The sequence below is a fragment of the Sphaerodactylus townsendi genome, linkage group LG05 (assembly GCF_021028975.2).
Source record: "Sphaerodactylus townsendi isolate TG3544 linkage group LG05, MPM_Stown_v2.3, whole genome shotgun sequence".
NCBI lineage: Eukaryota > Metazoa > Chordata > Lepidosauria > Squamata > Sphaerodactylidae > Sphaerodactylus > Sphaerodactylus townsendi.
In genome coordinates this window covers 85,928,873-86,217,230 of record NC_059429.1, presented here as the reverse complement: position 1 = coordinate 86,217,230, position 288,358 = coordinate 85,928,873, and the positions used below count along the sequence as shown (strand labels likewise).

The window sequence follows — 288,358 nt, the reverse complement described above, 5'->3', positions numbered from 1 at the left end:
TACTAGCTGGGGCGTCTGAGCTGTCTTTGAGGAAAGACCCATGTAGAATGTATTACAACAGTCTAGTCTGTGGTTACTGGATCCACAAAGCCAGATTAGCCTGGTCAAGGAAGAGAGGAATTTTCCAAACTAAATGAAAAAGAGTATACCTCTGCTTAGGATGGTACTGAAGCTAAAGGTGGGTAAAAACATGACAAAACCATAATTTGCACTAAACATTTTAAAAGCTAGTATTAACAATAATGCCCACATTTATTGTGTTTCCTGCTATGCCCCAATAACCAAAGTAGTGTCATATACCTTTTAAATAGCTCAGTTTTGCAGCTTTTTAAAAATTGTCTAAGCAAGGGAATTTTCTTCATATCTTTGGGAATGTTGTTCCATAAAATAATGGGTCTGCAACTGGAAAAGAATGTGAATGAGACACAGTCATTCACATCTGTCTGCAGGAAGGGGGAAATAGTGAAAATTGATTTTAGTAACAGTCTGAGAAACTTCTGGGCACTTATACCACTCACTAGATTCTGCCCAGAGATAGCAGAAGCAATATTAAACAAATATAAAACATGCACTCTCCCTAGCAATTTATCTTCACTAATACTACTTTAACACACAGTACAAAGTTAGATAAAAGAACAGAATTTCGGTCAGCAAAACATGAACACACTGTTTACACAAGATCACCATCTGTCTCAAGAAAACAAGAGTCCAAAAACTGGGTTCTAATTATCCAATTATCCCTTATTTTCTATGTGCTGCAGCTTCTGATTAACATATTGATTATATAGAATGGAACAGAAATGTTTATTGTATACAACCATCTGTAAAGGACCTTCAAAATATAAGTACTGAACAATGAAATGTTGATATAGATGTGTAGTATCTGTTCTTATCAGTTTAATATTGATTATATAGGGAAATAATTTAAAAGGTTAAAGTTAGAAGTGAAGAGAATCTCTTTCTATAATTTTTCCCCAGAATCTTCTTCAGTAGAAGAAGAAGAAGAGTTTGGATTTATATCCCCCCTTTCTCTCCTATAGGAGACTCAAAGGGGCTTACAATCTCCTTGCCCTTCCCCTCTCACAACACCCTGTGAGGTGGGAGGATCCAGAGGATCCTCTGAAGATGTTAACCACAAATGCGGGTGAAACATCAGGAGAAAATACTACTGGAACACAGCCCTACAACCCGGAAAACCCAAAACATCCTAGTGATTCTGTCTGTGAAAGCCTTTGACAATATATAGTTTTTGTCTTGCTCCTTCAAAGTGTTTTATAATGAGGTTTTCAAGCTGTAACATTTTCAATACTTCACTGATTCTGCCTTCTCACTTATAGTGTGACTTTATGAATTACATGCCTGAACACTGAAAACCAGATTCAGCTAAAAGAAATTTCGGAATATAAGGTAGAATTCTGCCGGGACCTGGATGTCCCAGGCTAGCCCAATCTTGTCATACCTCAGAAGGTAAGCAGGGCCAGCCTTGGTGGATGAGACACCACAATTCCAGGATTGCAATGCTGATGCAGACAACAAGGCAAACCACCCCTTGAAAACCTTGAAGGGTTGTGGAGGAAAAAAGAAATCTTGATTGTATCTTGAAACAGGCTTGTGTTAAAGCAGGCTGTCCAAAGAAATAAATATACATACATTTACACGTACAGCAGATACATGAATATAGCAGGTATTCATATACTACTGTTTTCAAAGGATTATATAAGCACTTATCCTTTCAAGTTCTAAAAAAATCCCCTTAAACTTTCAGTTAAAACATGCTTCTAAACTGCTGCAAACATTGAAGGTGAGTATCTTTGCATAGTTTGGATTGACTCTTTTCAATAGGTTTCTGCAGCAATCCAAGCTCAACATTCCTGGGTTTAGATCATGCAACAAACCCTGGCAAAATCAAGGTGGGACAAAAACCCCTAACAGCAAACAAGGGGCCTTTCCCCACTCCCTTCCATCCCCCCTATGCCGCGCGCTGCTCTCACGCTGCTCTGGTCCCCACGACCCCGCGCTCTGTGCGGGGTAGTCAAAAGGCACCGTTCGGAAGAGCGCCTGGGATGCCGCGCACTAAGGGGGTGCGACAGCGGCAGCATCGGGGCGGCTGCGCTCTGGCTGCCCCTGCCATGGGGAGGGAGGAGGAACCCCGCGCTACTCTCCTCAAGTAGCGCGGGGCTTACGGTAAGTGGGGAAAGGCCCAAGTGTTCCAAGGCCAGATCTAAATCTTTGGCAGGGGCGCATTTAGTGTGTGTCTGTGCCTCACTTAGAACTCTGGAAGAACCAGGGAAAATATTATGCCATGTGAAGCTAAAGACAAGTGCGTCTGGTGCCTTCCTGCAGGCTATTTACGCAGTTCTGATTGATTCCTTGCAACCTGTAATTATTTTAGCAGCATTTGTTTTCATGCTGTGTGTGCATTTCATTCTCAGACAGCTGAATGCTTATTTCTGTGCTGTTACAGCCACTTTGGTTATGGAGGGGAGTGGGAAAGCCACTCATCCGCTTTGTATGCCTCAGCAGGCAGCAGACACTTACTCCCCAAGGAACAAGTTTTAGAGGGAGTAGATTTTATTTTCTCAATGCTTGCCTTTTGTTGCCTCCTGCCCAATTGTTCCTCTCTTGTCCTTTTTTCTCCCTTTCAATTGCCAGTGCTTTTTTCATTTGATTTCTTCCCTATTTCTATCCCACCCCTTCTCCTCTAGATTGCATGTCCACACAGTGATACTGACTAGCATATGATTGGCTATCATGAGGAGTCAGTGCTAATGTCAACAAAGCATGTAAGCACCAGTTCTTAGCAGATGCCTTGGCAACAAGTTATGTCTTTTGTGATGTCTCATCCCCAAGCACCCCAGTCTGCTTTAATTCTAGCTGTCTACTGTTTTCCGACCCATTATTCAAATATACAACCAGCCAGAATTGGTATGATCCTCGAATGGTCTTCATATACAAATAATTTTCATGCTTTGATCAGAAGTCCCTAGAAGTGCTACTATTTACTTACTTAGAAAATTCACCTGCTGAATATGTTTCCTTCTCTTGGTAGGTGCTGGCTTTCAATGGATAGGTAGAGTTATTTCCTGCACTGATGTAATATCCAGTTCTGAGCATCTTTGGTTGCTCTAGGGAAATGGTAGAATTTCCCTTAAGCTTTAATTCACAGAGTGTCCCCCAACAAACACTTTTTAACTGGATGAATACAGAATATAAAGACTTCTAGAGTTTTCCAAGTGGCTAATCAAGTGCCACACTGGCTCTTACTCCACAGTAATTACCATCTATCTACTACACATTTATACCTAAGTGAGCAGATATTCCTGGAAAACAACAAAAACTTGGAGTTGTTGGTAGGTGTGATTGTCTTTCATATGCAGTGCAAGCGAGGGGTACTTATAAGACTCACAGTTCTCTTCTCTGTGTATTAATATATCCCAGCAGCATTGAAATTAGTGGGTTGGAAAGAGCCTTAGAGTACCCCAAAGCAAAATGAGTAATCTCAAATTCAAAAGAAGGGTTTATTTATAAAAAACACATAATATCAATCAAGGATATAAAAAACAAACACAAAAAATAACAAGTTCTTTTTTCCTCTTTGTTGTGCATACAGGTACAGATACAACTCCCACATATTTAGAAGTCTAAAAAATGACAATGTAAAATTGGTCCATAAACCCTGCTGGCATCGCATTGTTTGAGGAAGCTGAGGCTTATAAACTACCACACTATATTTCTGTCTCCAGTCCTTGGTAACTGGTAATCTGTTGGATTGTACCCTTCTGCATTATTTTCCCTGGCAAGGTAGGACAGAGATGTATTTGTTTTTTCCCACGCCAGTTTTACTATACGTGCATTAGCTAAATTCCCCAGGAGTGCCTGCAGCAAGCATCACAGGGAAAAGGTGGCTCCATGAGATAACAACCCTGTTACTGATTTCTTGCTGCTTGTAGTTCAATGAACAAGAAAAGTTGTGCCAGATTGCCTTCGTCCTATTCCCATAATGATGGCAAAGGCACTGTTCCAATACCTTGCTCTATGCCAGGCATTTACCAAAGCCAGAGCAGAAGATCAGGCTCAAATGAGTCAGGTGCCAGCCATATTTTAATTACTCCAGAGAGGGGATGATTCAGAAGTTTACATCAGTATAAATGACTGTATCTGGGATCACAAAAGAAGAATACACTTCAAATGCAAGGGTAGATACATTGATTTGTGATAGTGTATATTACTTTGCATGGGTGTGCATACCATATGTAATTTTGTTTTTGTTAAAACCGAAAGATGGAATAGGAATCTCCTAAATAAATACCTGTTCACATATGATCGATGTGGGCTGGCTCAGTCTACGTTGACTGCAGTTTGGCGGTGGTAGTGCAGATGTCTGACTTTACTGCACACCCAGATCACAGCTCACTGTGGATTTACTATGTCCAATCAATGCTCATTTCCAAAAATGAGAGTCGCCAGGGCTCCAATCTATGTAGAAACTGCTGTTTATCCTAAGCATATTGGAACGGGCTGAGGCTACTCAGTGATGTGGGGAAAATACTTTGCATTCAAAATCCAGATAAAAGGAGACTGCTGTGAGACTGTGAGGGGAGTGGTAATCTTGTTGGGCTTCCCTTTTGCTTTTAAAAAGAGTTGTCTGTGTGTAGGTAAGCGGGTGTTTTGATTTTAACACCTTGTGGGTCCTTGTTTTGCTTTTCCTGCGACCTCTTTGCTGAAGTCTCATCTGGAGTGAAATCTTACATCTCAGCAAATCCAGGCAGCTTTGAAAAGCAAAGCCATAAATCAGGGTGCTGAGCAGCCCGCTCAACAATGACAGGCCCACCCGGCATTTCTGCAGGGTCTCAGCCATTTGTAGGGAGCACTGACAGATGGTGATAAATAGCGCTGGGAAGTAGTTATCCCCCACCCTTGCAAGCAGCCTACCTGGCAATCATATTACCTTTGCTTCGAGAATGCAGCCTTGTTGGGTTGGCAACTCTGAAAAAAGGGTTTGGTAACCAAGGCTGTTTTATTGCCTGGAAATGGAATTCTTACCTCTCATTTAGCTTTTTGGGTTTTTAAATATAATTCAGTAAGAGAAGTCAAGATCGCAGCTTTAGCTTCTCCATAACAATGAACACAAGAGTGGAAATAATAAAGGGGAAGACCCAGCTTGCTGAAAGTAAGTATAAATGACCACCCCAAAAACAAAGTCTGCCTAGAAAATGTTGTGATGTGATGTCACCCCATGGGGCAGTAATGGTTTGCTGCTTGCACAGGGGACCACCTTTACCTATAAGACACAACTGGTGGGTAATTTCTAAAAGAGCAAATGACTAGAGCCCAAGCTTGCCTGATATCAGCTGGCAAGGAGTCTAGACTCAAATTATGTGCAACTGGATTAGTTTCTTGGTACTGACTGAATGGTTGTCCATGTTCAATAGAACTCTTGTTGTTATTTATGTTCTAGGACTTGCTACCATATGTCCTCCCTTTTACATGTATCCTTTAGCACAGGTGGACTCACTAACTTGGGTTGGATCATTCACCCAGAACCACAACAAATAAAACATTAATGTCGGGGAAAGCTTTTTTCCACTTCTGCAACCTGGCTTGCTAGGAAAATTGACAAAGCATTTAGGCAGAACAGAACGTGTGGTTTAAGGATCTTTGCCTAAACAGTGGGCAGGCAAAGCCTCTTTAGGTTACCAGTAACGAGCAAACAACAACCAGATCTTATCCAAAATGAAGTTTGGATTTTATTTGGATACAAGAAATAAATTTAAAGGGAAAGGGAGATGAAAAGTGAGTGAGAAAAAAAGAAATGAGAAGTCCAAGTCCAGTGAAGAAAAATTTACTTATCATCTGTCTGCTGAGGTGGGCATGTTGAAGGGTGATGATCCAGAATTGGAGCCTGAGTGAGTTCTCGCACCCAGGAAGGCTATCATGGAAGTGAGCTGCCAGAATGATCCAAAGGGCAGGTGCTTGGGGGTGGGGGGGGGAAGGTAGAAGTGCTGGGGACTTAGGCAGAGCTTCCAAAGATCCCAAGAAAATAAAGAAAGGTAAGGCAGGTGTTTTTTAGTGGCAAGAAAACATCCCATGTTTCACAAGAAAAATTGGAGCTGGCAGCCTCTGAGCAAGTGAAGACTACCAAAATTTTGATGCGGCATCTGGTCTCTTGCCCAAGATGTTGGTCACTTATTAGCATAAACAGAGGGGAATTCATAGCTTTATTAAGAAGAGCCATAATCTCACTCTCTCCAAAATTAGGCATTGCTAACTCCTAAAAATGGTTGCCAAGATGTGAGTTGACCCAAAAATGGACTGGGGCCAACAGCACATATCTAGGAAGGGGAATTCTTTGCATCTGTCTTCACCCAAGAGGAGAGGTGAGAAAATTCTGCACAGACAGAAAGCTTCTTAGGAGGCCGATTCCTGAGGAACTAAGCGATGATGATGTGGTAGACAAGGAAGAGTTCTTGTAGCCATTGATAAACTAAATGCTACCAAATCCCCTGGCCCAGATTGCATTCACCCAAGAGTTCTTAAAGAGCTCAAGCATGAAATTGCTGATCTTCTCACATTAATATGCAACTTATCCCTGAAATCAGGCTCCATCCCTGAAGACTGGAAGATGGCCAATGTCACACCAATCTTTAAGAAAGGATCTAGGGGGGACCCGGGAGTACAAGGCCAGTCAGTTTGACATCTGTTCCTAGCAAATTAGTAGGAATCCTATCATTAAAGATAAAATTATTAAACATGTAGAAAAAAAAACAAGACCTGCTGAGAAAAGAGTCCAGCATGAAACTTGCAGGGGAGCAAAATCCTGTCTTACAAACTTACTAGAGTTTCTTTGAGGGTGTAAACAGGCATGTGTGGATAAGGGGGAACCAGTGGACATTGTCTGATTGGATTTTCAAAAGGCTTTTGACAAAGTTCCTCACCAGAGACTATTGAGAGAAACTCCTTAATGTGAAGGAATAAGAGGGGAAGTCCTCCTATGGATTAAAAACTGGTTGAGAAACAGGAAGCAAAGAGTGGGTGTAAATGGGAAATTCTCACAATGTGGAGAGATGTAAGGAGTGGTGTCCCCCAAGGATCCGTTTTGGGACCAGTGCTCTTTAACCTATTCGTAAATGCCCTGGAAGTAGGAGTGGGTAGCGTGGTGGCCAAGTTGTTGCAGATGATACCAAATTATGTAGGGTGGTGAGAACCACAAAGAGTTACTTGAAAGAGCTCCAAAGGACCTTGATAAATTAGGTGAGTGGGCTAAGAAATGGCAAATGCAGTTCAATGTAGCAAAATGTAAAATTGATGCACATAGGGGCAAAAAATCCAAACTTCACATACACACGCTACAGGGGTCAGTGCTATCAGTCACAACCCAGGAAAGGGATTTAAGCGTCTTAGTTGATAGTTCCATGAGAATGTCAACTCCAATGCATGGCAGCTGTGAAAAGGGCAAACTCTATGTTGGGGATAATTAGGGAAAGAGAGTGAGAATAAAACTGCAAGGATTGTCATGCCCTTATATAAAGCAGTGGTGCGACCGCACTTGGAGTTCTGTGTTCAGTTCTGGTCGCCACATCTCAAAAAGGATATTGAAGAGATAGAAAAAAAGTGCAGAGAAAGGACAACGAGGATGATTGAGGGACTGGAGCACCTTCCTTATGAGGAGAGGCTGCAGCGTTTGGGACTCTTTAGCAGAGGAAGGAGGAGGCGGCTGAGGGGGCATATGATTGAAGTCTATAAAATTATGCATGGGGTAGAAAATGTTGACAGAGAGAAATTTTTCTCTCTTTCTCACAATACTAGAACCAGGGGGCATACATTGAAAATGCTGGGGGGAAGAATTAGAACTAATAAAAGGAAACACTTCTTCACGCAACGTGTGATTGGTGTTTGGAATCTGCTGCCACAGGAGGTGGTGATGGCCACTCACCTGGATAGCTTCAAAAGGGGCTTGGACAGATTTATGGAGGAGAAGTCGATTTATGGCTACCAATCTTGATCCTCTTGATCTGAGATTGCAAATGCCTTAGCAGACCAGGTGATCGGGAGCAACAGCCGCAGAAGGCCATTGCTCTCACATCCTGCATGTGAGCTCCCAAAGGCACCTGGTGGGCCACTGCGAGTAGCAGAAAGCTGGACTAGATGGACTCTGGTCTGATCCAGCTGGCTTGTTCTTATGTTCTTATGCTCTTAAGGGGGACCTTGATAACAAATTGGGGTAATTGATATTAATGTCCATGACTGAATTCCAGCTCCCATTAACCAACCGAGTATGACCAGGTTGCCCATTAAAGTAGCATTTTATAAGGATCAGATCAGATGTCTACATCTGTTTTCAAATCCTCCTACAGCTGTTTCTTGTGCTGTGGCAACATTTCTAGAGGCAAGAATTCACTTCACTCACAGATGTGATACTTTTGCCAAGTTTTTTGCTGATAAAATATTGAAAATAGGCTCTGATCTAGATGCCAGTCAGAACATAGGTACACCAGAAGAGAGCCCTAATGCACCACCTAGGCTACTTACGGATCATTTTAACCCAGTTTCTATGGTGGACAAGATTCTAGGATCTGTGAAGGCTACTATGTGTTCCTTGGATCATTGCCTATCTTGGCGGCTAAAATCAAGTAAGGGCTTCATCAACCAACCCTCAACACCTATTATAAATCTGTCACTAACTCAGGGCATGTCCCCTCAGCCACTCAAAAAAGCAGTTATTCAGCTGCTACTTTAAAAACCATCCCTACAGAAAAATTATGTGGTCAAGTATTGCTTGATCTCCAAACTACCCTTTCTGGGCAAACTGATTGTGGGAGCAATAGCAAACCAACTTCTGATCTTCTGGGATAACTCATCAGTTCTAGACCCTTTTCAGTCTGGTTTCAGGATAGGCTATGGGCTTTAGTTAATAACCTCCACCTTAGTGCAGACAAAGGCCAAGCCTCTCTGTTGCTCTTATAGGATTTATCTGCAGCCTTAGATACAATAGATCATGACATCTTGTTGAGGCACCTGGAGGCAGAAGTAGGTATCAGGGAATGTGTGTTGAACTTGTAGAAAATATCCCTCATGGATCAGACTCTCCTGTTTTCCCCAGGGCCTGGGAAGAGCAGAAGCTGGCCCGCAGGGAGGCTGGGAGGTGGGGTGAGGTGCTGTGGCAGGTGGCTCAGGCAGACGCCATTTCATCACGTGGGGGGATATGCCACCGCTTACATAAGCAGTTCACCACTGCTTACATCAACAGGGACTCCTGCAAGCGCCAACCTGCAAATGGGCAAAATCAACAACTGCTTATACACGTGCTTTCTCCATTTTAGCGCCAAGCTTGTGAAATGGTTTACCCTATGAGGTCAGGAAAGCTCTCACTCTCCTGGCCTTCTACAAACTATGCAAAACTGAACTATTCCAGATGACTTTTCTGTGTTGGTAATGTTAGGCACAGATCAAAGCTCGTTCTGCCAGGTTAATAAACCAGTTCCAAATGATTTCTTCAGTGTTCAAATGATTTATTCTTTGTTCAAAACTGCAGTTTCGGCAACTCTCTCTCACAAGCAGGCAAGGAGGAGGTTCGAAGGGCTGGGTGTCAATGTAACATAATTTATTCCTCCACAAAACATCCCACCCTGCCTTCTGACCATTGGTTAGGTTAAGAAGACATACAGACTTGGTCACTGCATTACCATTTGATTTCTCCACCCTGAATCCACCTTGCTCTCTATATTTGGGCATATTCTTTATGTCATCTTGCCCCGTTCAGAGATTTTGGTTGCTATATCAACCAAGTTTTACTTCGCCCTTATCTGTGTTTTTCTGTACGCTTTTGTCTTTTTATCTTTTTGGTGAGAGGCTGTACTCAAATTCCACAGCGTTTTTTATCAGACTTTTCTAAAAAGTGCAGAAATCGCCCCCTTTCCAAGCAAGACCTCTTTCAGCTTCTTTAGCTAACAGCATCTTATACAAGGTGCTTGATCCTTTGTGTGGGGGAGGGCACAGAAGTCTACAATGAGAAAAGGTCCCAATGGCTTAAAACATTATAATATTCATGTCAGTAATAAGGTTGCAACATGCAAAATGGTTCACAAATTTACTTGGATAACTGATTGGGTCTTGAGGTCTATATTGTTGTATATTGTTCGTAGGATCTCATTATATAACTTTTGTACCACTTAATGTGCCATAATAATACCTATGTTATGCCTCTGTTTCTTTCTGGTGGTTCCAAACTTCTACTATCCTAATGCATTAATTATTGCATGTCCTAGCTTGTTGATTGTACTAATTCACTATGTGTAACCTGCTTTGAGTTCCTGTGAGAAAGGCAGACTGTAAATGATATAAATAAATAAAGTCTTGATTCCTAGAATTAGTGCTCAGAGCCAGCAAATGTGAATGTTCTACCATCTTGAGGCTCCAGGGTATATGACATGATGAGCAAAGGACAACAAATTCAGACTTGGATCCTGAAGTGCCATAGCTCCTGAGCAGTAAAGGAGTGGGACATTTATGCTGATTCTCCCCTCTTGCTACATACTCCCAATTTGTCCCCTCACCACACAGACACACGAAGTCCACTGATCTCCAGGAACACAATTTAGGTGTGGGAGGGCACAGAAATCTACAATGAGAAAAGGTCCCAATGGCAAACATTATAATATTCATGTCAGTAATAAGGTTGCAACATGCAAAATGGTTCTGAAATTTACTTGGATAACTATTGATTGGGTCTTAGAGGTCACAATATTATTTGTATATTGTTAAGTAGAGGATCTCATTATATAACTTTTGTACCCTTAATGTGCCATAATAATACCTGCTCATGCCTCTGTTTCTTTCTGGTGGTTCCAAACTTCTACTATCCTAATGCATTAATTATTGCATGTCCTAGCTTGTTGATTGTACTAATTCACTATGTGTAACCTGCTTTGAGTTCCTGTGAGAAAGGCAGACTGTAAATGATATAAATAAATAAAGTCTTGATTCCTAGAATTAGTGCTCAGAGCCAGCAAATGTGAATGTTCTACCATCTTGAGGCTCCAGGGTATATGACATGATGAGCAAAGGACAACAAATTCAGACTTGGATCCTGAAGTGCCATAGCTCCTGAGCAGTAAAGGAGTGGGACATTTATGCTGATTCTCCCCTCTTGCTACATACTCCCAATTTGTCCCCTCACCACACAGACACACGAAGTCCACTGATCTCCAGGAACACAATTTAGGTGTGGGAGGGCACAGAAATCTACAATGAGAAAAGGGAGGCAGGAGTATTGCCTTACTTACCACAACACTTGCAATACTAAGCCTCATTCTACAAGTTTTTTTTCTATACCCTTGAAGCAAAAGGCTTATAGTTGTTAACCTTCCCTTCCTCTAAAGAGCTCAGGTCAGAGTATATGCTTCCCTTTAGACTCACAACAATCTTGTGATATCGGACAGGCCGTACTGCAAGATAGTAACTGGTTCAAGACCACCCAGTGACCTTCATAACTGAGTAAGGATTTGAATCTCCTGGATTCTAGTTCACAGTTCCAGCCTTCAGGGCCAGGAGTGTCAAACATGTGGCCTGGGGGCTGAATTCAGCCCCTTGAGAGGATTTATCAGACCCATGTGCCAGCTGAGACACCCCCCACCCCCCAATCTGGCCTGTTGAGCCAGATTGCTATACAAGATTGGGAGGGGGGATTGCCTCTGCAGGCTTGTGGGCCTGATAAACCCTCTTAAGACATCCACTCCATTGCGGGGTTGCTATTCCAGCGTCCCCCCGCCCCAGTGCTGTTCTGGGCTAGCCGAGATAACCACAGACACCCACACCCCAAGCTTGGCCCAACCAAGTCACATTTCCATATCCAGCCCTCATAACGAAGAAGTCTGATGCCCCTGGTCTAGGCAATTCAATACAAAGGAAGGCAAGGGTTTTTAGACCATACTCATGACAGTCTATGTCCTGTCAAAATTCTCTCTTTTACATAATTAGAACAAAAGTTGGTTTTTATATCCCACTTTTCTCTACCATAAGGAGTCTCAAAGTGACTTACAATCACCTTCATCCCTCTTCCACCCACAACAGGCACCTTGTGAGGCAGGTGAGTAAGAGAGAGTTCTGAAAGAACCATGACTGACCCAAGGTCATCCAGTAGGCTTCATGCTAAGGAATGGAGAAACAAAACTACTTCTCCAGATTGGAGTCTGCCAGTCATGTGGAGGAGTGGGGAATTAAACCCGGCTTTCCAGATTAGAGTTTGTCCCTCTTAGCCATTACACTTTGCTGACTATTAAAGTACAGGAGTTCTGCAGCTTCTTGTTACTCTCAACCCTGGGAGCACTGGTTTCTTTCAGAATCCTCATTGTTTGGGTTTCCCCTTTGCTTTTCAAATCCCTCAATCTGTAATACAACAAATAAAGAGAGTATGTGTAACCTCCTTCTGTGGGTTCTGTGGGGCAGAACCTGGAATGAGTTGCAAAGAACCAAATTTAAACAACAAAATGGTTTACTTTTCTTTACAATTAACACTTTTAAAACATCAACATTTAACGTTACAATTCAAGGTCCTGTTCAGGTTGCATTTCAAGTCCTTCTATTTACAGTCTACTGATATTGCCAAGTCCAAATCTTCTTTGCAAGTTGGCTGGCTCCTGAAGACTCCAAGGGCTTGATGAACAGGTTGCAACATGATGAAGGTCTCCAGGAGAACTCTCACCCATTACAACCACAAAAGAAACCCTGAAACAATAAACTCCAACATTTGCAACACAGCAAAACAACAACTACCTTCCCAGTAGTTCCCAACAATACTGAAATTACCATAACAAGGTGTTAAGGGCTTATAGAAATCAAGGTCCGAGTCTGGTAGCCTTGTTCTTCTGCAAAAGAGCTCTTTCAGCCTCTCTGCTGCTCCGAGTCTCCACCCCTTACTGGGTCAACCCATTCTGGGCCAACCCATTCTGGGCATGGGGGTTACATATGCAAGGAAGGCAGGGTGGTATCATTAGCTCTTTTCATGACAGGGCCTCTGGGTCTTAACCAGTGGTGTAGCACCAACGGGATGGGGGGGCGTGATGCCCTGGGCATGCAGCATGGAGGGGGCATGGAGAGGGTGTTCCAGGGGTGTTCTGGGGCAGGCAGAGCTTCGGCAGGGGTGCAGGGTCCACATGTGCTCCGAGCGTAGTTCCCCCTTGCTTAGCTCCTGGTCTTAACAGTGGCACTTTTTTGGCCAATGTACAGAGGCAGTTTGCCATTGCCTGCTCCTGTGTAGCAACTTTGGACCCTTGATAGTCTCCCATCCAAATACTGACTGGGATAATGCTGCTTAGCTTCCAAGATCTGACGAGATCAGGGCAATGGCCAGGGCAACAGTTGCATACAAGCAGCAATCAAAGAAGCATTCTCTCTCTGCCATCTGTGTCTCCTCATTCAGTAAACCATTGTCACTGTTTCTGCCTGTCATAGAGCTTCTGCCAGGGAAAAAATGACAACCCCAAGATGATATTGTCCCTGCAATGTGCCATAGCTCCCAGGCACTCACTCTATCAAACCTGACTGAAGCATTAATTGCTCTGCCAGGTGTTCCTTTCCTTAGGATCAAAGCAATTCTCTGGTCTTATTCTTTGCTGGTGACCTTCCTACCCTGATTGAGCTGCAGACATGATCCAAGCAGTGGTATCAGGTGCCTGGCATGACTAATTTAGTGTGTAGGCTCTGGCTGTTCTTGGTCTGCCTGCTTTCTCACTCTCTCTCTCCAAATTGTCTTTCTCTTTTTCCTTTGTCTAATTAGGCATGATAGCTTGTGGAAATGGACAATGGAATTACTTGGAACTGCAGACACTTTCAATCTCTATTAAGCCCCCCGCCAGAAAAGAAACTGGTTCAACAAATGTAGTTTGGCAGGCTGAACATGACAAGAGGGCCACAGTAAGGAACCCTTCCATCCACAATGGAGAAGCGGGATTCCCAATGAAGAAGCCATTTAGTCTTGTAACCTGTGATGCACTCATGTCACATGAAGCTGCATTATACTACATTTCGCTATCAGTCCGTCAGGTCAGCATTGTCACACAGACTGGCCGTGACTCTCTCGGGTCTCAGGTTGAGGTCTTTCTCATCACATACCAGCTGATGCCGTTAGCCAGAAATGCTGGGGATCGAACCTGGGACCTTCTGAATGCCTAGCAGATACTGCACCACTGGGCAACAGCCCTCCTGTCAGAACCCTTTTCACAGATGCACAGAGACAATTGGAGGTGATAATATCTGAGTACCAACTAAGTACTTTTAAGGGATCTTTTAACCCATAACAAAGGAAGGTTCTTGAGCCAGCCATGATCTTTCAGGGGTCAAACCAGTCAAAAGAGGAATTTAAGAGTTTTGCAACAGGGCTTTATGAAAGTCTTCTGTGTATAGAAAAAGGAGAATCGACCTTACCCCTCTATGCCTGACCTTATGAACAAAGTACCTCTGCAGGAGATACGTTTCTTTTTGACCAGAGATTTAGGAGTTAAAAGTATTTTCCATTTAAATCTCATTACATTCTAAGCAAGGGGGGAGATAAATGATGTAAAATTCAGCATCATGCCTCCTCTTTTATGCTGGAATAAATTTTCTTAGCCTTTATGCAGCTACTGGACTCTGGTTTTATTATCCTAAACTGAAAGAATATGATCCCATTAAAGATGCATTATTCATGCCTATTTCCATTCTAACAACAGAGAATTTACTTGCAGGCAGGACCAGGTACAGAGTGGCTCACAGAAAATGGTTATCATCCTGGTAGGCTAGACAGCATAAGGCCCATCAGATTCGCTTGTCATTTTTGAGAAGACCAAGGTTACCTATGTTTTGGGGAAAATAAATTCATGGTCATTCTGGGGTGAGAAAAAAAGATCAGCTTTGCATCCTACTAACATTAGGTTCACTGGCCACCATTCCTTGGCTGCACCCAAGTGACTGACTGAGCTTTGTGTTACTTTCTGCAGTATAAAATGCAGTGTATGACAGATTATGCACTTATAGGAAAGTTTAAGGTGGTGTAATAAGTGTGGCCACTCTTTCTTCTGTGTCTCTGATTCCTTTGCCTTGCTGTTTCCCCATAATTGTTCTGTGCTGCTGAATAAACAAAAATAGCCCTTTCCCGCTATGACAACTTCCTCTATCCTGCCCTGACAAGGCGCTCCCAGGAGTGTTCCTGTCAAAGTTCTGTTTCTGTGAGGCCTCACTGAGGCGCCCCATGTTTTTGGGCACTGAAGTAGCACAAATGGCCATTTCTTTCCCACCTTACCAACATGAATGAGCTACATAAGAGAACAAGAAAATGCTCAGTGGAGACAGAGGATTATAGTATCGAGATAAAAATTCCCCAAACTTTTTTCTTTTCCTGTCAGACTTCTTAACAATGAATAGAGGCACAAGAGACCTTTGGTGCTTTCAAAAAGCTAGCCAAACATAAGAAGTTTTATTTTCAAAAACACTAAAAGACGTTGGCAAGCTCAAAATATTTACAAGTTAACTGTAATCAGGTATCTCAGAAAGTTGGTTTATAGTTAAATACAGGCACAGCTTTCTGCTGTGTTTGACACAAGTTATCTCTTGAGTTCAGTCATTCTCTCTCGGTGGTTACAATCACAGGTTTCCCTACAGGATGATTCATTAAATAAGTGTAGTTGTTTCAAAACAAAACAAATAGTAGTGCTTCTTTTCCTAAGAGGATTTCCCCAGACCTTTCTTAATCTGATGTTACTTCACACACTCTCCAAAAACAATCTTGTCTTGGTCACAGGTTGATTTTCCTAAGCTTCTCTCCAATTTTCTGACTTTTGTACAGAAAAACCAAAACCATTCCTGCCCTTTTTTCCCCCTTGATCACTACTCTCATAAGTGTCACGCTTATTTTCCAGAATGGATCTTTTCCCTTTACAGAACTTCCAGTATCCACCCTGTGCCAGCTTTAGTATGTTCTCACTTTCAACCAGGCACAAAGTACAGATTTGCTTTCTCTGCTCTTTTAGTCCCTCTTCCACAGAGCCTTCTGGACACTGCCAGAGAACAGAGCAGTCTGGTTATATTGCCACTCAACCTGGTCTGAATAAAATAGAACCCCTCCACAGAACTCTATCACCACTCAGACCTCTCTGTGAGCAAAAACTCCACAGAACTCCTCCCAGAATTCCTGTGCATTGGCTACAGAACTCTCCCCCATTCCCTCAAGCCAATAACATGGAGTTCTAATTTTAACCCTTTAAGGTCTGCATACTACTTACTTGAGTGCATTTAACTGTCTTTATTCGTCACACCCACATGCTCAGTTTACCACAGATTTTCCCAGTGTGTCTTAAAAATCATTCTGAACACCCATTTTCTCCTTGTCATTTGGGTCCCCCCCCCCTCCACTCTTGTCTTTCCAGTTGCATTGATTCCACACATTGCTGCTGAAAATGTATTACTCCTGATGGTGGTGGGATGTCATCCATAATGCAAAAGAACAACCGTTTCACCTTGCCTTTCTGTTGTGCACGCATACTAGTGTTACTATGCAGTTACACTGAAGTGGCAATTCAAAAATGACTCTTCCCCCATTTCTATTGTTGAGAGTGATCAACCCAAAATGGAAGCCAAAACAGCTCCTGGAGCAGGGGCCATTACCTGAAGGAACGGAAACATGTAGCGCCCATCCCCCACACAATTAAGCATGTTTCTGATCCAATTTGATCCGAAGTAACACACAATTTTTACTGCAGAATTCCCCAATTACATGCAGAGATTACTCTTAGTATTCTTTTCAACCACCCACAGCTTCAAAATCACTTTCTGCCCTAATGTTATATTAGTAGTTTGATATAATATTGAAAGACTGATCCAGTTGACCATGTTAGTTTGTATCTCTGCTTGAACTTTAAGATTGCAAGTTCTATGTGAAATTGACACAACTGATCCTATCAGCCATGCTAGTTTATATCTCTCTCACACAACATTACATCATTAGTTTGATATGACAGAGAGAAAACATTGAAAATTCCTTTCAAAAATAGGATGAGTTGGAGGAGAAAATGGCTGAAGGAGAGGTTGGGCAACTAAATGGGGCATGGATAAGGACAGGAGTTTGGTGGGGGAGAAAAATAAAGACTACTTCAACATGATTGCATGCTCAAGGGAAGATTGCTTGGAAATGGATCAAATAACCCCATCATGGTAAAAGTGCTAGTGAAAACAATGGAAGAAAAATAAAGGGGAAACATTTCCAGAACAAAACAAGGAAAAAACATGAGAGATTTTTGAAAAAGTATTTGGTGACAAGATATGTTGTAAACAACTCATGCAGAAAAGGCCACAGTTCTACATGGTATTAACTCCAATTTTATGGCTTTTAGCTCTCTCAGGTGGCTGTACAGCACATCACAGACCTACCTGTCAGATAGCTAATCTTCACTCGATCCCACTCCCACCATAGAAGACTGCAGTTTTTTTAAAAAAAAAATCAGAATGTAATTAAACATAATAAACATAAGTAGCAATTTTAATTAATCTATTAAACAAAGAAGAAAGAATGAACCCATAACATTTTGGAATCCTTAAGAAAACCAGCACTGTTTTCTAATGTTAATTTCAAGGTTAATCAGAGTATATATGCATCATGAATATTAATGTAAGAACAGGGCTTTATATTTAGGTCTTGTTCACTCAGCTGTTATTCTGGTCTAATTAATCAATTATGGAATTTAGTGCCAGTGGATGTAGTGATGGCCACTAGGATATATGGTTGCACAAATGGCTTTAAAGGGGGCTTGGACAATTTTATGAAAGTTATGTCCATCAGTGGCTATTACTAGCATGTCCATTGGTATGATCAATTACATTCTCTTACACATTTCACTGTAAAAGCTTCATCAGGCAGATCAGAGTTACTTTTTGCTGAACCTTTCCACTGCATCATATATATAAAGTTCACTTATCACCATGCATCTCCCCCACCCCATTTTTTTTGGTATGCTGGCATTGCTTGGTGTAGCCCTACATTTCCTTCTCTTTTGGATGTTCTCTTATGGTCATCATATAAATACATTTGAAAATAGAGATTTCCTTCTGATTTTATGAGATTTTGGTTCAGCTCAGATGTCATGAAAAACATAATTTGTTCATAGTGGGCACAACTCTACATATAATGCCAGCGTCATGTGATCATCTCTCCTTTCCTTCCCCTCACACAGCATGTCAAGTTTGAAGATGGAACTAGTGCCAATACATTTTACCATCCAAATGAAAGCATCTTAAACTGAATTTCCTTTCCCAATAACTGGCCTTTGTGACCACAGTTTAATCCAGTTTATAATCCTGGTTTCTGGGAAAGAAACTAACTTTACTTTGTTAAGGCCCCAACATTCAAAAATCACAACAACTTCTTGTTACTTGGAGATGTTTCTATTCTTATATTTCTGTCATTACTAGAAGTCAGAATTTCAAGCCAACAGTACATATGTCTAATCCTCTGGGGACTGATTATTCAAAGGATACTGTTGTATGACTACTTGACATTTATTGTACAAGATGACATTTGCACAAGCTTAGCCCTAAATTCATCGGGATCACATAAAAGCTGTTTTAGGCTTGAACTGGCAACTTCCATTATGGACAAGAATTACTGAAAAGACAGTAGCTGATGAAGCATTTTTGGTACAAAATGGGTGAGAACCAGTACTACATCTTGAAGAACTACACCTACCTGTTTCCACAATGAGAGTGAAGAATTAGGACTTACCTAAATTGAGGCTTTGTGCACTTGGATTTATTCTCTGCTTGAACTATATGGTTCCTGTTTATGCAGTTTGGATACATTATTTATTGTTTGTTTTTTGTACGTCACCTTGTATGTTGCCTTATGTTTAATGTGACCTGTTTATGCTTAGTCTATTGTGTTTTCCTGGACACTTATTAAATTAGCACTATTTCTTATGTTGGTTGGTACTATGTTGCCGTTAGCCATAGTCTAGCTAGCAGGTTTCTCTTTGTACCATAAACTGATTAAAACATTACAAATAGAGTTAAATTCATATCAGTATAGTTCTGTGTTAGTAGTAATTGTTTTTATACTGGTCCCCAAAATCTGATATTAATTAATCCTCTGGGGAGTCAGGCATAAAGCAAAAACATGAATTACATGTTTTCTACTGGTTGTGCAAAGATACTATAACCTTGTATTTTTCTGCTATCTACCACTCCCGGTTTTCAAGCCAATAGGGCAATTTGCTTACAACCCTATATGTAGCAAGGAACTCAGTTGCACCTGTTTATGTTGAATAACTGAAATTACACATATTGCCAATTCACAACAGTCCCCTTCCTAACAGAAGGAATTGTAATTCTCCATGTTCTTCTATATTACCTTCTAAAGAATTTGTCAAACAGGTGAACGTGAGATGGATCAGGGGGGAGGGGTGGGTGAAAAAAATATCATATGGTCATCCGATGAGAAACTTCAAAAACTTCCTTGTTCCTACAGCACATAACTCTTTGCCTTGAACTTGTTGGAAGATTATTTTCCAGTGTGGCAGAATTTCAATGCTTGTGAAATTACCTCTTCCTCAGTATAATGACTGCAAATAAAAATCACTTTGCAAAATGTAAGGCTCTTTTATAGCAATCTGCACTGTCTGTAATGCTTCATGCAAACCTAAAATTAGTTGCAAGGTGTGCAGCTGTAATTCTGAGATTGTAACATTTAGGCTGGCAGGGTTTTTACTTAGCCATGATGATTCAACAGATGAAAGTAAGAAAGACAGATTGAAGAAAGTTCTATGGATTTGAGAAATAAATTGGTAGTGTTTAATATGAGAAATGGTGGGACAGAACAATTATCCATAGGATTGCTAGATCCACAAATGGAGCAGGGGATTCCCACCTTTGTGGTCACTCCTTGTAATTTGTTCCCCTAATTCCTATGTTCTTAAGAGGCCTGACCATAGATGAAGCCCCCTCAAATGGATAGGGTTGCCAGACCATGCAACAACTGAGAGTTGGGGAGGGGGGCATGAGGAAGTGCTGGCATCTCATATGTTATGATATCTTTTCTGGGGAAAACAAGAAGTGATACCACATCACTCTAGGTTTAACCAGATACTTCATGGTAAAACCACAGAGTTTCTGGTGATTCCAAGAGTCATGTGACAACAAATCCTAGTTTTCCCTGAAAGAGATAGTACACTATTTGCAATGCTTGAATTTTTAAAAAATCTTGCACCACTTAGGGTGAGGTTGGCAACAAGAGTTGTCAGGAGGAGGGAGATCTGGGAGGAGGAGGGAGATCTGGGAATCCTTTCAATAGGTCATGTGAAAAACTGCTGAGAAATGTTGGCTTATCTTAATGAAACTTTTGGCACGCCTCAAGAGCTCCCAAGTTCTCTTCAATTAGGTTAAGGTTGTCTGCAGGCAACCTGTAGGAGAAAAAAAAGTCCTATCCCTTTAATAGAGGTATAATGTGTAGAAATGGCCACTGAGGCATTCCATGGCATGGAGGTAAATAGCATCACCGCGTAAGTAAATTCCACAAAACCTCTATTAATGGGACAGGGCATTTTCCTCCAGACAGTTGATAATCTCACTGTAGGCGAAGTCTGGCAATGGTCTAAGAGATTGTTGAACACTCCCCCTTCTCAAGAATTGTACTTAGTTTTATCAGCATTTTCCCAAAAAATTCTCAGGTATTTCTTCTGAGGAAGAATCCTTGCTCACTTTGGATTTTACTTTAGATAAATTTTGGTAGCAACCCTCTAGTCAATGAGCCCAGGGAAGCTATTATCTATAGGAAGACTAATTTTCAAAACCTGAATTGCCCTCTGATGGACAAGACAATGAAAAATCAATTTGTTAACAATATTTTGATTTCAGCGGGATAAAGGTTCAGACCAGCCTTGAGAAAACTGTTCACTTTCAGGAGCTTACCTATTTTTTCTTGTGTTGTATCATTTTTTGATTGTAGTTATGAATTATTACAAAGATGAGTAATGCTTCTGGGAGAACACAAACTAGAAACGCACAAGACAGCCAAATGAAATATTGGCATAAGAAAATTGGGATCATTTCTGAATAAAGATGAGCACAAGAGAGCAGCAGGCAATAGAGGGAAAAGACTAAAAAGAATGGAAAACCCCACTGAAGAAGGCAGCACAAAGGAAACCAAAAACAGAGACCAGTTATATTGCTTTGATTTTGAAGAGCAGTTGTAACTTAAGCAATGTTGCTTAAGTTAATGTTGCACCTTACTCAGAGAAGTCAATAGGCTAAGACTGCCTGCTCCATTGTGAGAAATTCCTGGAAATTATTGGGAGGGATGCTCGGGAAAGGCAGAGTTTGGTGAGGGGAGGGAGCTCAGCAGAAATGTGATGCCATAGATGTGATGCTGCTTAGCTGGCATTTCTTCCAGGACAATTGATTTCTGTATTATCTGTGAGTTTGTTTTATTCAGTTTACATACTGCTCTTCCCCTCATGGGTTCAGGGCAGCTTCCAATATAAAACAGTAAAAACATACCTAAAATAATTTAAAACATAGAGGATGACTGAAATGACCTAGCCTTAAATACTAAAATTCCAGAAACTACGTACAACTATATCCTGAGAAGCGAGAGAGAGAGAGAGAGAGAGAGAGAGAGGTGGGATTGGAGGAGAGGGCATCAAATCCCACACAGATCTGGTTTCACTCAGAACATTCCATCAGGTTGGGGCTCCGATTGCTGCCTGAACAGGTAAAGGGCACCCATGCAAATGGGGAAAAGGGTTCCTTTATAATGACTGCAACCCGTTATACATATGCTGTGCAGAATTAACCAATATGAGGTGATGAGGAGGGGCAATGGTAGGCATCTTACCCAGGACTCTTCTCACTGCAGTTAGCCCTATCTGGGCAGCATAAAATGAGGTAATAGAGGGAAATGAGGTATTGGAGGACATTTTTTTGGACAGAGGATAGTCAATCCCAAGAGCTCCTACCTGCAAACCAAAGCAGAACAGCCTGATGCATTTTTACCATCTCAATGGCAAATAGTCCTTTATCTATCCCCTTATAGACACTGGTGTTCATAGTCTGGGAAATTTGAACATGGTATTTAGAACCTCGTCCCATTGTAAGTTTTCATGATTTATGCCACTCTGATGGGCTATATGTCTTGGGAGTTATTCATTCCAAGCTGAAAGAGCAACCCTCTCCTATCTTTTCCTTTTCTTCAACAAGTGATCTGTTGCCTCAACCATGAGTTAGCCTATCCATCCAGCTTGGCTTAATCCCCTTTTCAAGAAGGGTGTCCAAAAATCAAAGAAACAACTGAGGAGAAAAAAAACAGAAGAGGATAAGCTCATTCATGTCTGTTGAAGTTCCCAGGAAAATGGTGGTCAGGGAAGGAAAGAGAGGAGTCAAAACTTAATAAGACATTAAAACAACAAACTCATTAAGAATCCATTAGTATCTGTCAAGAGCTGCTTTAATTAATAAATGCCAGGAACTGCAGTCTTGCCTTACTGTTGTCGCTGTGCAAAACTCCATTGTGGCCACCTGAATGCAGCTAATTAAATGCCATTTAAGCTCCCCAAAAACTGGCAAGGGACCCTTCCAGCTTTGCCAGCTTTCTCTGCATGTCTCAGAAGCTGCCTCATTTTTCATTATTTTCCAGAGATGAATGGGACAGGGGACCCACCATTACTTGGAAAACAAGTTTTTAAAGGGAGGTGAAAGAAGGACTACTTTTAAACATTGCCTTTGTCTCTTAATTTAAGTCATTTAATCCATCTTCTGAGTCAAATGTATTTTTAATCTGAGCAACTGGAGGTCTTTTGGCTCTAGGATCCAAATAGGGAAAATTCACAAAGGGATCCCATAAGCCAATATAGTAGACGGATCTTTGGGGAACAGAAACATATAAGCTCATCAGTATCATTAGCTGGTTGTAGTCTAAATCTTGCATGAGTCTAGGTGCTTCTCTGCTAGCACCTAATTTTAATCTCCTTAATTCACTTACACACAGCCCGGACATGATTCTTATAAAATACCAAATAAATATATTTGCTCAAAGGTAAACAAGGAGTCTTTGGCTGCCAATCGTTTCCCTCTCTCTAACACCCCCCCCCCCTCAGCTTTTTTTCTTTTTAAGCACTCCTCCGGGCTTCCTGCCAGAATTTTCTGGGTATGATCCAGAAATTTGGGCTTGTTGCTAGAATTTTTTTTCATGAAAGCCATTTTTTTCTTTTGAGAAATTGGGCTAGCAGGGGCATTTTTCCTCAATGCACCAGCTGAATGTTGTTAACTAAGGTTCCAGCCAAGTTATGGAGTTCAGCCCCATGGAGCCAATCTGGGGCATGCACATGTTTGATTTTTGTGACACCATCTTCTGCATAGCCATCTTGTAATGGGGCAGCATGTAATGGGGTAGCATGATGAAAAGGTGTGGTGGCCAACTGCTGTGGAAACTGTAGCTGTAGGGACTGCCCTCATGCCTGCTTCCTTATGGTTGTTCTTACATATGCTAGAAGAAAGCCAAAATGATGCCACCTTCTTAGCTGTATAAGGGTCTCCTTCAGCAGTTTCATGAACGATGAGGCAAAATGTTCTGATATCTTGGGAGTGGTGGTCCAGACAGCAGCAGCAATTGTGCTTCCTGATGATGTCTGGTGCAAGTTTTTCATTCTTGTTATGTGCCAGAGTGACAATAAGAATTATTGCCCTAACTCTGATTTGGCATCAAGGCTCTGTAATGTAGCCAATCAGATTTGGCTATGTAATGATGTCACCAAGCCAAATCAAGGTGAAGTGAATGCTTTTCCCCCCTCACCAGATCATGCTTTATCATTGATGCTGAGCAGTAGTGGTGACTTGAGCTGTACAAATGAGCAATTATGATGGAGCAAGCCAGATGAAGTAAAAGGATGCTTGGAATTTGAAATTGGGATTGGGAACGTCCTGGAGATTTGAGGGTAGAGCCTGGGGGGCCAGAGTTTTGGAAGAAGAGAAAGTTTAGCAGGGATGTGATGTCATAGAGTCCACTTTCCAATTCTGCCATTTTCTTTAGGGGTACTGATCTCTGCAGTCTTAGGCCCATTCCACACGGGCCTGTGCAGCAGCGGCACACCAGCATATATGATGCTGGTGGAGCCCCAGGACTGTTCGCATACTCCTGTGCGGGTGGTCCCAGAGCCGCTGTGGCCCACAGAGATGCCTTCGCATGGAGGCACCTCCATTGTGTTTGTAAACTTACTTTTTCTTTCCTGCGCAGCTCTGCAGGGATGAGGGGACATGCCCCCATGGCCATAGCAATGCCTCAGGGGTTGAAGAGCAGGAGGCATGTCCCCTCGTCCCTGCAGAGCTGTGCAGGGAAGAGACAGTAAGTTGGCAAACAAAATGGAGGCTCCAAAAAGTGGTGCCTCTGACCTGGTGCTGTTCACTTGGCACCAGATTGAAAATGCTGTTTTTGAAAAGACTTATTCATTGAGTGAGTTTCAAAAACAGCATTTCCCTGCCGGTTGTGTGGGGGGAGCACGGTGCTGCCTCATTGCAGAGGCAGTAGCCATCCGAACTGCACCCCTGGAACAGTGCTTTTACCATTTTACCATTTTACTGTTTTCGGTCCATGCAGAGTGGGCCTTGGGTATCACTTGTGAGTTCAGGAGAACTCCACCCTAAATTTAGAGGTTGTCAATTCTATTTGGAACCAGTAATGTTCTTTTGAGAACACTGAGCTCAGTTCTACCTAGAACCTAACCATAGGCATGGCAACACTATGTCTGCAATCATCACAGAAGAAAAGAGAAGTGCTTCTAACTCCACTCTTGATCTATGTGTGGAAAGTGAAATAATTGGATTACCTTGTAGGAGCAGCAGTGGCGTAGGAGGTTAAGAGCTCGTGTATCTAATCTGGAGGAACTGGGTTTGATTCCCAGCTCTGCTGCCTGAGCTGTGGAGGCTTATATGGGGAATTCAGATTAGCCCTGTACACTCCCACACTCACGCTCTCTCGCTCTCTCTCGTTCTCTCTCTCTCTCTGTGTGTGTGTGTGTGTAGTGCCACCAAGTTGCAGCTGACTCACGGCAACCTTGTAGGGTTTCCAAGGCAAGAGACTATCAAAGGTGGTTTGCCAGTTTGCCAGTGCCTTCCTCTGCACAGCAACCCTGGAATTTCTTGGTGGTCTTCCACCAAATAACTTGCACTGATTCTGCTTAGCTTCTGAGATCTGATGAGATCAGGCTAGCCTTGGCCATCCAGGTCAGGGCTGAGTGAGATTGAGTAAGGAGGAGATGAAATCGGTTCTATTGAGCCTTCCTATCTCCAGAGATACAAGAGAGGAGAGTTCATGCTCCAAATTATTTTTAAAACTAAAAGAAAAATATTCACAAAATATTGCAGTGATGGAGAAGTATGGAGTAGTCATGAGAATCCATTGAATAGGGATGATAGCACTGGCACTATCCAACAGGTGCTCATCGCATTCATGCAACCATATTTCTTACAAACTCAGAGAAACAGGATATGCTCACTTCATCCTTTTTTTGATTATCCAAGAGTGCTAAAAATGCTTCAGTAGAAGAAATGGTAATGGGTCTGCTGAATGTCATCCCAGTGATGAAAAGGGCTCTTTTTTTCCCTCCTCATGAGCTATGGCAGGTTGCCCATGAACATCACCTCTGTGAATGCTGCAGGGAGCATTCCTGTGAGGAATTAGCAGCCGAATGTTAGTTCTAGGCAAAAAAACTTAATTAGCAGATTCAACAAAGATTCCAATTAAATAAAATAGCAGCAGCAGCATGGTATGCTTGCCTCATGGCTTTTCCAGAGACACAGAGAGAGGACAGCATCCCTGATCCAGAGTTCTGAAAGGCCTCTGATGAGAGCCCATAATGGCAGCCAGGAAAGAAAGGCTAATGGGATTAGTGAAGCTAGAAGTAGCAATATTCCAAGCCAGGGGTGATGATTAATGGCAAATCTGTTTTGCTTAAGAAGGCAGCAGCTGCAGGGCTGGAGAACAGTGAAACTGGGGGGTTGCTACTACTTTCTCTGCTGGGAAGGATGAGAAACCACTTTTTAAAAATCATAGTTTAAATCACAGGTTGCTGCAAGCACATCCTTTAAAAGAAGCCCAGCTGTAGGCTTTCTGTGTAAAAATCCTGACTTTTATCACTGACAGAGAGGAGTGTTTGATTTGGAGTTTTGCTTTGTAACATCATCATGCTGAATAAATGCACCTTTGTGTTGGCTTGATCTGCTGCTAGCTGGAGAACAAGCTACATGACACCCAACATTGGTAACAAAGAGTAGTTTTCAATGACACAACTCAGTTTTCATATCAGTACTATGGGCACTGTAATCTGTTTTCAAAACCATTTCAATTCAGCAAAGTGTGCTGTTTAGTTGAAAATCGAAGCCATTCCAATCTGAATCTGCATCCCATAATTACTGTTTGGTTTTCTTTTCAACACTACACAAAGTGTACCTACGCTTTCAGTTCTTAGAGCACTTAGTGTTGAGTTTCAATATGGCAACAGACAATCTAAGAACTAAATGTAGGTTCGCTTCGTTCAATGTAAAAATTGACTGCTAATGTGACAGTGGGCATGGCAGAATTTTAATTGTATAAAGCTGGGACTTGATGTCAACTACCTTTCATCAAATCTATTGAAAATATCAAACATTTAGAAGAAGCTCTGATTTTGTTCAGTTCCAGGATATGCTTAATTAGTCTAAGGCCAGATTTCAACTAACATCTTTGTTAACCCCACTCACTTATTGGCCCTACCACTCATTCACTTTCCTACAGAATGAAAAGGGGTTCAAAGAAAGTGATGAACACCAGAAGCACTGTATTGCTACTTAGTAAGGAAGGGACCAATACTCATAATAAACAAATTGAAGACACGTTGCAAAGATTGCATATTTACGTTTGGTTATTAGTTGAAAAATGCAAATATAGCCCAGTTCTGCGCAGTTTTACACTTTTAGGTTCAGTGGCTCTTACTTCCAAATAAGCATCCATACGGTTGCAGCCTTTGCCAAAACTGGCTTGTACTGAATCAAAGATTTTTAAGCTCAAGGAAAAGGCAGGTGGGCAGGAGGCCCCTCCTCCACTCATCCTGCCCATTGCCAGCTAAATCAGCTTTTCAGATTTTTAAAATGATCAAAGCAGTAATGAACCCAAAGGCAACTAGTAAACAAATGTGACAGTGACAGTGAAATGAATTTCTAAAATTTAAGATGGTTATACAATTGCTTCAAAATACAGGCATCATTGTATGTATCCATCAGTCAGACTTTGCTTTGAACTGAGGTGGCATTTTTAAAAGGCCCCTTGGAGCCTTTAAATGGGCATTTGTTCAAAGTATTAGCACTATTGTCCTTGCCTACCAAATATTAGCTATAAGCAGTGGTGGGATCCAAACATTTTAATAACAGATTCCGATGGTGGCGGGATTCAAACAGTGGCGCCGCCACACACACACACACCTCCAGTCCCTATTGGGCAGGGAGGTTGCTTTAGTAACCCCTTCTCGGCACTCAGAAAAAGTTAGTAACCACTTCTAGAGAAGTGGTGAGAACTGGTTGGATCCCACCTCTGGCTATAAGCCACATCCCCTCCTTCCAAATTCTCCATCAGATAAGATGTTTCCCTCAGTGTCCAGCAACCATACTTTTCCTGTGATTTGCACCTGCCAGCAACCCCATGCTTCTCCTAATGATGAACGAGATGGTTGGAACAAATCCAAAGGTACAGTAAAAATAAAAGCTACAATTCGTAATAGCTACTTTCCTCTGTGTAGTTTTTTCTGCAATCATTGTTCATCTGCAAGGGCCAACTCTAAAAGCAGCAAGCCCATTATTGTATTGTTAGGAGCAAACAGTGCCTGAAGGCCCAGGGAACCTCCCTTTCATATGGAAATTAAAGATAAAAACAGAGCTGAACCACAACAGGGTTTTAAGGTGTGTGTCTGTAAGGGGAAAAAAAGATGAATTGCTATGGCAACATATACTCCTTTCTCTCTCTTTCTCTCTCTCTCATTTCAAACTTTTAATTGAACAGTGAGGCAAATGACTTGAACACAGGAAATGTGAGAAACAAAGTATAAAGAACACAGAAAGTAATATCTTCTATTGTTTCTTCTTCTTACTTCCGACTCTGGCTAGACCTCAAGGCCAGATGTCTTCATTGCAGCCCTGCTCCTATTTGTGTATTCTCAGCAAGTGTATAGCACAGGCAGGTGCAGAGAGACGTTGAGGTTTACCTTGTCTTCAAGCCATGGGGGAAAAGCATCACAGAAGCCAGAAGGGAGAGTGCTGTGTATATGGAAAATGAAGAAAGCGTTTGCCTGATCATGCTCTGCTTCAGTTTCAAAGGATCGTAGCAAGCCTGATGGGAAATATACAAGTCAGGAGGAAACCACATACATGAATGGCTGCTCTGGTGACTAGAATGACAATTACATACAATATGCTAGATCACAATGAGTAGCCATGTTAGTCTATCTGTAGCTGATATGTGAAGCTGTTACTTACAACAGCCCACACCCTAACAAAAATTGTGTTCTTCTTTTGGCAAGGTGAGACTCACTGGTCATTTCAGGAATGAGAAGGAATGTTTGGACTTTTTAAGTACAGGCTATGAAAGGGTTGTGTGTTTGTTTTTTGCCGGCTTCAATTTGCCATTTTTATTTAAATAGGTCATAAACAGGTTAGGCCCTTTGGCTGGAACAACAGGAACAACAGGGGCTTTTAAGCTAGGAATGCTTGGGAACCACTCCGAGGCATCTTATGATGGGCTTCCCAAACTGGGGTAGGCTTCCCAAACTGACTTCTTATGGCTTACCATGGGGCTTTACCAGTTTGAACCCTAGTGTTGGCCAGCAGAGGGAGGTGCAGGTGGAGTAACAGCTCATCTCAGCACACCATTATATGCAGGCAAGGAAAAGCTATGGGTGGATCACAGTTGCTGTGCGGTTGAAGCCAGGATGGGATTGCCCACTTGCACTGCCATGCAATCGGCAGCCCATGGTGCTAGGGTCCCTACACTGGAGGTTGAGCTATAATTAGGCCCGCTTCTTGCAAGCATTTCCAGATGATTGATGGCTGGCTTCTCTAAAAACAACGGCAGCAACAAAAATTAAAACTAATGAGCCATTGCAGTAGTGATGACTCAATGAAACGATAAAAAATTAAAGGGCTTTTTAAAAAATGGCAATTTTGCAATCAGTGGGGACCAACCCAGAAGTGGGGGCACCACAGTTGGGTCTTCTACCATGAGATCTGTGATGGAAGACATACAGAGTAGGGTACTTCCTTATGTATGAACGGAGAAAGGCAAGGAGACCCCACTACAATCCCACTGTGGAGCAAAGAACCTCTAAGAAAGCAATCCATGTATAATGGACCTTAGACTTAGATTTAACAAAGAAATCCCAGTTGCTTATGTCAGAATCTTTATTGTGGGGGATGGGGCAAAATGATGCCAGGATTGCGACTTTATAAGCTCTAATATAAGTCCGCAGTGAAAAACAGTAGCCAGGATTCTGGGATCCAAGGTACAGGCAGCAGTCACATGCTGACAATCTTTAAATTTCCAGAGAAAAGTATGCTCTTGCAAGGATTTAGAAGGATGTACCGGTAACTCTGTTTAAGATTGCATTGTTACATATTATTGGTCCCAGCACATGGTGCACAGTCACATGATTCAGCATCTAATGAGATCTGGTCTGGGTAGTGCCTAGATGGGAGACCTCTTGGGAACTGGGCATTCTACCTTGAGATCTGTGATGGAAGACAGGTGGGATATAAATAAATAAGCAGTAGAGCTTTGTAAAGTAATTTTGAAACCTACATTTTAAAATCTGTCTTACAAGACAGCATTATTAATATAGTTTCATCATGTCCCTTTCCCCAAGCAATAGGAATTTTACAGCAGCCTTTGAACAGTCAGTTTCTTCAGAGAAGAGAGGGTTAGACACAGATCATTTACTTATAAATCAAAAGTACCTGTTGAGCAAGAGCCTGGGCAGTCAGCACATATTCCAGACTGATTCTGGCCCAAAGTTTTACTTATTAATAGTAAAGACCACTATTCCATTTCTCTTCTGATAGATATCTACATTGGCCAGACCTCACCTAGAATACTGTATCCAGTCCTGGGAGCTCCACAATTCAAGAAGAATATTGACAAACTGGAACAGGTCCAAAGGAGGGCAACCAAAATGGTAAAAGGTCTTGATCCCATGCCTATGAGGATTGTCTTAGGCAGCTAGGTATGCTTAGTCCAAAGACAAGAAGCTTAAGGGGTGACATGGTAGCCATATGTAAATATTTGAAGGGATGACATGTTGAAGATGGTGCAAGCTTGTTTTCTGCTGCACTAGAGACTAGGACACGGAGTAATGAATTCAAAGTATAGGAGAAGAGATTCCACATAACATTAGAAAGAACTTCTTGACAGTAAGGGCTGTTTGACAGTGAAATACATTGCCTTGGAGTGTGGTGGAGTCTCCTCCTTTGGAGGTTTTTAAACAAAGGCTGGATGGCCATTTGTCAAGGATGCTTTGATTGTGTATTCCTGCATGGCAGGGGGCTGGACTGGATGACCCTAGCGGTATCTTCCAACTTTATGATTCTATATCAGTTCTACTGAAAGTCTGAACATTCAAGGTGTAGTCTGGGTGGTTGAGGATGAAGAATTTTTTTTCTACCAATAACTGCCCATTTGATGTTGTCTATTACAGCAACTTGCAGGTTTCACTACATCCCAAGAGATTTGGCTGGGGGAAAGAAACCCACATAGCCATTACACATTGAAATACTTATTTTTTCACATCTTTCCATCTTTATATTAGAAAGAGCTACATGAAAATTTTACAGTTGTATTTTATTTTCAATTAATATTCAGGCACTATGGATACTACAGGGTAGCATTGCCAAACTTGACCCAGGCAATTTTTAAAAAAAAAACCCTGAAGAGCTAATGGTGTTCCCCCATTGACCTTCCTTCGTGTTTATATTTCTGTGCTCATGGTTTGCTAAATTGCTATATATACACTTTCATATTTTGACAGTTTGCCACCGTAAAGACGCTGAACTGTATAGAAATACATTAAAATACTTTAAATAAATAAATAAAAATAACGAATGTTACTGTGAAAAAGCTCCAAGCAACAGGGATACTTTGGTCTCTTGCCTGGCTCTCTATGATGAAAGGACATGCAGCATGCGTCATTTCTGAAATGTCTGGAACTGGAACTGGTTGGCCAGTAGAGATGTATGAGGGTTAACCCTAACCCTGACTCTGGAGCTGTTATTGAGAGGGCTCAGGGTGGCTTATAATATTTCCATAGTACACGATAAAAGCCATTTAAAACATAACTAATACAAACAAATTTTGGAGCATTGGCATATGATTCATATCAGCACACTTTATTATAGAAAAATCACCTGAGCCTGAACTTACAAAACCTTGTCTTGGATGTTAATGAAGTACTATTAAGAGCTCTAGAGTTGGGGCCTGCCCACACACCTCTCTATTGGCCAACCCGTTCCAGTTTCAGATGTCCCAGATGCACACTGCCTGTCCTTCTTTTGCTGGAGGAGCCAGGCAACAGACCAAAGTATCCCAATTTAAAAACAAAATAAAAACATTTAAAAACATTAAAGTAATTTAAAGCATTTTGAAAATATTAAAAATATGAAAGCCTTCTAACCTTATGACACTAATAAAGTGGTGGTGGGGGGGAGAAGCCAGGCTCTGTCTTGCAGGTCCTGTGGAGGTTCGACAGCTTGCAGCAGAATTTTGCCCAAAGCTCATGATTCTGTCTCTGGGGAGTTTGAAATGAACACCTGACCATTTCTCTGCATTTTCTTTTCAGGTGAAAGCTCGGGGCTCTTTAAACAGAATTGAGTTGAACTGAATTCACATCCTTTTGTATATACACACCACCTCCCAATAAATGTGATGCCGTTTGCAAATGAAATGAGGAAGGTACTAATTGTGCAGAGGGTTCTGGGGCTCATGCAGTGAAGTAGGCAGTTTAGTTTCTGCTAGTCAAAATCAGCAAGTGAAATTAACATGGTGCCTAGCTGAATGGGTATAAATAAGCAGTTTCCCAAATCAGCTGTTAATACTTTTGAAGAATGCAAAATGGAGGATACAGCAGCAAAATGGAGGATACAGCAGCAGTGAAACTTTGGGTCCCATTTGTTTTTTCAGCCCATATTTACCACCACCTTTTTCAAGGAGCTCAGGGTTGCATTCATCAGGCTTTCTCCTCTATTTTCTCCTCACAACATTCCTGTGAGGTAGGTAAGGCTGATAGTGGCAGATGTCCACAGATGGGAACCTGGGTTCCGGTTGAACACTAACCATCTGGATCATTTGAGCAAAATGTTGTGCCACTTTGTAATGAGTTATAATGTTTTGTCTTTAAAATATCAGGAGTGGGGAATCCAGTAACATATCGAAGGATGCACTGTGGCTCATGCTGTTCTGTCTGTGAATATCAGCAGCTGATTGCACAAACCCCCCACAAACAAACAGAACAGAACAGCTGGGACTTGCCTGCAGGCTGCATTCTGGGAGAAAGCAAATGCATCTATTGATTTCAATGAAACTGGAGCACACGTAACTGGTGTGCTAGATTGCAGCCTGAATAAACTGAGTCCAATAAAAATGAGTGTCCATCCCTAAAACATGCACCAACCTTGATTTCTATGGCAGCTCTTTAATTGAATTTCGGACTGACAATAAAATAATAAAAAATTGACTCTTAAAAGAAAGCACTTGAGCTATGAATATATCTGGCAGTATAATCATATTAGAAAACAAACAAAACACTAACATTGTGCTCTTATAAAGAGTTTATTTCCCCCTTGCGCCAATTGCCTGCCTGTAAATTTGATGAGGGGGAAGGGGGGGGGCATAAAATGTGTCCAATGCAAAGCATCTCCCATAAAACCTAGTTGTGGCATTACGCCTGTGCCCTGCAATACACGTTCACATAACAAGCAGCTCCATCAGCTCCTCTTCACCCCTATTACTTCTTCTCTCACGAGATGGCTATAAAGAAGCCAGGAGGGGAGAGGAGACTTCCCTTCTTCTCTTGAGTTCCTGGAGGACCTAGTCCCTGTGGGACTCATCTAACTACAGCTGTCTCTGTATTTTATTATATAGGTCCTGATTTATGATCAGCTTTTTATTGCTTGCTTTAAAACAGCCACAAAGTGACGAAATAAGGTAGCTGCATAGGAAGATTAATCCCCCTCTCCCCTCCTAACCTGCTGGTTTACAGCCGCGTCTGAGCTTTGGCATCAGGTAATGTTCTATGACACTCCCGAACCCAAATGTGTTTCAATATTCATTCATCATTGCAGGGCCAAGGCCAAATGACTAACCAACTGTTGATATGTTAATGGTGTTGTTTGGATTTAAGGCTTTAAACAAGTTGAACTGTGGGATCTTAGTATGAGACGCTGAGATACTACCTGGAGCAGGGAGCAGTGGGGTGGAACATACCACATCTTTGTAAAAAAAAATGGGCAGGGAAATCTTGGCTACCATGGCTTGTGCAGGGCCAACCCCATCAGTCAACCTAATATTCAGAGGAGCTAACTTGGGTCTGATTCACATATACAGCAGAATGTGGTGATAATTTGTACCTTCGGGACCGCATTACCCCATATGTCCCTATTCGGCCTCTGCGTTCGGCAGAGGCCAATCTACAGGAAGTCCCTGGCCCCTCGATGATGTGACTGGCCTCCACTCGGGCCAGGGCCTTTACGGCTCTGGCCCCGGCCTGGGGGAACACTCTCCCTCCAACTGTCCGGGCCCTGCGGGATCTCAGCAATTTCCGCAGGGCATGTAAGACTCAGTTGTTCCACCGGGCCTTTGGAGAGACCACTCGCTGAATTGTGCCCCCTCTGTTCTCCTGTGAGGTTCCCTTTACATCTTTGGGACCCACCGTGCCCCCCCTTCCCTCGTTAGGAGGATTTTTAAGTAAGGGTTTTGTGGGACGCCAATTTCATATAGCAATCGCTGTTTTAAATTAAATTAATATTTTAGAGTTTATTGGGCTGAGTTCTTAATGTTAGGCATTTATTGGTTGTTATTTACTCACCCCTCTTGTTATTGTATTTTATGTTGATGTTGTACACCGCCCAGAGCCCTCCGGGGATGGGGTGGTATACCAAATTGAATTAATAATAATAATAACAACAACAACAACAACAACAACTACTACTACTACTACTACTACTACTACTACTACTACTACTACTACTACGCTAAAGATCTGGCAGCTGTGAAATCTACAATGATGATGATGATGATGATGATGATGATGATGATGATGATGATGATGATGATGATGATGATGATGAAGAAGAAGAAGAAGAAGAAGTGGCAGAGCTAGGCTTGCCAGGTCTCCCACTATAGCCTCTTGCTGAAAATTGCTGACTCCCACCACCACTCAATAGATTAGCGGGAGTAAAAATAATTACAAAATTGCCATTGCACCTCTGAGATGGTGTCATTTCCAGACCACACTTGAAAGTGACATCATGCTATCCTAGGATATAGCAGGAACTCTATGATAGGTGAGCAATAGCATGCAATGGAACTTGGGCCCAGAGTTAGCCAGTAATCACAGAGAAGAAAAAATGAAGAAGCGACCCTAAGTTTTAGGTAGCTAGCACTTCACTGGTGGTAGACATGTTGCCAGTGTTAGGGCTGGAGAAGGGTTAAACATTCCATATTGCTTCTTTCCTCTAAATGCCTCCATTCTGAACATGGGGGGCAAACCCACACTGGAAATCCTAGCAACAATTCACATGAACATGGACATCTATTTATAACTGCCTCACTTATGCAGTTTGCCACCAGAAAGTTACTCCAGCCGTTCCTCCACATGACTGTGCCAATGTATCAAATCCAGTTTAAACACATTATCTGAGCTCATACTTCACTGCAGGGTAGAAAGATATATAGTGATGCTGTCTCAACATTGTCAGCTCTGACGGTGGCTTTGTATGCCTACTCTTCCCTATAGTGCAATAAACAATGAAACAATATGATTTTTTTCCTAAGGGATCATCTAGAAGAGTTAGATTTCTATGTTATATCATTATGGGTTTTAGCAAGCATACAGAACTGGAAGGCAGGAAGAGTTGCTCTTCATGAAACAGGGCCTCTCTTGATGGACCTACATGTAATTGAAAACATTGGGTTGTTGATAGAAATGGCAACCCCATGCTGAGTTCCTGTTCTTGACTTTCATTATTTATTAATTTACTTGCTTCATTTATATCCTGTCTTTTTTCCCAATGGAGACTCAAAGTGGCTTACTTTGTTGCCTTCTCCATTTTATCCTGACAATAATCCTTGGAATTAGGTTAGACTGTGGGAATGCGACTGGCCCAAGATCATCCAAGAAGCTTCAAGGCAGAGTAGAGATTTGAATCTGAGGCCCCTTCCGCATGCGCAAAATAATGCGTTTTCAAACCACTTTCACATCTGTTTGCAAGTGGATTTTGCCCTTCCGCACAGCTTCAAAGAGCACTGAAAGCAGTTTGAAAGTGCATTATTCTGCATGTGTGGAATGAGCCTATGTTTCCCAGACCCTAGTTCACCTTTTAAACTGCTACACCACATTAGCTTTCCGATATGGCATTCACATTTCCTCATGAATATCCATTATTTCCAACTCCTGTTCCATACGTCAGTGGGGTACTATGATACCAGTACTACATCAGGACGTAAGGGACACTGCAGAATGGAAGACAGGAATGCATTGTGGAACTTCCATTTTTGGAGGCAATCTCACATACTTGATCATTTAAAAAAATATTTAAAATTTTAATAGATTTAAACAAGACAGAAAAAAATGAAAGAAAATCAAAACAACAATTGCAATTATATCACCAAATGAAGAAAAAGAAGAAAAAACTGCACATATAATATTGTACATCATAATCTAATAAACAATAAATGATAAATGATAATAGCTGTTAAAAGTTATAAAGAATAGTATAATAATGAACATGGAATAATGATGATCATAATCCAGCAAAAATAATGCCTGATGATATTTAATTCTCTCCTCCAGCCCCACCTCCAGCCAAGACTGAGTTCATGGTAAATATCTCCATAACATGGAATACGCGCCAACCGAGTAATGCAGCATCTTTTCCTTCATCTGTTTTGTTTCTTCTTTTGATTGCAGTGCCTTTTCAAAGTACTGGAATGGATAGTGCTTGAAGCCAAGAACTGGCATCATTGTATTGGCAGCTTTGAATTGTCAAATGTACGCACTTCTTGAGTTGATATTTTCTGCACCAGACATATTTAATTAGCTTTGACATGCTCACTGACTTCAGAAGTATATTTTGACATTTAAATACTCTTCAAGCATAACCATTCTGTAGGTGGAGATTATGTAGTGCCCAAATAGCCACTGTCCCAGCTAGTACTACTACCACAGTGGAAAATCCTGTGTTGCTCCTCATGCACAGTCTCGCTTGACTGTCCTTCTGTCATCTTGCTTTGACACCTGTGGCCTCTTGGGAACTCAGAATTAGAAGGGGAGTTGCTTTACCTTGCTCCTCTCTTCCACAAGCAGCAGTTCTCATAGCCCTGAATTGAACCTGCTTCTCCTTCTTGGCCATCATGGGGAGTCTCCCTTTTAACCTGTGCTGTCTCTACCCATCCCCTTCCCCACTGACACCCAATTCCAGACTGGGTTCCTCTCTAGCCAGTGCCTCTTTGGCCAGTGACCTTAATTACCACTTCCCCTTGCCTACACCTAGTCTTTGCTCCACCCTTCTCTGACTCCTGGTCTCCTCTTTGTAACTAGGCAAGATGGCCAGAGAGCTACTGGGTCACTGGGCCCTTCCTACTTGTAGCAGGCTGTTGGCATAGCAAGTGTTAGCTCTTCAATCATGAAAGAGTTAATGATGTTGTCTGTTAGTAAACATTAGCTAGTTGTAAACTTTGTTCTCAGTCAGTGTGCGAGTTGCACCTTCTTATAATGTAGATGCAGAATGTAGCTCAGCTTGGAGAGGACTGTTTTTCTGCCATGTTACCATTCCCTCCTATTTTCTTAGCAAACTTTATTGAAGCTAACCAGCAGCATCTGTGATTATTTACTCTGCTATTTTATATTTTTACACCAACACAGGCCCACCTCCTATTGCCTCCAGCATGCCTGAATGTCTGACTAGACACTAGACTGTCCCCAGGGGCATCATCCTTGCCCCTGCCAAACTGGATCTGCCCCAGTAGCCCTAGCCTTGTGGCTAGCCTTGTTGGGTGAGGCTGCTTTTGGTTGTATCAACCTCTGCCCCCTGCCCCACTCTCCCGCAATGGCCCTGGGAAGGATACCTCTGGCCAAGACTTTGGCAGTGTGAGTGTGGGAGGCAAATGCTACATTTTTCTTACAAATTATTGTATCATGTCTGTAAATAGATTGAAGGACTTGTGTGTTCCCTTTTCCTTATCATTGCATTCTAGAAGAAATCTAGTAAGACAACAGCCTCAAAACCTGATAATGTATTAGTTATTTGCTGGTACTGTAGCAAATCTTCAACTGTCTTATGCAAATGTATATCAATTCACAATGCCCCTTATTTTTCCTGCTTGGACCTGCTGTAGATATGCAGCTACTAAGCAAGCTACATTAACATGAAAAGAAACTTTGAGAAAGGTCAGATTATATCTGCAGCTACTGCAGTAATAACATAAAAGTCCTCCAGGATCTGATACATTTCCTGTTGTCCAGTCTAGGCTGGATATGGTCTTGCCTAATCAGCCTTTGGAAGGCAGACAGAATACTATTGAGCAGCAAGGGAGTTGCCTAACAGTGCCAACAAGTTTAGCAAGTCAGCTGTCTAGAGGGTCAAGCACTGAATAGGGGTGTGTGTGTAAGAACTAAAACCCAGGAGTTTGTCCATAGAGTAGTTGCATCAGCAATTCCCAGACACACACTGGTTGCCCCGCCTTTCTTGTTGCATCAGTGGAGCTCTGATTTATTCTATTTATTCAAAACATTTACTCGCTGCCTTTCTACCGCAAGGTCATTTACAGTGTAAATAATAACAAAACACAATAAAAGACATGACATGCATAAAAACCACTAGTCAAAAGCTATAATTAAAAACTGCTGGTGGGCAGAAAAACTAATTAAATGTCATCATGAATAAAACTGTCTCCAGCTGCCTCCTAAGGATTGAGAGGAAGGGGGCCAAGCTCCCCTCCTTGGGGAGGCTGTTTCATAACCATGGGACTGTCACTGATTGTGACTAGACTTGGGATAAATCTCCTGAATAGGGCTCAGAAATAAAAAGCCTTGTGCTACTAAACAACTTCTGCATGATCTGGTTTGAGAATCAGCTCAGGCTCATTGTTATCTCTCATAATAATATTTCAGCGATGTTTGCCCAAGGTGCATCTGGTTCCCCAATTTGGTCATTTTCCTGGATGGAATTGTCTCTTTGGGCTTTCTTCTGGGTGTTCTCATTTCTCTGATCCACAAATCTAGTGAGGCTTACAAAGAATTCTTACATGCATAAGATCTTGTCTTATTTCAGTGCTGGCCATGGACTGGTCTTGATGGGATGAAACCAAGGGTCCATCTAATCCACAATCACATGAAACACATGAACATATGAAACTGCCTTCTCCTAAGTCAGACCATCAGTCTGTTAAGGTCTGTATGTTCTATTTTGAGAGGCAGTGGCATTCCAGGATCTCAAGCAGAGGTCTTTCACATCCCCTACTATGTGATTCTTTAAATTGTAGATGGTCAGGACCATCTGCATGGAAAAGATGTTGTATCACTGAACAACCTCTACCCCCCATTCCATAAATGCAGCAGTTATCTACTGTTTGTTCTCCAGTGTAGAAGTTAACAACCACTGATAAAGTATCCTTCAGAAATTTTAATCCTCCTTTAAAACAAGTTAAGAAGACAATCTCCCTATCTTTTAGATCAGAATTCACTCAATGAACTACATCCTGTATTAATTACTTCAGTTTGTCTCCAGCTGCCTCCTAAGGATTGAGAGGAATCCTGAATCTACTGCCAAACATGCTTCATTAGGTGACCTCAGTTCTAGGACTGGGTAAAAGAAGAAAGACTCTTATCAGTTTTCTCCATACCAGTCAAAATGTGAGGTACCTGTTTTGCTCATTTATCCCCTAGTAGTCTCCCCGCGCCCTTCAAATTAAGAACACTTTAACTGTTCCTCATAGAGAAGAACCTCCATCATTTGATTATTTTGGTTTCCTTTTTGTGTACCTTTTCTATCTCTGCAATATTTCTTGAGATAAGGATATCTGAACTTCATCAAAAGCCTTTATTAAATGACCTTTTTTTTAAAAAAAAGTCCAAGTTTACAGTGACTTCCAAATTTGTCTCATTATTGAATTTCTTTTTAAATTTTGTTTTCCTCTCTAGTATACATGCAAGAGGTATGCTCAAAGACACATTGCTTCCCCCTCATTTTATTTCTCAGAAAGTTGTTTTTTTCTCATCACAAAGCAGGCTTTGCCTCTTACTCTTATTTTACTCACCATGATAATCTCAGTGAGGTTGCTAAAAACACTCACTCAAGCATCCTTCAGGATGGCCCAGATAATATAGCTCTGGAGACTTCATCTCTGCTAATCATCAACATTCAGCTGACAATCCACCCCTTCACTTCATACTGTAAAAGAAAACTTCAGAAATGAGATGAAGTGTTTCTTGCTAGCAGACAACATGGGACTTTTGTTCAAAGAAACCAGAGATTTATACAAAGAAATGTGCAGTGATAACATGTGAAAAACAACTTTCTCAAGTTCATTCTCCTAAATAGGAATACTGTACTATGAACACAAAAAATATGACATTTCCATCACTCTTTCCAATACATGTGCTTCTATGGAAAGTTTTATTTTATTTTCGTAATGCACAATCCCCTTTGGGAGGTGTACCATACCAGAAGTGTTTAAAATAAATAAATGCACCCGTGTGGAATTCATATTTCTGCACCCAACCTTATTCTGCTTTATCCACCAACTGATCCCACAAGGTGCAGTGACCTTTATTCTTTAGTTAATGTGCATAGAACTGCATCCTTAATGGTGCCATAGAGTCATCCCATCTGTTGCTAGATTGAAGAAAGGACAAGGAACATTTGGAACATTTCTTCTTTACTGAAACAAAGTACCAAGTATCTGCATTTTGAAAAGTTGCTGCACATTAAGTCTTCTTTATTATGCTTAAGTATTCAGTTGAAGTACTGCAGACCCATGTGTGCGTAAGGTATATTTTAGCCCCTACCAGGCTTACAGGCAGTATGATGGAGACTAGGATCTGTGAGACCCAGGTTCAAATCCCCATTCGTCATCAAACCACAAACTCAGCTCAACCCACTTTATAAAGTTGATGTGAAGATAAAACGGAGAGGGGGAGAATGTTATAAGCTACTTTGTATTCCAATTGGGGAGGAAAGTATGGTGTAAATAAATAATAAGCATATTAACTTGAGTATTGCTTCTATACAGAAACAGAAATGAGGAATTACACGAACTAGAGTATGACTATGTGATAGGAATGTATGACTTGGGAAGACAGCTAGAGCCTGAAGAGAGCATGGGCCATAGTCACAAGTTATATGAGAAGATTGCTGAGCCCATTCCACATATTAAGAACTTTTCTTCATTTCCACCCCCCACCCCCCCCCCACCCCCCATGCAGGGTAAAAACAACTTGAAGTTATTCAAAGAGTCAGCTAATTATTCCTTTGCTTGGACACTACTCCAGCTGTGATGAACAACAAATGCAAAATGCAAGCAATTTTTATCAGCAAACATGTCACAGTGGGCCATGAATTTTCTCCCTGTAGGTGGCCAATATGAGTCGATACTGACCTATTTAGCACCTATTTAATAATAAATTGTCGTATCTATAATACAGCACTGCTGGATGGCACTGCATCAAATGCTTTAATAGGGGGGAGAAGAAACTTCCTTTGCCACCATCATAGTTCTCTCAGATGGTCTCAGTTAAATTTTTACTCACATGCAATACATATTTTCAGTCACCTTTGGGCTAACTCTCCTTCCTAGCTGATTCATGGACTTTGGAAATCCATATTCCAGCAAATATTTTATTGGCAAAGCAGTGGGAAAGAATATCTAGAATAGCTATGATCAGCTTCTTATTCCAGGTCAACAATACAGCAAATAAATGGGGGGATGGGCTGAAGAATCACAACAGAAGAGTGAAATCTGGGGTTCTGTCCTCTCCTTCCAAATCTCTTCCTCCAGGATTCTTCAAGTTCCTGGGGGCTTGAACAGGCTGATTCCCTCCCTGTTCCTTTACCTATCTACATTCAGTCTCTCATGAAACATATTCAATCCTCATCAGGCCAGTTTGAGGATTCATTTTGTTTCCTTTGGTTAATTTACAAAATCATATTTTCTGCACAGTAGGAGAGCCTCACAAGTATTTGGAGACTGCTGCTTTGTCTGTGGATGGCCAGGTTTTGCAGTTTTCATCATCTGCACAAAACCAGTCAGTTATCACCTGCACAAGATCACAACCCCCTCAGCACTCCCTCTTCCAATTATTTCATATCCCACAGACCACATTTCTTTCAGAGGGCAACAAGGAAAGGTTTTAACTAACTCGTCTCTCCTAATGCAGATCCTGACACTGCGACCAGTGCTGTTTCTGGTAGTCTTCTGAACCCTGGGGGAAGCTATTTGGGATGAGGCTACAGTAGGAGGGAGGTGGGAAACTTTTTTCCAGTAGAACTTATCTCTGTCATCTGGAGATCAGTTGTAATTCTTGGAGATCTCCAGATCCCATTTGGGTGTTGGCAAGCCTACTAATGGGGGAAAGCAAACCTCCTTGCTGTGTGACAAGCATGTCTCATTTCAAAATCCCTATAGGTGCCAGTGCCCCCAGGTTAAGCGATGCACTCCAAATGAGCAACCATGCACTGATAGGTCATTAGGGGTAGAGATCTCAGCCCAGGAGTCAACCCATGCCTCCCCCATTCCCTTTGCATGCATCTGGGCTGCTGCCTCCACAAGGCATGCTCCTACAGTCAAGGCTAGCAATGTGTGTGTATGGGGCAGCTTTATCCAACAGTCTGCTTTGTGTCATGTGATGGGGCCTACTTGCTGGAACATGTTGGTCAAGCTGTGAGGGAGTAAGGTTTAAGTAGCAGGGATGCTGACAGCAGTTATTGGTAGGGTCACTGTCCTGGTGGGATGAAGCCTGATTGGGGTTTGGCATGATATGACTGGCAGCTGCCCCACTGTTCATTTTGGGTGAGGGGGCCTGTAAGTTCAAGCCTGGCCTCGGTATTCTTATTTTGTTTTTGGTTTTTTTTCCTTCTTCAGAGGAAGGGTATGTGTGACTTGAATCAGTGATGGTTGGATGTGAGTACTACTCTTGCTGCCAATTAGACCCTTACTGGGGGATGGGTAGGCATCCTGTATGCCATGTAGGTTCCCTTCTCTGTGGGATATTGCGGGGGGGGGGGAGAGACTCAGGCCACATGCCTCTGTTAGGATTGTGCTGTTGCTGGTCTTCCCTTCCTGTCCTCTGGAGGAAGTAATGTTGAGAGGCAGTGGCCATATTGGCTGATGGTGGTAGACTGCACCTGTGTGTTCAACTCATAGGGGTGTCATTGGATGCAGCTGACTGATTGGTAGGTATTGCCTAGGTTGCTATGGAGTCTATGCCTGTGTTGTGTTCCTCCCTCAAGAATGTCCATAGGGGTCAGACCAGTGCCACTGCTTTACACTGACCGACCATGGCCACAGTGGCCCTGAGGATTAGATTGCACTTTACCAATTACTGCTATTGTGAGAGGTCACAGTGCTTATCTGGTAAAAAACTGGATTTCATATAGAAACATGAGGGGTAACTTTGAGGACTCAGAGAGGAAATAAAACTTTTATCCTTATTGCCTTCCTTCTACTTCTCACCAGTACTCCTCTCTCCTACAATTACTTCCCTATCCTCCTTTTGCCACTGCTATGTCTGCATCCTCCTTCTTTTCCTGGCTCCCTCTGCAGACCTGTGCTTAATCTCTAGATGGATGCCTGGGTATGCACCGCAGTTGCTATGGCAACCCACAGGGCTGCTGGCTGAACACAGGCCAGGTTTTGTTGATATCTGTGCATATGCAGATGTTACAGCTAAGTATTGGGCTTTCCCCCATAAATCAATTAATCTTTATGATGTCACAAGACTTCTTTGGTGGTTTTTAAAAGGACATTTCCATTCATAGTTGGCTTGTTTCAATGGTAGCGGAGAACAACAAATTCAGCATGTGACTGACTTTAAGTGCAAGTCATAGAACAAACCGGGTAAACCCTGGAGAGCTCTAATATTCTCCAGTCATTCTTGTAAAGCAAAGTTGGACAGCATGACTGAATGACTCCTCCAGACTTCTCAAATGGTTCCTCATTGTACTACAGGTCATAGGACAACACTGAAGCCAATGGGCTACCAACCAGGACTGCAGGGTAATCTGTTTTGAAAAGCACTGAATGCAGGAAGCTTCCCCCAGAGCCTGTGTTAAATTTACAATTCCAACACTGCTGAGCATTTTATTGAACAATTAAGGAGTAGTCCTGGAAATGGTTCTGGTGTGAAATGATGTGAGAGAAGAGAGCAAAAAGAATGTGTGCAAAAAGAGAAAGAGGTGAAAGAGAAGTTGGCACAGCAGGTCCCTTAAAATATCTGTTTACTGAGATTGACTGAGGTAAGTTTCTGAGCCTGGGCAGACCTGGCCTGACAGTATTTTACACAGTCCATTTTTCTCTGTGTTGTTGCCAAGGGAGGCAGGATTATTGACCTTTGCTTAAAACTAACCACACTGGGAGCCCTGAATGCCAGGGGTAAAGTATGGCAGCTCTGCCAGGGGCATGAAGGTGACCATAACTCAGCAGTGTGCAAGGGGTATATGAGTTATGACTCTGTCCTACACAAGTGACAAGCCTGCAATCATTTATTTGGTGCTGCTGGTAGGTGATTCAGTTTATTCTTCACAGGGGAGAAGGGGGGGAGACGAGGCCTTGGTTGTGCTGGGAAAGGACTTTTTGCAGTCTTTTCTATTTATTATCCTCTCGCTCCACATGCAGCTGCTTCGTATTTCATTAAATCAATAAAAAACATAAAAAGATTTCTGAATGTGAATAGAAATGAGATTGTCTTTGCTATGGTTTAAAAGCTTCTGAATTCATTTGTCTTGGCTTGCCTGAGCCTGTACAGGGGCAGCCAGGATTCCCTGGAAAAGGCTGGTGAAAAAGAGGATAAAGCAAAGCAAGCCTGTGTCAGTCTCCGTATATAAATAAACCCTCTTTCTCGGGTGAGATCTGTTCCCATTCAAGAAGCCTATGCGCTACTTAAATCACATTCCAGTTCTTACAAATGGAGTTAAATGGCATTTGTGCTAGAAACATACAGCATATCACACTGGTTGACTGAAAGGTGTTTATCAATTGTTGAAATATGAAGCTGCTATGTTACCAAATTTGATCATTGGTCCCTATAGCTCAGTATTGTCTTCTTGAAGTCATAAGGTATCAGACAGTGAAAGCTGTTGCTCAATAGATGCCACCTGAGAATATTGAACTGGAGATTTCTGAAAGGGACCATTCTGCCAATGAACCGCAGCGCCTGATCTGAAGGTTTGAGTTCTGTTGTGAATCGCAGCAAAGGGCTAGCAAGCATCACTAGAAGGCTGACTGACTATATTTTTTCTTTATATTCAAAAGGATGAGTATGGAACAAGAGAACCAGGACTGAGTCATTAGTTTGTTTATCCCCATCATCATTAATTCACTTTTCAAATGAAGTCATGAATTAGGGATGTGTTTTGTCTTGATCCTTGTGATTTCCAAGATTATGAATCTTCAATTATTTTTCCTTTCTGTATTTTAATTTTTATATCATGTAGCAAGCCTAAACCCCTGGGCTTTGGCTAGAAGGGTGTATCTCTGTTAAGGACTGCACTGTTAATTGCTGCCTTTCAGCTTCAGTCTCCCACTAGCTAGAATGGTATAAACACATTTTTAAAAAATACACACATTTAAAAACTGCAATAAATTTTAGCAACTGATAAAACATCTCAGCATTATGGCATAAACCTACTAGTAAAAGCGGATTTAAAATTTATCAAGTCAGTAACAAACAAACAAAGATACAAAAACATACACTCCTTGAACACCAAGGAAATGGTGGGACAACGTGGTATTATTCAGCCAGTATTAAACACTTCTCCAAATCTATTGATTTTAAGGGGAGATAGTTATATGCTTAACTTTCCAGTCAAAATCAATGAGGTTTAAATGTGTTTAACTTAGCTGGGTCAAGCACAATATAATTAATTTATTCACAGTAATGTTGACATGCTCTGCTGGGATTGGGGTATGCTTTGGACTGTACTCGCCTGCTCTCAATACACTCAGTCGTTGCCACTGGATTAAAAAAAAATGTAAACATTCACCTCATCTCAGTGGAACTGCTGCAATTAGGCACTGCGAGTAAATATGAGAAGTCTTGTGCTTCTTTTCTCCCTATATCTAACTAGAAATCAGGCAGCCCAGCTTTCATTCTCTTGATTCCTGACTAGTGATTGACTGATTGCATATCTTAAGCTTCATTACTGGATACTGAGCAATCATTGAGCTATTTAGAGTAATAATTTACAACTAGATTTTCCTGTGAGGAAAAGGCAATCCAGCACGTAGATGATTGCAACGGCAACATAACCTCCAGCGAGGAGAGGACACATTCTTACTTTCATGAACTGGGGGCACCTCTTCTGTGCTGTTTCCAGTCATGGCAACCTTGGGTAGTACTTGTGGAGAAGGTAGCAGAAAAAGAGATCCATTCACATTTTAAGGGGGCGCCTAAAATTCCTAAAGGAAGAGAAGGATAAATCCTAGGGACTGCTCCCATATAGCTGCTCCCAGCAGCAGCAGCAACACTCCACACAGAAGTGGTAATCTAAAATCTCATTGCTGCATATGTATCTAGTTGCTGAAATGCATGCAGTGTCAGCTGCCCCGAAGACTTTGTACTGCAGGTGAGGGACACTGTATGTACATGTGGGGCTTTTCCACCCTACAACACCAAACTAGGTCTCCCAAAATTTCCATACACCTCTATTCTTTTTCTGCTTCTTGTATAGGAGCAAAATCCAAGTATGCTTGGTAGGGCCAGATGGCCTGACTGTATCTATAAGCATCCAAGAGCACTTCCCTGCAGCATGACATCCACAGAAAATCTGGTTAAGCCACTCCTCCCCAACTTCCACCCTGTACAAAAGGGATTTAAGAGATCAAATGGTCAGCTCCCAGCTTGCCAGCTGGATGTGTCTTGTGAAGCACATTTCAGCTGGCCCCAGCAGCCATGACTGATTTTAAGATTGAGGCATAGTAAAGCATTTTCTCCACAGTTTTGCTTAGAGCAGAAATTATTTTCAAGGGAGAGGGGGGCCGGGGTGAAAGAAGGAGGTATTCTACACTACCACTCATAATAATACATACATACACTTCCTGTATATTATCTTGTTGTAATCCTAATAACCACCTGTAAAGTAGTAATGGATAACTGTTATCACCATATTGAGGGTAGGAGAAGCTGAGGCTGGCTTGCCTGAAGCCAGTTAGGGAATTCATGGCACAAGTCTGTTTTTAAGGGGGATGCAGTATAACAAAGCCAATCGAAGTCAAAGCAACACCAAATGGCAAGGCAGCATCTGCAAATTAATCTGCTACAGAGCGGGACTATATAAATTACAAAAGTATAGTCTATAAATAACAGTATGATAGTCCATCCGCTATATATAATATACCTCATGCATTTATGAATTTGCAGATGTTGCCTTTGTAATTTGTGTAATTCTAGCATATATTAGTTGTTGCAATTGATTATCAGATGTGGGGTGGGGGGAGTTGTTCAATTCAGGGGTTGTTCTTGGTGGGTTTACTCTTGTTGGTAAGCACTTTCTTCTCCTTCCTTTTCCCAAGCCCTGGGCTTGGTTTAACGTTTTCTTTTGCTTTGAGAATACCCTTTTTTAGATGACGATGTATAAGTCTGATTCTGTCTCCTTAGTCTGGAACATTTCTTTGGAATGGCCAGGTATAAGAGATTCATGGTGGAGCCTCTGATTACATAGTGATGTGATTCAAAGCAGAGTTGAATGGAGCCAAATGTTTGCTACCATTAATCTCTATTTCTCTGGCCAGCAACCTGTTCTCCAGTTGATCACTTTAAACTGAGATTGGAGGGCAAAGCCACTCTCAAAATATCCTACTTGTGAGCAAGACAGTTCTAATCTCTGCTTCCTGAAAGAAATTGTTTATTTATTTGTAGCCCACCCTTTTCTGTCAAGTTTGGCTCAGAGCAGCTCACAACAGTCAATTCTGCAATAATAAAACCAAAATTATGCAATTTTGGTTTTGACTTTTAAAATTTCAGTTATTTTGATACCCTAAAACTCCATAAGTAATACAAACTCAATCAGAAGGAGGGAACAAACAAGGACAAGATCACAGGGAATTCTAAAAAGAAAATACAAAATGGCATAGACATGAGAGAAAAGGAAGGAAGGAAGGAAGGAAGGAAGGAAGGAAGGAAGGAAGGAAGGAAGGAAGGAAGGAAGGAAGGAAGGAAGGAAGGAAGGAAGGAAGGAAGGAAGGAAGGAAGGAAGGAAGGAAGGAAGGAAGGAAGGAAGGAAGGAAGGAAGGAAGGAAGGGGAGAGAAGGGAGACTAGCCAAGATGAACACTGTTGCCATCCTCAGCCATAGGCCTGGCAGAACATCTCTGTCTTACAGGCCCTGTGGAATTGGAACAAGTTTTGCAGAGCCTGGGTCTCATTTGAAAGAGTGTTCCACTAGGCTGAATCCAGAGCTGAAACAACAGACTAGCATTTCCGCACTGCACAATTACACCGGGGTAGACCCTGGTTCGTATATATCGGAGTTATTTTATCCTGGTTTTTGCTTCCGCACGGCTCCCCACTTCTTTCCAGGAGCTGAGGCTGGACCAGGAGGTAATACTCCAGTTTGCTCCGCATGGGCTGGGTCTTTTGTATTTACCCCATTGACAAAAGACAGAGGGAAACGGCTCTCTCCCCCCACCTGTGCAAAATCTCCCCTCCCAAATGGGTTTTATAGCATCCTACACCTGTGTTTGTTTGCCTGTGTGGAATCAGCCTCAGAGGGGAGGGAAACAGATATGGGGCTTGCAGTTGGTGGGACACACTACATCTCAGAGAGGGAAGATCAAGCAGAGGAGTTAGGATGTCTCAGGACCATATCATATCCTGATATTCTACTTAAACTGTTCTCTCTTGGCTGTATCCTGCAGATTAACTGGAATTTCACACCTTTAAATTCCTCTGGAGGGAAGGGTTGACAACTTTTAGGCCATGGCTGGAAATCTTCTGGAATTACCACTGATCTCCAGATAACAGAAATCTGTTGCTATGGATAAAATGGCTGCTTTGAAAAATGGGCTGTATGGCATCATACTCTGCTGAGGCCCCACGGTTCCTCAAATCCTACCATTCCCAGGCTTCTCCCTCCCCCACAAATCTCCCAGAATTTCCCATTGTAAAGTTGGAAACCTACCTCTGAAGCATACCACATTCTCAAATTCCAGTCTGTAAAATGGATAAAACAGCAGCCTAGTTCACATGTTGTTTGGAGTTGTGACGGATTGCAGAGAAGTGTATGATTTTTAAAAGTGTAGGTCTATCTAAAGAATAATATTGTTTCCATTCAGAATGAGGAATAGGAACAGGAGAAGCCACCTGATTAGTTGTGGCATCCTTTACTGTGATTGGCCTAATGGCTAGATGATGCGGGCGGGGGGTGGGGGGGGGGTGGGGAGATTAACTCCCTGTCAGACCAATTTGAGATGCTTTTGATCTTTAGAGCTCCTGGTGTTAAGAGTTATTCTGCCTTAACTGAGTTTTAAAAATGTATAATCTCTGAGGAGAATAGTGGCAGTCAGTGTATTGAAATCTGGCTTGCTCTACTAGTGACAGCCCTGTGAGCTGTATGTGTGTGTGTATGTGTGTGAAAGCAATTATACACAGATTGAGACAACTGGCAAAGGGGGTTATTGAGAGGGCAAGCTGAAGACCATAGATATAAAACAGACGACTATCTTCTAGCAAGGGAAGAATTCCAGTGTACTAGTTAGCCTGGGGTATTGGGTTTTACTGGTTGTGGTGGGTTTTCCGGGCTGTGTGGCCATGGTCTGGTAGATCTTGTTCTTAATGTTTCGCCTGCATCTGCGGCTGGCATCTTCAGAGGTGTATCACAGAGAAAAATCTGTTACACACTGTGTCTAGTGAGAAGGGAAAGTTTAGTGGGGTATATATTGTCCATGTCCCAGGGTGGGGAACCAATCAATAAGTGTTTGGGTAGAACTTGCTATGCAAAGGTGTGGTTGAGTGCATTGTATTGCGGATGGGGTTATCAGTCCATTTTTTAAGTACTGGTAGCCAAGCTTTGTTAATTCTCAGAGTCTCTTCTTTCTTGTTGAAGTTGTCTTGGTGTTTGTGAATTTCAATGGCCTGCCTGTGCAGTCTGACATAGTAACCTTCCAAATTGTCCAGAATTTCAGTGTTTTCAAATAAAATGTTATGTCCAGTTTTATTTAGGACATGTTCTGCTACTGCAGATTTTTCAGGATGGTTAAGGCGACAGTGTCTTTCGTGCTCCTTAATATGGGTCTGAATGCTGTGTTTTGTGGTTCCTATGTAGACTTTTCCACAGCTGCAGGGTATGCCATAGACTCCTGTAGAAGTGAGGGGGTCTCGTCCTTTGCCTTGAATCTGGCCGTGAAAGCTTTCGACAATATATGGGGTTTTACTTTGTGTTTCCTCAGTAGAGTGTTTTATGTTTTAGTTAAGGGTTCTGCTAACTGTGAGAGCTGAGTGAGGCTACTGAGTATATGTACCAAGCCTGTTAGAACATGAGGGTACTTAGGAGCTACCACTGTCACAAACCAATGGGTTTTGCCTTGTGGGAACCAGTGCAGACACAAGCTGATGTTGCCATGAGTTGGTGGTCCATACTTTGTACAAAATAGGACTAGGCTGCTTCTGCAAACTGGCAGCCCCTGCCTCATAGGAGCCAGCAGTCCCTGCCATGTACAGAGCAGGCAGGTGCCACTACTGCCTCAAGGCAGGGGAATGAGAGCTACACAGGAGCCTGCTCTTTCCCTCCCCCTGTCAGAGACAGCGGGATGGCCAGGGGCTGGCTGCCGCATGGGGTCCATTTCCACAGCCATTTTGGCCTCCCAGTCTGCCCCAAAGTAATGATATAAATGTAATAATAAGAGAATTGTAGAGATATCTGCAACCAATATTATTCATTCTTTCTATTTTAGACATGCTAAAGGGAAAAAGAACCCAAAATGTAATACAGGGGTGGGTACAGATTTCCCAAGCAGCAGTACAAAACAATTCATATTCTGAGAAGAAACAGAACACTGGAACCAAGGAGAATAATAGAACAAGGAGAATAATAGAATTGCCAATTCCTGCTTGGGAAATACCTGGTGATTTGAGGGTAGAGTCTGAAGAGGGAGGCATTTTGAGAGGGGAAGCACCTCTGTGGGGCACAATGCCATAAGGTTTACCTTCCAAAGAGCCATTTTCTCCACAGGAACTGATATCTGTTGTTTGAATATCTTTTGTAATCCTGGGAGCTCTCCAGCCACCACCCTGGAAGTTGGTAACTCTGGCAGCCAACAAACTGGAACCAACCAGAAATCACATCTTTTCTTTCAGAGTGATTATGGAAGTTCTGGTTCTGTGGAGAAAGGATGCAAATTGAAGCTCCAATCTTCCCATGGTAATCCAACATCTGTGAATCCTTGCTGATATTGTAATATATATTGATGAAGTCCTATACACAGTTCATTGGAGTTCACTTTGCTGTGTAAAGTTTACTCACCCACAGCTGTGTTTGACACAAGGTCATAACTACAGCTATGCCACTTGATCAATGGAGTTTCGGCTGTGGAAAGCAAAGCCTCTGGCAATTGCAGACAGTGTTCAGTGCTATTCCGCGCAGTTGGAATTCTCTCTGGTTTTTAGCATCTGCTGCTGATGGCAGGGAAGTTATATACTGGGGCAATGCAAAAGATGGCAAATATTGGATTTGTTACGGCAGATTTTTTTTTAAAAAATGCACACGATTCCCATCTGGTCTTGAGCTACCATATAAAAAATGCCAAAATAATATACACTGCTGTGAGCTTTTTCTGCACAACCAGATCCCCAGTCACATTTTGTCTTTTGCCCATTGATACTGCTGCAGTCTCTAGAGAAAGGACATAATATCCTATCCCCATCTAATGAGGGAGGGGGAGGTGAAAAGAAAGTCTCGAGGTAGCTGGGTTGGATGCTACAGCACAGGAATGGAGGCAGACCACAATTTACTAAGAGGAAAACAAAAAGTAAAAACATAAAACCACCAACATTTGCAGTATAACCCTGGATGAGGAAAATGATCTGCATATTTGACTTGGTTGAATGAGTTTGGAAATCTCTACAGGCATCAGCCCAGATATGAGGGATGAAGAGGGAAACTCCCTGTCATCTACATGCATATACGTATTTAGTGCAACGTTTTTGGAGTCCACTTTCTCCCCCTTTCCCACAGCAGAAGAGGTGGCAGTGGCTCTCCCAAAATCACAACAAACCACCAAATTTAAGAGATCAGTTCCCCTTAGAATTGCTAGCGCCAGGTTGGGAAATTCCTGGAGCTTTGAATGTAGAGCCTAGGGAGGGTTAGGTTGGAGGGGAGGGAGCAATCTCATCAGGATAGAATGCTGTAGACTCCTTCCTCCAAAGCAGACATTTTCTCCCAGAGAACTGATCTTTGTCATCTGGAGATAAGTGCTAATTCCAAATGGTTGCTTTGGAGGATGAAATCTATAGCATTATACCCTTCTGAAATCTCTCTCTCCCCCAAACTGCACCCTCCCCAGGCTACGCCCCTCAAATTTCCAGGAATTTCCCAACTTGGAGTTGGTGACCCTAACTCCTTCACACTAAACAGACAACTGACCTTTACCTGCCCCCTGTCTTCAGTTTTCTATTTCCCTCTCATTCCCCTGTAGCCTCTACCCTGGGAAAACTACAATCTTTTTCCACAGTGAGAATTAACACAATTTACTTTAGTCTTCTGTCCAGCAGTGGCATAGGAGGTTAAGAGCTCGTGTATCTAATCTGGAGGAACTGGGTTTGATTCCCAGCTCTGCCGCCTGAGTTGTGGAGGCTTATCTGGGGAATTCAGATTAGCCTGTACACTCCCACACACGCCAGCTGGGTGACCTTGGGCTAGTCACAGCTTCTCGGAGCTCTCTCAGCCCCACCTACCTCACAGGGTGTTTGTTGTGAGGGGGGAAGGGCAAGGAGATTGTAAGCCCCTTTGAGTCTCCTGCAAAAGCCCTACGGGGATGGGGCGGTATAATAAATCGAAAATAAATAAATAAATAAATAAATAAATAAATAAATAAATAAATAAATAAATAAAAGAGAAACTACTCCTCCTCCTCCTCCTCCTCCTCCTCCTCCTCCTCCTCCTCCTCCTCCTCCTTCTTCTTCTTCTTCTTCTTCTTCCTAAATCAGCACAACAACCCTGTGGGGTATTTTTGTCTGAAAGTATGTGACTGGTCCAAAACCACCCAGTGAGCTTCCAGAGGAAGTTGCAGATTTGAACCCGCTCTGAAACTCTAACTGCTCAACCCTATTGGCTTTCATATGGTGGCTTGCCAATAGCAAGGAGCCGTCCTGAGTCATGCATGTGGGGTGGTAGTAAGTTACTGGTAGGTCAAGGGTTGCCAATCTCCAGGTGAGATCTGGAGATCTTCTGGAATTCTAACTGAACTCCTTATAACAGAGATCTGCCCCCTTTAGGATTGCCAGGTCACCCATGGCCATAGCCAGCAGCGGAAGCTGGGGGCACAGTTGCCAACTCCAATCTGAGAAATTCCTAGAGATAAGGGAATGGAGCCTGAGGAGGACAGGGACCTCAATGTGATACAATGTCACACAGTCTTCACTCTCCAAAGCATTCATTTTCTCCAGGGAAATTGATCTCTGTATTCTGGAGATAAGCTGTAATTTCAGGGACCTGAAAGCATACTTCTTGATAGACAACTTGAAATATGAGCATATTTCCGATTCTCATATTGTGTCATCGTAGCTTTGAACACACCTCCTTCAAAACCACCACCACCACAACAAAGGAAAAATGACACATGCACCAAATTGGCAGTGAAAACTAACTTTATTCATGTACTTTTAAGATGGAAATTGCAGGCAGATGAGCTGCAAGCAGAGGAAACCTCTGTGGGAACCATCTGCAAATGGTAGGTGGCATGGAGAATCCCACAGTGGCAGAAAATGGCAGGCGTGAGCTGTGGCAAAAATGAAAGTAGTAGCTCTAAGATGGGGGAAGTGGGTAAAAGAACTATTTTGAAACACTTAATTTTCTCATGCTGTTTGGGAGAAAACAGCCAAAACGGTCCTTTTAAAAACATCAACAAGACATATTATTTGTGTTGTGCAGAGTGGGTTATTGTAAGGAAGAGGTATGCTCCGCTTAAAGATCATGCAGACATGATGCACTGTTACTATATGCTTTTAAAAGCCCAACAACCTCAACACAGGAAAACAGTATTGTTAACTTCATTTATGAAGTACAGTTCAAGGTATTGATATATATACTGATGTTGTTGCTCTCCTCTTTGTGTTTGTGGTTTGCCATGTTTTTGGTATGTTGAAAATATCTATCTTGGTTAGCATCCAAGAAGAAACAAGGCAAGTGGGCTGGGTTTATGTCCCAGTGTGCAACAGGGCATTTTCCATTTCTTCAGTGCTCTCATTATGGTGCACAGCATACCAGCTTGATATATTAAAGGAATATATTTGCCACAATTTATTTCTATGGCATCCATCTTTAGCCAGACAGTACAACACTAGCAATCACTGTCTATGTCATCTAATTTGACATGGGGAGGGGGTGGGGGAATTCCAGCTCATGTGGTGAAATCCTTAATTTGCAATGCAGTCTAATTATGCATACTCAGAAGTAATCCCATTAAGTTCAATGGGACTTACCCCCTAGTAAATATGCTTAGGATTGCAGCCTCATGGTGTAATCCTAAATAGAGGGACATCTTTCTAAGTCTTGGGTTTAGAAACATGTAACTGTTTAGGTTGATACTGTTTATCTAGGAACTAATCACATGTACAAAGTCTATGCTTACCTGATTGACAGAGGCGGAGCGAGGGGAAACTGCATCCGGAGCTCGTGTACCCTGCACCCTTGCCATGGCAGCGCCTGCACCCACGCCACCCCAGAAAACCCCCAGAATGCCCCTGCCACACCCCCTCCATGGCCCAGCCATGCCTCCACCGCTGCTCCACCTGGAGCGTCATGCTCCGCCCTGCCCCATGGGTGTGATACCACTACTGATTGGTACATGGATGTCCACAGGTGTCATCGAATAATAGAATTGAAAGAGACCACAAGGGCCATCAAATCCACCCCGCTACCATGCAGGAACCAACAACCAAAGCACTCCCAACAGATGGTCATCCAGCCTCTGTTTAAAACCTCTAGACACTCTACCACACTTCAAGGAGTGTATTTCACTGTTGAACAGCCCTTACTGTCAGTATCAGAAGCATTGAATCAGTAGGAAAATTTGGCCAGCATGTCATTCAAATCCACTTGGTTCTGTATGGTTAGGGCTGCTTCACATAGCTATTTCACCTTGTGGCAGTGATTTTTCAATCAGCTCATGCTTAAAGCCATCCTGCCATAAGCTGAACCAGTCATAGATATTAATTTGCCCTGTGCTGAACTTAACACGGAAGAATGTTTGGCATCAGATCATAAATGCAGCAATCCCAGAAGTGTTTGGGGGTCAAAAGTATATCTGTTTCGCATCCAGTTCATAGTGTCTTGCATGTAATCAACTAAGCCAAAGGCAGCATGGATTGAAGTCAGCATAGATTGACTGGCAGCGGCTATAGGTTCAAAGGGCTGTGTGAATGTAAGTCCTTCATTCATATACTTATGAGCAAATGTAAACCTGGAGAAAGGAAATCTCAAAAGAAAAAAAATCAGTTTATTATGATGGCACAGTGCATTCTCAGTATTGAACAGATTTCTGCATGACACAATCATATGGTGAAAGAATTATGTCTTGCAAAGTATTTTATATAGCAGTCCTAAGAAGGTCTACTCAGAATCCTCCTCATATTTACTGTGTTCTTAGGATTGCACTGAGTTACCAAACAGTAGCTGTTCAACCAAAATTAAACAGAAATCAAGAGATACCTTTTAAAATAAAGCAAACAAGTTTATTGCCACATAAGTCAAAGCTCAAAGTGAGATCTAACTCACAAAAACCTGGTCAGTCTTACAAGTGCCACTTAATTTCTGAGGTACTTTAGCAGTGTTCTGTGTTTTGAGATCAGCATAACAAAATTAAGGGATTTCTAAGCATGATTAGGAGGAGTTGTTTTAAAAAAACTATTTGGAAGTTTCACTGAGAGTGAGTAAATGAATTGCAAACCCATGTATTTATTTCCAATTTATTGTTTTGTGTTCTAGCTCTTCCATGCCCTTTACAGTAATGGTTCCCAACTTTTTTGGCATCGTAAGCCTCAAGTACAAACTTCCTTTGTACAGTGACCATCCAGGGTGCCATATGTAAACTCTGACCTTGGAATCAATCTATTCCAGCATTCCATTTGCTATGGTGCCGACAAACATAACGCAAAAAAGGCTGCTGTCGCCCACGCTATGAACCTCAAGCAAGTTGGGGTTCATCTTTTCTTTTGCCAGCTGAGCCAGAGCTGGAGTTTGAGGAATGTGCTTAGGAGGCATCGGGTTGAAGAGATGCATGTAGATGGTAGATGGCAGTGAAGAGTCACTCTGTTTTTTCCATGGCATGTCAAATAGCTCCGTGTCCCCTCTACACTCCCCCCCCCTTTCTTTTAGCGACTACTGTGAAGTTACTAATTGCTGCATGGTCTTTTCCACTCATTATTGTCATGAAGAGGCAGAGGAGATGAGAAGCTGGCAAGGAAGAAGAAAGGGAAAGAAGCAAAGAGTAGGAGCATCCTTTAGAACAGTGATTCCCAATCAGGGTTCCGTGGTACTCTGGGGTGCCGTGAGCATGTCCCAGGGGTACCGTGCCAACACTACCATCCCCCCTCACTTTTGTGGTGTCTCCCACAGCAAGGGCATGGAGCTGGGCCAGGAGGCAGGGCCTGCTGCAAGGTCAGCAGCCAATTCCCGCGCCCGCGCGCACGCACGCACGCACACACACACACAGTGCTTCCCTTCACCCTGGGAGGGGAAGGTAGGGGGTGGCAAGCAGGGGCACTGGGAGGGGAAGGTGGGGGGATGCCAGGGGTACTGTGAGATATGAAGAGTGAGGTCAAGGGTACTGTGATGTCGAAAAAGTTGGGAAACACTGCTTTAGAGTGTGCTGGCCTGTGACCCACAAGCAGAGGCTTTATGAGTCCTGATCCACAGGATGGGGAATTTTGCTGCAGAGGAAACCTTTATTAGCTACCAACTGAAAAGGAGACAGTCTCATGCTTAATCATAGTGTTGCTAACACACCACAAAGTTATCATAAAGTATGCTGCTGGAAAATGTAGTAAGACAGAACAGAATGGCAGAAATGGAAATACAACAGCAGGAACAGATTCAGCAGCCCCTGAGTCTCAAACTATGTTGAATTTCAGAACTGCATTCTTGTGCCCTTGAGAAGCCCACCTCTCCTTTGTGCCCTGGACTGGTGCCTCCCCCATCACATTTTGTAAACGTTCTAACATTTCAGAGACAAAAGTGAATGTATGTTTGTAATATCCCAATTCTCATCCAAAGATCACTGTCTGGGCCCACCCGACCCCTTTAAACATTGCTGAAAGCCCTTCCCTGCCTTCTGGTTGGTGTATTAATTTACTCTGCCATTCATCGCTTGTCTTCTGTGCATTTAAATACTAGGGGGCTGTTTGTTCTTTGGGTTAAAGATACACTAGCAAAAGATTGTTGTCCAGAGATATGTTATCAACAGTTCAAAATAGACCTCAGCAGCTGGAATCCATGAGTTGGCAAGCTGCGCACTGCATGGTGCCTTCATGTGCTTTGCATTGACACTGGAGAAAAGACAAAATGTCCCAGCCCTTGATTTAAGTTCTAAATATCTCGTGGATGGAGATCAGCTTTGACAAATGACAAGCTGAGGAATTTATGTTAAACTCTTTGAAAAGGTGAAAGTCACCTGAGCATCAAAAAACAGGGACAAAATAAAAACACAATGCACAATATCTCAATCAGCAAGCCTTTATTGGCATAGACAACAGTACAACAATAGTAAAAAACTGATTAAAAACATAGATATACAATACAGGAAATAAATATTAAGTGAAAGGAAATCTACTGGCATTTAGTAATTTCCAGGAGAAAGTCTGCCACTGTCATACAGAAAGAAGGGTCAGGATTGTCCAGTAAGTAGTGTAATCTAAATAAATCGGGGAGATCAGGTAAGTGTAAAGGAGTAAGATTCACATACTTGGATCTGATTTCCTGAAATCTGAAACAGTGTAATAATTGGTGGGCCAGAGATTCAACTGAGCCAGCATTACATGGGCACAATCTTTTAGACTTTTCTTGCTTGTTAAATCTGCCATGTAACAAGGCGGAAGGCATAACATTAAACCTGGCGAGCATTATGGCTCTCCTTTGAACAGGGTTTATTAAGCAATACAGGGAGTGTGCCAAGTGGCCTTGTTTAAATAGGATAGAAAAAGACAGGTGTGATTAGGGTATAGAACTCTCTATCCAATAGTTGACCTTTTAATTTTGCATAAGCTTCTGAAAAGGACAAAAGACAGAGTGAATCCACTGGCAGTCTAATAGAAGCCATTTTCTTCGATTATGGAAAACCAGGGGTTGGAATGGGTGTCAGAGAGCAGGTCGTGGACCAGGGAATAACAGTCTGAGAGAAAATGAATTTGCAGACAGAATCTAAAAGCCCTCAGCCAAGCGACTGATTCCAAGGAGTTTTGACCTAACTCCAGGCAAAGAGCTGCATAAGGCATGCAATTTGGGAGTCCAGTTATCTTATGAAAAAAATTGGATTGAAGGGAATTCAAATAGTGGTTAACAGCTTGAATACAAATTGGGACTCTGCCCCTCCCCCCAATATGAGGTTTGTTCCTGGTAAACAGGGGAAAGCCAAGAGTACAATTATGTCAGATTTAACATTGGCAACATCTTTACATTGAGCCTACATTGAGTCTAAACTTCCAAGTCAGTCCAATATTAGAGCTTTGATGAACATCCCAGTTATAGTCCAAATTATTCTGGCACACCCCAAAGCAAATTGGTTCCAGGCATCTAAGCCCCAAAAGAGCCCAAAACTTCAGGAGGGTTGCCTCCATCTCCGTCTCTGTTCTCTGTGGAGCAGATAAATTCATTAATCCTGCACTGACACAACAGTTTAGAGAGGAATAACTGTCGTTAGTCTTTAAAGTGCCAGGGACTTCAGTTTTATTCCCTTCATGGTGGTATTAGAACAGAAAAATAAGACCTACTGCAACCTGGGAACATTCCCTAACTACATTAGTAGGTCAATCAAAAAATCAGTTAATCTTTGTTACAGTCACAGACCAGCATAACATAGGTAAGGTACAAATAATTTAAAAAATAAAGTCTATTAAAGCAGTGAATATATATCTAAAAGAATTTGTTGGGGAGAAAAAGAACACAAGAAAGGTAAGGGAACATAAAGGAAATGGGATAAGAATGTAAATGTTAAAAGGAAATAAAAACTAAAAAACAAGGAGAATGGGCATAAGGGAACAATGATATTGACCTGCCTGCAGAGCCTTCAATGGGCAGAGCGTGTCTGCCTTGCAGCCCAAGTGCTCTGACACTGCCTGCACACCTCTTGGCATGTTGAGTGCAGGCACCACTACCCCTTCCTATTCTGTGGCAGTGGCCTGGGTAGACTGTATTTCACATGCTATTTCCGGATGAGACCAAGAGTTCAGCAGAAACTAGCAGATCCCAGTTCAAGAACTTAGTTTGCCTAGGTTGCTAATCTCTCAATGGAGCCGGCAGTTCTCCCAGCATTAAAGCTGATCTCCATACTATACAGATGAATTCCCATGGAAAAAAATGGCAACTTTGAATGGTGGACTCTGTGGCATCATATTCCTGCTGACCTCCCCTCCCCAAACTCTGCCCCCTCCAGGCTCTGCTCCCAAATCTCCAGGAATTTTTTAACCTGTAGCTAAAAACCCTAGGTTTGTTCCTGTTTTTGTCCAGGAAACCATAGATTAATCTGGGGTGATAGTCACACAGCCACAAGTACAGATGCATGCCTATTAATTCCAAAAGTGTTTTTGTGAATCTAGCCACTAATTGCCTTGAGAGCAAAGACACTTCTACCTCTGCCTATTGTTTTCCTCCTCATTAAAAAGATGGGTGTTAGAGAGATGGAAGCTATAGAAAGGAGCTTGTGACATAGACACACACTTATCCTGGTGTACTTGAGGACGGAGTTGACCACAGAAATCTGGCTAAATTTATAGCATGTGGAGAAGAAGAGACAGAGAAGCGGTGCTAGTTGCTGTGTATTTATGCACCTCAGCTTTAAGCCTAGTTGATCCAGTTTAATTGGAAAGAGGCAGTGGTGTGTGTGTTTCCGTGTGTGCTGAGCAGATATCTGCACAAGACAGCTTCAGCCACTGAAGTCGACAAAACTTTTAAAGAAGGTTGGAAGAACAGAAAGAAACACCAGATAAAGTGGGGAGGGGAGTTGAGGGTGCCTGAAGACAGTGCCAAGACAGGAAAAGCATCTGAATTAACAGCTTTGGCAACTTACATAACAGACCTTGTGATGGGATTAGGAAGCGGCTCTGCGTTCCACTTCTGTTCAGAGGGTTTTAAAGTGTATTTTAATTGAATTTTGTCCTGTGGAAAGATGACCATGCTGAAAGAATTTTAAAACCCTCGGTTTCCACCCATAATGGGCAATGCAATAGAAGGTAACCACCGAATAGTAGAGAATAGAAGAAACAATCACAGAACCTAAAGGAACCCAGTGGATCAGCTAGCTAGACCATGAGAGGTCTAGAATTGGGAACTAGATGTAATTGTATGGATTTGTGTAAGTGGTGGTTAGTCTTCTGTATTGGGATCAGGGCTTTCCACATGTGGTTGTACACTCTGGACACTTCTCCAGCCTGCCATTCTCCATTAGATTCTGTGTCAAAGTTTAGAGGAGAGCCCAGGAATGCTATCCAGTCAAACAGGGACATTCTGTGAGGCTGCTATTTTCCCCTGGATAGCACCAACATAGCCTAAATGTTGCCTTTGAGAAATGATATCTGGGTATCTAGATTCTTAGCTCAGCTGTTTCACTTGATGGCTAGCCAAACTGAGAGAAAGAATTGAACTTAAATATTGAGGGGAGGGGGAAGTTGCCTGTGCCCAATATTATCTTCTGGAAGGATCTCATCAGATCTCAGAAGCTAAGCAAGGTCAGTACTTGGAAGTACCCAGGAAGACTCTGCAGAGGAAAGCAACAACAAATCACCTCTACTTCTCACTTTCCTTCAAGGCCTTGTTGAAGTTACCATGTCGGCTGCAACTTAGCAGCACTTTATATACACACAATATTTGAAGGAAATTTTTAATTTTAAGTTGAATCCACTATTTTTACTTTCGTTCATAGGATCCCAAACAGAGTAGGCAGAGAAGTCTGGAGACTAAGTTGCCGCATCGGCCACTAAGATCAGTCCTTTACTCTTTTTTGGTAAATAAGCCACCCTTTCCCTCAGATGAACTGTTGAAACTTAGTTTACTTACTTTGTTACATTAGAAAAAACACAAAGTAACCCTTTCCTAACATTCACAGATCACACGTTTCAGGTTTCAAGCAGAACAATAAACAGTGTCTGAACTCACAGAAATACACGCAGAGAGAGATCTTAGTCAACTGACACAGATAGAGCGTTTCACCCTTTGAAAATTCTCCCAGTGTGCAGTGCTTGTGTACTAGAATGAAAAGAAAACCCTACAATATTATCTTCTGGATAACACAAGTTTGCTGGCCCTTGTACTGAATGTATTCTAAATATATGAACAAATACAGATATCATCCCAGAGTATACATATTTCTTCCAGATATGTTTAACAAGAGCAAGACTGATGAGAAATCTGAAGGAAAGGGAAATACAATTTTCCTCATTATTTCCACTTTCTGCTTGCCATTGTTTGCCCTCTTCCATACAAACAATACCTCCCCCTTTCCATAATCAGCATTGTTTTTTCCACTCCACCAGTGGGATGTCCTCCTTATATTAGAGTTACCAAACTCAAGGTGAGACCTATAGTTCATCTGAAATTACAACTGATCACCAGGCTACAGAGATCAGATTTCTAGAAGGAAACGGCAGCTTCTGAGGAAATTTCTATGGTACATCACAGACTCTAGGATAGGGGTCCCCAGTATGGTGCCCACAAAGTATTTTTAGGAAATGAATGAGGCCTTTTGCTCAGCAAATGGATGCAGGGCTTTTGCTCAGCAAGGCTTCTGAGTGACTATTGGAGATTTGGTTGACAGTGCAGATTTTAAAAAATGTTGCTATGACAGCAGCTGCCACAACAGCATAAGGATCTGCACTTTGTAACTGAAGTTAAGCTGTGCCAGTCACCTGCATAGGGTTGCCAGGTATCTACTGGTAACCAGTGAGGGTATGGGAAGGAGGTTCTTGCCAGGCACAAATTGAGGCCTAGGCACATTGATGGCATGTCTGGAAAGTGATATAATTGTTTTGCTGATTGTGTGGGAGGTGTTCTTGTATTTGGTAGAAGCTGTTTTCATTATAGAGTTTTGCCCAAATACTGCTGCATCTCCCAAGTTGATGACAAAGTGATGACATCACTTCCACATGTCAATGACACCAAGTCCCACCCAGGCTTTAATTTGTGCCTGGTAAGACCCTGCAGGACAGATGGATGGTAAGACACCCCCCCCCACTAACCAGGGGGAGGAGGCTCTAAGCAGGGGATCCCCTGCTCCCAGTGGGAGGCTGACAAACTTACTCCTGTGGCAATCATTTTGGGGCAATTCTTTGTTGGAAATAACATTCAAAGTAACTGAAAAGAAGATTCGCAAGGGTTGGGCAAGTGATCAGCTAGATAGGGCTGAAGGTTAGAGACCTTCCACTCTTTTGTGTCATCTCTTGTCTATTCTTAGACTGGTACTCTCAGGTCAAATTTCTTCCTCCTTCTCAGTAGATGTGTTCTTCCCTGCTTCCCTAGCTAGCAAAGTAGTTTCAGGATATCCCTGTCTCCCTATGTGGTTTTTTAATATCGCTTCTAACATGATAATTTCTGTATGATTATTAAATTATTTGTATTTGCTATTGAAGACAAATTATCCAATCAATCTCTAGGGGAACTTTTGGAGTTTAAGCACATCTACGTATTCTCAGAAAGCTGATAAAAGTGACCTGAGAAATTATTTGACGCATTCTTTTGGAGGAATGAAAAGGGTCTCTTTTTAAACGTTTCTTTATTTTTGGTACTTCCAGGAGTTGGGCTTGAGAATGATCATTCAAAATAATAACCTACCCAGAGGTTCTATTAGAAGCCCAGAGATTGTAAGAGGTTTATATACTGTCTATGATACAATAATACAGAAACAGAAAACGTTTACTTTATAATTTTTTATTGAAAAATATTGGTATTCAGTCTTTTAAGTTATTTCATCTTGAATTGTTGGTCGATTCCCCACTGGAAATTTAATATAGGCCGTTTCGCGCGGCGAGCCAGTCAGCATTGCGCCCGACCTGAAAGAACGCTTCAAGGACAGATCGCATGGGCCGGTCCTTTGGGCAGCGGCGTGAGGCGCCGGTACCAACCGGTTCCGACTTGTCCCGGGCCTCGGCGTGTCGCCCGAGGCCTGAGGACGCATGGCCCTCTTGGCGCCTGAAACGAAGCGCCAGAGACCAGTATCGACGGCGACGCCAGGCTGGGGAAAGAGTGCGAGGTGGGGGGTGACATGAAGGCAGCTGCCGTTAAACTTCGGCAGCGGCACAATGCAGCGTTTCAAAAGGCTGAAGCTCTGAGAACTTGCCGCTTGTCATGCCGACCGGTAGCGGTAGCGGCACAACGTTACGCTTCGCCCGATCGCGGAGAAATGGCGGCCTGAAGCGTGTTTTACCGTCTCAGGCATGCATGAATACCGATGCAAAAGCGGCCATAGTTTAAACCAAGTTTTAAAATAAACTGCACCTTTTCATCAGGGTTTCAACCTCTCCACTTCTGATTTATTCTGCGGAGACATGTAGGTCTACATTGGGTTCTGGAAATGCAGCACTCCCCACAACAAATTAATCTCTGTTTTTTGCCTCTCCCAATTGGCTGCCATGCCATGTTGGGGCAGGTCCCTTCTTTCCCGCAAAAAATGTGATCACGTCATAATGTGTAAGCACGTCCACCCCTGTCTTTTGATTGGCAAATTGGAGGATGGCAAATCATTTAAGCAGCTGCTTGATCTCATGTTTACTGTGCTCACACGTTTTCCCGTCTCCTCCTAGGACTTGCGCTCTCTTCTGACCCAAAAGGCAAAAACGAAACCAGTAAAAGTTGCATGCACATCACTAAGTCCTAGCAATTGCTGATTGGTCGATGGGATCTGCGTCACTCTTTAGGGTTGGAAAATAGTGACGATTAGTACCCCTTCCCTCCCCTCGAGACTAAAAAGAGCTGTGGCAAAACAGAAAGTTGCTCTTCCAAGCAAGTACAGAGAAAACACAGAATGGGGGGGGGGGGATGAGCGACAGAACTGGGAAGAAACCCCCTTTGTCGCTCAAGCAGAGAGGAAGCATGCCTGAAACCTTGTTTTTTCGTGTGAGTACCACACTATTAATTGTCCGTGGGGAATCAACCATTATTTGAAAAAGAAGAACCGAAGAGTGGTTTATGTTATTATATGATTTAAGGATCCATAGGTTTTGACAGACCTTTACACAAGGTGCAGCATAGCATTGATTTCAGGTGCACTCACCCCATTAGTTTAATGGTTTATCCTTGTCTTTCAGCAATTGTACCTTCACTGTACTCTCCTAAGAAACATTTACCTTTTTCTGTTAGCCACTGCTCCTCAGCATACCTAGCATCCTGATAACACCATTTTGTTGCTGCTCCCACCACATCACGCCAAAATTCCAAATGTGCTCACAGGCTCAATAAGCTTGGGGATCCCTGCTCTAGAAGAAATGGAAGTCCTAGAGTGACACCACATCCCCACTGAGGTCCTTCCCCAAATGCTACCCTCAAATTTCCATTTCCCAGACGAGAATTGGCAATCTTGCCTCCTTGTCCTGCCAACCTCCACTTCTGAGTTCCCATGCGAGATCTCCAGGTGGATATCTCAGCCTGTGTTTTTGGTTGCTAAGACAGGGCTAGTTTTTTTTAAAAAAAATGTTTCAAAATGCACAGATGTCGCTAAGGTTTCTGAAGGTGCTTTTACCCTCATTTTTTGCCATTTTAGATTTTTCTATAAAAGGTTCTAGTGGGTTTTCAGAACTACAAACGGTAGTCTTGGCTGTTAAGCTTCCTTGTGCAGATTTCAGTGTCTGTATGGACCATGCCTTGGCTACTAGATACAATAATGAAAGTAAAGAATGGGCACTGGACAGGAAGCTCTATGTGTCTTTGTTTCTATCTATATTTAAACAATGCATTTTTGTATATTTATAAAATACACAAGAAATCAGTCTTGGGACGGTCACACATTGAAAGTATAACTTAGGCGGATTCCACACAGGCCAAAACAGCAGAGTGCAGTCGGGGTAAACAAAAACACTGCAGCCTTGGGGCATTTGCATGGCCGGGTGCCCCATGGACAGCATGCAGATGGGCTGGGCTGTGCGTCTTCGCATAGAGGTGCAGCAGGGGTTTTTGTTGGCTGTCCATTCCTGTGTAGTTATGCAGGAATGTACACATGAACCCACCACAGCCACGCTGACATCCCACAAGACCCCGATACGGCCCTGTGCACCTGCGTGGCTGCGCAGATGTGAACCAGAAATAAAAGAGAAATGGAAACGCAGCCGGAGCAGAAGCGCCTCCTGCCCAGTTGTTGGCTCGGCACTGGTTGCAGAATGGCATTTCTGAAAAGACTCACACATTTAGCGAGTCACAAATACACCATTTTTGGGGAAATAGGACATTGCGGCTTCACTTCAGCAACAGTAGCTGTGCAAAGTCCTCCCCAAAATGGTGTTTTTACTGTCCTCGCATTGCTGATTTTGGCCCATGCGGAATCCGCCTTACACAACCAAACTGAAAGTCTGGGAAAAGTCCTTGTGTTCCTCCCTATTTTCAATGTCTTTAGGTCACACTGCGTTAACAAATCATTTTAATCTCTTGTAGCTCCATCTGTAAATCTGCACTGGTTTTTGATGCTTGACAAGATCTGTTCTTGCAAAAAGACACTATGCTTGAAAATTGAAGAGAGGAGACCAACAAAACAGAAGATTTATGGAGTTGAACCAGATTTATAGAGTTCATCTCAAGCAATGACTGCTTTGATATTTCTTCACTCATATGAGACTTGGTCAAGGGCATTTTTGTTATATCCAAATCCCAATTTATATTAATTATAGACTCTTCTGACAAGTCACATCTGTAGAACTGAGAAATAGATCACGTCATTGGTGAAAGAATCAGATGATAAAGAATGCACTTTGCAGTGAATATCATAATAAACAAAATGGAGACTTCCACAAACTAGTCAGAATCATTGTACACACAGGACTCAAATCTCTGCTATTGGGATGAAAGTAGCTAGATTAACCCAGGGGTGGAATGAGGGGAAACTGCACCCGGGGCACATGTGCACCCTGCACTCCTGCCATGGTGCCGCCCAGCCCCACCCCAGAATGCCCTGGCCATGCTCTGGGCATGGCCTGGCCACACCGCTGCCATAGTTCTACCCAGGGTGTAGTGCCCCCCCACCCTGTTGGTGCTACACCACTGGATTAACTCATTCGTATATGTAAATTCTTTTTTAAAAATAACCTTGCACACCAATCCTATGTACTGCAATGAATGCAACCTGCATATTGAACTGGGCTCCATGAAAGTTTCCCAAATTAAAGATTTTTTTCCCCATGCTTCTCCTAGTCCTAAGTGTGGTCCAGTGCTATTATGTGAATGCCCTTGTGCTACACCTCTGACAACAGGTGATGCCAATACTTTCTTTCCTCCTAGAAGGATTGCTGGAAGATTTGGGCCCATCTGAGTTATAAAAGTTTGCATGCTATACATTAACTCTCACTGATGCTAACAAGTTGAAGAAAGAAATTGTTTGGTAGAGAGAGAGTTGCTTGGCAGGCCTACCATAAGTGCAATCACACCTATGATTCTGGAGGAATGATCTTCCCATCATACTGATGTCACTAGGGCTCATTCCGCACATGCAGAATAATGCACTTTCAAACAGCTTTCAGTGCTCTTTGAAGCTGTGCAGAATAGCAAAATCCACTTGCAAACAGTTGTGAAAGTGGTTTGAAAACGTGTTATTTTGCGTGTGTGGAAGGGGCCTAGGTAACATTTAGTTTAGAAAGGCTTTATTTCAATGCAGATTTGGAGAACTCCTCTTCCCATAATACTGTCAAAAATAAGCACAGCTAAAATGGCTCATTTACTTTCCTGGGATTGCAAAAACAATGGCTTGTTAAACACCTGGTAGCCAGTACACAGCAGTGAGCTACATTTGATTCAGTAGGTCACAACTTGTACAGGTCTGGATAAGGATCTGTTATGCACATTCTTTCATGTGTAGGGGACTGTCCCAGAGACAATTTTTTTTCCAGGAGAATAATTGTAGGATATAATTTTGTGCCTTCCAATACTAATAATGCATGTGTCATGTATTCTTATGAAAATATTTTAGTGGAGCTCCTGTACAGACAGCATTGAATACTTCAGTAGCCCTTTGATGTGTTCAGAGACTCTGCATCCATACAGGATTGAAGAATTGGGTAAGTAACTATTTGCAAACCATCATTCACTTTTAAATAACTACAGTAGTAATATTGTAGAATGTCAATAATTTAAAAGCCAGAGTCTGATTTGGAAAACTGTAAGTGTGGGTTTCCACAAACATCTTTCTTTCAGTAATGAATGATTTTTTTAATCAATTGAAATATTCAAATCCTAGTTAATTCAGGATAGCAATATCCTGTAACTAGCAGGTTGACATTCTAAATAAAATAAACAAGCAGTAAATTTCAGACAATGGTGAGTGTATGCCTTCTTTCTTTTGTACTTTTAGCAAGTGTTTTCAGTTTCATTTCCTGCTGTTCAGGAAGAAAATATCCCAGTGTTTTTGAACAGAGATTGTTGTGCTATGGTCACAGAGGATTTCCACTAGAGGGAGCTTTTTGTAACTGTAAGCGGCTGTTTTCCTCTGCAGAAACAATTCTCTTCTTCAAAACAAACTCATGTTTTTGCTAGTCCAGCTGCTAACTGATATTATTGCAGATAAAAGAAACCTGTGGTGATTTGTAAATTATAGTTTAGATTAGGAACTAACTGCTGAAGTCTTAAAAGTTACTCCTTCTGCCGGGCCCATAAGCAGGACCACAGTCTTCCCTGGTTGAATTTACTGGTACGAACACAATGGCTACTGCCCTCCCACCTGCCTTGTCTCAGTACTCAAAGCTGTTTCAATGCTTTATTTGTTTTCCTTTTCCCTCCTTCCTAGAGTGGCTTCAACTTGCATGTGAGCCTAGATTACAATAGGTGCACCACTAAACAGGCATGGTCAACTGAATGAAAGAGGCAGAATTCTGAGATAACCATCATGAGCAAACTGTATCATAGTTTTGGGGGACTGAGGAAACCTGATAAAATACTAAATAAATAATGCAAGTCAGCTTTGCTTTTAGCACAGTGCCAACTTCTCATCATGGGAATGGAAAAAAAGCAGCGCATTGGAAATTATGGAAAAGCAAAGAAACAGGAATGGAGGTGCTCTTTATGTAGTGCTCAAAGCTACTTTTACTGTCAAGCACAAGCAAATGTAAAGCAAAGCAGCAGGGACAATCTATCCTTTGTTTTAGAGTCATGCTGACTAAAAAGTGTTTCCTGTCCTCCAGTACTTCATAGATGGAAATACAAGCACTTGTATGTCTGTTATACCTATTCTTGCACCAAGAACTGTTACCTACATCTCACCATTAAATATTTGCTGTTTCAATAGAGACTGACTGCCATGTTATGTGAAGTTAGCTATTGTTGCCAGTCTCCAGATGGGGCCAGGAGAGATGGAATTTTAATTGATTTTTAGACGGCAGAGATCAGTTGCCCTGAAGAAAATGGCTGCTTTGGAAAACCAGTTTTATGACATTCTTCCCCACTGATGCCCCTCCTGTCCCCTAGCTCTATTCTCCCCAGGCTTCAACTTCAAATATCCAAGAATTTCCCATCCCAGACTTGGCAATCCTAGCTCTACCTGCGTTTCAAAATGTCCCGCACTGCTTCAGAAGCAGGATGTGAGAGCCAAATTTTATGTCATCACAGGAGATTTAAAGATGTAAATGTGCACCTGCATCTGCCTTAATTATATGGCTGTTTGGGGTTGGTCCAATTTTAAGATCAAAAAGGGCATGCAAGCAAGGAACAAAATCTTTTCACCATGTGACTTACCCTCCCCCTCCCCTGAGTCTGTACCCTAACATCACTTCAGTCAAGCTCATCCTATAGGTAAGTCCAGCCAGAGGAAAAGTTCAAGGAAAGTCATGCCCCAAGGAGGTTAGAGGCAAGGGGTGAGGAAACATCACCACTTAGACCTATGCACCCCTTTTGTTCCCTATCCTTCGAGGTTCCAGTGGATCCAGATTTAAGAACATAGATCTACAACTATCAAATGTAGTTTAACCATGATCCTACCAGTTGCCTTGAAAAAACCAGATAGCTTCAAAATGTTTAATATTGAATCAAACAGTTCTAGCACCAACCCCAAACAGTTATAGAGAAAGAGAATGAAAGCATGGATGAAAGGTAAATATTTTAATTACATAATTAAATAATTTTGATTGCTTAATGATAATTTATGGAATGAAGAAGAAGAAGAAGAAGAAGAAGAAGAAGAAGAAGAAGAAGAAGAAGAAGAAGAAGAAGAAGAAGATGATGATGATGATTGGTTGGCTGGCTGGCTGGCTGGCTGGCTGGCTGGCTGGCTGGCTGGCTGGCTGGTTATGCCATCATGAATGCATAAAAGCATTTACCAGTGTTCCCAGTAAGATGACTATGGGCACCTAGCAAAACTTCATCACTACAAATAGGACTTATGGATGTTGTCACTCTCTGCACATCAGAACTTCTTATCAATTCACTAACTTTTCATATCTGAATTTCCCTTTGGTTGTTCAGGGGCCCAAATCTTGTCCTTTGTTCTCTTTGTCACTCCCTACAGTTCTCCTCCCATCTACTGCTCTTTGTCTCCCATTCACTCTCCTCTTAGGACTCGGTGCCCTTATTTTCATGGCCCAATGTTCTATTGTACCAATCATAATTGTGTAGGCATGGTATATGCATGCATCAGTCTCTCCAATCAGATACTTAAAATTCCAGACAGCCCTCCTGCATATGGGTGCACTTTACAATTCAGAAAACACTGGGAAACATACTTCAATCATTTTTAAAAAAAGATGAAACACACAAAGGCAAAGAAAAGGATCCCCAACAACTATTTTTTCTAACTTTTCTATAAATCTTCATAGTTTAAATTCATAATTAATCTGGGGCGTGAAACAGGACGTTTGAATAGCTGGGAGATGGCCATGCTTGAACTGCACTTATAAAAAACATGAAATCTACATTTCAGGGAACATTTGAGGGGTTTACTGATGGATTCACAAGTGCCTCGGTTTATTTTTCCCTCTTTGACTCGGTATTTGAGAGGCTGCTGAACTGGCTGTGCTTGAAATAGGAATCTGTCTGAAATTCAGCAAGCAGCCCAAACCTTTTTTGATGGCTTACAGGAGCACAGGAGCAACTGACCACTACAGCATGCTTTCGCTCAGTGTTACAAGCAATAGCAGCCCAAAAGGATCCAAGTGGACCTAGGGCGCCAGTCAGTCTGCAGGGGTGGGCTGTAATCACTGCCAGATAGATTTTTCTTGTGGGAAATGGCTTGAAACTGGCTGAATATGACATGCAACTATAGCCTACTGTACAACCTGTTTCAGAGGATGGCCATGTTGATTTACAGTAGAAGAGCCAGATTAAAGTCTACTAGCTCCTTGGAGACCAACGATTTATGGGATACTAGCTTTTGAGAGCCAAAGTTGACAAAGATGACTCTCAAAAACTTATGCCCCCAAAATCTTGTTTGTCTCTAAGGTGCTACTATATTCAAATCTAGATATTGTACAGCCATCTCTCAACCTTGTTCTGGAACTAGCCACATGTATTTGATCTCAGGGCCAGTCCTCCAACTACCAGTTTCCTGCTAATAGAGTTGCCAGCCCAGAGCTGGGTCCAGGTGGATATAGCAGAAGGCAAGAAAATAGTTGATCAGTGTCATACCAGTGTCTCAACGTCCCTTCTGATATGAAGTGACAGCATAGCATTGACATAGTTAAACCATTTTTTGGTGAATCCTAGAACACTATGCTGACACTCTTTCCTGTTTGCACTGGGAGTGACTCTGAATCACCCACCCATTCCCCTTTCCCAGGGAATGGGGGTCCATACAGCTACAGAAGGATAGCTAGCCAGCCTACTTCCTAAGCATGAGGGAATATTATTAAAAGATAAATTCTGTATTGTAGGTATAGCTTATTGGCTATTTTGTAAATCATGTTGGGCCCCATTTTTATCAAACTTTCAGGATGACAATTTACATACGTGATGATTTCATTTGCATTGCACTGTGTGTTGCCTCCTCTAAAGTAGCAGCTTTGGTCACTTTATGGGAGGCAGTCATTAGCAATATATAAAGGCCAATGCGCCCTTCTCTTACCAAACAAAGGGCAGATCACAGAGGATTGCTTCCCTTCCCTAAAGAGGCTGCTGCTATTTTATAAGAGGCAATCCAAAGTGATATGCAGAGTCTCATTATTTCATTCCTGTTTCTGATGTCTTTTTAAAAGACATTGCAAAAAAAAGACACATATATATGCCACAATCTCAGTCAGAATGACTCTCAAAGCAGCTTTGCTAAGAGAGGCAGTGGACTGTACTGTATGTCATGCTGTGAGCTGCTTCTTTTAAAGTGACTTTTGCAGCCACTTTAAAGGAGGTAATCTGCAGTGTGCTGCTCATCATGATCTATCCACTTCTCTTGGCAAATGAGAGGAGGGGGACCTGCAATTTTTCAGCAAAAAGTGATTCCCCTCCCCCCCAAGGGAGCACTGCTCTTTTGGAGAAAACTTCACACTCCCAAATTGTCACCTTTGGGTGTGAAAAACAACTCCTACAAACATTCAGCTGTGCCCTAATTAAAACCCCATCATCAATGTTTTCTGCTCAGTGTCATAACCAGCAATACATGCCTCTGTTTGCTGTGCAACAGCCTACAAGTATGACTTGAAGTGTTTTTGAGGGTACCACTGTGATGAGTTGCAAAAGCCACATTTGAACTTACTGCTGAAAGGAGGTCAAAGCTGTCAAAGCCCATCAGAGAAAATCACAGCCAGGGCATAAACAGCCAGAAAGGGTCAATGAAATGCCACAGCCATACTAGAGAATCAGTTTTGCAACTTGCAAGGAGAAAATTTGCCCAACTGGGACTTAAAGGTAGGAAGCAAAGGCTGTTTCTGTTGGGTTACTGACTTGACAGGGCATCCCTAAACAGAGTTATGCCCTTCTAAGTCCGCTGAAGTTAATGGGCTTAAAAGGGAGTTCTCTGCTTAGAATTGCACTACAAATGCCCTAAAAGCAGAATTGGAATCAAAATTTGTCAGTTTTGTTAAAGTAGAAAGAATTGTAAAATTCCACAGCAGACATGACAACATTCAGAATCCTTTAGTGAATTTTGCTAAATGTCCATCCAAAAAGTGCTCTAATGTTTTTTAGCACCATGGCAACAAGCATTCTGAATTCTTGCAATATCTTCATTCTTGCAACATTTATTCTTATGTTCCAAACAAGCTTCTGTCAAATCGCATGACCAACTTTTCATGCCAAGACCTGTTTAAAATCTTGAACGTGTACTCCCAAATTCACTAGACTTTGGTGAAATGATTAAATGCTCGCACATTTTTAAATGCCTCCATGATGTAGTATGACATCGAGCACAACATTATTGCATAACCATGACAAAGGCTGCAGAACTGAGCACAAGGTCGTAAAGTTCCAGCTGACTTATCCCAGATGCATCAGGCAACTGAATTTCCATGGATTTAAATGTTATTTTTCATAACCATCATATACACAATGAAGGTATGTTGATTTTTTTCCAGTGGTTTCTTACTGTTGAACTGGGATTGTGTGTGGCATGTCCAAAACAATGATTTAATGTGTCCTGAAAAATCATTGAACACTGGCTTGTATTGGAATATTGAGTGATGCAATTTGAATGTAGGCTGGAGCATTCATAAGATTGATTCAGTGGACTAAAATAATTTGCTGGGAAAACTCAGTGTGTTGACATCACCATGCAAAATTGTGCAAGCTTTTCCTGAATCATTGTTAGTTACAAAGTATTAGTTATTTTCAAGTACAGATTCTGCTGAGGTCTGTTTCCCATCAGAACTCAAAGATTCAGCCCATTAAGACCAATCCACTTGTAGTGGTAGAAGTCTGGGATTTTTTAACAACCAACATGCAAAGCTGAGTTATATTAACAGCTTCTTCAGGGTTCTTAATTCATCCAGATTGTTCCATGGGTAAGTTAAAAAGTCATTTTAGTCTCCATCTACCCTATTTGCCAGTTCATCTAGTTCTCATACAAGTAGACAGACAAATGGGAATCCATGATAATTGGCAACCAGTAAAGTCACAGGCAAGGCAGGGCTGCAGGAGGGGGTGGGGAGGAATTCTCTCTTTGTCTTCTCTTCCACTTTTAACCTGCCTCCCCTATGGGGCCACCACCTGTAAAAATGTTCTAATGAGGAAATGAACAGAAGGATTATGCTATTACTAGTGCACAGTGGTACTAAGCCTGAGACCCCAGGATTCATTATGTTAGTGAAGACCTGATAGACCACCAGCAGTGCTATTGCTGGGTTTCTCCGTTCTGAAAGAGACTCAAATGTAGTAATTCCATAGCAGCGGAGTCCCTCTGCCCTGACAGCCCCCATGTCCCTTGATAAATAATGTTTGATTCTTGCACTCATGAAAATCCAAGCAGCTTGAATCTAGCACATACAAGACAGTTACAGCTGTTTGTGGAATGTTCAACAAGGAATATTGTTGCCTAGGCTGAAGGTGGAAACCCTTGTCTTGGCCATGCAGTGCTCTCCTCTTGCCTAAGGTGAGGAACTTTCCAAATAGGAAATACCAGCTGGGGCATTGTAATATGCAAAGGCACTGCCCCTATTTTGGAAAAAAAACTCAATTCTCTTTAGTCCTGTAACCAGAGCCAATCAGGATCCATGAGAGGCCTGGAGAAGCCAGATTTGAGGGGGAAGCAAAAGAGAAAAAACTGTTATGCTGTCAGCTCAGGAAGAATTAGAATCTGAACCTTCAGAAAGAGAGAGAGTGGAAAGATCCTGACAAACATCCTGAACCTGACCCTGGTTGGCAATTGGTGGGATATAAATTAAATGAAACAATAATAATAGAGTTTGCCTGTGTATATGCAGGCTAAACTAGTGAGTGTGTGGTTATAGGGATTGTGTCTCCATAGTCAATAGGTTAATAACCTTCATGTGGAGCTTGGGGATCTCCCAGTATTGCAGTTGATGTCCAGACTGCAGAGATCCATTGCCCTGGAGAAAATGGCTGCTTTGGAGGGTAGACTCCATGACATTGCACCCTACTGCTGAACCCTGCCTTCCCCAAACTTCACCCCAAAACATCCAGGTATTTCCCAACCCAGAGCTGGCAACTTGACAAGTGGTAGTTGGGAGAGAACTTGTCTCAGGAGACTTTGGAAGACTCAGCACCTGCCTTTTGTGATCAAGTGGGCTAGCTTGGGGAAGGAGACTGTAGCTGTCTCAAAGCCTTAATTTTGAGGGAATACTAGTGAAAGGTTATATTACTCAGAGGAGATCACATTAACACTGTAAGAATCCTGAGGTAGAGGGAAGACCAGTATTCCCCTCAAGGATTCAGACTTGGCCACTAACTGCTCTCTACCCTCCTAAATTATCAACTGTAACCTTATAAATGAATAGGCTCAACAAGACTGTGTAGAAGTGGTATAATGCTTCACGGCAGCTGACTCTAATGTTGGGTTTGATTCCCCACTCATCCACATGAAGCCTTCTGGATGAGTAGCTTTGTCATACCTGCTGTTGAGCTCAGGTAGTTAAATGCCTGGTAATGCCAACAGCTGAAGTTCAGGGATGAGTAAAAAGGAAGATGCTCTTCTAGCCCTAAAGTGTAAGAATTCAGTTTCAGTTAATCTTCCAATCTAGTTTTTTTTCAATAAATTTTCAAAGTAGTCAGTGTTTCTAGATCTAGTCTGTCCAAATGCCTTACGACTGACACTCACCTGACATATTCTGTGCTTCCCGGAAGCAAAGAGCCCCTTTAGTCATCATTAAGGCTGTTACAGTAGGGTTTTTTTTTAAAGCAAAGTATTATTTATTTGCACATCTGGGATTCTCTGACAATGTGCAGAAGTCCCCACCTCGTCCGTAGCTCATTTCAACTCACTCCCCTATTGAAAGATACTCAGCCATCAAGTTTGCTCATTAGAAGGCATTATGATGAGAGTGTTCTTTCTGCCTCTCGAAAAGCCAAGAAATCCAGAGTGCAGAATAATAATCAGAGGTCACTTGAAGTCTCTTGAGAATGTGAGAACAAACCACTGCTTTTGCTAGGGCCAGAGGGTTACCCCCAGAAGCCATTTGTGTGCCTTTCCAGGACAGGCTTGAAATGGATGGGTTTCTTAATAAGATTTCCATTTCATTACCAAAGGATTTAAAATTCTGGTTCATATCTCTCGCTCAAGGGCAGCAGCATCAACCATTTAAACTGCGAACATGTGGACCTCATCAGGCAGGAACAATGTGCTGCTGCAGCGTTGCCAACAAAATCAGGTCACTGCATCCACTCCCCTCGCTCTCCGACATGTGAGCCTGTTCCCTCTTCCTCCTCCCTTGTCCAGTGCCCCAGGAATCTTGTCAAGAAGGAAGCCAAGTTGCTATCTGCAACCTGATGTATGACGAGAAAAATGCCAAGCAAAATGTGTGCCTACTCTTACTTTTGGGACCCACAGAATTCACAAGATTCATGTCATCAGCCAATCAGGCTGTAGAAAGAGGGGCTGTGGCCAGGCCTCCCTTTCCCCCAGTCACTCAGCTTCTGAAAGCCATTTCAGTCAGCTAAGGAGGACGGGACTTGACCCCCGAGCAGAGCTCAACTTTACAGTTATTCCAAACTTGAATTTGGTTTTGAATTCTGCAAAAGGCCTCCAGCTCCTGCCACCGACCAAGAGTCAGAGTGCCACATTGGTGATCCCATCCCATCCTGTGCTCTAATTACAGAGATGGGCTCATAAATGGGACAAATTAAAAGGCTTGGGAAAGCAATGCAAAATGTGTAGGAAATATTACTTGGTAACTTTATGAATATTAAACATGCTCGGGCCTCCCTAGGAGACCCGGAGCATTGAAAGCAGTTGAGCATTAGTTAAAGGGAAAAATAGAAAAACAGCAACAGAGAAAAACTGCTCTGCTTGAGTCCCGAACAACTGGTAGTAATCTAGAATGGGTCATTATAGTTGGGGAGATCCACACCTAAGAGGAGTACACCTCCTAATCCTTATGCCACACCATGACCACCAGACCAGGATGCTGTAAGCTTTTAAGGGCTCTGGACACTTTGATGCCAAAATAATATGGGGGAAGAGAGAATTAGAATTGGATAGAAAAAAACCCCTCTGTATCCAATCCCAATTAATTACAAAGGGTGGTGATAGCCACAGTCCCCTGAAGTTTATACTAGCCATGGAATGTGAGTGAAATTGAGGTAGGGACATTGAAACTTTACGCTCACTTCATGGCACAATTTGCCTTCACTCTCAGCTTTCTCAGAGCAGAGAAATAGAGAACTCAGTACCCCCCGCCCTGGTTTTACCATTCATCTTCAGAGGGATGAGTAGTTTCTGGTTCACTTAACTGTGAACCTTGTCAGAGCAGTTGTGCTATAATGCTGGACTTCTGAGGTTGAGGAAGGAGATAAGCTGCTTGAAAACTTCGCTTTGAGTCACTGTGTTATGCATATTGCACTACTAGAAGGTGAAATTTCCTAATCATTTCATCCAAACCCCAATGTATGACTTTATAAAGCTTGCCGGAGAGAAGGCTTAGACGAGCAGCAAAAGACAGAATCCAAGTTGATTCTGTCAAAATCACATCAGCCTTTGTGGTATTATTTGAAGCTGGCTCTGAGATATAGATGACAGCCCAGCATTTCTCTGCTGGGAGTTGCTTCCTCCATCCTCAGTTTGTAATCCACAATTTGCAAAGTTGCTACTATGAATCAAATCACTCTCTACTGTGAATAGTGGACCAAAGGGTAGCATTTGGGGGTCTATGTTGTACGACAGCTGTGGCACAGTTTTCAAGGAAAGTTTAGCTATAGAGAAAGTAATTGGCCCTTCCCTCATCTGTGATCACTGGATTCCCACAGGAATGCAATTTTATATTCTGTGCTGGGCATTCCAGGACTTGAATTGGAAAGCTATCTGACTCAAATTCCTCACTGCACCATTGGCTCCTAAACATTGGCTCCTAAACTTTCTATAAACTACATAAAACAGATTTTTTACAAAGGAACAGGATTGTGGACTATACCATTGTGTGTAGTAGGTGTTTTGCTGATCTCACAGCATTGTCATCTACTTATGTACTGCCATTTTCTGCCTGGTTTAACACATTGTATCTAATACTCTATGCTTTATTTCAGATTTCTGTAATCCTAGTCCTATTACATTGCTTATTAGATGTCTGATACTATTGACTGCATCAAATTACACTGTGGGCTGTTATGCAGTCACTGCTTTCGGTAGCTGTTTGCTTCACAGTAAGGTTTTACTGTAGTTTTCCATTTGAAAGGGATGTCCCCTACTATGAGATGTGCCCAGCTGCACCAATCCAATCTGCCATTTTGCTCTGTAGTGGTTGTCTGTCACCTTTTTCTTTTCTTTGTTGTGCTGCTGTCTGAAGTTTATCACTGGATTAATATATCATGTCAATTTCATGAGTCTATTGCTACAGAAATGGACCCACAGCAGGAATTTTCTTTTTTAAAAAAACGCCCAGCAGATTCTCCCTGGAAGAGCTGTTGTGTGGGCTGGGAAAGGTGGGGAGGAGCTGGAAAGCCTAAATCAAGAGTAACACTTCCTGATTTACTTCACCTTCTCTGCGAAGGCAAGGAAAAGTCGCCCTTTGTCTGGTTTTGGAAGCCACAGATCTTCTCTGATCTGAGAGTGTGGTGGCTTCTAAAGAGAGCAAAATGAGTGCATAATCCAACCCCATGGAAATGTCTACTTCATGTGAGGCAGACCACATGTGTACAAAAGGCCTGTGTAATCTGCTTTGAGTCTCAGAGGGGAAGGTGGTGGGCTATAAATATTGTAAATAAATGTTTACTGCTTGGCTCAAATTGCTTCCTGGTATACCTTTAAATTTGATTCCTAATTGATATCCCACTGGGTAAACTTTACCTTCTACATTTCTGGCATTTTAAAACAGAGGATCTTTCAACTTTTGGTGTCCTATAAGGACCCTTTAATTCCATTTCCATCTAAATTTTGTACTCAAAATCCATGGCAGCACTATGGTGCCAAGGCAGTGGACAGAGAGAAACTTTTCTCCCTCACTTGTAACACTAGAAAGCATGATCACCCTATGATACTGTTTGGTAGTAGATTCAAGGCTAAGATAAATTCAAGCCAAAAAAGGAAGTATTCCTTCATACAACACGCAGTTAACTTGTGGAACTCACTGCCACAAGGTTAAAAGTGGGTTAGACAAATGTATAGAGCAGGGGTTCCCAACGAGGTACCTGGGGGCATCATGGAACCCATCAACAACATTCCTGATTTTTTAGAAAGTGGATGAGGCCAGGTAAGGGTTTTTTCGGCAGGGTTTCTGATTGGTTGTGCCAATTTAAACAATGTTGAGAGGTACCGCCACTGTGTTGGTCTTGTTCTCCTGATCACTCTTCTTTCTCAATGTGTTTTTTAATTACCACTGTTCTCCCCTGCACTTCAGCTTGTGTGTGTGTGTGTGTGTGTGTGTGTGTGTGTGTGTGTGTGTGTGTGTGTGTATCTCTTGGGGCAGCCATTTTATGTTTCAGAATTCAAAGGTGCCTACAGTCTCAGGGAGGTTGAGGACCACAGCATAAAGGATAGGGCTATTGTCTATTGGCCATGATAGTTAATTGGGGCCTGCAGGTTCAGAGGCACAATGCCTCTGATTGCTGGAGGCTGGAGAGGAGGCAGCAGGACCTTGTTGTCTGTGGACTTTGCATGTGTGCTTTTCCTTTGACATCTGATTGGTGATTCTTGGAGAAGGACGTTAGACCAGATGGAAGCACTGCTCTGATCCAATAAGCTTCTCCTTAGATTTTCACAAGGACTAGGACATGTTCAAACTTTATAAAATTTAAAATATATTTTATTAATATTTCATACAACTCTGTCACCATGTTGTTGTTACCCCTATTTTTCTCACCAATGGGGACCCAAAGCAGTGTATATCATTCTCCCATCTTCCATTTTGTCTTCATAACAACAACCTTGTGGAATAGCTTGAGTTGAGAATGACTGGCCCAAAGTTACCCAGTGAGCTTCAGTGGCCGAGTAGGAATTTGAACGGAGGTCTCCAGCATCTGGTCCAACACTTTAACCATTATACCACGATTACATTCAAATCTATTATGCATCTATCTGTATTGATGTTTTGGCTGTTCTGCATTGATTTTCCCTACTTCCCCCCCACACACACACACACAAATCTGGCTACTGGCCTGTCAAGTTTGACGGATTCTGCCTCCTCTGCCCAGAGGTGGCAGCTTCTGCATGGAGACAGCTGCTCTTCTGAATCCTGGCGCACTGCCCGTTAGCTCTGCCAGGGTCCCCCCCTCTCCTCCCCACACAAACACCGTTTGCCTCTGCCGCCTGCTCTTGCCAAGTGGCTCCCCACCCCGGTGCACACCCCGTTGTTTACGGTGCAGAGCTTGCTGGTGCCTCAGGAGTTAAGTGGCAAAGCAGGCAGAAGCAGATTCAGGTGGGTGGCACATTGCAGTGACAAGACTCCAGCGAGAGGGAGGAGTGAGTGAATCTAGCAGGGAGGAGGCGAGGAGGGGGGAGAGCCTCTGGAAGGGGAGGAGAGGCAAGTGTTTGTGCGCTTGTGTGAGTGTGTGTGATCACAAATGAGATGGGAGAGGGGAAGGAATGACAGCCTCCCTCTCTCTGTCTCTCTGTCTCTCCAGCCTGCAAACAAGTAGCTGAGAAGGAGAGAGCAGAGGATCAAGGCAGACGGTGCTGCTGTCGTCTCGCCCGTGGTGGGGGAGTCTGAAATCCCCGGGCTTCGTCTGGGCTACAGAAGTGTCTCCCCTCCGCCTGGTCTGTCTGCCAACTCCAGGGACCGTCTGAGACGGAGATGCGCGCCTCGATGGCAGGGAGCAGCTAGGAAAACCCCAGCATCGCCGGCAGCGGAGAGGAGAGGAGAGTCCAAGGGTAAGTCCCAGCTCCGTGTATTGGGCAGCGGCGACGGCGGCGGCTGGGGCGAGGGGTGCAGGGGCTTCACCGGACCCTCTTTCTTGACGTTCTGCTTTCGGGTTCCTTTGGTCGGGCTGAAGGCTGGGGAAAGGAAGGGCTGCGTGGGGCAGAAGCTGTCGTCTCCGTGCGAGAAAGTGAATGGGGGGGGGGGCGTGCCGTGCCGTGCCGTGCCGTGTGAGACAGGAGCGATTGCGGGCGACCAGTAGCAAAGTTCGGGTGCTGATCTCGAGACTGGCAGGTAATGCTGAAGGCAGCCCCTGCCCTGGGACCGATGCCCCGTTGCCTGCACTCGCGCCAGGTGTGCCGGGGGGAACCTCAGCGAAAAGGGCTAAACTCTGATCTGGGTAATGCCTGCTGCCAAAGCGACCGGGGCAGACCCTCCGAGTCCGATCGCCCTGGGGTGTGCTTGGGCGCTCTTTCGGGGTGCCTGGGCGCTCTTTCGGGGTGCCTCTTCTGGAAAGGGTAGGTCCCCCTCGGCCTCTCCCCCCGGGTTTTGCGGGTCGTGCTGGCAGTCACAAGCCAGCCTGGACTTCCACCCCCAAGAAACTGTACAAGAGGCTGAATATTGACCCACGTAGTCTGGCTCTTGGGAGAAAAGCTTGGACTAGAGGCTCAAGGGACTGAGAGGTTAAACAAACTCAACCCACCAAGGACAGTTAGGGGACTGGGGAGGCCAAGTGCTGGAAATGGACGCTGCATTAGGCAAGGGGTCTGTGCCCTGCAGGGCTCAGTCGCTCAAGCAGACAAGCCTTTCACCTGCTTCTGCCAGCAGCCCTACCAAGCCTACAACCCAGGGCGATGGCTGGCTGTCAACCCCAGCCCAGAAAGAGCCAGGCTAGCATGCGAATAAGGACTGATCCAAGGGAACCCGGCTGTAAGCAAGAAAGATGATGGGTCAGTTCTGCCGAAGAGTTGGTAAAACAAGCGGGGGGATTGGAGGGGGAGGGTGCCCTCTCCTCCTTTCTTTTTGGTAGCTCGGAAAAATACAGAGGTACTTCATGCTGTCAGAATAGCCTCACCGTTTATACCACATAATAGGACCCACCTTCAAAAGAGCGCAAGGGCTGTATGCTCCCCCTTTCCCCGTCTTTCCACTCTTCCTCATTTCCTTTTTTTTTTTTTATCAATCATGCTTCCTATCTGCAGCCTACCTTGCTAAAGCAGCACAGCCTATGTACCTGGTAAGACAGAGTTTCGCCACATGAGGTTTCACAGCTCACAGATCAATTTAGAATTTGTATTTCTTTCACTTTTACGCACGATCATGCAGCCTTCTCCCAATGGCTGTGAAACCAATCCTCCCTAGTAACTGAGCAGGAGCGCCCGCTGAAGGGAAGGTGTGGGTCACCAGCAAATGAGCATGTGCCCTCCACATCAAGAAGACAGAGGGGCCTCAGTTTTCCTGACTATACAAGGGCCACGTCAGTTACCTTATTTTCCCCCGCATAAAGATGTGCCTGTCGTTCCATAATCTTTTATCAAAGGGCAAGAATGCCTGCTATATTGGGGGGGTCAATGATCTGATCTCCCCTTTAAAAGCAGCTATGAGATGTGTGACAGAGTGGGCAAGGGCATGGTCACAGCCCCAAGTCCTGTCACACACCCCATAGGCCAGTGGCACCCCTCCCTCCTTTTGGACCCAGCTGAGAAAACAGACTTCTTCACATGTCAAACTCTCGGAGGAAAAAAATCCCCAGTGAAAAAGGCTTGCATGATATGAATATAGAAAATCTCTTCCCCCCCCCCCCCCCCCCCATTACAAGGCTTCTGCTTTGATGATCGCTTCTGTCTCAAGGGAGCACAGTCTCCCACCAGGAACAGCAGGTCCTTTCTAGCATGGATGCCCAGGAATTTGATGAAGCCCTGTAGTTGTCTTATTGGCGTCTCCAAGTGGAGTGTCCAGGTGGCTTTGAATATTACACAGAGGTGTAGGAGGACTCTTCTATGCTTCCAGTGCAGTGTCCATAACTGGAACTCATGCATCTCCCCACTGAAGATAAAATGCATGGGCCACATCTGGAACTTGCTCATCACGCTTGTGGAGATAAGTGCATGAAAAGTCACTCATGCTTCTCCTCATCTTGTTTCCATGAAATGTCCAAAGCTGCCTTTGGAAACACAACATTTACAGGCTCTTGTTTATTACAGGTGCTCAACCCCCATCCGCACTGGACTTTTAGCATCCAGTAGCCAGTTCTTTAAAGAAAATGCTGTTCAGAACTTCACTGAAAACTTTGGTCCTCCCACATTATGCCTCCCACTCTTGTTCTAGCATATCAGCTCTAGAAGATATCTATGGCTCACTGTCAAAATAATGTAATACCTTGAAAAAGGGAGGGCTAGGTTAGCCTCAATCTTTGAGCAAAGAGAAATCAGTTCACTGGCACTAAATACAGGGCTGGTGCTTTTGAAAGATAGCAGAGAAACACAGGCAAAAGGGGAGATTCTCAAATGTTCTTCATTTTCACCTGCCATGGGTCCCATGTTCATTCGAATGGATAGGGACTTCTGTGGCAAATAGAGCATCAGAAGGCAAGCAGGCACGTAGCCCTGTGCTAAGCAAGTGGTACTAATGCTGCCTTTTGCAGGCTCTTGTCCCTTCACGAAGTGAAGTGAATTCCATTCAGACTGTTACATGTAGGAAGGGATTTTTTGAATATGAAAACTGGAGCTCCCCCCCGCCCCCCGCTGCCATGAAAGGGACTCTCGCTGATATGCCACCAGGAGTTTCACTAGCAAAATGGTCCAAAAATTGAACCCACAACTTTACACCTCTACCAGGGTTTCTCCTCTGTGCAAGGCTTTTCTGCGTGTTGGTTAAAAGATCTTCTGGTTGGCAAACATACCCTTTTGCTCCCTTCAGCATCTTTATGATAAGCTACTGCAGTGTTCTTCCATGACCTGATGTCACTATTCACCTTGGGGAAACCTCCCCCTCTCAGTTGACCTACTTCTGTGCTGCTCCCTGTTCTTGCATCTTACACTGTCGCACTCATACTAGTACAGCATCAGTGTTAAAAGCCGGTCAAAACAGTTGTCACTTTGGGTTGATACAAAATGACTGCACATGAAGCTAACACGCTGGTGGGAAAAGATGCTGGCAATTACTTCTCAGATAAAAAGAGTCAGACAGCAACATCCAGGACTGGAAAACTGAAGTCTGCCACTAAGTTCTGTACTGTGTACCATCAGATCTCCTCTTCTTGGGTACATTGACCTGTATATAGTACAGTGGAGGTCCACAATTTGGTGAATGAGACAGTCATCTAAGCATACTTATCAGAATCTGGTATTTTAAACATGAAGAAAAATCTGTGCTTACACACATATGTCAATCCTGCTAGCCTGATCTCATCACATCTCAGACACTAACCAGGGCCTGGATGGGCAACCTCCAAGGAATACCTGGGCCGTGTTGTGAAGGCAGGCAATGGCAAAGCGCCTCTGAACATCTCTTGCCTTGAAAACTCTGCAGGGTCACCATAAGTCAGCTGTGACTTGGCTGCACAAAACAAATACATATATGTCTATACATTTGGCCAGTATGTTTGTTGACATTCATCCAATTTTGGATATCCATTGTAAGGACATTCTTTGGTTCGAATATTTGAAAAAATCTGGCCACTAAAATGAAGACTTCATTTTATTTGTAGCAGAGTATTGGTCTAAGAGAAGATTACAGACAGTGTGAGCAGGAGGTATTGATTGCACCATCTTGGGTTGTTTCCATGGTGCAAACTATTGAGATTCACAGAATTCAGCTTCAGGGAGTGAAATAGATTATTGCATTGTTGGCCCCAATGACTGAGAAGTCTAAATATTGACATCTTTCATTATACCAATTTTGTAATTTTGTCAGACTGAACAGGTTATGGGATGTATGTTCCTTTAAGTAGGATTGTTCCCCTATCACACCTGATGATTATTAAGCCTGGTTTTTTATCGTGAGCCAATTGTTGTAGTTCTTGTTCTCTGTCTATGTTCAGAGGCTTTGTGTCTCCAGGCTTCTCTCTATTAAACTTGACTGCTGTTCTATGAGCATGTCTGAGGACTGCTGTGTTTGCTGCAACTAAGAGACATTACTTGGTGACAGAATATGGACTGTTTTCAACCCCCGCATCCTCTTGTATTGCAAGGCAACTTGGCTGAAAATTGGAAGCGTTGGGAGCAAGTATTTCAACTATATCTGACAGCAGCTGGTATTGATAATGTTCTATACAAACGGAAAGTGGCTGTTTTGTTGGACTGTGTGGGAGAGGAAGCAATGTTGGTCTACAATACATTTGTTTTTTTCTGATGGCCAGCCAAAGGATGTATGGGGAGTTCTTGAGCAGTTTAAAAAGTACTGCACTCCTTGAAAGAATGTGATATTTGAACACTGTTCTTTTGGGATTCACTCTTGGAGATATGGTGATACCATTGGACAGTTTGTGACTGAACTGTAGTAGCCAGGCTTAAAGCAATATTTGCTCAACATGGCATTCCTAAGATGGCTGTGAGTGACAATATGCCTTTTGCAAGTAAAGAGTTTTGGCAATTCGCTCAGGAATGGGGGGTTTGAATGGTGGTTTAGTAGCCCAGGGTACCCTCAGTCAAATGGCATGATTGAGAGAGCCAATTGTTCTATAAAACAACTTCTTAAAAAAGCAGAGTGATCCATATTTGGCATTGTTGGAATATTATAATATACTCATTACAGGAACAGTATACTCACCAGCTTAGATGTTAATGGGCAGACTAACGAGAAGCAAATTGCCAATAACAACTGAGTTGCTGCACCCTAAAATACCTGCAGGAGTGACAGAAGATCTTCAAAGAATTCAAAAAAGGCAGAAATATTTTTATGATTGAACAGCAAAACTCCTTAAGCCCTTACAAGAAGGAGACTCTGTATGGGTAGAAGCTAATGAGGGATGGTTGTAACAGAAAAGTGTGATCAACCTCACACATATCAGGTGATGACTCCTGATGGACGTAGTTATTGACATAAAAGGTGTAAATTGAGATGTAAAAGAAGGTTATCAGGAGATGATGATAGAGGTGAAAGGCAACATGGGCCTGCACGCACTCAATATGGTCAGTTCCCTAATATGTCCAGTGGGAATACAGAGGACAATAGACAGGTGAATGATGTAGAGATGGTGAAACACGTGTTCTGCAAACTGAACAAAAGTTCCCCAGATATGTAACATCCTATGGCAGACACGTATTTTCACTAGAAAGATATAGACCTTGACAATTGTAGTATTTGTATAAGATGTGTCCTTTTAAGTATCTTTTGTATATGTTTTACTTTTCAATGTTTTATTTCTGTGTGTAAAAAGGGGGATGTGATGCATGTTTCTTTAAGTATGACCGTTCCCTCAGCACACCTGATGTTTATTAAGCCTGATTTTTTTATGGTGAGCTAATTGTTGTTGCTCTCTTGTAGTTCTTGTTCTCTGTCTATGCTCAGAGGCTTTGTGTCTCCAGGCTTCTCTCTTTATTAAACTTGACTGCTGTCCTATGAGTATGTCTGAGGATTGCTGTATTTGCTGCGACTAATAGACATTACAGGCTAGAAATATGGTTGAGTAAAATTGTTCCATCACCCTTAATTAAAAATATTTAGAGCATTTATAGATCTTTTTGAGTGCTGAAAGCACCCTTCTTTTGATGGATTGAAGTGTGACTTAATTTTCCACTGATGAAAAGCACTGCCGTCATCAGCACAGAAATTCCCTCCTTCTGCCCCTGCTCTCCAAATGCTGCTGCTGGGGGGGACAGCAGACTCTCATGGTCAGCTTCAGGGATGAAACAGGGATCTGCAGTGAGAGAAGGGTATTAGCAAAAATTGTCTTCTCTCCATTAGTACAAATGTTGGAACCAGACCATTCTTTTGGTATTTCTTACAACAATTGTGCAAGGTAGAATAACATCGTCTTCATAGTTCCAGAGGGTTGTCATGTTGGTTTGCAGTAAAACAACTAGATCTGAGTTCACTAGCACCTTAGAGACTAAGAAGAGTGTCAGGGTATAAGCTTTTGAGAGCCAAAGCTCTCTTTGTCAGTCTGATGAAGGGAATTTTTACTCTTGAAAGCTTATATCCTGATACCCTTTTCGTCTCTAAGGTGCTTCTGAGCTGAACTCTAAAATATTCCCATAGTGCAGTTGGGAGCCTAAGCCTGAGGAATATTGGTTAACTAATTACCAAGACCATTGACCAGTGATCGTTCAGAATTGGAGGAAATGAATTGGAAAAGAACTTCCATACTTTGGAAGCACTGGGTCAGAAAAAAGTTCACTCCCTTTTGATGGCTGAAAGAGCTTGGGATGATTTCAGCACAGTGCCAGATACTGCAGCTGCCCCTTTTCCATCTAAGAATAGAGAGGGCTGCAACAGGAAGGCCTCACTGTGCATATGCAGGCTCCTTAGTTGGCTTTTAGGGGAACCACAGTGAAGTCCTAGACTCCATGATCTATTGGAGATGAAGTTCTCACATATGGATCTCTGGGGGATATATCTCCCATGAATGTTGGCTAAATCGCTGGAATTGTCATGGGGGCTCTACAACAGAAGGCCTCACTGTCACCAGTGCTAGCACCAGATAAGATGTAGTGAGAAGGAAGCAGAGGGGAGATGCCTCCTCTTGTCACACCCAATAATGTTGCCACGGGAGTCAAGGGACCTTATCTTATTAGGTCCAGTATATAATAATTTACGTTGGGCTGAGTCAATTCAAGCTCAGATTTATTAGTTTAAGATATGTCTAGCATGAATCAAATTTAAGAGTGTTTGCTTATTACTACCAATTAATTCTCATAGCCACAATGCATAGCTCTTTGTTGACTTATAAGCACTGCTGGTGTGTTTTGAAGCAACATAAATACAGATTCTTCGCTTTGGCAACTGATGCTTGAACTTAGAGGTCAACTGGAAACAGAAAAGTAAAATTGTGCCCCATTGGGAGTAATTTGTGAAGAGGAATCAAGGTCTGGCAATGGCTCCAGAACCAGGACTTGTCAGAATTTATGGACAGGGGTCCCATGTTTCTTTTTATCATTTACTACATCTACACATGCCCAGACATCTCATTGCATCACAGATCAGAGGTGTCACTGTTTGATGACATCATGTCACCAGCTGGGGCTCTCAAACACAGCCTGTGGCATGACTCACCACACGTACTTTCAAGTTCAGTTGCACAGTCCTAAGGCCCTCATGCTTGCAGTATAAAATCTCAGTAGCTGTTCCAGAAAACAACAAATTCCAGAAGTCAGTCTGGAAACCTCAAGTAATAGAGTCCAAATGCTTTTGTTCTTTCAAACCTTTCTTCCGTGGAACTAGGGTTTCCAGCTCCACATCGGGAAATACTTGGGGGCGGAGCCTGAGGAGGGTTGGGTTAGGGGAGGGGAGGGGAGGGGAGGGATTTATGGGGTACAATACCATAGAGTCCACCTTCCAAAGCAGTCATTTCTTCCTGGGGAACTGATTTTTGTCAACTGGAGATCAGTTGTAATAGAAGGAGATCTCCAGCCACTACCTGGAGGCTGGCAACCCTATGTTTAACCAAGTGATTCCCAAATCTTCTAAGGAAAAAAAATGGATGAACTGTATGAAATGTATGAAATTGAAACATTTGGAAGCATAGTGCTTGCAGTGTCAGACTAGGACTGGAAAACTTAGATTCAAATCCCTTGTTAGCTATGAAGCTGAGTTTGTGAACCTTTCCCTCTCTAATCTCATCTAATTCCATAGGGCTGGAAGGGAGAACCATGTACACTGCTTTGAACATGTTGGTCTTTTCCGCATAGCAGAAATATAATGTCTTGAGGACATTTTAAAAAGTGTCCAGGGGAAGAATTTCACACAGCTCTCTCTTCCAAAACGTCTTCGGGGCGTTTTATTTCTCTCAACCCAGCTTTTTTCAAAAATTGCTAAACTACCAATCTTTTTTTCCCCCCTGAAGATGGATTGAAGACATCTCCTGCTTACCTGTGTGAACAAAATCAGGCAGGAGATGCTTTATTTCTCCTGCCTCCCAGCTGTTACTTTCATTTTTGCTGCAGCTGTGTCTGCCACTTTCTGCCCTCTTCAGGAGCCTCCTGTCTGTGACATTTGCTGAAAGTTTGCAACAGAGGTTTCCTCTGCTTGCAGATCATCCACGTGCAATGTCACTGTAAAAAGTACCTGAATAAAGTTTGTTTTGCCTGGCAATCCGATGCAGGTGTTGTTTTTCCTTTTGTAGTTGTTTTGAGGGAAATGTCTGTGAAGCTATGATGAAAAAACACAGGTATCTGAAATATGCACATATTTGAGTCGTCGTAGCTTCGCAGGCCTCTCCCTCGAAACAAAAAAAGAAAAACAACATGCAGGATCACCTGGCAAAACAAACTTTATTCATATACTTTTAACAGTGAAATTGTGCATGTATGATATGCAAGCAGAGGAAACCTCCGTCGCAAACCTTCAGCAAGTGGCAGGCTGGACAGGGAATCACAAGTGGGAGAAAGCATAGGCACAACTATGAAACTGACAAGAGCTCCGTCAGGCGGCAGATGAGACAAAAGAAAGGTTTTGGCTGGCAATGTTTTTTTTGTCCACGCAGAGCAAACACAAAAAGCCAAAATGGATTTTTAAAAAACATCTGCAGGACATTTATTTCTGCTGTGTGGAAAAGACGATTGAAGGAATGAACGGTGCTATAAAACTAGGTATTGTGAGGTGGGTGTATGAGTAGATGGACAGAAGCCTTCATGTGCTGAGGGCAAAATTCTATGTCCATGTTTATGATTCCTTCTCATGTATTGATGTGTTACTGGCATTGTTTGATTAGTGACATGGGGTCATTTGTCCATTCAGTCATTTGGCAATCCCAAGTGTTCCATACAGCCCCAGTGAGATGCAAGGCAGCATAAATGTGCAAGTGCAAACACCTACTCTTGTCCTTGGAGTCTCCATTTGGGTCCAGGATAGGCTCCTGAAGGAGTTCCTTTGAAGCCTCCCTTGAAATTCTTTCCACTTTTGCCATTGCCACTTGGATCCTGTTGATAGGGATGAGGTGGTGCTTCTAAAATAGGCCAACATTCTCTGCAGTTACAGGAGGAGGAAGGCAGCAAGGCTAGCCAGTGGGACTCCAAGGAACAGGTAGGATGACCAAGAAGCCAGGGAAGGTGTATGTATGCAGAACCAACGCCCCCCCCCCCCCAAATACCTTATTGGTATTTTAGGTTTTTTTCACTGGACAAAAGGTGTCAATGTTGAAGGGAGCTGAAAAGTGGATCCTGAATCATGCTGAATATTTTGGGCAGTATTTGGGTTGCTTAATCCTCATTCCCATTTTTAAAAAACCCAACAACCAGAATTCCCTCTCCAGTTAGCACAGAGCTTTGAGCCTGGCTTGGCCCAGCCAAGCTGGGCTTGCAGGTCTGCTCAGAGCTCGGCCCTCATGGCTTCTGTGTTCCATATGGGACTTGGAGGCTGCAGAGGGTGCAGTGCTTTAATGACGTGACCTCCACATTTCATGTGGGACTCTGAGGCAGCCATCCCCACCACTGGAGTAAGGGAGGAGAGGAAGACATGGTGTGTTGGGGGGAAAATCCAGATTCAGGCCTAATGGACCCAATTTTTTTTCAGAAATCCTGGATTTTCTGATATGGGGGATCAGAAGTATCCAGGATTCCTGAAAAAAATTCTGATCCATTTGATCTGAATTTGATTTTTTTTCTGCACACTCCTAGCCAATTGTGCTGCTTTGTTTATCAGCCAGCCCTGATGGATGTTCCTGGTAGTTGTTTCTGTGGTAATCTTTTAGTGGTCATCAAGATCATGTTCAGCCAACCAAAATCTCCCGGAATTTCCCAACCCAGACCTGACAACCCTATATATATGACATTTATTTATTTATATAGATATCTGCATATCATGAGGTAGCCACTGTGAATAAGATTCTTCATAAAAGATGGGTGTGAAGGTGCCAGAGGAATATTTTCAGTGAGTCAGCTGTGAGACTGCTGAATATTAGTGGGGGGTTTCAGTTCCTGTTTCCTGAGTGACCACCTTAGAGCTGCTGTAACATGATACTGTGAGGTTAAAAGGAATCACAGCTGGTTTTTGCTTTCTGATGTCTCAAAGAGCTTTCTTGCTAAATTTGATCTTGAAACTACCGTACCAATGTAAGCATCAGTCCTATTACTGACAGTTTAGAATAAATATCTAAGTTTTAATTGCAGCATTATAGTCCTCTTTTGTTCCTGATATTATTCTGTGAGGGCTTCATTACTCTGCATTTGTGGCTCTGATTTTTTGCTAAGTGATATAGTCTGTCTAGAGGACAGCTGAGAGAATTTGGCAAACCATGATTTCCAGTTTCCAGTAATCCAGGCACCTAATTCTCATGTTTGGCTTTCTCAGATTCCAGAAATCTGAGGTGAATGAGTACTCCATTTTGGCTGATAGTGACCATTAGTGTGTTTAGCATAGCTGTTAATTCAGAGTGGCTAATCTCTTTCTTAATCCATATTATCAATTTTGAGTGTGGGTACCAGGTAAAAAGTGATGTAGTTATTACTCACAAACTCCACTTCAAGATCTTGTAAATGCAAAAACAGCACTTGTGACTTGGGAAATAAGACTAAACCAGAGTGATCTTTATGTGGTACAAAATCACACAATCATAATTTGATTGAAGTGCCATTTTAGAACTATAGAATCCTGGTTTCAAATCCCATGTTAGCCATGAAGTTCGCTGTATGGCCTGGTGGCTGCTCCTGATAGTTGTTTCTGTGGTAATCTTTTACTGGCAATCAAGATCATATTCAGCCAACCAAAATATGTATCTTATGGAAGAATTCTCTCCAAATTTCCCTTGGAGACACACTCTCTCTCAGCCTAACCTATGTTGTGAGGAGATCTATGTATGTATCCTTGAGCTCCTTGGAGGAAGGTGAAATTTAAAAAAAGGTAGATAGCTAGTCCGTTATAAGTACCAGTAGCCAGAGATGTCCTAGTCCACCCAGACTATAATGATGATGTAGGTGGAACAGATATGACTACTTGTTGAATTTCTGGTGGTACCAAGAGGCTCTTTCTGTTCTGTTCTGTAGAGATAAGGAGTCTGCTGCAGATCCCACATCTGAATTATCTGCATAGGAAGCAGGAGAGGAATTATGAGAGCCTGGGGATATGGCTGGGAGTCATGAAATGAGCATAGGAAAGGAGATAAATTTCAGTAAGCAACCAGGAAATAACAACCTCAGTAAGATCTGTTAGCCTATAATAATCTCATGCTGTGTTCTGCATTTAAAACTAGGTTGGAAGTTAGTAATTCCCAGCTGGTGGGCAACAACCTCATTTGAGGAGGTAACACAGAATGCACAGAATTATGTGGAACAATCACCAAATGATACTATTAAACGCAATGAGAAAAGTTTATGCACATTTATCCATATCAAGGTTCCCTTGACCCCATCAATGTATTGCCTCTGTCTGTCTGTTTGCCCTTTTCTCCCTCCCTCCTTCCCTCCGTCCCTCACACGTACACTCTAAACTGAGATTTTTGTTTTGTGGCTTTGAATGTTCTTTATTTTTGAAATATTCTGCTGTTTCTGAAAGTGCATCATTTTTTTTACATTGGAGAACACAATTTGTTCTAAACCAACAACAGAGAAGACAATTTCAGTTGCCAAAAACATTCAGATAATAAGTCCAGAGAAAAATTGAAAGCATTCTGAGGGTAATAAAAAATGTTACTTTCTAATGGAAATTGTTTTCAGTCCAAAACTCTGAATCAGCATGAACAGCTAGGTGAATTTGAAGGTTTTATTATTCTATAAGTAATACTAGCATTTTCAAACTAATCAGAAAGCAAATATCTGGAGAAACACATCATTTTATCCATCTACCTTTGTAGCTATCCGCCTGCTTAAATCCATAGTGAAGGTTTTAAACAAAAGTCACCAGTGGAATGTGTATGTATAAATAATTCCATGAATTGTAATACTAGTATTAGAATATACAAAAATTATGCCATGGTTACTAGGTCCATATATTACTGAAACCTCCTGGCAGTAGAATTGTTTTGCAGCCAGTCTAGGCATCTTGACAGAAATGGAACTGATATAGAGAAAAGGACAAACATTTCACTGAGACAAAAATATAGTTGCTGTCATTAGACTGTGCAGTTCAGCAAAGAGTTGGCATATAGATACAAATTTCTGTATTGTATCAATGAGACCATCATGATTTTTAGAATCACATAGATGTTACTTCCAAAGAACACCTAATGACATTTGGGCATCAGACTGGATAAGTCACATAATGAATTGTCAATCAGGGAAATATTTTTCTAGAAGACACTGTGAAGCCCAGGAGTCTGAGGTTAGGGGAGGGGTTGGAAAAATTCCTGAATTCATAATCCTTAGCCAAGAATGTAAGTGGATTTTACTTTATGCATGACAATATCTCTAATATTCTGTCTTCTGGACTTTTGAAATGAGCAAGAAATGATAGAAAGCTCCATAATTTCCTTGTGGCACAAGACTAGTAAAAGTCACCTACTTGTTTGGTAAACACAGAGACTGAATTATTTTTCTGTTGTCTGAAAGCATCTTTTTTGAAGCAGCATACCACTGATTCTTCATCTGCTCTGGATAGCAATGGTATACTTGTTTTACAGCCCAGTCCAGATGGTTCCAGCAGCTGGGGTTGGTGCCATTACTACGCTGCCTCCAGAGGACTTCCAGGCGACCTAGTGAGTCAGCGAGGATCAGTAACATCCTGGCTGCTTCAAAAACCCTCACAGCCCCAAAGGGACTTAGACCACCAAGTCTGAAGGCTACAGTGGGGGTATTCCTGGGATGAAAGCCCAGTGGAAGCTGACTTAAGGTTGGCTCTGCCCCCAAGAATGCCCCTATCCTGCCCCCAGAAGTACCAGTGTCCACCTTTAGGTCGGCACTGAGTTGGGTGCCATGGAACACCACAGCACCAGCCTGCCTCCCTGTTTGCCCTCCCTACCAGTGCAAGTCCCAATTCACTCCAAGAGCCAATTCAACACTGCCCCGTCCCCCCACCCTGAGTCAGGCTGCCCCACTAGCTATTGAAAGCTAGGAAGAGAATATAAATACGAACTCTTAAGCAGCACAGAATTCTCTCCAGTGTGCATTTGCTTAGTGTGAAGATAATGCCTATTAATAATCAACTTTGAAAAAAAAATCACTGCCTCTTAATCTCAATGATTCTGTTGATGAAATGAGAAAAATAACAAACTTTTGTCAACTGAGATAATATAAGAAGATTATTGTATTGGATATTATTGGTCCACTAATGGAAAGATAACTGGCATGATAGCCAATTACTATTTTTCTTTATTGTAAACAATATGATTGATAGTTCTGTGTCACTGAGTTATGCTTATTATTGCACTATATTTAAAATAAAAACAAAAGAATTTATTCTGCACTCTAATGAAAAGCTATGATCTCCAGTGTCAAGGACCTTACATACTTGATCAATTGTTCTGTCTCTAAACGCCACAGTGATATCCTGATGTTTGGAAAGCATTATCTTTTTTGTTTGTTTGTTTTGCTATACTGTAATGTGTTCCTGTGCTATCCTTGCTAAAATTAATCCTTGTCAGAAGGTTATTCCTTTGGAACTGGTACCATTGTACCCTCATAATGCTGAGCAGATAATAATGTCAGATTCTCAGCTGGTGTAAATCAGTCTTTCTTCCCTCAACCTATTCATTTTTTGTTGCCTTAAGTCACAGGAGGATTTGGCCCATAGGTACCTGAGGTCTTCTTACAGGGGCTTGCTAATTAATTCCTCACATGTGGAAAGTTTCTGGTGCAGCCAATTGCTTTTACAATCTAGTCCCTGTGCCTGGAAGCACAATGGAGAGCTGTGCCTCGCTTGGACTCTCTTTGCAATGAGGTGTGAGCTTCAGGAGCACTGATTGATGATATCTCCTTCTGTTTCCCCCTCTGAGAAGGTTGCCTCCACCACTTTCTCTTATTCTGCTGGGCGGCTCTCTAAAAATGACATTATCATTCTCTGGCCAGTAACTTTACCCTCTTTTTTGGAGGGGGGAGTACTATCTAACTCACTCCCCCCAGGAAATCCCAAGGAGATAAATCTTGCACTTTTCACAACAATGTAGGCATTTCCTTTACAAACCAACCAAAGCAAAAAGCAACTGCATCCTGTTTTGGAGCTCATGGCTTATAAAGCTATCTAAGGCCCCTTCTGCACACGCAAAATAATGCGTTTTCAAACCACTTTCACAACTGTTTGCAAGTGGATTTTGCCATTCCGCACAGCTTCAAAGAACACTGAAAGCAGTTTGAAAGTGCATTATTCTGCATGTGCGGAATGAGCCTAAGAGAATAACTCAACCCCTCAAATCTTACCACTGAGCAATTCTCAAGGAAATGAATAGGGTTGCACAGGAATTGCGCTTGGTGGGTTGGACCAGCATCTTTCTGTTTGGTGTTATTTTTAAACAACTATATCCATTAGAGAAAAATGCTTGGTTATCTCCATAGATACCCAGTTTTGTCTGGCATCCACATTCAGTTGCAAAAAAAAAGCAAATGACATTAGAAGAAAGAATTTAAGAAGTGCAAAACAGGAAAGCATCAGTCCTTGCTGTAGATAATTGGTTCATCCCTTACATGGACCCTGTGGTAAACAACTGCATGCTCTGCAAAGGGAACTGCTCCTGCTTTTCTTAGCTCTGTCCTTCTTCACACCCTCTCTCTCTCCTGACTGCAATAGACAATTTTGATATAATGACCATATCTCTTTCTTAATAGCTCTGGGACAGTGAGACCTCATGCAAGAATGTCGCCTGTGCTTGTGTGATTGCTTTGCTTACTTTTCCATCTGCTGTGATGTGAAAATTAGGACAGTTATTATATAGGAACAGGAGATACCATTCTTAGACAGAATATAGCTATCTTTACCCAAAGGTGTTAAAATACGGATTTGGAATCTGAAAATGATATACAAGCTAGCAACCCCTATTCCAGATCCAATCATTTTCTTTCTTCTTGCTGTGAATGTTGTCTTCCTAGTTCCTAGATCAAGTATAGTGTCCACCAGATAGAATCTCTGCAGGGAGAGGAGTTGTTTGCCACCTAATGATCATTTTTTATGGGGCAGCCATGCTTGAAAGTCAAGCATCAGTCAAAGTAGTTCACCTGAACTCCACTATGGACACTCAGCCAGAATCTTTGATGCGTATGACTCCCATTTTTCTGATAATTGACTCACAGAATGAAGATTCGCAATTATTTAATTCTCTGTTGTCCTCTGATTTACACCAACCATATCAGTAATCACCCCTCACTTCCTGAGGTGCACTGATAAGTGTGCTGTGACCACTGATGCTCCCCCAATCCCACTGGCACAATCCCCCTCTCCTTGTGTACCTCCCCTTTCCTGCATTATAAGCTATTTTGAAATTGGTTTGTGCCCACCAATCCTCTCCCTTTTTTCCAGGCCACAGAAAATAAGCAGGAGGGCAGCTGTTTAAAAGCCTGAAGCAGTTCCAGGGCATCAATCAGTTTATAGGCAGTGAAATATATGTTCAGGTCTAGAAGTTGTTGATGGGGTAGAGTATTTTGCGATAAATGTATTTATTGCAGGTTGTGTAAAAGGCTGTTCCAATGAGTGGGTTTTAGTAAGGCAATAAATGGTCAAGAAAATTGCTCCGATTTCATCTTGGTGCAACTCAGGCATTGAAGTTAATGGGGGTCTGTTCAAGCCCCTTGTTTTGCCAGAGGGGAAAGTCAGTGGATAGAAGTGACCTCAGGTGTGTTGCTTCTGCTCACCCAGGCTAATGTTGTTGTATGCACTAGCTGACACAAGAGTAGCATTCTTTAGAGTCAGACAACAATTGGGGCATGCTAGTACTAGTGTCTGCTCATGTACAAAAAAAGTGCCCCTTTAACAGGATATTCCAAAGTACAAGTATATTCCTGTACAATGAATGGTATACGATACCATGTACAGTGTATACATTTGTCTTTATATGCCAGTTGAGTCATTCTGCTGTTATAATCCATGCATAACTTAAACTCCACATTTATCCAGATTCCCAGTTTAAGTTTTAAAGTGAGTGAGAGTTGGCTGTTTCTTTTAAACAGAGGGACCTGTGTTTATGCAGGGTGTATACCCTTCCACTGTAAAGTCTGTGCAGGGTTCAGGCCGATAATAAGAGAAGTACTTTGAGATTTGGTCATTTTAAAGATATTATTTATGATTTACATTTTATCTTCTTTGTGATTAATGTATTGTTGAAGGCTTTCACGGCTGGATTCAACTGGTTGTGCTGGGTTTTCCAGGTTGTGTGGCCGTGGTCTGGTGGATCTTGTTCTTTGTGATTGATTGTAATGGCCTGTGGCTATATGTGAGGAATGCTAACATATAATAAGTAACAGAGGAAGAAACTTAGATCCCGCACAAAATGTAATGAACCCATAGAAGAATAGCTGTGGCCACCATGGTTTTGTAGGTTTCGGTTTTGTAGGTTCAGCCCCTGGCACCTCACATTAAAAGATCTCCACCAGCCAGCACTGATAAAGACCTTCCTCTGCATGAGACCTAGAGAACTGCTGCCAAATAGGCTCTGTTGAGGCTCTAGTGAGTTACGTGGACCGATGGTCAGTCACTCTAAGACACCTTGATGATCCATGGCAAGAAGTGTAATGAGGACACTAAGCTAATAAATGAAAATGCCCAGAAGAGAAGGTTGGTGGTGGGCAACTTCATTCTGTGCATTGATCTGGGCTCCTTTAATGTTGGGCCATGTAAATTCTGTGCCATTGTTACTGTAGAAGAACTTGACATCCATTCCAAAATTAATTGGATGGTTTTCATAGAGGTTTTCATAAAAAATTCCTGCAAAAGCCTGCTAGGGCTAAATAAAGACCAAGCACTCAGTATAGTGAGGCTTCTCCTGTCTTTTCACAAACCCATTTCTTTTTCTAAGTTATCTGCCAACACCACTGTGCTCTCAAAGGCATTTAAAATTCGACTGCAAGACAGGGCCAAGTACTGCACACAGAACTCTGTACCTGAACCACATTTGCTCATGCATTTATATTTAATATATATGAATATTTCTTTCTCGTCACTGAGGTTGACCTTTCTGCTTAAAAAATTCACTTTGTTGCAGCCTGTATGATTTTTGAAGTATGTTCCTGATGCTGAGCCTGGGTCAGCTAATGATAACCGCCAGAAACAGAACTGTATGGTCTTGCACATGAAATATCTTTCCTTCCGGTAAAGGCTTGAATCATTTTTTGTAACTGCCTTCCATCCCATTCCTTATAGTTTTTAAGATTCGTTTCATAATTTTATACAGAGATATCATTTCCATGTCATAGAAGCGTGCACTATATATACATATGCTATCATGACTGAAGAATACACAAGGATACATACATGAGACCTGACAGATTATGCACAAGATGTCTGCTGCATGATGGGGGTGAATGTCTGTATTTCCTTGAGCCTTGCTTTCACTTTCCATTCACTCTGCAGCACTGTCAGAGCAGGTAGATTTGCGAGTCACATACTTTCAACCAAACCTACCTCACAGGGTTGTTGTGAAGATAAAGTGGAAGAGAGGAGAACAACATATGCTACTTAGGGTTCCCATTGGAATATAAATGAACTAAATGTAACTAAATGTCAAATTTATGATGTTCTAGCATGTTAAGAGCACAGCAATTCAAAGCTTAAATGAGGAAATCCGCTAGTGTATTGTCTTGGAAAATTTTTTGAAAGCCTCCTAAATTCCAAAATGAATACAGTTTAACTCTGATGATCCAAAATGAATACAGTTTAACTCTGATGATCCATTTCGAGTTTTATGTCCATGAAGCTTCTCATCAAGTTTCAGTGGGAGAAATCTGTGAATCTGCAGAAACTATTCTTTTCCAGAAAGAATTAAGGATTTCCCATGATGAGTATCCAGAGGGCAGACCTAAATATCTTTCCAGCCAGTGATGTACTCACATTTAAAAGGGGATGATAGGTACCAGAAACATGACAGATACCCCCAATCATTTTAGTTATGATAAATTATTCAGTAGTTCTACTTGGCCTTAATGCCAGTATCCCCCTCCAGCTCCTTCAGAGTCTGAAATACTTAGACTATCAACTGACCCCACAGAGACTTCTGCAATTCCTGTTACAATTAATAAGCCTCTTGTAATATGAAATCATGTTTTTCAGAGTTTAGCACTGAGCATATTTTTTCCCTTCCAAAATTTTACTTGATCAAGGACACCTAGCAATAGCTGGCTGACTTTGTTCTTTTCTCTTCCTTTTCATCAATTTTGAGTTGAACTGGTGCTAAAACTTCAAACATAAGATACAAAATTATTCTGCTCTTCCAAAAAATGTATCTGTAAAACTCTGTCACACTGGTTCCATTTTAACAATCTAAATTTGATGAGAAATGAATTCTAAAAGAGCCATTTTGATTTGCTATGTAATGAGACTCTGGCCATTTTCTGTCTTGCCCTAACAATCTGGAAATATCCAAACTTTTCTGTGTAAGTTTGGAAATATCCAAACTTTTCTGTGCCCATCTTTCCTATCACATGCTTGGGGAACTTCACAAAATTGTGGACAGTCAGAGAGTTAGCCTAAAATGACCCATATTCTAGTAGATCATAAATGAAGCACTGGGGCATGGGTGATGTACTCCACCAATGGACACTGAAAGTGAAGTTCCCTCAGTTCTTTGAGCTAGTGATATCAGTTCCAGAATGGTATCACAGTTTTCATCTGTAGCAGATAAAGGGGAAAAACCTGGGACTGTGACCTTCATGCTGTTCTTGCAAGTTTCCAAGGTAGCCATGACAAAATATTGCACTACACAGGCCAGTGATGGCGAACCTTTTCGAGACCGAGTGCCCAAATTGCAACCCAAGACCCACTTAGTTATTGCAAAGTGCCAACACGGCAATTTAACCTGAATACTGAGGTTTTAGTTTAGAAAAACTAGATGTGCATTACTCGGGAGTAAGCTTGGTGGTAGTCAGTGGCTTTGCTTTGAAGCAACCGTGCAACTCTTCCAATGGGTGAATCACGACCCTAGAAGGGTTTACTCAGAAGCAAGCCCCATTGACAGCAACCAAGCTAACTCCCAGGTAAAGAATCATGCTTTAGTTCTTCTCATGAAAATCAGTGGGGTTTAACAGCACTTAACAGGGTTACCTACACTGCTTCCCCAAAACTACCATGTTTCTCCAAAAATAAGACAGTTTCTTATATTAATTTTTGCTCCCAAAGATAAGCTTTGTCTTATTTTCAGGGGATGTCTTATTTTTCCGCTCCACAGCTGCATTCTCTGGTGTTCTGTTCGACGGGCATGCTTCCAAACAAAAACGTTGCTACATCTTACTTTCAGGGGATATTTTATATTTAGCACTTCAGCAAAACCTCTACTATGTCTTATTCTCAGGTGATGTCTTATTTTAGGAAAAACAGGGTAGGTTTTAGGTTTAATGCTAATAATCAATCCCAGCGGCCCAGGCCAGCTTAGATGTGTGGGGGAGGGGGGCGACTCTGTTTGCGCGTGCCCACAGAGAGGGCTCTGAATGCCATAGGTTCGCCACCACTGACATAGGCTTTTGGTCTGGTCAAACAGGACTCCCCCTTCCCCCCTTTTTAGTATGAAGTTTAATTTAAAACAGTGGTTCTCAACCTTCCTAATGCTGCGACCCTTTAATAAAAGTTCCTCATGTTATGGTGTCCCCCAACCCTAACATTTATCCATTTTACAGATGGAGAACACTAATGCAGAGAGTCTTAGGCGATGTCAGGACAAATGTCTGATCTACAAAATCTAAATGACAGGTGTCATATGACCATCTCTTTATGACAGCCTCTTTCTGGAGCTAATTGGAAAGGTATTCTGATTGGTTGATGAAATGTATATAATGCAGCAGTGTGCTATGTACTGTGAGACTCTTGTCTTCTTGTCGCCTGGCGAAGCACTTTGTCAGAGGGAGCAACATTGCTGTGAACCTAATAAAGAAGGACCGCTTCTGGGAAGCTGATATAGCTGTGTGCGTCTCAGTTCCTGCTGTGTGTTCCAGTGTGAGTGTTGCGCATCCCTGCTATCTGGGGTGTGAACCCCGCTTCAGTACCGCACCCCTCAACAGGCAACCCCTGTGAAAGGGTTGTTGGACCCCCAAAGGGGTCACGACCCACAGGTTGAGAACCGCTGATTTAAAACAAGGTACAAATTGAGCTATTTGTTTTAAAGATACAGTGGTTGTATTAGGCTGCACAGAATACTCAAGTTTAAGTCAGTTTATGAAAACTAACCCATGCTGTAGAATTAGTCTACAATTTTGCTATCAAACATAAGACACTACACAGTGGCATAGTGGTTAACAGCAGGTATACTCTAATCTGGAGGAACTGGGTTTGATTCCCCACTGTGCCACTTGAGCTGTGGAGGCTTATCTGGAGAATTCAGATTATCCTGTGCACTCCAATACACCCCAGCTGGGTGACCTTGAGCTAGTCACAGTTGTTCTGAGCTCTCTCAGCCCCACCTACCTCACAGGGTGTTTGTTGTGAGGGGGAAAAGGTAAGGAGTTTGTAAGCCCCTTTGAGTCTCCTACAGGAAAAAAAGGGGGGGATATAAATCCAACTCTTCTTCTTCTTCCTGGAATGCTGCTCTTAATGCTCTGATGGAGAAAATGTTATTCCAAGTAACCTGCCAAGAAAATATGCCATTGGGTCTTTAACTTTAAGTCCATGTTCTCCCACTTCCAATACTTCCAAGAGTGAGAGGGGTGTCCTTGTGGACTGGCCACTTCACCCTTTCTTACTTGACATGCCACCCGAAGGAGGCTGGAAATCAAATTTTGTATATTGCTTAACAGCTGCAACCATCATCACCCCAAGATGAAGCTTCAATTATGGAATATTGGTTTGGCAGCAGGAGAGAAGGCAGATGGACCAAAGCCCTACTGTGACATTACTAAGCTAGCAAAGGCAACATAAAAAGCAACTATACATCATAAAAGCTTCCTGGGGTTTTTTTGCTCTTTGTGTCTTCTTGAGTACACTTGGGAGACTCTCCAGGATTTCAGATTGGCGAATTATTTCATTAGCAAATATTCAATTTTGAATATTTAACTAATGGAAATAGTATCATTAAATTAACAAATATTGAATGAAAAAGCACTGACCATACATTTTGAAACTAAAAGAGAAATTAGTGGAGAAAAATATAATGAATATTGACATGGTTCTTTTACTTTCCTCATTAGAAAGGAACTTGGGTTTCTTCTCTATGACCAACATTTTTTTTCATAAAATATATAGATAGCAAGAAAGTGATGTTCTCTGTGCATTATTAGAATTTGCTGGATGGCTGTTCACATAAAAATGTGTTTAATATAATAACTGCAATGATTTCCACATACTGATCTTTGGAACCAACAAAGTGTTGTAGCATCATGCTTGTAGTGCTAAATTAACTAACTAATGACACTTACTGAAATCAGTGGGATGGGATGTGCTTTGAACTTTGGTACAAACAAGCTTAATGAGCATTTACTTATCCTGCCAGCTTGCTAAAACAAATCTTTCTGAACACCCACATCTTCAGCAGACGGCAACAAAGCAGGGCAGTCAAAAACACTCTCTCCTACAGGGTATCTAGAGAAGGCAGGAAAAACACCTGGATGGTATGGTAAGGGTATTAAAGAACTCGTATTTGATGGGATTGTATGACACTTTGAATCTCTTAATACTGGAGGTAAAGCTAGTCATATTAGGAGATCAATGCAATAGTTGTTCATATTGTTCTGTGAAGCTTATTACCAGGCATAAATAATTCTCTCTCCAACATCCTGTAGGAATTACATTAATAGAGACTGGACCCTTCATCCAGAGGAGCCTGTGACTTAAATTTCAGGCAAATAAAATATCTTAATTCCATTGGCACCTAAAATGTTCAGATTTTAGAGTAAGCACAAGCAGACATGAATTTGCATGTTAGTAAGATTTCCTTCACTTCCAAGAGACCTTAAGCGGCAAATTGTGGAAGGTTTCTTATTCTTTTGATAGAAATTGAGAAGATGGGAAAGAAGAGGAAAGGATGGCCTCCTTGTCATCCTCCCTTGCTGCACTCGATTCTTTCCCCCACCCCAGCCTAGCTGACCTCCTAAATTGTACCTTATCTAGCAAAAAATGTTTGGAGCATCAAAATGTGATATGGAATGGAGGGGGGGGGGAGGGCTTCCCTGAACCACACACTTTAGTTTTGTTTAAAAGTACATTCTTCATCCCTCTCTTTTTTACACTTGCATGAGAAGGGGTGTCTATCTTTCACGTCCATCTCATCTGGTTTGGTGCGCTTCTGTTTATTGCTGTTGGGAGCCTTGGCCTCTGCCTGTGTTATCCCAAGTGTATCTGCAGGGCTGCTGGATGACCTGTCAACAAAAGAACAAAGACCGGTTGCCTGTTTCCATTTTCCCATCTCTGCATCTTGTTGGCCTGCCAGGTAGTATACACAGTGTTTTTCCCTTGCCCCATAGAAGGCATAAAGGCTGGTGTGCTTCCTGTCGACTCTAGACACTCCCAGCTACCAGATGATACAAATCAAACTTTTTCATCTGTCCCTTGCAGGCTCTCTGCAATAGGTAGGTTAAAACTATTATTTTTGTGTCTCTGTCGCATCTGCCCAGCTGATCTGCCAGTGGTTACAAGCAACGCTTCTCCCCTTGCTTTCCTAACACGCACACAATTCCAGATAATGAACATATTAGTTAACAAGTGATGTGAACGATGGTCAGCAGTCTTTAAGGAAAAAAAAACACAGAGATATGTGAAAACAGCCATAAAACTCCTTATGTTGCAATCAGATGGAATCATATTCTTCTATTGTGACAAGTGTCAAGGAGACACAGTCAGAAAGGGAAGACAGGGAAAATTTTATATCTGCAACTGCAAGCCTTACAGATCAGTGTCACAAAATGGTGTAGGATCAGGAACAACACTTTGGGGGTTACAGAGACTCAGCCCACAAAGCTGGGATTTGTTCCTTAGTTAACCAAGCAACTGGAAAAGAAAGGAACAGCCTGTGTATTTGGAAAAGGTCTGTGGAATGACAGGAAATAAGCAGAAAGCATCCCTAGTGTCCTGTCAGTTTAAGCTCATTCTTTCCAAAGGGGGAGGGAAAGAGAGAGAGAGTGCTAAGAATACAAGATGATATTTCATCCAGTCTAAGCAACTAGTTATTCCCTTTTTGCTTAATTATTAGAAACTATATCTTGTATGCCGATGTATGCTAGCTTCTCTGTGCTGGTACTTTGAGTAGAAGGTATACTACTTAAAACTCCTGATGTCATGGCCTTCCCTGATTATCATAACCCAGATACTCCCTTCTGTAACTAACTTCTCTTGACCACCTTACAGTGAACTCCAGTGGTGTAGTGGTTAAGAGCAGGTGCACTCTAATCTGGAAAACCAGGTTTGATTCCCCACTCTGCCACTTGAGCTGTGGAGGAACTAGATTAGCCTCTGCACTCCAACACACGCCAGCTGGGTGATCTTGGGCGGGTCGCAGCTCTTCGGAGCTCTCTCAGCCCCAACCACCTCACAGGGTATTTGTTGTGGGGGGCAGGGGGAGGAAAAGGCGATTGTAAGCCCCTTACAGGAGAGAAAGGGGGTATAAATTAAACTCCTCCTCCTCCTCCTCCTCCTCCTCCTCCTCCTCCTCCTCTTCTTCTTCTTCTTCTTCTTCTTCTTCTTCTTCTTCTTCTTCTTCTTCTTCTTCTTCTTCACAACATCCACAGACAACATCCACAGCAGCACCTGACACCCCCAGAGTTGGATCATTACTGAATAAAGCAGGGATGTAGGTATAGATTTTTTATGGGGGGTTGGGGGTGGGGCCACACCACCACCCGCCCCTAAGGCATGACCACGCCTCCCCAAGCCCCGCCCCTGGCCTAGCACTTATAAAAGCAGCTCTCCGAGGCTGGGGATGGCAGATTCCACTGCCCTGCCCTCCCCTGCCCCTCCCCTCTGGGCAGAGGCATAGAGGAAAAATGGAGCCTGGTGCAAAATCCGAGTTTTGCGCCCCTCCCCCGGGCAGCCGCTGTGATGCTGGAATCCACCCCAAACAGCATCACTTTCAATGGTATTTAAACTAGAGAGCCCAAATTCTCCTTTTAAATCCACCTTAAAGGGATAATCTGGGGTCCCTAGTTAAACAACATTGAAAGTGATGTTGTTTTGGGGTGGATTATAAAATGTTTTAAAAACCCACAAACGAAGGGGCGGAGCTTCAGAAATGAATGAGGTTTTCAAACCCGAGAACCCCCCCTTACCTACGTCCATGGTATAAAGGTCTCAACACCTCCCCCCAGAAAACCTTTGTCCAGTACCATTTCCATCTTTGTTGCTGTACCCAAACGTGCAACGGCCCTCAGAATCAGCTGCTAGCCATTTGGCTGTGAACCCTGGATTTTCTTCACTTCAATATCAGGTTGTATCACCCATATAGCCCATACCCTCTTTCTATTCCAAATCTATTTTCCAATCTATTTATATCTTAGGAACTCTGTGTGTGCATGTTTGCTGAATTAAATCAAATGCTTGTGAACCCTTTATCCCTACAGTAAAGACTCAAATTTACATCATATTCCTCTCTGTGGATTTTCTTCTGAGAGCCAATCTTCATTTACACTGGTATTAAAGATTTCCTTACCCAGTTTCTTGCAGCATCAATAAGCAGTCTGCTCTAAGCTAATTTCCCCACATTACTGAGAGAGTGTGTCTCCATCCTGGGTAAAATAGGGTTTAAATTTGAACTCAGACTGTTTTTGCTGATGGATGTTTAATGATATCCCTCTATTGATGGTAATGATTTATGTGGTTTTATTCCTTAAATGATATATATATGCTGGTCTGCATATGCTTATGAATCTCCTTTGGAAAAGTCATCCTATCAATAACTGAAATACGTAAATATATTGAAACGCTATGGTAAGAATGAGTAAAATATAACAAGGATGGGCTGATTTCAGGATTTCATGGTCTCTTTAAAAAGTAGAATCCCTGTGGTCTACCGCTGTGTTAGTTTAAATTATTTATGCCCCATGTTCTTGGCTAAGAAATGCATATTCCAGGGTTCATAGCCATTAGGGCACAAGCAGTCTTTGCAAAATAATCCTGACTTTGTATAGACCTGCTGAGAGCAACCACAGGTGTCACAGACAAAAATTCCCCTTGTCCTGCCCAAACTTGACCCATCCAAAAATCATATGAAAACAAATCACATGGTTTTTCCATTTCTACCCCCAGCCAGGCTGACCAAAGATTCCTGCAATTTTATTCCCCTATTTCCCCCCTCCTCACTAGGCCTGATTTATCCTTAGGAGAGGCCGTGGATCAGTGGCAGAGCACATGTGTTTCATGCAGAAGCCTGAATCTCTTGAGTATTCAGGTAAGAGGATCTCAGGTAGCAGGTGTGGGGGAAAGACCTTTGCCTACCTGAGATCCTAGAGAGAATGATTGCCAGACCGAGTATAGATAATATTGACCTAGCTAAACAAACGATCTGATTCAAAATATATTCAATATAAGAAATGCCCAGCTGTATCAGACTAAGGTTCATCTACTCTGACATCCTTTGGGGAAAAAAAATCCCCACAATCAACAAATGCTAGGTATTCTACTAGGATGGTGGACCACAACCTATTTTTGCTTACCCCTGTAATAAAAGGCAAGACAAGTATTTTTTATGAAAACCATAGTACATAACTTCCTTTTCTTCCCTTCTTCTCCTCTCCTTCTTGCCCTTAAACACCTAATGTGCCGTTTCTGACTGGCAACGGAATGTGAAAGGTCCTGTTTTCTCACTTTGATTTTTTTGTTTTATTTTTTCCCCACATAGATAATCTGTAGAGGCCCAAATTGGATGTGATGGGAGCTCAGTCCAATAAGGGGTGAAGTCAAATGCAGCATGTAAAATGGGATGATGTTTATGCTGAACCCTTTACTGAACTTTACTTTTCTCCCCCAAATTACTCTTTCCCAGCCATTTTTTCTCAGTGGGAGAATCCAGGGAAAGCAAGCAGCACCAAGTCATTTGAGGCAAGGGAAAGAGTTCAGCTTTCCCTCTACTTGCTCATGATGCACTTTGAATCTCCATCTACCCATCTTGTCACTTGATTAGGTACGCAGCAGTGGCGTAGGAGGTTAAGAGCTCGTGTATCTAATCTGGAGGAACCGGGTTTGATTCCCAACTCGGCCGCCTGAGCTGTGGAGGCTTATCTGGGCAATTCAGATTAGCCTGTACACTCCCACACATGCCAGCTGGGTGACCTTGGGCTAGTCACAGCTTCTCAGAGCTTCCTCAGCCCCACCTACCTCACAGGGTGTTTGTTGTGAGGGGAGAAGGGCAAGGAGATTGTAAGCCCCTTTGAGTCTCCTGCAGGAGAGAAAGGGGGGATATAAATGCAAACTCCTCCTCCTCCTCCTCCTCCTCCTCCTCCTTCTCCTTCTCCTTCTCCTCCTCCTTCTCCTTCTCCTTCTCCTTCTCCTCCTTCTTCTTCTCCTTCTCTTCCTTCTTCTTCTTCTTCTTCTTCTTCTTCTTCTTCTTCTTCTTCTTCTTCTTCTTCTTCTTCTTCTTCTTCTTCTTCTTCTTCTTCTTCTTCTTCTTCCCAATGCTAACCAGGTCTTTGACCCTCATATCTGCCCTGGACCATGGACAGGAGTAGTTTGTGAGCACTACAGCAACAAAATCATAAATCTGAAATAGGCAGTGAATTACCCGGTTGTACTATTCTGCTTTCTTGGTAGAGAATTTCCTGCTGTCTGTGGGACTTTAAAGAAGTGATGAGTCAGCGAGGTCCAACTCAGATCTACTGTGATACTACCTGGATGAATGGAATGAATCTCCTTCTGACACCAACCTAAGGCTGAGTAGTGCCAAATGTCTGTTGTGCAAACTGCGCCTATATTACCCGAGAGCATTATATTCCAGTACTGAGCTCTTCTGCTATGCCTTCCTTTTCATTAAGCTACTGTTTAAATAAGACAAAGAGGATTTCAGTGATGCTTTGCAGACATCTTTATGGCATTTTAATTTTTTTGTTGACTCTCTGTTTGTTTGTAAAACTCCTCCTGGGATGCTCCACAGATAAATTTGCTTTACCCAGCTTGACTGAATTTGTCCTTCTCTATTTGGCAAATGCTGAATTTCCTCCTGTGCCATTTTCTATTTTAAATGGAAGTTAAATTAACAGGAACTGTTTATGTTTAAAAGCAGTAACTTATCATACCCAAAGTCTCTTTCTCTCTTGCTCTTCACTTATGCACCAACACCAGCTATGCACACCACCTCCACCATGTGAAAAATGGTGCCCATTACTTTGCTGCTGATACAAAACAGCAGGAGGGCTGAGGATTGCGCTGCCAGGGAGGTCTCTGGAAATCAATTTCACTTTTTCAAAAATAACAACAACAAAGTACAATGGGTTGAAAATGGAGTGGCAGATGCGAAAGCAGCTGAATTAGGTACAAATGACAATGAAAAATGATAACAGACTTTAATATTTTCCTGCTCTTATAAATGCCTCCTCTCCCACTGAGCTGCCTCACAATATTTTTTTCGTAGAGTGCATCATTCAGATGGCACTATCTTATGCCTCCATCCCAGCTCACCATAATCTAAGCATATATATTTGCAAGCTAAGTTCACAAATTGAGGGGGGGTTGATCCCCATGGAGAGGGCATGAGAGAAGGGTCATTCTGGAAGATTGAGCTTCATCTGCGAGAGTTTAAATGGATTGTTTCATCCTGGAAGGCTTCTTTGTTTTTCTCCATCCACACTGCACTGTCCTTTCAGACAGCCTGTTAGGAATACAGCAGAGCATGAGTAAATACTGGCAGATATAAGCAGAAGTCTAGCACATAGCAGTTGTGATGGTAATGGGGAACAGCTTGTGGTCAGAACAACTGTCTGGTCCCAGTTATATTATTTTTATTTTTCCTCCTAGTCCCATATAGACCATCCACTACTCTAGACGGTAGTGTCCCATTGAACTGTGTAAGTGTGGGCTTCACTTGGAAGAAACTCTGAATGGGAAGTAAAAGTGATGAAGGTAAGTGAAATAGAGACCTTGGTAACAGAACAATGAATAATTCCCAACTCCATATACAGCTGAAGCTATATGTGAGGATTTCCATGGACTCACTCAATGAGTCAGATGGTTATGGAAATAGAATAAGTTTAGAATGAATTAAGGCATTCATAAAGCTGGAGAAGCATTGAAATCCCAAAACCACAATGAATGTTGGGCATGTTAAAAGACAAGCAGCCCCATCCAAAGTCCTGGCAGCAAAACATGGTACTGGAACAGCACAACCCTGCTACTTTCTGGTGGTGTGGAAAGGTAAAGAACCTCCACCCGCCCCCCCCCCCCGCCCCACCAGTGGAGAGCCTTCCATTGGACTGTATGAACTTAAGCCACACAAAAGGTGGCTGCCACAAACCCTGCTGCAAATGATGACCACAAACCTGGGGTAGAAGCCAAATAATGTTGACTCCACCCCCAGGACTGCCTCCACCACACCGCCGCTGTGTCAACATGGTTAGCTGTGGCATGGGAGTGCTGCCACATTTCCAGGCACCTCAGGGTGCAGTGATGGCCCCCTGCTGGCATTTCTGCCTCTTGCTGGGGCTGGGAAAGGCCCATCGCCACTAGCCCCTGCAAAGGAGAGCAATTGACTTGCTCTCACCTGCAAGGGCGAGCAATGAGCCTTTCTGAGCCCTGGAGTAATCCGGGGCTGGGAAAGGCCCATCACTGCTCTTCCCTGCAAGGGCAAGCGACAATCCTTTCTGAGCCCTGGAGTGATCCAGGGCTGGGAAAGGCCCATTGCTGCTTGCTCCTGCAAGGGCGAGCAATATGGGCTTGCTCTTCCTGCAAGGGCAAGCGACGGGCATTGGGCAGAACAAGCTCTCCCAGCCCCCCAGCCCCTGCCAGGTTGCTCTGCCCATGGATCACAGCATCTATGTGCAGAACCAGCTCCCCCACCCCCCAGTCCCTGCCATCTTGCTCTGCCCATGGATCACAGCATCCATGGGCAGAACAAGTTCTCCCAGCCCTGCCCAGCCCAGCCCCTGCCAGCTTGCTCTGCCAATGGATCCTAGGACCATTGTTGTGTTCAGATTTGTGAGTTGGGGCATGTTCTTCAATGTGATGTTGACTTTGAAATGACCTAGTTAAAAATCGTTGTTTAGTTGTGGGGGGAGGGCAGTGGGGGGGGGCACAAAACTCAGATTTTGCCCCTGGCTCCATTTTGCCTAGTTACGCCTCTGCTTGCAAGAGAATTGAAATGTGATCAAATGATTCAGCAGTTTAGCAAGATGGGTTTTTTATGTTTTATCTTTATTGTAATTTTAAATAAAACAATGAGAACATGCATATAAAACAACTTAAAAACAATTATATACACACTTAAAGAACAATAAATATTTAAAGTTCTCCCAGTTATTCAAATACTAAATTAATTACATTCCAATATTTCTAAATCACACAAAGTAATGTTGTGAAGCTAATAAAAATAAATATCCAATTAATACAATTTCTTTTAATAATGAACTACCATCTCAGCTATGCCAATACTTCATAAATTTATGTAGACTGTAAACGAACTGTATTTCTTCTCCCTTAACAATTCAACTTTAAATTTTCTCAACACTAGATTATATAACTTTTTGTTGTTGTTTAGCAAGGTGTTGGTGTTGAAAGAATGGTGTTTGAATGGTGTTGAAAGAATAACATTTGACAGTTTATGGAGCAGGCCAGCTAGGTATAGAAATAGTTACAGTAGAATGATTGTAGATCTGTACCACTGTTGTTAGGACCATAATCAATATTTGTTCCATTTGTACAACTCAGGACAATATCTTTCATGCATGCATTATTTCAAGGAGTCCTCCGAGAGAATTACCGTAATGGATAGAAGCAAAACATTATAGCTAGATATCACTACTGCAATCAGTACCCCATTCAGTATAGAGACTGCATCAGAGGTGTAGTGCCAACGGGGTGGGGTGGGGTGCGATGCCCCGAGCAGAGCTGCGGCAGAGGTGTGGCTAGGCCATGGAGGGGGCATGGAAGGGGCGTTCTGGTGCGGGGGTTTTTTCTCCTTGCTCCGCCTCTGGACTACATTCAATTATTGCTTAAGATCTAAGGAAACATCTTTCCTCCTCCAACCTGTGTTCCATTAATATGAAACAATAGAAAGCTGGGGCATGTTATGTTTGCTATGCAATCATAATTTCAGGATTGGAAAATATGGCAAAATTACAGTTTTTAAACAGAAGGGTTTGGAATGTTCTGAATCAGCACTTTTGAAGAACATAAAGCTGTGCTATATTGAACTAGACAATTGGTCTATATCAGAATCATTACTGTCTGTTCAGCCTGGCAGCAGAATATCAAGTTGAGGTCTTTCATATCACATCACTTCTCACCTAATCTTTTTTTAACTGGAGATATCAGACATTGTACCAGGAACTTTCCACATACAAAGCAGGGCTATATCCCCTTTCCATGTGGATGCTATGTAGATGGCTAGATGGTTTTCCATAGGGATTAGATAGACAGGCAAGCAAGCAAGGCAAATGTGATGTAAGAGTAACAGTAACAGTAATAGAGCCAAGCCCCTGGGCTAGTTAGCACTTTCTCTGCCACCTGCAGTTTGCGTGTTAACCCTTGCTGGAGAAGTTGCTGCTGCCTGGAGTGAAGGCATGTTTGTCCTAATTACCCTCTTTCTGACTTTTAGAGGCTAGCTTAAAGAGGAGGCAGGTCTGTTATCAAAAGTTTAAGGGCCCCAGGATCGTGCCTGGAATCAGTGATCCTAATAACCAATATCAAGAAGTCCACCCAGAGTGTCCTGACTCTTACAGAAGGGAAATCTTTCTCCTTGGAGTTGGAGAACTGATTGGGTAGTAGATCTAGCTTCATATTTCCCTATTTTAACTCTACAGAAATCCTCCAAATCTCTGTCACTTGTGGGTCATGAGGCAGGAAGTGTGCCATCAACTACATCCTTGGACTAGAGAACCCTGCATGTGCTTGGGGAAATGGAAACAATGGACTCTAGACCCTTACCTAAATGGTTAAGAGCTGCAGTACTATAGGTCACCCAGGAAATACCCAGCCCTGCCACAGCAACACATGGTTGAATGAACAGATACTTCTTCAGACTAAAAAACACTAAACTGGCACAAAAAGTAGCTCACCAAATAGTCAACAGAAATTTCTACCTCTGGAAAAGCAATTTCTTAAAAACAACAGCTGCAATATACTGCACATAGTGGAAACCTAGCAACAAGACACACTGCTGATACTTCCCTAAATTGCTGAATCACTTAACTATCAACAGAAAAATGAAAATATGAACTCTCTGTGGGCACAAAATTGAGGTAGAATATCAAAATTCAGCCAAGAAATAACTTAGGGCACATCTGCATGTTAATTTGGAGAGGGGTATGATCCTCAGCTGCTAAAAATTGCTTCTAGTCCCAAATATATATAATCCGCCGCCCCACCCCCCAGTGCTTCAAGGAAATACTTAAAAGAGAACTAATTATATAAAAATATAAACACAAACAGGCTTCTAGGAACAGCGATGCTCGATAGGAATTAATGACAAGCTGGGGTGATATTTTTGAATACCATGTGCAACATCAGAGGAAACCAGCTGCACACAGCCTACCCATGTGGGAGGAGATTTAAACTGATGTGCATGGCTCCAGACAGCATACACAGAGCGTAATGCCTGTAATTTCTCACAGGAGATGGATGAAAGGGCAATGTCACCTCCTGTTAAGTGAGAGAAGGGGAGGGGGGAAAGACAATTCACTTGGTGGAACAGTGAGACAGATCCTCAGCTGGGGTAGATCAGTGTAAGACTATTGATTTCAAGCCAGAGAGTATTTTTTACTTCTCCAGCACAAATAAGGACCCAGGGGAAAGAAGTTGAGACAGATTTGCCAATACAGGGGAAAGGATATTAACATTAAGCATCAAATATGAAAAGGAGATCAAGGCAATTTCAGTTTAGATACATCATAACAGTGAGTAATTGAAAATACTACAAAAGAATTATAATATATTCCATTGTCCTTATGTATGGCTTTTGTTTTTTAAAGAGAGAGAGATCACCAATGCTTCAGCTGAAATAAAATATTTCTCAAAATTTACAACACTATTATTTGGGCTCTATTGATGCAGTGTTCAATTGTGTGTGCTTACATAGCAATCAGTTATGTAGTTGGGTCTGCTAGATCTTTTTATCACAGATTTCAGGGTTTGAGACCTTAGGAAATTGTTTGTGTGTCCAGAGCCATCAAGTTGTAGCTGATTTAGGGAAACCCAGTAGGGTTTACAAGGCAAGGGATTAACAGAGATGGTTTGCCGTTACCTTCCCAGACCCTGGGATTCCTTGTTGGTCTCCCATCCAAATACTAACCAAGGCTGACTTTGCTTAGCTTCTGAGATTTGATCAGATCAGGCTACCTGAGCCATTTCACATCACAAACCTGAAATAGAATTGAATTGTGTTCATTGTCAAAAAATGTAGTCAAGGTTCATAAAATGGGGATGTCTACTCAGCAGACTTAGGCAAAGAATTGAAATTACTCTGGATATACAACATGCATATTGCAGGCTTCACAGCAGATCTCTGTTGTGATCTGACCTTATGCACAACAAACAATTAAAAAGCCATTTGATTCCATTGCAATCATAGGTCACATGATATCAATAGTGCTGTGCTAGTTGTCACTGCTGAGGACAGGCCTGAATGTTTACAGGAAACTTCATTTTATCTTGATGATAACAGCTGGACTCTGAAATTTCTGTTACTGATGATAACTGGAAAGGGTTTTCTTTTAACATTTGCAAGTGTTCTGGGTACTATGTCTTTGGGAAGAGCATATCGCAGAAGAGAAGTTTGAAAAAAAAAGGCAATCATTTTTCAAAATCATCTTCCCCACCTGAGGAGAGAATTTTCTGTAATTTGGTAGTTATGATAGAAAAAGAAAACCAATCTAGAAAAACTCAAGGGAGAAAATATTATAGGTTTTTTAAAAGAATGTTTCTTATGAGGTGATGTTCATCAGAAACCAAAGTAGACACAACAAGAAGATGGTAATTAGGAAAGGCTATTAGTTGTTGAATAATGACATAAACAGCAGTGTCCATTGTAGGCACTGCGGTTGGTTGTTCCTCAAACAATTGGTGAGGGGACTGGCATGACTCACGTAGTTTGCAATGAATTTACTATAATAGCATATCAGACCTAAGCACTGGTGTAGTTGCATCTTAATCCATGGCTACGAGACCCATTTGATTGAGGCGATCTTCTCAGGGACTGGTCATTGCAGTCCATGCCCAATGACATAGCCTAGATACATGGCTCTTCTGGGGGTTGGCTCAAAGGCCAGCAGTGTCGAGGGAACAGAGCACAGCCTCTAGATCAGGGGTAGGGAACCTGCGGCTCTCCAGATGTTCAGGAACTACAATTCCCATCAGCCCCTACCAGCATGGCCAATTGGCCATGCTGACAGAGGCTGATGGGAATCATCTTCGGCCAGGGCTTTTACGACCCTGGCCCCTGCCTGGTGGAACACTCTCCTCCAGCTGTCGGGCCCTGCGGGATCTTGGTAATTCACTTGGGGGCTGTAAAGGCGGAGTTGTTCCTTGAGCTTTTGAGTGTCCAGCAGCTGATGTGTGCCCCCCTCCCTCCCCCCTTCTACTCTAGTTCTTGTTTTAGGGTCCCTCCACCATCTATGGGACCCCTCCCCCCTCCTTTGCGGAGGTTTTTAAAATTGGATTTTGTTGCTGACGCTGTTTTATATGTTTTATATGTTTAAACGCTGTATCTATTTTAAATCGATTTGATTGTATGTTTTAGACTGTTGTTCACCGCCCAGAGCCCTTCGGGGGTAGGGCGGTATAAAAAACTCAAAATAAATAAATAAATAAAAATAAAATTGTAGTTCCTGAACATCTGGAGAGCCGCAGGTTCCCTACCCCTGCTCTAGATGGTGTAAGTGGTACTACTAATACTGGCTATAGATGATGATGTCATCAATATTGACCAATGCAAAGTCCTGACACTGCACCAGGACCCAGTCCACCACCTGTTGAAACATGGCCCTTGCCCCATGTACCTGAAAGGCATCATGCAGAACTGATACAGGTTGGAGGAGTGGTGAAAACTGTCTTCTCTGTGTCCTCACTGGCCATCAGGATCTGCCAGGAGCCTTTGGTTAAGCCTAGCACAGACAGGTACTGTGCTTCCCCTAGCTGATCTATCAGCACATCAGCATGGAACAGGTGTTGAAGGCTGTCAGCTAGTTCAGTTCTCGATCATTGATGCAAAATTGAATGGTTTCATCTGACTTCAGTACCACTAGTATGGTGCCCCTCCAGGCACTCTAGGAGGGTTCAGTCTCATTTAGTTTGAGCACCGATCGCACCTCTTATTCTACTGCCTCCTATGGCTGATGTGGTATAGGTCTCCAGATCAGACCTATCAGGCCACCATCCCTGGTGGGATGCATATTGCCATGGGTGGTCCAAATGGTGTGGTCTGGTAGCTGAAAAAACACCTGGCAGTCTTTCCACCAACTAACTTGGCTCTGTGGGTCAAGGCTAAGGACTTTGTCAAGCTGAAGTATCTCATGGATGGGAGCTGCTATGTTCCATGGGAGATCACCATCTCCAAGTTCGAGGGGGTCGGCCCCCAGGAGGCACTGGACCTCATCCCCGGAGACCCATTCCTTGAGGTCATTGATGTGTATCTTCTTTTGTTGCCATCAGGTTGGCTCACACTGGACCTCATACGAAACGGGCTGCACCACCCTGGTTACTTTGAAATGTCCTTGCACCATATCTCCTGGGCCATTGCCTAGCACCCCCATATAGACCAGGGCCCCTTAGGCCAGCATCCCCTCATGGGCCCCTTGGTCATACCACTGTTCTGGGTTTGCTGGGCCTGCATCAGGTCTGGGGTGCCAAGTGCTGAGCCTGTTGGAGACAGTCTCGTAGTTGTTGTAGGTATTCTGTGGGTTCCTCCTCTGTCACCTCCACTGATAGTCTGTATTGCTCCTCCAATACTGACAACAGTCCATGAGGTCTCCATCCTTACACTAGTTTGACAGGGGAGTAACCTGTGGAGGACTATGGAGTCTCCCACAGGGCAAACAAGAGTGGATCAACATACTGGTCTCAGTTCTGGAGCCTTTCATGAGCCAGCTTCTTTAACATGGTTTTGATGGTCTGATTCAAGCATTTAGCAGCCCTTATGTCTGTGGGTGGTCCACTGACGGGAATAGCTGGCAGATCTGGAATGTCCTACACAACTGGCATGCCATGAAGAATGTCCCCCAGCCAGTCAGAATCTCATTGGGCAGCCCAAAATGCTCCACCTCTTTACCTTTCCTGGGCCAACTGGAGTCACAAAGCCAGTCACAAACCCTTTCTTCAAGACTCTGATTGGCCCCACTTATGGTCCACCTGCACTCCCCCCCGCCCAGCCCCACTTATGGCCCCCTGCAACCCCCACTCCGGTCAGTTTTTCGCCATCTTCCAACAGAGGCAGTGCAAACTGCTCTCCCAAGTTCCTGTTCCTCTGTGCAGAAAGAAAATGATCCTCAGGGGCTGCCTCCTGCCTGGAGGGAACAGGCTGAGGACAGAGAGCGGAGGAGAACCTCAATGTTTCTGCCTGGGTTTGGGTGCAGCACAGTCCTTCCAAGCAGATCTTTCTCTTTTTTTATAATGCACATTCTATAATCACCATCAAGGTCAATAAATAGCAATTCTGCTCTCCTGGGCCTCCCTTCTCGCCTGTCTTGCCTGCAATCCTTGCCTTCTTCCTCCTGGGTGGGGATCCAGAGTTTCCTTCCTTGGCTCCCTGCCAACATTGCCCTCACTGAGCTCCTATGAACTTTCCCTGCTCCAGGGATCAGCCTGGCGGCCTCTGTACCAACCTCTTCCCACCTCTAGCACTGTACAAGTGCCACTCCCCGCCCAGACCCAACTCCCAGGCCCTCGACGGCACGTAGGGAGCTGGACTGCTGTAAGTGGAGCCAGGTGGGCACGTCAGTGGAGTGGTGAGGGGGCAATTTTGCACCTCCCACATGATCACATGAGTGGCGCCCAGTGACATGTGACCACACATGTCCCTCTGGCAGTTCCGCCACTGCCTTTTGCCTCCCTCATCCCAGAATCTCTTGCTTGCTGTTCCCTAAACTTCAAGCATACTTGAACACAAGCCTGCGTGGGTCCTAATTTTCAAACTGATCTTTAGGAGGGAGAAAAAAACCAGTCCAGGCTTCACTCTCATTCCCCTGGCTCCTCCTTCATCATCAGGTTCCAAATGGTGAGAGTCAAGACAGTTTAATTTAAAATAAAGTGGAAACGAATTTGCTGAGAATAAATAGAACTCCTCACCCATGAAGGGCAATTCCATCTCTTTCACTTGAAGAAAAGATCTTCATAATTCACTCTGGCTGCTGGGAGGGGGTGGTGGAGAGAGAATGAGTTATTTGGTGGCTTCCCTAGCAGGTGGAAAGAATGGGACATCTCATTCTCCCATGACAGAGCAGATGAGAACATTAGCAACAGCAGCATGAACCAGATACATCTATGTAGAACTTCATGATAGGGTTGCCAGCCTCCAGGTAGGTACCCAATACAAAGGGAAGGTAGAGTGTAGTAACAAAGAAAACTGCACCCACAAAAAAGCAATTACAAGGTGTAAACAGTCCAGGGAAGCATCTGTTACAAAAACAAGCTTTATATGTGTGTATACCGTGTTTCCCCGAAAATAAGACAGTGTCTTATATTAATTTTTGCTCCCAAAGATGCGCTATATCTTATTTTCAGGGGATGTCTTATTTTTCTGTGTTCTGTTCGTCGGGCATGCTTCCAAACAAAAACTTTGCTACGTCCTACTTTCGGGGGATTCCTTATATTTTGCACTTTAGCAAAACCTCTACTATGTCTTATTTTCAGGGGATGTCTTATATTCGGGGAAACAGGGTAGTATTAACTTCACACCACTCTATGCCAATAAAGGCTTGCTTCTATTTAACTTCACACCAATTCAAATACTGATTTTACGTTGATAGTCATATATTTGATAGTGTTGCATAACACATGATCCCCTTGTTACGTACACTAGAAATAGCCTCAATAGGGAGTAAGCTGAACTTGTATGGGATAAGTGCAAATCATTTTCCTTTCCTCACTTTGCAACTATTTGCTTAACTATTAGCTATTTGCTTATTCTAAAATACAGTAATAATATTTACAGTTTGTTTGGACTGAAAGAGAGATGAGTAGTTCTTTTTCCTTGATAAGACAAGTATCTGAGACCTAACCACACTAACCCAGGAACCCAGCGTAGACTTACTGACCTAGGCTATCATATAGGCATTATACACTGGGTTCATTATAGCCTTTAATTGCTGACTTTGTGTTCCAGTTTTCAAAACAGACATATGCCTCTTTTGCTGTGGAAGTGATCAGTACAGTTTCCATGAAGATATGATGCTTACATTGGGTGACAGAAGTTCTGTGAGGTGCAAGAACTTGAGAATACTCCTTGTCTCAGGGGAAGCATGACACTCTTTTGGCATGTATTGCCTTGTAACAGAGCACATCTGTTTTCTTGCATAGATTGGCTGTGTTACATAAAGATAAATGTGCCAGCGCAAAAAGAGCACAGAGAAAGAGCAATATTATTGTGTTTGGAAGGGATGTGCATTTGTAAAATCACTACCAAAATCCAATCCAAATTTGCACCTGTTATTATCCTCAGAAGGGTAATTAACTTTCTACCCCCAAAGTTTTTAAATTGTTTGATTTTAGTCGTATTGATTTTAATTCCATTGGGCCGTAACTTTATTGTATAGTATATTGTTTGTGTACAAGCTGCCCTGAGCCTCTGGCTGGTATAGGGCAGCTAATAAGCCCAAATAAGGTAAAGTAATGTAAAGATAAAATTACCTTTGTCATTTGGATGCATTCAGTAAAGTTTAAAAATGCTCACTGTTCTGGCGCCTTGCTTGCAGACGGCAAACAAGTCCATTCGGTCCTTTCTGGATACTAGAAACTATCTATCACAGGCTAGAAGAAAACAACAAATGAATGAATCTAGCAAAAGAATCATGAATGTGCCCAGGGTTTTGCACCCACTGTTTATAAGTAGTCTCTCTGGAATGGTACTTGTGGCAGCCTTGGAATATGGCTTTTTCATGCAAGTTTTATTCTTGTTAGTGCCCACAAGCCCCCAAATTGCAGCCAGCCTTGCTGAGGTTCATGCTCTTAAATTGAATTAAGGTCTGGGAAAATGCATCTCAAAAACCGGAATGCTGGTTTACAATGTCAAACTCCAGCCATTGGGAACAATATATAATGGCCATTCACAGTATTCCTGTGTGCTGTAAGTTGAGAGCTAAAGATGAAAGGTAAGTGGTCATTACATAGATGTGAGGTGCACCTTCCCCAAGAATAACCCGCTGTTCTCCCCATCATCCAGGGCTGGCTCAGTGTCCAAATGAAGGGACTCAAACCATCAGTGATGGAAGTGATGGACAGAGTATTTATTTATTTATTGTATGGCTCCCAGTTCTCACATACAGATGTTTCAAAAGCATTTATACAACAAATCTCAAAACCAATTCCTAAAAAAACCCCTACACAATATTGCTTAGATAGCGTCAATAAAATAAAATACAATAACTAAAAACATTAGGCAGACAACATTGCCAGGCCATGATCTATAAAATAAGATACAGAAAGATAAGTTTTACAGTTTCACATCTAGATTAATTGTTCACTTGATCAGTTTTGTTGGTACATTTAACAATCTCAAACTTCACCCTTATAAGAGACATTTTTTTTTATGATGTGACTCTTTGTCTGTTGGTGCCACAATCACATCTGGGGATTGGGGCATGTGCCATTTATGCAGAAAGTGTGCACTTCTTCCATCGTCTGTGCAGAGCCTATTTAGTGTGGCCCTGATGTTCCATGGCAGGTTGAATCCAGGAGGTTCTTTACTAGGGTTTACACCTGTCCTCTTCTCCTGCACTGGGGCTGCTTGTGGTTCAAGCTGGGCTGCACATGCGGCGGTGCTTCTGCAGCTGGCTTGGACACTGGTCCCTGATGGGGCAGGAGGAGGCATGCACTTTCTCCCATGTTGCCCCAGAAAGATCCAAGGAAGGCTTGCAGAAGGAACCCCTTAGATCACAGGTGTCAAACTCGCAGCCCTCTGGATGTTCATGAACTACAATTCCCATCAGCCCTTGCCAGTATAACCAATGCTCATGTTGGGAGAACTGATGGGAATTGTAATTCATGAACATCCAGAGGGCCACGAGTTTGACACCTCTGCCTTAGATCCTGCCAGGGTAGCATGAGGAGGAGGGCATTTGGGGCAGCTCAACAGTTGAAGCCAGCCCCTCCAGCATCTTCTTGAAATTCCTTCTGTTTCTTGCCCTCCTTTGGAAGCCCTGTGCATACCCTTTGAAGTTTTGATGAAACTAGCATACTTCCCACCTTGTGCAAGAAAACACGTATGTCAGAGTTAATAAGTAGCTGACATTTTCGGCACATACACCATCCTGTAGCCCATTTGGAAGCAGAGGTTGGCTGACGTGCTTCTTCTCCTTTCCCCAGGCTGTCCAGTAGAACTAGATCATCAACTCTCCTTTTATGTTCCTTTATCTACACTGTGAATTCCCTTTCAGACTGGTGTATTTTAACATCCCCCCACATCCCTCATCCTTTTATCCCACCCCCAATTACCCCTAGTATAATGCCTGGGAGCTGTTCTCCTCTTTCTATCTCCTGCACACACCTGAGGATTGAGAGAACACAGCCCCCAGAATACCGCCCGAATGCTGCAAATGTCAGTTGCCATGGCAACCCCACATTTTTCTTGTGCTTCCTAATGACTTATTGGCATTTGTTGTAATTTACAGCTTTTTGGCAGCTGGAGACTGACTTGTCTTCCCCCCCCGCCCTTCCCGAAGTCCCTTTAATGTTAGACACACTAATTAAGCAAGGCCTTGAAAGGAACACAGCAAAGCCCCTCTGCTCACTCCAGTTGTATGTCTGAGGAATCTGCTGTCCCCACTGGAGTACTAAACATCCCCTTTTCTGAACCGACACATCCTTCTCCCCATTTTTTTTTAATCCTAATGGAGAGCCATATATTTATTATGCAGCTCCTGATGCCAAACTGCTGCTTCTTTCCCTCTGTTGGGTTAGGCTGAGGTGCACAGGATGTCTTCATGACATACAGCGTTGTACTGGTGCCAGACTCACAGGACAGCTGTAGCTTGCCAAACACAACATAAACAAGCAAGGGCATAAAACAGGGTGCTAATGCATGAGGTAGAATTGATGCTGAGGTAACACCAGGTAACTATCCACTGAATACAACAGGAGTTTAACAGCTCCTTGAAGACTAACAACATGTATTCTTACATAACCTTTAGTGAGTCAGAGCTCACTTCATCGCATGAATAAGAAGTGTACATCAATCAGGCTGGTTTATATACACAACACAACAGAATAGTGCGGGAGGGGAATGTCACAAAGAGAAGTCAGTTTTTTAATGACCCTGTCTAAAAAGCCATCAGTTTAATCAGCAGAGATGCGAGAAACTCCCAAATGCTGTGAGAGGTTCATGTAAAACCTCATGGAAGATGAAATGAGACAAACTTATTCAAAAATGATGTAGAGGTATAACTGAAGTAATTAACATCTGTAGTGGGTGGGATATACAAGGGTAGCTGTTATGTAGTGGTTAGGGAATTGGACTTGGACTAGAGACATTTCGTTGCTTGCACAATGACAATAAAATGCTTATGCTTAATGCTTATGCTTATGAGAGTCCCAGGTTCAAATCATTGTTTGCCAGAAAATTTACTGTGTAACCTTGTGCAGATAAAATAGAGGAAGGGAGATCCCTAATCATTACTCTGAACTCCTCAGGGGAAGTGTAGGATAAAAATTCACTTTTAAAAATTCAAGGATTGGGATACAAATGAAGTGGAGTATTCAGAATGAGACCAGTTGCCTGCATGTAAACCAAACGACACAAAGAGCAAATCGTAACCATTTTTTTTCTAGCAAGGTGTCTGGGTTGTGTACAATTTTCTTCCTGAACAGAATTTCTGGGGACTTCCCCCGCCCCATGTTCAGCTCCTATTCCTCTGAAGCAAGACCAACAAATGTGCTAGGCAATCTTTGGTGGCTTGGTGGTCACAAGGGCCTGCCTCACCTGAGCTTGCTCTTGAGCACCAGCAGGTTGTGTTGTGGTTACAACCTGACAGGCACTTTTGGATATTCTGTGCATGCACATGTTTTAAATTGCCTTCAGTCCTGAAAGGCGTTGTGTTATAAACATAAAATGGAGAAAGTGGGAATCTTGTAAACCACTTGAGCCTTATTTGGCGAGAAAAAGGTTATAAATGAAGTTAAAAAATAAATTATGTGGTCATCTGACAATTTCAAACAGCATTGCTAAACATACTTGCTCAGGAGGAAGCCTTATTTCTGAATAATTGTACTTAGGACTCCACCCTTCCCCCCTAAATTTACGTTATGTAATTGTATCAAGATCATCCTCTTAGTCGTCCTCCGCCCAATCCCCTTCAGCTATATCTTGGACTAGTCATCCATCTCTTATGCTAAGTGTCTAGGATAAATCTTCCTGGAGAGACGCTGTGATGTGGTGTCATGGGTGGACCTTGTGTGTGGCCTATTTTTTCCTATTAGAATTCACAGGGTCCACTCTCACGTTTTAAATTCATGAACTGAGAATAATTACTCTTAACATTATCTCTTAATGTCTTAACCAACAATCAAGGTATATCTTGTCTTTGTGAATTGACTGATAGTGTCCACTTTCTTAAAGATATAGAAATGTCTTGCTGGATAAAGAATCTGAGCATCAGCAGGTATTATGTGAACAGGTACAACCAGAAATTATTCAGAGTGCACTGTGGTCTATGGTGCAGCTTCTGTCCATCCCTGGTTCCAGTCTTGTCTGGAAAGATATGGGTCAAAGCTCAGTTTTGTCATAAAGTTTATTGAATTCCACACTGGGACAGCGGGTATCTCAACTTAATCTACCTTGCAGAGCTGCTAAGAGGATAAAACTGAGGGCATATATGACACACCAAGCCATCTCCCAGGCCTTTCAGATCACCCAGCTCTGTGGTAAACCATGCAGTAGGTTTCATCCCAGAGGTGGGGGAGGTTGGCAAGGGGCAACCTGATAAAAAGCTGTATAAAGTTGGGTACATATGTTACAATCTTGTTGTTCAAAATCCTCATTCTGCCATGTAAGTTTCCTGGGTGACCTTGGGTCAGTTATCTTTTCCGCTGGGCCTAACCCACCTCTCAGGATTGTTGTGAGTTTAAGCTAAAGATGGAAGAATTGTGCATGCCACTCTGAGCTGCTTGGAAGACGAGTAGGATAAACTTTATTGGACAGAGAGATATCAACAAGCCACAAGCTTGAGGATGAATCTGCTGCCACAGTCCCTCTATCCATGCAGGTTTATGCTTCAAAGACTCCACACCTGGTCTGCTGTTTTTGAGAACCTAGCTGAAGTTTACTTGTGCCACTTCATAGTTTGAGCACATGCAATCTTTAAAAAACTTTGAATTACCTATCCTCCTAGTTCCAGCAGTTCAGAGTATGATAGGGTCCAGTTGCTGCAAACAACAAGTGAGACTGCCTGGCTATCTCCAATATCCTCCTTCCTTTTTTATACATGCTTTTGGTTCATGGTCCTTCTGGCAAATTACTGACTGGGCCTATGAAACAATACCACCATCTCCAGTTTCAATTATAACTGGTTAGGACAAGACTCAGCTTGAGAGTGAAGGGTTGCTCTGCTATTGCTTCCCTCTTCTCTTTGCCTCTGAGCGCCTGTGCCCTCTGTCACTTAGCGCAGCCTCTGTGAAACTCCTGTGGTTCTAATGGCAGAAACAGCTGCCAGAATAATAAGTGCCTCTTGGCTGTGCTAAGCAGCAGGGGAGAGCCTGCAGTTTCTGTGTGGGGAGGGCAGGGGAGGGGAGGGCAGAGCAGAGCAGAGAGGGGGGCTCTTGCCAACAGATGTTTCTGCTTTCAACTCAGTATGACAAGAGAGCACAGTATGAAAAACTGGAGGAGAAATCAGCCAGGCATAGGAGAAAGAGAAGGCACCACAGGCACCCCCCAAATGCCTCAAGCGCAGAGTTCTCAAAGGCTTCACTCCCACTTAGCTATTAACAATAGACTTCTGGTGCTGCCTCTCATGATAGACTCTAAGTTCCCGCTATGTAAAATCGATCAGAAATGTCAAAACTCTTCACTTCTAGAGAGTAATATAAAATGTCCAGAAATGTTGGAGACATAGGTGTGTGTGGGAGGGGGGGGCTCTTTCTCCTCTGCTTTATTGAAAGAAAAAAAAGCTACAGGGGTGAAATAAAAATGTATCCAGTTTGTTTGTAAAACTGGATATTCATCTTTATAAATTAAACCTGACCTTATCCATATAAGATATAAGCTTCTAATTTTAACAATGCTGTATGTATATGACAGTAGGGTAATGCTGCAGCTGTACATCAAGGCCCCAGTCCTATTGGGGTTCCCAGTCTCCAGTTATGACCTGGAGCTCTCCTGGAATTGCAGTTGCTCTCCAGACTGGCGAGATTAGTTCCTCTGGAGGAAGTGGCAGCTTCAGCAGGAGGATTCTGTGGTTTACCTTAGAAACTGCGAGAAATAAAAGTCCTAGAGTGACATCACCTGCCCATTGAGCTCCCTCCCTCCCAAACTCCATCTACCTGAGTCACAAACCCTAAATCTCCAGAAATTTCTCAAGCCCAAGCTGGTAACCCTAAATCCTATGCTCTGCCTCTCAACAGGAACAACTGTAGATGAGACTACTGTCTATAGAGCTGATGTCCTTGTTCCCCATCAACTGTTAGCATCTGCATTGTGAACATATCTCTTGATGCTGATATAACTTGGTGAATTTTTACTATTTGTTGCATTTACATCTCAGCTTGACTGAAAGTCCTCAAATAAGAGTACATAGGGTTCTCAGGACATCTCCCATCCATGTTCTGATAAGACCCAGAGCAACTTAGCTTCATCAAGTCAGTTGTACCCTGTACCTCCAAGCTATATAATGGGTTTCCACCCTCTGCTACTAACATGGCACCATCTGGTCCTCACCACCACCACCATTTTCTTTCTTTTTTTTAAAAAAAAGACTGAACAAGTGATTACAGTACATTTGACCTATTAGATAATTAAGATTGCCAATAATTTAGAGAAAGAATGTTTTGCTTGCTTAGTATGGGGAAAGGGACAGTCGAAGCTTTTTCATGGCACAGACGTAAATAATATTACCTGATAAATAACTAGGGCAGCCAGTCCCCAGTTGGGGGATTCCACACCTCTAAGAACCAGAGTCAATCTAGTCCAGCACTCTGCTACTTCTAGTGGCCCACCAGATGCCTTTGGGAGCTCACATGCAGGATATGAAAGCAATGGCCTTCTGCTGCTGCAGCTCCCGAGCACCTGGTCTGCTAAGGCATTTGCAATCTGAGATCAAGGAGGATCAAGATTGGTAGCCATAGATCGACTTCTCCATAAATCTGTCCAAGCCCCTTTTAAAACTATCCAGGTTAGTGCCATCACCACCTCCTGTGGCGATCACCACCACCACCTCCTCCTATTCCAAACACCAATCACACGTTGCGTGAAGAAGTGTTTCCTTTTATTAGTCCTAATTCTTCCCCCCAGCATGTTCAATGTATGCCCCCTGGTTTTAGCATTGGGGGAAAGAGAGAAAAATTTCTCTCTGTCAACATTTTCTACCCCATGCATAATTTTATAGACTTCAATCATATCCCCCTTTAGACATCTCCTCTCCAAACTAAAGAGTCCCAAACACTGCAGCCTCTCCTCATAAGGAAGGTGCTCCAATCCCTACAACTTACTTTCCACTACTACTCCAGAAAAACCCAGAAGTGATGTTACACCTTTATGAAAACATCAGAAACTCTATGATACAACCATAGGGTACAACCATAGAGTTTCTGGTGATCCTAGAGATCCATGATTTCACTTTTTGTTTTTTTCTTTTAGAAGTGATATCACACCATTGCTAACACACACCTATGCCCCCCATACCAAGCCTAGCAACTCCGTAAATAATAGTCCATTATGGCTTTGCTAAAGGGGCAGGAGATTTTTCCCAGGTTGCTGGCAACCTTTTTATTCAGGTAGGGAGTGTTGGAAACTTCTGTGCCAGAGTATTAAGATCTGGGCTAAGCTTCAACTCCTTCCTTTGTTGCAGATACTTGACACTGGGCATGATCCAAGACACAAGCCAGAGGGCAAGAGCTAAAGGATGCTTGATTGTTGGCTTTCAGCTCTTATCAAGCTAGGCCAGTGAATCTAGGACCAGTCCAGAATGTTGAAGTTATATATTGTTTCTGTTCGTCTAAATTGTATTTTGGAATGTCTTTGTAATCCATGTGGAGACCGAAGCAGAATAGAAATGCTTAAATAAATGAGTATTTTTAAGTGGGCATACAGTGCACTGCAGTCACATTAACATGAGCCATAGACCCATAATTGTGAAAGCAAGAACCATCTCTGAATAAATAAAACTTTTAATCCTATTTGACTACGACTTAAAACTTTGCCGTGGGAATCCAGCTAGTAATTTCTGCATCAAGGCCAACACCCTGTGATGTATCCTGATAGTCTCTCAGAAAGGCCCCCAGCTCTCCAGCTAGCTAAGTATCTTGCTCACTGTCATTATAGCTTATGAAACATAGGATGATGACTTACTACAAAATCGTCCATCTATCTATTGTCCTTTTTAATTTGAATCAAGGTGAAGTGGGGATTTTGCTTCTATCTTTTGGGAAACCAATCCACTTCAGGAGTTACAAATTTTATCCCCCACCCACTTCACTTTTCAGCGTTAATTTTTGCCTTGTTCAGTTTAATCCTACCTGGGTCCCTGAGTGATTTCTCTCCCTCCTTACTATCAGCCCTATGTCACAGTTAATAAAGGTAAGATCTATGACATTCCAGCATCCATAATGGGATTTATCACTATTTGGTAGCAAATGGGGGATCTTCAGTGTGCAAATTGTGCTGCTCAAACTCCTTATCCTAAGAACTCTATATTTAGAACTGAGGCAGGATTTTGTAGAGAAGCTCTTTCTAGATTTGCCAACTCCAGGTTGGGAAATATTTGGAGATTTTGGGGGGTGGACTCTGTGGAGTCTGAGCAGGGCAGAGTTTGAGGAGGGGAGGGAATTAATTGGGGTATAATACCACGGAGTTCATTTTCCAAAGCAGTCCTTTTCTCCAGCTGAACCAACCTCTGTCACCTGGAGGTCAAACGTAATAGTGAGAGAACTCCAGCTACCACATGGAGACTGGTGACCCTAGCTCTTTCTGGGGGGTTTTGCATCTAAACATCTACCTACAAAGAGAAAGACTGAACTGGGGAAAAATCTATATCTTACTTATTAGTGCCTCAAGACTTTCTAAATCTCTGTGTGAAGACCACAGAAATCAGACATGAGCCCTGAACCACCACCCACCCAGTTGAGTTTTGAAACAGCTGGAGGCGGTTGTGGGGAGAGATAGGGAAGGACTGCATCAGGTGAGATTAGCTTCCTCACCCCCAGGCTGGGACCTAATGAAAGGCAGATCCAGCTAAGAGAGAGAGGGAAAGACACAAGGAAAGGCAGCTGTTAAGGGAAGACCAAAGGAAGACTAACTTGCTCAAAGGAGGAGAGGCAGCTATCAAGAAAAAGATAGTGATGGAGACCAAAAGGACCAGGCAGCAGAGAGTGAGACTGGCTGAAAACTTGTAGAAGAGAAGGTGTTAGCTAGGTATACTATTGCTTTGATCCATCACAGTCATATTTAGTTTCATATATTTATATGGAACACCGTATAATGAGTACCCCTCTCCCTTTTGTGCTGGGAAATACCTGGATATTTTGGTGGTGGAGCCTGAGGGGGGTGAGGGGGGTCCAGCAGACAGGCTCCAAATCTATACCATTTTTAACAAAAAGAAGTAACTTCATCTATGTGCCAGACCATCTTTGCTTTAGAATGCTCCACTTGGTTTCTAGTACCTACCAAGTTCTATTAGGTAGGCACTAGGACTTAAGCAGCATTCTAAAATAAATACGGTCCAGCAGGTGGCAGATGAAGTTACAATTCTATGTAGTTCTTTTTGTTGAAAAGGGTATAGAGAAGGAACTGTAGGTTCAGATTAAAAGGGCAGTATATGTGTCTCTGGAAGAAATAAAGGGCTCACAGCAGTTGATCAGGGCAGGTAGAAAGGGGAACACCGTATAATGAGTACCCCTTTCCCTTTTGTGCTGGGAAATACCTGGATATTTTGTGGGTGGAGCCTGAGGAGGGGAGGGTTTGGGAAGGGGAGGGACCACCATAACTTCCATAACCACACACACACACAGAGAGAATACATGTCAAATTGTCCCTATTACTGCTTCACTACTTCTGTATAGGTCCCCAGGTCTTACAGAACAATTTTATATTTCCATGCTGCTTACGGATACCAATCCTGACATAACATACAGTGTGGCCAGGTTCTGTGTAACAGCGCTTGAAGTATGTAGCAGGATGGTCTGTGCAATAAAATAGGTTTCATGATTTGATAGCTATGGCCTTCAATTTGCCAATGTTATTGTGTGCTTTTATGGTTTGTAAGCTTTTATCTCATTTGCTTTATGTTCCCACACTTTTTTGTGTTCCCAGTTTCCTTTTACCAGTAGGTTTTTAAATATATAGTTACTGTATTTAAATATATAGTTTAATGTATTTTATCTTTTTAGTTTTTGTTTATTTACCTTATACTAGTCTACAACCATAGTAAAGATTGATGATGGTGGTGATGATGATGATCCCTATCACTGAGAGACAGACAAGTCATTTATTTATTTAGATTTATTCCCCACCTTTTACTACAGCCTCAGACATGCCATGTAAGCACCAAAGCCCAGATGAAAGTTTCAGCCTGGCAGGCCAAAACATTTTCAGGCACAAGTTTAATCAATATTCATATAAATATATGAAACAAAATATGACTGTGATGGATCAAAGCAATAGTGTACCTAGCTAACACCTTCTCTTCTACAATGGGCAGCATCAGGCATTCCTGGGGAATATTACATCCTCTGACACTGAGCTTCTCTTCAGGGTGACTTGCCTGGTCTCCCCTCTTTCTTTTGGCTAATAGGCTTATTTATATATGTTTCATTCATGCTTTCCCTCCTTTGCAAGCAAAATGCTCCAATGAATTCACAAAGAGCACTGGAGTTTAGCTCCATTTCAGACTGCTTACATGACAGCATCCAGTTCCTTCTTTAAATTCATGGCTTTGCTACACACTTGAAAGTTGCACTTCTCTCCTCAAGCAGGCTTACATAAAATTTCTCAGCCAGGATCTGGGGAGTGGTTTGGCATTTCAGCATTGCATTTGCCTTCAAACTACCAGAGATCCACCATGCAAAGCAGAAAGGCATGTTCCCAGTTGAAGTGCAAAAAAATCACTGCAATAGACGAGCCTCCACTTTCAGTCTAAACTTCCAGTGTTGGTCAGAGATATGCACTTCCCTCAGACCTCAGAGCTGTATCCTTGTGTTGCATTCACAGAATAGATTAAGAAATTATATTTTAAATATTTCAGGCAAGGGAGACTGAACTTCACCAGACTGGCCTTAAAATAGTGAGCGCTGAAACTTGGATAATTTGGAATTAACAAACTCCTCCCCTCCCTCCAGCAGAAAATCAGTCACTAAGAAATTGATAAAGCAGCACTCCAGTAAATTTTATCTGTTCTTTTCACATAGTTGACCTTGCTTGATTAAAACAGAAAGGGGGGATTACAGACTGCAGCAATGTGAACGTTTCTATTAGATTCATTTTGGGATGACCAGTCAACTTCATCCAATGTGTTTTGTATCAGCATCCCACTCCAAGTGCCTGGTTATGCTCTTCCCCCACCCTCCTTTAACAATCCCCCCCCAGTTGAAGATTGATGCTTTGCAACCTGTCAAAGGCCAGTAGTCTTTCACTTAAAGCAGGAAACAAGGTAGCCACAGCTGCTCTCTCCCTTCAGTCTGTTTTGCCTCACCTGCGCATGTGTCACAACAACTACAAGTGAAAAAGAGGAGCGGACAACAGGACTGCAGAGAACAATGGGAAGGGATGGACCAGCCTTTCCTCCAGCTTTAGTGGGAGAAAAGGGCTGTGTCCTGGTTATACCTCTGTTATTAATGCTGCAAGTGCTGTTTTTCACAACAGGAATGAGTCAGGCAAGGGAGAATCTCAACAGCTACAGCCTTTCCCTGTCCCCAGCATGACAATCTGCATTTGCCAACATTTCTGCTTCTGCACAATAATTAGAAGATACAGAAGTTGTGTTCTCCATTGGTCTCACTCTACATGAATCTTTGACTAAAGACAGGTTACTGTGAACAAAATGCAGCAACACAGGAAGAAGCTGGCATGTGAGGAGAAGGGCAATTCAGCTCTTTCCATATACTGCTTTCCCATTAAAAACTGTACTGGTGCAAAGTTGCCCATCTCCCCCCAAAGAACTTCACATAATGTTCTGCTATCTGTATACGATTTCACTCTAGATAATTGTTTGAATGCAGTTGGCTGGAATAGGCTGGAAAAGGTTTCTTGATACCTGGGCCTCTTTCTGTTATGCATAGGCTTCTTTTTCCAGTTATACAAGCACTACTAACAGAAGCTTTTAATTTTTAAATGTGTTTCCCTTGGTTGGATACACATCCTCCATTAAAACCAGGGCTGAGGGAAGATGTTTCTTTCCGATCTTCCTTGGTTGCTAGATTTTGTCATTGAGATACTTTCCGCCTGAGGCGACAATGCTTAGCTCTGGAAATATTGTTTTCAGTTCCAGCCATCTCTGGAGAGAGAATCTAAAATGTTCCATCACTATTTAGATTTTAATTACTAGTAGGCATTTGGGAGCAAAGTATTCTTTTCTTAATAACCTGTTTCCTACACTTGCCACCAGAAGGGAAAACTTGAAGAACTTTGATTTATTCAAAAGGCAAGCACTGGAGTATCACAGCATTTGAATATTTCTTCTTAAAATATCTTTGGGTAGGAGGCAAGAGCATTGTCTAGTTAGAACAGCAAGAGAGAAATGAGCTCCCTCGTTTCTGTTCTTAGCTTTGTCTTTCAGCCAATCACAAACAATATTTTCAATAATGGGTTATAGGAGGATTGAGTTCTATATGTGGGTTGATATTCAGCCAACCCCTGCACGACATTTTCAGAGGCTATCCCTCAAGATGACCACAAAAATGGCCCCGTAAAAGATGAATTCTACGAATTCTAATGTCCCTATACTCTGCTCGCTGAAATACTGGAACAAGAAGCAAGTCCACTCAAAAGTATACTCCGGTTTATTCAGTGGTGCTTATTCTCAGGAAAGGGTTCTTAGGACTGTAATGTAAGCAGGTTTCCAGATAGTGGGGATGTGTGAGAGGAAACAATGGAATTCCTACTGTGCAATGATGCCATTAAGTGTATACCAAAAAAAATCTCCCAGTGCAATAAGAACCAAGGTAGCCAGAGCTCCTGCTGCCCTTTCCCTCCCCTGTCCTGTGCCCATCATCCTTCCCCATTTGCCATGGCAGGTAGGATTATCAGTGTTTCACAGCAGGGGAAGGGTAAGGTGGAGACCAGAACTGTGGAAGTATCCATTTGCAGGAGCCAGGGTTCCCTTATTTCCTGCATGGTGGAATTTGAAGATATGCATCTGGTTCTTGAGTTGTTGGCTTGCAACTCATGGATTCAAGCTGGCGTTATATGGATGAGGTATCATTGCTGGCAAAACCCCATCTGGCCCTTCCTTTTTTTCCTTTATAAGTTGAACACCAGATTTAATATTGGGTTGAGCCATGTTTGTTCACAACCAAGGATCAGATTTTGTGATCTATTTGCAAACTGACTGTAATCATTTCAATTTCAATAGACTGGAGTAACTATACATAGGATTGCACTGTTAGCTTAGCAAATAGGTATCCATTTGAGCAAATAACTCCACTGGCCTCCCTTTGGTACAGGATCTTTGGAGCCTCAATTTATTCTCCTGTCCAGTGTTTCTGTACCTTTCTGACAACTGAGCTACAAATTAAGCTCCTTTTGAGTAAATAAGAGAAGGTAAGGATATAAGATTCATATTTGATCTATGTTCTACATTTCTATTTGGGTCTCTTCAACAATTCATTCCCAGAAAATGTGTGTGAATAACAGATTCCAAGATCAGTTCTCCTCACTTGTTTCTGGAAAGTCACCCAGTACATGGTCACATAATGTTCCAGTAAAAAAAACGTTTAAGTTAATTTACACATGTGTCAACATTATTTGATGTTGTACCCAGTAGTGGGATTCCAATAATTTAACAACCAGTTCCGGTGGTGGGATTCCAATAATTTAACAACTGGTTGTTTATAAGCACCATTTTAACAACTGGTTCTGCCGAAGTGGTGTGAACCTGCTGAATCCCACCACTGGTGATACCCCCTCCCCAAAGATATTGCTGAGCCATTTATCATTGATATCTGTGTGGAGAGAGCACAGGTCAGTGGTAAAGCCCTGGTTTTGTGCACAGGTCCCAAGTTCAGTTCCCTCAACTGAGGTGGAATCAGCACCAAGCCTGGCATTTCCAGTTTATGATGCCTTCTGCTTCACCCAGCAAGCCATGTGATAAATATGCCTGCTCATGCTGAATTAGGAAGAGGGATCATGGAAAAATACTTCTATTTGCTGTTTGCCCTATAAAGTCAGGGAAAGAATATGAACCCTCTTTCCACAGAGCATCCGCTAATCTGTAGCTAATAGGGCTCAGGAGGAAAATTCTGCTTGAAAAGGATTATCCAGCCAATTCTTTTAAACTTTTTCTTGCAGACAGTTGATAGCATTGAAGTAGCAGCTACTGGCATTGAAGTAGCAGCTATTGCACAGTCTCCAACATTCTTCTTGAAGTAAAAACTCTTGTATATTTTTTCAAAGAATAGATCATTCTAATGAGGCAGAAAGAAAGCAGCATGAACAAAATATTTGCATGGATCCCAGTGAAACAATTAGATTCCTGACTTTTTATGCTCTTTTCAGTAAATATAACCTTACTATCTATTGCCACATTTACATCCCACCTTTTTTCTATTATGGAATGGAAAGTAGCACCCATGGGGTTACCCAGCAAAAGGCCTCCCATCCAGATGCTGAGCATACTCAGATTGGCTTTTCTTTTGTGAGGGGCTTGCATTATACCCCCCCCCTCCATTTAACCTGAGACCATCTGTTGCATAGGCTATTGAATACTCCATCAGAAAAGCTTGTGGAAAGATCCTAAGGATATTGGGTTTTTTTCCTGAAGATAAAGGTATTATAGCACGGGTGCTAGTATTGTTGATGATCTATAACCTTATACCACTGTAGTGACTGGCAAAGCAATATTTGTGAGTGTTTTCTGTGACTAAAGCGGAAAAAAGAACATTTTTGGCCAGGGATTATAGTATGGCAAAGGCATACATGTGGAAGGGACAGAGGGTGTCCTCAAAAATGTTGGACTTGTTTTAAAAAAACAGCATTTTGCCTACCTCAAATGCCTCAAGGTTTTGGGAAGACTTTACTTTCTTAACAGAAGAGGCTTATTTCAGTGTTATATTGCTGTTTTTGAAGACTGTTTTCCACTCTTTCTTTCTTTCTTTCTTTCTTTCTTTCTTTCTTTCTTTCTTTTCTTTCTTTCTTTCTTTCTTTCTTTCTTTCTTTCTTAATTGCATCATATTTATTTGCATTTCACACCATCTGCAAGGAGTTCAGCATGGTATATATATAGTTTTCACATCCTCACAACAGTCCTATGAGATAGGTTTGGCTAAGGGATAGTGACTGGTTCAAGGTTGCCTCAATGAGCTTTATGATTCATTGGGGCCTTGATTCTGTTGCCTTTCAGTGTCATATTTTCAATGGTATATTCTCAGGCACTTACCCAACTTGTCATTTATGTTCAGTTCAGCTTTCAGTGTGACATTTTGCTACTCGTGCTCTTAAAATGTGTGCATTGCCTAGGAAACAGACACAGATGCTCATCTTTGTAGTGTCAGGAAGGTCAATAGCAAGCATAAGATCTGTGCCTTGAAATGCTCTTAGGACCTTGAATAGGGGAGGTCTAAACCTATCAAAACTCATGTATCTCCTACTCATGCCACTGACCTTTCTGACATTATAAATGCCTTCAGTATGACGAGTCACTTTCCTAAGTAGTTTTTACAATAGGAGTGTGGGAATGTAGCCCCAGAAATCATCTGTGGAACTGATGTGGCATTTTCACAATTTCGAAGCTATGTATATACTAGCAGTATTAATATATACCATATTTGATTCCAAACTGAGAAAACCTTGTGACAGTATTATTGGAAGCTATATTTGGAAGTTCCAAGTACTTTTGGAAGCTATTATTGGAAGCTATAGTCTAATTTTAGATACAGAACAAAATACACCATCAAATGGGATCTACAAGAAAGCAGGGGTTTACTTGGGATTTTTAGGGCTGTATCTGTGGAACATAATTCAGAATCACTACACACAACTGCCCAGTTTTTTTACTGTGACAACGCTGGAAAATTAGCCCCCAGAACTGTTCAGTGCTTACAGAAGTTAAAATTTTGTTTGTGATCATAAACTGTTTCAGTGTATGGTTAAAGATGACGTGAACTTGTCAGCTTTTGTACAAGGCAAATGGATCGGATTTCCTATGAGCAGGCAACTGATATGGACACAGAAAAAAGATCAATCCCTGGGTGGTCTTCTGCACCAGTAGCAAAAGTTGAGATCTGTCAACCTGCCAATTTCTGCCAATTTCTAAATCAGCTAATCCAGTTAATTCATTTCATCCAGTGCAACTCACTCTTCATTTTGTGGATTAAAAAAAATCAACAGGAGAAAATGAAAGACTCTTCTGGAGGTAACATCAACACACCTTGGTCTCTTTTTTTAATTCTGGAACTTTGTTGTGTTGCTTGGGTTCAGCTGTATATTTAAAGGCAAAACATTCACACTGTATGTAGCATCCCCTCAGAAAGACCCGTGCAAGGGCCAAAACAGCAACACTCAGTGAGTCCTGCCCTGCCATTTCCCCCATTCATGCTTAGTTTGCCAAGCAGTTGTGGGTGCTATTAATCATTACTGTCTTTTCACCAGCTGAGAAGTTCAGCCAGGGAAGCGCCTTAGGCTGATATAGTGCAAAAATCATCTGAGGTCAGACTAGGCAGAGTACAGATTGCAATAGCTATCCATCTTCTTGCTTTGGGGCAACAGGGATGACACCTTTTGTTACTGTGTGGTATAGACCTGGAAGAGAATTGAGCGTGAGTATGCTACGTATCTTATCAGTAAAAATAACATTCCAGCTACTTGGACAAGCTTCTGTAGATTGTAATATCTTTTGGGGGGCAAGGTCTCATGTATTTCCAAATATATTACAGTTGGTTTAGACAGGTAGAAACGTAAGTACATCAATGTGTGTGTAACAAAACTTATATCTGAGACCCTATGTCTATATTAATTAACCCATTTTTTCCTGAGCACCAAGAACTTAATCAGAGCCACAGTGATAACCGTATGATCTAGAGATGGTTGACTTGAGGCCCACACACTGCTTGCTGTTTTCTTACCCTTAACTTCAGTTTCCCTACAACAGACTGGGAGCAGGAGGCAGGCACTTCTGACATAACAGGCATCAGTTCCCAGAGGGGGTATCAGCTATACCTCCCACTACCACAATGGCATGAGAAGAGGGGGAATTTGTGCTATAGGGCTGCCAACTTCAGTTGGCACCTGGCGCTCTGCCACTATGACAATTGATCTCCACATGACCAAGATTGGATTTCCTGGAGAAAATGGCTGCTTTGGAGGGTGGATTCTATGGCATCAGGAAGGAGTCCACCACTCCCCAACATCTTCCCTCCCCAGGTTGCACCCCCAAAATCTTTAGGTATTTCCCAACCCAGAGCTGGCAACCCTGTTGTGCCATCACACTAAACCAGAAGTGGCACTAAAGGTGCTACAAAAGAGAGGAAATGAGTAGCATGAGGATTTTGTGCAAGAGAGATGTATTAGATTCTGCCACCTGTACTGATCCTCCTAGCCCCCAGTTTCCCATTTGGACTAAGCAGAGATCAACAGGAGCATAATCAGCATAATCCACATGTGATGAGAATATCTGGCACACACGTCACATCAGCATGCTTTTAATTTGAAGTCACTGTAGGTTAATGGCATGCAGTGCTTTTGGCCCTTGAAGGCTGAATTTTCTAGCTGTTACCAATTCTGAGAAATAAGAAATGTTGTCATTGCAAAATGACTTTTTGCACTTTGCAGATGTGCTAATAAAGTGTATACGAATTGATAGCACATCTGATCTGTGGATGGAATAGCTGTGTCAATGTTATTACATTAAATACCAAGGGGAAATCCAGAAAGATCCATCACTTAGTGCATGAGCCTTTTTTAGCTAATTAGTAACCAGCAGAGAAAGAAGCCTCAAAGGAAGTACCTCGTGCTAGAGCATATATTGTGATTCCACATTTGCAGTTTGAATGGGGAGTAGCCAAAGAGGAAATATATATTGCATGGAAATTGGGGGCTGCCTCATCAATTTATGTCTGTTAAGTGAATACTTGTCAAGTTCCTGAATCCTCTATTAATGGCAACTGTGCTATTCCATCTGGATGCCTGAACAGGATGTAAAAATAACCAGTGGATGGAGGTGTCATAAGAAAGAGTTGATTGAGAAGTGTGCAGCTAGAATCTCAAATGCTACCAGGCAGCTGGTGTTACAAGACAGAGAATGAGGAGGTTAGGGCCAAGAAATCTGAATTGCTAACAGAATCCATTCTATGAAGTGTTCAGAAGTGCCCAAGCAGCAGACGTTGTAAGTGATCTGTGTCCCCAATGGGTGTAGAGAGTTCAGCAGCAGTGAACTAGCCCCATGCTTATTCAGTTATTGCTGTAAGAAGTTAGTTTTCAATGGTGCTGTGCTGTGTAGTTCTCTTTTAGCATCTTTCTTTTGTATGGTACTGAAAAATCGCCAAAGCGACTGGGAACTCAGGTTCCTTGCATTCTTTTAAATAGACATACAAGTCATGTTCAACATGCCAGGCTGCTGTCATGGCTTCTCTTATTCATGGTCAAGATGGCGGGAGGAGGGGGCGCTCACCTTGAAAATCTTTTTGAAATATCTTCGACATCTCCATTGACTGCAATGTTTTGCGCCCTGTTAAACTTATTTCCCAAAACATATTAATCACTACAGTTTAGTTAACCCCCCAACTATGGAGTTTTTAATTCTAGGATTGTGCTTTATTCTTGGCTTCATGGTAAAAGCTTTTCATGTAGGCCATGAATCCTCAAAGGTGATTCTTTATGACACCTCAGATACAGGGACCAAATTCCAAATATCTAGCAGTTCATCTAATATGAAGGCTACATAGCTAAGCTACACAATATAGAAATTACAGTTTAACATTCACATGTACATTGAAGGAAATAGCACTTTCTGTGCCTGGGTCCCTTCCCTTCATAACCTCATATTGTTCTCACCTTTTGTTGTTGTCCTTGTTGCCCAGGCCTAAGAAGTAACATGAAGCTGCTTTCTGGATCATGGGCTATTCGACCAGGTTTTGCCAATCTCCAGGTGGTGGCTGGAGATTTCCTCCTTTTATAACTGAACTCTAGGCAACAGAGATCAGTTTCCCTGGAGAAAATGGCCGCTTTAGAAGGTGGCATTATTTCCTATTTAAGTCACACCTGTCCCCAACTCCCACCTTCCTCAGGCTCCACCCCCCAAATCTGCAGATATTTTTCCACCTGGAAACCCTAATTCTGACAACTCAGACGACCCTAACTCTGTCCAAATCCATAATGAGTGAAGAGAATTATCCAAGAAAGAAAGCTGATTAAACTTGTATATCTTATATCTAGCCCATCTTGGCCCATACTGAAGCCTTTAACTCATCGATAATTTATGTAATCTGAGTTGGGATTTGAGTTTATTTTCTCCTTTCTGTTCCTTCTCACCTACTGTACAGTAGTAGAAGAAGAAGAGTTTGGATTTATATCCCCCCTTTCTCTCCTGCAGGAGACTCAAAGGGGCTGACAATCTCCTTGCCCTTCCCCCCTCACAACAAACACCCTGTGAGGTAGGTGGGGCTGAGAGAGCTCCGAAGCTGTGACTAGCCCTGCCAAGGTCACTCCCAGCTGGCATGTGTGGGAGTGTACAGGCTAATCTGAATTCCCCAGATAAGCCCCCACAGCTCAGGCAGCAGAGCTGGGAATCAAACCCGGTTCCTCCAGATTAGATACACGAGCTCTTAACCACCTACGCCACTGCTGCTCCCACTGCTGCACCTATTTCAGTAGGTGAATATTCTGAACTGTAACCTTGCTTGAGTGCAGAGGCAGAAAGTTGGTGAATGATCACACCAACCAGAGACCATAAAGTACTTAGCATTTCAACCAGTGGACTCTGAATTAATACATGTTCCAAAAGAGAGAAATGTATGAGAGCCTGATAAAAGAGAAGGACTGGTTAGAGACATGATATTCAAATGAAAAATAATATTAAGACACCTTCATGTAAAATATGGAAGCAGTGGTGTAGCGCCAACAGGGGGTACAATGCCCTGGGCAGAGCTGCGACAGAGGTGTGACTGGGCCGTGCAGGGGGCATGGTGGGGGCATTCCAGGGGCATTCCGGTGCAGGGCGGGGGTGGGCAGTGCCACGGCAGGGTGCAGGGCATGCATGCGCCCTGAGCACAGTTTCCCCTCACTCTGCCCCTGTATGGAAGGCAGCAGGAAAAGAGGAAGATTCAACATAGGATGGGGTAAGTCTATGAAGGAAGCCACTGGCCCAGTTTGCAAGATCTGAGCAAGGCTGTTTATGATAGGACATTTTGGAGGTCCTTAATTCATAGGGTATCCATGAATTGGAAACAACTTGACAGCACTTAACACACACATGTGAAATGCATTACAGTTAGAGATAGCCATAGATCATTCACACCTTTTTTTTTTTACAGTTCTTTCTGGTTCTTTGCAATAATATCTTTGTGCTTCACAGAGATTTCTATGGCGTTATTTCCTAAAGGTATCTAGGACAGAATATTTATTTAGGTGGTAGGCTCACTATAAAGTCTCTTATGAAACCTGCTTTATAAGCGACTTCTTATCTGGGGTTTGGAGAGAAGACAAGGGCTATCATTTCCCTCATGCCATCCTGATATTTGTAATGCTAAAAGTAACTTGTATTTTTTTTTTCTCATTCTGTATAGTAAATAACCATAGGACTGCTACTAGAGTATAGCAAGATATTAATAGAATCAAGGCCAGCAGTAGCAAAAACCAATGTGAAGATAAGGTAAAAAGTAGGTCCCTGTACAAGCTTTAGGAGGTCATTGCTGTCCCATGGGATGATGTCACTTCACAACGTTTAGTAGGCAGACGATATTTATGATAGGGTTTGCCACTGTTTTCACCACTCATCTACACTTTACCTCCAGCAAGTTGGTGGTCATTTTACCAACCTTGGAAGGATGGAAGGCTGAGTCAACCTTGAGTCACTACCTGAAACTGATTCCAATTGGGATTGAGCTCAGGTCGTGAACAGAGCTTTGACTGCTTACCGCTCTGTGCCACAGGGCACCAGTGGGGCAACTTAAATGCCACAGCAGCAGGTCTTGCCAGCTTGCCACTGGATTTCTGGAATCTGCATAGCCCTTTCATCACAGTTATTTTGCAAGTCTGGTATCTCTCATGAAAGAACCCAAAGGAAAATAATTTTGAATAACTGTTTCACTAATGAAATATGCCAGAGGAAAGTTTGTCCTGCTGATGTTCTTTTCCTTAAAGAAAAGACTGATCCCTGGAGAGCAGCAGTTAATGATTAAAAAAACACTTGCCTGTTTCTTTCAGTTACAGCAAGTTGGAAGGTAGAAATAGTTGTCAATACTATGTCACAAAGCTACTGGTTAAAATTACAGAGCAGTGGTAGTTAGCATACAGGGGAAAGACTGCCACATTCTGGGTGGAACTGGAAGTGCTGATTACAGTTAATTCACCAATATTTTACCCATTAAAAACATTTTGTTTTTGAAACTCTTTGTTTTCAATAGCACACCTCTCTTCTGGTGGATTAAGTAGATACTGGAGGCAAAAAAGAAGTATACTGGTAGAGAAAAACAATTCAGTGTCTTATGTGAGCTACAGATTCCTCTGTGGACAGCAGCAAAATCATCTGAAAAGAGACCAGAATTCCCTAACAGTTGTTAGCTGGAGGAGGATTAAAAGCAGGTATAGTTTAAAAGTGTATTTTATTTTAATCATTTTACACCACCTTACATCCAGTGCTCTCAAGAGGTGCGCCCATTAAAGTACACAATGAAAACCAATCAAAATTGTAATAAGTTCAGCAATCAATGTGAACAAAAAAATAACAAAAGCTGCTGTGGAAGTCAAAAACTAATATACACCATAGCAGGGAAAATAACTGATATTAATACTTTGGCACCAAATAAAGAATAAACTAAAACATTTGGCATGTTCTGTCTATACTGTTCAGGAAAGTGGCAATGGTCTTTAAGGAACAGCCTTGGGATGTTAGTAAATTACTGTAATAAAACCATAAAGATTAAGAACTGGACTTTAAAAGGAATTTGTATAAAATCTTCAGATAGTCTTGAAAGGGGGGAAAGGTACAATTGGAGAGAACAGAAAAAGCTTAGCAGAGAGAGGTAGCAAACCACTTCCACATTGTTTTATGTACACTAATGCAAGAGCACTTTCAATACTAAATTGGTCTCCTTGCATGCTAAACCTTTATGGTCAGAACACAGAAGCAATCAAGAAGGATCAAAGGTTGGATATAAATCCAAGATCTGCATCTGGCAGCATAGTTTTCAGAACCTTCTCTGGAGTTCATGAATCTCACTTTTTTTTTGTCCTTTCCACTATCAAAGGAAGAAGATAGGAGCCTATTTTGTTTTTCCTTCCCTCAATGCTTGTTTAAAAGTAGAGTTGGCGAATGTAATACTAGTAGCAGCACTGAGAGCTCATACTTAAGACTATTCATTTTTCAGTCCATGTAGCACAATGAAAATCTGGAAGTAGAGTCTTGATCAGCAGAATCTTCTAGATTGGTCTGATGTTATCCTGATATTTTCGACTAGAGTAGTACTGGATATTTACAGTTCAATCCACAAACTGAGGTGGTCAGGAAAGGCACCACTGCTGTGCTACCATGCTGCCTCCTAAGGGCTTTCTGGAGGCATGGGGAGGCAGAAAATTAAAACAAACAGCTCCACCACCCAGGAACACTCTGACTCACATCCCCCCCCCCCCACACACACACACTAGTGTCCAATCGGATACCAGCATAGCTCCACGGTGCCTCCAACTTCCAGGCATTGCCACAATAGAGCTGAGGGGAAGCTGGCCATTGGCACCTTTGCCACCCTGCTGGCTCCATGACTCAATTTGTTCCCCACACCCCTCATACACTGAGAATCCTTGAGCATTATCAAGTAGAGTGTTGATATCTCTGCTGGAGCCTTTGTGGCCAAATTTCCTGGTATTAGCCAATGTGGTAAAATCTCCACATGGTGATTTTACATGCTAGTATAAGCCCTTGGGGCAAACTCAAATAAACATTGGCCCCTTCCGCACACGTAGAATAATGCATTTTCAAACCACTTTCACAACTGTTTGCAAGTGGATTTTGCTATTCCGCACAGCTTCAGAGAGCATTGAAAGCAGTTTGAAAGTGCATTATTCTGCATGTGCGGAAGGAGCCAATGAAAGGGGAAGGGGATTCATTCCTTTGATGCAGTGATGACAAACCTTTTTGAGACAGAGTGCCCAAATTGCAACCCAAAACCCACTTATTTATCGCAAAGTGCCAACATGGCAATTTAACCTGAATACTGAGGTTTTAGTCCTGCGTGCACCCACTGCTCTGCCCTGTGGTTCTCCAGCACCTCCACCCCACCCCTCTGCCCCACCTGCTCGAGCAGGGGCCAGCCTGCTCTAGCCTCCAGCAAGTCCCACGTGAACCGCTCTGCGCCTCTCTAGCATCTTCCCCTCCTCTGCCCTCCCTCAGACATCAGCCACCCGGAGCACAGGCACCAGGCCCGCCAGTCCTCCCGGCTCGCTGCAGGGCGTTGTGCCCAGCAGCCCAAGCCAGCCTAGATATATGTGTGTGTGGGCGGGGGGATTTTCTGCCCCCCCCCCACATGATGAACTCTGTGCGCGCATGCCCACAGAGAAGGCTCTGAGTGCCACCTCTGGCACGAGTGCCATAGGTTCGCCATCACTGCATGTAATAACCTGCTCTGTGTGTGTGTGTGTGTGCATGCTCATGTGTGGTTTCATGAAAAACCTAATCAAACAAACAGAACATGTTAACAAATGAGGATTTCACCACATCACAACATGAAAATCAACTCTCCGTCAGTCTGGGAAAGTATGGAAAAATACTGTGGGAAATGCCTCAGCCTTGAATAAAATAGACCAGTGAACTCTGCTGATGTATTTATAGTAACATAGCTGTCTTTTTCCCCCCACACCTATTCAGTATTTGACAGCCCAGGGTACCTTGCTTACTTTGACTGATGAGTGGGACAATTAGGAATTACAAAGTTCTAGAATTTGTTATGCATTGATTAGAATTTGTTAGCAGCCAGATTATTTCTGCATTGCACTAGATTTTTTTAAACTGCTTTGTGCCAACAATCATGTGACTTTGGGTTTTCTCCTTCCTATCCTTCACTAAATAAATGTTTCCTCTCTGCTGCCAGCCAGACTCCAGAAAACATATATTTGCAATCACCTGTTATGGATAGCAATTCCCTTTGGGGTTTAAAGACCTGATATTTAATGCATCGATTGGAGTCACTTGTCCTTTCTGCACAACACAAATAAAACATATTGCAGACATTTTTAAAAGAACCGTTTTTACGTTTTTTGTTTGGATAGTGTGGAAAACTAAAGTGCTGGCAGTAAAAATGGGTCTTTGCCACTTCAGGGATTCTCCATGCTGCCCACCATTTGCTGAAAGGTTTCCCAGGGCTGTTTCCTTTGCTTGCAGTGCAGCCAGTCTCTATGTCAGCTTACAAAGTACATGAATAAACATAGTTTTCCCTGTCCAAATGTGCATGTGTCATTTTTTCCATTTTTTAAAATGACATGTCTTCGAAACCCCTCATATTGTGTCTTCATAGCTTCAAAGACACGTCATTGAAAACAAAAAGAGAGCGAGAGAAACAACATATCCGTATCATCAGCAGGGAAAGCTAAGTTTATTCATGTACTTTACAGGCAGAAACTGCGGCTGATTGTGGTACAAGCAGAGGAAACAGCCTTTCAGCAAATGGTGGGGAGCACAGAGGATCCTTGGAGCAGCAGAAAATGGTGGGTGTGAGCTGTGGAGAAACCAAAAGCAAGAGCTTTGAACTTGGGCAGGAAACATTTTTAAAAATCCTGATCTTTGCATAGCAAGCAGGAAACGTCTTCAACCTGTCCTGGGAGAAAAGATCACTAGCATTTTCAGAAAAAAACCCAGGATGAGCAGAAATAAAACGTTTGCGTGCAAACTTCCTCCCCAAAACACTTCTTTTAACATCCTCAAGACGTTTTATTTGTCTAGTGCAGAAAAGACCTCAGGTTCCTAGTGTAGAGGACTTTAATTTCCTCACTAGGGTTCCAAGCCAATGCACCTGACATTGTGAACAATTAATTTCCCAAATCTACAGGACAATCAGCTACTGGGGTAGACAGTTATAATTGTCATCTCACTTCTGAATTTAATTTGGCCTAATGAAGTCTAAATGTTTCCTTTCCCTTTCCCCTCCCCCACTGCCTCACAACAGTCACTTGCTTCAGTAATAGCACTTGCAGAATTTTGCATTCCAAAGCATTTATGACAACATCTCCCTTTCTCAAATACCTTGGGAAGGCAAAGCCCAGCTGGGAAGACTCACCATTAATTCCTATTGCCGCCTGCTTGTTTTCAAATATCATTTCCAATAAAAGTTTTATTTAAGGGAATTGACTGCTGGTGTCGGCACACTCCACTTTGTCACACTTTGTTAGTTCTGGCTGGTCCTCCTTTCAGCTGAAGGAAGGAGGGTGAATTGTCACTTAATCTTCATCTCCCTATTATGATGATTTTCCCCCTCTCTAACTTCGACTCACTATCTGTGCGTGCCTCTCTCTCCAGCACCTTTTGAATTCGGCTAGGGTTTCTAATGAACTCATGGTCTCACGCTAAATTGCCTTTCAGCGTGGGATTTAATTTAGATTGAAGAAGGCACTTGCTAGACATTGAATACCAACTAACTCTCCCATGCAGTATCTGTTGGACATTCATTTGTGGTGCTGTACATGGGATTGAACAGAGCTGGAAGCATTGGGGACTTTTGTAAACTAGTCAGGAATCTGAATATGTGACAGGCTTGTATTATGTATCTGTAGCATTTTACTGTGTAAAATAGTTTTCAGTCTTTATTTTCACAACTGTATTGTAAGTTAGGCAGTCATTGTTCCAATACTATGAGCTGATGTTGCATCCACACCTCTTGCACCATTATTACTTTATATCAGGGTTCCCCAATGTGGTGCCCATAGAGGAACTGGTCCTTGCCAAGCTTTCCAGAAGGTCACACTTCCCTCTGTGATACACCTCTGAAGATGCCAGCCCCAGATGCAGGCAAAACGTTAGGAACAAGATCCCCCAGACCACGGCCACACAGCCTGGAAAACCCACCAGGACCAGTTGAATCCGGCTGTGAAAGCCTTCGACAATACATTGTTCAGAAACTGTTCCACTATTCAGTTTCTTGTTCTCTCAAACATTGGGTCAGTTCAGGCTTTAAGGCCTACATTGAGATAATAGAGTGGAATTTAATTGTGCTGTATGCTTGAATGTAGCAGAGCTCTGGTCTTTAAAAACCAATAAGGGGCTAGGTGCTGGGAGGAAAATATAATCTCAAACTTGACTTTTTAGATCACCAAGGCCAAAAATTGTGGTGATGCATTCCAATTTATTAAGCTGATGAAATTATTGCCGTGCCATTGTGAGAGATGACAGTTTATGGCTGTAGAATAAATCCTACCTTCAGAGGTGGGTCTTGGGGGGAGGGGGTCTCTCCAGTGGTGGGATTCAAATAATTTAACAACCGGTTCCGAAAGGACTCAGTGGTGGGATTACAACCAGTTCTCCAAAGCAGACAAAAAATTAGCTACCGGTTCTACTGAACTGGTGTGAATAGGCTGAATCCCACCACTGGCCCTCTCCCTAGGCGCCACTTGCCTGGGTTCCATGGGTTGCACATTTGGTCACCTGTCCCCCCCCCCCAGTGCCGGCCTGCCCTATAAGAAGCCATGCAGCAGGGCCAGCAGAGGAGGAGGCCTTCTGCCCAAGGCACCAATGCAGCTTCCGGAAGTGCCCGTCCATCTCTCTGTTCAGGAAAGGCAGGAATGCAGGCATGCAAGGAGGCAACCTGGTAGAGAGCGGAAGCCTGCCTGGCCATGGTGAAGCCAGGAAGCTCCTGCCCCCCCCCCCGCCCCCCATCCTGGGACTTGGTACTGACTCAAAGGTGCAAACTCCTTCTCTTCCTTCTTTCTCTTCTCCTGGGCTGGTGCCATTTTCCCCTTGTTTAACTGGACCAGAGGCTATGCTGAGTCACCAGAACAGGTCTACTGAGGGAAAGAGGGAGTGGTGAAAACGTGACTTGCTGTTCTTTGATGACTGCAAAGGAGGGAAGTGGACAACTGAGACTACTTGCAAGGTCTTTGGAGAAAGACCAGGCTTAATTTGAACACGTCAAGCAGCCTTACACCAAGTAAGACCGTAGATTCATCTTATCCTGGGAGGACTCAGAATGGCTGTTTGGTTTCTGGGCAAAGGGCTTCCTGGGGCTGTTTTTAGCTTTGAGAGATGGTGGATGTTGAACCTAGCAAGAGGGGATGCCCACTGTTGGCCAAGTGTGCAAATGGGGGCGGCAGATGCAGCAGCGAGCCTCCAGTGACAAGTGCAGTGTGCCAGGCCACAGGGGATCCCTCCCCAGGGCAGCAGGGAAGGAAGAAGGTCATGCTGGGAGAGGGAGGGTGAGTTCTGCTGGGTGCTACCAACCTGGCTGGGGGAGGTACATGAGGTGAAACTCTGATAGGTAGGTGAGGTGGCCAAGCGGTAGCTGCTGCTCCTCCTGAGGAAGAGTCAGCATCCTGTAGGACAGAAACAGCACCAATGAGTGGGGAGGGGAGGCTTCAGTTCTCCTCCATGTCAAGTGAGCCTGTGCTGGGTGGGTTCTCCAGCTGAATCCCTTTGGTGTGCCCCGGTTACGAGGGTGGCACCTCCGGCTTCCCTCCAGAGAGCTTCTGTAAACTGTGTTCAGAATGTGTAGCAGCAGCTGATTTTCTCCAACCCAGATATTTTGGTGTTTTGCTCAGATAAAATCATCTTGTTATGTGCTGAATGGTTATCTGCAACTGCAGCCCTCTCCTGTAGTCCACTGGCTGCTTTAAGACAGGGATTTTCTTTTCATCTTGCTCTCCATTTTTTAATTTCTTTCTTTTCATCTATCTTTCTTTCATGTCATTTATCTCACCTTTTTTCTTTTCCTCTATCTTTTTATCTTTCTTTCTTTCCTTCCTCCCACCATCCTTCCTTCCACGTTCATCTCTCTCCATCTTTTTTTCTCTTTCTCCCTTTCCCCCTCTCTTCCCTTTCTGGAGCTGCAGATCCTGTCTTTCCCAGAACATCATAATATTATTACCCATATTATTAGATCTCAAGAGCACGAAACAAAAAAGCTCCCCCCCCCCCACCACACACTATCTTAGCCTTCACAGGCTATACTTTTGCAATAATGGGGAAGAATTATGAGAACTGGGTTTTTTTATGGGAGGGGGAGTGTTTGTGTGTATGTGTATGTGTGTAGGTATTTCAGGGAACAGGGAGGCTAGATACAGTTATCTAAAAATATGGGTGTCTGATGTTGGAGGGATGCAATTTTACTTCTTCTCCTGGGCATCATTTTCTGTAAATATGCCCATGCCTACCTTGTTATCTCCTTTTGACCCTTAAGACCACCTGATTGGCAACCAATGGTCTGATTGCCTTAGATCACCAGGCATGCCTATGCTCGATCATTGGTCCCTGACCACCACAAATCTTTCACCATAAAATTGGACTGCTCAGCCTAGTAAAGTCTGCTTTTTGGTACCTTTTGCTGTGATTCCTTGATTCAGCCTATTGGACCTTGACAAGTGCATTTTTGGTACTTGGCATTATGGCTCCCTGACAGTGGCGTTTCTGCCTAGGGACAGGGGCACCCCCATTTGGTCACGCGGGGGGGGCGCCACCATTTCAGGGTCGTTTGTGTGATTTTTAAAATTTTTTAGTGTTTTTTACGTTTTGGCCTGCAGGGAGCGCATTTTTAAGATTAGCAACACCAAATTTTCAGGGTACCATCCAGAGACTGTCCTGATGATACCACCCAAGTTTGGTGATGTTTGCTTCAGGGGAAGCAAAGTTATGGACCCCCAAAGAGGGTGCCCCATCCCCATTGTTTTCAATGGGAGCTAACAGGAGATTGGGGCTACGCATTTGAGGGACCATAATTTTGGTCCCCCTGAACCTAACTTCACCAAACTTGGGTGGTATCATAAGAATAGTTACCAGATGATACCCTGAAATTTTGGTGTCACTAGCTTTTAAAATACACCCCTTACAGGCACCCCAAGAAAGTTGCCCAAGATTCTTTGTTGTGCAGTGACTTTGCTCCATTGTAGCCAATGGGGAATTTCTGAGTGTGTAGGCAGGCTGCACATTTTTGAAGACAGAGGCACCAGACTTTCAGGATGGCTCCAGGAGGGCCTCCTGGTAATAGCATCCAGGTTTCGAGACCTTTGTTCTGGGGGTTCAGTTTTATGGGCCCCTAAAAGGCTTATTTTGTTTCCCTGCTTCTGCACATGAAAGCCTGCGGGCTGAGTTCTCTCAGAACTCTCTCAACTCGCCCCCTCCTCCCCCCACTCCAGAATCAAAGCTCACCAAGCTTGGATGCTATTACCCAAGACCTCTTGGAGCCACCTTGAAAGTCTGGTGCCTCTATCTTCAAAAATGTGCAGCCTGCCTCAGGAATTCCCCATTGGCTACAATGGAGCAAAGTCACTGCAAAACAAAGAATCTTGGGCAAATTTCTTGGGATGCCTGGAAGGGGTGTATTTTTAAAGCTAGTGACACCAAAATTTCAGGGTATCATCTGGTAACTATTCTTATGATGCCACCCAAGTTTGGTGAAGTTAGGTTCAGGGGGACCAAAGTTATGGTCCCTCAAATGGGTAGCCCCCATCTCCAGTTAGCTCCCATTGAAAACAATGGGGATGGGGGCATTCCATTTTGGGGTCCATAACATTGCTTCCCCTGAACCAAACATCACCAAACTTGGGTGGTATCATCAGGGCAGTCTCTGGATGATGCCCTGAAATCATGGTGCTGTTGGCTTTAAAAATGCCCTCCCTGCAGGCTGAAAAACACCAAATATACCCCCCCCCAAAAAAGCCCAAATACCTTGCATTCACATTTGTTCATATTTGGGCAGGACATAATTGGACACTTTTTGTCCAAATGTGTCCAAATTTGCCCAGATTCTGGCTGAATCTGGTATTTGTTTCATCTAAATCTCCAACCCTCAAAAGTGATGTTGTTTCAGGGTGGGGGAGAATCCACCCCCAAACAGCATCACTTTCAATTTTGTTTTAACCGGAGACACCAGATTCTCCCTTTAAGGTGGATTTAAAAGAAGAATCTGAGCTCCCTAGTTTAAGCACCATTGAAAGTGATGCTGTTTGGGGGTGGATTCCACTGGAGGTGTTTTGTGAGAGATGATGCTGACATTTGTTTGGTAAATGTTTTGCTGGGGGTGGTTTGTGAGAGGTTTACATGCTTAACACCCACTTGCACTAGCTTGGAGTTGTTTCTCAGGCTAACAACCTACCTCATAGGGTTGTTGTGATTAGGAAATTAGGAAAAGAGTTGGTGGGGAGAGAGCCATGTGTGTTTTGCTGGGAGTGGGAGGTGTTTTGTGAGCTGGTGCAAAAAATAATTGTTTGTTCATGGTGGGGGAGGGTGGCCGCCCATTTGCCGGGGTGGGGGGGTGGCGCCAAACTCAGGTTTTGTCCCCGGGCTCCAGTTTGCCTAGGTTCGCCCCTGCTCCCTGACACATTGGGACACTTGCTCTGGATAGAGTGGCCTTTGTTAAGCTGAGGGATGACAGCTGGAAACAGTAACATCTTGCTTTGAATCTTGCCTTTTGAACCAATGACCTTTTCCTGTGTACTTTGTTTTGGTATGTTTTATATTTTATTCCTCATCGCTTATGTTCTTTCAATTATATTCTTGCACAATTTTAAGAGATTTCTTTCATCATATTTGATGGTGTTTTGTCTTCAGATGACTTCAGTCTAAATCCAGTCTTAGACTCCCAGGGCTACACCTACCAGGTTAATTTGTTTCGTGAAACTCACTTTGCAAGTGGTCTACTTTGCAGGGGTGACTTTCTTAATTGTAATCCCGGGAAGGTTGGAAGCCTGCCCCTTGGCTTCTGACTGTCTGGGTAAATAAAGGGGTTTGTGACAGCTACCAAGCTGGGGTTTGTGGATTCAGACTAAGGGTTTTAAGTGTTTGTTTTCACCCTTCCAAAAGTAAAGATGTTCTTGGATTAGAGAACATCTTTACAGCAAGCATACTTAGGACTGAAATGTTGTGGCATTCTGTGAATGTTGGATTCTATGCTCACAAAAGTGGGTCTTTCTCCACCTTCCCGCAGCAGTTCCTTAAGACCCCCCAAAAGCCAGTGCTTGGTATCAAGGGACAGAAAAGGTTTCATGTAGACAAGGAGGAAGAGGACTGATTTTGCCTGATGCCGCTCTTTACTGGAGTCTTCATATCCCATTGAATTTTGTCCTTGAGACTTGTTGAGACTCCTTCAACCCCCAATATCACATTTTCAGAAAGAGGGCAGAAGGGAAAAGCAGATGAAGATTCACTGAGAGCCAGCCCATTGTGACTCATTTCCAAGCACACATGTGTGAGATTTGGCTCTGAGATTGTCTCTCTAAGCATATAGTACATTGCTGGAACCAATGAGACAAGACAGATGCTAATCTGCATAACAGTGCTCCAGTGTCATTAAGCTTGCCAAACTCCATGCAGGGACTAGAGAACTCTAGCAATTATAACAGATCTCCAGACTAAAGAGATCAGTTCTCCTGGAGAGAATGCCTGCTTTAGGAGGACCGTCTGGCATCAAACTCCACTGAAGTTTCTCCACCCCATCCCTATATGCTCCACCCCTAAAATCTCCAGGAATTTCCCTATTGTGGGTGGAGAAAATATACAGTAGAGAAGTCACGGGAAGGATACTTAACCCTTTCAACTGTAAACATGTTTCATTTAAACATTATTCCTTCTCAAGCAGGTTTTCTTGCTACAAACAAGCTTCCCAATGTATCATGCCCCCCACTTCATGCTTCCTTTTCTCTAAATCTCCATTACCACAGCTGCTTTGCACTTGAAAGATGGCAATGGTGTAAACTCTTCCAAGTAATCATAGTTAGTATTGAATGGCAAACTTCCTGTACAAAGACATGGATGTGTCTGCATTCAGCTTCTCAGACATCAGCTGCCAATTCCACAGCAATCTCAGGAGCAAAGATCTCAGAAGTATTGGAAAAGACCTTTCTTGAGGGCATCAACCAGTCAGATCAGACAATTAGCTAGAGAATTTTACCTAGAGAATATTATTCCATATAAGTCACATATTTTGACACTGCAATGTTGGGGCAAGAATACACACTGGCTCAGTTTACCAGCATGGAGACAGAACATGGTGATTCTGTGTTTGAGACCGCTAGTTGCCAATATCTTACAAGTGCAGTAATCCTGGGATTGGGCTCATTTCAGCATAGTAGTTGTGCTAGTGATGATATAACCAAAAATAGCTAATGCTAATTGGACTTCCTTTCTTTTCCTTATGCTTATCAAAATGTGTGGCTCTCTCTCTCGCTCTTTGTGCAAGTTAAACTACAAAGTTATCTCTTTGGTTCACATTGTTATGCAGTTAGTTCTGGGTGTCCCTGGTGTAGCAGCCAACATCTTTGCTAAGGTTCTTAAAGAGGTTTAATTGATTGAAATTAATCCAAATTAGTCCATATTCAAGTAAGTTCAGAAATGTCAGCTGAGAGCAAGGAGAGATAACATTCCTGTCTATCCCCGAAGTAACTGAAAATTGGCATGCAACCTAAAGATTTCAATTTTATGTATTTGCTATTACAGTACAAAACTCCTGCATATGCAATGGCCAGGCCAACTGATATCTTTAATTTATCTTTGTACACATGAATTCCCTAAAAGTTTATTCCAAGTTGCACACATTGTGATGAATTGCAGATGTATTTGACTTATTATTGTCATGCACACAGGTTGATGTTTCAGCAACCCCTCCAGTCTTATCTTTCACCTGCTTCTCTCCCTACCTGTCATACTGAGCAGGACAACTTAGTGTACTATACAGCAGAAAATGGCAAGTGACAGAACCACAGGGAAGCCTGGGTTAGAAAAATCACAGCTCTCATTGTTCTGGAGAACGTAACGAGGTTGGGTGGATTTCTAGGCTTATAACGCAGCAACCGGAATTTTTTCCTGCTGGTGTTGGTCCTTCATCTGTGTGAATTGTTCTTCCATTAGTGCATTAATGATTGGAGGATCAGCTTAGGTTGTGCAAATACCATGAAGTTTGTGTCCAGCTTGGGTCTATTGAAAGAACACATCCCTTCCATTTTCACAGCTTCCTACACCAGCGCTCAGTTGAGATGATTAGAACTGTAGTCCTGAGGATGTCAGCCTGTGAGGAGTATTATTGTTGTTGTTGCTGCTATTTCAATTTATATGCCACCCTTTCCCTCACATGCTCAGGGCAGCTTCCAATATGCAATATATACAATACCAAGGGACTTATTGAGTGGACCTGCTTAGGACTGCTCCCTAAGGGAACAGTCCTAAAAAGGTCTTCTCCCAGGGTTGCACTGTAAATGCCATGGAGTCAGTGGTGCATCTGCATAAAATGGCACCTGGGGCAAGTACTGAAATTCTCCCCCCCAAAAAAATATTGTGCCCTGCCCCCGAAAAGTGTGCCCCTGGGGAGGGGGTGGAGAGAAATGGTGCCCTCAACCTCTTGTCTACCACTCTGGTGAGTAGCAAGTGGGCACAGGGCAGCGGGCGGGCAGGCAGTGACACCTGGAGTGGAAGCAAGGAGACACCACATATGAAACAGCTGCTGTTTCCCTCCTTTTTACTGCCTTCTCTCTCCCAATCCAGTATGCATGGTGTGATCCCTTCTTTTGTTAAGAACAGCGCAGTCAACAATCAGGTGTGCTTTTTATTAAACAATCGTTTGGCAGAAATTATTGAAACTTTTGCTGAATTTCTGATAAACATTACGGAGAAATGAGGTCACTGCCTCTGCTTCCCCCCCTGTTCTCTTTCATATTACAATTCCACTGGATTTTGATGCCAAATCGATTCAGGTTTTGATTCAGTTCGAAATTACAGGCATTCTTGTTGGTTCATTTGCATGGATTGGTCAAGTTACATCACTTATCTGAATAGTCTCTAAAACAGTGATGGTGAACCTATGGCATGGGTGCCAGAAGTGGCACTCAGAACCCTCTCTGTGGGCACGCACAAACAGAGTGCTCCCCCCCACACATCTAGGCTGGCCTGGGTCGCTGGGTTCAATTATTAACATTAAACCTAAGACCTAGTTTTAGGGAAGTAGTGTAGGTAACCCTGTTCAGTGCTGTTAAACTAAAGCGCGATCCTTTACCTGGGAGTAAGCTCGGTTGCTGGAAATGGGGCTTGCTTCTGAGTAAACCCTCCTAGGGTCGTGATTCACCCGTTGGAAGAGTTGCATGGTTGTTTCAAAGCAAAGCCATCTACTACCACCAAGCTTACTCCTGAGTAACACACACCTCAGAGCCAACCGTTTTTTCTAAATGAAAACCTCAGTATTCAGGTTAAATTACCATGTCGGCACTTTGCGATAAATAAGTGGGTTTTGGGTTGCAATTTGGGCACTCGGTCTTGAAAAGGTTCACCATCGCTGCTCTAAAACCATCTCTATTGTAAATAATGCTGATATTATACATCAATTCTCGCTCTCAAAACAAATATAGGCCATTTCCGCACCATCTAAATATCCTGGGTTGAGCAAGAGAAATATTCTGTTCCATACAAAAATTTTGCATGGTTCTCAATCCTCGAGCAGGTTTACCCCATGATATTTCCCTCCTCCCAGGGTATTCAAAAACCACCAAATTGGCGATTCTTTTCCAAATTCCTGGGGTAAATACAGAAGTCCTAGGCTCGTGCGAAAGAAATTGGATTCCTTTTCGCTGGATTCCTTCACAAAACGGGCAGCCATGCAAAGAGAGAAACTAGAATAAAACAGACCCAGATTGTAAGAAACCAGTTGTAACCACGTATGATTGTGCCATGCAGAAACGGCCATATAGTTGTGTTCAGTGAAGGATGGTGTCACATTTTCCTGAAATTTGCACAATCAAAGCTACATTGTCTCGGTCTCCTTACTAGTGCAGTAAGTTTGGGCAGCAACACAACTGAGGAAAAATTGAGTTCCATTTCTGGGAATACTCTGTCATTTGGATAATGGGTGATGAATGGATCTGGTGTCTTTATGACTCACAAAGGACATTTCAGAAGGTCAGGTTTCTGGTTGCTATGATCAACAATCATAATCACAGTGCTTCATTCATCAAGGTTTTGAGGATTCAGCAAACCCTCCTTAAGCTTCTTTGATTTTATTTGCCAAATGTTAATTACATCCTGTCTCCCTGCTGTTGTGTTCATGTAGGATCAACAGCTGCACAATAGACACTGTGCTCATCAGCTACCCACACATCAACCCCTATATTTATTTGAGAAGTATAAGACTCTTCACCTATAGCCAGAAAATCAATAGCAACAGTCCATGAACTGCTTGTGGTTTATAACATCTTAGAAAAATGTCTACTGAAGCAATCAAATTGTTGAGTTGCTGAAAACTGAGACAGCCAGAAGTTGTCTGTCTCTCTATTTTTTTAATTGGTAGCCATTTATTTTATAAACAAGAACTTATCCATATGTATATAAGATATGTAGATTTAAGAGACCTTACTGTACTGTACTGAAGGGGAGGTAGATTGAGTTGCCAACCTCCTGGTGGGGCCTGGAGATCTACCAGTATTACAACTGATCTCCAGACTACAGAGATCAGTTCTCCTGGAGAAAACAGCAGGTGTGGACGTAGTGCTTTATGGCATTATACTTTGTTGAAGTCCCTCCCCTCCCCACATCCCACCGTTCCTAGGCTGCACTCCCAGATCTCCAGGAATTTCCCAACTTGGAGTTGGCAACCCTAGTCATAGACCATTAGTTGACCAAATATGGAGGAGTTGGATAAAAGGTAGAAAATAGTTAGGAAGAAGATGGGGATTGTGTCAGAACTGTGGGGGTGAATTGGATGTGTAGAGTATTACGAAGGGTACAATCAAGCCTATTGTTTAAAAATTTTTAATATACCCCAGCAGTAACTACAACAGTAATGATTTTCACTTTGGTACTCTCCAGAGTACCATTCGGTTTACTCCCCACTCAGCTGAAGGGCAGGCAGTACAGAACTGAAGAACTTTATGGCAGAAATTACTACCAGGGCAAATGGTGCTGCTTGTGAACATGTGTATTGTTTTTGACACTGGAATGGATAATGGCCCCATTAGTGGCAAGATATCACTTTAAAGGCGAGTCTTTTAAATGGTACAGATGATTTGCTAGAGTAACCGTGCAATCCTATGCAAAGTTATTTATGTCTAAGCCTAGTTACTGGGCTCGTACTGGAATAACTTTGCATAGGATTGCAGTGTAATTCTCAAAAGCAGTATGGATTGCAGCAGCTGAGGACCTGTCCCTGGGCCTGCCCAATTTAGTCCAATTGCTTGGGTGAGTTATTTTTGGTCTCCCTGCCTCATTTAATGTTAACACTCTGAGACATCAGCACAAAGAGTCCCTTACAAAGGTAAATCAGATTGATATTTCTTATATCCAGCACAAGATGATATCATTTCATGTTATTTCCTTGATAGATTTTCATTCTGAGCACAGATGTGTGAAATTTCCCCTCTTTATCTTCTTCTGGTGCTTTATTAAAAAAAGACTTCTGGGATTCTTGCTTTTTATATCCATGCAGGCTCATCTGAAAGCTTCCTCGGGCAATAAGCACCTTTCTTTTTGTCTCTGCTATGAATGGCTTGAATAGCTGCTTAGTGTTCATTCACAATGAATATTATTGTTTGCCTTTGAGGAAAACAATATTTTATCAGCTTCCACAGTGATATCTACTTTTCTAAGTCCCTGTAGTGTGCATCTGCAACAAATGTTGCTAGTTCCAATTATTATTATGTTTTTGCGACTCATAGGATTTTGGAAAGTTTCCTTGAGAGAACTTTAACTAACCATAAGGCATCTCACACCCTTAGTTGCAGGTAGTAGTTTGGGAATATATTTTAACAGCCTCACCAAAATACTAAACAAAAGAGAGAGCAATGAAACAGTGAATCCATTGAAGACAATGAGTTTTGAGGAAGTAACTTGCTTAGGATTGCACTGAAATAGTCCCAAATAATTTATGTGAGACGCCGGACGATGTTTGTAAAAGATCATAATTTTCAGTTCCTGATGCACAAACTTTAAACACCAGTGGCTGACAGCCTTGACTTGGTTGCACCCACTGGCAGCCTATCAAGTTAGCATTGTTGGGATGCTGTTGTTTTAACTGTATGTTGTGGACCTGATTTTCTAAATATGAAGCATGAAAATGTGCCTAAAGACAAAAGAATAGGTTTGACCAGTTATATTTTGAAATGAGCATGGTAAATTAGCAGTGCAAGAATTAAGCTGAAACAATGAAGAGGTTGTTGGCTTGTCAATATTTTATTTTGGTTTTTTAATACAAAAGCTTATTTATTCCCCCATTCAATTTCTCTGGTATCATCTCAAATTTCTATTCATGTTATTTTTTTCTAATGTTAAAAGCACTAATTGATGAATCGGTGCATATAATCAATTCATTCATTAGCCACAAATTAAAATGTGAAGTTGTAATTGGTTTTTAAATGGAGCTGTCCCTTGAAATGGTACTTCACGTTGATGGCATTGTTGTAAACAATTATGCGCATCTCTCAATCTGGGCAATACATTTTTACACAATACTTAATTTACTTTAGCAAGGAAAAAATGTTACTATCATTAAGTAGCTTTAGATTAATGCTGTCAACTGATTAAAGAATTATTAGTTGTCTAGTCAACTGCTTTTAAACTAATTAATCATTTTTGAAAGGTAAATGGATTACCCTGTGCAAGCACCAGGTCTTTTATGACTCATAAGGTGACATCACATCACAAAGTTAATAGGCAGGGTGGTTTGCCTTTGCCTTCTCCAGTTGTCTACCCTTTGCCCCCAGCAAGCTGGGTACTCACGTTACCAGCCTCAGAAGGATGGAAGGTTGAGTCAGCCTTGAGCCAGCTACCTGAAATTGACTTCCATCAAGATCAAACTCTGGTTATGAGCACAGCTTGAGATGCACTACTGCAGCTTACTCACTCTGCACCATGGGGCTCTTAATCAATTACAAGACAATTAATCAATTACGTTTAGATGAATTTGTAATTATGAAACCTCCAAAAAACTACTTGTAGTAGAGGTGTGTGGGATAAATTACAGTTTAATAAACAAAAGCAACCCATCATTTTCAAAAGGAAGTATAATCTTTAACATGTTTTTTTCTTTTCCCTTATGCAGTCATGCACAAAAATTTTATATATTGGTTGCTTTATACTATTTTACATTATTGTGTATGCCGCCCTGAGCCCTTTGGGGGAGGGCGGGTTATAAGTGCAAATAAATAAATAAATAAATAAATAAATACATACATACATACATACATACATACATACATACATACATACATACATACATACATACATACATAACAAATAAACAACAAATAAACAACAAATAAACAAGAATTAAAATATCCTTTAAAAGTTTAAATAGCTGTCCCCTTAAATTGCAGCTCCATAGCTGAAATTGGACCCAAATGATCATCTGAATTTTTAGTTGGTTGCCAATTGAACTGATGAAAACTTGAATTTTTTCTTCAAATACATTGAGAACATAATTTTATTAAAACTTGTTCATCTATCAATGTTCTAAAAACTGGATAGCAAATTGAGTAGAGGCTGTGGTTTCCCTGAAAATGGTCCTCAGGGGCTGAAACATCTAGCCTAATCCATTGGGTCGTCTTGAGTTTCATTTCTGAATAGGAGCCAGCCTATTAATAATTTCATCTCCTGTTCTATCATGTACAGGAGCTGTTTTTGTCCATCCTCCAGTCCATGAAAGGAAGATGCTAAAGGTGAGAGCTTTGGCATGCTGGGAACAACTTGCCCCAGGAAATTGAATATAGTGAAGGTTTTTGCTTAATGCAAATGCATTTGGCAAGTGTCCTTAGGCATCTCTTGAATGGGGAAAGTCAGATTAAGAAACCTCATGTCTGATACTTTTGTCTTGCATTGATACTAAATTTTGTAATCATAGTCTTACATAGTCTATTGGATGCTTCATGCTGTTTGACTGCATTGTTTTTACATGTTATCCATCTTGAACCTCAGCAAGAAAGACGGGCTATAAATAAATTATAGATAATTTTAACATTCAGTGACTAAACAATGTCAATCCTACATTGAAAATGCAAATGTTTAAGATGCTGTGTGTTATTTGTTTGCAGTTTAACTTTTCATGTAACTTGTTACCTTACAGCTGTTCAAATTTTGCAAATTCCTTTGCATGTGAACAGAATGCAGTTCGACATAACTTTTATTTATTTTAAACCAAAGGAGCTATTTTAAACTGAAGGAGTAGTGGTACTGAATGCCTTTTGTATTTGCTTCAGTGGGCTACTTTGCTCCCTTCCTGGTTATGTATCAGTATCATGATCATTCTTTCTGCCTTGGTATGAAAATATTGCTATCTAACTGCAATCCTGAACATTTAAACCCTTTAAAATCTATTGATTTCAATAGACTTTGAAAAGTGTACCTCTGCATAGCACTATAAGTACATATCAATACTACCCTGTTGAGTCACTGGCCCTTTTTTTGCCAACAGATGGTACCATCTTCTTGTGATGGTAACTGGCACAGAAGTAGGCAAAAGGGAAATAAAATAATGGCTTGAAGTTAGCTATAATAGCCAGAAATCAAAATTCTGTGTTCAGTGGCAATATTGTCATGAATATCTATGATGGCTTTAAAAACTTTATGAATAAAGATACTGATCAGTTATCATATCTCCTCTGATGAAGGCCTGTAATCAGTGATCAAGGCCTGTCATCTGGCCTACCATTTCCTTTCTCTTGTCACTAGACTCAAGGGACACAGATTCTACATTCTGAGGATCTTTTACAAGTGACCTGTGAAGCATAGGTTTTCTGACATTCTCTCAACATTCTCTCAACATTCCCTCACAGCAGCCAGCATCAGATGAAGGAGCATTCCTCTTGGAAATCGCCTGCCAAGAAGCTGAGCCATGCCATTAGTAAATCTCTTGGTTGTGTACCCACTAGAGAGCCTCCTCACCCTGTATATCCAGAACAGCCAGAGAAGCCCCTTGACCTTGCCCATATAGTGCAAAGGCATGTGTGCCTTCTGGTTAGGGTGCGAGACAATGACAGGAGGATTGTGTTTCGCTTGGAGCCTGTTACCTGTTAACTAATCCAGGTAGCCCGAGTAGGAGACCCTGGACTACTTGTTCACATGACTAGCTGAGTAGAGGACAAGTTAAAATATTTATTGTATTGTATGGATTTTATTGTAAGCCGCTTTGAGTCTTCCAGAAAAAGGTGGGGTATAACTGTAATGTAATAAAAATTTTAAAAAGGGAGACTCAATCACAGCTATACGGGTGGCTCAGCACAGGAAGGAGGTCTAGGTAACAGAAGCCTCAGTGCTGAATTAAAAATATGAACCTTCTGTTGTTTTCGTAGAAACATACGCTAAGGAGAAACCAGCATTTTAAAAGATATCTCAATGAATCATTATAAATCACTACACTGCTCTTTAAGACCTTGGTTATTTTGATCCCCCCCCCCCCAGGAAATAATATGGTAGAAAACTTTAAAGAGCAACGGAACTGTCATGCAAAAGCTGTGTAGGCAGAACCTTTCTTGAAGGGGAAACCTTCATGTGGGAGAGGATGAAAGAAAGAAAAAACCCAAAACAGTCTCATCTAAGAGCTAAATCAAACGTAAATAACTGAAATAATCCAACTCATTGTTTTCTTTACAGGGCTGAACTAGGCATAATGCAGGAGATCCACTATCAGAATCTATTGTAATTTTATTTAAGCAGTCACAGGCTTTTGTGTTTTATCAGACTGATAATGATGGAAAAGGGGATGTTTAGCTTGCCATTTTTCTGATCTAAATTATCCTCTCCTGAAACAACTGCTTATCCTTCCACAATAAAGTTGTAAGGGCTGTAAAGTTAAAAGGACTTTCACTGGAGTGTGTGAACTAGTGGGAAACCAGACCTGAGCTTACTCAGGCCATGAGAGCATACATACTATTTTTGGTTGACAATGAATTATGTCATGTTGAACTACTGATTTCCCCTTTCTGGAAAAGCAACACAGGTACTACAGATATACACACAACTTTATTGAATACAGTTTTTGTGGTTATTACCTTTTCTGTTTAGATCTAAGTGATATTTTACACTGATTTCTCACACACCTATCCCACTGATTGTTTAGGATGAAACTTGCTGGATTTCCCCTCAAACTCAAAGAAATAGGAGAACACATCCCCACTAAAGTTCTCCCTTGCAGAATACGCACCTGGAGATATAAGGGTGAGATGGTGCCCCCCACTCTGACTTTTCCTACTAATGACATCCTCATTCAAACAGGGGGACTGCTTTTAAACAGAAATAGCAAGGGGTTCTAAACTCCATGCGCACGAACCCTACACAGGTGAACCATGAACTAGTTTAATTCATGTCAGCGTGTTTCTTCCGCCACCTGCCTAGCTTTACTTTCTTTTCACAATCCATTCAGCCAGCAGGGTTGCTTGGAGAAAATTAATTTTCATACTGTGAGAAAAGACATTGGTTTTACCTTCAATTCCCCTCCTGCTTTGTTCTTGATATGTTTTTCATGTTAGTGGACAGGCTGGTGTCTAATCAGATTCCACCAGAACAGACTGGGGATTCTGTGGCTGTATGACCCATCAGCTTGCCTACCTGCACTGCTGCCTTTGGCCTTGAGGACTGCAGTGTGCTTGGTGGGTACAACTCATGCTGCCATGGGACTGTTGCAAAATACTTTGGCCTCAACACTCAGGTCAGGTCATATTACACATTACAGCTTTCTGTCCTGTAGTACAAATAAACTGTTTGATAATGACGGTTCTAAAATGTTATTGTCATAGGTCTGGTCATACACTAGCAAAGCAAAACAAGTGGCAACTACTAATGTAGTTACATTCGCCTTCAGAAAGGGAAATTTCTCAAAGATGAGGGGGATAGTGCGCAGGAAGCTGAAAGGGAAAATCAAGAGAGTCAAAACTGTCCAGGATGCTTGGAGGTTATTTAAAAACACAGTAATAAAAGCTCAGCTGGAATGTGTTCCACGGGTTAGAAAAGGCAGCACCCAGTCCAAAAGAAAGCCACCATGGTTAACAAGAGAGGTTGAGGAAATTATCAGAAAAAAGAAAATGTCTTTTAGAAAATGGAAGTCCAGTTTGGCTGATGAAGAATATGAGAGGGAACACAAATGGTGGCAAAAGAGAAGCAAGTTAGCTGTAAGGGAGGCAAAAAAGGATTATGAGGAACGCATGGCTGCCAACACCAAGACCAGCAACAACCAGTTCTTCAAGTACATCAAAAGCAGGAAGCCAGCAAGGTAAGCGGTAGGCCCGTTAGATGACAAAGGAACAAAGGGTGTGCTAAAAGATGGCAGGGAGATTGCAGAGAAGCTGAATGAATTCTTTGCATCTGTCTTCACCCAAGAGGAGGTGAGGAACATTCCTGCACCTGAACCAAGCTTCTTAGGAGGCGAATCCGAAGAACTAGCGAAGATAGTGATAGACAAGGAAGAAGTTCTGGCAGCCGTTGATAAACTAAATGTTACCAAATCCCCTGGCCCAGATTGCATTCAACCAAGAGTTCTTAAAGAGCTCAAGCATGAAATTGCTGATCTTCTTACTTTAATATGCAACTTATCCCTGAAATCAGGCTCCATCCCTGAAGACTGGAAGATGGCCAATGTCACACCAATCTTTAAGAAAGGATCTAGGGGGGACCCGGGAAATTACAGGCCAGTCAGTTTGACATCTGTTCCTGGTAAATTAGTAGAATCTATCATTAAAGATAAAATTATAAAACATGTAGAAAAGCAAGACCTGCTGAGAAAGAGTCAGCATGGCTTTTGCAGAGGCAAATCCTGACTTACAAACTTACTAGAGTTCTTTGAGGGTGTAAACAGGCATGTGGACAGGGGTGAACCGGTGGACATTGTCCAAGTAATCCAAGTAATTTCCAAAAGGCTTTTGACAAAGTTCCTCACCAGAGACTGTTGAGAAAACTCAGCAACGAAGGAATAAGAGGGGAAGTCCTCCTATGGATTAAAAACTGGTTGAGAAACAGGAAACAAAGAGTGGGTGTAAATGGGAAGTTCTCACAATGGAGAGATGTCGGGAGTGGTGTCCCCCAAGGATCCGTTTTGGGACCACTGCTCTTTAACCTATTCATAAATGACCTGGAAGTAGGGGTGGGTAGCGTGGTGGCCAAGTTTGCAGATGAAACCAAATTATGTAGAGTGGTGAGAACCACAAAGGATTGCGAAGAGCTCCAAGCGGACCTTGATAAATTAGGTGAGTGGGCTCAGAAATGGCAAATGCAGTTCAATGTAGCAAAAATGTAAAAGTGATGCACATAGGGGCAAAAAATCCAAACTTCACATACACGCTACAGGGGTCAGTGCTATCAGTCACAGACCAGGAAAGGGATTTAGGCATCTTAGTTGATAGTTCCATGGGAATGTCAACTCAATGCATGGCAGCTGTGAAAAAGGCAAACTCTATGCTGGGGATCATTAGAAAAGGAATTGAGAATAAAACTGCAACAAGATTGTCATGCCCTTATATAAAAGCAGTGGTGCTAATCGCGACTTGGAGTACTGTGTCCAGTTCTGGTCACTGCATCTCAAAAAGAATATTTAGGAGATAGAAAAAGTAGAGAGCCGGGCAACAAGGATGATTGAGGGACTGGAGCACCTTCCCTATGAGGAGAGGCTGCAGCGTTTGGGACTCTTTAGTTTGGAGAGGAGGTGGCTGAGGGGGGATATGATTGAAGTCTACAAAATTATGCATGGGTAGAAAATGTTGACAGAGAGAAATTTTTCTCTCTTTCTCACAATACTAGAACCAGGGGGCATTCATTGAAAATGCTGGGGGGAAGAATTAGGATCAATAAAAGGAAACACTTCTTCACGCAACGTGTGATTGGTGTTTGGAATATGCTGCCACAGGAGGTGGTGATGGCCACTAACCTGGATAGCTTTAAAAGGGGCTTGGACAGATTTATGGAGGAGAAGTCGATTTATGGCTACCAATCTTGATCCTCTTTGATCTGAGATTGCAAATGCCTTAACAGACCAGGTGATCGGGAGCAACTGCCGCAGAAGGCCATTGCGTTCACATCCTACATGTGAGCTCCCAAAGGCACCTGGTGGGCCACTGCGAGTAGCAGAGAGCTGGACTAGATGGACTTTGGTCTGATCCAGCTGGCTTGTTCTTATGTTCTTATGTTCTTAAAGCAATTGTTTTAATTCCACATCAGTAAATCAGGAAGATTAACTTTTTATCATTAAATACTGGGAGTACTGTTATTGATGATGGGCCAGTGATGACGATGGACTAATATTCTCCCATACTGAGGATGCCTCTCTGGGGTTGGGGGTAAGTGGGGTTTTGGGAAAATAGGCTGTTTCCACATGGGCGGAATACAGATTCCCAGGGATGCTAAAAACAGCGTCCCTGGGGAGGGGTTCGCATGGCCGCCGAAGCTGCATCGCAACAGCGCCGGCCTCGCAACCCCTGAGCGGCACAAAGCCACTGTTTCCGAACCTCGCTCCCTGAGCAAGTTTTTTCAGAAACAGCAGGTTCCAACCGCTGCTGTGCGAACAGCAGCAGCTGGAAGGCACCATTTCCTCCCCTTCTCCGAATGCCTTACTGTCCCTCTGACCTTCTGGTGCATCGCCCAGGCCAGGGGACACGCCCCCTGCCCTGCACGACAGCTCTGGAAGGTCAGAGGGACAGTAAGGCATTCGGGGATGGTGCAGCCTCTGCGCAGGCTGCGCCGTCTTCTCCACCCCTACTGGGACCGTCCGTGCAAACGGTCCCAGGGGGTGCATCAGCATTGTTTACGCCAATGCATCCTGCAGCGTGGCCGTGCGGAAACGGCCATAGAAAGAGCAGTCTGTGCACAGTGACTTGCATGTCAGATGCAAAGGCAGCTAGACAGGTACGGATTAGGGGTCTCAACCAGTGGAACCAGGAGGAAAGCCTTTAGATTTCATAAGCACTGGTAAGAAATGTAGAGGCTGTTGCATCAATTGGGAACAATGACCACAGTGCTACTAAGTTCACAATTCATGTCTATGGAAAGTTACTCCTAATTGCACCAGTTGTTTTAAAAAGTGGACCAGAGGGAAACCAAGACATTTCAGGGCAGTTAGCCAAACATCTGTCCAGGCAAATTAGCAGAAACTGAATCAGATAATTAGGCACCTAGAGGAACAAAGCCTGCTGAAGGAAAAATCAGCATGCTTTCTGCAAAGGGAAATTCTGCCTCACCAACTTTTTTAGAGTTCTTTAAGAAAATGAACAAGCATGCAAAAAACGATGACTAGGTAGACTTTCATGGATTTTCAAAAGCCAATCTTTTGCAGCCTAACCTTCTCCACCAGGTTGTTGGAATGGCAAAATGCATAAGGGAGAACCATGTAAGTCTGAGTTCCCTGGAGGGTGGAAGAAATACAGTTACATGAGATAAATAGGTAGGTGTTTCAGGAGAGGAAAAGGCAACTAAATTGCCAATGTTACGTGGTAGCCTCTGGTTTGAACAAGTGGCATATAATTTGATCCCACAATAGAAACAGTTTTCAGGAACCTTTATTTATATGAATTCTAAAAATCCTTTTAAAAATTATTGAGTCATCACTGCACATTTTGGAACCAATGAGTCATGCAGGGTTGCCAACTCTTGAGTTGGAAAGTTCTTGGCAATTTGGGGTGGACCCTAGAGAGGGCAGGGTTTGGAGAGCGGGGGGGTGGGGGCTTAGTGCAGTATAATGCCACAGAGTTCATTTTCCAAAGCAGCCATTTTCTCCAGCTGAACTGATCTATGTAGTCTGGAGATGAGTTGTAATTCTGAGAGATCTCTGGGCCCACCTAGAAGGTGGCAAACCTACAATGCTTGCATATCAAACCACTTTCACAGAGCTAAGATTATGGTTGGAAAAATGGAACTCACATAGTGACACTTGTACTTATTCCATATTTTCCATATTCTGTACTTATTCCATAATTCTGTTGTATACAGCTTTCTATTATGCAGTCTTCTGATCGTCTATTTTGAATTTCTGTGAATTTCTTTTATGTTAATGCATGCACTCTGTGAGTATCTGGAAACCCACTTAATAGTTGTTAATGAGATTTTGATACATGTTGCAATCCATATATCCATAATATTTCTATGACAATAACATAGATCCACATGCATAAGCAAGCAACCCTAAGCAGTTCTACTCAGAATCCTACTCACGTCTGTAATATGAGGTCTACTATCCTAAAAGCATTCTTTGGATTCAACTTCAACTGACCTTTATTAGGCATATCAGTAAAAATAAAACAAAATACAGGACAGAGCGGGTGTTAAAACTGGACATAAAACTGGACAAAGCACATAAGGTTGGTACAGAAGAGGTGATCAAGCTTCCATTATGTCTTTGACTTGAGCACTTCTAATAAAAAATCAGCGGTTTTTCCAGTTATTCCACTGTCGCTATTATTCATCAGGTGAATAGTCTTTGTATACTCCGAACATACATTTATTCCCTACAGCAGGGGTAGGGAACCTTTAACACTCAAAGAGCCATTTGGACCTGTTTTCCATGGGAAAAGAAAACACTTGGAGCCGCAAATAATTTTTGACATTTGAAATAAAGATAACACTGTATATATTGGGTTTTTTTACCTTTTACTCCGCTCATTCTGAGAAGCGCATGGATACGCGTCCGCCTCTGCTGCACTGCAGTGGCTGGCAAGGGATGGGGCCAGTGGCTTGATTCCCTCGGCCGGCCGCCACTGGAAAGCACCCGCCTACCCAATGGGGCAGGCAGGCGAGGGGAAGCCCGCTGTGCGGCCCAGCCGGCTGCGGGCAGTGGTACGCCTGCCCTGCTGCCTGCAAGGCGGGCAAGGATGGGGCCAGCAGCTCGGCTCGTGGAGCCACAGAGCAAGAGCAGAAGAGCCGCATGCGGCTCTCGAGCCGTAGGTTCCCTACCCCTGCCCTAGAGCCAGGACAAGTAGGGAGAGTCTAGGTAACACATACCTCAAGCAAGAAAACATAATATGCTCGAGGGTCTCAACAATATCTTGACAATATGCTCATGTTCTATCTTGAAGTGGAATATTCAACTGTCGGCCCTTAAGAACAGCAGAGGGGAATGCAGGCAATTAAGTCCAGTCAAAAGCGTTCTTTGGATTGTTCTGTGCATGTCTGTAATATATACCATCTCCTCCTTCCAGTTTTGGAACGCATCAATGGAAAAATGGGTAAAGAGAACATGCATCAGTTTTAATCTGCGGTATGTCTACTCAAATTGAAAAAGATTATTCCAGGATGAATTTTTGTGGGGACACTTTTAGGAACATTCCTAGCTTACAGTGGGTTATATCTCCATGGTGTTTTCCTCTGTCTTTCCTTTCTGGCAGAAACAGTGGTTCACTGTACCATTACAGACACTTTGGTGTAAATGTACTTTGACATTTATGATTTCTGTCAAATTTCATACTTCCTTAGGGATGCAGACACATTCTAAAATCTTCCTTATCTGTATGTCCTCTTGGATTTTGGAATTCCCAATTAACAGTTCTTGTTCTTAAAATGGAAATGTGAATTTAGACTGGCTGTTGCGGATTAAGATTGTTCTCTTGTTATTTCCCAGATTTGTACAGAGCAGTTTGTACAAGCAGTTTGCTTCAATTTTCACTACCTGTTTTCATTTGTATTCCTCAATAACATGCAATTGTGTTGGCTTTGATAAAATACTGCAGAACAACAATGTTGATATGATGGGCAGCCCCACTCATATTAGAGGCAGTGGGCCGTGGAGCCACCCTGCTGCTCCCAAAGAGGCTTCCTGATGCTATGAGGAAGCTCACACAGTACAACAGCCTTCCCTTGCTGAGAAGTGTCAGTGGGCCGCAGTGGACTTACGCCTGCCAAAAGACTGGCTCAAGTCCAATTGCAGCCTGCTGGCACATTGTTGTCAAAGGCTGGGAGAGAGTTGACTAATGTTGGCTCCTTCCCCTGGCCTGCCCTTGGCCTGTCCCAGCTATGGTGGCAGTGCAGGGATGCTTCTGCAGCATACTTTGCTGCGTCCCACTGCTGGAGGTAGGTGTGGCAGCTGCACAGCAGCAGTTTTGCCCCTCTATCAGGGTGGGTACCCTGGAGAGGGTGAATTTGCCAGTGTGGCCACTCTGCCATTTCCATGGGTGGATTCATTGGATGGGACTCCTAGATATACTTATATATCAAGGTGGGGTTTTTTTGCAGCAAGCATATAGATATTAACAAGACACTGCACAAAAAACAAAACTTGATGGAGGCCTCTGTATGGGCACATAGTGGCGTAGTGCCCATGGGACAGGGGGGGCGTGACACCCCAGGCAGAGCAGCGGCAGAGGCATAGCCGGGCTGTTGAGGGGGCATGGCAGGGGCATTCCGGGATGTTCTGGGATGGGGCGGGCAACGCTGCAGCAGGGGCACAGGGTGTGCGCGCCCCGGGCACAGTTTCTCCTCGCTTCGCTTCTGTGGGCATATAAAGATTGCTTTTCTGTGGTGCTTAATAAAGGGACATGTATGCATTGGTAACATGGGGAAATTTAAAATTTAAAAAGTGCTAAACATGTGTATGCTGTGATCTTAAAATTTTAGAAATTCTCTAGTTAGCTCAGAATCTACTGCACTGACATTTTCAATTGTAGTGAGTATGGGAAGGTAAGAAAGTCAAACTCCATAATAGAAATCCTTACAGCCATAGAAAAACAGTGGATACTCTTGCCTTAGATAAGATAAAGGTAATAAAGGCCATCCCAGGATTTGTGGGCTAAATTATCAAGGCTGTACTCAAATCCTTTGACATTGTTGACACTACTGGCATCATGTATCTCCTTCAGATCACAGTGGAAACCCATGAGGTAGCTACTTTCTTCATAACTAGCTGTTAATAATCTCTCTGGCTCCTGTCTACTTAGCCAGCTGTTTTCTGAAAGAGCCTAATGAGATTGTGACTAGGGAGAAAAATGCTGTCCAGTAATCTGGGAATTTGCCGTATAGAAAATGTTAAAATGTTGTGTTGTGAAGTATATTCTGCACATTCAGGGACATATTAAGGGAAACAGGCTTTGAGCAGGTTCTGTGCTGGCAGGGTTGAATTTCCCCATTGATCTGTTAAGGCCTCTATCCAGAAGGGTTCCGTGTTCTTCATCTCAGCTAACAGAACACAACATTTGCAACTAGTGTTTGGACTACCTGAAGCAATAGGACTTCTTAATTGGGTGACAACTCCAACAAAAAAATAATTAGCATCCTAAATGTTCAGGATAGACTTCACATCACAACATATCAACATAGCAGCCACATGGGGCCATTTCAAGTAAGGAAGATGGTGTAGGCCTTAAATACTCCTGCACTTATATCTGGTCCCCAATCCAAATCAGGCCTCATTTTAGAAAAATAAAAATACTGAGAGCTCAGTTTGTGGAGCTCTCAGAAACATGTGTAGCTCTGCTGTTATTTGATATGCAAGCCTCCTGCAAAGACATTGATTAGCTTTAGGCATACACAATACATGCTGAAAAATCAGGCTTTCTACCCTCCATAGCAAATTCACTCCATGCTGGTAGATAAGGAATGGTGGTGTGTTCCAGCTGAATTTGTTCTTGAAAATTCTGTGCCTTTGTACCCTGCCCTTAATGCTTGGCCCTCTAAATAGCAAAATGTCAAATGCTATCCATCCTAGTAGTGCCTGTTGTACCAAGCAAGGAAACAAGCTTTTCAGAAAATAGACTTTGAGTTTCATGCCTCAGAGGACAAAATGAAAGTTGGTTGTGTGAAAAGAGCTGTTACCCTAGATTTTTCAAAGTATTGTTCTAATATACAAACTCCTCGCCAGATTGCTCTCTAGAGGGGTAGTGAAATATCAGAATATTACTTTACCTAATTAATTCATTTATTTATAGAAGCAATAAAAAGGGGGTAGAGGACACAAAGGATCATAATAATGCAGGGTCCCTCCTTCCCTAAGGATTTTGGTGCACTTTACAAACATTAATGAATCCACTCAAACAGTGCCCCAGGAGGAAAATAAATGTTACTAGAACAACTTTATCATTTTGGAAATAGGGGGAGTTGCCACCTAGCTGGCCTATTTATTTTTTGTTAAGCCTAGATGTTGACAATAAGCCATTTTATAGTTGCATAAATCAACTTTTTAAATTTAATGAATCAATTTCACAATTTTTCATATGTAAATTAGAATTGGCATTAGTGTTTTGTTCCCCTTTAGCACAGGTAGTCAGGAAAAGAGCAGGCACTGCTATTAGTTAAGCTAAGGTCAAATGCAGGCAATTAAGTCCACTCAGAAGCTTAACAAACAGAATTGCTGAAATTCAGGATCCAATAAGCTAAGCCACAATACTCAGAAGTTCAGAGCCAATGCAGAAGAAAAATAGAAAGGGAATTTGGATCAGGAACAAGGCAAGGACAAGAATGCAGCAGAAACCAGACAAGATGGGGATAACTCATTCCATAGATCGCAATCGTATTACTTAGCCACTTTGGGATAATTCTTCATGAAACTATTGTTTTAAGTAGTAGATACAAGTACTCCCAGGAATTCTTGGATAATCAACATCCTTTTCATTCCAGTGTAATTTCTTTCACAGATATTGTTCAATGAAAGAAAAGCCATTACATCAAAAGCAGCCTTATTCTTCAATGAAAGAAAGCTGTTACATCAAAAGCAGCCTTATTCTTTAGTGAAAGAAAAGCTAATACATCAAAAGCAGCCACAGACATATCATTCTGTTTTCAAGGTCAGCTTCAATAACTAATCTTTAGGCAAAAGGTCATCAGTAGACCTTTACATTGGTAATGGGTGCTTCATGGGTATTGTGGGAACCCCAAAATGTTCTCACTCTGTATAAACTGTCACTCATTTGGTACATTATCCCACTCTATATTCCATTTCCCTGGCATTGGATCATGCCTGATTCATCTTGCAAATCATGCCAGAAACATAAAGTATAGGCTAAAGGGGGCACTTGAAATGGTGCAATATTCCAGGTAGGAATTTCCAAGGAATCTTCATTCAGGTTTTCCTATACAGCATCTGGATACACATATGTACACAAGTGGGAACTTACAAGGACTTGCGGGAGGCATCTTATTTTCCTCTCTCTCCCCCTTATTTCCTTTTCCTGAAACACCATATAACTTCTTCTTCCTATCTATCAGCCAACCTACATTTATCTCCCCCTCTGTCTTCAGCTTTTTTTTCTCCTCCTGCAACAGCTTCTATGTACAAAAACTACAGGCCAGCTACTGGGCAAGGCTTACTTGCTTGGTAGGGATCCTCCAGGGACTTATGGAAGGCACCTCACTTTCCTCTGTACCCTCTCCCTGCACTATTTCCCTTTCCCTCCTCCTAGCAACCGGTATAATTTCTCCCCTTTTTCTGCCTCATGATCTCCTTCTCAGTCATTCACCAACCTACTTTTCATCTGCCTCGCATTTTAAGCTATATTTATTATTTGTTTACTTAATTTATATTCCACTTTTCTCCACAGTGGGGAATTAAAGCAGTTTACATTATTCTCCTCTCCTCCTTTTCAGCTACACAACGAACTTGTGAGGTGGGTTAGGCTGAAAGTATGTGACTGGTCCAAAATCCCCAAGTAATCTTCCACAGCAAGATGGAAATCTGAACCTGTGTCTTACATACTTTTCTCTGAAGCTCTAACTGCTATACCACACTGCCTTTCACAGGATGGCTGAAGTTGAATAGTAGTAAGCAGTCAGGCCTAGTTGAATCATGCAAGTGGGGTGATATCAAGTCACCTAGAGGTTTCAGCCAGGCCTGGGGTTTCCAACCAGATCTCAGAATTACAACTCAACTCCAGATAACACAAAATCAGAACTGGCTCTGATGATTCCTCCATCAAACGCCAAAATGGGCCTAGAAAAGTCTCCATTCCCTGTCTTTTTACTCACAGAAACCCAATTTGGAATACTATGGAAACTTAGCAACAGCCACTGACTGAATCAATTGCTTAAAGCTACAGGTGCTCCTTTTATTATTTCAGGGTTTTAGACCGTCTTGGTGTATTTTTTTAGATGCCCCATTTTTTCCTCAAATCTGGGAAACTTTGTTCACAGCTCCAGTCATTGGCTATACATATCTTCAGATCTGGCCAACTTCTCCATTAGAATATAACATGACACACATGCACACACATTTCTCTGTGGGTGCATATGCAAGAAACTAAGGTCAGTCATGACTTCTTAATGATGTGAGTGAATATGATGGCATTCATTTATGTGTAATTCTGGAATGCGACTACATATGGACTATACATTACTTCCTACATAGAAGTAGAAATTTTGCAGTGTTTTAAGCAGCCTTACTGATGTATCACCTTCTCATAGAAATTGTCCACATCATCGGGCTACGGTGATTTGCATTTCTACTTTTTTTTCTTTGCCTTACATATTTGCTCTGCATCTTTCACAGGTAGATATGTTTTAAGAAGGAACAGCTCCAAATGAAGTAAACAAGGCCTCAGGTTCTAAGAAGTGCCTGTATAGCATACCTCTCTTTACCATATTTTCCTGATTCCTGGGAATATCCCAAAAAAAGCTTTCCCTCTGGGATATCTACAAGCTTTTGTTTTCCTTTGACTCTGAAAACATGAAGTTGTCTTGTTGTCAAGGTATAACTCTACAAATAAGCAAGACAAAGGTGACAGCTGTTTTCCATTTACATCCCAGTTCATATCTGGGTTTCTTTTTTATGTTAAGAAAGCCTTTTAAAAAAATGACAACTCTATCAAAACAGCTCATTTGGAAATGTCAGGTCGGTTTCTGATAAGTCATCAGTCATGGTGATTGGTGCTGACAGATTCTCTGTAATAGTGCTGTGGTATCTAATAGACTGTACTGCAGTCTTTTGTAATATCACATTATTTACTTTATTCAGCCTGGCATAAAATCTCTCCTGCAGGAAAACAAGAAGGGCGGGGGGTTAACCCCAGCGATTCCTTTGGGAATTTTTCCAATTAACCCCCGGGGTGCCTTCAGGGATTTTTTTTTTCAAATCTCTGCAGAAAATATATTGAATATTCCAACACCTTCAATGTTTAGGTTGGAAAGATAATTTAAAGACGAGGTACAAGTTATGGTTTTAACTTGTGTATATTTGATACTTTTATGACATGCTATATTCATGACAAATCAGTGGGTTCTAGATCATCAAAAGCCTGAACTCTTCCGAGAAGCTAAAATGGCTAAACTGAGTCTACTGCACTATGGTCACATTATAAGACAAGGCTCCCTGAAAAAGACAATCGTGCTCAGAAAAGTTGAAGGCAGCAAGGAAGACCCAACATGACATGTATTAACTCAGTCAAGGAAGCCATGGCCCACAGTTTGCAAGACCTGAGCAAGACAGTTATCAATAGGGCATTTTGGACAATTCATAGGATCACCATAAGTCAGAAATGACTTGTCAGTGCATAATATATACATGTCTGCCCAGTTCTGGTTTGATCCTTCCATGTCTTCTGGCTGGAATCCAGTGGTTAGATTCAAATAATTTAACAACTGGTTCCAGTGGTGGGATTCAAATAATTTAACAACTGGTTGTTTACAAGCACCATTTTAACAACCAGTTCTGCCAAAGTGGTGTGAACCTGCTGAATCCCACCATTGCTGGAATCCTCTTATCCTCCCTCTATCCCTCCCTCCTGCTAATCTGCTTGCTATTGCCCTCCCCAGCCATGCAAGCTGTTGCCCTCCCCAGCCATGGGGAGCATAGGTTGTTTTGACCTAACTGAAGGTCACGCTGTCTCTGGACCGTGGGACTGGAAGTGCCCCAACCTCCCTTGGGAATTGGTGTTCAGGGGTGGTGCTGTGTGATGTGGAGAGGCATGATGTGGAGTTACAATGGAAGGTGTTTTGGCACTTACCCTTGAGTCCTGGCAACAGAAGGCTAAATACTTTTCCCTGATGCTGTTTCATAATAAATCATCTGAATACAGAGTCTTGTGTTGAAAGGTCCAGAGGCATGACACACACATACACACTTTCTACCAAGATAAAAGTGTTTCATACTTCTGTGTTCCGTCAACATCAGGAAATTTCAGGTGCATTGATTTCAGGATCAAGGTGGTGTTGTTTTTGGTGAAAAGAGAATACCAGAAACGTACACCATGTTTATATCTGCTTATTTAAAAATATTCACACTGTGCAAGGTGGGACCTTTATGCAGACAGTGCTAGTGGCCCCACCCCATTAAAACCCGAACCCAAAATATACCAAATAAAAATAATTGTGCTCACCCCTATTCCCCATTGCTTTCCCCCAGCCAGTTGCACAATTCTGGCAATTTTCCAAGGTGTTTTCATTCATCCCTCAGCCAAGTAGGTGGAGTGTGTCTACAATTTAAAAGCCACTGGATATTAAAAGCAATTAAAGATTTTCTAGCCCTCCGAGCTCACTAAAAGAACAGTTTCAGTTATGCAGAAGCTTAGAACTTATTGTCTCTGCACATACATAATACAATAGCATTTGCACAAAGTGACTCAAAGCTACCCAGATTCTGAATCCTTACATTTGGATGAATGAGTATTACTTTGACTGGCTTATGAAGTCCAGAAATATGAACAATTATTTAGGTAAGATGCTGATAGAGAAGCTGTATCCAGTGGACTGCATGTTGTGTGACTGGTGGAAGACCAGACATTAAAATCAGGATTTAGAATCAGATCCAACCCACATATGGAATAGGTTCCAAGCTTGCTGTTGGCTTGGGAAAAAGCAAAAGCAAAATCTGGTGACAGATGACTGAGAAGTAACCCATTACGTCCCTTGTAGAGATGTGGAAAGGTGTAGTAAAAGCCTTTGGGATACTCCAGCAATACTTTTTTAGGGACTGCTTACACTGTGGGCTTCTTATATGCATGATACCTTAGAGGAAGCTCCCATCTAAGGCAGTAAAAAGTTCACAGCATATAGATTGGAAGAAAAGGCCAATTTATACAGCTAAGGTTATGCAGCTGGTCAGTTTCTAATCAAAATCTGATTGGAACAACTGACATTCATAAATTCCATCAACGGTATAAATCAAAACAGAATCATTTCTGACATTTGGGAATAGCTAGAAACTTTCTGATTTGAGCATTTAGTTTGATGCTTTACTGCCTTGTTTTATTTTCCTGGGCAGTGGGAAGTGGATGGATCAGTAAAGGAAGAAAATGACTCAGAAAGTGGGTGACTGAACAGGAAGTCATCCTACCAGATGATAGCCAGCCCACCTGTCCAGCAGACTCAAGGGGACTTAGAGGCTTAAGGTTCCCTCCACATTAGTAAAAAGGAAGCATCTATGGGAGATGCAAGAGAGAAGGGGTTGCCAGCTTCCAAGTGGAACCTGGAGATCTCCAACCCACAGAGATCAGTTCCCCAAGAAAAACTGGAGGCTTTGGAAGGTCGACTCTATGCCATTATACCCTGTGAGGTCCCTCGACCCCTGAAAGCCCACCCTTCTGGGGTTCAATTTTTAAATCTCCAGCCCTAGACAGAAATCATCAAAGATATTTATGTGTCAAAAAACTGTTGATTCATGTCCCTACATTTACACACATTAGGTGAAACTCTCAGTAGATCTACTCAGAAGTGAGTCACATGTTATTCAATAGCACTTATTCCCAAGTAAGTGTTCTTAGGGTTATAGCCATATAGAATGTATACTAGTTTTTAAATATATATTTAAAGCAATACAAAGAAGATGCCTGCCAAATATTTTAATGGAGAAAGTTCAATAAGAGAAAGCACGCAGATAAAAATAACAGAAGGGAGTGGAGGTTAGGTTAAAAAATCAGTATTTGATGGAGCAGAAAGAATGGCAAGGAAATTAGACAAGAAGCAATGAAAATTAAAAAAGGACAAAGTCATGAAGAAACTGAAATGTGAGAACATTAGGATTCTGATGAAGAGAAGCATGTGCAAGCACATTTAAAACAAGAAGAAAGTACATTTGAGTAAACAAAAGAAAGACTGAAGAAACTGGATAAAGTTAAGAAACAAAGCATAACTTACAAACAAGCTATACAGTACTTTTTTGCACTTGCATACATTCGTTCAAGTTCTTCCTACAGCCATGTATCAGCTGCAGGCAACTACTTCTAAACTGAGAGAGACAGGCCTTTCCCCACTTACCTTAAGCCCCGCGTTACTTGAGGAGAGTAGCGCGGGGTCCCCCGGCACTCCCCACGAGAGGGGCGGTGACAGCGCAGCCGCCCAGATGCTGCCGCTGTCATGCCCCCTCAGCGCGAGGCATCCCTGGCGCCCTTGCAAAGGGCGTCTTTTGATGACACCGCGCAGAGCACGAGGTCATGGGGACGCCCGGGCGCACACCAGGGATGCCGCACGCTGGGAATTGCCCGCAGCGACGGCGGCCAAGGGAAACGTGGGGAAAGGCCCCGCGAGAGACTCAAAACAGCACAATAGGTGGATGAATGCTCCTTCCTCTCCCCCCCCCCCCCACCAGCCATGTTCACAGCCAAAAGTAAACTGGGGAAAGGGAGTTTTTTCACTGATTTTTCTGCTCCACATGGCATGTCTTTGCAGATAGAGCAGAAAAATTGACAAAATAACCCTCCATTCTTGGTTTTCGCTGGAGAAAACTGCTGAGGAGGAAGGCAGAAGCCCTTCCAAACACACTCCCCAAAGCACTGTTCCAAATCATTTTGGCCTCTCTTTTTTCTTTTAGAAGTAGTTCCCCACCCCAGCTGCTGCTCATAGCAGAAGGCAGGGTTTGGGGAGAGGAGGGACCCAACAGGGTGTAATGCCATAGATAGAGTACACCCTCCAAAGCAGCCATATTCTCCAGGTGAAGTGATCTCTGTAGTCTGGGGAGCGGTTAAAATTCCAGGAGATATCCAGGCCTCATCTGGAGGTTGGGAACCCTAGCTGTATGGAAATAATTAAACAAGATTCAGAATGTGAGCCCATATTTATATAAAAATTTAAGAATAGAAAGATTAAAATATAATAAGGGGTCAGGACCAGAGGTCTTATAAATATCTTTTATCAAACCTGCTTGGAAGAACTAGCACTATATTTAGAAAACTTTATACACAATGTCCATCTCTTCCAATCATATAAACAGGAAAATATCAACATTATAACATTTTGATTGACCTAACTCTCTATTAAATACTGGTCATAAGATTTTATCTTCAACATGGTAAAACAATCAAATGAACCCTACCTACTTCAAGATGAACTGTGAACTCCACCTCCTTCAAGACAAACTGAATCACCTAAACTGGGCTCTACAGGCTAATGGTTTCTCCACTACAGACATCAGAAGAGCTGCAAGACCAAGAACAAGCCACAGGAATGAAGATAGCCACGCAGAGTGAAGGTGTTCTTACCATACATCAAGGGAATCACTGATCATATAGGGAAACTAATGATGAAACATAACCTCCAAACAATCTACAGACCCACTAAGAAAATTCAACAAATGTTACATTCAGCAAAAGATAAGAGGAATCCACTAACCTCTGCAGGAGTTTACAACTGGGGACAAGTCTACATAGGGACCACAAATCAAAGAACATGAAAAGCACTGCAGACTAATTCAGTCGAAAAAATCAGCAATAGCAGAACACGTGATAAACCAAGCTGGACTCAGAATGTTACTTGAAAGCACAGAAATTCTGTGCTTTCAAACCACTCTGACAACCACTACATCAGATTACACAGAGAAACCATTGAAATCCACAAGCACATGGACAGTTTCAACAAAAAGGAAGAAACCATGAAATTGAAAAAGTTTGGCTGCCAGAACTTAAAAACACTAGAAGCAAGACAATGGTTAGTGAACCCCACCAAGGATGTCTCAAGGCAGGAAGCAATCGAAGGGATTAAAATGCCAGGCAACTACTATGCAGATGCCTTTACTACCTGATTAGGCAACTTCACTATTACTTACATAAGCTAAAATGGGTGGATTCCACTCAACACATGCAAATCACACTTGCTAATTGCACCTTTTACACTTGTTAACCAATGCAAATGATTCTTTCACCCACCCTGGACATTCCACAGGTATATATACTCCACTTGCTTTACTGCCATCAGATCCTCTGAAGATGCCAGCCACAGATACAGGCAAAACATCAAGAGAAAATACTACTGGAACACAGCCATGCATCCCGGAAACCCCATAACACTTCAATCAAATTATATATTGAATATAATCAGGCTGACTATGAAAGGTCACCAGATGACATGGAACTCCAGGAAATTAATTAACTTATCAATTCAGCAAAAATACAAAATGTTCCCACAGCTTTCTATTTTGTGGGCACAGAGAAAGCTTTTGATGGACTAGATATGACCTTTTAATAAGAAGTTTTGGTGACCTTTTCATCACTGTTGATTTCTGTAAATGGGTAGAACTTATTTAACACACCTCTAATTTTAGAAAAATTGCAAGGTATTTTCATAAATTTGGGGGGCTTAGACAAGAAATTGGACAAAGTTATCCTCTATCTGCTTTATCATTCAATGTACTGAACTTTTGAGCAATAAAATCAGGCAGAAAAATCAAATATATGACAAAGAGTCAGAACATTTCTTTAAAATACCAGTCATATGCACAGGATGCACTTTTTACACCAAAGAAGTCCAGGGTGTCATTTGTAATTTCAATGGATTGACAGAAATTTGACATCTTATCAAGATACAAGATTAATGTAGCCAAATGAGTATTATTAAAGGTGATCATATCTGAGTAAGAGAAGATCCATGCCACATCCTGAACAGGATCTAGCTGGCAGAACATTACAAAATATTTTGGAATAAATATCTGTCAGTGGATTTTCAAACTGGGATCTGGTGTGGATTAGATTCAAACTCTACTGGTTAGACAGAATAGTTGCAATTAAAATGAAGATATTGCCAAGGTTGTTTTTATCATTGTTCTCTGATTTATTAGTCATTTCACAATTTCCACTGAATAAAATTCAGTCATTGTTCAATTCATTTATCTGAATCTGTAGGCACTCCTGAGGTCAGACTGGGATATTTCACAGATGTCCTGCAACAAAGGAAGCCTTGCTACCTCAATCAGGTGGATGTAGCACAGCAAACAAGAATAAGTCAAACTGTGCTCTAATATAACTCTGCACTGATTTCTTTCTGAGATAAGTTTGTTGCTCAGTTAGTAACAGTGTAGCTTTAGCATATGATTGAAATCAGGTTTAGCAAGGCTGATAGATTTTAGAAAAGAGCTATTGCCATTATCTTTTGCAGCAGGTAGGAAGGGCTACCTGAAGAAATATCTTTTTTTCACTATCTGAAGATTGAGAGTTTTGTTCAGTCTATTCAGAAAATATCTAATATATTTATATCTGAAACTGAAGTCAGAAAAAATGATGGATAAATTTCCCTTCAAAAAAGGGCTTATGGCTAAAACTGATGCACTAAGTCTGAAATGAAAATATGGATTTATAAAGAGAAATTGGAAAGAGATCTGTTAATTAATTGTATAATTGTATACAATTGTATAAAGAATCAATTGTATAAAGATACCTTTAGTACCTCTAAATGGGTTGCATTTAGGCTTTGTTGGAGGTGCAGCAGGCTAGTTGGCACTTATCTGATGGGAGAATGTAGTGGCAAAAGTAGTATTGATGTCTTGTTTTTACAACAATATCAAAAATATTGAGATTTAAGATTCCCACAGTGCAGTCCTAAGCAGAGTTACATTCTTTAAAGTCCAATAAAATCAATGGGCTTACAAGGGTATAGCTTTGCTTAAGACTGCACCGCCAGTGACCTTATGATGTGCCAAATTGGCAGTGGCATATCTGCCAGAGGGACATGGGAGACAATTGTTATAGGCTTTCTGATTACGCTGCTAGTGTGTTTTAAGGGATTTTAATTTTTATTGTTCACGATTTGTATTTTTTGTGTGCATTGATTGCTTATTGCACGCTGCCCAGAGCCCTTTGGGGATTGAGCAGTTTATGAAATTTAATAAATAAATTAATTAATTAATAAAATAATAATAATAATAATAATAATAATAATAATAATAATAATAATAATAATAATAATAATAATAATAATAATAATTGCCCTCCATCAGATCATATGGGAGATGCCCAATGGGCCCAGCAGGCTCCTGGCCCAGCTGCTCCTTCAGAGCAGCTGGGCTGGGAGCCTACTGTCGGCCCACCAGGCCTGGTCCTGCCAGGCTGCCTGGGACCACCACTGGCTAAGGTAAGTGGGGTGTGGGGGGCAGAGGGGTGCAAAGGGGTGGGGGTGAGGGGGTGCCCTGAGCAGGTGTTGTCCCATGTGCCGTTTCCCCCTGGTATTCCTCTGTAAATTGGTGAAAGGGAATCAAAAGCAATCTGATAGGGAATTTATTGGCTGCAACAAGAATATGTTGGCACAATCATGGAAGCCGAAGTGTTTGCCTAAGACTGATGCTTGGTTATGAAAATTGCAGTTTGTGATGTAATGTATACAAACATGTAATGTATAGTAACATCTTCAAGAGAAAAAGCAGCATGCACAGGAAAACTATGGCCGTTTCCGCACGGAGGCGGAAGCGGCTAGGTCGGCGCATTTCGCTCAGACCCGACGACACTGGGACTGTCTGCATGGACGGTCCTGGAAAGAGCCGGGATGCCGGCGCCGCAGAGCGCTGGTGCCCGGCCGACCCGGCGTGTCCCCAGGCCTCCGGCACGTCGCCGAGGCCTGGGGACACGCCCCCCCGGCCCTGCACGCCTGCTCCAGTGGCGCAGGGCAGGGGGCGTGTCCCCAGGCCTCGGCGACGTGCCGGAGGCCTGGGGACAAGGTAAGTGCTGGGAGGGAGTGGGGGGGAGGCGTCTTGAAGCCGCTGCCGTTCGCTCGGCAGCGGCTTCAAGGCAGCGTTTCCCCAACAAGTACGCTTCTAAGCGCACTGGGAAAATGCCGGCTTCGCGGTGGTCGGGCGGCGCGAGGGCGGCGCGGCTGCAATGCAGCTGCGCCCCCTGTGCGAATGGCGGCCTGGGGACGGCATTTTTGCCGTCCCCAGGCTGCCATATTCCGCCCGTGCGGAAACGGCCTATATCTGTGATGACCTTTCATTAAACACTCTGAACTCTGACAAGGTACAAAGCAAGAAGTGCTGCCATGTACTATTAAAATAGTAATTGTGAGTGCAAAGAGGTGGGAGAAGAACAAAGGCAACTGAAATTATATATACTCTTGTCCATGGCAGCTCAAATCACACAAATGATCAAACTGGTGTTCTACCATCTTTGCCTGACCAAGTTATTTGCCCATAACTTGTCATGCCCTGACCTAGTTGCCATAATCCATGCAACAGTCACCTCCAGGACAGACTACTGTGATTTCTCTATGCTGGGCTGCCCTTGAAAATGATCCAGAAACTTCAAATAGTTCAGAATACAGATTATTATGGGGACTCTGGGGCAGGAGCATTTTAAGCTCTGGTCCCAGTCTAGTGGCTCATTTTCAGTCACAGAGTACAGTGCTCCTTGGCATGGATGGTATATAGATGGAGAGGAGAGTGAACTCTGAAAGAATGATAACCCATACTAATTATATTTTATTGTAACAAAAATCAGGACGAAACTGGAACAATGGCGGATCCCAGTGAACTGGTAAATAGGATCAGTTGGAGGGAATGAGATAACTGGTCTTAAATATGATCACTTAATTTCCCCCTTTGCAACTCCATTTGTTAAATTATCAGTCTTCAGAGTTTTGTTACACATTTCACAAGGGATAGGTGTGTGCCATCAAACCAAGTTTGTTCTCTTTGGCAAAGACAAATCATGAGGGCACATTTTTACCTGAATATGGGAATGCCACCAACCGTGGCTTTGCAGTAGCAACTGAAATGTTCTCATAAAGTCATCCACAACTATGGATCTTGCCCTTTTTCCCTAAGTCTTTTTTTTTTAATTGTATTTGTGTTTGGGTCAGTTTTAAATATACTTTATCTGAGGATAATTCTTTACTAGAAGGCTTACTTAATTTTATTTTGAACTAAATATTAGTTCTCTCAGTCTCTGTGGGTAAGATGAACTAAAGAGTCATGATATGTAAAAATAATCATTGTTAATAATACAACATTGAGATTGGTGGGCCCATATGTGTGATTTGGCAGGATAAGAAAGAATCTTTCTCTCAGAGTTTGGTGGAAAGATAAATTATGTATGTGGAGCTGTTGGAAGAGGGCATATACATTGGCAGAGCACTAAATCAGTAAAGATAAGCCAAGCCCTAGAGAGTTAGGATTGGATGTCTAGTAGGTATCAACTCTTCTTATGCCAAAATAACAGGACCAGAATGCATTGCTTGTATCCTGTAGTTACAGTTGTATTGCCAGTAGCCAAGATGTGACTTGAATCATCATAAACACAGTTGGGGTTTCTCTGCTCACTCCATCTCCACATTAGTAGGTAGCTGATGCACTCTGTGGAGGAAACATTTCTCCCTAAGAAAGGGAATATGTGAATACAGCATATAAGTCCCCCTCTAGTCTCTTCTCTGCAGGACTGGAAACGAATCCAGTTTGTAAAAGGTGGGTTGAACTGTTCATTAAGGGACAGATGCATCAGTAGGCTGGGATGGGTTAAATTTAACATTCACTAAAACAGCTGAGGCCCTAATAATGGCCTTCTCTGTTGCATCCTCCAAAATTAAAGCAAGCAATTACTTCAGCATATTACAGCACAGTCTTGATCAGAGGTCTATATGTTGACGCTACCTCAATTAAAAATTGGAATTACAACATAGGGTCAAGAAGAGATTGTCAGACGCAAAAAGAAAAAAACACAGCAAGTGAAAGGATTTAAACGAGCATATGACTACATCACCTGTTCCACCTCCGTGTGATCTTGGGCATGTTCCTCTTTAAATGCACTATGTAGGCCAAGGGCAAACTGTGTGCATTTGAATGCATTAGATTGCGCTGGAGGGATGGGAGAAAGATGCCAGGAAGGGTAATTTGGCAAAATGGCAGATGAGGACAAGGTTAAAATCTCCCCCTTCCCATTATTTCTCTTCTCCTAATTGCTCTGCCTGTTCAAGAAAACAGGACTGCCATAGTAAGGGGTAAGTTAAACTCTTGTCTCAGAACATACATCAAACAGCAATGGAAGTGGGGAAGAATGATTTCAAGCGCAGGAGGAATAATGTTCAGTGGAAGAGTTCAATGCCTCCTTCATCTTGCCAGTTTCTCTAGCCCACAATTTCATCTTATGGTTGTTCTATAAACATGTGCTACAGGATACGCAATTCCATTCTAAGAGAAATATCTGCATTTTCCAAACACACTAAGAAGACAAGCACTCTATGTAATAATCAGAAAAATACGAAGCATCAAAAAGTTTTTCCACTGTGAGGAGTAAATGTTAATATCTTTCAAACAGATTTTTAATTTGAAAAGACTGATGGCAATTAGAGCAATTACACTTGAGCCAAAGGGGATAGATATCCTGAACATTTTTGTGTTAAGAATATTAAAGCAGCCATGAATGGTCCACTAATGTCAGACCAATGGTCCACATCAGACCACCAACTGTGCAGCCCTGAGATAAATTCTTTCATTTTAATGGACTTGAAAGGATGTAAGTCTGCTCAGGACTGATTTGTTATTCTAGCAGGCAGTTTCACACAGTGTTCAATCAGATGCCCTCATGGAAGACTACAACCAAAAGTCCTCCCTATTTTTGCCCCCTTAGCAGAGGTATTCAGAGGATTGCTATCGATGGAGATTTCATTTGGCCATCACCATATCCTCCAGGAACAAATACCAAGCCAATCACTCTTTGAGTGAAGAAGTTCTTTCTTCTTTGTTCTGTTCATCCTGAATCTATTGTCCATCAAATTCACTGGGCACCCCTTTGTTCTAGTATAATAGGAGAGGGAGGAAATTTTCTCTGTGCCTATTTTCCCGATGTATAATTTTATAAATCTCTTGCATGTTAGCCCTATAGTCAGTGGCGTATTTGCCTAGGGATAAGGGGTACCCCATGTCCCTGGGCACATCCATTGCAGTCACATGGGGGGCACCAAAATGTTCCCCCAGACAGACTGATTTTGCAAGCCCCAGCAAGCCCGGCATTGAGGAAGCTGGCTGCTGCAAGAATTAAGGAAGCCTGACATAGCCCCACCCACTCCCTACAGTGGCCCTGAGTGTCCAGAGGGCGGGGGGAAAATACCACTGTGCTCCCAGGAGGAGGACTGGGGAGCTCCGCCTCCCCTTCCTCTCCCCCAGAGTGCAGTGCCTAATTCTCCATTAAGTCGTTGTCATTGCTCTCAAGCCTTCTCTCCAGCAGACGGGCGCTGGCCAGCACAGGAGAAGTCCATAGGCCAGCTAGGGAGGCAATCTCTGCCCCACAAGGTGTTTGTTGTGGGGAGAGGAAGGGGGGGTGCGTTTGGAGACTCCTTAAAGGTAATGTGCAAATCCAAACTGCACTTCTATCCCTAAAATCTTGTTTGCAATAGTGAATGGCCTTGATTGGGAGGGGGGCCAGGAAGCACCTGGCTTCTTAACTTTTGCTAAGGGGCTGGGCTGTAATCTGGAGAGCTGAGTTTGATTCCCCACTTTCTCTGCCTCACCTGCTGCTCCACAAGGTGTTTGTTGTGGGGAGAGGAAAGGAAGGCATTTGTTAGCTTGCAACCTCCTTTCCCTTCCTCTCTCCACAACAGACACCTTGTAAAGTAGGTGTGGCTGAGAGAGTTCAAAGAGAACTTTGACTAGCTCAAGGTCACCAATCAGACTTCATGTGTAGAAGGGGGAAAACAAATCCAGTTAACCAGATAAAGGTCCACCACTCATGTGGAGGAGTAAGGAATCATACCCAGTTCTCCAGATTAGATTCCACCAGGCTGAAAAGAGCACATTCATTCATCTTTGCCATACACTTAGCACTAAATTACCTATAACATCAATTATGAGGCTCTCTTATGATTCTTTTGCATGTTTGTTTTAGACAGATTGTTGCCACAGGGTGTTGGGAGCAGGTCCTCTCCAGAGCAGTGGCTAGTTTCTTAATTTGGGGGGGACAGGTTGGTCAATAAAGCAAAATAGAAGCTCTGATAGAAAGTCAATTTGTAGTGCGGAAAAAATATGGGGGAATTGGTCAAACATCCATTTGTTTTCCCCCTTCCTCAGCTGCTTTGGCTTTTTACAAAAGCATGAGGTTCTGATCTTCTGCATCATGTGGTGGTGGAGCTTACTCTTTGTGGCCTTCAAGAGGGGACCTATCTCCATCTAGTCCAGCAATTAGTTTCCAGTACTAGCCAGCCAAATACATCAAACCAACTCCTGAGCAGACCTTGTGAGTTACAGCAGTCCCTGTTCTCAGCATACTGTCAAGTGAAAAACTCAGAGGCACACTGGCAGAAAATGATGCCCAGGGCAAGACAAGAGTTTTCCACCCCTGCCCACCCCTGCTTCCCTGCCCAGCCAGCACCGGGGGCAAGACCTGGTTTTTCCACCCCCCATCAAGCCCCACTTATGGTTTCCCTGTCAGCCGTGGGGGCCATCCATGCACCTCAGCAGCCATGGGTCCCCACTTCAGACTCTGAGGGCTTTGTGGGGGCGGCAGGCCGCCCAGTCCCCATGCTTAACTCGGAAGGCCCTGCATCTTTGCCAGGCCATCTCCAGGAATGATAAACACTGTTTCTAAAAAAATATCCACCCACCCCTTCTACTACAGGTTTGTCTGGTAACAAGAACACTGGAACCTTGACACTTGTTTTAAAATGAGTAGAGTACAGGTAGAGGCACTACTGCAAGGTGGCAGATTTACCCCACAAAGATCCACAAAGATAAATGGGGAAAGCCTGCTATCCAAGGCACTTCAGCTAACTCACAGTTCTCTCTCTGATTGTCTTTCTTTGGTCAAACTGATTTTGGGGGGAAGGGCTCTCTTATTCCAACTTCTGATGGGGGCAGTGATTTGTGAGAGATTTACATGCTCAAAAGTTAATTCCCACTTGCACTGGCTTGGAGCTGTTTCTGAGGCTAACAACCCACCTCATAGTCCTCACATAGGTGTGAGGGCAAAATTAGAAAAGAGAGTTAGTGGGGAGAGAGCCATGTATGTTTTGCTGGGGGTGGGAGGTGTTTTGTGAGCTGGTGCAAAAAATCATTGTTTGGTCATTGTGGGGAGGGTGGTCGTCCATACCTGGGGGGGGGGGGCGCCAAACTCAGATTTTGTCCCCAGGCTCCAGTTTGCATAGATATGCCTCTGCCTATAGCCATCCTTTGTCTAAACTAAACAGTCTCCAAATGTCTTCGCTTTTCTTGACTAGAAGGTGCTCTAACTCCTTGGTCATTTTTGTTGCCCATTCCTGTACCTTTTCCAGAACTTCAATATCCTTTGAGTTGCAGTAACCAGACTGTACCCAGTATTCCAAATAAGGTTGCATCATAAATATACTCAAGGGGATTACAATGTTGACTATTTCATTTTCAATTCCTTTCCTAAAGAGTCGTTTCATTTTGTTTTTTGCTGCTGCTGCTTTGCATTATGTCAATATGTTCATCAAATTATCCACCATCTCTTTCCTGATCAGTCACTATCAGTTCAGATCCCATCAATATAGAGTTAGGGATTTTTTGCCCCAAAGTGCTTTGTGTTAAACATATTCACATTAAATCCCATTTGACACACTGCTGGCCACTCTTCCAGTTTGGAGAGATTCTTTTGGATCTTATCTCATTCTCCTTTGTAGGTATGTTCAACATCCTGAATAAATTCATCATCCTTCAGAAAAGCTCCCCCAGGTTTGGCAGTTTTGGGGTAGTAATGCTTGAAATGCTGCAAAACATGTTTACTAAGAGATGAATCATAGAATTATAGCTGGAATAGCAAAGCTAAAATGACTAAGCTGATTCTATCATACTTTGGTCACATAATGAGAAGTCAGAGGTCACTGAAGAGGCAATAATGGTAGGAAAACGTGAAGGCAGTAGGAAAAGTGGAAGACCCCATATGAAATGAATTGACTCAATAATGGAAGCCGCTGCCTTCAGTGTGCAAGACCCAAGCAAGGTTGTTAATGATAGGACATTTCACAGGTCATTAATTCATAAGTTCACCATAAGTCAGAAGTGTCTTGATAGTTACAGGCCACCTAGTTCAACCTCCTTCTCAGTGCAGGAAATCCAAAGCTAGGAATGCATTCTCATTGATTTGACAAATGGGCCAGCGTTCCCACTTTTGCTACCTTGGCAATTTTCCTTTGACACTGAATCCACCACAGAAGAACACAAAAGGACAGGAAACAGCAACCCCCATATCTTCTCTCAGTAGGATACACATTTGAATGGATATTCCAATTGCATATTCTGGCACAATTGAATGGGATGGAGGGTTTCAAAACGCGGGCAATACAGTTCCATTTGCCTCGTTGATGTAGCCAAATCTTATTGGTTCTAAAAGGTACTTATTTTTACAACATGATCTTTTGTTTGCATTACACAGTTAAGGAGAAAGAACAAGCTCTGTTCAAGTTAAAAATGGCACCAACAACAGCATATAAGAAGATCAATTATTCAAAAGGGTATAAAACCAGAGGGGAGGGGCAGAAAGGGTTTTCAAGGCAGAGTTCTCACTCTTCCAAAACAAACATCTATATTTGAAAATCTTTGTGGATGAGAATTCAGCTTTTCTAGTGAGTTTATTTATGGTTGCCTTTGAGCCATGTGTGCTATTATGCCAGGCTCTCTATTTTGCATTACCCAGCCAATAGAAAGGCAAGTAAAAGGTTGCTTATAAGCAGGTCCTGCTTTCACCATGCTGGCATTTGCCATGTGCTGCTGACCCACTCACAGAACTACATCAAATTAGATGGTCACTGCTTGGGCCTGAACATGAATTTTGGCAAGACATAAAGTATTGAATAACCTTCTTAAGTTGCTTGGGAATTGATGGATCAATAAAGGCCTGGGGCCATCTTGATTCTTCATCAGTTAAACAAGCCGGAACGAGTTATTGGGACATGCTAGCAATTTATTGAATGGGTAAGACTCTAACTTTGTCACAAAAAGTTAATAAAGACAGATTAAGGACTACAGCCCAGAGGCAGAGCATCTGCTTGGTTTGTAGAATAGGTGATATGTAATAGGTGATAGGTAATATGTAAGACCTCTGTTTCAAGCCCTGGAGAGCTCTGCCAATCCAACAATACTGAACTAGAGGCATCAAGGATTTTCAGTATAAAGCAGCTTCATAGGAGATGTGATAGTGACCAATTGACAGTGGCGTAGCCCCACGGGGCAGGGGGGTGGGACATGATGCCCCGGGCGAAGCAGTGGCAGAGGCATGGCCAGGTCATCAAGGGGGCATGGTGGGGGCGTTCTGGGGGTGTTCCAGAGTGTTCTGGGGTGGGGCAGGGGCGGCAACACTGTGGCAGGGGCGCAGGGCATGCGTGCACCCCGGGCGTAGTTTCCCCTCGCTCCACCTCTGCCTATTGATATAACCTGTGGTGGCACGCAGATTAATATGAACTTTCACAGGTCTGGATAGACTTCTGTTCATTTCTATCAGCATAGAAAGGACAGAAAATTCCGTTTCTTTTTGTGAAGAAAAGCTGACAAATTTGCTTCTAAGTGAAATGGCTTGATCAGCTCAGGGGATGAGTCCACGACTCAGTGGTGGAGTATCTGTTAGGCATGCAGAAAGTCCAGGTTTCATCCCCAGCACCTCTAGTTAAAAGGATAAAAGAGTAGGTGACACCAAAAAAACCTGTACTTGAGATCCTGGAGAGCTGCTGCCAGCCTGACTGTGAGGGACTAAGGGTCTTGCTCAGCATAAGGTATGTTCATGTGTGCAAGAACTGTCAATGTACAGAAGGCTTTATACCTAATTTGTTTGCCTCTGAAATGTGGGTACAGATTGTCTGGACTGTTCAATAACAAGACTTTGTGTTTAAATAATTTCATTTACTGAAAAAAGCATCAGGATTGAGCATTCAGACTTGCATTGATAGAACTAAGGATTAGACACCAAAACAGTTTTTGTTATACCCTACTCCACTCCCCCACCCCGAACCCCACCTCGCTTGACACCACTTTTTGCCACCAGTTCCCAAGGGGGGGGACAGAACCTCTCCATTCTCATGGGAAGGAGAAGGCACGGCCTTCACCAGAGCAAAACAACCCATACTTCCCAATGCTTTGAAGTTTAGAAGCCAGCAGGTGCCTAACGAGTAGATTAGGTGTGCCTAAAAGCAAAACTGGAGAGCAAGCAAGAGATAGCAGTCCCAAACAGAGGATCCCACATCCCAGCTGGGACACATGATGGGATCAGGCTGGAACAGGCCCAATCATGACACAGGTACAGTTTATCTGTGTCCGCAAAGGATCTAATTACTAATGTAACATGGCCTGAAGTTAGACAGAAGGATTTAAAATCATTTACAGATGGTTCCTTTAAAGGGGATGAATCAAATTTTAGCTAACAATGAAACCTGTTTTGGAAATGAAAGCTGCAAAATCATGGATGCAGGACTCATTTAAACAGTCAAGGTTCTATATGCTGCTTTACTTTCTTCTTTGTGCTCTGAAACACTATCCAGAACAGTGAAGAATCAAACTCTCTCATGCACTGCGTTTACTGCTAATTCTCATCCCGTATGCAACTTCTCCCTGATCAATTCAAGTATAGCAATTTGTTCTGTCACAGAAAGAACCTGAGGCCATGAATCTCATCAGGGTTGCAGCCTTATCTGTCAGCTGAAAATATGATAGACAACACTTGCTATCCCCAGTGGGGCTGTTGAGCCTCCCACTTAGTTCAGATGAACCTCGTGCTGTGCAGCACTTTCTGATTGCCTGAAATATATATAAAAATTGGTGATTCTCTGGATAGTGATGTAGTGTGCTCCTTTTCAACCTCTTACCAAAGCTCTAAATCTCTCATTCCTTAAAAAAAATCACCCTTATAAATTTCTGCTCATATCCATCCCTTTTGTACTCTAATATTATGAAGGATGTTAAATTAGCTCTATGCAGGTTTTATGCATTTGTTTCCTCACATAGATTTCTTTTACTATTCCAACTTGATCTATAAAGACTGATGGAACAGCAAAATAAAAAAATAAAGAGGAAAGCAGGTACATTGTAATAAAGAAAATTAGGCATCATTAATCAAAAATAGAACTGTCAGTGGCTTTTGGATACTGCATTCAGGGGGGTATAACATATAGTCTGTGAATATTTATCTTAGGATGCCGAGTCTAATTTTATGAATACATAAATACATAAAATAACTTCTATGCGTTTACAAGTTTATGAAAAAGCTAAAAGTTCAAGTGTTGAATGATATCAGGACTACCTGACAAGATCATTATGGGCTTCTGACATATTTTTTTTATTAACCCCAAAGCACTGGTTCATCCCTCCCATGATATATGGGAAGTGACATGTGTTTTCCGTGTATGTGTGTCATTTGTCACAGACTTCCTTAATTCTCCCACTATCTTTTTGAAGTAGCTTAAAGTACAGGGATCTCCAATTGTGGCACCCACTGACACCTTTCCTGGTGCTTGATAAATGTTTTTAGAAAGTGGTCAGGGCCATGTGGGACTTTTGCCCAGCAAGATTTCTCATTGGCTGTTAAAGATTTGATTGGCAGTGCAGACTTTTTAAAACGTTGCTTTAGCAGCAGCTGCCACCAAAGCACCAGAATTTTTCCAGTGTTATTGAAGACGAGCTGAGGCAGCCATTTTGTGTCTGACTCTTCCTGCTATGGTAGTCATTCTGTAACAGCCATTTTGTCAGTGCACCTAACATGCTGTGTCAGAATTCTAAAGGTGCTTGCAGGTTCAAAAACATTGAGAACCCCTATCATAGAAATTCTGGGTATTACACATATAGTTCTACATGCACATATCTAATTCACTTTGCTTCTTGTGCAGGAAAATGAATGCATATGTAGGCCTGTTCCCATAATAGGCACAGAGAATTCCAAGTTGACCAGTGAGTTGCCAGATAACTCATCTGTGACCATATAAAGGGCAATTTGGTTCAGTCATGTATCAATTATGGTTAGTTTCTAAAACACGAACTAAGCTCCTGGTTTATCTCAGTGAAAGCTAGGTCTGTTGCTTTTGCTCTTTCTAGTTTTTCCCCACAGAAACCCAATGGTATCCTGTCCTGTATTACTGTGAGGGAAACACTGGTAACAGTCCAGAACTATATCAGAATGTTCATGTTCATCTGTGATGCAAAATCTAGTTCATACTCAGGCCCCTTCCACACTTGCAGAATAATGCACTTTCAGTTCACTTTCAATGTACTTTGCATCTGGATTTTACTGTGTGAAATAACAAAATCCACTTGCAAACAATTGTGAAAATGGATTGAAAGTTCATTATTCTGCATATGCAGAAGGGGCCTAAGTGTGGTTAATAAACCCAATTCCTTTTTTTGTTTCAGATCATGGCTTGATGTACCCTAAATAGCCAAATTAGTGGAATGGCCTGTATTTGAACAATTACCAAAAAAAAAGTTAAATAACTCATGGTTAAATATGATATCTGAACTGAAACATTGTAGTTATCTGTAGCAGACGATATTTGCAGTGTAACAGTGAACTGGGCATGACCTAAGATATTGAGTAAGAAACTTGCTTGTGAACAAAGTTGCTAGTGTGTTCTTTCTTGTATAATTAGATTTTTTAAAACTAGGAGGTGTTGTACTAAATGCTATTGGAATGGATACATAAACAACTTGATAGTTGAATGTTTACAAAAATTCATGTTGCTGAAATCTAGACAGTTAAGGGGTGACAAGAAATCTAAAGAAACAAAGTGCTGAATATTTGTGAATGGCCCCCATTTCCAACTGGGTGGAATTCCGAAGTCAGAATTTTGGCTCACTATAAAAATGAGGCAGGAACAAAAAGTGAGCTGCAGTAATCAGGACCATGGATAGCTCACAAGGTTCGAGACAGAGGCTTCAGTTCAGAGAAAGGCAAAGATCTTATCCTCAGGCTCTTGTAATGCTTAATTTCAACTGTGCAGTATTCTATGGAAATGGGAGATTGGGTAACTCTTTCACCCACATAGTTTTACAAGTGGCAACTGCCTTCCATTCTGTTAAAGACCTTTACAAGGGGAAAAAACCACAAATGGTAGATACCATTTTTCCCTCCCATTTAAAAAAATTAATAACATCATGTGGATGGAGGTTTTCATTAGCAAAACTTCACAGAAACATAAGGGTTGATTCCACACTGCATGACCCTAATCCAGATTGGGCCCTGTGAAGTTTTAATTCTGGAAGTAGAAACCTGAAAGAGGCCTTCAATAATGTTGGTAGAGATATGTATATTCTTATGTCCAGGAATTGCCTCTTTGGATGAAATATCTATGATTCTGGAGGCATGTGCTTCCTACTTCCTTAGGGCCAGTTGAAGGAAGAATCTCTGTCCTTTGGGGTTCCTCCACCTCTTTAGGAGTATCATGGTGAAAGGGCATCTCTTGAGATGGATCCTGATCCCAGGCATTGGACAATCCCTCTGATAAAAAGGGATCAGAGGTTTGAGCCATACCACGGATATTCCTTGCAGTAAAATACTATGTGATCATTCATTGCTAGAACTCTAATGGAAAATACCACTATGTGCTTCAGGTTTGCACTTCCTCATCCCAAGGTAGCCAGAGTTAAACATCAAATGTAGATTGGGGTGGAGCAAATCTCCAGTCACAGTCTTTGCTTGGGGCAGAAAACAATGGGAAGCCTGATCAGCCTGAAACGGCCTGGCATGGGCTTGTTGCATTTCAGCAGGAGTGTGCTGCATTCTGAGTTACCTTCCCTGAGAAGGAGCCATCCAGTGGTGTCTGTCCAACGTGTTTTCCTGCAGCACTTAATATTCATCTCTGAGTGTTTGTTATCATTAAACTGTGTCTGATCTGTAAAATATATTTCTTATTAGTCAGAATTGTCAGGCCTATTTGGAACTCAAGCCTGCTCCAATTTCTAAATAATGGCCTTTACTGTAAGATAGTGTTTTTCTTCCTTGTTATTAATAGCTGGATGGAGCAGAGTACCAACCTTTAATGTAAGGAGAAAACAGCATCTTTTAGCATCTTTGCTTTTTTTCCTTTTTCACAGTTTAGATTAAGGCCGGGTCAGGCATTGATTTCCCTCACTCATTGGTAATGAGAACTAAAATACAAAACTGGGACTATGGGAAATGTCCTAGGGGAAAAACAGGTTTTAATTTAAAAAGGAACATGGGAATCCAGCCAGTCAGACTAGCATGGATAAATAAGGGATAATACACCTCACATCTGGGCTGCAGGGATCAGAAACAGCACACCAATTTGCTGACATCTGAGCTACTTGGATACGTCCTTTAAAACGCAAATAATGACCTATTTTGTTTTTCTCAGGCCTAGGGTTTTGAAGCTGATCACAAATGCCTGCTTCAAACCAACTATGATGTTTAGCTATACAAATAAAAAGTTTGCTGCCATGCATGCTGTGTGAGGTAGGAAAACTTAATGAAGCATATATATTCCTGCCATATTTTGGATGAAAGAAAGCAGCAGTGTGACACAGAGTACATGAAGGACAAACCAGGAATAAATCTCAGTCTTTTTTAACCTGTTTGCTCCTATCAGGGAAGTTTTTTTAAAAAAAATGGTGGTTTTACTATATCTATTTTTATCATGATTCAAAGGCCAACAACCGCAAAATTTCCCATTCATTTCTTTCCCCTTGTCTCTATCAAGTGAACTGATGCTGTAAAAATACACTTAGAGAAGGATGGGATCATGCCTCATGTTCCTGCCCCTGGACATATATACATATATAAAACAGAAGACTAAACATGTACAAATGTTCTGTTGGGAGGTGGCAGCAACAATACTAGGCCCCACCTTCTTTGGCACCTTGTAGCAGCATTTACCTGGGCCACTGGCACCAAGATCCATCCTCCAGACATCTGATTGACAACAGTTGGCTCTTTAGTAGCCAGATGTTTAATGATCAGATGTCTTGTGGTTCTGCCTTCAAAGTGGGGAAGGAAAGATATGGTTACTGCAAAGTTGCTGTTGGTTCCTTGTGGGCTTCACCACACTCCATGCAGCTTCTGAGTAAGCAGAGGCTTCTGAAGAGGTTTATAATGCTCAGCTTTCCCCCAAAGGCTTTGTCATAAGATGGGACTCTAGTTCTACTGTACGTTGTGATTGTTGGATTGATCTTGGTATTCGGAGGGGGGGGCTTATGTGGCTGCAACTGCTACAAGTGAGTAAAAGCCAGCATCTTTTTGTTGGCTCACTTGGTTTTTAGAAAATTAGCCAAAGTATTTGGTACTAAGAATCTGGGACTTAGTGGCTGACATGTTTGTTCTAGTCCTGCTACTGCTGCTTTGATATTTACTATATAATATTTGCTGTTTGGAATGGTTATTTTATAGTTTTACTTTGTTGCTGATTGTTCTTCTGATTATTCTATTGAAAACCACTTTTATGACATTTTTGGCACAGAAAGAATAATATAAAGAACAAACAGACAATGATATAAACACGGTCTTTTGCGCAGACTGCATGTTCCCAATGCATGTTCCATAATTTTTGTTGTCTTCATGGAATCAATGGGAACATAATAATGTAAACCAATACTATCTGAAAATTCAACCCACCATGAGCTAAGTATGATTTCCTCATCCAGAAGATTTAGTGGCTGCCACTTTCAACTTTGTGAATTATGAAAGTTCCACAAGATAAATAAATATTTTATGAGAGTGGCAAAAACAAGCAGAACGCTACAGAATTTTTGCTGTCCACAGAATATCATTTTTCTCCCCCAGTTACATATTTTTGAAATTAAACACAACTGAATGCTCAAATGCCAAATTCTGTCTTCATAAACTCTGTGCATAATAGCTTTCCAGTTATTACAAATGGAATCCCACAATAGGGATTATCCATAAAAATTAGGAACAGAAGACAACCTTAGGAATAGCATAGTTGGTACCAAAGGCCACTGGCCAACATGAAATTCAGTACAAAATGAGTTCAGATTGAATGCAACTTGGCAGGAGAATGAAGATGGTTGAAGCTCTCCAATCAGCAGATATAAAGGGAAAGGCTCTTAATCAAACCATAGAGATGCTAGAAATAACAGGATGTTTCAGAGGCACAATTCAGGAGCAGACAGGCAAATTAAAATGGCCCTGGAACAAGCCAAGCTGGGTGACCCTGCAGTAGGGCCCATTTCAGCTCAGCAATATCACACAGACTTTTGTGTATATGGAGGGATATGGGAGGAGACAATTGGTGAGTGACACCAGTTATCCATTGTTGGAACGACTTAAAATAAACAGCTTCTATGTAGAAAGCAGAATCTTTCAATGCACCCATCACTGATGTCCTACCATCACATTGTGGTTCCAAAGAATAACTATAGAACCCAGTGAGAATAACTGCTGAGAAGATGATCTGTTTATGAGCAGTGCAAAATACTTTGGCTGACTGAAAATCAGATGATAAACATTGCTTGTATTTATCTGGGCATGCACATGTATTGTCTGCTTGTTGGGCTTTCAATAACTGTCATGCAGGTTTCCCTGAGCATAACTGCTTCCTTCCTCTTAACCTCAAACACTAGACTTGGAGCCATGTTACAGCAGGCCAGAAACCCATGTGAGAAAATGCCATATGACTTCCAATACATTTTCCCACTGAATACAGTGCACTAGCACCGAGGCCATGCAAACCATTAATTGTGGTTAGAAAAGCACAGCATTTCTTCCATACTGGAAAAAAAAATAGACAGAAACCAAACCCAAGTGTCACATGGGAGTGTGCCAGTGGGAGAAAATCTGCCAGTGGGAGAAAATCTGAAAAACAAGGGAGTGTGCCCTTTAAAACCATGTCCATCTCACCTTTGTTCAGGATACCTCTCTCCCTCTCCATAGTGCAAAGTGTCTTCTATTATGGACAGCTCCCCTACTGGATATACAGAACCTCTCTCATATAGCACTGACCTGTGGCAATTGTTCCCGGTTGTTTTTCTCTTTGAAATTAGGGATTGCTGTTGAAAGTATGTATATATCTTCAGTAAGAATATTCAGGGAAATCTCAGAAATAAAACCAAACGAAAGAAGTCCCATGTGATACAAAGCCCTTAGAAGATACAGATTTGATCTAATTAGGGTGTCTGCCTGCAAAAGCCCACAGATGGAAATGGAGTGGTATGGATCATACATTAGGCGCCGTTTCAGTTACAGTTGCTTGATGTTTGTACAGCTTATCTGCCACCTACAATGAACTTACGTATTTATCTCAAATTCCGTTCCCCACCTGACTTTTAACTGAACATCTCATCAACTTTAATGTATTGTGTTCTGAGACTTTCTGCAAGATTTGGTAGGGTGATTATCTAAACCATATAACTGAAGCTTGTTTAGCTTTGCTTGAAGTGCCATGTGCAGAGAAGAAAAATGGACCCCAACTCCACATTTGCTGCCTGCCAGGCCTCTCCAGGGGCAAGGAGCACTCAGCTTCTCTTCTGCCTGCCTTTCTCATTCATCTGTGGGTTCCTCCCCTTCTCAGTAACCAAAGAAACTGCTACACTTACTGCCTAGTCAAGTCACTTATTTAGAGTAGCATTTGGTGTGTAATGATTCCTGGCCGCTAAGAACAAAGCTCTCAGCAATCTACTGCTGGGACAAGTAACTCAAGCCCTTTCAACCTTTGGCTATTAATATCCTAATACAGCCAGTCACCTGTGAAGGAAAGGGGAAATGAAAAGTGCTCACCAGGTGTCAGACACAATTACTTGGGAAGTAAATATTTCTAAAGCAACCATCTTGAGCTGAAAGAGAAACAGCAGGATGGATGCAGCTTCAAGTCACTGCTTCCTATTGTCTTTTTTGCTGTAGTCAAGTCATGAAAACTAGCTACATACAGTATTAGTACCTACAGGAAACCCAGAGAGAGTCTCTTGTCCCAAGAGCTCTGAATGTGAGTGACTCCAAGTGTACCAGAATTATGTTTTTTTGTAGAATAAGTAGGGAGTTTTTAGTTATTCCAGGAGATTCAAAAGCTTTCCACAGCTAGTAGGTTAGTCATGGAGGAATCTCATCTCAGCACTGAAATCACAGCATTTTGAAAGTGAAAAACTGATGTAGAAGTATACTGCATCATGGACATGAATTGGCTAGTGCCTTAAAATCTGTTATTATAAAAGGTACCACATTCTTCTCTTTCCTTTTTCTCTTTCTTGTTATTTTAAAAGTATCTTGTATTTTAAGATTTTTTAAATTGCCATGTCAGAAGCCTTTCCAATAAGAGTATTCATTGACTTTGTAGTCTTGAAATCTTAGAACTAGAAGCCCTATATACCCAGATTGAGACACCATATTATTTTTTATTGTTGACTTTGTTTATTGATTTATTTTAAACTCACTGTAATGCAAAAGACTAAATGTTACACAATACACAACATCAGCAGTCTTTATGTTAAACTAAAAATAGAAAATAACCTTACCAATTAATCATAACATTTTAAGAATCACCTGAGGGCAGATACTATCATAAACTTTGTCATTGCAAGTCATTACACAGACAATAGAGTGACCTGTCTGGCATACTGTCATGCCCTTAGAGACACCCTCACTATTTTCCCTATTTAAGCCTCAGTTGCACCCTTAATTAGCATGGGTTTAGTAGTTACTTTTTGTATAGTATTCTGATGGAGGAAACCTTAGTTAGACCCTGTCCCTTTAAGAAGCCCGCTATAGGCAAAAGCACTACAGCATTCTTATTAGTTAGCAGTTCCTGTTTTACAGTCTGTTTTAGTTCAGATGTCTGGGGAAGGCTGGAGACAGAAATATATCAGAGGTATATTTGAGGTGTTAGAGATCTATAGAACTCAGAGTTAGCAAGTTCCAACAGAATTGCAAGGAAACAGAGTCCAGGTAGAGGACACCGAGAGAACTCAGGAGAAGAAGCAAGCAGTGCAGACTTCCTTAGAAGCAGTTAAGGAAAAGTTGGTGTCTGCAAGTTCTTCAAACCATCTCCAATTGTTTCCAGCATCACAAGTATTCTTTATTTAGTCCAGGGGTAGGGAACCTGTGGCTCTCCAGATGTTCAGGAACTACAATTCCCATCAGCCCCTACCAGCATGGCCAATTGGCCATACTGACAGAGGCTGATGGGAATTGTAGTTCCTGAACATCTGGAGAGCCGCAGGTTCCCTACCCCTGATTTAGTCAGACTGCATGGGAGGAGACAGAATCCTAAATTTTCAGTACTATTAAACCTTTTTTGAACTGTTGCTTATTTGTCTGTGGATCTTACACTCTGTTCTGGCCAAGGGCAAGGCACCTGAATTTAGTTTGCTTGGGGAACAGAACACATTCAATAGTATGAACTCAATATAGTTTACACCGGCTACAGGAAACTCCTATAGCCTTTGCAAGAAAACAAAGATCTTGAACTCAAACTATGTTATACTGAATGCCTTCCATCTACTATCTACAAATACATGTTACAATTTGTTCCATTTGAAATATGGTTATGGAGGAGAGTTTTATGGATCGCATGGACGACCAAAAAGACAAAAAAAGTGGGTTCTAGATCAAATCATGTCTAACATGGCTTGGAAGCCAAAATGATGAACTTTCTCATGATGTAACTTTTGGTCACATTGTGAGAAGACTAATCACTGGAAAAGACAATAACACTATGAAAAGAGTAAGACTCATCATACGATAGATTGACTCAGTCAAGGAAACCAAAGCCCTCAATTTACAAGACATAAGAACATAAGAACTAGCCTGCTGGATCAGACCAGAGTCCATCTAGTCCAGCATTCTGCTACTCGCAGTGGCCCACCAGGTGCCTTTGGGAGCTCACATGCAGGATGTGAAAGCAATGGCCTTCTGCTGCTGCTGCTCCTGAGCACCTGGTCTTCTAAGGCATTTGCAATCTGAGATCAAGGGGGATCAAGATTGGTAGCCATAGATTGACTTCTCCTCCATAAATCTGTCCAAGCCCTTTTTAAAGCTATCCAGGTTGGTGGCCATCACCACCTCCTGTGGCAGCATATTCCAAACACCAATCACATGTTGCGTGAAGAAGTGTTTCCTTTTATTAGTCCTAATTCTTCCCCCCAGCATTTTCAATGAATGCCCCCTGGTTCTAGTATTGTGCAGAAAAGAGAGAAAAATTTCTCTCTGTCAAACATTTTCTACCCCATGCATAATTTCCTTATAGACTTCAATCATATATCCCCCCTCAGGACGCCTCCTCTCCAAACTAAAGCAAAAGAGAGTCTCCAAATCGCTGCAGCCTCTCCTCATAAGGGAAGGTGCTCCAATCCTTCAATCATCCTCGCTGCCCTTCTCTTTGCACTTTTCTTTTTTCTATATCTCTTTTTCAGATATCCTTTTTGAGGATGTGGGCTTAACCAGAACTTTCGGACACAGTACTCCAAGTGTGGTCAGCAGACTCACCAAGTGCTTTTGGTATAAGGGCATGACAATCCTTGCAGCTTTTATTATCAATTCCCTTTTCCTAATGATCCCTTCAGCATAGAGTTTGCTCTTTTCACAGCTGCCATGCATTGAGTTGACATTCCTCATGGAACTATCAACTACAGACGCCCAAATCCCTCTTTCCTGGTCTGTGACTGATAGCACTGACCCCTGTAGCGTGTATGTGAAGTTTGGAGGGTTTTTGCCCTATGTGCATCATCATCAATACTTTCACATTTAGCTACATTGAACTGCATTTGCCATTTTCTTAGCCCACTCACCTAATTCTTATCAAGGTCCACTTGGAGCTCTTTCAAGCAATCCTTTGTGGTTCTTACTCAACCCTACATAATTTGGTATCATCTGCAAACTTAGCCACCACACTACCCACCCCTACTTCCAGGTCATTTATGAATCAAGTTAAAGCAGCATACTGGTCCCAAAACGGATCCTTGGGGGGGACACCACTCCTTACATCTCTCCATTGTGAGAACTTCCCATTTATACCCACCCTTTGTTTCCTGTTCCTCAACCAGTTTTTAATCCATAGGAGGACTTCCCCTCTTATTCCTTCATTGCTGAGTTTTCTCAACAGTCTCTGGTGAGGAACTTTGTCAAAAGCCTTTTGGAAATCCAAGTAGACAATGTCCACTGGTTCCCCCTTATCCACATGTCTGTTTACACCCTCAAAGAACTCTAGTAAGTTTGCAAGACAGGACTTGCCTCTACAAAAGCCTGGGCAAGGTTGTTAATGATAGGGCATGTTGACAGTCATTAATTCACAGGGTTACCATAAATCAGAAGCAATTTGATGGCACTTAACATTCACACATTACTCCAGCATTCTCTACCTACAATGCTTTTAAAATAAATTCATATTTTCCCTTCCTAACCATGATTTCTTCTTCTCACTGTTACTGCTTGGTATGTTTCAAAAACTGGGATTTATCTTGCTGTCCTCCATCTTTTGTAGTGGAGACTTCTTTAGAAAAGCTTTTCTGCATCTTTCCAGTGAATCTTCCCTCCCACCAGTGCTAGAGAGGTACAGTTGTCCATCCTCTATCATTTCACCTCTGAGCTGGCCTTGGATGAATAGTCCATGATGAGCTCATTAAGCAAGACCTGGAGGTATTTTCTACGCAGTTCAGGCTCTTGCTTGAATTATTCAGCATAGAACTTGACAGCATGGCATTCAGGAGGAATCTCATTAAAAGAACTAGAGAAGTTTGTCTCCATCTGACAGGCTCAGCTTATGAGTGGCCCTAACAAGAAGCTCTCTATATGTGTTTAGCATGATTTATTCCACTGCAAATGTAGACCTTGGAAACAATTTCCTGTAAAGCCGTCTGTGCATAAAAGAATCATGAGCATAAGAATTGGCTTAATTGGAGACCTAAAAGCATAGCCATTATACACTGTCACATACATGAAGACTGGTGGGTATTTCTGTGGGTTTTGTCCCTCCTATTCATTCCAAAGTTCAAAACAGCACCAATTATGTCTATAAAGAAGCACCTTTAGTGGGTGCAGCGCATTGGTTCTCATCCAATAGCTCATTCTGGTAGATGAGTGAGCTGCTTTTATTCACTGTTTCTCTAACTTTTGCCAGCATCATGAAACTGGGCCTCATGACAGGAGTGTTTGCTTACAGAATGAGCACCCACAAAAGCCTTGCCCCCAACTAGCCCTGACAGGCCTTGCATGCATAGAACTAGCAAACTGACAAGCATTGCCACTTTGCCCCCTGAACTCTGCCCCCCAAGCAAAATCCCCCAAGGCCAACACTTCCCTTCTAGCACTGGATATCAGGGTCTCTGTTGACATAACCACATCTAATGAGAAGGCTGCAAGGCAGCTGAGGAGGGGAGGGGGGTTGGTATTGTGACAAAACCAGGATAACCAGCACTGTTGTGGGAATCTTTGAGGGGAGTGTTGCTGGCAAAGATGGGCAGAAGGTACAACAGCGTATGAAGCGGCAAAAAAGAAGAATAGAGTGGCTTGTCTCTATATATAACTTCAATGAAATATTTCAAACATTTCTGAAACAATTGCCTTCAACACACACAGTTTTCTCAATTCCTGAAAACATATTTTTAAATAGTAAGCTATCACAAAATGTCAATGTTTTCCATTATCATTTAAAAATTCACTTTCCAAAATAATAACAGTTTCAAAATGTCATTATATCTTAATAAAAGTCATGAGATGTAGTATGAATAGATCCAGGCAACCAAATACACATATGCAATAGTCATGTACATGGAAATAATTTTGTGTGACTCTGCCACCATGATCGAACCAAGGCCTTAAATATTTATTGTTTTACCATATTTTTATCCCACCCTGACCAAAAGCTTAGGACTGCTAACAGCAAAAACATTAAAATAATATCATATACCAACAAATGTACATTTTAGAATTAAAACTTTGCACAGTTTTTCCATAGAGGCAAAACAACACTTCTAAGTTGCCCCAACTCCCAGTGCTATAGAAAAAACCCAGAGAAATTAATCTGATTGAAAACCTCACCCTCAAAGCCACATAAATGCATTTGATTGGCCAAATTTAAATATTAACATGAAGTTATTTCACTTTGTTTCTTTTCTAGACCTAGAAATAGGCATGAGAACCTCAAAACAGGTACCAACAATAGTAAATTGAAACACATACACCATCTGGCTTATTCCTGAAATGGAATTTCTATGCCATAGAAAATGCTCCAAATAAGGATGGAATTTTAAAAACTATGGAAGGGAAAGTGCCCTTTTTCTGTTTTGCCCTATATACTTTCACTAAGAAATATAGGTCACAATTCATAAAAAGGTCACAATCCATAAAAAGGTCATACAGGAGCAGCAGTGGTATAGTGGCTAAGAGCAGTGGCCAAGAGCAGGTGCATTCTGATCTGGAGGAACCGGGTTTGATTCCCAGCTCTGCCGCTTGAGTTGTGGAGGCTTATCTGGGGAATTCAGATTAGCCTGTGCACTCCCACACGCGCCAGCCGGGTGACCTTGGGCTAGTCACAGCTTTTCAGAGATCTCTCAGCCCCCACCTACCTCACAGGGTGTTTGTTGTTAGGGGGGAAGGGCAAGGAGATTGTAAGTTCCTTTGATTCTCCTACAGGAAAGGAAGGGGGGATATAAATCCAAACTCTTCTTCTTCTACTTCAGACCTACTTTAAATAGTTGATCAAATTATTCACAACTATCTTTTGTCGGCTTGGATCTTAAGCCATGTGTTCACACACACTGCATTTTTTTGTATAATTTTATTAGAACTTTTTTTTAAAAAAAAAGACAAAAACAGCAACTAAACTAATTATACCATAGAATGAAAAGGGATGGTTCCCAATTTCCTCTGCGTCAAAGATAAACACAGTTAACGAACTATCACTTGCTTCCTAGTTACAATTATGAAATTATAATTCAATTATTTTTAAATTATTATCACTAATTAGAATTTATACTTTTCTCAATTATATTCATTTTCTTATTTCATTATTCTTTTAGTCCTCAAATCCACAAGTCATTTTTTTCTGTGTTGAGCAAAAAGACTCAGGGTTTTCCAGGTATCAATAAACTTAGATAAGTTACTTTTATTGATCAAAGAAGTAAGCTTAGCCATCTCAGCCAATTCTAATACCAGTACTTCACATACCATTCTTCTATTCTGGGTATAGATGAAGTTCTCCATTGTTGTGCATATTGTATTATCACTGCCAATGTCATGTATACATTCATCCTTTCATGATGTTCACATTTCCAACATACATTCAAAACATTTTTATACATTTTTGCTAATTTCTCCAGTGACAAATGCCTACAAACTTCTTCCAAAAGCACTTTAATCAAAAAGGGAAAAAAAGTATAGTAACTGATCTGTTCCCCACCCCCACCCCAATTTTCTTTTATCTACATGCGAACAGGAAAAGAAAGAAAGACTCTTACTTGCATTCTCCTTTCAATCCACTTTTTGCCAAATTTTCTCGTTAAGTTTTTAAAGATTCCATTCTATATTTGTAATTCCCTGAGAAAAATAGTATTTCATTGCCAGGTTATTTTTCTTCAGCACAGATGAAATCTCTGTTGAGGTAAAGTTTGCTCATATTTTCATGAAATGCTTAAAGACAGGGGGACTTTGAATTGGGAGCAGTAGTAGTGTCACATTTTGGAGTGGTATAAGATTTTTCCTTTGTGTTTCACACTTTAGGGAGGCTTAAGCCTGTTTACTAATCAAATCTTTGGCTTAGTGAGCTATGTAGCCCTTGGGATGGTTGGCTGAGGAGACACTGTTTAGTTTGCCACCTTTTTAAAACTCTTCTTTGGGAAGAGTTTAGGCAAAGTAATGTTGTCTTTTTCATTTGGGAGGTAGAGCCTCCAATATCAGAGACTTAAGTTCACAGAATAAGAATATTGGATAGCATCTCTAGTTCCACTGTCTAACTTTGTAGTGGTAACAGTAGATGATTGGCTTCCCACCCAGTTAGCCCCCCATGCATTTGGAGCTGTGAAGATAGTCATTAAAAGGTCATGATTTGTTTACAAATAATTTATCATTTGGTTGCACAGTCTGTGTTAGGTGCAGGCTCTCTTGCAGACTCTGGCTACTTTTACAAGAGATGCCTTCTCACCCGCACCCCACCCCACCCCACCCTGGGATCTTTGCAGTGTCATCACATTGGGTAAGCTCAGTCTTATTCAAATGGTAACAATTTTCTCTCTTTTACAGATGTCATTTGCTCATGTGGCTGAAAAATCACCACTTGATTTCACAACACTCTTCAGCTGAATATTTGAACTGTTCCCATTTACAAGCATTGTGTTAGTTATGGGCAACATGAAATTGTCAGCAACAGTTGCACAGTAATTAGCACATGCACATAATCACTAGATGCTGTGGATAGAACTGCAGGTGCTTGTAGGAACTGAGCACATGGTCATATGTGCTCTCCAGTACAAAAACTGCATAGGGCACAGAGTCTCTCCCTAGTGACACTTCATCGCTTAAAGCCAGTGTAATGTAGTGATCAGAGTATCATATTAGAACTGAGGAGATCTGAATTCACAGCTCACTTAGTGACCTTGGGCCAGTCACTTGCTCTTTCAGCTTCATCTACCTCACAGTCTTGTCAAGCGGGAAAGAACTGAGAAGGGAAAATCATGTATGACACCCTGAGCTCCTTGGACAAAAAGAGGGATAAAATATGATTGATATCTTGAGCGCTGCTGTGTATAGCCACTTCAGATATGATGGACTGTACATCTTGGTCAAAATTCTGTGAAGTGTCCCTGTTTTGCCCCCTTGCTTATTTGCTGTCTGCAGCTTTTGGGTGGATGGTGCAGGTTGTCTCCATATCAATGCCTCCACAGTTCTCCAAGGGACTGACCCTTATCAGGCGTATTCTCAGGGGCTACCGAACATACCATAAGCCTTGCTCATTGCCTGCCATCTCATTCCATCCATCACACAAAGCCGGTTTTGAAATTTTGGGGGATCAAAAGCTTTTGCTCAGTTTGACAGATGCACAGGGGACTTATGATATGCTCCCTGTGCAAAAAGGTGGCTGTCAAATAGCTCTGGGTTTTATTGCTGGCATTATCATAAACATCACTCTGTGCCTATTACTAGGTCACTGGGAAGCTTTCCCTGTCGTGTTGTTTCTCAAACTAAGCTGACAGCTCAGGATCCTTGCTGTGATACCAACCTTAGAATTAAAATATCAAGAGTCAAAGAAGGTGGCTTTTTGCATTTGGAAATCAATGACTTTGGGAACATTTTGGTGTATGCTTTGATTTGGGGGAGGGGGGTTGCTTCTGGTGAGATGATTTTGTCCCTGAGTGTGGTACTTATATTTAGAATTTGGGGTGCCTGCTGCTTCAAGTACAAAGCTCACAGCATGGGCTCGTTCCTTTAAAGGACACGTGAGCAAGAGACCTGGATTCTTATGTTATTGCTGACATGTATTTTAAAAGACCATATGCAAAAAAAAATTGTACACACTTCATATCCATGTGGTGGATGTGCTTTGGTCTTCAGTATCCCATTTTTACAAACCCTCTAAAAGAATCTATTAACCGACTCTTCCCAAATGTGAGAAATGTAAATGTTTTCCTACAGAAGGCCCAGCAGCTTCCCACAGCTTTGCACTTTCACTGGAAACACAGGAAGTGCTCAAGAAATCCTCGACCACCATACAGTCACCATTGTTGCATAGTGATGGGCCCTCTGAAGATCGCAGGGCTTTAGCATTTGTCCCACTGGTGACTGCTCCTGAGGCCAGCTGTAAGAAGATGTATCAATTAGTGAAAGATTTGGCAGCTTCTGTGGTTCTGTTGGAATAAACAGTCAGAATAGGCACAGCCTCTTCCCCCTCTCAAATTTGGTTGGTGTCAAGTTCACTGAATCAGTGCACCTTCTGCTTATAAAGTCATTTGCAAATGCTTTGTAATGTAGAACAGGTTCTACTAAAATGCTGTATAGCATTGTTATAACTGTGATATGAGTACCTACCACCACTTTGAACCATTTGCAATAGCCTGTACAGATATGACTGAAAAGACACCATGATTTTGGCCAACATGTTTTTCAAAGTAATACTTTTTATAAATATGCATATTTTTTTAACAACCCATTAAGACTGTCTTCATATACTAACGTGCCATCCTAAGCAGTGGCACTCTGTTCTAAGTCATTAACTGCTATGGATTTAAAAGAGTGTAACTCTGCTTAGGGTAATTCTGTATGGGAACATATGGGTACACTTGACAGCATTAAATACAAGTTTGGTAGATACTAGAAATCTGCATCCATCATTAGAAAAGGAGGACAAAGACAGTCAGAGAGTACAAATGCCATAGGGCATGTTATTGAACAAGTACAGTTCTGCAGTCCCTTATTTCTATATGTAAGTATAATCTGACTTCAACAATAAATCTCTGACCCTATATAGCCTGTAAAGCAAAGGTTCTACCATATTTTAGCTCTGTTGGTCATGTCTGAAAAACAGAGCAATCTGTGCAACCTATCAAGCCCTTTTATTCTGTGTAAAAAATACCCAGAATGAGCCATATGCTGTCAAGTTTTCTATTTTTCCTTAAATCCTTTCTTGAGGTTAGGGAGGGGACATTCCCAGGGGGGCTGTTATTTCCCTTACAGCCCAGCAGTCTTCCTCTTGGATGGCTTTGCTAGTTATGTTCACATTTATAAACATCTGAAGCATCATGGTGCCAGGCCAATGCTAGAAAGCAGGCGTTCAGTTTTGTAGCAGAAGTGAACGACTCCTGATTGCCTTTCTTATTAGAGCTCAGTCATTTGTGAGGCTTCCAAAATGCAATGTGATACAATCCATTGCAGCATAACATTTTCCTTTAAAAAAGAGAGAGAGAGAGAACAGCACATTTGACAAGAGAAAGCATAATTCTATTACAAGATCAGAAAGAAGCTCCCATCTGCCCAAACTTTCATATAATTAGGCACATGATAACAGAAATCAGACTGGGATGTGTTCCTTTATTTTTTTTTAAATGCAAGATGGCACTATACAGCTCGCAGATTCATCTTTTGCCTTCAACGCTGGAAGAGAATGAAAAGTCCTCAGGATTCTCCCTTTGAAAAGGACAAAAAGTCATGCATGGGTGTCCATGTGTAATGATCCAGAGGCGTACCTCCCATTGGGCAAAGTGGGCAGCTGCCCTGGGCGCCACCTTGTGGTGGGCGACAAAATTGCAGGTTTGTGAGGGATTTTGTATTTTCAGTGTTTTTCCGTTTTTGGCCTGCAGGGGGCGCAGATTTTAGGCTAGCAGCACCAAAATTTCAGGGAGTTTTTGGGAGACTCTCCTGATGATATCACCCAGGTTTGGTGAGGTTTGGTTTAGGGAGTCCAAAGTTATGGACTCCCAAAGGGAGTGCCCCATCCCCCATTGTTTCCAATGGGAGCTAATAGGAGATGGGGGCTACACCTTTGAGGGTCCATAACTTTGGACCCCCTGAACCAGACTTCACCAAATCTGAGTGGTATCATCAGTAGGGTCTCACGAAGATACTCTGAAATTTTGGTGCTGCTATCTTAATAATTGCACCCCTGACAACAGGCACCCCCTAAATTTCCCCAGATTCTCTTTTTAAATTCACTCCCTTCCCACCAATGCTTGTTTTCTTTCTTTCTTTTATTCTCTCAGTGCCTAATAAAGGTGGTGGTGGTGGTGGTGGTGGTTGTTGTTGTTGTTGTTGTTATTAAATCTACCCCCTTCGGCATGGATTTAAAGGGAGAATCTGAGGTCCCCAGTTTAAACACCATTTAAAATGATGCTGTTTGGGGGTGGATTCCAGCATCACTTGTTTAAACAAGGGAGCCCAGATTCTCCTTTTAAATCCACCTTAAAGGGAGAATCTGGGCCCCCCAGTTTAAATAACGTTGAAAGTGATGCTGTTTCCCCCAATTGGGGGGACTGGATACAACACCATAAAATGTTTTCATAGCAGTAATAAAACATTTTGAAAGCATTTTGAAAATGTTTTCCAAATATTATTTCAGCTGTGTGGCATGGCCCATTGCTATGTTCAGATTTGTGAGTTGGGAGATGTTCTATAATGTGATGGTGACTTTGAAACGACCTGGTGGAAAAAATCATTGTTTGGTCATGGTGGGGGAGGGTGGCCACCCATGGGGGGGGGGCATCAAACTCAGGTTTTGCCCAGGGCTCAAGTTCGCCTAGGTATGCCCCTGTAATGATCTGAGCTGCCTCTCATTGTCAAAGGTTGTGGTTTCTCATATATAGCCTGGGCAGCTGAGCTGATCTCTCAGTTGTCCCGAGCAACTCTTCTGGTCCATTGCCATTTGAATAAGAAGGCAGACTTGTAGTGCAAAGCTTAGATTTTTCTTCATACAAGCAGCTCCCTCATATATCAATGGCCTGTTTTCATGACCACTTCAGTGCATTATGACAGTGGAAAAAAGTCTGCCCAAGCTGATTCCGAAGAAGAGCTCCCAGTACATGTGAAATGGCCATGTGTGCTGCTTGGCATATGCAAGATTTAGCTTTTGATACACAATTGCTGATTCCCATTGGGGATGTTTTCTAGTGGCTTTCTTGAATCTTGTGCATAATGGCACGTGTCCATGATCTACTTTTAATCTAGTAATAAACAAAAGGGGAAGAGGTTGGTATGGCCATTGGAGGGACTGTGAGCATAGACTTGAGTCACAGTCTTTATCAACAGAAACAGACTGCAGGCCTTCAACTACTGGATTATGGGTCCCCTGCAGAATTGCGGTGGGGGGGAAGGAACTAAAAGTGAAAACACAAAATCTAGAATTACGTGTTTATTTTAATTTGATTGTTTTATATACAGGTATTACAAGCTGCCCCATAGCCTGATATGGTTTATAATTAAAACTACATAAAATCACAAAACCCACATAGAAATAGTAAAAAACTCATGGCAGATTAGTTTAAAAAAAGTCCCCACAGTATAAAATTAATAAAACCGAAATAGCTGAATATGAAAAATTAATTTCAAACAATGTCCATAATGGGTGCTGTGTGGTTTCCGGGCTGAATGGCCGTGTTCTAGCAGCATTCTCTCCTGACGTTTCGCCCGCATCTGTGGCTGGCATCTTCAGAGGATCTGATGTTGTGAAAGCAAGTGGAGTATATATCTGTTGGAGTGTCCAGGGTGGGTGGAGAAACCTTGTCTGTGAATAACAAAGAAGGCAACCAGGTCAATAGTTGAGGGCGTCTGAATAGAAGTATGAGTAACAATGAAGACTATAGCATGGGCGTAACACTGGAGATAGCAAGGTCACGGGTGGGAGCATCTGAATAGAAGTATCCTGGCCTTTGTTTCTTTTGTCTATAGAATCATGTTTTCCAGATAGCCTAGGGTTCAGCACTTCATCAGTTTTCTACCAGCATGGCCAATTGGCCATGCTGACAGAGGCTGATGGGAATTGTAGTTCCCGAACATCTGGAGAGCCGCAGGTTCCCTACCCCTGGTCTATGGTCATCCTGTGTTTGTGTGGAGCTGGTTAGACACTGTCTTGACTCTAGTATTTTTCAACATTGGCAGCCAAGTTCTGTTCATTTTCATAGTTTCTTCCTTCCTATTAACATTGTCCATGTGCTTATGGATTTCAATTGCTTCTCTGTTCCAAGAAAAACGGAAATTGGAAAAACTACGGCTCAGGAAAGCACACTTACTGTGTTCTCTAACCTTTCTTCTACACTGCAGAGACACAGGTACTATCCCATCATTTCTTGCAGCCAAAAGGACTTTCAAAACACCACAGGCTCACCGCATCTATAACCGCCTAGAACGTACGCTTTTACGTGAGAGAATCCACACGAATTCAAGAAGAACTTGCAAACTTAGACAGGGAGTTATTAGTCCTTCATATCAATACCAGCCAAAAGATGAGTGCACAAGACTGGGATAAAATTGACAACTTCACCTACAGCAAAATGGAAAAAGACATGGCTTACCACACTAAAAGGCAGAAACAAAAATTCGACAAATGCCAAAAACATCAGGTGAAACCTGTACTGGACACATCACGGACCATCATCAATCTGACTGAGAGGCAACTCTCTGAGGCTGAAGTATCCATCGTAGCAAAAGGAGGCAACTTTGCTGTTACCACCACCAGAATTCCAGTAGAAAACATCATCGCTAATGTGGAATCAGTGATTTATCATCTCCCTGAGGAAGAAGTGGAGGAAGTAAGAGGGGAAACAGCAAGGATTCTGAGAAAGGCAAAACTTCCCTCCAGTAACATAACAAGGAAAGAAAGAAAAGCTATCAAAGATCTCAATTCTGATTCAGAAATCATAATTCTACCAGCAGATAAAGGTAATGCCACTGTTATCATGGAAACAGACCAATACAAAGAAAAAATCAGACAACTTTTGGACCCCACAACATACAAAAAGTTAAAACAGGACCCAACCAACAAAATCACCAGGAAAACCAACACCTTGATTAAAAACTCCTCAATTGATCCAATCATTCACCAACGTCTCTGCAAATCTGAAGCTCACCCTCCTAGACTCTATGGACTCCCAAAAATCCACAAGGACTCCACTCCACTCAGACCTATTGTGAGTGCAATTGGATCTCCTACATATGATTTGGCAAAGTTTCTGGCCACACAACTGCAAATCCATATTGGACTTACTACACATTACATTAAGGACTCAACTCACTTCATTGAAAAAATCAGCAAACTCAAACTCAACCCCAATGACAAGCTGATCAGTTTTGATGTGGTTTCCCTATTCACCAAGGTCCCCATAGCAGACACCATGACACTCATTAACCAGAAATTCCCAAAAGACATCACAGCCCTGTTTCAACATTGTCTCACTACTAGCTATTTCCAGTGGGATAATGAATACTATGAACAGAAAGATGGGGTAGCCATGGGTAGCCCTCTTAGCCCTGTAATAGCTAATTTTTATATGGAACATTTTGAGAAACAAGCCCTGAAAACAGCACCAAAAAAGCCCACCATATGGTTCCGTTATGTGGATGACACATTCACCATTTGGAGCCACGGAGAAGAAGAACTAAACAAGTTCCTGGACCATATCAACAAGATCCACCCAAACATCCAATTTACTATGGAAAAAGAAAATGAAGGAAAACTGCCATTTTTAGATGTTTTAGTCATCCGCAAACCAAACCAGCAATTGGGACACACAGTATACAGAAAACCTACACACAGAGACAGATATCTACACAAACACTCCACTCACCCTCCCGGGCAAAAGGAGCACCATAAAACTTTGGTACATCCCAGCAAAACAGAATCTGTGAACCTCACCTCCTACAAGATGAATTGAATCATCTAAACAGGGCTCTACAGGCTAATGGTTATTCTAATACAGAAATCAGAAGGAAGCTGCAAGACCAAGAACAAGCCACATGAACAAAGATAAAGAGCCATCTAGAGGGAAAGTGTCCTTACCATACATCAAAGGGAACCACTGATCGTGATAGGAAAACTGATGAAGAAGCACAACCTACAAACAATCTACAGACCCACTAAGAAAATTCAACAGATGCTACGTTCAGCAAAGGATAAGAGGGATCCTTTAGCTACTGCAGGAGTCTATCGCATACCATGCAGCTGTGGACAAGTCTACATAGGCACCACCAAAGCATGGCGCACAGACACGTATCAAAGAACACGAAAGGCACTGCAGACTATTTCAGCCAGAAAAATCAGCAATAGCGGAACACATGATAAACCAACCTGGACATAGAATATTATTTGAAAAAACAGAAATTCTGGACCACTCTGAAAGCCACTATGTCAGACTACACAGAGAAGCAATTGAAATCCATAAGCACATGGACAATTTTAACAGAAAGGAAGAAACTATGAAAATGAACAGAACTTGGCTGCCAGTGTTGAAAAGACAGTGTCTAACCAGCTCCACACAAACACAGGATGACCATAGACAAAAGAAACAAAGGCCAGGATACTTCTATTCAGATGCTCCCACCAGTGACCTTGCTATCTACAGTGTTACGCCCATGCTATAGTCTTCATTGTTACTCATACTTCTATTCAGACGCCCTCAACTATTGACCTGGTTGCCTTCTTTGTTACTCACAGACAAGGTTTCTCCACCCACCCTGGACACTCCAACAGATATATACTCCACTTGCTTTCCCAACATCAGATCCTCTGAAGATGCCAGCCACAGATGCCGGCGAAACGTCAGGAGAGAATGCTGCTAGAACAAGGCCATACAGCCCAGAAACCACACAGCACCCAAGTGATTCCGGCCGTGAAAGCCTTCGACAATACAATGTCCATAATGCTCCATAAAAACAGTAATATAATCCAAAGAGTAAAAAATAACAGCACACTAATTTCAGAGCATTCATCATAAAAAAGTAGATAAAACAGAAGTCAGAGAAAGAAAATCACTCACCAATTTATAAAGAAAAGCTTTTACCTGATATCAAATCTGATCCTGGATAAAGTACTAGGGAAAGGGAATACTACAGATTTTTCTCCCTGATTGAGACCCAGAATGGCTAATCACATCATTCTCCCCTCCTCTACTTTGTGCCCACAGCACCCCGTGAGGTAAGTTAAGCTGAGAGCTTGTGATTGGCCCAAGGACACCCAGTGAACTTCTGTGGGGATTTAAACGTGGTTATCTGAGATCCTAGTCTAAAACTCTGCTGGCTCCTATCCTACCACTGAAAAGACCCTGTCCTTAATGATAGCCATCAATATTCCTGATAGCAGTGGCAGGCAAATGACCTCAAGACACAGACAGGTTCATATTACACATTTTACTCTGGGCTGCCCTTGAAGTTGTTCTGGAAATTACAACTGGACTAAAATGCAGTTTTATGGATCCTTATCAGACCCCTTGGACAGCCTATATTTGACCAATGCTTTACCAGCTGCAATGACTCCAAGTTGAGTACCAGATCAAGTCCAAGGTGTTGGTACATACCTTCAAAGGCTTATATAGCTTAGGACTAGAATATTTATGAGAGCACCTCTCACTTTATTTTTTCCAAAGAGCATTATCCTCTTCAGGAGACAACAAACTGGTTATTCCTGGCCCGAATATTATCCGGCTGTCCTCAACTAGGGCCAGAACCTTCTTGGCTATAGTCCTGGCCTGGTAAAAACTGGAAACCCAGGTCCTGGGGAACTAGGGGCCTTTAAAACAGAGATGTTCTGGTAGGCCTATAATGGTTTTGTTACATCTGCTGGCCACCTAATCACCCACCCTTCTTCCATCTATTATGTGCATCTATGGTCTCCCATAAATATTTACTGAAATTAGAGATGCCAGCCTCCAGGTAGGATCTGCAGATCCTCTGGAATTACAGCTCATCTCCAGACTAGAGATATCAGTTTCTCTGGAGAAAATGGATGCTCTGGAGGGTACACTCTATGGTATTGTACCTCATTGAGGCCATTGTCCTCCCCAGGCTCCATCCCCAAATCTCTAGGAGCTTCCCAACCTAAATCTGGCAATCCTACCCCCCAACACCCAAATCCCCACCAGTGGGTAGGGGGGAACTAGTAATCTTAACTGAAATTATTATGGAATGCTCCAATCCACAATAGTAGCATTGGATTGCTGGTAGTGGCAGCTGGGTTCTGTTTCCTCCCTTCAACTATTGAATCTGGTATACTTTAATTGGGAGGGATGCTATCAATAGTGCCATGAATCTAGTTTTTTACTGTATTTTATATTGCAATCATTACATTTTACATTTATAGGATTTTAATGACTTATGTATAGTTTATTGCTGTAAGCCGCCCTAAGCCCCACCTAGGTGGGGAAAGGATGGGTAGAATTTGAATAGAATAAAATATATATACTTGACTGGGGGCAGCCCTGACACCTGACACGTGGGGATCTTTGGGGGGAGGGGGGAAACCGGCACTGAGGTACATGTGCACTGCTACTCCAATGGCAAAGGATACCCTGTCTGGCAGATGAGCCTTTGGTTTGCCAGCCCTGCTACTGAGCAAAACCATGTGGGTGAGCAGCTGGCACAGCCAGCTAAGTGGCAACCACCATCATGGCAGGTTAGCCATGAGAATGGCTAAGACTGGAAGAAAATCACACCCTTTCCTTCACCTCCCAGCATGAGAGCCAGTATGGGTAGTGGCTAAGAGTGGTGGATTCTAATCTAATGGACCAGGTTTGATTCCCCGCTCCTCCACATGAAGCCTTGTGAGTCACCTTGGCCTACTCACAATTCTCTCTACCTACCTCACAAGGTGTTCATTGTACGGAGGGGGAAGGGAAAACAATTAGAAGCCGCATTAAGACCCCTTGTGGTAGGGAAAGTGAGGTATAAAACCCAACTCCTTCTTCCTGTGGGAGGTGAGGAAGGAGGTTGTCACATTCTCAGAGCCTGGTTTCATAAAGGCCCAGGATAGCAAGCCCCAGGTCTCTCCATCAGTAGGCAGAGATGAGAAAGGGGTCGTAACCCCTTCCCTTCTCTTGGCTGAGGCCTATTGAGGAAGAGTTAAAGAAATGTGATAATTGTGTACATTTTAGAGACTGAGAACTGAGGTTGTATACACTTTTTCTGCTGCATGTATAGCATTTAGCATCAGGAATGACAGGTGCTTCATCTTTAACAGCTTTTCCTGCAGGCTGGTTAACCAATTTCTTTCGACCATAGTCTCATATGTGCTTTACTGAGAGTTCCCAACACTCCTGACTCCAATTCTACATGTAGCTCAGTGCTATATATTCCTCTTGATAAATCCTGTGATATATACAGTGGTTGGCAGGATTCCCACTCATCGTAGTAGGGCCAGCACCAACAAGAAAATAAACTATATTCCAACTTTCCTATTTAAAAAAAACAACAGAAAAAGGGAAGACTGGCAAAATCCAGGTGCTTTTCTTGCCCCTTGGCTCCTTTAAGATGCCACAAGATAACAAGGTGTACCCAGCTATGGCCCTTTCCTCAATTCGGTGGCAGTATTGTCTACCTTTTCTTTTTTTGCATTTCCAGGTAAACAGAATTTAGTTATGTCAACCTCACTACAAGGAGTAGCACAGACCAACAAAGAACATCACACAGCATCAAACTCTGGAGATGTAAAGAAAAAACTAGCAAGATGTAAGCACTTAAGACAAATAGGGCACTAACATAAGAAGAATGTAAATATATGCTATTTATATTCTATGCTAAATATATTTCTTTTTCAATCAGGTTGGAGGCAGTAGATATTGTGGTACATATTCTTTTTTCCCATTTGGGAACAGAATTCCATGAAAAGAAAATGCTAACATGTCTTTATCATATTCTCCATAAAAGTGTGCATATGAGAGGTGCAGGGGCTAAAACTGCTTCTAGGTTTGATTGATGAGGCTGCCAAGGGTTAAAAGGGTCTTGTGAGTTGGCCATGAGCTTCTCTGATCTCAATGCAACTTTTCAAAAAGGGTAAGCTGAAGTCTAGACCTGACCAGGATGATCAAGGCTAGCTCAGTCTCCTCAGATCTCAGAAGCTAAACAAGGTTGGTCTGGTTAGGATTCTGATGGAAGACTGGGGTATTTTGACAACTTTATTGCTATCTGAGCCAGTGTTTTAGACTTCCTTAGTCCACCCCAGGACTTGGTATGGGCGGGAACAAGGAAAAATGAAGTTGTACTCACTGTAGCTCCAGACAGGGATAGAGCTGGACATATTAAACTGTTTGAATTCATGCTGTCTCTTTATTTGGATGCCTTGCATTAAGAATACAACACTAATGATGTAGGAATAGTTACATACCTTGGAAAACAGTAAGACTACATAAAATCAGCAGAAACTAAAGGACAATATACAACAAGTTATCTTGCCCCCTTGGCAACCAACAGTTTTCCCCAAAGACCACTTTCCCCAAAGACCACTTCTGCAATTCCTGTTGACAACTGAACAACCATAAGAGCTTTTGAACTGAAATACTTAAATATCTGCTAATCCTGGTTGCATGTTATTGTACTGAATCATTCCAGGTAGTGAAGCAACCATGAATGCTTTCTGTCCCAACAGCTTCAGCCAGATCTACAGAATATATTTTTGCTGCCTTTCAAGTAACAATGGTGTTTTCAACATGTTCCCCATATTTCTTGAATTTCCAGTCCGTGTGTCTACTAGTACATTGAGGCCCAGATGGGAACATTGGCTTGAAAGGTTATTAAATATATTTCTTATGATGAAAGATGACCCCTACCACCAAAAGGGCAATGTAATTTTACTTCAGTATACCAGATTTTCAAAATATTACCTGACACAGAAGACAGTAATGATTATGAAAAATTAGCATTTACCAAATACTTCAAACCACAAAATAATATTGACTTTGAACATACTTTTCAACAAAAACTCCAAAAAGAAGGTGGAAGTACAGATTATTGCATCAGTTTATGCTACCTTGCACGTTCATGTGAATTTGCAAACACTGACCATTAGATAAAGGCATAAATAGCACAAGGATGTTCTTTATACAAACTCTAGAGGCAAATGAAATGTCTGAAAGCCAAGTATAGGAGGTAAAAAATGGACGTTGGCCATTTCCAAAGGAATAAACACCTGTGTTTGGTAGGGGCTGGAATGAAGGATATTATATCCCTGTGCCCAGAGGGATATAATTCACAGAGGATGAAGCAGCAGGATCACACTGGCTGGCCTTGCTCCCAACCTGTCCATGTTGATCAGGTCTCCTATCCAGTCTGGAGCCTATGGAGGTGTGGAAGCCCTGGGCAAAACACCCAATCACCCTATGTAGGTCAGCAGTAAACCTTCATGCTTTGATTATCCCCCACCTGTTTTAGTGGTCTGCCTATGTTGTTCTTCTGAAAAAGAAAAGGAATGGCTTTTGCACACAGATTATCAGAATCAGACCCAAATAGAGTGCTATGGCAGCATTCCTACTGATTTTTGATAAGGTACCTCCCAACTCCCACCCCTCCTTGCTTCAGCCCCTTTGAAATACATGAGAAAACATGTCTTCAATGTGCTCTTGTTTTGTTCAAAATATAACAAAGGCCTCATAAAGCAGGAGAATTTAATAAAATAGCTCCAAGTGACAATGTTTTTTTCCCATTGCCAGCTTCTTAATTAAATCGCCTAATGCCGTTTGCGGTCATAGCACAAACTCCTGTGTTTAAGGACCCTGGTGTTGCCATGGTGCTAACCCAGTGGATGGGATGTGGCTGTGACAAAGCATACAGATTAGGCACTGTAGTACTGTAGGAGATTTGGTTGCTGTACGAAGGGAAATCAAGCAACACTGATTTTATAGCCCAGCAATGCCTTGGTTGGGGTGGGAGTGCTGGAGTTTGCATCTTTTGTGCAAAAGCTTTTTTAATGCAGCCTTCTCTCCATTGCACAGCCTGGATAACTGAGGGAAAGCAGCAGCAGCAGCAGCAGCAGCAGCAGTAGTAGTAGTAGTATATGTTTTATGTACTCCAAGGCAGCTAACAAAAACTGAGGAAATAACTGTTTTAAAGCTATTTTTAAAGTGATGTTCATGTTTTATTTGATGTAACATTTGTTTTGTTGATTATAAATTGTGATGTATCCTTATTGTCATCTGCCCTGAGCCAACTTTGATGGAAAGGCCCCTGGTAGTGAAGGAGAATGGTTGCTGCCTGAGGATGGGACAGGGCAAATGTAGAGGGGCCTGTCATGTGAAAGTCCCATTGCTCCAGGGCAACTAAATAAGCCCTTCCCTATGCAGAAAAGACCATTTGGTTTAATGATGCTTACTTCCAACTTACAGCCCAATCCAGAGAGAGAGAGAGTGGAGAAGTAGGAATGGAGTTATGGATGCAGCTCAGACTCGCACCAATATGGGTTCTCACCCCACCAGCGTAAGGGGCAAAAATTCTGGGAGGATACCCTTGTCAGCAGGTGGGTGTCGCGCAGCCCTGAAGTACTGAATCCCAAAAGAGCCTGCTACCTCACAAGCCCCCATCAGCACAGCAGGGGGCAGGCTGGGGGCATTCTCATGGATGGAACCAACTTGAGTCAGCTTCTACCAGGCTTTTGGTCCAGAAATTCCTCCCTCCCCAGCTGCAGACATATGCCACTGAAAGTGTAGCATAAGTCCTTTTTGATCAATGAACAATTTTGAGGCAGCCAAGGATTTTCTTGTTTATTTCTCCTTCCCACGCTGACTGGTGGCAGCATAGTGGCACAGCAACAGCACCACATTTTGCCGCCATGCACTCTGGATTGAGCTGCCTTTGTGCATAGGATTTTGGTCTTGAGCATATTTTGTTTAAAATAAGATTAAGCACACCCTTGTAACCACTTCCACTGCCCCACACCAGACTCTAGTGCAATGGAAGTTTGTTCCTGGATGTCAGAAGGAAGAATAAGAAGAAACAGGAGGAGAAGGGGCATCAAACCTCTGATTCAGGTTGCCAGGCAACAACTATGATGGAGGAAAGTTCACTGCCCCCCCCCCCATCACTTAGCATGCAATGACATACACAGCCCAGCTATTCCTGGTATTATAAATGTTGCATGGTATTTTATATTTGTTTGCATACTGTACAGCAAATAAAGCAATTCAAAATCATTGCTTAGATGTCCTTGTGAATGTGTGAAAGTGATTCCTTAATGAATAGTGTTCTGAAATAATTTACTCTGAAGATGTTCCATTAACTCCAGAATCTACAACAGAATACACAGTTCTGGGGTTGCAACTATGCCATTCTATGAGAACCCATTCTGTTCAATTGTGGGAATGCTATGAGAATCACAGTGAACATGTTCAACAGTTGAAACATACCATGTTCTGCTGTGATAATGAGACATGAGCCAGTCACTGAGTCTGTTTGCATCCACAGCAATAACTCAAAATTATGCATGGGCCAAAATGCTGCCAATCCAAACAATCAACCATTAATATTACTAGCTGTTATTTATATGAACACTGGAGCTTTTAAAACACACTGTTTATTTATGAGTGATTTATATGAAGTGCTGATTTAGCTGTCCATGTAAACAATGATCTACCAAGTAGAACAGTTCCACATCAAGGATGTGGAGGAATAAAATTTCATTGGGTTGTGGGAGAATGTGCATTCACAAAAAGCCAAATTGCACTGTTCTGCATGGTTCGGGAGACATATTTTGAAGCAACCTGTCAAACATGAACTTTTATTTCCCCAATGGGCCAAATAGGGCCCCTCCATAATATTTGAATTGCTACTCTTGCTCTCTTGCATATGTGTGTGTGTGTGAATATGTATAGCTCCTATCTATTTCCCCTGGCAAACAGAAAAAGAATAAATTATGCAAAATGATCAAAATCTGCATTTTTTTTCTTGGTTTGCACAATTTATACACGCTAAGAATACAAGTTTTCATAGTGTGTAGTTTGGTTTGTCAGTGCAGAGTTTGTAGTTTCCCCTTATTTATTTACAACCTCTGTTTGCCACTTTTCTTCATGAAGGGAATGAGAAAGGATCACAGACAAATACTGAAATACAAGTTACAAATTTAAGCAGATAATAAAGTTAAGCAAGCAGAGAAATGCATCCTGGGCTGGCTCTGTTCAACAAGGCTGTCTAACAAAGGCTTCAGGCCATGAGCCACGGGCTAAGAGCCAAGAGCCCTCTAGCTCTTGCCCTGCAGCTTGTTCCCAAGGGCTTCTGCCTTCAGTCCCACTCAAGCTTTAATACCTACAGAAAGAAGAGAACAAACTTGGTCCTGATGTAATTCAGTTGCTGCTAGCTTGCTGCCAGCAAGCTCTTCCGCATCTCAATTAGTTATTTATTTTCAATAGAAGGCAGAGGCAGCCATGTGCTAAAGTTCATCCAGACCAAAGCATGGAAAAGGGGACTGCCACATGAGCCACATTATCTCTGCCTACTGTTACTGAAAGATTGATCCATATAGCTTCAGTTCTGTATTGTCCACTCTTCTTACACAGCAGTCCATAGAACCAGAAAAGAATCTCAATATAAGCTGCAGTATTGCTGTTCAGATTATAGCTCATGCAGAGTGTTCCGGTTCTCAGATACCAGCAGCCTTTTGGGTACACCTTTAATAAAGATGAGTCAAAGGGAAAAAATGCAAACAATCATGACATTTTCTTAGCCTGGTATGCAGGGTTCTTTTTGCCTCTTTGGACTTGTTCACTGGATTTTCCAAGACTTGCTATGTCTCCCCTGGGCATTTTTGTATGACTTGCAGCTTTGATTTCCCCAATGGGAGAATGTAATGAAGGGATGGCGTCTACTTTGCATGAAAAAGGTCTCAGGTTCAGTCCCTGGCATCTCCTGTTAAAAGAATCAGGTAGCAGGTGATGTGAAATATCTCATCTTGAGATACTTGGAAAGCTACCACCAGTCTTAGCAGACAATACTAACCTTGATAGACAAATGGTCTGGCTCAGTATAAGGCAGCTTCACATGTTAATAATGTATTATATTCTTCCCTCTTGGCATCTGCTGGCTGTGTTTTTCATACCCAATAAAAGTAGGCAGTTTGGGTCAGAGGCGTAGCTCGAATGGGACCGGGGCACGATGCACCAAGTGCCGCCCCCCCGTGGGGTGGTGGTGAGGGCATTCCAGGGGCATGATGGGGGCATTCTGGGACAGGGCGGGGTGGGGGCAGAAGACGCACCGATGCACCGGGCACTTTCCCCCCTTGCTACGCCTGTGGTTTAGGCCCCTTCGGAGTGAAAGCCCTGTCCTGTTCTCTGCTTGAGCAAGAATTCTTCTGCAGCCAAATTATTCTACAAGTCTAACTGCACTATTCAGGCAACCCATGCTTACCTACACTTTGTTTGCTTTTTCCTACAGCTGGGCTAGGTTTGCCAACCTCCAGGTGAGGTCTGTAGTTCTGGAATCATGATTGATCCCCAAAATACAGACATCAGTTCCCCTGGAGAAAATTACAGCATAAGAGAGTGGGTTCTATGGCATCACACCCCAGCTAAGCTGCCTCCCCTCCCCAAACTCCATACTTCCAGGATCTGCCCCCAAATCTCCAGAAATTTCCCAACCCCTGGATGGCAATCCTAAACTGAGCCTAGTATTGCTTCACTGCAATCTTTTGAAGGAGAAATTAAATAAGGCGCTCTGAAACACAGGGGAATAGGATGGGCACTTTCCATAATAAGTACCCAATTATAATAGCCAGTGCCCTATGGCTGACATTTTACTTTCTGGTATTCTTCACATAATGGTTAATTAAACCTTAGTAATGACATCTGGAAAAATCACTTCTGTGCCCGCCTTCTCAAATAAGAGGCATTGAGGCGCATATCTACCTGAAATTCTGACTTGGAAGTCCTCCCTCATTCCTGTTACGGGTTTATGGTAGTTCTCCAGCAGTATAAGATACAGGTTCTGCATAAGTCCAAAGCACTGATCAGTTTTGATAATGTCATGTGTTCAAACTGAAACCTATAGAAACTTGGCTTGCGAAATTAAGCTCTGAGGGATCCTTAAACTAACTATAATCCAACCATTGTAACAGTCTGTGATTGATCAATGTTTCTCTGATAAACTGACATACAAAAATATATATTTGATCTTCGACATGGCACCAAAGGTGTTATTTCCACAAACATATGTTCCTGTCAGTATTAACCACAAGTGACTCCTCCAATTTAATTGAAACTTAATAACACAGTTATTTTATGTTAAACGAGAGGGTGGTCATTAAGAACATTTATTCAAGATTAACAACTAGGTAATAGACACTCCAATAATCACAACTATAGAGCAGCTGAACCGAAACATGTAGAAATTGGTCCAGAATTAAATCCTTCATGAGATTTAAAATTCACTGTTTAATAACCATCTTTTTAAAAGCGAGGTTCAGTTTCACCTTGAGCCTTGGAAGGTCATATGTGTCCACTCTAAATGTACATCCTGAACTGGGGAAAACATGTCATTTGCTTTGGTAGTATTTTTCTCCTCTGATTATTCATATATTGCTGATTCCAAGGCTGAGAAGGGACTCAGTTCAAGGTCTAAGGGGCAGATCAAGTTTAAAACAGTGTCTTACTTCTGAAATAGGTTTCATGCCCAGCAGTACAGAATATCAAGGCAATATATCAGTTATGGCACGATATGCAAGAATTAGAAAACAATGGTATGATTCTAATTAGATTGCAATGTTGTATTAAGGGATTTGGAGCTGAAGGATTCCTTTGTTTTGCAATGTTTCTGCATCCCAAGAACATAAAGTCATCTAGCACACAGTAAGAACACCCACCGTCCTGTCTGCAGTTAGTCAGCACCTGATACTTTGGTGGGTACAAGACCTCTACAACAGACAGACACTAACTAATTTGCCTGCTATGAAGGACGCCTGAAAATCTCTAACAGATAAAGATTGATTTAGAGCCTGAAGCCTGGTATTCTTCCATAAAAGATGTGTCGGCATGGAACATAGCAACTCTACGTATACTTCTTCTCAAAAGCCTGTTTTGAACCTCATTAAAGTTGTCACTTTGCCTATATCCTGTGGCTATATCCTGTGGCAATATCCTTGGTATACACACAGATGCCTGTGCAGGGTGTGGTCCAGTGGTGGCAAACCTATGGCACAGGTGCCAGGAGTGGCACTGAGAGCCCTCTCTGTGGGCATGTGCAAACAGAGTGCCCCCATACACATCTAGGCTGGCCTGGGCCGCTAGGCTCGATTATTAGCATTAAACCTAAGACCTGGTTTTGGGGACGCAGTGTAGGTAACCCTGTTAAGCGCTGTTAAACCCCACTGATTTTCATGCGAAGAACTAAAGTGCGATCCTTTACCTGGGAGTAAGCTTGGTTGCTGGCAATGGGGCTTGGGCTTGTTTCTGAGTAAACCCTCCTAGGGTTGTGATTCACCCGTTGGAAGAGTTGCACGGTTGCTTCAAAGCAAAACCACTGACTACCACCAAGCTTACTCCTGAATAACACACACCTCAGAGCCAACTGTTTTTTCAAAACTAAAATCTCAGTATTCAGGTTAAATTGCCATGTTGGCACTTTGCGATAAATAAGTGGGTTTTTGGTTGCAATTTGGGCACTTGGTCTCGAAAAGGTTTGCTATCACTGGTGTGGTCCATCATCAACATCAGTGATGGCGAGCCTACGGCACGGGTGCCAGAGGTGGCACTCAGAGCCCTCTCTGTGGGCACGCGCACACAGAGTTCATCATGTGGAGGGCGGAAAATCATCCCCCCCACACACACACACATCTAGGCTGGCCTGGGCCACTGAGCACAATGTGCGCGCACCATGGTGAGCAGAGAGGCCTGGTGCCTGTGCTCCAGGTGGCTGCTGCCCGAGGGGGGGGGCGCAGAGGAGGCAGAGATAAATGTGGGGTTTGGGTTGCAATTTGGGCACTCGGTCTCCAAAAGGTTCGCCATCACTGTTCTATCAGGCAGGAAATGTTCCATGTGCACAGTGGCACATTGCACCTGCACATTATTTCTTCCTGTAATAAAACTGAATGGGCCCTGGATGCATGGATCTGCATGTGTATGTCCCTGCCTTGAAATACCCTAGAGCTTCTGCCTGGTATATTCAAGGTAATTTTCCAAATCAGATTTGTTTCAGTCCAGAAAAACTATTATTACCATTCAGTACCCTCAAATGAAACACTTTTTACAAATGCAGTCCAATATTAATTTTGATAGGTTAATTAGGCTATTAAAAGCAAAGTAGTTAATCACATTAAAAAATCTTAAGTTTGTTGTCAGCTCAAGTTTGAAAATAGATTTATCATTAATTATTCCCTCACCTACATTCTGACCACAGCTCTACCAATATTTTAAAAGGTCATATTAGCAGCTTCTCCAAATGGAAAAGTGGTTTGAATAATACTTATAATTCTGCTCAACCAAATATTGTAGCCCACAGAACATTTCTTCAGGCACAATTCTCAAATGAGTGCAAGCTTTTTGTTTAACTCAAGAACCATGGTAATATGAGAAGTGAAATGTATGTAATGTAAACATATGCAACCTATGCTCTTATGCTCATATGCTAATAATGTCACATCATATAACTTGGAGACACCTCATAGATCTCTAAAAATAAATGGAATTTTAATTCGCAGCACTAACAATCCAGATTGCAGAAAGAGAGAATTCCAACAAATGACACCCCCTTGTGCTTCTTTCTATAGTCATATTTAACAACCACGAGAGGAGACTAGTTTCTTCTTAGATACAAGGAGTTGGGGGCGGGGTCAGAATTTCTTTTCTTTAGAGCCGGTGCACTCCAAGAGCACTTCGTTTCTCTAGTGTCCCAGTGCTGAAACTTCACAGCACAGCTGTTCCCAGGATATGCCGACTGACCTCCTACTCACTTCTGCTGCTGCCTAATCTCTCAGGAAGGGAACACAAGCTGCTCTCTTTTGCACTTACAGCTGCCAGGCCTTAATCTGGAAAGTGTTTGGGCTAAAGTTAGCAGCTCAGTCTCTGGCCTCTTATTGCCTCCACTCATGTGGTGGCTGGTTCTATTTTTCTTTTCTGTCTCTTGGCTCACTCTTCTTGTCACAGCTTCTAATGCACTTGACCTGGTCCATACCCCATCTGTCCTGCCAGAGCACAGCTAGCTCAACTGCCATCAGGAGCCAAGAATGTTTCAAGTGCTGGTAAAGGATTTCTAACAGAATCTTAACTCAGAATCTTAATCTTAACCACTCTGAATGGAGGTTTTGCTGCACACATCTCATAGTTTCAGTTGTCAGATTAGATGAAATCATTACAGACTATTTGCCCTCCAGAGATCAAGATGATGGAGGTGATGATGGAGATGGGTCCCATTACTATTAAGACAGCCAGGCCAAGAACCCTCAACAGGTGCAATCCAACCCAGATCTGCTACCAATAAATAGAGCTAGCAGCCTCAAGACTGAAAAGTAGCAGGTAGAAGATGAGGTTTCTGCTCTGTTGACCCTGCAAAGGCAGAAGGTGAGGTTTCTTGTGTTTATGCCAGGTCTGTCCAATTCAGAAATTTATTTATTTATTTATTTTATTAATTAAATTTGTTATACCGCCTACCTCCAAAGGGCTCTGGGCAGTGTACAGAAGATAAAACCATTAAAACGTCATTACAATAAAATAATTAAAACCGAAATAATCAATTACTACACCAGAACAAGACAAAAAGACATAATATCAAATGGCATTAGAAAAACCTCCTATCCCCCTGGAGAGGACTGGATGCAATATAGCGATAACCAGTTATGATGGTATGCGGGGGATGGCAGGGGAGGCAATCAGCGACCAGCTCCCCCCCCCCAAAAAAAAAGCCAGGTGAAACAGGTCCTGCAGAACTGTCCAAGGTCTCACAGGGCCCTGATGGCTAGAGGGAGAGTTTTCCACCAGACAGGGGCCAGGGCAGTAAAAGCCCTGGCCCGAGTAGAGGCTATCATTGATGGGCCGGGGACCACCAGCAAATTTGTCTTCACAGATCACAGAGGCTAAGTAGGAACATGGTTCCTAAGGTATGAGGGCCACAGGCTGCAAATGGCCTTAAAGGTTAGAACCAACACCTTGAGGGTGATCAGGTATTTCACTGGGAGCCAGGACACCTGGTGTAGCACAGGGGAGATATGGTCCCTAATAGAGCCACCTGTGAGAACCTGCACCACTGCATGCTGGACCAGTTTTAATTTCCAGATCAGCCCCAAGGGAAGGCCGCATAGAGCGAGTTGCAATAGTCTAATCTGCATAGTACTTGTCAGATTTAGGGAGTGATGGACTTCTCTGTTCCCATCAGAGATTGCAGAGGATTCAGATACCTTACCACTTGTGGTAAGTCCTATGTGGTCCCCTAGATTAAATCCCAGCATCTACTATTAAGCTTGTGGTTCAAGACCCGGAGCCCCTGACATCAAGCCATCTTCAAAGCCAGCAGGTGCTGGTAGATAGCAGGTAGCCAGATGATAAACTTTGAGCCAAGGTGATTCAGAGTAAAACCCTTTGCAGAGTTACTAAAGTCTAAGCCCATTGAATTGTATGGTCTTAGACTAGAGTAACTCTCTTTAGGATTGCACGGTGTTCTGATAGAGCCAGGAGACCTTGGAGACCAAGTCCTTTTCATCCCAGTTTTGCTAAACCAGCAGTTCTTATAAAAAGGATTCTAATTGGAATATCTTTCTGACCTTGAGTCAGTCTTGGGGATTCTATAGCTTGAAAAAGAAAATTGGATTTGTCTGAGAAAGACAGATTCTCTTGGTGGGGGAAATGAAGTTGCAGTAAACAAAAGTGTGAAAAAGTAGAGATAGGGAAGCCCATGCCCATTGCCTCTGAATTGGCATTGCTCATTGCCTTGGGAGTTCCTAGCTGGCTAGAAGCTTTTGAAGGACTTTGGAAAAAACCCACAAGAGTTTAGTTAAGGTTTATCAATTTCCCCCCAGAAGGTATTCATATTCCTGGTTGTCTGAAGATAAAAGCAAGGCATATATGGAGGGCTTGCTGGGACAAAGTATCTGAAATACTTCAAATGAAGAATGGGAAGGGAAGGGAATTCTCACTGGGTGGGGGATGATAGAGTTTATCCCAAAGAAGTTCAGCCATTGTTTTCTGGGTCTCCCTGTCAGAAATTGATCCCCTGCATGCTTCAACAGTCATTATTAATCACCATCATAGAATGGACATCACAGAATCAACATCATAGATGCTGTCACACAGCATTTCACTGGGGAAGTTCTCTTGCCAGCTCTCCAACCACTCTGGGTTTTTTTTCCAAACAAGTAAGCTCACTCCAAGCAAAGGATAGTTTTCTTTTACTTCATTTTATGAATACATCCTCCTCTCAAGTGTAAAAAAAATCAATAGTAGTTCAATTGTAATTAGTTTAATTCATGCCATCTGAATATTATTGATTTCACTGGCAGAGAGCTGTTTACACCTTTCTCAGATGAGTTACAGTCCCTTTACTGTCCTGAAGACCCTTCTGAGGAGAACAAACCATGAAGTGCAACAAATTATAACTGCTGCAACCTTGTCAATATATTTGCCTTCCTTTTTAAAAACAACAACAACAAGCCTCCTGTGCCCTTAACTGTTGTGTGACAAGCTGAAATGGAATTGGGAGAGCTTCTCTCCCACCACACATGCATTCAAAGCTACAGGCCACTACTTTCCAGCCTACCCTGCAGCATTTAGCAGCACAGGAACCCTGCCAGATAAAGTTGCCAACCCTTATTTTTTATTTTATTTTTGCTAGTTCTATTTAGTGGCCACCCTTCTCTTAATGAGCTCAGGGAGGTTTCCAACATAACGTAATACAATAAAATCAATATAATACATGTATAGTCTCTGATATTTCACAACCAATTCCCTATTACACAGTATTATCAATGTAAGGGAAAGGAAATAAGAAGCAGCAGACTGGCCACAGAGGCTACCAGGAATTTTCCCAATGGGCTGCACTGGCACGGGAAATGGTCCTTGGCCTCTGCACCAACTCACCTGTCACACATCTGAAGAAAGCTTTTGTAATGCAGTCTTACACTGGTCTACTCTGAAGTAAATTCCATTGATTTCAATGTAACTTATTCCTGCATACTATATCCTGTTCAGGATAAAGATGAGAGTATGGTCCTGCATTGTGCACAAGAAGTGATGGCAGGCTGCTTCCACGATAGAAAATTGTGCCAAATCTAAATAAACATTAAAGAATCACTTTTTTGTGCAGCTTTCCTCAAAAATATTATTTGGCACTACTAAACTTAGAATTTTTTAGAAGAGCATTTTTATTGCCATAAACAAGTACTGGTGAAAACTTGCCTCTTTTCATTTGGAGACAGTCCCCCTCCATTTAGAAAATGGCCGATGGAGTAGCAGGAAAAAATAGTGGTGAAAATAGCCAACAAGGCCAAAGTGGGAGTTTCAAATCCACCCCCACATTGTTATCTAAAATTTCTTTATATACCACCTGGTTTTTCTACCCTGCTTTCCTCTACTTTTAAAGAGTTTCAAGGTAGCTTATAATCACCACCCCTTCTCCTCCCCACAACAGACACCTTATAAGATAGGTGGGGCTGAAACAGTTCTTGAGAGAACTGAGACTAGCCCAAGGTCACTGAGCAGCCTTCATGTGGAGGAGTGAGGATGCACAATTGTTACTGCAGCAGTTCCTAATTACATGTCGCAATTACTTCTAGCGCTCTCTTCAATCATCCCAGTGTCAGCATTTTATTGCTGATGCAATTGCCCCCCACCTCTTCAAAATCACTCTCTGCTTCTAGTGTTACATTGCTAGTTCAATATGAAATTGTCAAAACTGATCCAATCACCCCTGCTTCTTTGTATCTCTGCCTGAATGTTAATATTGCAAGTTCAATGTGAAATTGATGAAAACAAGCCAATCGACCATGCTAGTTTGTATCTCTATCTCATGTTACTTTGCTAGTTTGATGTGACAAGATTTTTTAAAATTCCTTTTGAAAATGGAGGAAGATGGGGAGGAGAAAATGGCTGAAGGGGAGGTTGGACAGCTACAAGGGGACATGGATAAGGGTCAGGTATTTGGTGGGGCAAAGAAATAAACACTGTTTCAACATGGTTGCACACTCAAGGGAAGCTGGCTTGGAAGCAGACTGAAAAAAACATTGCATTAAAAGTGAACAGTAGAGGGAATAAAGCTAAGAGCATTTGGGGAAAGGGTTAGGACTGGCTTAATGTCAGATCTATGATCCCACTCAACAATGGACTCTGGATTTCATCAATCAGAAGCCTTTATTGAAATGAACATCGAGCATCTGGCTTTTGCAAAGCCAGTTCTAACCAGTTCTTCAAATGCCCTTAGCTTTATTCTCTCTATTGTCCACTCCCCCCCCACCCTTGCTACGTAAAGTAAAAGTGGGAAAAGTGGAGGAAAGCGAAAGTCCATTCCCAAGGTCTATGGAAAGATAGAGAGCCATCTGTCCAACCCCCCTTCGCAGGGAAGGCCAGAGATGTCACTGTTATCTACAGTTGCTAGCACAGAAAGAATAAGAAAAGAAGCGAAAGAGAGCCCCATAAAGGGGCAGCAAGGCCCAGACAATAAGCACCAGACAATAAGCACCACACTGGCAGTTGTTGCCAATGGACCAAAATATGATGATGGTTTGAGGTTGTATGTGTGTGATATGCTATCAAATCATAGCCAACTTATGGTTTTCAAGACAAGTGAGAAGTCACAGCCTTCCTCTGCAGAGTCTTTGTAATCTCCCTTGCAAAGGACAGATTCTACTTAGTTTCCAAGATTTGACAAAATTAGGCTATACCATGCTGCCTTCCCTCAGTTTGAGGTTATTTCAGGGTTTGAAAAACCATATGAATTCAGGAAGATCAATTTAAAATCGTCTAGATCCAATGTTGAGCCACTCCCACAAAAATAGAAATGAATGTTTCTGGCTTTTTAGTGAAGTAAATAAAGAGACAGTATCCTGCCACTAGCTTGAATACCTTTGATACCTTTTGGTCTGTAAAATGACTGATTGCCAGTGGCAGAGGCTATATAAGAATAACCACAGCAGCATAGATGGCTTGAGGGTAGCACTGACAGTGTTCCAAAATTTAAGCCAATGGGCATCTTATTTCTTGTGGTGGTATTTAGGCAAAAGCAACTTAATGTGCACAGCTACATTTGCTGAATCTCCTCTTAAGTGTATTGGCTGAAACAAGAATTCTTCCTTCTTGCTAGCTGCCTATCTGAACGGGCTGCCTCTCAGAACTGCTCTTTCCATCCTTCCCTTGTTGCCATGTATACCACTAGCAGAGTTGCATCCTTCTAATTACATTGCAGTCAGTGGGCTTAGAAGACCGCTCTGCTTAGGACCGCATTGTAAAGCACCCACAATCAAGGAGATGGTTCCAGTTGCCTGGGGCAGATTCTGAGGATGTCACAGACTTCATCACCCTCAGCTGACATTCCTGCCAGTCAGTTCAGAAAGTATAATGTAAGAGTGCACAAAATCCTTCAGTTTCGTATGTTGACTCCCTTGCTGTTTTGAGCTGTTTTGTGGAGAAAGAAAGAAAATCAAGGATTAAAGTGCCAGTACTACAATTTATGACCATTTCTATGCAAAACTCAAATATGGTCACAAATTACTTCCGTTGATCTTACTGTCCTTACTTTGATTACATTTGGCTTTTATACAGATATATCATCAACTGTTCTTGCCTCTAATGGTTTTTTGTAAGGTAGCTAATTCTCATCTCTCCAAACTCACAGGAGATACCTTCTCAGTCCCCATCTAAAATATTTGACAGGCAGTGTGATGTAGTGGTTGTAGTCCTTGAGTAGGAGGTGGGAGATTCAAGGGCAAATGCTCACTCAGACATAACGCTTTCTGAGTCACCTTGAACCAGTTGCACCTCTGGCCCCCACCAAACCTAACTCACAGGGTTGTTGTGAGAATCAAATGAGACAGGTGAAAACTACTCTGAACTCCCATGAGACAGTGGAATGAAGGTTCCACCTTTGATTCCACACAGGAGATGCCACCCCAACCCCCAACCCCTCACCCCTCAATTCTTGCTGCCACTTGGCACCTTACAATTCTGTATCACATGGCCTCCTAGGCTCTGCCCTTCATACGGAAGCTTCTGTAAACATATTTCCAGGGCCACTTCAGCTCTCCATGCTACCCCTGCTCTGAAGTGAAGCTCTAAACTTGCTACATCAGGAAGGATACAAGACTGCTGTGTTGCTATATAGTAAGATTCAAGGTGGGTTAGTTTAGCTACCCCTACAAAATGCTGACTTGCTAATTTATGATGATGGGCAGAGCCCATGAGAATAACTGGGTACAGAAGCAGGGGTCTTGGAAAATTAATGTTTTATTTTTATCCCTACTTTTGGAGAAATATACCAAGAGAATTTTTCTAAGAAGATATATTGCCATTATTGGGAAGCATTCCTTCCTGTAGGAGGGTCCACAGTATAAAAGGAATGTGCAGGTATTACCTGCAGAAGGCCATGGCATCTGCAAAAGAATTTCTACCAATTATTTCTTCCTACTGCAGACCTCCTTGATGTAATTCCGGAGGGTCCCCTATTCTACAGGATTAGCATTTTGTGGACATCAGGGGGCTGCAGTGAGAGAAGAAGGAGGAAAGTTCCATTATGGCATTGGAAAATTTAGTTGCATCCAACTCAATTACAGCATAACATTAGAAGAGTTGTCCTGAATCAGACCAGTGGGCCGTCTGGTCCAACACCATGTTTCACTGTGGTCAACCAGTTTTCCTTGGATGGCCAACAAATAGGGTATGCAGGTCAAGGCTTTCCTTCATGCTTCCTCCCAGTGCAGATCAGTAGGGATGTTAGCCTCCAAGGGGAGGAGGCTGGAAATTACAATTGAGCTCTAGAATGCAGAGATTGGTACTCCTGGAGAAAATGGCAGCTTTGGAGTGTGGACTTTACAGTATTATACCTCCCCCCCCCCTTTGCCGAGGTCTCTTCCCTAACCAAATCTAGGTCTTCCCAAGCTCCACCCCCATGGAGGCATGGAAATTTGGCAACTCAGAGGTAGCAGCACTTGCACAGGGGTTTGCTGACTCTGATTATGAAGACTAGCTAATAGTCAAGAAAAGCTGGCGGTTAAGAAATTACAGGGTCAAGAAGTTGCAGGATACCAATTTTGTTCCCATTACATGGTTAGTTATACATGCCATGAATGGCCAAATCCAGATGATGGAGGGCGAATCCACTTGCTGAGGCAGCTTGGGGCTGTGCAGACATATTTGCCCCCTCCACCAGTGCAAGGGGCACCCACCCCAGTGGAGGGGGGGAAGGTGCTGGCAGCTGACTGCCCCTGAGCCCTGAAGTGGTGAAACCCAAAGTTCCAGGCCACTAAGAAGTTGCACTGGCACACTGATTGGACACCAGTGTGTGTGTGGGGGGGGGCATTCCCAGGGATTGTTAGTTGACTTTCACTTGGGGGTTGTGGCTAGCTGCACAGTGGCCCAGGTTCTGGACTTGCACCACCCTTTGGGGTAGCCTGAGTCCATTAAGCTCTATGGAGGGCTTTCCAGCAAAGGGGATGTTTGGCTTTGTCTTTCTCCCCATGCCACCAGAAAGCCTGCAGTACTGCAGCAGTGCCATCCCCAGCCACTGGGGACTCTGGATTGGGATGTCCGTGTCTTTTGATCTAGTGAATGATTTGGATCATGACATGTTGATAATAAACACACTTCATGTGTTGGCCATAAGATCAGATTGTACATTGATCCATTTATTGGCCAGAGTATGAGCTGAGCTGTTTACTAAATCCACCACATTTTTTCTCATGTAGGAAAACTTGAACAACCTACAGCTATTCTTGGAATTCTATGTAATACCTGCCCTTCTTGCAGCTAAACTCACTTCAGCACATCAGGTCAAATTTTAGCCTTGAAGTGAAATTCAGGCCAGAGGCGATTTGCACATCATTGTAAAACAAGTGGATTTGCAGCCACAGGTCTCTGGCTGCCTCCCACCGTCCATTTCTTTTTCTGGCATTTATCGGCTTCTTTTATCCGTTGACTTTGTTTGGTATGCATCAAACTCTCCCTTACAAAAATAATAATGCTACTAATAAAATGCTTGGAAGACATCACAGCCCCTGATGTTTTATTTGAACGTTGTCCTTCTGTCCAATCTGAATAATGTTACTGTTAGGACCAGCCAGCCAGCACTTTTGCAGTAACAGACTCTTCTCTCTGCAGTAAGAGAGCGAGAAAAAGAGAGACTGAGGGTGGGGGTGGGGGATGGGGGGGCGAATAGCCTGAGACTCAGCTGCAGCCATTTATCTCCCGAAGCTGGGCTATTAGACAGATGACAGAGGGAGAGAAGCAGCCAGCGAAGTCACTGAAACCTAGGCTTCTTCCAGTTGGTGATTTATCTCCCAGCTTCATCGGCAAACTTGCTGATGGAAGGACTCTTCCTTTCTCTGCACCTCATCAATTCTCATTCTCATTGCATTTCCCCCCTCTTTAGAAAAGGTTTCTAGATTCTTTTCATTTAACCACTATCTTTCTGTTGTTCTTTTTCAATCTCTCATTATCTTCCTACTTCTTTATCTCCACTCATTTTTTTTCCATTCTGTTGCTCACCCCCTTTCTCCGATTTCTCTCATTATCGTACTACTTCAGTTCCTGCTCTGTGCATTTGAAAAGGAGAATAGGTTTTTTTTTCAGTCTCTTAAGGATATCATCTCATACCCACCATTTGGTGGTTTGGAATCTATGTCTTTCAGAATCTGTAGAATGGATATTCAAACCTTTCCTTCCTAAGATAGTTGGCACATACAGTGGCCCTGTACTTGAAATGGACAATACCACAACAACTGTATATACTCGCTGTCCATCACTATGGTTCATGCAGACCCAAATGGGATCTGGCACAATGAAAGGCAGATAACACTAACTATCTTAAGGTTGTAACTTTAAATATAACTGCTTAGGTATGACCCCCACAGTTATGCTATTTTACTCATTTTTCCTGAAGTCAAGGTATTGCTAAGACCTTGTAGTTTAAGCATTATGTGTGAAATCCAGAACAGAAATGAAGATTTAAAATGATATGGGTGTCAGCTTGCACCCTTGGCCTTCTGTGATGAATCAGCAGAAAAGGTGGGAGGGAGCATCCCAATGAAAATTACACACACACACACACACACACACACACACACACACACACAAGCAGCTGATCAATTGTCTTTCTAATGCCAAGTAGGACACAGAAGAAAAAGACAGTAGTCATTGTGTTAACAAAATTAAAGAGGTGCTAGAAGCCAAATTGGGTAGTATTGCAGTGGCTGTCTAAGAATCATTCATCTTCCCAGCTTTCCCCTCTTCCCAGTGCTATTTCCAGTCCTGGGAAAATTTATATCCAGGGTCACAGGACCTGTCTGGAATAATAGCCATGTGAATCAAGAGGTTCCAATGCAGATGGAATGAAACACCTCCTGGTCTTCCTCTTCCATCAGTAGAACTCAGCTCATGCAAAAGGAAGAAGAAGAGAGTGATTTTGCCCCATTGCCCCTTCCTGCTGCTATGACTCCACACAGGTCCCACAACCCCCAAATAAACTGTAGATGCTCAGCACTTTCCTCCAGACCTCCCAGCAAAATCTGTTCACCAGGATGCAGCCCTATTAGGAGGCTGGAGTGGAAAGGTGCTTCTTTGCCCTCTCCAGCTCCTATTAAGCTGCATGTTGCAACCTGTCTTAGTAGCCTGCCACCACCTCAAACTTCCCTACATTAATTGCCCCATACCTGGCACTGTTCTGAAGTACAATGCTTGAAGGGTTTATAGTAGTGTTGGGAAGCATTTTTGGCCATAGGTAAGGAATCTGAGCAAGGCTCCTTAGCTTTGTTATTACAAGGCACAAACACATTGAATAACTACCAGATAGTTCTAGGTACAAATAAGTAAAAGAACATAAAAGGAAGATTATTAGTCTGGTGAACTTCAGTACTTGAATATCTGGTCCAGGCTTGGTGGGAGACTGCCTACTGAATGCATAGTGCACACATACAGTTGCATCAGCAGGCAACAAACAACATTTCACTCATTGTCTCTTGTCAGTCTGTCTTGACCTCATACATAAAGGATCAGTTCTTTTTCAGAGCCCCTCCTACAAGGCCTGATAGGGCCAATCTGGGTCCTGGGTCCTGGGACCAGAACGTGGTCCCTCCAGTCAAGAGGCATGAATACATCAAAGAGATGGTATGCTTCCCTTTTGTGAAGTATATTGGCTCTCTTACTCTGCCAGCCGTTGGGGCTCTATCTCAGCCTATTATATCAATAACTGTCACAGAATATCTGCCATTCTGCCCTTCATTCTGCAACATAAATTCTCCCAAGTTCAGAAGTGGATGCTGGTGAGATAGAAAGCCAGGAATATTCCCACCCATTAGCATCTTCCCCTGACAGTTCATGAGATCCATCCCATTGACTTGTGTTGAAGGGGAAAATCCATAAGCATAGCCATTTCCCTCTTGACGAATCTCCCTATCAGCTGAATTCAGATATTTTCAAAGCAGGGAGTCATTACAGATAACTGCATTAGGCCTCCCACTTTCACCATGTGAGGAATTACCCATCCCCAGCCTTAACGGTCCCATGGCATGCCCCTGAGAAACTGAGAAGAGGAAGTGACCTCACATCGTAATTTTCTATGAATTCCCCCTCATTTCTATACTAAAGACCATAAAAATAGGGAAGTCTAGATCAAGTGACAACAGACCCAGGTGACATCACCCAGAAATGATATCACATCCTCCCCAAACCCTGCCCTCCCCAGCTACTCTCCCCAGAGTTTCCTGGCATTTGGCAAGGCAGTTTTGAGAACTCTAAATTGTGCTGGTCCAAAGACCACATAATGCTTTTATCAGGCCAACTAAAAATGGCACAGATAACTTCTGTCATTGGCCAGCAAAGATTTCCCCTCTACATACCATTAGGTTTATCCAAGTTCCTGCAGGTGTTCCCTAGCAGCACAGAACCTCATGTGGTTAAAGTCGTATAAATAATGGCAAGGAAGCTTATGCAGACATAGAAGCAGTTAAGCAGGGACTCTAGCTTTGTTTTGTCAAATTAACTCCCAGCTCAGACCTTAAATGTTCAAGGTCAAGGAAGTCTGTCCACGTACTCTTTTGGCAAGTGGCTGAACTGAAGCTGGCCATGTGGTGTAGTTAATGAAGTAATTGATGGCAGGCACAGAACAGCAAGACTCAGCATAAGCAGTGATATTAGGAGGGTGGGTTTTTTTAATTTCTCTCAGCTCGGCTCTTGGTGATCTCTGTCCTCTGAAGAGCTTCCTTTTAGGGGACAGTCATAGGAGCTCAGCAAATTTTCATCCGACAGCCCTGCTGAAATATGCTCCTTGCTCCTATAGTGGCTCCCTTTCTTGATATATTAGACTTCTCATTTTTCTCACATTTCCACCTGCAGAGACAGCACAACAAGCATCTCACGACACCCTTCTCAGAGAGCAGGGTTCCTGTGCTTAGTGGGCCTCTGACACATAACCTACACTTGGCAGCAACCACAGCCACCTGCTTCTGTTATTACACTGCAGGGTTGATTCTGGCTTCTGTGCCTAACAGACACCCTCTGAGCTTTGTGCTCTAATGATAAGGCCATATGGTCTTTTGCTATCAGGCCTAGATATCAAATATTGTTATTGTTAGTTTAAGAAATAGCATAGAAGAGGTTCTGAGCTGAAGAGTTCCCACCTTTTTACAGGCTCTGCTCCTGAACCTTTAACAACATTATGTTCAATCCAAGCTCAGCAGCTGATCATATAGAAACATAGCAGACAGAGCCTGGAGATGTCCTGGGAAATGTTTCACCCATTAAATTTCTGTGGATGGAATGAAGACAATGAGCCAAGACCATGAAGTTCACAAATTATTTGATATTAACAGTGCCATCCTCAGCAGAGTTACATCCTTCTAAGCCCATTGACTTCAACAGACTTAGAAGGGCTTAATTCTGCAGATACTGTGCTTTAGTATTACTAGAATACAACTCAAGGTTATGTTCAGGGGCCAAAGTTGCTCTCCTGGTCTTCTGATTCTGCTAACTATGGGCCAAACTACATGCTACATCTTCCACATGACAACCACAGGGACTTGCAATGGGATGCCAGCTGTGAGCTCTCCATGAGATTGTAATTCAAAAGCACAGTAGGGGATAGAGGAGCCAGACCCAGCCTGGCAACCAGTGGGAGACCAGGGGTGCAAGAACATCAGGGGGGCTGTCAGTGATAGTATGGCATCACTTTACCCCCTCCCCCCAAAAATGAAATTGATGCCACACCACTCTAAAACCATAAAGTGTTTCAGTGATTCCTAGAGATGACTGATGTCACTTTCAGGGTTTCTATGCAACATAATTTTGGCAATTCCTGGAGAGGCATAATGTTACTTCCAAGAAAAATCTAGACATGACAGCATGCCATTTTAAAAAATGATCTTGCTGCCAGTTGTAGCTGCAGTGGGAAGCAAGATACAGAGGCAGGGATCCCCTGCTTCTGCCAAACAACTGGCAAACCTAGCAAAGCCCCAAATTGGATGGGACCCTGGCACAGCGGAGAGAGGCTCTTGACTCATGCCAGAGTTTCTAGGGATCTCCTGAACTGCACACACACTCCACTCTCCATTCCCACCATGGCTGCTTCTGCAACCAATACGAGAAAAATATTTTTAATGGCTATCAGGTAAAAGTGAATGTTACATAGGCTAAAAAGATATTTTCAGTGGACTGGGTATCTTCCCTGAAGCAAATAAGAAGAACAGTGGGTCTGGTATCTGGCAGCTCAGACATAGGCCTATTATGTATGCCACATTTATCCAAGGCAGTTTGCTCTGCAGTTGGGTCTCCCCACATTTCTCTGTTTTTACACAAGGAAGTGCCCTACTGATTTCTCCAAGCTGAGCTGCCATTTTGCCTGCCCCTGCTTCCAGGTCATTCCAAGGTTGGTAGATAGAATGCCACCATTTGCCACCTTTTATTTGGGGGGTGGGGGTAATGTATTGCTTCTGTGACAGGTCATTCATGTTAATTTTTAAAAGAAGAAGGCCCATTGATCCACTGAAAATGTTTGCCAAGCTGTGGATGGAATTGCTCCTGCGTGGTCAGGAAAAGGTGGAGAAGAGTGGAAAACCTGAAGCAAGGGAAATGGATGCTGGTCTGTTTCATCACATTTTGCCCACTTTCGGAAACCATGGGGATTATTGGATCTGCAGAACAGTGAGTTTGGGAGGGAGAACCTGTGACCCAAAGGAGAATCTGTCCCAAAGGAAATGTACAGTCATTGCAGGATGGACCACGTGCGCATACTAGAATTTAACTAGAGACTAATAGCTCTTCTCAGTCTAAAAAGGGAGATTATACCTTTACACGACTGGACAGTGATTCATAGAGAAGCTTCAAATATTAATAAAATCACAATATCATTCCCCCTATTGTGTAACATTTTAATTTGAGATCAGAGTTGGATTTTATTTGGAGTTCACATAGAACATCTTTAAGTTTGACTTCAAAATGTTAACTTGTTTGTGGAATGTAAACTGGTGTGGTGGTGAACAGCTGTGGCCTCTAATCTGGAGAACTGGGTTTGATTCCCCACTCCTCCACGTAAGTGGCAGACTCTTACCCGGTGAACTAGATTTGCACTGCATGTGACTCATTTATTGCTTATTTATTGACAATGCTAATGGAGTTTTTAAATTGTGGTCTTCTAGGTCCTCTATTAGAATCATCTGTCTAATAGCTGCCTTGAGTCCTGCAAGGAAAAAAGGCAGTTCATAAATGATTTAAGTAAATGAATAAATGAAACTGGTTAGGGAGAGGCCATGGCTGATTGGCAGAGCACCTGCTTGGCATGCAGAAAGTTCCAGGTGGAATCTCTGGCATCTTCAGTTGAAAGGATCATGTGGCAGGTGATGCAGAAAACCTCCACCGGAGACCTAGCGGGGCACTGCATGTCTAAGTGGATGATGCTGACCTTGATGGACCAACGGTCAGGTTCAATATATGGAAATTTCATGTGTGCAGATACCTGTCAAAATCAAACTCCACCCTCTCTAGGATCCAGCCCCAAATCTCCAGGCATTTCCCAACCTGATGTTGGCAACCCTAGCAACCACTGGTGGCAGCTAAGAAAGAGGCAGGAGCAACAGTGGTAGGAACAGGACATTATGGACTTGCTGCTACAGTTCAATGGGCCTGATATGGTCTGTTGAGGAATAGGGGGCTCCGAAGATTTCATTGAAACTTTGCCCAAATGCCGTCCCCATCCGAGACATGCATTTTATTCGCAGCAACTTCAGGCAGAGCAGGCTAGTCCCGAAGATAGAAAAGCTGCTGAGCTGCAGCTGACAGTAGTTCATTCCTAACAGACACAGAAAGCCTTTACAATTCCAGCATAGGCCATGTGGCTCAGATATTGAATTTCTGGTCACATTGCAAGCACTTCTTTTCCTTTGCAGAAACCAGCATATAGCGCAGTAGGCCAAATCTTTTGAAGTGAAGATTATCATAATAAAAAAGTCCTCTAACCCAGAATCAGAGCCCGTGCTTCCCTGAACAGAACCAGCAACAGATTGCAGGCAACATGCAGCAAACGCATGTGCTACACGGGAGCTAATGAGAGGGTGTCTTTTTGGCACACCGTTGCCAATGGAGAATTTTGTTCAACTCCAGTTGGAATCTGTCCATTGATTTTAAAGGCAGCAGGAGCCAATCCACAAAACTAAATAATTGCTTGTTTTTCTCTCCCTTTTTCATTGCCAAGGAAACTTGCAGGGTTTTTGCAGGCTGCTTTTTAGCCTGATATTGCAAATGCAGATGTTGCTTGGGCTCCCTGACCATTACAATTTTATCGCTGTTAGGCCAAATATTGCCACAGCAAATCTGCAAAGGTTCTTTACATACCAGAGGAAATTGGATCTTAATAATGAAGTTTTACAAGAACAATATAATTAACAATCGCCGTCACAGTGAAAATGACATGATTTTCTTTTTAAAAAACAGCGATACATGCAATGAGAATCATTATAACAACAGAAACTGTATGAGCAGAGATAAAAAGAGCTTGGCCTGGTTCAGCTGAGGAAAAAAGGAGACTGAGATGAGGATATTATAGCATTGTATAAATCTATCCAAGGGAATGACACAGTAGACAAGGAGCTATTTAAATTAAAGAACGCTACAAAAGAATGGCTATATATAGGACACACATTTATTTTGAAAATGGGAAACTTATATTCCAGATAAGCTCTTTAAGAGCCCCATGGGGGGGGGGATTCACCCATGGAAGAAGCATGTGACCATGCCTGTGGATTTGCCCTCCCTGGGGCACTTGTCCCAGCAGAGGGACAAAATGGCTGGTGTATGGCTGCTGTGGCCCTCCCTGGCACTGAGATGTGGCCCCAAACATGGTACCAGCATCTCAGCGCCCCTGCCACCACTACTGGTGTGGCAGGGGAAGAGTTGACATTAGTCGGCTCCCTCCCAACCATTCAGTACATTACGCCAGCGGCTGGGTATTCTGACATATGCTACCCTTTTGGGTGGCATAAGTCTGTTAACCTCAGTGGGAGCTTCTTGGCCACAGGGAGGATTTCACCTTTGTGAAGCCTCCCTACACAACTGAGAAGCCCCTTTGAGCACAGCTGAGGTGCCACAGCTAGCCACCCAAAGTCTTGGATAGGGCTGCCCATCTCCTTATAAGAAACTCTGAGGAAAGGTGGCATGGGATAGCCCAGTCTCATCAGAACACAGAAACTAAGCAGGCTCAGTCCATGGAAGAGAGACCATCATGGCAGCCTCTGCAGAGGAAGGCAATGGCAAATCTCCTCTCATTCTAAATTGCCTTGAAAGCCACTTGCTGGGGTTCCCATAAATCAGCTGCAACTAGGCAATACTTTACACATGCACACATAAGAAACTCGTTAAAAGCAGCATTCCGTGCAGACTTGCATTTGAATATACAAAGGTCTGTCAGTCTAGGTTTCACATAGAGTTCACACTTGTTTCTTGGATGCAATGAGAAATGTATCAGTGAGTCAGGCCCTTTTCCGGCACTATCTTTCTAGTACAGATTTGCCAAGGCTGAAATGCATACATTGCCCAATCCTGACAAAACAGCAATTGGCACTTTGGAAGGACCACATGTAGTGCATTCTCCACCAAAAGAATGGGGGAAATGTAATAACTAAACAGGGTCTCCTGTGAACAGAATATATACTCAAAGCATGGCCTAATCACATTAATTCCACTTTGTGACACGCAGAAAGAACCTTTGCAGCTCCAAGGTGGGAAACCCCACATTAAAATAATCTTGGGTTTCTTCTGCCTCTCGAAAAAAGTTAAGATTGCCTAATTCCTTGATAAATGTTTCTAAATGAGCATTTTACCTCTGCATCGTTTACTCCTCTCCCCTCTGAGCTGAAATACATCCCAGAGGTTGAGACATTAAAACACACTCATAAATTCCTCATCTGGTCCTTCCCTCTCAGAAGGGGCTTCCTGTTTCTCCTTCCCGAAGTCAGTCTGTGGTGCAGAGCAATAAAACAGAGCAGTAAATGACTTTGCCTGCTACCTCCTGGCATCATTGGCTTCTAATTAAGAAATAATGAGGCAGACTCCATCCTAGACTGCGGAACTAATAAATGACAACCAACAGGTCCCGGCCCCAGCTTCGTTTCAGCAAAGGAAATCATCCTGCCCTGCTCTGTACTCTCATTGACATGGGGAGATTACTGCAAGTGGGTGAAAGATTTGCATTAACTCAGTGGGGGGGGGGAGGCAGAATTGCACTCCTTCCCTATGAATTCTGTTCATGCTTTTGCTGCTCCCTTCCAAGTAGAGATTGTTAATCTGACCTTAATAATGAAGGAGTGCAAATCTGTTTGCAACTCTTAAGGTCCCACATTAATTCTTGTATTCTGTTTAGTGGCCTTGCCTTCGGAAAGCACACAGCCACAACATGACTCAAAGCACCAACTGATACATAAAGGACAAGTTGTTTCAAAGCTGGTTTAGTTGGCTGTGGCTCTGGGAAACCCTGATCAGGAGTAAGTGCAATTCCTCAACACTGGCTGAGTCATCTACAGACAGGTGTCACTCAAACACTGGCTGAGCAGCCTCTGTGCCTGTCAGCCATTATGGTAACTCAAGTTCACAGGCAGGGGCTGCCACATGCTACAGCACCACTCCTGTGCCTCCCTCCGAGCCTGCCTTCTTGGGTATCCCAAAGGCTTGGGTGACCCTGGAGGTGAGGCTAGTGGTTAAAGTGCTTCCGTTTCAGCCTCTGAACCTGGGCTGGGAGACTGAGGGTGTGGCACAGTGACCTCAGCCTGAGACTCCCCTTCTGCACCAGGTGGAACCTCTATCTTGTCTGGTGGATCTTCCTGTGGCGCTCCAAGGGCTAGGGCTGGCTTCCTCCATCTCTTCATCATCTGAGGAGGTATTTGCAGGCAGACCCATGAAAGTTTAACCAGCACGTCCTGGGAGGCAGTACCCAAGGATCCTCTTCTGGCCCCCACACCTTCCTTACCACCCACCCACTTTTGTGTCCTGCCCTGCCTACTGAGGAGCTCTCCTATTACCTCCATTCACAGACATCTGCATAGCCTACATGCTTTCCTCCACAACATTGGTTAGTGTGTACACCTAGGAGTGCCTCTGCAATGGCTGCCAGGAGCATTGCTACTGTGAATCCCCTGTACATCTGCACCTCACCTGCACAGAGCTGCTGGGTAGCATATGCAGCAAGGTACATGAGTGGTGGAACACTCACAAGGGATTGAGGAGGTGGAGAAGGATACACAGGTGGAGGGGCAGCAGCCATGGGCCCAGCAGAGATACTGGGCTCTGGCAACTGCCCCGCCTCACAATATGCTGGTGGTGACCCTCCCAGCAGCCACGAACGAACAAGAGAAGTTTCCTCCTTTTCCAGTTTCCACAGTTCAGGGTTATGGGGAATCTTATTTTAAACAAAAGCTGAGCACTGACTTCAGCATTTTTCCTCCAGCATGGCGAGCTGGGCTGGAAGAGCAAAACAACGGCAACATTTACCTTTCTTTACCAGTGCACTCTGTGTCTAGGATATGATAACCATCATCTCCACCATGCCCTGAAATACCGTTTCTCTTTCCCTCTCTTTTTGGTATGTACCCCTAAGCATCTATCCTGATGAAGATTTCTAGGAGAACTTGGGCACTATTTTAAATATTTTGGTTAGTCCTAATAAATGTATTGTATTTTTATCTCCTCTATCCCTCTCCAATGCTGATGGAGGAAGAATGTTTCCATGCACATACCTTAGCCAGTGTCAACAGTGATGGAGGGAGAAATGCCTGGAAAACATTGCCTGGCAGTTTAATGGGCCCTGGTTGAAATATAGCATAAGGTGAGTCGGTTAGAAATCTCTGCAGAGAATTTCTCAATAGCAAGAGTAGCATTTCTGTGCTCCGGCTATGAAGCTCTTGCAATTTATACTTTGTTGGGGTCTCTCTATCTTTTCTTGCCCCCTTTTTCTTAGCTGCCGTTTATCTTCTCATAGGAAGACTGAAGTTTATCAAAGTTAGATTCCATTATGCCAGCCATATGTTCTTCAGGGTTCAGTCTAGCACAAAGGGATACAAGGTTGTTGAAGTCAGCACAGCCATGGACAGGAGTGATCCATCAGTGCCGTTTTGTTTCCCACGGCAGCACAGAACTACAACATGGTGGGTGCAACTTTAAAAAATGAAATTGTTGCTACATAGCCATCCAGAGCACTAAAAAGGTTGTTTTATCAGGGCTATGTTTAACATTGTAAGCGATAATGGTTTTGATGAAACCGGCACATAAGTATGATTCTTTTATCTTTAAAGAGAATCTGCCCTACTTTACAATGTGATCATGTGCTGCTGCAACTTCTGCTGCAGCACACATGACCGCATTGTCATCTTTCCCTGAGAAAGGATAAAGTGTCTGTGTGTGTCTGCTTCTGTTTAAGTTAAGTACCCAAGTATTTGTAGTCCAAACTGTGTTCTTCCCATATGGCTAGTCCAGATCAAACCAACTCATAGGAAGGAGGCAAGTGAGAAGTTGCCAAAAATGGGGGTAGAATGTGTGGTGGGATAAGTAGGGAAGGAGTTTTAGGTAGGAAGAGAAGAACCCCTGATCGAGAAGAATCCCTGGTTAAGGATTCCCTGGAAGTAGGGAATACTGGCCTGAAACAGATATGGGGAAACTAATAAATACTGAATGGAGAAAAGGGATCTGGAATGTCAGATCCAGGAAGGGGAAAAGAGTAGAAATGGGAAAATATCTCCTACCACCAGGAACATGAAATCACCAGACTCTTCTTCTTCTTCTTCTTCTTCTTCTTCTTCTTCTTCTTCTTCTTCTGCACTGGAAATCACATAATGAGGGAGTTTTAAAGAATACTTTACAAATGCAGCAATTCCAAAGACTGTTGCATTATCAAGATTTTTTCCTAGCTTAATGTATGCCCTGAGGTTTGACTAAAACATGCAAGCAATAACTGCCAGATTTTAATCAGGGTTGAGAAAGAGTTCTCTGTTCCATCTTTATACACCCATGGATAGGTCAACTTTTTTTAAAACAAAGTTGACTGCAAGGTTGTAGCTATAAGCATAGCCATTCTTGGAACAGCTGCTTATTGGCACTCCACCCAATGCACTTTGATCTGTAGGGCTTACAGTTTATAACATCTGTGCTCTCTGCACCTACACAATATGACAGAGGTGGAATATGTGCTTTGCTCCACTATAGCAGGATTGTAACTGGCTAGGTTTCAAATGAAAAAAAAAGTATTGCTAGCTTCTGTGCTTTTTCCTGCCAGAGTCACTGAACAAATGCTTATCCAATCAATTTAGAGCAGTGGAAAGAGAAAGAGAAATGCAAAGTGCTACTGCATGGTCCTTTATTGCCTACAGTGGCACACATTCAACAGAACTGTTCCTAGGGGTGCTTTCATGGCAGCACACAACAAAGGAAGGGAATATGCTTGCAAGGTTGTAATGTTCTCTCGCATATGTAAACCTTGAGACAAAAGCCAGGGAGAACTCAAAAGAGCAACTGGCAAAAGATCAGCTCCAGCTGGGCATGCTGCTTACTCAGTCGTACCATTCTTAATCCACCCCTCCCAGTTTGTTTCCAATAAAGCATATTGCCAGCTCTGCTTTGGGAAATTCTTGGAGATTTGGGGATGGTACCTGGGGAGGGTGGAGTTTGGGGAGGGGACAGAGCTGACAATGGACAGGATGCCATAGAAGCTGTCCTTTGAAGCTGCTGTATTCTCCAGGGAAACTGATTTCTGAAGTCTGAAGATCAATTACAATTCTGGGAGAACTCCAGTCCCCATCTGGCAACCCCAGGGAACAAACAGCAAAGTCTGGCAGCAGCTATGGCACTGCAGTGAAAACAGTAAGACAAATAAAAGGTCTTCCCTAGGAAGAATGTACTGCTCACTTAATTTCTGCAATCGCTATTCTGCCTTTCTTGGATATTCCATCCCGTAGAATCCCTGAATCTCTGGAAAGCTACCTGGATGAGCTGAATGAAATCAAAGCCACTCTTCCATGGGACTAGAATCTCTATTTAGCCCCACTCAGTTATTTTTAGAAAGACTGATGAAGTAAAAATACCAAAGACTCAGGCTTTGAGAAAGAAAAACATTTTTACTGAGTTGTCCACAGGGTGGTCTCTCTAAAAGAGAGTCATACCCAGCCAGACAAGACAACTTCATATTTATAGATACAAAGAATACATACGTCACAGATTCAAATCCCTCCCCTTACTGTACATATATTTAGTATTATCATATTTCTCTAAGATCAAATCATGAGGATAAGCTACCAATCAAAATGACCTTTCTGCTTTCTGGAACAAACAGAGATTGTGTCCCTCCTTCCAGGTAAGCTAAAGGGGTGTCTGACTTTTATCAAGACAGTCCCTTGCAATTCCCACCTGAGGATGAGTATACCAAGAGGGAGACATCTCCAGTGTAAAAAGATTTAACAAACCTATAGCTTATTCATTTAAAAGGTTAAAAATTATTATAACAATATAGTATGTGATTCTGTTAGACTACATCTATGCACACTTTTCATATATCTCACTATCATTTCAGTGTTCATTAAAATATAAAAAATACAATTTCACTGTTCCTACAAGTTTATGTCTCCGACTTTTGACCTCGAACCATGTGCCACTCTGTACCACATTCTTTAGTGATGAGCTTTTGCCAGCATCTAACTGCTAAACAGCCTAGAGAAAACCTTCTTAGATCTTTGGTCACATTAGTTTATATAGATCCATTATATATTTTTAATATCAAATACAATTTTCAGGCCTAATCTCCTGTCCCACAGTTGCCAACTCCATTTTGGCAAAAGCCTGAGTATTTGAAGGTAGAACCAAGCAGTGTCATAGTTTGGGAAAGGGAGGGATGTCAGCAGGGTATAATGTAGGGTTGCCAGCTCTGTATTAGGAAACACCTGGAAATTTGGGGGACAGAACCTGACAAAGAGCAGAGTTTGAGGAAGGGAAGGACTTCAATGGGGTATAAAGCCATAAAGTCCACCCTCTAGAAGCAACCATTTTCTCAGGTGGACTGATCTTGTACATCTAGATCAGTTAATAATCAGGAGATCTTCAGCCAGCACTTGGGGGTGACAACCCCTGGTATATTTTATAGTCCCAGTAGCCCTTTTCTCCATGGGAACTGATTTCAGTAGTCTGGAGATCAGTTGTACTCAGAAATCTCAGGCCCCATGTGGTGAGATGACAATCCTAGGAATCATCTACTACATTAGCAGTAAGCATTCTTTCCAACTTTGGGACTGTGGGTACTGCAAAGCGTGAGCCCATGTCTAGATCTGGTGCTCATCTCCTATTTAGATTTTCTCATAGGCCTGTTGCTGCTGATGTGGCAGCTACAGGGTATACAATGATTCTGTCCTCAATGCACTAGCCATGGAAAGTGTATTCTGTAACTGGCCTATTGGGAATCAGGCCTTTATACAATATTCTGGAATGATCAAAGCCCAGGGTGCTAAGCTAACTAACTTCATTAACTATCTGAAGAACTGTGTACACATGAGAAAGCTATATCAAGGGTAAAACTTTGTTGATCTTAAAGAGGCCACTGGACTCAACCTTTCTTCTTCTTCTTCTTCTTCTTCTTCTTCTTCTTCTTCTTCTTCTTCATCTTCTTCGGGTAAAGCAGAATGATGAAGTACGCTGAAATCACCGCCAATGAGGGAGTTTTAAAGAATACTTTACAAATGCAGCAATTCCAAAGACTGTTGCATTATCAAGATTTTTTCCTAGCTTAATGTATGCCCTGAGGTTTGACTAAAACATGCAAGCAATAACTGCCAGATTTTAATCAGGGTTGAGAAAGAGTTCTCTGTTCCATCTTTATACACCCATGGATAGGTCAACTTTTAAAAACAAGGGTTGACTGCAGGTTGTGGCGCCCTATGGCCTGGCCATTCTTGGAACAGCTGCTTATTGGCACTCCACCCAATGCACTTTGATCTGTAGGGCTTACAGTTTATAACATCTGTGCTCTCTGCACCTACACAATATGACAGAGGTGGAATATGTGCTTTGCTCCACTATAGCAGGATTGTAACTGGCTAGGTTTCAAATGAAAAAAAAAGTATTGCTAGCTTCTGTGCTTTTTCCTGCCAGAGTCACTGAACAAATGCTTATCCAATCAATTTAGAGCAGTGGAAAGAGAAAGAGAAATGCAAAGTGCTACTGCATGGTCCTTTATTGCCTACAGTGGCACACATTCAACAGAACTGTTCCTAGGGGTGCTTTCATGGCAGCACACAACAAAGGAAGGGAATATGCTTGCAAGGTTGTAATGTTCTCTCGCATATGTAAACCTTGAGACAAAAGCCAGGGAGAACTCAAAAGAGCAACTGGCAAAAGATCAGCTCCAGCTGGGCATGCTGCTTACTCAGTCGTACCATTCTTAATCCACCCCTCCCAGTTTGTTTCCAATAAAGCATATTGCCAGCTCTGCTTTGGGAAATTCTTGGAGATTTGGGGATGGTACCTGGGGAGGGTGGAGTTTGGGGAGGGGACAGAGCTGACAATGGACAGGATGCCATAGAAGCTGTCCTTTGAAGCTGCTGTATTCTCCAGGGAAACTGATTTCTGAAGTCTGAAGATCAATTACAATTCTGGGAGAACTCCAGTCCCCATCTGGCAACCCCAGGGAACAAACAGCAAAGTCTGGCAGCAGCTATGGCACTGCAGTGAAAACAGTAAGACAAATAAAAGGTCTTCCCTAGGAAGAATGTACTGCTCACTTAATTTCTGCAATCGCTATTCTGCCTTTCTTGGATATTCCATCCCGTAGAATCCCTGAATCTCAGGAAAGCTACCTGGATGAGCTGAATGAAATCAAAGCCACTCTTCCATGATAGGGTTGCTGTGGGACTAGAATCTCTATTTAGCCCCACTCAGTTATTTTTAGAAAGACTGATGAAGTAAAAATACCAAAGACTCAGGCTTTGAGAAAGAAAAACATTTTTTACTGAGTTGTCCACAGGGTGGTCTCTCTAAAAGAGAGTCATACCCAGCCAGACAAAGACCTTCATATTTTATAGATACAAAGAATACATACGTCACAATTCAAATCCCTCCCCTTACATACATATATATTTAGTATTATCATATTTCTCTAAGATCCAGCCCTCATGAGATAAGCTACAATCAAAATGACCTTTCTGCCTTTCTGAACAAACAGAATTGTGTCCCTCCCTTCCGAGTAAGCTAAAGGGTGTCTGGCTTTTATCAAGACAGTCACCTGAATTCCTGAGGGATGAGTATACCAAGAGGGAGACATCTCCAGTGTAAAAAGATTTAACAAACCTATAGCTTATTCATTTAAAAGGTTAAAAATTATTATAACAATATAGTATGTGATTCTGTTAGACTACATCTATGCACACTTTTCATATATCTCACTATCATTTCAGTGTTCATTAAAATATAAAAAATACAATTTCACTGTTCCTACAAGTTTTATGTCTCCTTTGACTTTTGACCTCTGAACCATGTGCCACTCTGTACCACATTCTTTAGTGATGAGCTTTTGCCAGCATCTAACTGCTAAACACTTGGCCTAGAGAGAAAACCTTCTTGAATCTTTGGTCACATTGGTTATATAGATCCATTATATATTTTTAATATCAAATACAATTTTCAGGCCTAATCTCCTGTCCCACAGTTGCCAACTCCATTTTGGCAAAAGCCTGAGTATTTGAAGGTAGAACCAAGCAGTGTCATAGTTTGGGAAAGGGAGGGATGTCAGCAGGGTATAATGTAGGGTTGCCAGCTCTGTATTAGGAAACACCTGGAAATTTGGGGGACAGAACCTGACAAGAGCAGAGTTTGAGGAAGGGAAGGACTTCAATGGGGTATAAAGCCATAAAGTCCACCCTCTGAAGCAGCCATTTTCTCCAGGTGGACTGATCTTGGCCATCTGCAGATCAGTTGTAATCCCAGGAGATCTTCAGCCAGCACTTGGAGGGTGACAACCCTAGTATAATGCCACATAGTCCAAAACAGCCCTTTTCTCCATGGGAACTGATTTCAGTAGTCTGGAGATCAGTTGTACTCCAGAAAATCTCCAGGCCCCATGTGGTGAATGACAATCCTACCGGAATCATCTACATTAGCAGTAAGCATTCTTTCAACTTTGGGACTGTGGTACTACCCAACGTGAGCCCATGTGTCTAGATCTGAGTGCTCATCTCCTATTTAGATTTTCTCATAGGCCTGTTGCTATGCGATGACGAGCTACAGGGTATACAATGATTCTAATCCTCCAATACACTAGCCATGGAAAGTGTATTCTCTGTGGCTGGCTATTGGGAATCGAGCCTTTTATACAATATTCTGGAATGATCAATAGGGTGCTAAGCTAACTAACTTCATTAACTATCTGAAGAACTGTGCATGCACATGAAAGCTTATATCAAGGGTAAAACTTTGTTGATCTTAAAGGGGCCACTGGACTCAACCTTTTTTCTGACTAACTATATGTCGCTTCTCAATTAAACCTCTTTCTTTACCCATTATTGGCATAACTTCAAATTAGCAGGATAAGCACTTTTAGCTAAAAAAATCACCAACACAAATTCAGGGGTGCTCTTCTTTGCTTATAACAGCCTTATCTGCATTCTAAGAATCACTCTAAAGGACCACCTGCTCTTTTCCGATAATATTTTCACTTACTCTTAGCTACACTGGTTTCTTAATCAGATGTATTAGAGTGCTGATCATAATTATTTACAAAATGTTCAGATAGACAACAGTTATTGCAATTGAAAAGTATTACAACTATAGCATGCTCAGGAACATTTACTATCTAAATAAGCAATTATGAGGTGAATGAAAGGGACCCTGGTGCACACTAGGGCACACTAGGGCACATTAAAGGCCTCCTTGAAACATCAGAATAGAAAGAGTGGTTTCCCAGGGATAGGAACAGGACTATCAGGATTGTCCCTAGGAATATGGATACTGGAGTATCTGTGACTAGCTGTGTTGCACCAGCCCAAGGACACCAGCCAAGGATCTTATTCTGCTCGCTTAGCACTTGTGGATGAAATCCAACTGTTAATTTCTGTCTAAGCCCAGATGAAACCCTGCATTTGCTTCATTAAAGATTAGCAACATGGTGTTCTATAAATCACCCTCCTAGGGCTAATGCACATGAAACAGCGACCACATGGAAGCCATTTTAAATGGCTCCCCACAGTGGTTGTCTGCATCAGGCAATCTGCCAAAGTTCAATATGCAGATTATAGAATTTTCTTCATTCTTTCACTTTTTAAAAAGGCATCTGATAGTACAGAATAAAATGTTCCAATCAGTATGGTGAAGTGTACATAAAAACAGCTTGCTGCATAGAGACAGCTACCATGGGGAGCCACTTAAAGAAGCTTCCGTATGGTGGCCATTTTGTGTCCAACTAGTCCCTGGTGTACCTAAGCTAAATAAGAGCTGATCTGTATTTGCTAACATTTCTTCAAATCTACTTTTTGGCAGCATTACATGGTGGGAACTGCATAAAACATCGTAAAGCCCAGGGGGAAACTTGGCTTGCCAAATTCCAAGTATTGAAACTTTCTCCGTAATGATTTCCCACGTTTTGTCCTCCCAGAATGACCAGTCTCTGGACAGTTTGTCATTAAAAAGGAACACCAATTTCTGATTATACCATTTCCTGATGTGGGGAGGGAGGCAACATATGGTCACATGAAAGACAGGAGATTTCTGAAGGCTAATTACATGTGGTCCAAACATGGATTGAGGGGGGTTCCCCCCTTCTATTCCTCCCTTAGGGCACCCTTGTTCGGCCCACTCCTCACGGGCCAGTGAAGCTACTGCACACCAGGATAAATGACCTTGGTGCAGCCCCGGGACCATTCGCACAATTTCGTGTAGGCGGCCCCAGAGCTGCTGTGGCTCAGGAAGGCTCATCTGCATGGAGGCTCATCCTTTTAAAAAAAACCCCTTACCTTCTCTTCCCTGTGCAGCTCCACAGGGATGAGGGGACACACCCCTGTGGCCATGGCAATGCCTCAGGGGTCGAGGGACAGGAGGTGTGTCCCCTTGTCCCTGCAGAGCTATGCAGGGAAGAGAAGGTAAGTATTTTTTAAAAGAGGATGCACCAAAAAGTGGCACCTCTCACCTGGTGCCATTTGCTTGGCATTGGGTGCGCAACGGTGTTTTTTAAAAAAAACTCACTAGTTTAGCAAGTTTTGAAAACACCGGTGCAGTGGCGGGGGGAAAGACAAGGCTGCCTCGTTTCAGAGGTGGCAGCTATGCAAAGTTCTCCCTCCCAACCGGTGTTCATATCAGTATTGTTGGCCCATGCAGAATGTGTTTTTGTCATCAGCAGTAGCACAGGGAAGAGGGAAGCATCTAAGCAAAAGATTCTATCCATAAGCATAGCTGTATACATTTTCTAAAAGGCACTCCAATGTGTTGGTAGGGTGGATACAATCAGCTGTTATTGTTATGCCTCCTACAGGGTAATTGTTTCCTGAGAGATCTGCCTCTTTCTCTAGTCTGCTAGGTTTCCATATTGTTGTTGTTGCTCCTTTTCCTGTTCTTCTGTAGAGGTCCTTCCTTTTTCAAGAGACTCAAATTACATATAATGGTTGGAGTGGAAAGGCAAAGGTACCTCATTCACAAGAAAGAGTCCAGGTGGCAGAAATTAGATGTAGTATCCAGTCTTTCATTCAAGTCCACTGTTCTATAACAATAACTTTGAATCTCATCTTGGAGTGAGGAAAAGCCTATTGATCCTAGCCTTGGAATGCAAACAAATGCATTTGATTGATCAGGAGAGGCTGCAAGGGAAAGTAGTGGCTGATTCTCCAGAAAAGCTGCCAGGCAGTACAGAATAGGAATATTGACTTATTTCTTTGTGTTTTGTACAATGCGCCTTTCTCACAGAGACTCAAGGCAGATTACACAGGGTAAATCAATGCAGTCAGTAAGATGTGACATATAATAAGCAATGCGTTAAGACTAGGTCAACAATTATAGTAGACAAATCATAGTATTTTAGGAATGATACGTTAAAGCAATTCAGAAAATATATAGGTATAAAAACAAGGCATAGAGAGTAAGATAGTCCATCCAATAAGCAAATAGATATTACGTGCTATACATAGTGCTTCTCTGTTGATTCTCCTTTGTCCATGTTGATTCTCCTAAATATCTCCACAGTGTTCAGTACTATTGACTAATAGTATCTTTCTGGAGAGACTGACTGCATAAGCAGTGGGAAGGTCCAGAATCGCCCTTGGCGAGGTCTCGCCCCCAGGTTTCGCGTGTCTGCACCAGTCACGAACACGGGGCCGGGGGGGTGGCGTGGCAATGTTCATCCGTGATGCCATCCCTTTTAGGGCAGCCCCTGTCCCGGAGATCGATGGTCTAGAGTGTTATTGACCCTGGAGTGGATTTGGCCCAGGAGAGGGTTGGCTGTTCTCCTGGTGTACTGATTAGCCCTGGCGCTACGGGGAGATAATACCCTTGACTGCTGGAGGTGAGGTGGCCCGGACTGGAAGTTGCTTGGTTCCCCAGGCTTATTGTCTTGGGGGACTTCAATGTCCATGTCGACACCGCCTCATGTGCAGTGGCTGCGGACCTGGTGTCATCCATGGCGGCACTGGGCCTCTCCTTGGTAAATTCTGGCCCCCACTCATGAGGCGGACACACAGTGGACTTGGTCTTGGTCCGGGGTTAATGAATCATTGTATCCTCTATAGATAGAAGGTGCCATGGTCTGACCATTTATGCCCTGAGAGGTTCGGATGGACGATGCCGCAACACGCGCGCCCTGTCTAGGCGACGGGCAGTATTTTTTGTCCGCCCAGCGAGGAGACTCATGGATCCCTATTGGTTTTCCCTGAGGTGCTCTGCGGGGACTCTGAACCCACCGGCACCCTTGATGAGCTAGTGGGAGACTGGAATTCCGTCTCTCCGATGCCGAAACCGAGGAGAGTTACGCCCGGTCATCTAAGCCCGCTTCGCGGCTAGCCCCTTATGGTATGCCGAGGAGCTTCGCCATATGAAGCTGAGGGCAGAGCGATGCAGGCGGAAGTGTGGAGGAAGAGTTAAGAGTAGGCAGTGACGAACATCTTATAGAAGGCGTTTATGAGAGGCCTATGAGATGGCGGCGAAGAGGCGAAGAGTTTTCTTCTCCTCCTCCCTGCGTCTGCTAGCTCGCCCGGCTTTTAATTGTTCCGTATTATTGATAGGTCCCCTTGACCTCATTTGTCTGAGGGTCTACCACTAGGTGTCAATTGGCTAATAGCTGTAGAGGCATTCATGAGCTTTTAGCGGGGACAAAGTCGTATGGCTCCACGTAAGATTTACCTGCCACCTTAGAGACAATAAAAAAAGCGAACTGGAGGCTCCCTTGCCGTCTTCTGGCCTTGTTTGGCCCAGTTCTCCCTGCTCGGAAGCCCGCTGTTGACGGGGCCCTGGCATGCTATTAGACCTACTACTTGTCCTCTGGATCCGTTGCCCCTCACTGTGAAAGCTTGGTAAAGTGTGCGAGGCGGAGTTACGACCCCACCTGTTGAGTATCATCAATAGCTCCCTTGAGCAAGGAGTTTTCCCTGGTGTTAAGGTTGGAAGGAGGCAGTGGTCCATTACTCTTGAAAAAGACCATCGTTAGATCACACAGTGATCAGCCAATTACAGCCCGTTTGAATCTTTGGTTTCTGGGAAGGTGGTGAAGAGATGATGTTAGACAGCTCCGGGGTTTTCCCTGGAGGACACATCGGCTTTTTTGATCCCTTCCAGTCGGGTTCCGTGCTGGGCATGGAATTGAGGAGACGTTCACCGTCGCCGTCACAGATCAGCTCAGCTTACAACTAGACCGAGGCGGATCGAGGCTGCTGGTTTTGTTGGATCTAACCTGGCGTTTGATGTGGTGCGATCATGACCTTGCAGGCCACGCCTGGCGCTTCGAGTGCGAGGCACTGTCCTTAAATGGATTGCCTGGACTTCTCGGGGACCCGGACCACGAAACAGGTAAGTGGTCTGGGGATCAAGCGTCCGGAGGTGCTCACTTCATTGTGGGTGCCTCAGGGGCGCTGTTGTCCCATATTATTGCTTATCTATATGCGACCCCTTGCTCCAGTTGAGTGCGGAGCTTTGGGCTGGCGATGGTCCCGCAATACGCTGATGACACTCCTGGCTCGTTCTGTCGATGGAGGGCGGCGGCTACCCTGCGGCTCTCCAGCATTGTTTGGTGGCCGTGGCTGGATTTGGATTTGAAACAGAGCAGGCTGAAACTAGAATCAGCAAAACGGCGGAGATCGCATCTGGCTGGAGACCCGGAGGTTGGGGATTTTCAGCCGCCCGGTGTGGGAGAGGGGCTATATTGGCACCAGCCCCTCTGTCGCGACCTGGGGAGGTCCACCTGGATTTGTCTCTTTCTATAGGCCAGGTGGCCCCATATAACCTGTGGTCCCTCATCTATCGATCGGAGCCGGCCGGCTGCTCCCCTTCCTTTCCAAGCTGACCTGGCCACTGTGGTCCGTACAGCGGTCTCACCTCCAGAGTTAGACTATTGCAACTTCGCTCTGGCGGGCGCTTCCCGCTTGCGTCTGATTGGAGAAATTAAAAATGGTCCAGAATGCAGCGGCCTTGCATTATGCTCTGGGGGGGGTACCAGGGAGAACATATTACCTAATGCTCGCCTTCGCTTGCACTGGTTACCAATTGAATTCCGAATCATTTTCAAGGTGTTAGTGTTAACGCTTCAAAGACCTTGCGCAGCCTGGGACCTCCACGTACCTCTTGAGGACCATCTTACCCCATATGTCCGGAATAGGCCTCTGCGTTCAGCAGAGGCCAACTGAGTGATTCCCAGCCCTCGATGATACGGCTGGCCTCCACCGAACCCAGAGCCTTTACAGCTCTGGCCCCTGCCTGGTGGAGCAGCTCTTCCATCCAGCTGTCAGACCCTCTTGAGGAGTCTTGCTGGGATTCCGCTTGGGGCCTGTAAGACTAGGCTGTTCCACGGGCCTTTGGGGGAGACCAGCTGTTGATAGGGAGCCTAACTTCCTCCTTCTTCCAGCCTTCACCTCTCCTCTTTTTTCTCCATTCACGACATCATGGAGATCCTGCCACCCTTTGTTTTGGGGTTATAGAAGTCAAGTAGAGGCGCATCATCCTGAGTTAATTAATGCTGCATTTTAAATGGGGAAGGGTTTATTTTTATTCTTATTAGAGCTGTTTTAACTTATATTTATCGTATTTAAAATGTTATTGTGCTCTATCCATGTTGTACACCGCCCTGAGCCCTTTGGGGGAGGGCGGTTTATAAACCCAAATAATAAATAAAATAAATAAATAAATCCCTAGTTAAAAGGACCAGGTAGTAGATTATGTGAAAGAGCTTGGAGAACTGTTGCCAGACAATACTGAGCTTGATGGACCAAGGGTCTGATTCAGTATAAGATAGCTTCATATATTCATGTGTCAGTGTTTTAGGGTTCCTGCCATTACTTGACTGGCTAGTTTCAGGAGGTGGTGCTAGGGAACTGCTACTTGACCCCATGGAATTATGCTAAGGGTTATGCTAACCCTAAACCTCAGGGTTCCATCTTGTCTGTCATGTTTTTTAAACTCCATGTGAAATTTCCTGGAGAGGTCATCAGAGGATTTGGAGCAAGGTGCCACCAATATATATTTTTGCTCTTTGTTTTTGTTATGTTTTGTTTTTGTTATGTTTTTTTTAAACTGCCTCACTAAACAGGCAGCATAGAAATGTGCTAAATAAATAATCATCCACCCTATTGGCTAGCATCATTATTACCATTGACTTTTGTTATTGATTTACAGCGTGTAGAAGATCTTTAGTCTCTGTGATAAAGCCAGATGACAAATGATATAAATACATTAATGTACAAATAACAGCCCAATCCAGAGGGCTCTGGCTGCCTGGGACAGTGCTGCTGCAATGCCACTCTGCTGCCTCCTGAGGGCTTCCTGGTGGTACAGCGAGGCAGCAAGGATCTGGAAAACCCTGGTTTCCTCAAAAGCCCCCATAAAGGGTAGTGTAAGTCTGAGGGTTGTGCTGGGGGTGTTCCCGGGGTGAAAGCCCAGAGGAAACTGAGTAGAATGCCCCTAGCCTGCTCCCATCAATTTTGGCATCCAGTTTCAGGCCAGTGCAATTCTGCAGGAACCAGGCTTTTCTGTGTTAGGCACCACAGAGCTTCGTGGCACCAGCCCACTTCCCAGTTTGCCCTCCCCACTGATGTAAGTGCTGCATATGTTGGTGGGGTCAGCAAATGTGCTGGATCAGCCCCACACTGGCTCCAGGAGCCAAATCGGGGGCCCTACTCTGGATTGGGCTGTCCATTTATAGCATGGCAGCACAGTGTCAGAGCCTGATGCTCCTACTGGGAGAGACTTTCAACAGACCTCAGCTCGTTCTCAGCTAGATTTTATGATATCTTCAGCCTACACACAACCTAATGTCATCTGGGCACTAGTCCCAGCCCTTTTGAAAGTGTCACCCTTATGCGTGCATCTAAACCAGAACAGGCGTTCAGTGAACATTTGTCCCTTAATTAAGGGTGCTAAACATTTGGGAAACTGGCTGAGGCCTCAGAAACATTTATTTGGATTCAATAGATACAGCCAGCAAGAATGGGAAATTTGCGGGGGGGGGGGGGTACTGTATGTTTTAATCCATAGAGTAGTTTAAAAGTTTTGGTTGATTAACCAGTAGCAGTGAATGCTAATAGATTAACGTAGCAGTACCGAATGCTAATGGATGGGACTGAAAGTGAAAGACATTCATTTTTCAGACCATTTTGGTCCTTGCCTGTTATAGTAATAAATAGTCTTTTAAAATATTTTGACAGTTTTTCATTTTATAAATGTAAGATTGTAAGTTATCTTACAGATCAATATCTCAAAAACAGACCATTACTGAAGATTTTATGTTACTATTTATTTAAGTGTGATTGATTAATTGACGAAAGGGCCAATAATTAATCAATTCTAATTTCTTTTAATTGGTTGAATTGAAAGCATTTTCTGAGTAATTCAAATGTAAAGATTTGGTAGGATAAGCAACAGAGCTTTTTCACAAATCAACCATCAGCAAAGTGTTTCATTATCATGTGTGTGTTCTCATTCATTCCCGAATGACTTCAGCACAGCTCATTTGGGGTTATCTACCTTGAATGTGACAATAGCCCTAAAATCATTTAAATTGAGAGAGAATAATTTGCTCAAAGACCCATGGTAACTGACACCGCTGAGTAGGGATCTGTACCCAGCTATCCTTGATCCAAGTCCCTCTCATGACCCAATACAGCCCCCCACTGGCTTTCTCATTATCACTGGGGCTGTATAAATATGTGATCTTTTCGGTTTCTTTTCAATTTTGTGCATGATTGAGAAGATTATCTTGTTATGCCTATTTTTCTTCAGCAAATTTCCAATTGGTTTCTTATACAGCATTTTTAATGTCAATTTTGTACCATTTTTACATTTTACACCATTTATACACAACTGATGCATAAACAGACATCAGTTTTAACAGCAAGGGGAAAGCATGGGGAAATCACAAAAAAGAAGCTTGAATTTCGGAATGCAACTAGAATTGGTACATAGTTTACTAACATCCTTAAATTGCCATTTCATTTCCCCATGCTAAAATCTTGCAAGGCTGTGGGGAAGGTTGTGTCAAATTGGGTTCCTGGAGATCTGGGAGTGGATCCTGGCGAGGGCAGAGTTAGTGGAGTGGAGTGACCTTAGCAGGGTATGATGCCAATGAGTCCACTCCATTATTGTCTCCAAGGGAAGTGATCTCTGTAGTTTGGAGATCAGCTGTAATTCCAGAAGCTTTCCAGGCCCACCTGCTGGTTGGGACACTAGATGTCTCTGATGCAACCATTGAGGGAAGGAATTGAACAGTATCACAGATGCCTAATCCTTTCCTTCTATGCTGTTTTCCTGGTGTAAGTTGCTATTGGTGTCTATTTCTTAGGGTATGTTTTTGATGGGTTTTTCCTCATTCTTATTTTCCTCACTTGTGTTTACCTGTTGCCTTGGGGGATTTTTTTCTGTTCTGCATGTGTTTTGTTCCTTCTAGAGATCACATCACTGTCTGGCATTAAAACCTGCAATTTAAATCTGCAGGAAGATATGAGAGACATAAGCAATGTAATATCAAATCAACCACCAGAGGAAGCAAAACATACAAGGAACAGAAAAAAACTGATTTTGCAGCAAATAGCAGCTAGGGGTGGGATGATATGTAATGGGGAAATGATGCCAAGAAAATGACTAAGCCCACCCTCAGCCCCTCCCCCAGTATCTTGGTCCACTCCAGTTTGATGCCACCATGCAATTTGATGCATCGCATTATGTCATAGAAATGCAATGAGATAAGTGATTCCATTATGGATACAGGGGTGGCCAACCTATGGTGCTCCAAATGTTCATGGACTACAGTTCCCTTCAGCCTCTGCCAGCAAGACCAATTGGCCATGCTGGCAGGGGCTGATGGGAATTGAAGTCCATGAACATCTGGAGCACCAAAGGTTGGCCACCTCTGAATTCTATAACATGTCATCCAGCTGTGAGAAATGGAGATTTTAATTGTACAGTGATTTACCAATTTGGTCCCCCACTTAAACAAAATAATTGTCAAGATGGGCATTCTTCTTTGAAATGTGGAGTGCTTCCCTGACTGTATGTACCATTCTGATATCCCCATCTTCAAGAGAGATACTGTATTTTGCAATTTCCTCCCTCCTTTGAAAGCAGGTGGTAGGGCTGAGCTAACATGGCATTCAAACTTGAAATATCGGATTGTGCTTTAGGATGTGTGTGCCAAACTTCATGATTCGAGTCCAGTCATGTTCCAAGCAATCTGGCTAGCAGAATGCCAAGCAAGCCAGTAGTTAAAATACTTCACTTTTGCTCAGCATGCCAGCAATTAAGTAGACCTCTTTGTACTGGGTATGTAAACAAACAAGCAAAATAATAAACATCAGACTATTTGATCTGTGTTGATAACAGTGCTATAGATGTTATATAGTTAGAAAGGCAATCACAATCAATGATCTTAATATACACAGGGTTTTTGTGTTGGTGTGTACAAGCTAATCCCTAATACAGGGCTCACTTTGAATCTTCCCCATCATCTGAGCTGGAGAAAAGGAAGTCTGGAAGGGACCTGGAGGCCTGTATGCCTCTCCTCTGTCTTGTAAATCTAGGGATGGCTTGCTCTGTCCTCTCTCCCTCTCTCTTATCAATGGATAAATCAGGATGGGACTCTGTGCCAGTGTTTCTATGAAATGTTATATAACAGTGGTGGCGAACCTATGGCACAGGTGCCAGAGGTGGCACTCAGAGCCCTCTCTGTGGGCACGCATGCATAGAGTTGGTCATGTGATAATAGTGTAATTATTTCAGGGAGATTATTAGCATTAAACCTAAGACCTAGTTTTTGGGGAAGTAGTGTAGGTAACCCTGTTAAGCCCTACTGATTTTCATGGGAAGAACGAAAGCGTGATCCTTTACCTGGGAGTAAGCTCAATTGCTAGCAATGGGGTTTGCTTCTGAGTAAACCCTCCTAGGGTTGTGATTCACCTGTTTGAAACATTGCACAGTTAGTTCAAAGCAAAGCACCCGACTACCACCAAGCTTACTCCCGAGTGACATGCGCTTTGGAGCCAACCGTTTTTTCTATACTAAAACCTTAGTATTCAGGTTAAATTGTCATGTTGGCACTTTGCGATAAATAAGTGGGTTTGGGGATGCAGTTTGGGCACTTGGTCTCGAAAAGGTTCGCCGTCACTGTTATATAAACACACAATCCAGAGCCTTCTGGACTCCTGTAGTGTCAAAGCTTCAGTCAGTTATTTTGTGAGATGAACAGGGAATGTGCTACTAATGAGTTTAATTATCCTGCTCTTGTGAACAGTCCTGCTCCCCTTCTGTGGTTATTGAGAACAAGGCCTAGAGTTAAGAGGTTCCAAAATGTGCAGGCTTAGTTTTAATTAGCTTTTTTATTGTTTTGTATTGCTATTTTCTAGAGGGATTTTCTTTTTTTATAGCAAACAAGGGAGTCCAGAGCTGATAAGGCCTGGAAGCTTTTTTAGAGTGGGGGGAGAGAATCTTTAAATCTGAGATTCGGCTATATATGCACTTAAGATAATACAAGCCCCAAAGTCTATGCAATTGGTCACAATACAAGGTGCTACATGCTAAGTTGATACATTTCTCTCAGGCTATGGGGTGTTGAAAATGGGGCAACTAGATGCAAAGGAGAACAAGGTCTTTAGGAACTGGGTGAATTTGGCAGCTGCTACTTATGTACCGAGGAGAACAACTGCATTGGTTGCAATTACCTCTGATAGTCAAGGACCAGGAACCTCTTCTCTTCTGCGGCAATTGGGTGAAAAAGAAGAAAAGTTGTTTTTATATCCCATTTTTCTTTGCCTTTGAGGAATCTCAAAGCAGCTTCTAATCACCTTGCCACAACAGGTACCTTGTGAGGCAGGTGGGGTTGATACAGTTTCCCCCCCCCCCTCCAAATTTTAATAGTACTTAGAACACGTACAAAAAACAAAGACAAGAAAAAACATCACAAACTTTTAAAAAGTACATTTAGCATAAGGGCACCCAATTTAATCTACACTGAGTGTTAACAGTAAAAAATTAATACCACTTGCTCCTTAACCACCTACTTAATAACCACTACTAATACCGGTAATTAACATATTTTTCTCTGTTAGGTCTTATATTAACAATCCATTAATCTTCAAAACCAGCAATCATCATTTTTTTTCTGTTTTACCCAAATAATCCATCAACAATTGTCCAAAAATTTAAGAGGCTAAAAGAGTTCTGAGGAAACTGTGACTAGCCCAAGGTTGCTCAGTAGGTTTCATGTACAGGAGTGGGGATTGGAATCAAACCTGGTTCTCTAGATTAGAGTCTGCTGCTCTAAACCACTCCACACCAGTTCCTAACAAAATACCTGCCCTCCTGTTCGACCCCACCCCACCCCCCCACCCCCGGCTTTTGGCAGAGGCATTTAGTTTTGGTGAAATGGCACTGGGTAGTGTTGCCAACTCGAGCTTTGGAAATTCCTGGAGATTGGGGAGCTCATCATGGGACAGGAGGAGTCTGGGAGGGGGAGGAAGTTCATTAGGGTATAATACCCTAGATTTCACACTCCAAAGCAGCCATTTTCTTCAGTGAAATTGATCTCTATACTCTGGAGATCAATTGTAATTCAAAGAAGAGTCCAGGCCATACCTGGAAGTGGACATCCCTATACAAGGGTAAAGTGTTCACACCCCAGTCACTTGCTTCTGCTACGGTCTGGTTTGGTGACACCTCTCCCAACCCTTTCAAGTACAAATAAAAATATCAGGAAACATTTTATACAGTTTTACACTTTTATTTGTTGAGGCAGACAGACACAAAGCATCACAGGAACATGCAGTGCTGTCTAACAAGCTGATCCTGCTGAATCCCGAGGGCCTGCTTTATATTCCTCAGCAAGCATAATGGCATAAGACACCTGGTAGAGTATTAAGGAACTACTTCTTTGTCATCAGTGCTAAACAAGGTGTAGAGTTTGGTCCTTTAGACAGATGGCATGGGCAACTTCTTTCTTCATCTGCTATGTATCTGTGTTTATCTATGCTGCCACCTGCTATCTTCCTCCCAAATTAATATGTCTGTAACTGCAAAATTTGACTTTTTTGTTTTTCTGTTTTTCACAAACAAGCTCTTTCAGTCCCACCTGCCCATAATTGTGTTGTAATTAAAGCTCTTCTTCTCTCAGTGAACAATTTGATGATCATGGTACAAGCATATTCAGTCCACTGCAAAGGAGACAGATTGAATTTTAACAGCCTCTCAGTGGATACATTTGGTCTCCTGTGTTGCTGTACAGGCCCCACAATATCAGGATGATTAAATAAAGAGACACACCCCCTCTCAAGGAAACTCTATTAGGGAGCATTAGGAAAGCTTCCAGCTGATGCCTGAGGGCACTTTGGTCCATAATGAGGTCCCAAAAGTAAAGGACCAGCTCCTTGCTCTGTAGCCTCTATTTACCACTGTGATACTGCCTTCCTAGCTCCTGGGTCCTAAAAGCACTTACCTACAAGTGTCAATGAATTCAATTGACTTTCTTCCATGGAGATGAATTTTAGCATCAACCGGAAGGCACTTCTGTGGAAATATAGCTTGTATTTTTTTTTACCCAACCTTTTCATTGCATCAGCTTTTCTTCCAATATAGCTCCCATGGCATAGCCACCTTGGTCTGTTGCAGCAAAAATAAGTAGGAATTGACTGAGGGACCACTATAGTGCATTTGATAAAATACACAAAAGTTTATGCTTGAGCAAAATTTTGCTAGTCTTTTAGATGCCACTGAACTACCGGTACTGATTACTTTCTTTAAATGCATTTCCATATAGTAAGATAAGATTTCAGTACATCTTAGTGAATACACAGTAAGGCCCATTATGCATGCAATGCTTACCCTGCCACTCTGTTCTTGGCAGTAGGGTTTCCCCATGGTTTTCTATCCTCATCAGATTACCCTGCTGCAAAGTATCCTAAGCTGAGCCGAGCCAATTTACCATTTTGCCCACCTGCCACTTCCTTGTTCGCTCCATGAAATCTCTGTCTGGAAAGGCTGCCTACTGCCTTTTTGTTGTTGTTGCCATCTGTGGTCTAGTGTTAATTCACTAGAACATTCACGTTTTGTCAATTTCAAGGTCTATTGATCCAATGATAGACCCTCAGCATGAAAAAACAAGCAGCCTTCTCCCTGGAAGAGAGGGAGAATCTGTTGTTGTGTGGGCAGGGGAAAGTGGGGAGGAGTGAGAAAACCCAAAGGAAGTAAAACAAATATTGATTCCCTTCACTTTCCCTGCACAGGGAGAGGAAAAGTCACTTTCCCTGCACAGGGAGAGGAAAAGTCACAGTTGCAGTAAAAAAAACAAACCCAGAGGGTTTATCTGATCTGTTACCATTCTGAAATGAGACACTTGTGTAAGCCACACTATTGAAATGCAACAACTACTGAATATATTTGTTTACTATGGCCTATCATTTTATGTTGTTCCACAATAGTCCATTTGTAGCAGTGCATATTACTCAGAGGAGATCAGCACATAAGAATTAAGACCCAAAATAACTGCTACCAGAATTGCTAGAGTAGAAAATTAGTCTAAAAATACTCAAACAAACAAACAAATATTAAATTAGCTATGTTTAAAAGTGCTCATTGTTTGCACTTTTATAAAGAACTTGTCTAGATGAAATCAATTGCCTTGCCCATTATTTCAAAAGTTCCTCTCCCTGCTGTACAGATACTCTTCTAAAGAATTGGAGAAAGATGAAATGTCAGAGTAGTTCTTGATGAAAAGGTGCTGTTTGAAACAATCTGAAACCACTTGAGGAAAGATGTTGGCCTCTTTGCACTTGCTGCATCAAACCCATGCTGTGTTCAAAGCAGCAGGACTGCTGGACGTGGACAGCGTGAAGCCCTTGATAGAGAGGGGACCAGGATTCCAAGGCAAGCGCTGTAGGAGTGGTGCGCTGAAAGGAACTTGGTGGGGAGTACCGGGGAGGAAAAAGTAGGCTGGTGAGCCAAAAATCCAGGACTGCTTAGAAACAGCTTAAAAGCTCAGATCCAGTGGTTTTATTAAATGTTTATAAAGCACATCTGATAAAGCACATCCCAAACAGTCCATACATCCTGACAATAATCCTGTGATGTGAGTCTCAGCGAGAAAGGTTGACTATAAATGACATAAATAAGTAGCATTATTATTTCCAGTTTAAAGATGAGGGATTGAGTTGACCCAATTGGTCTACAGTTGAACTGGGATTGGGACCCATACCCTCTGATCCAAAGTCAACCTCCTATTTATACAACTGCGGTAGCTCTGAAGCCCAGTCTCATGCTTTGCAAACACAGCATGGGACTGAGCAACAAACTGGAAGAGATGCAAGAAGATCCATGATCACATTTCCTTGAAGGTGGTTTTGTTTGTTGCTTGTTAAAAGCCGGAGGAAAGGTGTTGTGTGGGTTGTGGTGTAGCAGAGGGAAAGTTTGAACCCTTTCTGCCCTGCTGCATCACATTCCCAGCGCAAATTTTCTCTATCTGCAGCTGCTGTTTGAAGTTGAGGATACTTGGCTTACTGATACTTATGGATTTGTAGAAGTTACCTCCTAAGGTGTGAAAAGCAGCTTTCAGAGAGTAGTGATTTAAAATTGGGGAAATGGGCAGAGAGGGTTTTAAAAATGTCCCCCTCCCTCCCTCCCTCCCTCTCACACACAAAACTCACTGCTCCCAATCCTATTCAGGGGGCCTTGCAGCTGCTTTTCATTAAAGCAAAAACCCACAGGAAGAGTCTAAGATTTTTGCCGTGGAACTCTATGAAGCAGTGGCCCTCAGATGGGCAGAAAAACTGAAAGCAAAGCTAGACATCTGTCTTTCGTCTGACTGCCCAGTTCTCCCTCGCTTATTGCATTCTCAGAAAAGCCAGGCTTCAGAGCTCCCCTGTCTATGCTGGCATATGGATGAAAGGTCAGAGAGTAGGTAAGGAGTGACAAGCAAAAAGAAAAGAGGGGGGAAACAGGGCATCTCCACTCTACCCAAGCTCTCTCTGCAGCATCGTTGCAACCAATTAGGATGTCACTTGGTAGCAATTATAGACCCTTAAAGTTCCTAGGCACAGTGAATGCTAATGCTTTTGCTTAGTTACATTGCAAGTGCTTCAGCTCATGGATTGAAAAAGACATTGCTCACCCAGGATTTCAGAATTAGCACTGAGCGATATTATGGACTCCTATACTCACTCTAGACTTTTCAAAGAGCAATCAAAATAGTTGATTTTAATCAAAGTTTTTCCTACAGGGATGGAATGTGGTATGTTTTTCATGTAGTTCTTTCATGGATATTATATAAGCTGATTTTGTAAGTTTGTTGCATTTGCATTTTGTGTGTTTTGTTGGGGTTAAGGCCATTATCAAAATCTTTATTTTTATGATTTTGAATTTTATGACGATGTTTTATGGCTCTGATGTGAGCCAGTGTGACACTACTAAGGAAAAACAAGATGATGTTAAAATATTGTATTTGATATAACTTAACATAAAAATAAAAATAGAGAGATCTGGCATCAGCAGGTATGCCAAGTGCTAACTTGAGAGGTTTTTGCATTGTACTGTACATGTGGATTAGCTGTGGATTAACTCTGTCTTCCTCAAGGAATCTAGATTAAATTTGGCATTTAATGGTATCAGACCATTAAAAAAATTCAATATCAACAGTCATGTGATACTTTTCATTAGAATCAACTAAAGTACCACAAAAGTACTAAACAGATTTCCAGATTTTCCAGAACTTTTGTAAGGTAAAAGTTCCAGTCAAAAAGAGCGAAAAGAGAGGAAGAAAGACAAAAATTTCAGGGCACACTGAAAAAGCCCAACAGTTTGTGGTTTGCAGCTGTCTTAAGATGGAGCACAGAAGGCATTGGGAAGTTTTAATTAGGTTAGACTGTGCAAGGTGCAAAATGGATTTTTGATTCTACCAAGGGATTTAGACAAGAAAGCAGTGGAAATTCTCCTTTTGAAAATGCAAATACTGGCAATAAATCTAAGCTCTCAGGCTGTCTTCTGAAACTGTCTGGTGTATCTCGGTGAGTCATCTAAGCACACATGTAGTACATATTACACAGTACTCAAATAAAAATGGGACATCCTGTCCTTTGCGATGGCCCTCTTAGTGACAGGGGTACAATCCTGCCCATACCCAGTTCTCTTGAAAGACTTGCACTAAATTTACTGCTTCTCTCTGAGGCTATGTGCCTGTCAGAAGAGGACAGTCTAGTCCCCACCAAACTGTGCTCTGTTTGCTCCAGCTGGCTATTCAACTACACCTATGTTACATTATATCCCCAGAGGACACCTCTCTTTGGGTTTTTGGCTGTCAGACTGTTGTGATCAGACAGGCACTGAAACAGCCATACTCTGCCAATATAACCTATCTCTCAGGATAGTTGTGAGGATCATGAACCATGTTTCCCAGAACTCTTTAGAGGAAGGATGGCATAAACATTTAATAGAACGTATAATACATTTTCCAGGAAGATAAAACACATTCACTCTCAAGGCTTCTCTAATCAGGGCATTCTGGAGTATGTGTGTGTCAGGTTTTAGCTTTCTCTATGTTGTGGGAGGAGTTTAACAATGTTGGTACCCACCTGGTAAACTTCCTGAAAACTGTGGTGGTGGCTCCCACACTGCTCCATGTTAGGGAAGTTCTGGGAAAGTGGCTGTAAAACAGCCTCTATTCCTTCCTGTAAAATTTGTGTCTGGGTAGAGTGAATGACTGTCAGAGGTGCAGCAAGGGGGGCAAGCGCCCGGTGCACTGGTGTGTCCTATGCCCCTGTCCCGCCCTGGAACGCCCCCTCCTTGCCCCGGAACGCCCCACACACACACCCCAGAACGCCCTCGCCACACCCACACAGGGGTGCGCCCCCCATGCATCATGCACACACCCCACCGTCCCCTTGGAGCTACGCCTCTGATGGCTGTGTATCCAGAGTCTCAAGGAGAGAGAAACATATAACATTTAAACACCTGATAACTATTTATCATACCATAAAGTAAACTAGAAAGGAACAGGCATAGTAAATACAGCCAAGGAAATACATTAATGCAAAACATGATGAGTAATATATTCTGTCTGCATACCAAGCACAAGCAAAGCACTTGCAATTTTAGCATGCAGCCCTGAATAAACGCAAGCAGTCAAGCAATATAGTTTTTGCAGTTCTTCGAAGAGATAGCACATGTCAATCAAAAATTTACAGTATCCAGGCATTCCAAGAGAATATGTCACGGGGAGCATACATGAACCACAAGAATTTCTAAAGCCTGTGCTCTATCACTGGACTGCAGCCCCTCTCCTAAGGAATGGTTTGTGGAATGCTAGCTGTACAAATAGCACAGCACATGACCTGCTTACCCCTTTGCTATACCTTGAGGGCTATACCTGCTGCTTTCACAGATTTCAATAAGCAGCTCTCTCTGCAAATTACCATGGGCTTATGTTGTGATTTTTTGTGGTGTGTTATGAACATGCAGAATACTTGGTAGTAAATATAATTTTCAAAAATATCTATTCTTACAACAAACCTGCCTTAAATAGGCCTTGTTGACTTGGATCTTGGTTTTACAAGCAGCCGATAAGGAAGTAAATCTGCTTCTGAGCTGAACCAGTTTTGATAAGTGTTGAATGATGTATTTAGATATTGAGACCATATTTCCAGTATACCATATTTAGGTACTGGATTTTAAACACTTTGTACTGCATAGAGTTACTATTTTTTTTCTGGCAGGGCTCCTCCTGTGCTTTAACAGTTGCATGATGTGCAGAAATTCAGCATGTATAGCAGGAGTAGTGGGAAGAGCTTTATCTGTTGAATTTCTATCTTGCACATGCACAGCACTATGAGAAACCAGACTGAAAGGAGTTTGCCAGGGCAGGGACTTCGCTTGGGCCCTGGGCTAATTACCTCTGCAGATCTTCTATCAGGTAAAACTGCTAAATCCATTGAAAGAATTGACAAGCCCATGTGCTATAGTGTTGTTAACAATGAATGGCAGATAAGGAATCATTAGTAATGAGTGATAAGACAAAATGATTAATTGGAAGCGACAGACAGCTGTCATTCTGTACTCTTGATAGTTAGAAGGCTGTTCTCCCTCCCTCCCCTGCCAGTCTTTTTAACACCCTGTCTTTTTAACACCCTGTCTTTTTAACAAACAGTTTCCACCCTGTCTGTTTAACAAAGGTACTGATAGAATAAAAGAGGATTCAGGAGAAGCTTATCACCCCCAAATCACCATATTGGGGTACAAGAGGAGCCATTTAACAGATTGCCAGAACAAAAGATATTGAGGCGCAGGTTGCAGCCCATTTCTACTCACAAGTGTTTACATGAGCAGTCAGCAGGACCCGCCCAGCCTTTCACTGACAAATACTGTTTGACAGACAGCAAGGGCTGCTTTTCGTCACCTGTTTAATGTTCAGGCTCTTGCATCTCTTGTGCACCCAATTAAAGGAAGAACACAGCCCTTCTTGATCCAAAGGATGATCCTCCTCTCTAGAAGAACAAAGAATTCTGCAATGTTGTAAAGATTTATTGTGGCATAAGCTGCATGGATCTGACAAAATGGTCTCTGGCTTACAAAAGTTTATGCCACAACAGATTTGTTAGCCTTTAAAATATCACAGTATTATTTTGACTGTGGCAGACAGCTACCTCGCTGGATTCTGTCTACAAGTGAGGTCTTCAGTGCCTCCACCATTTGCCTTGAGGGTCAACTATATACTGTGCAATTTCAAAAATAATGCCTTGGGCGCTTTTTTGCCTCATTTTACACTCCTTGCCCAAATGGGAAAAAAACAGGCATTTTCAGATCCGTTTGAATAACTCTTTCCTTGATGACTACCCTTAATTTTTTTAAGCTCAGAAGCAAAAACCATCCAAGGAGCTCCTATAGGTCATTAATGAAATGTAAAGTAAGCATATAACTCTTTGCTTGGGTGGCCTGCTCCAGGCAGGGAAATTCCTGGGTATTTAGAGGTGAAGCCTGGAGTGGGCAGTGTTTGCGGAGCTAACTCAACTGAACCCTTAAAGAATTATTGACATACCTGGGTTGAGTTACTGCCCCTCCCCTGCACACACACACACACACGCCACACAGTCCATCCTCCAAAGCAGCTGAAGATCAATTGTCATTCTGGGAAATATACCCAGGCATCATTTGGAGAATGGCAACCCTACAGTCTTTACCTTTCAGGCAGTCCATAAAAATTGGATGAGGCCATGGTCTTTCAAGGCCAGCATGGTTTGTAACTCCTCTGCTCATTCCACTGCCTCGGGTGCGGCTGGTACCAAAATTGATCTTTTGCATTTATGGCTAAGCATTAAAGAATGGGTGGACTACACTGATTTTTGTATCCTTCTGATGGGCTTTCATATTTTTTCTACTCTACTCTACTCTACATATTTCTACTCTACATATTTTTTCTACTCTACATATTTTTCTTCCTTTGCCTTAAATCTATCAAACTACTGCAAAATGATATTTTCTTATTATATTTTCCTATTTGCAAGGAAAAAGAATAATACTTCAGTTTGTTAAGATTGGAAAAATGGCTTGGAAGTATCTTACTTGATTTGGCCCTAAACTATGATATTTTCCTCATCTACATAGAGAGCAGAGATGTGGACTCTGTTTAATTTATTTCATTTTTGTAATTAATTCCAAAAGGTACCATTTCATTATTGGGTTGTCATATGGTTTTGTTTTATTATTGTTTTGCTCATTATTATTATTTATGATTGGTGTCAATGGAAGACACACACACAGCCTTTTATCAGGTCTCTACCTTCATGGGACTTCAGTGATGAGCAGTAAATAAATACACGGATAGATAAACAAACAAATGGTTTTTCATCTAAATTGGTCCACACTCACGGGGATTGTATTATTCTCACATTGCCCTATTTCAAACAGGTAGAATACTCCTCTTGAGGCAATGAAAGCCACCCATGTTTAACATTAGAGCCTATGGAAGAACTGATAGGAAAGATTCCAAAGAGTTAAATGGACAGCACTGTGGCTGCTTTGCTTAAAGAACAGCAGCACAAGGAGAAACAAGACGAACAAGTTAGTGACACAAACAGGGTAATGCTAGGATTGCCAGCTCTGCGTTAGGAAATCCCTGGAGATTTGGAGGCGCAATTTGAAGAGGAAAGTGGAAGGGGCCTCCTCATGGTATATTGCCACAGAGTCCTCCCTCCAAAGTAGCCATTTTCGCCAAGGGAACTGATCTTCAAGGGCGAGCCAGCATGGTGTAGTGGTTAAGAGTGGTGGACTCCAATATGGAGAATCAGGTTTGTTTCCCCACTCCTCACCACAAAGCCTGCTGGAGAATGTTGGGGCAGTCAGAGTTCCCACAGAACTCTCTCAGCCTTACCGACCTCACAAGGTGCCCATTGTGGGGAGAGGAAGGGAAGGCGATTGTAAGCCACTTTGAGATTCCTTATGGTTGAGGGATATAAATCTAGAATCATCTTCGTCTTTGTAGTCTGATGATCAGTTCTCATTCTGAGAGATCTCCAGGTTGTAACTGGAGGCTGACAACTGTTGGTAATTCATCTGGAAAGCAGCAGGAAGACCATGATGTTGATTTCCTTGAATGGGGGATAAGGTTTGGAAAACAGCAGAAAAGAAGGGGAGGGTTATATCATGGGTAGTTGTGAATTTCTTGATGTTGTTCCCTTATTGTATGGTATAGTTATTTTGACATGATTGCTTAAGGTTAAAGCTTTTGCTGTAGTTACACCTTTCACTTGTGTTGTTGGTTATTGGCTTGGCTGGTTATGGCCTGGCTGGGCCCAAACCAGGACTTGCTTATGTTATAATAAAATCCTGTTCTGTTCTGATTCTAGGTGCTATGGAGTTATAACAGGAAGTGAAGACTAAAAGGGGAAATTTGGCATTGGGAGGAAATGAGAAAAAGTCCCAGCTACGATTACCAACCACCAGGTGGTATCTGGAGATATCCTGGAAATACAACTGATATCTAGTCAAGAGAAATCACTTCACCTGGAGAAAATGGCCACTTCGAAAGGAAGATTCTGTGGCATTATACCTCACTGAATCCCCCCCCCAAAAAATCTGGCCTCTACCCCCAAATCTCCAACCTCAGCTGAGTATAATGCCATAGAGTTCACCCACTGAAGCTGCTATTTTCTCTGGAGGGAGTTCTTGTGTAATTGCAGAGGACCTCCAGGTAACCCTAGACCCAGAAGCAACCTCTGGATGACTTGATACCATCTGACTTACATGACTTACTAGGCCTGGGTGCTTGTTACTGTTCAACAGCAGCCACCCTAAGAAACACATTGTAGCATTTAGAGCTTCAGAGCAGAGTCTGCAAGACCCAGGCCCCTTCCACACATGCAGAATAATGTGTTTTCAAACCACTTTCACAACTGTTTGCAAGTGGATTTTGCTATTCCACACAGCTTCAAAGAGCATTGAAAGCAGTTTGAAAGTGCATTGGAGGTTCAATGGCTGTTTTTGGACTAATCAGAAACTTTCAGCCTAACCTACCTCACAGGGTTTTTGTACACATGATAGGAGAGGAGATTAATGCGCACAGGAGAGGAGAGGAGCTTGGTGCCCATTGTGAACAGATATTGTGGTTTTCCAAGGTAGAGACAGTTAAGGGTTGCCAGGAACAGATAAAGGTAGGTTGGCTGTTGGCTGGGAAGGAGCTAGGTTTGGAAATTACTGGAGATTTGAGGGGTGGACCTTGGCCAGTAGCAGATCCAGTGGGAGCCACAAGGGTCAGATGTTCCAGGTGCCACTCTAAGACATCACGTGGGGGTTGCTATCAGGGAAGAGCAGAAGGAAGAAACAGTGGAAAAAGAAAGAGTGGGCAAGCCAGGGAAAGAAGTGGCCATGCTGAAGTCCAGTGCCGACAGAGCAGCCTGCTGCCCTGCCAGGGAGGGCCCAGCAGGCTCATGTGGATGACCAGGGATTGCCCAATGCACAAACTCTCCTTGCTCACTGTTTGCTTTGCTCACCACCTCTCCTATGGGCTAGAAGGGTGGGAAGCAGCCAGCCACCACAACCCAGCAAGTCTGAGTTAATTTTTTAAGGTACCTTACCAAAAGGTGTGTTTTTTTGCAGGGGAGGGAGGGAGGAGTTTGGTCAGGGGATAGCTGGCGGGGGGTGCGGCACCTGAAGACGCTGGGAGGGCACCATTTGAGAGCTTGCCCTGGGTGCCATTTTCCATAGGTACTCCCTGAGCCTGAGGAGACTGGGGTTTGAGAGGTGAAAGACCTCAGAAGGGTGTAATGCCATGGACTCCACCCTTCAAATAAACTATTTCCTCCTTGGGAACTCAGATTGCCAACCTCCAGGTGAGGACTGGAGATCATCCAGATTGCAACTGATCTCCAGATGATAGATCTGCCTTTGAAGACACCTTGAATAGTCCTGTATAGTTTTATACAACCTCCACTTTCACAGGTCCCTCAAGCAGGTAGGCAGAATGGCCAGCAGTAGTCCTAGGATAAAACTTAGAATGTTTTCACATGGGAAGGAAATAACACATTTGAACCTAAAATGTATCACTTGGAAATGTTATTACTGAATTTTACACAGGGCATATCTATAGGAAATGGTGCCCAGGGCTAGCACTGAAATTCACCTCATCCTCCCAAAGCTCCTGCCCTGGCTTGTCCCATCCTAAATACATCAGTGATTTTACAAAATGAGAATTATGGCTTCTACAATAGTCTGAGGGCATAACTACATTCCAGGTTACATGTGCCCAGCTGGCTTGCCATCAGATGTACATTGGGAAAACTCACCTTAAAAAGGGCTGATTTGTTCTGTGCTTTGAAGGAGTTCTGCAGGGGCAGAGAATGAGCTTTCAGTTTCCCTCTCAACCTACTTTTGTTAGCAGAAAGGGAGATGAGGGGGTTTCTCAGTGCTTTTCTCTGCTATATGTGCTCTTCTTGGAACATGTATAGCCAGGGAATAGGAGCAAAAAGCACTCCCCGTTTCCCTCTTCTGGCAAAAGTCAGATGGGAGAAAACTGGAAGCACCTCCCCCCCCCCTCACAGTGCTCCCTCATAAGCTAGTTCACGCTGTTTAAGGTGAGTTCCCCCACAGTAGTCACATACCCATAAACCAGCATTATACATGGGTAGATTGTATAATTTGGTCCTATGTCTTACTGTATTCTCAGGGAAAAATTTCTGGGAAAGTTTCAGAAAAATCACAGGGGCAGAGTGTCAATCGGCAAGTTGATTTTCCAAAATGTGACGTGTTCCTTTCAGGCAGGAGGCCTCTCTCTGATTAAGCTGCCAGTGGAATAACCTAGTACATTACTCACAGACTGCCAATAGCTCCCTGACCTGCAGGTTGTACTCTGAAAAGCTTGGGATGGAGGGAGGGCGGGGGGGTGAGCACATACACATGCCCTTGTGTATCATCCTCAACAGAAAAGGCAAGGATAGCTATTCCTTCTCCTTTCCATTTCTGCTGGGATACCCTAAGTGAAGAAATCTCTTCATTAGTGTCCAATCCTTTTCATTTTGGTTTACTGTCCTTAGGATTTTGCTGTGATAAAGACTCAATTCAGACATCATGCCAAGCCATTGTTGAGAAAACTTTATTATGATATAATGTGCTATCTGAATTGACAGACCATATGAAAACACAATTTGAAGCAGTTTTGCAAAGCTTGGTCCGTGATACCTGTGGTTTGACATATTGGAACTGGCAAAACTCGGGAAGCCATTGTGCCTAGTGACTAAGCAGAACAAGATCATAGCAGGGATTTCTGGTACATTCCCAGCCCCCCCTGCAAAATGACTCCAGAGTATGGGCTTGTTCCCAGCTGGTGAGGGCAATTTCTGATGATTCCTCCTTCTAGTCCCCTGACTCTAAGAATTCATCTTAAGGGCCGGTGGCTGTGGGGGGAAGCACAAGGCGGCAAAAATCTTTTCAGTTAATCTGCTTCACTTGCATTTCTTTAGGACCTAACCTAATATTTGATTTCCTGCTGTTTTGCAAGGACGTGATCTGGTACTTGGATTCCTGTTGCTGTCTCTATTTATTTATTCATTCACATATCTAAAAGATTTATATCTTGCCTTCCCACCCCCCACCTCCCAAGGGCTCTACTCTCTCTGTTTACTCATAATATGATAGGTGGATTTTCTTCAATTTTTCTGTAGCATATACTGATCTGTCCTAGACGGGTATGCTGCGTTAGTCTGCATTTACAACAAGATGTAAAGTACAGGGATGTTTAAGCTGGTTTCTAACAAATGTTCTGTACAACTGTGACATATTTCATGGTTCCATTTCATAGTGGCAATAATGATTTCTATTAATTTTGAATAAAACTGTATGGATTGCTCCTATTTGATACACTAGAATAGAAACTATGTGTCAGATTTAGCCTGCTCTGACCAGGATAATTCCTGTTGTGGGTGCTAGTTCTCAGTTCTTTCTAGACTGCATCATCTTGCCTAATGTTTTAATGCCTTGTGCCTGCCCTATGACTCAGTGTTCCCCACCACGCCTTGTCAGCCACCTAGCATCCCTACTTCCCTCCCCCACCCCACCCCAACAGCTCCCCAAGCCAAATAAAGATACATAAAAACAGGCATGTGCACCCCCAGCAACTGTTTAAAATTAAGGTGCATATTGGGGGTTTCAAATCACCACCCAAATGCATAGTTTATTTAAAATAATTCCAGGATGCTTTGCTAATTTTTTACTTTGATGAATTGCTAATTGTACATTTCTTTCTTGTTTATCTATTTTAGGTGCAACTTTATGAAGAAGCCTCAAAGATGCAAGCAAAGGGGGAAATGAATCACTTCTGGAGGAGGAAAAGGAGAAGTTCTGATTAGACTGTCAGTTGCCATTTGGCACATTATGACCTCTTCAGCTGGGGGAGCCTCCTACCCCTAGCATAATATTCTCACTCAGGAACGACAACATCCGGGGCAAACATCTAGAAGCAGCAGAGCCGTGGTTGTTTGCTGTCTGCTCTAACCCCATTCCATTTTGTCTGTGTTGAGGTCCAGATGTGTCCTGTAAAAGCTTTCACCTTACATGGAAGTTGGACTTGCCCATTGAAAATGAGACACCTCCAACTGAACTTGCTTCTCATCTGTGTGGCAACTACCACTGCAATTCCTGTCGTGCCATGGAAAGTCAAATGCCCACTGCAGTGTGTCTGCCAGATCAGGCCATGGTACACACCCAGGTCTGTATACAGGGAGGCAGCCACAATTGACTGTAATGATTTGTTCATCTCCACAGTGCCTGAAAGCTTGCCAGAGGGAACACAGATCCTCCTCTTGCAAAGCAACAATATTGTCAAGGTTGAACAGAGTGAACTGCAGTATCTGAAAAATCTGACTGAGCTGGATCTGTCACAGAACAGCTTCTCAGACATTTTGGACTTTGGCCTGAAGAACATGCCCCAGTTGGTGAGCCTGCACCTGGAAGAAAATCAGCTGATTGAACTGCCTGATAACAGCTTCTTGGGCCTGGCCACTCTCCAGGAGCTTTATCTTAACCACAATCAAATACGCAGGATCTCTCCCAAAGCCTTTTTAGGCCTTGGAAACCTCCTTCGGCTCCACCTCAACTCCAACTGTCTAAGGACAATTGACAGCCGCTGGTTTCAAGTACTGCCCAGTCTGGAGATCCTCATGATTGGAGGCAACAAAGTAGATGCCATTTTGGATATGAACTTCAGGGCCCTGTCAAATCTGAGGAGTTTGGTTCTAGCAGGAATGAACCTGAGGGAGATTTCAGATTATGCACTAGAGGGCCTGAGGAGTCTGGAGAGTCTGTCTTTTTATGACAACAAGCTAGTCAATGTCCCTAAGAAAGCACTACAGCAAGTCCCTGGTCTTAAATTCTTGGATCTAAACAAAAACCCCCTTCAGAGGGTTAAGCAGAGTGACTTCACAAATATGTTGCACCTCAAGGAATTGGGACTCAACAACATGGAGGAACTGGTTTCCATTGACAAGTTTGCCTTGATCAACCTGCCTGAACTGACCAAATTGGATGTGACCAACAACCCTAAACTGTCCTATATCCACCCCAGTGCTTTCCATCACCTCCCTCAAATGGAGACCCTCATGCTGAACAACAATGCCCTAAGTGCCTTGCATAAGCAGACACTGGAGTCCCTCCCCAATCTGCAGGAGATCAGCATCCATAGCAATCCCATCCGCTGTGACTGTGTCATCAGATGGGTCAACAGTACTGAGAACCGCATACGTTTCATTGAGCCTCAGTCCACATTATGTGCAGAGCCACCAGACCTAAAGAAAAAGCACATCCGAGATGTCCCCTTTAGGGAAATGACTGACAGGTGCCTGCCCCTTATCTCTGACAAGAGCTTTCCTTCCCATTTAGAGGTGGCCAATGGAGAGGACATCTCTCTGCACTGCAGAGCTCTGGCAGAACCAGAACCAGAGATATACTGGGTCACACCATCCGGTCTTAAGCTGATGCCATACTCAGACTATGGGAAGTATAAAGTGTACCCTGAAGGGACAATGGAAATCCGCAAGGTCACAGCACAAGAGGCTGGGCTCTACACATGTATGGCTCAAAACTTCATTGGTGCAGATACCAAAACCATAAGTCTGATGGTCAACAGTTCTTTCCCATTCAGCGAGGACACACTGGAGTTGCTGGTGAAGGAAGTCCAGGCCTATCACATTCTGGTTGCCTGGAAACCTCAGCTCAACACAGTGTCTTCTAACCTCACATGGTCCAGCTTCAGTCCCAACTTAGATATGACCAACATGGCTCGAATCCCAGCAGGCACTCACATGTACAATATCACACGACTGCACCACAACACGGACTACTGGGCTTGTCTTCATGTAGCCTTCATAGACTTGCAGAGCAAGGTGGCTTGCATCAGCACCAGGACTAAAGAGGCTCAATACCAGTACCTCGAAAGTAGGCAGAGCCTCCTGATTGTGTTGTCTCTCTGCATGTTGTTGCTGTGTATTAGCCTTATAGGCAACTATGGTTTGGCCTTTCTCAAGCCAGAGGCTGGAAGCCATGGGACCTGCACGTTGTGGAAAACAGACACATCTTCAGTGCGTGTAGTCTATCCCCCCTTCATCAAACACTGGGATCGAGGGAGAAAGAGTGAGAAGCTTCTGGCTGGGGAGGTACAAGCAGCACTACTGGACTCTTGAAAGGTTTTGTTTTGTTTTTCCAAGGAGGGTGGGCAAGAAGATCCAATGGAATTTTTTTAATTACCAAATATAAATGAGAAAAATATGATCAGCCATGAAAACAATAAGCATGGAAGATGGAGGGGACAAAGGTCTGTTGAGCCCCGAACCCACCTGCATCACCGGTGTTACCAAATGGATTGTCTTTCATGCCAAGACAGTCTATTTTTATAAAGGAAACCTGTCCAGAGAAGGTCGCATGAGCCTTGGCAACTGAACATCCCTCTCTTCCTGACAGGCAGCCTGTGGATCCTGTGGCAGCCTGTTGCCAATGTACTTGTTTGCCCAGCAAATTGCTGGTCCTTTGGAAATACAAAAAGGCCTTTCCCTTTGGGGCTATCTCGCTGTGTGTGTGTGCGTGTGTGTATGTATTGGCATTGAGAATCCTGAACCAAATCCACAAAGCCTCTTCTCATGGCTACATGATTTGCCTGTTGAGGAACAACTCGTAGAAAGTGATTTGGAAGGAATGGCAGCCTTATTGGGCTACAGAAGCAGTAATGACGATGATCCTCAAAACAGTGAATGCATCTTTAAATCAATGTCAAGGGGGAGAGTGGATTGGATCTCAACCCAAGAGCTTAATTTCAAGGCTATTTTGTAAACTTTTGTGAATAACGTTTAAAAAAGAAAGGGAGGGTAAAGATATTTCTGCTTTTCTGTTTCGTTTGGTTTTTTTGTAAAAAGAAGAAAACACCTTTGTATACCAATCTACCATAGCTAGAAGGCTTCATGCCAGGTCAGCATTGCTTCAGCTACGGGGTGGGGTGGAATGGGGGAGTTGGGGAGGATATGCGGGGTGGGATAATCTTCAGTGGGAGAGAGGATTCAAAGAATAAGGATCTCTTTGTAATGAAACAGCTGATCTTCATGCTACAGAACTCAAAACATTCAGGAGGCTAAAACAAGGGAAGGGGAAAAGGATAATATTCCTTTTTCTAACTCTGTTATCACCTCTTTGTCTCTGATAAAGCCAATTAAAATTGCCAATGAAATATACCAGTGAACAGTGTGTATTTCCCCAGCCTCTTCCTTGTTACAATAGAATCAAAGGAGTAGTGATAATTTTCAGGCACAGTATGGCACTGAGAGCTAGTGTGATGTGGTGGTTAGATGGCTAGATGAAGATCTGAAACAACTAGGTTTGAATCCCCACCGTGCCAGTGGGTTGCTAGCCTCTAGGTTCTATATTTGGAATCTCAATTCACCATATCTGAATCAGTCCTCTGAGGGACAGTGCTAAAGCAAAGGTGTTTAGTTGTAATTTATTTTAGTATGTCTCCTAATCTATAACTATATGACCAATTAAGATGTGGAAGTGCAATTGGAGTCTGCCTGTCACCCAAGCTAATTATATCCAACAAAAGTTACTGTTACCCCAGACTAACTGCAGAATATGTGAGCTGCTAAAATGTTTTACTTCTCCTTGCTTGCCTACAGAATGGTAAGGCTACTGCAGGGGTCGGCAACCTTTACTTATCAAAAGAGCCATTCCCCGCCCCCAACATAAAAAACTGTCTAGAGCCATAAAACACATTTGAGTCTTGGATTCTCTTGTTCCTGCTCTCTGCCAAGGCTTGGCTGTGGAGGAGAGTGTGCCAGTCTTTAGCTGCTGGCCTTTCTCCCCTACAGTGTATCTAATTGCAGATCTCTAGGTTCTTTAGCTAGAACCATTGCTTACAGTCATTCCAACCTCTTTGAAAAGAATATGAATGTCACTTATGAGTTCTGTAGACATGTGCCAAGTTTCAAAGCCCCTTACTTAAACTCAACACCCAATTGTAAATGTGCTTGAATTTCCATGATGAGATGTCTGTACAATTTATTGAAATTTGTCCCTCTCTTAATGGAGGAGATATGGGAAATAATGTAGTTGAGAACAAGGAGAGAATGCCATTGGCAGAGCTAACATGTCAGAAACATGCCAAACTGGAGGTTGCACTGCATTTTGTGCTGGATGCCCTGATGTTGATCCAGTATGAGGGATACAGGACAGTATAGACCCGTGGTGGCGAACCTTTGGCACTCCAGATGTTATGGACTACAATTCCCATCAGCCCCTGTCAGCATGGCCAATTGGAGTCCATAACATCTGGAGTGCCAAAGGTTCGCCACCACTGGTATAGACTCTTGAGAGTGTTCTGCCATTGGGTTGAGGCATCTAGTATAATAGTACAGGGGAACGTTGCCCAGAGCTTTCCTGTGCCAAAATCAATTTCTCCAAGGATTGTAAATCTCACTCTTCAGTTACAGAAAATAAGTTGGTTTTATCAATTGAAAACTGGAGTGCCAGTAGGGAAATTCCAGCCAGTTTTCAGAAGTAATTATCTAATGCAAAATGTGTAGCATTAGCAAGTTAAAACAGCACAGAGACCAGTGCATAAGATATGCCAGAGCATTGCAAACATAAGGATAGCAACTCCCTTTAGAGGGAAGGGTCTTGGCCCCTCAAGCAGATCAGAGAAAGAGAAGAAAACCAACAAGAGTGAATTTTTCTCCTGTTTTTGAAATCTCAATGCAGATGACAATAGCAAAATAGTAAATATTGTTCAAAGAGTACATTAGAAGCCTATCATTAAAAATTAAAATGGCATGGGCTGTACACACTTTGCCAGTCTAGACAATGTGAGCAAAAGGGGTAGATTTAGATTGTATGTGCTGTGGTGGCTACTACAAGCTCAGTATGAGGTACCTGTAATTTCACAGAGTCATTTAGGGCTTTGACTTCATCACCTTCTACCCACTTATTCATCTACCAAGTGAAAATAAGCAGCTATCAAGCCATGATGCAATTTGCCTCAGACAAAAAGCTTACCATGGGCAAGGAGTCCATCTATGCATCACTTTGACTGGTTTTCTAGTGCCCTATGCACATGCACACAGATTATAGACAGATTCATGGAGGTTAGATCTATCAGTGGTTACTAGCTATGGTAACTAAATGGAACTTCCACATTCAGAAACAGTAAACCTTTGACTACCAGTGCTATGAGACAATATCAGAGGAAGGCCTAAACCTCTATGCCTGGTTTTTGAATGACTGGTCTGATCCAGCAGAGATCTTCATAAGGTTTTGAGGCTTCTAGACACAGAAAGAAAACTCCATGATTTTCCCTTTTCTGTACTTTTCTGCCAGCACTGGACAGTTATTTGCAGGGCTGTGGCTAATTTTTGTTGATAGAAGCCATACAAAATATACAAGATCTACTCTGATTTCTTGTGTCTGAATCATAGATTCTGCTTCACAGAGTGGGCACTATCCACACCCAGTTTTGTTCCAATTAGTGGCTATGATGGAATGGAGACATCTTCTCCAGCCATGCTTCTCAGACCTTTCCCTCTTCATGGTCAACCAGTTGTCCAGGAGATCTAAAACCAGGATGTAAGGATAAGCTATTCTATGTTCTTTTGTCATGGGATGAAACCTGCCATAACCAACCATGGCTCTAGATTAGTATTTAATGATTTTTCTGATGTACCAAACCAATTGTTAAGTTCCAGTACTCCTACCCTGTTTCCCTGAAAATAAGACAGTGTCTTATATTAATTTTTGCTCCCAAAGAGGTGCTATGTCTTATTTCCATGGGATGTCTTATTTTTCCACTCCACAGCTGCATGCTCTGATCGACAAAAACTTTGCTACGTCTTACTTTCAGGGGTTGCTTTATATTTAGCACTTCAGCAAAACCTCTACTACATCTTATTTTCAGGGGATGTCTTATTTTCGGGGAAACAGGGTAGAAACTAACAACTTTACAAGCTTTATGAGACATAGTCAAAACTCTCAAAACAACACAGTCCTGCTAGCTGTGGGCTATTTCTAAAACAGTCTTTCTCTCTGTCTTCAAGTCTAATTCACAGGCTGAGGGCCAAACTAGATTTGATGGAGGCTACGGGGTGAACCGGTGGCTACCAGCCCTACTGTGGAGGAGAATTAAGCCATTTAAAAATTACTCTGAGGGCCTGGTTCTGATTGGGCTCGCAGCACAACAGCAATAGGCTATCTTGTTTCCTTCCTCTATTCTTTTAAAGTGCTGAAACACCCGGCTGCTCACAGTGACCAAACAACAGACAGCTCAACTGCTGGTCCACTTGCCCTAACTGTTAATTCTTACAAAATCCCAGCAAAGGAAAAATTGATCAGAACAAAGACAAAGTCTAGAATTTTCAAAGCAGGAAAGGGCAGGGATTAACTGAAAAGTCAAGTGTTTGCTGCCAGATTGCCTCCTGTCACATAAAGCAAGCTTTTTCTTCCTAAGCAACTCTTCTTCCCATCTGTAAATGCAGCTACAGTTACCTGGGCAATTCCTATGTGATATTTTCTCAGCACCCACTTTACACTTTAATCCTCCTGGTTTAAGGCCCTTTCTGGTGGCTTTGGCACACTTGTTCTCAGCAGCCACTGTGCCATTGAGCAAACATTTAATCTTTTGTTTAAATTTAATCATGTGTGTTAGCTCCATTGAGTTAATGGGGCTTAAGTCCCATGTTTAAATTAAATACATGCTTAAGTAACTTCCTAAATGAGGACTGCTGTCATGCAGTGCATTTTCTTTGATCTACGATACCCTTTCAAAGGAGTTACACAAGAGCATACATGGAGGATCAGCTTTATATTTTCACTTTAATGCTATTTGATGTTGTATTCTTAAACTCATATCTTTAAAATCTTGTGCCAGTTCTTTGCATTTTTGAGCATCAAAGCCTCCTGTTCTTTTCATTGAAAGGGTTGTGCAGATTTCCGCAGCTAGATTTGAGTCTAGATTTGAGGCCAACAAGATTTTCGGGGTATGAGTTTCAAGAGTCAAAACTCACTTTATAGATACCACATTTGAAAATTTGCACACTTTCTAGCATTTTCTGAATGGAAATCAAAGCACCAGGAACAGTGGTGGGATTCAAATAATTTAACAATCGGTTCCGGTGGTGGGATTCAAATAATGTAACAACTGGTTGTTTACAAGCACCATTTTAACAACCAGTTCTGCCGAAGTGGTGCAAACCTGCTGAATCCTACCACTGGCCAGGAAGATGAGACCAAGCAAATGGCAGGAAAGGAGAGCCTGTGGTATTGACTTCTCAGTATCATGAAAGAAGACGAGAGGAGCCAGCTCTGGATATAATCTTCACCCACTGCTGCTAAAGCTCTTTCTCCTCCACCAGGTTATCTGTTCCCTAGCTAGTAGAAATGATAGAATAATGCGTTTTCAAACCACTTTCACAACTGTTTGCAAGTGGATTTTGCCATTCTGCACAGCTTCAAAGAAAGCAGTTTGAAAGTGCATTATTCTGCATGTGCGGAATGAGCCAAAGAGACATTTTATGAGGAGCTATTGGTTTTCTGGGATGATATTAGCAATCCAGGACAATTAGTGAAAGGAAATGATGCTCCCTAAAAATTCATGGTGTTCCAGGTTCAAGTGCCTACCAAGCCAGTAAGAGCATGTGAATGCATTTGCCAGGTTGATTCCACTTGTTTTACCTGGCAACAGCATCTTTCCCTTCAATCAGATCCTGACAAGAATCTGAGGGGGGGGGGGTCCAATGAAACAGTGTCCCTTTGCTGCATGTGCTCAAAATTGGTGAGTCTTGAGAGGAGAGTGATTAGTGCGTTCCACGTGATTTTAGTGGTGTTATGTTTAATGGCCACTGCTCAGACCTTCACATCGATAGAGCATTGAAAAAAATGGTGTCCGCATTGTGTGCCTGCAGATCCAGAACAGGAAATCACATGACACGATAATGTCATGCCTAAAATGAAGCTGTCATGGTAAAAATCTAACCCCACCCCCATCCCCCAAGCCTGGATCCAACTCTTTTTTTCTCAGCATACATCCCTATGAGAAGCTACACTTAGTGGGAGCCAAGCCAGATCATTTGGGCTCTTATGCAACTCTGGCATTGCCAAAGGCAGCAAAACAGAGGTGTGAGCCCAAGAGCACACTGTGATGAGAAAGCAGTCCTGGAACATGCTGAGCCAGGTGGCCCCTGTGATACTCTGGGTAATTCAGGGTCTGCTTGACTTGGCCTTGCATCACAATGATGAATCCATTGCCATAACTTCTACATTATAGTTTTACAATACAGTATTTTTAAATTTAAAAAATAGCCCCCATTAAGCACAAAATGGTCCTCACAAAGGAATGAGTTGTGCTTTCCTGGCTTCGGGTAGATGTCTGGAATGTTAGGAAGGATGACTGGTGGTTTTCACACTGGATCCCAGGGAAATTTGAAGCTTTTTGGAAATGTATCAGGGATTCTCAGTGAGACAAGCAGACATGGATGCAACTTGCCCATGTGCTACCCTTTCCCCTGCAAACTGTATGTAAGGAGGACCCATCCTCAAGTCACATCAGATGATGATGTTAAGCTCCAAAAGACTCAGCTAGTGTCTTGACTGAAATCAGTCCTGGTTTACACAAACAACAGAAACAGAATGCCCTGTACAAATTCAGACTTCAGGCAGGGGAATCATTTTGGAATGCCCACCAAATGATATTAGCAATCCAGGACAGTGAAATGAAACTGCACTCCCTAAAAAGAGTACAAAGGCAGAACTTTAGGGAGAACAGCTGTAATCAGGGCTGTTCCCTAACCAGTTTCAGAAAGCTTTTTTTACACAAGGGAAAACTTGAAGATCTTCCCATCTGTAGTCTGTACTAGGGTTCCCAACCTCCAGTCAAAGCCTAGAGGTCTCTCAGAATAACAATTGATCTCCAGAGTCCAAAGATCAGGTCCCTGGATAAAACAGCACTTCTAGAGGACAGATTCTGTGGGATCTCATAAATTCTAGGGGAAATGTCACCCCAGATCTCTCCCACAGACATGTTCCCAGGAATTTCCCAGGCTGGACTTCGCAACCCTAGTCTGTTCGGTGTCTAGCCTACTCCCCCATTCCCCCTTGTTTTGTTTCATGTGTACATCAAGGATTACTGGAATTTATTTAAGATATTTATAAACTGTGTCTCTACTGAGATGTGCCCAAGACAGTTTGCAATAATATATAATTGAATTCATAAAGCCACATACATACACAACAACTGTAAAATATAAAACAAAAAGCAAAACCAATCAAATCAACTAAAATTTTAAAAATCCCTAAACCATAGCAGCAGCTACTAATGTAACAGTAACCAGTTCAAATCATAGTGCAATTGACAAGCAAGAAATCAGGAGGGAAAACAAAACTTTGTATCAATCATTAAAAGCCTGCTGAAATTTTAAAAGCCTTACTCGGGAAGGACATTCTGTAGGCGGGAGGCAACAACTGAAAGGTCTGTCCCCCATGACCACTCACTTCACCTCTGAAGGCAAGAATTAGAAAGAGTAGTCTGAGGTGACGGCCGCAGAGAAACAGGCAGTCCTTTAAATACCCACCTGGAATACCCTGTAAAACACAGGAGGGGCTAATGGCAAATGGTTCCTTGGCAGGCAAGTTGATGGTGAAAAGTATTCCCTAACGCAGAGAGAAGGAAGGTTTGAAATAAGAACACAAGTTTACAATTCAAGGTATCCGGAACTGGACTTATTTAAAAGTTCATGAGTATATGCATAGCTCAGGGGCGAATCTAGGCAAACTGGAGCCCGGGGACAAAATCTGAGTTTGGTGCCCCCCCCACCACCACCACCCCACACCCCACCCCAGGTATGGACAACCACCCTCCCCCACAATGACCAAACAATGATTTTTTGCACCAGCTCACAAAACACCTCCCACCACCAGCAAAACATACATGGCTTTCTCCCCACCAACTCTCTTTCCTAATTGTGTCCTCACACCAACCCTATGAGGTAGGTTGTTAGCCTGAGAAACAGCTCCAAGCCAGTGCAAGTGGGAATTAACTTTTAAGCATGTAAATCTCTCACAAGTCACCCCCCATCTGAAGGTTTACCAAGCAAACATCAGCATCCTCTCTCACAAATCACCTCCTACCCCCAGCAAAACAGGCATGACTCTCTCCCCACCACTTTCCTAATTGTGTCCTCACACCAACCCTGTGAGGTAGGCTGCTAGTCTGAGAAACAGCTCCAAGCCAGTGCAAGGGGAATTAACTTTTAAGCATGTAAATCTCTCACAAGTCACCCCCCATCTGAAGGTTTACCAAGCAAATGTCAGCATCATCTTCAGTTCTGCTGCTGCTTCTGGGCTCCCTGCTCAGCTTGCCTTTTCCTGTGCCTGCCGGCGCCTGGCTGCCGGGGAGAAGGCTTCTGAGAAATGCCACACTTAATTTAAGGCGAATAAGGCATGCTGGGTTAGAGGGAGGGGAGGCGGAGCTCCCCAGTCCTGCTCCTGGGAGCCCAGTGGGACTTCTCCCCCGCCCCCTGGACACTCTAGGCCACCGTACAGAGTGGGCGGGGCTACGGCTGCTTCAGTGCCTGCTTTCTAGGGCTTGCTCAATCCCTCGCTCTGTAGGAGGATGTTTTGGCGCCCTCCACGTGACCTCAATCGATGCGCCCGGGGACAGGGGGTACCCCATGTCCCTAGGCAGGAACGCCAGTGGCATAGCTTCATATATGTTTTTCAACAAAAGTTGATATTAAGCAGAGAACAAATTCTGTTTAGTCTTCCACTTACTATTCAGCCTTCTGACACAAAAATGTTTCTGTTCTGGGAAGTCCACGCAGTCCAAGGGAGAAGAAATGAACACAAATGTGCCTGAAAAAGTCCCCAACTTTTGCAAACAGTCATGAAGCAGTGTTTGTCATTCTGGTCAATGTGGCCTATCTGTCAGTGACTTTGTTAGGCTGATTTTCATCAAAAGCCGATTTCTCCTGAACTGGACACTGTAACATTTCCCTCCACTGCGCACACAGGTGCATTTATCCTGCTGTGAGACTCCATGATATTTAGAAAGCTTCAGAATATCATCAGAGAATAAAACATTCAATATTTGAAAAGACTGACATTCACGATGTTGAGCTCCCCTTTTTCATCAATATGTTTTGATATTCTAAATGTCCCAGCCATACCCCAGCGGTGCAACGGAGTAAAGGACTGGAGCAAGCTCTAAATGCCAGCTGTAAGGAAAGTTTGCTCATCGTGGCCATGTTTGAGTGCAAGGATGTGGGAATGCATGAGAAGCTTTCTCATGGACACATGAAACTGCCTTCTACTGAGTCAGGGCATTAGTCTTCCAAAGCCACAGTTCTCCGGAGTTTCAGGTAGAGCACTTTCACTCGATTTTCAACCTGTTTATTTTTTTAAAAAACCTGGAGAGTCTGAGGATTAAACCAGAGACCTTCTGCATATCAAGTAGTTGTGCTATGGCCCATCATGAAATTGTTGTTGTCACCCCTTTTTAAAGTCAATCTGTATGAACTGAACTGACAGCAAATAGAATCACCATAATTAAACAAAATCCAAAACAAATATATCCCATTTTTTAAAAGTCTGATTATAACTAATCCAGACTAAAAAAATTAACAACAGCTGGTAATATTCAGAAAGGGGCCCATTATTCTGCCATCTGGCTGCCTAGCCTCAGGACTGCAGGCATAGAGGAGGCTAAGGGGAGAGCAATTCAGCAAGCGTGTCTTTGCCAGAGATGTTTTCCAATCACTACAGTCCTTGCTAGCTCATGCTTGTAGGTGGGAGGGAATGATTTTTAGGCTGTTTCGGGGTAGTGTCTCCTTTTGGATTGCTGTTCTCTGTTGGGCTGCCATGCATCAGCTGCTTCTCTAAAGACGCTTTTCTGGGAGTCAGCCCCATGAGATAATAGGAGATTAAACCTAATTAGGATTGTTCTCCTAGGAACATAAACTTTCTGATAAAGATATAGTCATGTTAACAGGCAGTGCTTCACACTGGGTGGACAAAAGGATATCCAACTTTCTTCCCTTCTCGAGTGAAAAGCCATGCCTACCAATAGCCAGATAGACAGCAAACATTTTGCTTTCATAATCTGCTGCAACACTGCAGACTTGAAGGGGATTTTCTGGCAATTGCCACCATCTGCCAAAATATCTTGATTCGTCAGCATTGGAAGGAGTACCAGAGGAAGACTGGCTAGGGACAAACTAGACCGAAGACACAGAAATTAAAATGGATTTGAAGTTTCATGGCCTCTTTAATGTTCCATAAATGCAGGCAGGGGAAGGGCGAGAAGGAGCAGTAGTAAACCATTCTTCCAGTCTTCCCCCACCCCATTCAGATTGTTCCTTCTGCAGGGAAAAATGCAGGCTCCTGTTCATGTGTAAATATAGAAGCTTGTCTAGGCTCCCTAAATTTAAATGAAAGAAAGCGCACAAGTGAGGTAAGATTAACACTGCCCCGTCCCATGCCTTACCAAACTGCATTCTACTTCTTTCATCATTTTTCTTCCTGCCTAGTTCACCCCTGGTACATTTCAGGCCTGGAGCTCATAAACATGAGACATGAGAGAAGGCAGGATTTAGTTCCCTTTTCCTGTACACTCTGGCTTGGATCCATTGTAGCCACTACATATACTCAATGATCTGTCACTTTATTTGGAAACAAAATTACCTACTAGTAGTTGCAAACTGAACTTTCATTGTAGCCCTAACAAACAAATATTATCTATGTATTGTCAAAGGCTTTCACGGCCAGAATCACTGGGGTGCTGTGTGGTTTCCAGGCTCTATGGCCATGTTCTAGCAGCATTCTCTCCTGACGTTTCGCCTGCCTCTGTGGCTGTCTGTGGCACTATCAGATCCTCTGAAGATGCCAGCCACAGATGCAGGCGAAACGTCAGGAGAGAATGCTGCTAGGACACAGCCATACAGCCTGGAAACCACACAGCACCCCAAATATTATCCTACCACCATCACCTCCAAGCAAAGCTTTTGAAGCCTAAATTGCCTTATTCCATTGTCTGAGGACAGCTTTGGACTTTGCTGCACAGTATGGTTAGTTACAAACCAGTTTTTCTCATCATACGTTCTCTTTTTGTGACACTGGAAAAGACCATCAGCGTTCCTCATAGTTCAACTTGAGAGCCATTCACTAGATCGTGGTGTGGGGTTTTGTTTCTGCACAGGCCAGCTTAGATGGCTTCCATGGAAGACGAGACATGCATTGTCATAATTCACCTCCTGAGCAATAGAGTGGTGCAGCTGTAGAAAATTGTCTTTTCCGAACCCTCCAGCTTCATGGTTGCTATCTCCAGGTAACTTGAAACTAATGTAGCAGCAGCACAGGCCAGTCTAAAAATGAAAATCCTTCTAACATGGAAATACAGAACCTGCCCCATTGTATCCAAGGAGAGAGATGGACTGTTGCAGCCCCTTGGACAAGGATTAACTGTACTCTCAATGGCAGGTCTTCAAAACAGCAGACTTTCATTAGTACCAATGTGTGTGCTTTGAATTGTGAGTATTGTGCTCGGTGAAGAGGGCTGCCAACTCTGGTGTGGGACATTCCAGGAGATTTGGAAATGGAGCCTGGAAAGGGCTGGATCTGGGAAGAGACCTCAGTGGGTTTATTGCCATAGAGTCAATAAAGCAGTTGGGGAAATGATCTCTGTTGCCTGAAGATTAGTTATAATTCTGGGAGACCTCCAGGCCCAACTTGGTGGTTGACAGCCCTAATCCAGTAACTCGGAGTGAAATTAAACCAAGATGAATTCTTGTGCTGTGACGGTGGATTATTTCAACATACCCAGCAAAGGCAAAGCGTCTAGGTGACCACAGCAGCCATCGTGTTTCAGAGTTTTTCAGGCAGCCCAGTTCTCTGGTAAGGGGAAATGTTCTTCAAATGCCATTTTCTCCAGAAATGTATTTTTAGGAGCACTTAATACATCAAGTGCAATACTGAATGCTCAACACCAGTGAAACCCTAGCAAGGAACTGTATTACTTGACATTTTTATGTTGCCCTTTCAACATGTTGCCTTTTAATCTGACAGAGCTAATTGTTGATCTTGCACTAGATTGTGAGGCAAATAGCAATGGCCCATGTAGCTTGTTCTCTGGTTCTTTCCATTTTTAATATGGTCTTTTGGCATTATCTCTTCTCCTTCCCAAGAAAATGAGGCTATTTTTTTCTGAACAGCTTAGGCAAGAGAGACTGCTGATAGTAAGAGACAAGCATCTGGTTAAATGCAACAATAATAAGCTATTATAGGAAAGTAAACAAAAAAAATTAGAAAAGATGCCCAGCTGGGCCACCAAGCCAGAGCAAAGCACTGTAGCCTTGGAAACACTTTCAGAATAGGAGACAGAAAGAGAGTGTCTCTGGAACAAGGGCTAATGAATGCAGTGAACTGACCCGTTTAATATATTCTGAATGCCCTTGCTGTGGTAGCACTTCCCCACATCAGAGTTCCTCCAGGTAGTGGGCAGTGCCTATTATCTATAATAGCTGATAATTATTTGCAAGAGAAGGAGGAAAGCAACCCCATTTGCTCACTTTTTTAGTCACAGAGAGAATGTTTGGTGGGTTTCCAAAACATGTGTTTCCATTTTGAAAGAGAGGGGGAAGGGTGTAGCCTGGATAATGAACCAGCACAATAGTTTAAGCAACAGTGTCGTGGCACTCCTGGAGAAAGAGAGAGCATCAATTCTGGCCTGCATCCTTGTCTGCCTCTCCCATATTGTGTTTCTGCCTGCTTTCTGACTGGATGAAAACGCACAAGCATGACCAGGGGAGATGTTCCATAAGTACTATTACACACACTGGAGTGGTCATCTGTCAAATGTACACTTGCTAGTACCACTACTGATATTAGAGAAGGGTTTTTCAGTGCCTAGACATGTGTACCAACAGGTGATCAGAAAGGTTTACAAAGAATCTACCTACACAATTTTGCAAGTCATAAAATGCTCTTTGGCTAGGGTTGCCAAATTTCCTGCTATAGTATGATATATGGTAAAACCATAAAGTTTCTGCTGAACCCCAGAGTGATATGACATCACATCATCACAGTTCCCCACCACCACCGTGTTACTGCCCCCCCCCCCCATCTCTTGCTGGGTGCCAGTCACTGACTGGCAACCTGTCTTTGTCTATTGCATACAGCCCAAGGAGGGACCTTGGTAATGTCCCAGGTAATGCTCTTTTATCATGCTCTTTGACTGTTCAAAGTCCTCGAGTGCCCGGAGTTGGACTCACTCTTCAGGTATACAGCACTGCAAAGAGCTTTGTCAGTAATAGTGCTTGGAGCCCCCTTTCCAATGCTAGTTCTTATGCACACACCCAAAAGCACAAATAAGGGAAAGTAGATGCATTTACAACTCAGAATGGGACAACCAGGGAACCACACACCACAATGGCCAATGCCCCAGTGGCCACAGCAAAGAAGGAGAAGATAGAACAAACACAGGAGCAGGAAGAGAGGCAAAAGAAAACCTGGGTGCTTTCCTCTTTTGCTGAGGATAAGTGCACACAGGTGGGATTGGAAGTTCTCCTTGAATGAAGGCTGATCTCCAGACCACAGAAATCAAATCCCCCAAAGCAAATGGCAGACTTGGAGATTGGAGTCTATGGCATCACAT

The 288,358-nt window shown here is 42.7% G+C and overlaps 1 protein-coding gene and 1 long non-coding RNA gene across 5 annotated transcripts; one reads left to right on the top strand and one right to left on the bottom strand.

Moving 5' to 3' along the window:
* Window positions 1-35,963: 35,963 nt before the first annotated feature.
* On the bottom strand, window positions 35,964-48,736 carry LOC125433396. The gene is made up of 3 exons (XR_007244621.1): window positions 48,626-48,736; window positions 39,551-39,684; window positions 35,964-36,310 (listed from the first exon to the last, which is right to left on the bottom strand). It is a non-coding gene; the product is annotated as an uncharacterized LOC125433396 (long non-coding RNA).
* Window positions 48,737-79,472: 30,736 nt separating this feature from the next.
* LRRN2 (leucine rich repeat neuronal 2) lies at window positions 79,473-275,906 on the top strand. Of its 4 annotated transcripts, none has more exons than XM_048498070.1 (3): window positions 79,473-79,491; window positions 79,697-79,943; window positions 272,454-275,906. In XM_048498070.1, the coding sequence occupies exon 3, from the start codon at window positions 272,718-272,720 to the stop codon at window positions 274,866-274,868; it is 2,151 nt and encodes a 716-aa protein (XP_048354027.1). In that variant the 5' UTR covers window positions 79,473-79,491; window positions 79,697-79,943; window positions 272,454-272,717; the 3' UTR covers window positions 274,869-275,906. The 4 variants fall into 4 exon arrangements, with proteins under 4 accessions (XP_048354027.1, XP_048354028.1, XP_048354025.1 ...); XM_048498071.1 differs by lacking the exon at window positions 79,473-79,491 and adding an exon at window positions 108,016-108,120 and having other exon boundaries at window positions 79,609-79,943; XM_048498068.1 differs by lacking the exon at window positions 79,473-79,491 and having other exon boundaries at window positions 79,609-79,943.
* Window positions 275,907-288,358: the final 12,452 nt, after the last annotated feature.

Excerpts from the sequence above, each read along its gene's own strand:
- LRRN2 (XM_048498070.1), top strand. The coding sequence starts at position 272,718 with ATGTGTCCTGTAAAAGCTTTCACCTTACATGGAAGTTGGACTTGCCCA.